Source organism: Zootoca vivipara, chromosome 2 (genome assembly GCF_963506605.1).
Source record: "Zootoca vivipara chromosome 2, rZooViv1.1, whole genome shotgun sequence".
In the NCBI taxonomy this organism is placed as follows: Eukaryota; Metazoa; Chordata; class Lepidosauria; order Squamata; family Lacertidae; genus Zootoca; species Zootoca vivipara.
The window spans coordinates 14400219-14681451 of record NC_083277.1 but is presented as its reverse complement, the minus strand read 5'-3'; the positions used below and the strand labels follow the sequence as shown (position 1 = coordinate 14681451).

At 47.1% G+C, this 281233-nt stretch overlaps 9 protein-coding genes, 1 non-coding gene and 1 pseudogene across 18 annotated transcripts; 8 read left to right on the top strand and 3 right to left on the bottom strand.

Annotated features, from left to right (window-relative positions):
- Positions 1-455: 455 nt before the first annotated feature.
- On the top strand, positions 456-8265 carry LOC132591154 (zinc finger protein 239-like). 2 transcript variants are annotated; one of them, XM_060271172.1, is made up of 3 exons: positions 456-518; positions 3107-3482; positions 4481-8265. In XM_060271172.1, exons 2-3 carry the CDS (start codon positions 3460-3462, stop codon positions 5379-5381), a joined length of 924 nt encoding a protein of 307 aa, XP_060127155.1. In that variant the 5' UTR covers positions 456-518; positions 3107-3459; the 3' UTR covers positions 5382-8265. The 2 variants fall into 2 exon arrangements, with proteins under 2 accessions (XP_060127155.1, XP_060127154.1); XM_060271171.1 differs by lacking the exon at positions 456-518 and having other exon boundaries at positions 2530-3482.
- A 9983-nt stretch (positions 8266-18248) lies between these two features.
- On the top strand, positions 18249-38383 carry CCHCR1 (coiled-coil alpha-helical rod protein 1). Its single transcript, XM_035107029.2, has 18 exons — positions 18249-18301; positions 19056-19142; positions 19844-20048; positions 21246-21756; positions 22098-22240; positions 22955-23075; positions 27922-28032; positions 28452-28601; positions 29100-29210; positions 29404-29510; positions 29757-29869; positions 33364-33442; positions 34661-34791; positions 35164-35373; positions 36418-36519; positions 37317-37468; positions 37551-37662; positions 38138-38383. The coding sequence occupies exons 2-18, from the start codon at positions 19073-19075 to the stop codon at positions 38239-38241; spliced, it is 2532 nt and encodes an 843-aa protein (XP_034962920.1). The 5' UTR covers positions 18249-18301; positions 19056-19072; the 3' UTR covers positions 38242-38383.
- Positions 38384-40279: 1896 nt separating this feature from the next.
- Positions 40280-46008, top strand: TCF19 (transcription factor 19). The gene is made up of 3 exons (XM_035098594.2): positions 40280-41224; positions 42564-43203; positions 45338-46008. The coding sequence occupies exons 1-3, from the start codon at positions 40951-40953 to the stop codon at positions 45570-45572; spliced, it is 1149 nt and encodes a 382-aa protein (XP_034954485.1). The 5' UTR covers positions 40280-40950; the 3' UTR covers positions 45573-46008.
- A 4207-nt stretch (positions 46009-50215) lies between these two features.
- On the bottom strand, positions 50216-74176 carry POU5F1 (POU class 5 homeobox 1). The gene is made up of 5 exons (XM_035098605.2): positions 73544-74176; positions 58259-58373; positions 56261-56391; positions 51126-51290; positions 50216-50506 (listed from the first exon to the last, which is right to left on the bottom strand). Exons 1-5 carry the CDS (start codon positions 74174-74176, stop codon positions 50216-50218), a joined length of 1335 nt encoding a protein of 444 aa, XP_034954496.1.
- On the top strand, positions 69140-69437 carry LOC118076081 (cytochrome c-like; annotated as a pseudogene).
- A 13031-nt stretch (positions 74177-87207) lies between the features above and the next one.
- Positions 87208-105925, bottom strand: LOC118076088 (neural proliferation differentiation and control protein 1-like). Its single transcript, XM_035098630.2, has 9 exons — positions 105831-105925; positions 104532-104684; positions 103958-104071; positions 101807-102022; positions 99869-99935; positions 96783-96867; positions 96314-96396; positions 94774-94867; positions 87208-89813 (listed from the first exon to the last, which is right to left on the bottom strand). Exons 1-9 carry the CDS (start codon positions 105901-105903, stop codon positions 89748-89750), a joined length of 951 nt encoding a protein of 316 aa, XP_034954521.1. The 5' UTR covers positions 105904-105925; the 3' UTR covers positions 87208-89747.
- A 45036-nt stretch (positions 105926-150961) lies between these two features.
- LSM2 (LSM2 homolog, U6 small nuclear RNA and mRNA degradation associated) lies at positions 150962-156421 on the top strand. The gene is made up of 5 exons (XM_060271165.1): positions 150962-151079; positions 152620-152687; positions 153000-153030; positions 154360-154419; positions 155400-156421. The coding sequence occupies exons 1-5, from the start codon at positions 150987-150989 to the stop codon at positions 155523-155525; spliced, it is 378 nt and encodes a 125-aa protein (XP_060127148.1). The 5' UTR covers positions 150962-150986; the 3' UTR covers positions 155526-156421.
- A 4950-nt stretch (positions 156422-161371) lies between these two features.
- Positions 161372-197005, top strand: VARS1 (valyl-tRNA synthetase 1). Of its 3 annotated transcripts, none has more exons than XM_060271163.1 (31): positions 161372-161433; positions 163462-163821; positions 165119-165262; positions 165506-165656; positions 167840-168003; positions 168653-168737; positions 169503-169603; positions 169932-170059; positions 172541-172705; positions 172832-172913; positions 173673-173792; positions 174446-174554; positions 174788-174876; positions 175781-175871; positions 176404-176528; positions 177782-177885; positions 179123-179281; positions 179537-179627; positions 180527-180632; positions 181579-181649; positions 183275-183400; positions 184825-184929; positions 185895-185963; positions 187852-187930; positions 189879-190006; positions 190453-190608; positions 191909-192115; positions 193099-193210; positions 193692-193867; positions 194655-194804; positions 196484-197005. In XM_060271163.1, exons 2-31 carry the CDS (start codon positions 163468-163470, stop codon positions 196550-196552), a joined length of 3816 nt encoding a protein of 1271 aa, XP_060127146.1. In that variant the 5' UTR covers positions 161372-161433; positions 163462-163467; the 3' UTR covers positions 196553-197005. The 3 variants fall into 3 exon arrangements, with proteins under 3 accessions (XP_060127146.1, XP_060127147.1, XP_060127145.1); XM_060271164.1 differs by lacking the exon at positions 161372-161433 and adding an exon at positions 161695-161804; XM_060271162.1 differs by lacking the exon at positions 161372-161433 and adding an exon at positions 162568-162712.
- On the top strand, positions 195359-195441 carry TRNAA-UGC (transfer RNA alanine (anticodon UGC)). The gene has a single exon. It is a non-coding gene; the product is annotated as a tRNA-Ala (tRNA).
- A 5969-nt stretch (positions 197006-202974) lies between the features above and the next one.
- On the top strand, positions 202975-248417 carry VWA7 (von Willebrand factor A domain containing 7). Of its 6 annotated transcripts, none has more exons than XM_060271157.1 (18): positions 202975-203206; positions 210069-210234; positions 212453-212710; positions 215419-215700; positions 217655-217751; positions 219599-219745; positions 221348-221543; positions 222501-222670; positions 230389-230501; positions 232049-232165; positions 232351-232530; positions 233909-234089; positions 237322-237474; positions 240490-240582; positions 242065-242348; positions 243005-243141; positions 243948-244116; positions 246355-248417. In XM_060271157.1, exons 3-18 carry the CDS (start codon positions 212468-212470, stop codon positions 246778-246780), a joined length of 2988 nt encoding a protein of 995 aa, XP_060127140.1. In that variant the 5' UTR covers positions 202975-203206; positions 210069-210234; positions 212453-212467; the 3' UTR covers positions 246781-248417. The 6 variants fall into 6 exon arrangements, with proteins under 6 accessions (XP_060127140.1, XP_060127143.1, XP_060127139.1 ...); XM_060271160.1 differs by having other exon boundaries at positions 210066-210234; positions 219623-219745; XM_060271156.1 differs by having other exon boundaries at positions 210066-210234.
- Positions 248418-253444: 5027 nt separating this feature from the next.
- SAPCD1 (suppressor APC domain containing 1) lies at positions 253445-276740 on the bottom strand. Its single transcript, XM_035105033.2, has 6 exons — positions 276074-276740; positions 265179-265315; positions 259634-259771; positions 258027-258128; positions 255790-255900; positions 253445-254835 (listed from the first exon to the last, which is right to left on the bottom strand). The coding sequence occupies exons 1-6, from the start codon at positions 276522-276524 to the stop codon at positions 254713-254715; spliced, it is 1062 nt and encodes a 353-aa protein (XP_034960924.2). The 5' UTR covers positions 276525-276740; the 3' UTR covers positions 253445-254712.
- Between the last annotated feature and the right edge of the window lie 4493 nt (positions 276741-281233).

The window sequence follows — 281233 nt, the reverse complement described above, 5'->3', positions numbered from 1 at the left end:
GTAATGACGACACTGGGCTACCTTTTAGGGTTGTCGTAAATTACTGTTCTAAGCCCCACAAATCCGGTCTACTTTGCAGGGCTGTTGTAACGGGGAACCCTCCCCCACGGCCCTGCCTCCCCCACCTTATGTAATGGGTGTGAAAATGAACGGACTCCCCTCCCTCCCGGCAAGGGATTAAAAGAGGAAAAGAGGGAATGTAAACTGTGCCACCTTCGTGCCCCGGAGGACTTTGTCGGAGGTTGGGGAGGGGCGTCTCTTTCCCTGCTGTCTCCGGGGAAGAAACCTGGAACCTTCTCAGCAAAGAAACAGGATAAAGGAGCTTCTTTGGAAGGAGGAAGATTTGTGTGTTCTGGGAGGGAGGAGTCGCTCATTCCTCCCCATGGGTCAGTGAGCTCCGCTTCCTAGAGAGGCAGGAAGGTTTGGAGCGGGGAGGGGAGAGCAAAGGTTGGAGAGGGAGGGGCCTCAATCCCCATTCCCGGAAGAGGAGCAGGTCCGCCGAGGAGGAGGGAAAAAAGGTGCAATATATATCTATATACAGTATTTGGGGGGGGGGGTGAGAGAAGGATGTGCTTTTCTCCCCCTTAATCTACAAACAGGGCAGCTGGGAAGGGAGGGCCGGATTTGGGGCCAGGTGGGGGGGATGAAAGGAAATTAGGGGAGTGCCCCCTCCCCCTTCCTTCTGTGGAAGGGCTGAGACTTGAACCGAGGACCCAGTTCCGCGCCTCTCTGGGAGTTCAGGGTTCTCCCTGCCAAGAATCCCTGGGGCGCTTTTGACTCCACGATCCTGGCTCCCCTTTGTGTGGGGAATCAGAAAGAGGGAGTACATGGAAGGGTTAAAGGAGCTCCCCCCCCGGTCTCCCTCCTCTCCCCCCTCGCTGCTCTTCTGTCGAGGCTTCTTCGGATGGAGAGGTGGGAGCACTTGGGAGAGATTTGGCAAGAAGGGTGAACCTGCCCAGGGGGCCTCTGAGCAAAGGGGAGGAGGGCAGAGGAACTTAGGGGGCTGAGGGAGGGAAGGAAGCATCCCTGGGGGAGGAATTGAAGACATCTTAGAGAAAGAGAGAGAGACTTGGGGTCTACCTGCCTTGACTTCCTCCTCCTGGCAAGGAATCTGCCATGACTTCAAGCCGACCAGGGAGAGATCCCGGAACAGGAGGCCTGATCCACCCACCCTCTCCTCCCTTGAAGCTCAGTCCTTGCCCTGCAATAAGTCCCAGATCAGCAGCTTCATGGGGCGCTGGGGGCTGTTATAGCGAGTCCAACCATTGGGGGGAATAGGAAAGGGAGGAAGCCCACTTTATTATTTCCACCCTTTGAGGCTTCTGTCTTGTCAACTAAAATCTTTCCCACATGCCTGTGTTTCTGTGAAGAAACACTGAAAGGGTCCCTACCCAGAGATAAGTGTGCCCAACTCCTTCTCTCTATTCCACCAGGTTTCCATTATTGCCACTATTTCAGATCTCTTAAATCTGTGGGATTTAAGGGATTGGGAAGATTGTTATGGAAATGGGTGGGGTTCCTCCCCCCCAGCCTGTGTAATTATTACTACAATTGTTATTTTTATTTGTTTTCTGAATCTGTTAGTTGCATTCTCTTGCCCAGGGCAGCCCAAAGTGACTTACAACTAATTGCTGCTGCTGCTGCTGTTGTTATGTTCCACGGTGACCTTGTCGTCTTTGTTATGTTTCCTGTATTTTGGGGCGGCAAAGAGAATCATAGAAACATAGAATCATAGAGTTGGAAGAGACCACAAGGGCCATCCAGTCCAACCCCCTGCCAAGCAGGAAACACCATCAAAGCATTCCTGACAGATGGCTGTCAAGCCTCTGCTTAAAGACCTCCAAAGAAGGAGACTCCACCACACTCCTTGGCAGCAAATTCCACTGCCGAACAGCTCTTACTGTCAGGAAGTTCTTCCTAATGTTTAGGTGGAATTTTCTTTCTTGTAGTTTGAATCCGTTGCTCCGTGTCCGCTTCTCTGGAGCAGCAGAAAACAACCTTTCTCCGTCCTTTATATGACATCCTTTTATATATTTGAACATGGTTATCATATCACCCCTTAACCTTCTCTTCTCCAGGCTAAACATACCCAGCTCCCTAAGCCATTCCTCATAAGGCATCGTTTCCAGGCCTTTGACCATTTTGGTTGCCCTCTTCTGGACACGTTCCAGCTTATCAGTATCCTTCTTGAACTGTGGTGCCCAGAACTGGACACAATACTCCAGGTGAGGTCTGACCAGAGCAGAATACAGTGGTACTATTACTTCCCTTGATCTAGATGCTATACTCCTATTGATGCTGCCCAGAATTGCATTGGCTTTTTTAGCTGCTGCATCACACTGCTGACTCATGTCAAGTTTGTGGTCTACCAAGACTCCTAGATCCTTTTCACATGTACTGCTCTCAAGCCAGGTGTCTCCCATCCTGTATCTGTGCCTTTCATTTTTTTTGCCCAAGTGTAGTACTTTACATTTCTCCTTGTTAAAATTCATCTTGTTTGCTTTGGCCCAGTTGTCTAATCTGTTAAGGTCATTCTGAAGTGTGATCCTGTCCTCTGGGGTGTTAGCCACCCCTCCCAATTTGGTGTCATCTGCAAACTTGCTCAGGATGCCCTCAAGCCCATCATCCACGTCATTGATAAAGATGTTGAACAAGACTGGGCCCAAGACAGAACCCTGTGGCACCCCACTAGTCACTACTCTCCAGGATGAGGAGGAGCCATTGATGAGCACCCTTTGGGTTCGGTCAGTAAGCCACTTACAAATCCACTGAATGGTAGCATTGTCTAGCCCACATTTTACCAGCTTCTTTACAAGAATATCATGGGGCACCTTGTCAAAGGCCTTGCTGAAATCAAGATAGGCTACATCCACAGCATTCCCTTCATCTACCAGGCTTGTAATTCTGTCAAAAAATGAGATCAGATTAGTCTGACATGACTTATTTTTCAGGAACCCATGCTGACTTTTAGTGATCACAGAGTTTCTTTCTAGGTGCTCACAGACTGTTTGCTTAATGATCTGCTCTAGAATCTTTCCTGGTATTGATGTCAGGCTGACTGGGCGGTAATTGTTTGGGTCCTCTCTTTTCCCCTTTTTGAAAATAGGGACAACATTTGCCCTCCTCCAGTCTGCTGGAACTTCGCCTGTTCTCCAGGAATTAAGAAGGTTGTTCTCAGGGCCTGCTCCACTGTGAGGGAGACTGAGGCACCCCCCTCAGGCAGCAGATGCAGAGAAGGGCAAGGAGGGGACTGAGCAGCAGCCTCGGGAATACAGCAGCCTCGGGAAGTCAGAAGTTCAGGATGATCTGGGAATGTGTGCAGTTGGTAGGACTGCATCAGGAAGATGTTGGAGGTCATGGAGGAAGGAGGAATCGAAACACAAATATTCAGCATTTTCAGATGAGGGGGAAGAAGGGGAAAGTGTGTCCAACTAGATAAGACTCCCATCATCCTTGGCCATGGGCCATCCTTGCTTTGGCAGGTACCGGTAGTACTTTGTGTCCAACCACATCTGGAGGGTCAGAGATGCCTCACCTAAGCATAGAAGGTTCCCTCAGGGCAGCATTTCTCAACCTTGGATCCCCAGATGTTCTTGAACTGCAACTTCCATAAACACTGACCAATGGCCCTGATGGCTAGGAATGATGGGAATTGTAGTCCCACAACATCTGGGGACCCAAGGTTGAGAAAGGCTGCTCTAGGGGTCAGCGTTATTTGGGAGTTGGTGGAACTGGACCTTAGGGGTTCTTGAGAAATTTCCCTGGGATTATGATTGGTATCTAGACCAATCTGCGGTCGTCAACAGGTTTACCACACCTATCAGCCAATCACCCATTCCCACCACCCTTCTGAGTAATACCCCTCCCCACCCTCCCATTATATACAAGGGTCTAGTGACTTCTGTTTCAGTGTATCTGAAGAAATGTGCATGCACACGGAAGCTCATACCAATGACAAACTTAGCTCGTCTCTAAGGAGATGAGTGCCGCAACCCCAGAGTCAGGCACGACTGGACCTAATGGTCAGAGGTCCCCTTTACCTTTTAAGGAGCTACTGGAAGGAATTTTTCTATTTTATTTTTATCTAGACCATCCCTAACACTATAAATCCAATGTGCCCACACTGGCAGGGGTGGAGGATTATTGTGCAGAGGATGAAGAATTTCATGATGAACTTAGGACCCTGATGAATAGTGGGCAGGTTCATGGACATAGAGCAGCTCCCTTTCCTGTGAGAAACCACTTTTTATAAAAGTAAACCCCACAGTTCAACCGTACAGTATTCTAAGAGAATGCTTCTTCATTAACGTTGATTAAGGGTTAGGAAAAGCTGATGATTCATGACCATTATTTAACATTATTTCATTTGCCTTTCCTAAAAATTTGGAACATATGGAGGACAGGAGATGATGTACGAGATGATGTTAAAATAAGAGCAGGTGCTAATTGATGTGGTAATATTCTTTTGTTCTCTTCCTAGAAAACAAATAGGATTTTCTCGCCCACCCCCACCCCCGTCAAAAAAAGACAGTGAAGAAGGCAATCAAAATTCTGGTGGGCCAGGTCCAATGAGAATAACGAAGAAACCATTTAAATACATGGAGTGTGAAAAGAGAGAGGATAAACAATTTGAAAGTATGGAGTGTGGAAATTGCTTCACAGACAGTGGAAAACGTAGAATTTATCAATGGACTCACACGGAGGAGAAACCATTTAAATGCCTGGAATGTGGAAAAAGCTTGAGTCAGAGTGGAAATCTTAAAATTCATCAACGGACTCACACGGGGGAGAAACCATTTCAATGCATGGAATGTGGAAAGAGCTTCAGTCAGAGTGGACACCTTAGAATTCATGAACGGAGTCACACGGGGGAGAAACCATTTAAATGCCTGGAATGTGGAAAGAGCTTCACTGATAGTGGAACACTTAGAATTCATCAACGGAGTCACACAGGAGAGAAACCATTTGAATGCATAGAATGTGGAAAGAGCTTCAGTGAGAGTGGATACCTTAGAAAACATCAACGGACTCACACGGGGGAGAAACCATTTAAATGCATGGAGTGTGGAAAGAGCTTCAGTCAGAGTGGACACTTTAGAATTCATCAACGGATTCACACGGGGGAGAAACCATTTAAATGCATGGAGTGTGGAAAGAGCTTCAGTGAGAGTGGACACCTTAGAAAACATCAACGGACTCACACAGGGGAGAAACCATTTAAATGTATGGAGTGTGGAAAGAGCTTCAGTCAGAGTGGACACCTTAGAATTCATCAACGGACTCACACGGGGGAGAAACCATATAAATGCATGGAGTGTGGAAAGAGCTTCAGTCAGAGTGGAGACCTTAGAAGACATCATGAAACTCATACATGGGAGTAACAGTATAAGTGCTAGGGAAGTGGACAGAAGTTCAAGAGTGGAAACTCTACAAGCCATCAATTAACTCAAAGGAGAGAAATGGTTTAAATAGAAGGATTGTAGATTCTGGTTTGGTTATTATGGAACACTTTTTAGAGTGCTGAACCTGTTTCTCTCCAAGTTGACACTTTCTCTCACATCAATAACAGGAAATCAATCTTTAATGCATGCAGCGTATTTGAGTTTCTGTTGTTTGTATGTAACATTGTCTAGACATGGGAGTGTGTGAGTCTGGAGTGTTGCTTCTGAATAAGGATGGACTGAGAGTGAGCTGGTTTTGGTGTTTGGTGGCGGGAGTTGGAAATATTTGTATCTGGGAATGGAGAGTTGCACAAAGTAGAGCTGAGATTGGTGGTGTTGCTTTTTTTAAAAAAATAAATCTTTATTTCAAAATTTTAAAAAATACACCGAGTCTTCAAAAACAGAAACAAAAATACTATATACAAATTAATGTTCTCGTAATTCATTTCTAATTTAGTTGTGTCTCTAAACAAAACTGAAATCATATACATCCAAATAATGTCTTAAAATATATTCTGCTAATAAACAATACTTCCAACCCTTTCCGTTATATCTGGTTTTTTGTTGTTGTTTCTCACAGGTTAGTTTTCGTTGATTTTAAATTTTTATATTTCCTCGCCTTTTACCTTTTCAATCCTTAATCTTTACAAATATCATTCTAATTCTGCCAAGTGTGTGTTACTAGTATTGTATGTTTTTAGATATTCCCTAAAGATGATCCATTCTTTCGACATTTTCTGATCGCCTGTACCTCGCACCCAGCCCATCAATTTCGCTAATTGTAAGTATTCAATCATTAGGGCTTGCCATTCTATAATAGTTGGAAGTGTTTCATCTTTCCATTTCCTTGCGACAAGTACCCTAGCAGTGGTCAAGCTATACATCATGAGTGATCTGGTTTCCTTTTTGAAATGATCTGGTATAATACCCAAGAGGAATGTTTCGGGGGTTTTTCTTGAATGTTATCCTGAATAGTTTTTTAATCTCATTGTATGTTTTATCCCAAAAAACCTTAATCAAGTCACACGTCCACCACATATGAAAATACGATCCTGGCTCTTTTTTGCATCTCCAACATTCCGGATTTCTTCCTTTATACATTTTTGCAAGTTTTTGTGGAGAGAGATGCCACCTGTATAACATTTTCATACTATGTTCTCTCAATGTGTAACATGCCGTGAACTTTAGATCTTTTGTCCAAAGCTGTTCCCATTGCTCCATTGTTACATTGTGCCCACAATCCTGTGCCCATTTGATCATTACGGTTTTGGTCAATTCCCCCTTGGTCTCCCACTCTAGCAAGAGGTCGTATATTCCTGCAATGTTTTTCTTTTTCTTTATTATTAATTCCTTTTCAAACTTTGATGTTTCTGTGGCCAAACCATTTTTGATATCTAGACTTAGTTTTTGACGTAGCTGAAAATATTGCAGCCAATCCGTTAACATTTCTTTTATATCCTCATATTTTTAAAATATTATGTCTCCGTTCTCAATTTTTGTAACTGCTCTATACCGTGTTTCCCCCTTTTTAAGACACCGTCTTATATTTATTTTTCCTTAAAAAAAACACACTATGGCTTATTTTCAGGGGATGTCTTATTTTTTTATTAAGTATGGTACAGCAATCTACATTTATTCGATTTATTTTTTTAAAAAACGCCCGGATCAGATGGCCCCAAAAAATAAAGACGTGCCGCTACTGCTGCGTCGTTTCCTTCTAAATGCACAACAGAGGAGTCCCAGCCACTTGCAGCGCGATCCTATGGCTCCTAACTCAGAAGAAAGCCCCGTGGAGTTCAGCGGGGCTCTGACAGCCAGGGACCAGCTTTGGCTGCGATCCTGCTGCTGCTGCCGCCGCCGCCGCACACATTTCCCCTGGGGGTAAAGCGCGCCACTGAATGCGCAGGATGGCACTGTGCGCGAGCGAGGGGACGAAAGTTAACTGACTCAAACGGCAGATCCCCAAACCAAAGCGCACAGTCGGATCAAATGCCTGCGCCTCCTTTTGTGCATTGCTTCCTCCCTCCAGCCCCGCAAGAGGGTTAAAGGCAATAGGGCAGCCCAATCCTGTGCAGAGTGAACCTCCATCCGCCCGCGCTTCAGTGTGCGGGACCCGGGAGCGGGAGACACTGCAGCGAGGAGAAGAGGCAGCGATGGCAAAGGGGGAGGAGGAGGAGGCGGGGGAGGAGGAGGAGGAGGCGGTGGAAGTGGCTTCGGCTTCACCTCCTTTCCTCCCTCGCAAGGCTTCTCAGGAGCCCCAGTGCTAGGCAGAACCTTGGGCCCGGGAGCCACCGGCCGGCACTCACCAAAGGGAAAGGACCCAGCGTGCCGGCGACGTGCGCTCTGCACCAGGGCCACGATCCTCGCCCCCATCTCCTCCAGCCTCCCTACTCGCCCTTCCATGTTGGATGCCTTGCAGAAACTTCGCTTCTGTAGGTGCAGAGTTGCAGCCGGACGCTGAGTGCCGCTTCCCGGCTCCCCCCCCTGCGGTTTCCCTGCGGTCTGCCTCGATCCGAGGCCAATCAGGCTCCCACATTGCTTCGTTCGATCGCCTTGAAAAAAATCAAAGCGGGGAAATGGCGTGGGCAGCCGCCGCTTTTGCTCTCTTTTCATCCAGTTCTTCCTCGTTTTCACTCAGGTTCTTCAGCTTTCCTTTAATTGCTGCTGCTGCCGCCGCCATTGCTATTGTGCTTTTTACAGCAGAGTGGATCCGGCGGCCTGCCGGGTCGGCGCCGATCAGCGCTGCGCTGAGCACCGGATCGAGGAAGTGGCCTGCAGGGTCGGCGCCCAGCAGCGCCACACGGAACACCACCTCCTCAATCCAGCATGGCGCTGCTGGACGCTGACCCTGCAGACCGGCTCCTCGATCCAGCACTCTGCGCGGCGCTGCTGGGCGCCGACCCTGCAGGTAGACCTATGGCTTATTTTCGGGGTATGTCTTAAATTTTACAAAGTTTAAAAATCCTGCCCTGGCTTATATTATGACTACGGCTTAAAAAGGGGGAAACACGGTATGAGGGCCAACTCCAATCCATATTTCTTCTTTTCACGACAATGGCCTCAGTCGGACAAGTCCATAATGGGATTTTTGGCTCCAAAATTCCTCTATATTTAATCCAGATGTTATACAAGGACTTCCTTATAATTATTATTTGAAATCCAAATTCCTAGGTATTTTACTTTCTTTTTTTATTTCCAATTTTGTTTTATCTTGAAGTTCTTCCTTTTCCTCTTTAATTTTTTTGTCAACATTTTCATCTTTTGATAATTTATTTTTAAACCCATCAATCCTCCGAATCGCTTAATTGAGTCTAGTCTCAAGCCTAGTAGTAACTGTCTCTAGTAGTAACGTTGTTTCCCGCTTGTGGTGTCCTGTCTTTCTTTGTTCCCGCCTCTTCTGCTGTCCTCTTTGTTCTGCTGTTCCCCCTTTTCAATTATCAGAAAGACCAGCCCATCATACCCGCACGCTACGCCATTTTCCTCCCTCTGTAAGTCATATCCTTATTTTTAAAAAGCCTCCAAGTTAAACAGTTTATCTTTTCCTCCTTCCTCTGGCTTAGTCCAGTCTCTTTGCTTTCACGTTGACACTGCGGTGCTCTCTAATTATAGTTTTTCTTTTCTTTATCTTTCCTTTTGAACCGCTGCAGTTCTCCTGCTTTTATCCCCTTTCGTTGCCGATATTTGTTAATTACTGCCCTGTGATGGATTCGATATAACGGGCGGGGGTTCCCAGATAGCTTTCTCCGATAAAATTGTCCCTTTATCTATACTCTGCGTCCTTATATTTGGGGGTTAAACATGCTGTTCCTTCGATCTCCGCTTTCGCGTTCGGTCCTATCAGCAAGGCAATCTGGTTAAAGTCTCCTTTGTCCTTATATAATCAAAAATTGACTGTTAGCTTAGGGATTTTTTGGGATTAAGATATGGAAATTACCCTTGCTCGGCTTCTCCGGGTCTCAAGGCTTGCTGCCTGGGCTGCTCTCGTCCTGGCGCCCGGCGTTCTCCGTCTTCCCACCTCTGTCACGACGTGGGCTCCGGAGGACTTTCTGGACTCCGCAGGAGATTTTTCGGTCTAAGGTCACCCCCTAGACCTTTTGGGGGGGTCGTGTAGCCTTCACGTTCCCTCTTTGCCCTTTTTCGGCAGCCGCTTTGCTTTGTTTGCCCGCTCTGTTCGCGGAGCCTCCACAAAGCGTATCCGCTTCGAAGCGCGAGGGAACCGGAAGTCAAGATTGGTGGTGTTGCTTTGGAAGCAGAGTTAGATTAATATTATAGGAACAGCAGCATAACTCCCACTGTTATAATTGCAATAATGGAACCATGAAGACACAGAAAGATTGAAAGCACCTATTTATATGCCCAAGGTAATCTTGAAACCCTGATCTATTCTTTTGATTTATAGATAATTTTGTGCATAGATATGTTTTGTGGCAGGATAAATAAAAGGGATATTTAGTGGCATAACCAGGAAAGATTCTGTTCCTAGCTCCACTTCTTGCATGAGGAGGGAAGGGGGCACAGGGAAGAAGGGGCCGTACCAGAGCATCTCAAAGCAATGTGCTGGGGGGGGGGGCGGCGGCAGCAAGGTGGCACAAGTGTATGTAGAATGCTATCCCCAAAATAACACGGGAGAAACAATATGGATGAATATAATGTGGAAGGAGGTTCAGGCAGGTCCCAAACCAAGAGTGCTAAGGGTCAACTTCCTCCAAATCCACCAGCTGCCCCAAGGAAGTATCTACCTCTGGGCCCTGAGCAACTGGAGATGCTCCTGGTTTGCTTCTGATCTGAATGGCGGTGTGATCTGTGTTGTCTTAACAAAGGCAACGTTTTCGTGGCTTTTGTCCAGCCTGCTGCTGGATGTGCCCCAATCCATAAAACAGTGTTGGGGAGGCTGCTTCTAAGACCACACCTTTCTTTTTTGGTGGGGAGGAGATAGTTGTCCCCAGGTGACTGCTCAGTGTCCAAGTAAGGCTTCTTTGCAGGGGGGGAGCACTCCTCTCTGGTTCCTCTCAGGCAGCAAATGTCTTTGGTTCCCCCCCCCCCCATGGCAGGCTCCACGCTGCACTTCAAAGAGGATCTTGCAATGCAATCATTGGGAGGAGTCTCCCCACCCCACCCCTTCTCTACCTTCCTATCGCTCTTCAGCCCCCCTCCCCTCAGCCCTGTTTGTCGATGCCAGGGGAGGAGAAGCACACTCTTCTCTCCCTCCACAAATCTCCCAATTACCATATGTGGCCCCTCTTCCTCCTCCTCTTCAGGCCTTTTCTCTTCCAAAAATGAGGATGGAGACCCTTCCCCTCTAAGCTTGTCTTTTCTTTTCTAGGAAGCGGAGCTCATTGACCAAGGGGGAGGAATGAGTGGCAAAAAGGGAGTCTTCCTCTACCCCCCCCCTTCCCAGAAAACATAATTTTCCTTCCCTCCAAACTAGCTCTATAATTCCATTTCTTTCCTGAAAAGGTCTCAGGTTCCATCCCCAGCAGGGGCATGGAAAAGACCCCCTATCTCTGAAAAGACTCCTCCTTGGGGCATGAAAGTAGCACAGCTTGACACCCCCCTGGATTAACTCCCCTACTGCCCTCATTTGAACTCTCCGCTATGGGGTGCAGACCAAGGCAGAACTTGCACCAGGATCCCGCAATGCAAGTCATTCGCAAATCTTATCCAGCGACTCCCCCAATAAATAGGGGGGGATGTTCCCAAAAGAAATTGGAGTGATATCAGCAAGGGAGGCAGAGGGTAAAGAGGCCAAGTGGGGGAAGGAGGAGAAGCGGTGGAGGGAAAGGGGAAGAGAGTCCTGTCCTGGGACCCCTCGACAGGGGCCCAGATCCATGCAACTCTACTGCAAAAGTGGGGGTGTCTCTGAAAATGAGAGAATGCAGTCACAGGCAGGGCAAGAATGGGTGAGTTTAGCCCCCTTTTCTTCAGAGTTTCAAGTCGCTGATAGAGCAGCAGAACCAGGAAGTTCGCAGTCTGAGAATGAGGGGGGAGACAACCTTGAGGGGGGTTGCTATGTGATCAGGAGGAAGGCAGTGTTTAGAGGACTCTTTGTTTGAGGAGGGGGTTAAAATGCAAGGACGGGCAAGGGAGGGAAGACCAGTCATTGCCACCCTTCGTGGATTCAGACTGAGCAACTGGTAGCCAAGAGGAGCTGGTGGAGTGCTGATTTCTCTGTGTTAATTGTAAATAAACATGTAAACCTACTGAAGGCTCAGTAATTCTTATCGTAACATCATGTGGCAACCCCAAGGCTGCTTTCTGCGGGATTTGTCATCTTTTCGTAGGGCCTGCAAGAAGGAGCTGTTCCATTTGGCCTTCGGACTGACGCAGTCTGACCCCACGGTTACCCTCCCCTAAGGTTTTATTTCATAATGGTTTTATCTTATTCATAGATTTTTAATTTTAAAATTGAATTTTAACATTGTATTAATCTGTGTTTTAACTGAATTGTTTCTTTTATATTTGTGTTGATATTATTTGTTGTTAGCCGCCCTGAGCCCGGTCTTGACTGGGAAGGGCGGGGTATAAATAAAAATTATTATTATTATTATTATTAATTCTTTAACCAACTGAACTATCCCTAGATCTGACGGCATGTACACAGGCCTCTCCTGTTGATCCATTAATGGGAAACACCAGACTTGACAATACAGTGGTACCTCGGGTTAAGAACTTAATTCATTCTGGAAGTCGGTTCTTAACCTGAAACTGTTCTTAACCTGAGGTACCACTTTAGCTAATGCGGCCCCCCGCCGCCGCGTGATTTCTGTTCTCATCCTGAAGTAAAGATCTTAACCCGAGGTACTATTTCTGGGTTAGCGGAGTCTGTAACCTGAAGCGTCTGTAACCTGAAGCGTCAGTTATCTGCTTGTGAATGGGGGAATATTTCAACAAGTGACTAGGTGAATAGAACAGGGCTGGAACTGTGGAAAACAGAACAGAGCAGAATATGATCACAAGCACCCCAACTAGAGGACATGGGGCACTGACTCCTATAGTTAAAGTAGGGGGTGGAGATTTACATCGACAAGGTCTTGCTGAGGGCCAGCCACACTGCTGGGACCCGGATGGAATCTGTCCCCACCCTTTGTAACATGCAGCTGGGCTCACTTGCCAGAGCCACCTGGAGGGCTTGGCTCCACAGGCAACTGGGTGTAACGCACCGGCTCCCTGCTTGTGCCTGAGGATGGCCTGCACTGCTTTCTCTGTCAGGGGTGGGGTTACTTCTGAAGTGTGAAGGGTGTGTGCCATGGCTTCTTCCTCCTTGACCACCTTGTGAGAAAGAGGAGAAAACCAGCATGTCGTCCTGTCCTGGGAGGTACCTCGTGGCTCTCCCACCCATTAGCTGCTGGGAGGAAGAGTGACTTTTGTGGATCCCTTTCAGATCCAGGAGAAGGACCTGGTGTGGCCAGTTTTCAGGGTTTCTTCCAGGAAAGGCTGAACCCATCATTCCCAATTGCTGCCTGGTTTAAGACATACTCACAATCTCCCACTCCCCAGGCCAAGTTAACTACCCTCCTTAGTCTCTCCCAGTATCCAAATATACCGAGGCCACATGGACATTGGTTTTGAGTCAGGAAGGTGAGAATTAACATCTATGCAGTTGGGCAGTAAGGTAGGTATCTGACCACAGCTTCTGGGATTATGGCTAGCCTAGGCCCCCCTTCTGGTGGCCTTTTCTCTCTAAGCCAAGCAATGTTGGAATTATGTAAATCCACCACAGTAGTGATTTTATATGAATTTCTAAACCTTTCTACTGAATAAAAGGAGACTAAAAGGCCCTGTGGGTTAAACCACCGTTGCTTGGTCCCAGCTCCTGCCAACCTAGAGGTTTGAAAGCACGTCAAAGTGCAAGTGATTAAATAGGTACCGCTCCAAGCGAGAAGGTAAAGGGCATTCCGTGCGCTGCTCTGGTTCGCCAGAAGCTGCTTTGTCATGCTGGCCACATGACCTGGAAGCTGTACACTGGCTCCCTTATCTAATAATGCGGGAGATGAGCGCCGCAACCCCAGAGTCTGTCACGACTGGACCTAATGGTCAGGGGTACCTTTACCTTTAAAACTCAACTTACAAAATAGCAACCTTAGATACAATGTAGCAAGCATTGAAGGCTGTGGCCATTGCTAGGGTGCGCTGTTTTGTAACTGCTTCTGATACTATGCTTCTGATTGGTTGGGAAACCTGGTAGCTGTCAGAAATAACGTTGCTGATTGGGGATTGCCAGCCCATGGACAGGATGAGGTCCTGCATGAAAAATTCCTTCCTGTTATAAATTAAAAAGATCATTGCATTTCAATCTTGCCTTTGAACCAGCTGTCCTCCAAGCAGCTCACATGAAATAAGCGGATATATCTAGATCTAGATCTATTACAAGGGATAACACCTCAACAGGGTGCGAATTAGCTGTGCAAAATTGGAAGTTGCAAGCTCAGAGATCAGGTCTTTACAGAGCCTACTCGTCCTATTTTTCACCATGAATGCCTGCAATGTGTGATCCTTGACAAACTGCTTTGGGCAGCATTAAGGGTGGGTCTCTGTGGGTCGCCCAGTCAGCCTTATAATCAAAATAATTGCCTAGGCATTTAAACTACTTAACTAGCTGAATGTGTTAGGGTTAGAACCAATTGAGTTGCATCAGCAGGAGCTGGCTGAGGGACTTACACATGGAGTCATACCAAGACTTAAACAAATGCTTGGTTTAATGGAGAAAGTAAAAATAACAAAAATTAAATTAGGCTTACACAAAACACCCACACAACCAAACCACCCACCAAGAGCACACTGGGAAATCGCCCAGCACAGAGGCAACACACAACACCCCTGATATACCCTGCATCATCAGCTTCACAGCAACACCTGTCGAGCTGCTCCACAGCTGCAAAACTCCAATCACTAGATCTTTCCTGACTCTTAAAGGTACAGTGAAAAAATAATGACACTTTTACACAATCATTCAACAGAATGGTGTCTCCGCTTATCACCATAGCTGCCAAGTTTTCCCTTTTCTCGCGAGGAAGCCTATTCAGCATAAGGGAAAATCCCTTAAAAAAAGGGATAACTTGGCAGCTATGCTTATCACTCACTTATTCGCTCTCCATATAAGATCATAATTTCTAACTTCTCCAAATTTAGTGCAAGTTTGTTACCTTCACAGTAAGGTGGTTGCTCTCAATCTAGTCCCTCAGAAACTCAAGATTGCCCTTGCCCACTCTTGCATTAAAATCACCTGACATTAACAAGCCAATGGTGTGGAATTCCAGTTCTAATTAATCAAGAAATAAAGTGAGTTGGTTCGAGTAGCCCAATAGGGCAAGGAGAAATAAATACATTAAGTATGATTAGGACTAAATATTAAAAACCCAATAGAAATGCCTGGGCAATGTCATCCCATGTCTGGAGGGGACTCACTTTAAATTTAGTCTCCCTTGCACAAATAAAGGTTAATCCCACTTTCTAACGGGCCCTTGATGTTCTATTTGTGGGCTAAAAGGGAATATGATTTTTATCCCTCCAAACAGATTTCATAATGAACTCGTCTTTCTTATAATAATATGATATCAAAAAACATAACACATTATTATTATTATTATTATGGGCAGCTCCCAACAGAATATTAAAAACATGATAAAACGGGGCTGCCTTCAGATGCCTCCTAAACATCAGATAGTTGTTTATTTCCTCACAGAGCAGGTGCCACTACCACGAAGGCCCTCTGCCTGGTTCCCTGTAACCTCAAAGCTGGACCTGAGTGTCCAGGCTGAATGATGGGGGTGGAAATGCTCCTTCAGGTGTACTAGGCCAAGGCTGCTTAGGGCTTTAAAGGTCAGCACCAACACTTTGAATTGTGCTCGGAAACGTACTGGGAGCCAATGTAGGTCTTTCAGGTCCAGTGTTATATGGTCTTGGCAGCCGCTTCCATTAAACGGGTCTTTTCTTTCCATCCTGCAATGTTCAGGAAAGGATCTTAATCACCTGGGACTTGGAGTCACTGGACAGTCAAGCAATTTCAGTGAGCTGATCTAGATAGTTATCTATGGTATAGTAGACGTTGCCCTTGCCCCTTTGGCTATTCCTATCAGTCCTATCAGTCCTATTCCTATCTAACGTTTTTGCTACGGCACTGGAGACTGCCTCCCAAGCCTGACCCTTCCAGGGAGGAGGAAGAGGAATACAGTATAGATTAACAACAGGGGTTTGAGGGCCGTCTTAAGTATATCCGGCGCCGTGGTGCAAGTATCCCTCCGGTGCCCCCCCCCCCGTTTCCCAGAGTTGTCGACTTGTCAACCTCTGCAGGGATTGCTCTCCTCCCATGGAGGCTTGGGAGGCAAGCTGCACGCCCACCAGCCATATGGTTGATGGGGCACAGCTGGTGGGCATGCAGGGAAAAGGGAGGCCGCCAGCAAAGCCGCACAGCTCCTCCACTCGCTCGGGCGCCCCTGAGAGGCCAGCGCCCTGGCGCAATGCACCAGTAAGCCCAATAGGAAAGACGGCTCTGTATATATTTCTGCTCACAGCTATTCTCAGGACAATTATTTTATTGCCCTTTGGTGTGGGTGATGACTGAGAGCCTTTTTGTCTGGCTTGGATGTAGGGAGCAAGGTTGGGGTGGCTATTTGCAGTGCTTTTGTCAGCCAGCACCAAAAACACGACCCAGCCTTTCCGTCCTGCCTATGAAGACCTATGAAATAGACCTGTTGTATTAAATCCAGGCTATGTTTGCTGCCCTTAGTATCTATTGGAATCATTGGGAGTTATTCATAGGTGACTGTCTTTTTTGCACTAGTTTTCAATGAGACCTGATTTAGTGTGGATCCAACCCCCTCTCAAAATAAGTTTCCTCCACAAAAGTGAAGCCATTCCTCCCCCTTCGCTATGGAGAGAATATTGGATGCAATACACTTTGAGAGGCCTTCTTTAGCTCTGTATACATGCGAAAGGCTGGACTAGATGAATCCCAAGCCGGAATTAAGATTGCCGGAAGAAATATCAACAACCTCAGATATGCAGATGACACAACCTTGATGGCAGAAAGTGAGGAGGAATTAAAGAACCTTTTAATGAGGGTGAAAGAGGAGAGCGCAAAATGTGGTCTGAAGCTCAACATCAAAAAAACCAAGATCATGGCCACTGGTCCCATCACCTCCTGGCAAATAGAAGGGGAAGAAATTGAGGCAGTGAGAGATTTTACTTTCTTGGGCTCCTTGATCACTGCAGATGGTGACAGCAGTCACGAAATTAAAAGACGCCTGCTTCTTGGGAGAAAAGCAATGACAAACCTAGACAACATCTTAAAAAGCAGAGACATCACCTTGCCTACAAAGGTCCGTATAGTTAATGCTATGGTTTTCCCAGTAGTGATGTATGGAAGTGAGAGCTGGACCATAAAGAAGGCTGATCGCCAAAGAATTGATGCTTTTGAATTATGGTGCTGGAGGAGACTCTTGAGAGTCCCATGGACTGCAAGAAGATCAAATCTATCCATTCTTGAGGAAATCAGCCCTGAGTGCTCACTGGAAGGACAGATCGTGAAGCTGAGGCTCCAATACTTTGGCCACCTCATGAGAAGGGAAGAATCCTTGGAAAAGACTCTGATGTTGGGAAAGATTGAGGGCACTAGGAGAAGGGGACGACAGAGGACGAGATGGTTGGACAGTGTTCTCGAAGCTACGAACATGAGTTTGACCAAACTGCGGGAGGCAATGCAAGACAGGAGTGCCTGGCGTGCTGTGGTCCATGGGGTCACGAGGAGTCGGACACAACTAAACGGCTAAACAACAACAACGGTGACAACCGTGCACTTTGTCCCACTGTATTTATTGGGGCTTACTCCCTAATATAAGCATGTTTATATTGTAGCCTCACATAACTACGATTCTGTAATCTTTAAAATAAGAAATCCGACTCACACATACAATTTCTAGGAGTCTGAGGAGTGGTTAGATTAGAAATGCCATTTTGTCCTTATTTTGATATGCCTCAAATGATTGTGCTTTTGCTGAAATACATTTTACTTTTTGTTAATGGTTCAAAGTTCTTGCCATCCATAAGGTGTGCTGGGGTCATACAAGAGCAGGAAATAGGCAGCTGGTCAGAGAACCTCTGCAATTGTAAGTTGATAGAAAATGTGTGCATAAAGACTCAAATCAACAAATCCCGGATTGTGTTTGGTGTGGATGCTCAAGAGAATCTTCGATCTGCTTGAGAATAAATTCAAGGTGCTGTGTACAAAACCTGTTTTATATGCATTATTAAACCAAATAATAATAAAAATCTTTACCAAAAAAAGGAGCAGGTTAGACATATTGGCAAGATGAGCAATTCCTGCTGCCAAAGGTCAATGAAAGGGCGGGGGGCGGCGAGAGAGAAAGAATCCCATATTTTTGTAGAAACAGCTTTTGGAACAGGCAGAAAGCCATTGACGTCCAGTCAAGGAGCTTCCTGATTGGGTAGTTCAGAAATGGGGCGTGAGCACACTCTTCGACCCCTCCTTCCTCGCTATTGGGCCGGCCGTTCTTTCCTATCCAAGGTATTAGCAGCGGTTGCCGAGACACCGATAGCAGCATCTCGAACGCTCAGCAAGGCGATTTGTCACTTACGCTACACCGTCCCCTGATTGGCTGATTTCACAAGGGGCGGGCCGCGGCGGCTCGCTTTCCCTTCAGACCCTCGCCCCGCCGATTTGGCACTGACTTCATTCACGCGCCCGACCGGCCGCCCATCACGCCTCGCTCCGTTCCGATTGGCTTTGCGCTGAAGGGTAGGGCGTGCCTTTGCGTTCGTTTCCTCGGAGCGGGCTCGCGGCGCGCGCATGAGCAGTCCGGGCTCCGGGTCGGTTGGTGGAGCGTTAGTCGGCGTCGGCGGAGGTTTGAGAGGAAACGGGCCGCCGCCCCTCAGTGGTGGCGAGTTAGGGCTCAGCGGCTCCCAGAAGCAGCGTAGCCCATGAGTGGGGATGTGGGAAGCAGCTGACAAGGGGAGAAATGGGGTTCCAGACCAGGGTCTCTCAAACTGGGGGGGGGGGCTCCGACTGTTTTAGGACTACAATTCCCATCATCCCTGGTCCTGCTAGCTAGGGGTGATGGGAATTGTAGTCCAAAAAAAGCAGCTGGAGACCCCCAGTTTGGGAAACTGTTCTCTAGATGAAGTGAAGCAGTGGTTTTTACGATCAACTCGAAATAGAAAGCTTTGTCAGCGATGGGAGACTCGACCAAATCTTGAAAAGGAAGTGTGTGGATCCCATTATTTTTTCCCAAGGGTTTACAAACTGCCTGCATAAAAGTCAAAAAGCTTCCTGGGTTTTATGTATGGCCCATAGGACCAAAATGAGTCTAGAGAGTGAGCAAGTCATCTTATCTGTCTTTTTATTTATATACTACTTGATGCCAAAATAGGCTTCTGTGATTTCTTGAAGAACAGTGCATCATTATATATTATTACATTGATAAAAACTGCATTCTTTTATATTACTTCCGTAAGATGTTAGTAGTATATAGTATGGCCTCATTGAGCGCTATTATGGTGGTGGTGGTGTTTCATATGAGTTAGGCCTGTTTTAGAGCTTGCGGTTCAAGCCTGAAAATATCTAATTAGATTAGGTAAACATTTCTATATCTTTTGAAGGACAGTGACTTGGGACCATGGACAGAAGAAATGATTCAGACAGACGGCTGAACCCACCTGCTGCATTCAGAGGTTTAAAGCCCACTGGTAAAGCAAGAGCAAATTTATTATCTCATTCCCGCACTAATTTTTAAAATGTTTACTGCCTGCTTATGATGCAAAGAGAGTTCAGCCACTGTTACCTATATCTTGCTGGACTCTAGATTAAATATCTGTAAAGTACATGGGGCTGCCTTTGGAAACTTCCCAGAAACCTCTGTTGTCTGGCAAGTGTGATTTAAAAAAACTAGCAAGTTGTAAAGGTAAAGGTACCCCTGACCATTAGGTCCAGTCACGGACAACTCTGGGGTTGTGGTGCTCATCTCGCTCTATAGGCTGAGGGAGCCGGTGTTTGTCCACAGACAGCTTCCGGGTCATGTGGCCAGCATGACTAAGCCGCTTCTGGCGAATCAGAGCAGTGTACGGAAACGCTGTTTACCTTCCCGCTGGAGCGGTACCTATTTATCTACTTGCACTTAAACATGCTCTTGAACTGCTAGGCTGGCAGGAGCAGGGACCGAGCAACAGGAGCTCACCTCGTCGTGGGGATTCGAACCGCTGAACTTCTGATCGGCAAGCCCTAGGCTCTGGGCCTTAAATGTAGATGGTGCACAGTATTCACATTTCAGCATAAGGAAGGATTTTTTCACTAGTTTTCCAGATCACCCTATTTCCTGCACTTAAACTCTTTCTAACAGGGCTAGGTGGCAATCTAATGTCATAGCAATCTGCTGTCATTTCTTTCTTAGGGCCACAGGAGTTGATCCCACCTTCACATTTCCAGAGCCGGTCAGCACCACCTCTACCTGTGTCCACTACAGTACCCTGGGATGCCCCTTGCCTTCCTAACTATGAGGTAGTTGAACTCAAGCAAGAAAACCAGAGATTGAAGGATGAACTCCACAGATGGGCCACAAAGGGAGATAAGACAGAAGAACCAGGAACCAGAACCAGGTGAAATGACCCCTACAATTTCCCCCTTTCCTCTTATCCATTTCACCTTATACCATCCAATTATGAACATCATTTTACTTATTTAACGGCATTTATAGGTAATTAAAAAACAATCTCTTAAGCAGTTTACACAAAATAGTGCAAAAACATTAATCAAAACACAGGTGAATTAAAACAAGAATGTAAAAACAAGTATGTGGGACCTTGGTTCTCAAACTTAATCTGTTCTGGAAGTCCGTTCCAAAACCAAAGCGTTCCAAAACCAAGGCGCACTTTCCCATAGAAAGTAATGCAAAATTTATTAATCCGTTCCAGACTTTAAAAAACAACCTAAAACAACCCTAAAACAGCAATTTAACATGAATTTTACTATCTAAGAAGACCATTGATCCATAAAATGAAAGCAATAATCAATGTACTGTACTATAAAATAAGTAAGACAGTATTGTAGATGATAGAAATTAAAATTACTATTTTTTTCTTACCTGCACTGATGATAGTCATTGTTTGGATTGGGGTTTTTTTTTAATCCATTTCCGCAGTCACACAATCAATCAGTAGCTGAACTGAGTTCCACACAGTCAAAAACAAATTAACCAAAAAAGCCTCAAAAACAAAAACGCAAAAGAAACAGCAAAAACAAAAGCGCCAAACTTAATCCATTCCGGAAGTCCGTTTGACTTCCGAAACATTCGAAAACTAAGACGCGGCTTCTGATTGGCATAGGTTCCCTGAAAACAATAGCCGACAGCCGCATCAGATGTTCAGCTTCCGAAAAACGTTCAAAAACCAGAACACTACTGGGTTTTCGGCGTTTGGGAACCAAGGCGTTTGAGAACCAAGGTACCACTGTATATGTTTTTGTAGGTTTGCAGCCATAAAAATAGATTTTATGAGACACTTCCCTTAACTTGTGGTTCTCCACTGAAGAACTGAGTACAATGAGAAATGAGAGCATCTCCTGCTAGGCACATTGTACCCCAGCTTTGCTCTATTTGCTGTATCTCTCTGGTGCTCTTCTCTCCTTTTCCTGGGAAGCATTGCATACATTAGAGTTCAGCTTGTGACCAGCTCACTCCTTGAACAGCAGCCCTTAGACTGGAAACACCCTGAACTTTTGAACTACCGTAACCAGCAGGACATAAAATGGTGCCCCCTGGAGGTGGGAGGACCTTTATCAAATTCTTTATCTTACAGGTCTTTGGATAGAGGAGCTGAGCCCTCAAGCATATGTCACACCTTGGCCATGTCCCAACAGGCTGAGATCATCTCCCACCAGCTCCACGAGATCCAGCGACTGGAGGCAGAGCTTGCTGCCTTCCGAGTTGCCTCAGCCCAGCAAGAAGCAGCAGCGGCCAGTCGAGAAAACACCCTCTCTGACCTTCAGAGCGAGCTTGCAATACTAAAAAGCCGGAGCAAGGCAGAGGCTGCTGGCTTGAAGGCAGAGTTGGAGGAAGTCAGGAGCAGCAGCAAACTGGAAATTGAGGCTCTCAAGGTAGAGCTGGAGGAGCTTAGGAGGCAGAGGCGCTTGGAGGCCGATTCCCTGAAAGAGGAGCTGGAGTTGACCAAGGAAAGATCCAGACATGAAGTTGGGCTGGCGCGAGGAGAGCTGCAGGGGGCCCTTGAAAAAGCAGAAGCTGAGCAGAGAATTCAAGAGGAAAGGGTGCGAGAGTGCCTAGAGACCGTGCTCAAGGAGCACCAGGCAGAGGTGAGCGCTCAAAAGAAAGCATTCTGGGAGAAAAAGTTGTTTTGAGTGGGTGCAGAATTAAAACTTGGATTGGCATCTCTGCTAGATAAGGCAGGCTCTGCAAGGGGTGGAAAGTGGTGGTCCTTCAAATGCTATTGTACTCCAGTTACCACCAGCTTTAGACAGCATAGCCAGTTGTCAGGGGTAATGGGGAATGACAGTGCATCAGCTTTTGGTGGGCCGCAGCTTCTCCATTCCTTCCACCAACAGAACACTCCATTCCTAGGTTTTCTGGAAGAGTAGTGTGAATAGCAGGTGGTCGCTGCTTACCAGGATGTTAGCCTCTTCCCCTCTTCCCACAGTTGTCCAAGCTTTCTGAAGTCCACGGGGCTGAAGTTGCGTCCCTGAATCAGCAGCTGTGGGCACTCCAACAGGATTTGGGGGCTCAGCAGAAGGAGGCTGTCCAGTTAAGGGAGAAGAGGGATGTTCTCCAGAACCAACTCAGGTGTGATCACTCCTTCAGGTTCTTTTCCTCTAAGTTGGTCCCTTACCTTTCAGGTTAAGGTTTAAGGTGCTGGTTTTGACCTTTAAAGCCCTATGCGGCCTAGGACCCTCGTACCTACGGGACCGTCTCTCCCGGTATGCCCTGCAGAGGACTTTAAGGTTCATAAATAACAACACTTTGGAGGTCCCAAGCCTCAAGGAGGTTAGATTGCCCTCAACTAGGGTCAGGGCCTTTTCAGCACTGGCCCCGACTTGGTGGAACGCTCTGTCACAAGAGACCAGGGCCCTGCAGCATTTGACATCTTTCCACAGGGCCAGAAAGATGGAGCTGTTCCGCCTGGCCTTCGGCTTAGACTCACTCCAACCCCTTATATGGGATTTGGTATACAGTATAAATCTTCCCTTGGTTTTTTTGCTGGCCCATGTAGGACCAGCATGGATAGCTGGCTCGGGTGAATGTCTGATGTGGTCTTATGGTCTTGATTTATGGGCTACTACTGAAATGAGGCTGCAATTTAAGCTGTATTTTAATTAACTGTTTGTGTCTTTTTTCTATTACACTTTATTGTAATTTATATTTGGTGCTAGCTGCCCTGAGCCCGGCCCTGGCTGGGGAGGGTGGGGTATAAATAAAAATTTATTATTATTATTATTAGGGCTCACTGGCTTGTCTCCAGGCTGTACCAAGGCAACCCTTTGTATTTTTCTCCTTCAGTGCAGCTGAGGCAGAGCTGGCTTCCCAGAATGCTTTGCTCCTGCAGCTGAAGACCTATGTTGGGGAACAGGAGTCAAAGCAGCCTAGTGCTGAACGGGACCAACTTATGAGCAGAGTGCAGGTGAGACCTGGGGGCTTTTCAGACATGGACAGTTAGCAGCATCTAAGTGGTGGTGGTGATGATGATGATGATGATATTTTATTATTTATACCCCGCCTATCTGACTGGGTTGTCCCAACCACTCTTAAGTGTTGCTGTTGTGCTTTAAGCTACAAGTGGAATACCAACTTTGCTTCCATCCTTCTAGAATCCAAATAACCATCCTGTTGCCCTTTCTCTAGCTTCAGATGGGGGTGGGTGGTGCTTGAGCCATAGTGGAACAATGGAGAGAGCACTTTAAGATTTCTGATTGTTCCTAGCCCTGCCTTTACCTGTCCCATACCTGGCATTACATATAACAGGCATGTCCAACAGGTAGATCGTGATCTACTGGTAGACGTCTGTGGTAGATCACTGGCTCCCCCCAAAGAAGCTCAGCAACTTTGGCTCCCCTAAAAAAGCTCTACATGTTTGCCCTGAATCCCCCCAAACAGGGCTTTCCTTCCTAAAAAAAGCTCAACCTCAACCTGAACCCCCCAAAAGGGGGTAGATCACTGTCAGTTTTTAACTCTGTGAGTAGATCGCAGTCTCTTGGAAGTTGGCAACCCCTGTCCTATAACATCAAAAGATTATATCCTATAGCATTAAAAGGAATAAAAATCCCAAATTTGTCTATTTATTCAAGGTACTACCAATAAACACTCCTCCAGGGAAATGAAAGAGATGTTTATTATTCCCTGTTGCAGGGAATCACATGTATAATGGTATGTTTTGGGACTTCAGGTGGGCTTAGATGTCCTTCAGGTGACCTTTGGGATTCATGGCTTTCCTCTATATCCACTGAGGAGGATTCCTCTTGAATTACAATATTTTCTACATCGCTTTCCTCCATCACTGAGCATGTTTCCTCTCGAATTACCAGATCCAGCAGAGAACCACACTTCGAACAAGTAGTTAGACTCTCGGTTTTTACCACACTTCCTGGGGTAATCACCATTACAGTTTCTATTTCACGTGTCTCTATTGCGGGGGACTTGACGCAAAATATCTCAATCACAACAAATGCTGCACTCAGCAGCTGGAAACCCGCAGCGATATAGCCTAGGTAATAGTCCTATATGCTGCTCGCTGGGAATTGGAGGCAATTCAAATTTGTCTGGGAAGTTGATTTCCCCATTTTGCAAGACAGCAGACATGTTCCATATCACAGAAATCAGGACAAGTATCCCTGCAAATAAGTTCAGGAAAGCTCCAATCCTAAAAAAGGTTAACACAAAATCCTTATGTTTTCTGGGCTCAAAAACATTGTACAAGGCAAATGATATTAACACTAGGGCCGCTGAATTCATAATGGAAGCTAATGCCATTAAATTCTGAGCAATAAAAATTTCCCTTGGGAGGCGTGGATATTTCTCATGGAGCACTTCACAATGCCAAAAAGAGTTGCCATCGTTAGAAGGGTCTCTCCAAAAACAGACAGCCCAGATTCCAATCCAGACGTTTCCAGAGGCGTTTCCATCGATGTTTTCTACACGCCACACTCTCCAGTTCACACTGGCTGTTGTTGCAATGCACATCATCCAGCCCAAAATCTCCGTCAAGAACGCACATAACTGGAGGCGAGAAACTAAGCTCAGCCACCTCACCAACAGAGAGCCTTCTCTCAACCGCAGGCGGGGTTTGGAGAGAAGACTCAGGGAGACATTGGCAGGCATCCTGGAAACAAAAGAGAAGACAACATGCAATGAGAGAGGGAATAACAAGCATGTCTAGTCATTGAAGGACATCCTCCCTCCTGCATTCTTCCTTCCATGGTCAGAAAGAAGCAGCAAAAGAAAGAGTTCCCCTGCTCCCTCCCACCCCCTGGTTAGGTATAGACATCTGATCCAGAGAAGCCGACACACATACTTCCTTCCAACACACTGCTACTGATTTAATATACTGTTGCATCGGTCCTGTGAAAATGGTCATAACCTCAGCAACCTGTTGTGGATGGGAATCTGCTCATGATTTCGCTGTTTTGCTATCTGCCACTGCAGCTATCCTTTTCCACAGAGCATAAACACACCTGATGGCATAGTGAGGAACGTTTAATCCATAAACTTACCTGAAATGCGTTATTCAGCTAGAGTCTAGTGTGCCAGGAATCGACCAGTATTTGCTAGGTGCTCCTGAGCCTCAAGTAGACTAAGCTGCTGGCCACTGAGCTGACTTTCACCTGAGCAGCCAGCCACAGCAGCAACTGCTCTGCAGAATTCTTAGGTCAGTTAGGCCAGTTAGAATCCTGACAACAATACAAATCATAACTCCAGGGTACTGGTCATTTGGAACATCAGGAAAGTGGAAAATGGGAGGGAACTCAGTTCCCTTCTTTCCTAATGCAGAGTGTCTTTTCCAGGACACTCTGCAGTTAAAACACGTTCTTCCTGAAGTCAGATTCAGAGCAGTTCCAATAGTCAAAATGGTGATAGGTGTATCTCAGTACAGATTTGTTTGATGGTCCTGAATGCATTTCATAAAGGATCACAAGAGAGGCTAATAGAATTAGGCCTTGAACAATAAGAATTTCCTTGGCAAAATTATTGAAGACTCCTTACAAACCTATCATTCTTCTTCCCCATCACATCTTGTTTGGACATTATAGTAAGGGAGAAGATCTTTGCTCTTTTCCTTTGCACTGGGACCACATGAAATTTTGTGCCATGGGACCCCATCACTCACACCAATACAGGCAACACCATTTTCAGAACCAAGGTGTCCATGATTTAAAATCGTTTTCTAAGACACTTCAATCAAAATATTTGTGTCACTTTCTTTCTGTTCCTTTCTGTGTTGATGCTCCGAATGTGAGCTGCTCAGCTGCATGCAGTTTCCACTGCAGTGTGTGTGTGTGTGTGATTAACTTCAGCAAAGCAATGGGCCTAAAAATCCAACTATTCTGCCTGAAATAACTTTGGGATCCAGCTTTGAAAAATGGAAAGTAGATATAAAATTCAGAGGAATTAAAAGCTGTTGTCTTTTTGACTATTTTAAACATCTTAGAACATACAGTGGTGCCTCGCTTTATGAATGCCTCGCACAACGAAAAACTCGCTAGATGAAAGAGTTTTGCGTTGCGCGAGGCATTCGTAAGACAACATAATTTTCTTCGTCTTGCGAAGCGCGGCCATAGAAAGAGGCAAAGGCTCTCTGCTCATGCAGATCCTTAAAAAAAAAAAGAATAAAATTAAGCATTCAACGTGATTTGCTTGCACAAAATTTACGTGGAAGTTAGATGATGCCAATATTTAGCATTCATCCTGATTTGCTTCTGGGTTCTGCCATCAGTAATTTACCGTACACTTTTTAGTGCATTGCCTTGTCAGTGCCCTAACCGCAAATAAGTCCTTTAAAAAAGTGGATTTGTTGCACCAGAGTGCTTTAATTCTGCTTAAATGGACAAACTGACATTAGCAATCAGAATAAGTGTTGCAAGATCTGAACTGTTACATAAAAACAAAATACCTTGAATGAGCTCACCGCCTTTTCTTGTGAATTAAATTGCATGCAGGGAGCAGCCTTCATGCCCCACAGCCTGGTCTTCACAATTTGGGTTGAAAGATAATTAGAGATGTAAGTAAGAGAAGCATTACGCTTCTGGAAGCGGAAATGCTGGTGTGCGAGGGGTGTGTTTGTATGGAGCGATCTGCGTGGACCTGGATCTGATACTTTACTATTCCCTGTTGCAGGGAGTCACATGGAGGGCTCTTTTATGTGTTCTCTCACATTTGTGTCCTTGTTCCCATTAGCTTGTTCCTCTTCTGGATTTCTTTCCTTTGTGTACTATCAGATCCAGGTCCACGCCCAAGAAGGTGGGCTTTGATGTCCTTCAAGTGAGCTTTGGGATGCATGGCTTTCCTCCATCTCCGCTGAGCAGGATTCTTCTTGAATGACGATATTTTCTGCAAGGCCCTTTACACCTGGCCTAGGGGGTGAGGCCCAGACTCCCAAGGATCTACCAGTCAATTGCTGACACGTTGCTGAGGCGGGAGAGCAAGAGGGCTCTTTATAACTATTTTTTTTGCTTCTTGGGGGGTGCAGCTGCCCCCCTGCACGTCGATCCTGAGCTCCTTTTCCTTTGCTTTTCCCTAGGAGCACCCGGCCCCGCCCCCTCTTTCCTAGAGGTGAGGTGTGAATGCATTTCCCCTGTTCACAAAAAAAGCGCTCTACAACCTTATGCCAAACTCCAATCAAAATTTGAGCTGAACCCCTATAAAGGGGGGCATTTTCCCTCCCTAAAAAAAGGTCAACAAGTTTGAGCTGAACTCATAAAAAAATGGGGTAGATCACTAGCAGATTTTAAACTTGAAAGTAGATCGCAGTCTCTCTGGAGTTGGCCACCCCATGACATATAACATCAGAAGAGGGGCAGATGGTCACAGTTTTGGGGAAACGGACTTCCCAGGCCAAGTTAGGAACCCTACCAGGCCTAATTTCATCTGCATGCCTGAAGTTTAACCCCCAACCTCAGAAATGACTAGAGCAGTACATACAATCTACAGAAGAGTTGCTTGATGAATCGCCAGTACCTGGAGAAATTGTGCAAACTGTTCTACTGTGCTTTTTAAAAAGTCAGATTTTCAGAGTTCAGGGGGGTGGAGGAAGGAATGTTGAACACAGGAAACAGAAATGGAATACTTTGTTCATGATAGCATGCAGATGCCCCATAAAACGTAAAAGAACAAAGTTCCACATGAAATGCCCAGTATGGAAGCAGCCCAGGATAGGAAAGGTAACACAAGGCACTTCAAATAGCAGAGCTCCTTTTCTTCTGCATGGATTTATGAGTATGCAGTATGATTGCAACATTACTTTGCTTCTATTTCAGCAACTGGAAGAAGAGAAGGATGCCCTGAAAATTACAGCTGAGCTGCTGCAGGTTCGCCTAACTTCCCTCAACGATATTCTGACGCTACAGGAGATGGAGATCAGCAAGAAGGTAGATACATTTGAGGGCAGTGGGTACGATAGCGAAGAATAGTAGCCTTGTGGGTCCCAAATGCAGTGGTACCTCTACTTACGAATTTAATCCGTTCCGAACGCACATTCGTAAGTCGATAAAAATTGTAAGTCGAATCTCATAGGAATGCATTGGGAGAAAAAATTCGTAAGTCGAAGCAACCCTATCTAAAAATTCGTAAGTAGAAAAAAATCCTATCTAAACTGCATCCAAGATGGCGGACGGAGCTCCGTTCGTAAGTAGAAACATTCGTAAGTAGAGTTATTCGTAAGTCGAGGTACCACTGTAGTAGATTACAGAACTGCAAACTATTCAAAATAGTTCTTTTTATTGACTGGGTATTGGGTACAAACACACCCTTCTTAAAAGCTGTTTTCTTTAATGTTTGATCTTTTCAGGTGCAGCTTGAGGATCCTCTTCGGCCTGAATCGTCTCAGAAATGGCAGTACCTGCTGACTCGGTGGCGGGAGAAAGTATTTTGTCTCCTGGTGCAGCTGAAATCTCAAGAGCTCAGTCACAGAGATACCACCAAAGTGCTAGAAAGGAAGGTATGTGCTTGATTTGAGGGAGGGGGCTGTGTTGGAGTGGAGCAGGGAGAACCTGAAAGCCCAAGCTCCTAGGTAGGTTTTTTGAAAATGGAGTGTGGAAGAGCATGAGAATTGTGAGCCAGGACTCCTGGGTTCTCCAGGTGGGGAATTTGAGGTTTCTGTGAGGATTACAGAGATATCTGAATTCATGCTCGTTGTGGAGCCTGGAAACTGTTACCAGGCTAGTAAAAAAATACAATAAAAATTGCCTACCAACCAGACTATCAGAAGAGGGAGAAGTCCTTCAAGATATCTGCTATCTTTCTTCTTTGGTTGGAGATGAAATGATTGTTATTTTTTTGAATTGATACACCACCCTATACCTCGGGGTCTCAGGGCGTCTCTTGAAAGCAATCTGCCGCTCTCCTTCAAGTTTGCTTGCTTGCATGTGTTAGCAGGCAAATTGTTAAATGCAAAGCTTACGTGGTAATAAGCCAGGTCTTAATTTTCTGCCTACAGGTCAAAGAGCTAGAAGGTGAAGTAGGGTCCAGGGACCAGAAGGTGGCACTGTTGCTCCACAGCCTAGAAGACAAATCTGCTGAAGCTGATATGGAAAGAGTGAGAAACAAAGTAAGTTCTCATACGCCCCTTGCCCAAGAAGACAAGATTAGAAAGGGGTACATCCTTTCCCCCATTAAAACAGGCTTAAGAGCTGAAGGGTGATGCTGAAGGGTGGAGGGAGAGGGCAGTCCTTGACAAATGAGTTTAGGGCCTCTCTCTTTCAGGGGGGCAGTATTGCTTGGAGCTTTCTCCTTCCTTCCAGACTCTGCAGGCAGAGGCATTGCGCTCGAATGAGTTGGCACAGGATCTTCAACGGAGGGCAGAGACCTCTGAAAATGCCCTTCGGGGCCTGGGAGACTTTGTCAGCAGGTAACTGGGAAGGACAAAGCAATACAGTAATGGTTGAATTTCCCCAGCTCTGTGTGGAACCGTTGGTCTTCCAGGTATTGAGGACTGCAGAGAGCTTGAGAAAGCCCAAAGGCCATTTATTTGACACCTCCAATTTACTGAAGTCTTCCTCCTCCTTCCTTGCTCTTGGCTAACTTTCATTTAATGGTTTTTTACTCCTCCTTTTAAAGTCCAGGCTAAGATGCTGTGTCTTCTTCTGCTCCACAGGCTAAGCCAGCAACTGACTGGACAGGAAGAATCATGGAGAGCAGCCTTGTCACGCCTCATGGGATTGGGAAACAGAGTTGCTTTCGCAGCCAAGAGAGTTGACACTGTCCAAGGTAATGGTGGAAAGCCATTTTGCAATCTAGACATTATACAACCTTCATCGCCAAACCCAAATCTTGATATTCTTGCTGGGCATATCTTGACCCACATGAGACTCAATTACTTCCATATAACTGGTGAAGCTACGTTAACCATAATATTATAATCTCTTTACTTTGTTTGCATTGTTTTTATTTATGAGCTAGGATCCTACCCTCATGGTGGTGGATACACACTTGAAAATATGCAGATGGGGGCACTTGCTCAGTTTCCATCTTACAATAAGGTCAAACCATGACTTAGCATAGATCTATGGACTGTCAGAATGAGATTGTGGTTGCTTTGGTCCTTTGGATGCTGTGAGGCAAGTCATGGTTTGGCTTCTTGTGGCATTAGAATCAGGGCTGAAACAATGGATTGTTCAGGAACCTGCCTATTTGCGCTAAACTGGTTTGATTTAGTGTTGTATGTGAACGAGGTCATTGTGTGCTGAAGGCCTCCTTATTCATTCATGAAAATTCTGTGCCACGTAAGTCTGGTGTAGTGGCCTCAAGGTTGGATTACTGCCATGCACTTGTGTAGGGTTTCCCTCGCACTTGATCTAGAAACCACAGTTGGTGCAGAGTACTTCAGCACAGGTGTCAGCATTATAACACCTCTGCTCAGAGATCTGTGCTGGTTGCTGATTTGCCTTTAACAGTTTGGAACCAGTTAACTTGTGGGATTGTCTTACCCTGTATTTGCCCAATTAACTCCTTCGATCTGCAGAACTAGCACTGTTACAGGGGCTACATAATACTTTAAGGACATGGTGCTGTGGTCTAAATCACTGAGCCTCTTGGGCTTGCTGATCAGAAGGTTGGCAGTTCAAATCCCCGTGACGGAGTGAGCTCCCATTGCTCTGTCCCCACTCCTGCCTACCTAGCAGTTCAGAAGCACACCAGTGCAAGGAGGTAAATAGATACCACTGTGGCGGGAAGTTAAACGGCGTTTCCGTGCACTCTGGCTTCCATCATAGTGTTGCGTTGTGCCAGAAGCGGTTTAGTCATGCTGGCCACATGACCCAGAAAGCTGTCTGTGGACAAACGCCAGCTCCCTTGGCCGTCCTTTACCTTATTTACATAATACACTTCCACACTTGTAAGAAACCATTTTTTTAGTGGGGTGGCACCTATATTTTGGAACTTCCTGCCAATTGACATCAGGCAGGTGCCTTCGTTGTAATTTTTCCAGTGCCTGCTTAAAATGTGTTTGTTTCTACACAAGCCCATCTAGGCATGGAAAAGTTTCAGTTTTTTTCTCAGCTACTGTTGATTTTAATCATGGTTTGAATATTTTGAATAATTTTATTGCTTTACTTTGCATTGTGAGCTGCTTAAAGATTTTTAGAACTACCAAGTGATATATAAATCTTGTTAAACAAATACTTTTAAAGGCAGCTACCTCAGGTAGTGGATTGCGAGGGAGGGGTAGTGGCTCAAGTTCCCCTGTCAGTCTTTGTATGACTTGCCTTAGGTGCTGCAGAGGGCATTGTCCTAGCACCAGAGGTGTTAAGTGGTGTTAAGATATGACTGCCAGTCTGATTGACTTCTGTACACAGAAAGGAGGTGTGCACTCTTGTTCTTTCCCTGAGGCACAAAAATATATTGGGTCAGCCCTGTCTGAGGGATTTCCTATACCTTTCTTCTGGCTAAATTATTTTAAGCTCATTGACATTTAGAACTACAGTCAAAACACTAATTTAGATGGTTGCAGACAACCCATTTATTCTTTATGATCCATATGTTAATGAATTTCACAACAGTTAAAGTGCTTTCCTTTTTGTCATCTCTAGATGTTGCTCTGTTCACATAATGTTCCCTCCCAACATACCAGACATACTTCAGATTATTTTCAGAGACTCCACAGACAACCTTTCCCCTCCCCTCCAATCTCTCAGGTGCCTTATCTTAATCCACAGACTTAACAAGCCAGTATTGTGCTGTGCATATTTTAACTTTTAAGTAGAAGAAAGGTCACACTGAGTTCAGTTGAGATAATTTCCATATACTGTAAGTGTGACTAGGATTCTGTTCTCTCCCTCTCCCTTCCTCCCTCCCTCCCTCTCTCTCTCTCTGTGCCCTTTTTTTTGAATGGGACTGACATGACTGCCTGAAGCTTTAGCCCCCCAAACTGTAACTCTGTTCACACTTCTTTGGTGCAAGCCTCAATGAATTTGTCCCTGAACAGGCACACACTTAGGCTGTCAAAGGAATTGTCATTCTGTTAGCAATTGTAGAGGTTTCTAATAGAGGTCACTGCATCTTCGCTAAGCTACGGTTCCCACAATTATTTTTTGGGAAATCATGATAGTTAAAGCAGCATAAAACTGTTAAGTCTCCGGTGTGCTGCAAATCCCTCTCAGTTTAAAATCCCTACAGCAGGACTGGGGAACCTTTGTCAGACCAAGGGTCACATTTCCACCTGGGGGCCCTATGCCTATGACAGGTGTGACCAAAGAGAAAATAAGCGGAGCCATGAGTGTAAATTTTGCCTTTGCACAGTAGTTCTTCACTCAGTCCTCTAGCCTGCATTTAGCAAACAAGGGGCATGATTAAAACTCAAGGATGCATTCTAGCCAGGCAAAAGCTCTCTAGGACTTTATGAAGCAGAGCCTGAGAGGGATGAGGTGTGAAGAGAGTCTCAAGGACCAGATAGAGGCTTAGAGGGTCACCTTTTGTGCCTGAAGTTCCCCACCCCTGCCCAGTAGCTTTTCACCTCTTTGACCTGTTCCTGTTATTTCTGCAACAACTCTTCATTGCCATAGTTTTCAAGGCTTCAGAGACACGGTGGTTCAGCATGAAGCATGCATGTTTTGAATGAATGTGCAGAAAACAACAACAACCCAGAACCCAAACTTAACAATGATTTCCATACCTTAATCTGCATACTTTGTTTTCAGCACTGTACTTGGGATTTCTGTTGCAGGCGCCAAACATATATTTGTTTTGGCAGGTAAAGCCTCAAGGGCCTATGATAGTCTGCACTATTAAAAAAGAATTCTCAATTTGTGGAGTCAACATGCACCTCTCTCCCCCGCCCCTGCATTCTAAGTGGAAATTGTGGTCAGCATACATATTTTCTTTTTGCAACATGTTTTCATAGGATCTTCAGTTCTACTTATTAGTGGGATGACCACCTGGACTGTTTTTGTGTTGCGTTTTTCTTCCTTTATATTATAACAACTAATACATTTGCTTCTCTCTAACACTAAAATCTAGAATAGGAGCGGCTAAACTGTGACCCTCTAGACATTAATGGATTACAATTCCCATGAGCCCCAGCCAGCATGACCAATGGTCAGGGATAATGAGAGCTTCAGTTTTGCAACATATGGAAGGCCACAGGTTCCCCACTCCTACTGGTAGTATATAAGCGGCCAAAGTCCCAAAATGAGCTGCTTGTCTAGGTTTCTTTGAATAGCTGATACACTTCTGTCAATGAATAACTGAATAATTATGGCTTCTAGGGTTGGTGTGCCAGAAGATAGCACTAGCCAGACTTCAGCAAGAGGAGAAATCTTGCACCACAAGATCAGACCATGAGAAGTAAGTTCAAAACTCTAATCTTAGCACAGGCTGAAAGGCAGACTATGAAGTGTTGGTGACTGCGTATACTTCTTCCTGAAAGGACAAAATGCTTTGCGAAACGGTCTTCACCCAGAGTTGCGATGCTTAAGATTTCTGCTTCGTATACAGAAACTAAGACATAAATAAGGGACATTGCCTATGCCATTGCAGTTCCAGTCCATTCAAGAATTTACCCTTTGAAAAGCTCAGTCTCCAATTAAGAGAATGTAATATATTCTGTAAAATAAAAAAATTCCTTCAGTAGCACCTTAAAGACCAACTAAGTTTTTATTTTGGTATGAGCTTTCGTGTGCATGCACACTTCTTCAGATACAGTGAAATAGAAGTCCCCAGAAGACAGAAAAACTAGTAGGAGAACACTTCAATCTCCCAGGACATTCTATACAAGATCTCAAAGTAGCTGTCTTACTACAAAAGAATTTCAGAAATAGACTGGAAAGAGAAGTTGCTGAATTACAACTTATCACCAAGCTCAAAACCATGGAGGGACCTGGTTTGAACAGAGATATCGGATTCTTATCTCATTATACATGATAAGCGATCTTCAGCCATCTCAACCCTTGCTTTTTCATGCAAAACCATTTGCAGTCGTTTTTCGGTCATCAACAGCTATCAGTCAGTCAATCACCCACTTCCACCACCCTTCTGAGTGATCCCCCCTCCCCTCCCCATCCCCACCCCTCCCCACCCCTTCTCTACATAAGTGCCTGGGGACTTCTATTTCACTGTATCTGAAGAAGTGTGCATGCACACGAAAGCTCATACCAAAATAAAAACTTAGTTGGTCTTTAAGGTGCTACTGAAGGAATTTTTTTATTTTACTTCGACCCAGACCAACACGGCTACCTACCTGTAACCTAATATATTCTGTGTTAGAGCAGAGATAGAAAAAGTTGGGGATTAAAGTCCCCAAGTTTCTAGGAATAGCATTTGGATTTTGTAGGGTAGAGCTGAAAGCCAAGGTCTAGTCCAACAGCAAATATCTAACTGAAGCAAAGGCAGAGTTGAATGATCTCAGGGACTTGGCCCAGCCTTGTGGAGGAGTGGGATTCTGGCAACAACAACTTTTTGGTTAACCAGTGCAGCCAGCCAAAATTTTACCACTGAGCGATTGAAACACTTGAGTGTCCAGGGTTACGACTGGACTTCTGATCTCTCTGGCTACTTCCTCCCCAGGATTCAGCCATCTTATGAAGACCTTCAAGCTGAACTACAGATGCTGCACAGAGAACGGGATCAACTCTCACTGGAGCTCAAACGTGGGGCTCAACTCATAGAGAAGAAAGTGGCTGAAGCAAAAGAGCAAGGTGACCAACTCTGGGCCCTCTTCCCACTAAGGTGACAAAGCTGTCTCTGTACCATTTAAGACCACAGGTGAGGGTTCACCTGAATGAGTTCTCCATACAGAACAAATTCCCTGCAGTCAGAAGACCTAATGTCAGGTAGTACAGGTTTAACCTATTATTCTCCGAGACCTGCTAGTTTGTGCAGGGAATTTGTGCGAGGAATTATTTTCAGCCAGTCACCACCTGTAGTAAGATGGTTCGGGCACAGAACTAGGCCCTACTGTCAGTGACGGCACCCGGAAGCTAGGTGTAGAAAAGCAGTGGGGAGGTGATTTGGGTATATTGGATTGCTGGGCACTGCCCTCAACTGACTGTCTCCCCTCTGTCCTACAGCGGAGTTTGAGCTCAGGAAAACGAGGGAGTCGTTGCAGAGCCTGCAGGAGACGCTGGAGGCAAAGGCATTGGTGGAACAGACACTGAGGCAGCAACAGGAAGCCACAGAGAAGCAGCTGGAGGCAACCTGTAGCAACCTACAGAGGAGTGAAGAGGCTGCAGAGAGTTTGAGGCAGGAGCTGGGACAGTTAAGAGCGGATTATGAAAGAGGTATCTTAGGGACATGCTACATTTTTTTCTGGGGAAGGAATGATTTTAACTTCAGAGGTGAGGCATGATGAGCTTTTAAATTGGCTTTTGCTTACGCCCCCCCCCCTCTTGTACATGGCTACCAGAAAACAAGCAAACACAAAGTGAAGTACACTGCCTGCGCACAGTTGCAGCACACAAACGTATACATAGGATGAACATCTGGGTTGGAATGAGACAAGAGCTCTACCACTGAAACACCTTACGCACACAGGGTCTCGGGTTGAATACCTGTCAAAGAGGCTTGTATGTTTTAGGTATATGTTTTTTGCTGCTCCTGTGAAAGGCCCCTGGTTTGGCAACTGGGCCAATCCCTTCTTTCCTTGCAGCACACCAAGGTGGCAGGCCTGCACCTTACAAAAACCTTTCTTAGATTGTTGAGGAAAAGTTGCACTGCAGGGCCAAAAGGACCTGAGATAAGTCAGCCATCACCTGATGCAAAATATCTCAAAGTATTCTATGTATCCATGTACTTGCCTCCTTCAAGTACTTTTGCTTCACTGGAGTGTATTATTGAACTATGATGATGCCTCTCACTTGCCTGGATGGAGAGAGGTGGGTGTGAACAGAAACCCCTGACTCTGGTATTTCTTACTTCCGTTGCATGTTTTTTCACCCACTTTTGCCTCTGGCCACACCCAATTTTTCCACCTGGCCCTGCCCACCACCATGTGGCACTTGAGTTGAAAAGGGTTCCCCACCTCATCTAGCTCCTGGTAAGCCACCATTTGTGGCTGTGGGGCTGTTTTTGGCTTGGAGAGGCTGGGCCTGCATTTAGAAAAGCAGAGAGAGCTGTCAGTGATCCAATGTGCAAAAGGTAAGGGCTGTCTGCCAAGGGCAGAAGCCATGGGCTACTGCAAACATGAGAATGCATGTAAATACAGTTAAGAGTCAGAGAAGGTACTGCCACCTGAAAGTCTTGATGTAGTACTGTAATGAGCAAGGCATTGTGGGATGGGGGACAAAAACCCTGCCTGTTGTCATTTTCATGCCCTTTCTACATAGCCCTGCAGGAGAAGGTAACTGAAATTGAAATGCAGATGCGCAAGGATCTGTCAGAAATGGAGAGAGGGCTCAATGAAGCACGGAGGGAACACACAAAGGCAGGTGAGCAGCACAACAGCTGTACAGGCAACGACCAATATACATGTGTCCAGTTGATGCACACAGCGCAGTGACTTGGAAGTGGCTGGGAAAGGGGGGCCGGGCGAAACAGGCATATGTGTGCTCTGCCTTCGCACCTGTGCAAATTGTGGATTGCCTGTAAATGGAAAGAGGCTACTAGGGGATGTTTTGGTGCCTGAAGCAGAAAATCCAAAAGGAGGAGTCTTGTGAAAACATGTATTAAATAGCAGGCACTTTTTTTGACAAAAATTTGGCATCTGATTCACACTGCCTAATGTAGAGTCAGTACAGCTCAGGGATAGATTATATACTTTTATGCAGAAGGTCTCAAGTTCAGCCACTTCTATTTCCATTTGGGGGAAAAGTCACTTGCAGCAGGAGGACTGGGAAAAATCCCTGCCTGAAGGCTGATACTGGTAGTTGTTGTCGTAGCCCGGTGGTAGAGCATCTGTTTTACATGCAATTGGTCTTAGGTTGAATCCCCGACATTTCTAGGTAGGGCTGAGAAAGATCCCTCCCTGAAGCCCTGGAAAGCCACTGTCAGCCTTTGTGGATAATACTGAGGCAGATGAACGAAGGGGACTACCTTAGTCTACAGCTGCTCTCTGTGTTCCTAGGGCAGTTGCAGTAGATGATACGAGTCTAGCTAGATCAGTGGTTTGACTCTGCATAAAGTAGCTTTGAGTCTGCTGCACTGCAGGCGGAGCCAAACATTCTTTACTCCCCTCTCTGCTTGTCATCCCTCTTTTGATCCTCCCTCCTGCTTTGTGTGTCTGCAGTGGTTGCCCTACGCCAGGCTGAGCGACAGGCAGCAAGAGACAAAGCTCGCAGCGAAGAACTTGCCAAGCTGCAGGAGTCTGCTACGCAGCAGGAAATGGCACAACTTGAAGGACGTCTGCGGGAGCTTGAGAGGGACAAGAATCTGCTGATGGTACGTTCAAGGAGTGAAGGCACATGGCTGCCCCATATTGGTGCCTGTTGATCGATCAACGTCTGTCTCTTTCCATGCACAGGCTACCTTGAGGGAGGAAGGGCTGTTGGTCCAGCATCGACAGAATCGGCTCGCAGAAGTCCAGGGCCCAGCAGAATCACCCAAGAAGACCAGATCTAAGCCTCCATCTAAAGGTATATTCAGTGAGTTGCATCAGCAGAACGCTGGGCAAGGACTTCGGCTTGCACAGCAGGGCTCCCCTCCCCCTTACTCCCACCAAAATCGACTCCAGAATAGCTGAAATGCTTGTGCTGACAGAACATTCAACATACTAATCCACCACACTTTACAGCAGCAGGCAGGCTTCAGAAGCGGCTATGAGGCAACTGCTTCACTCTGACTAATGATAGGGCTGGCCCTGATAATAGAGCAGCTTGGTATGTCTATTAAATCCTACAGTTGGCATGTGTGCCATTTCCCTTCCCACAATTCCTTGCAATTCTTACAACTGCTAGATATAGAAGCCTTCTACAGTAGTTTCTGCTCTTCCCTATTCTTCTCAACACTCATCCCAGGTGGTCACCAGGTTAAGAGCATCTACCTCACTGGCATTATCCACTGATCTCCATCACTCCATGATCTTATGGGCTTTTCTCCCTCTTCCTATAGAGTCTCTGTTTGCTGTGCTGGATGACCTACAGGTACTGGGTGCTGCTATACTGGGAGAAGAAGAAGAAGCAGACAAAGAGAGAGACACCAGCAAGGGCACTTAAGTATAATCCCACCAGGGGAAGAAAAATCTGCTTGAAGACACCAGGCTGTGGAAATGGATAGAAAGATGTTTGTAAATAAAAATTATTTTAATAGGCACATAGGCATTTATATTGCAAGTGTCATTTTTAAAAACCTAGTCTCTAAAACACGTCATTCCCTCCCCTCCCACATCTCATTTCCTCACTGCCAATCTTGGTTGAGGGCTTCTTATATATACTGTTGATGCAAACCACCCACTAACTGGATGTGCAAGATACATATATTCTTGTGTTCAGCCTAAAAATTGTTCAGGGTAGTTTACAATGCCTTACATGATTAATACAGTATGGGTGGTTGGGTAGCTAAGCTGGATGAACACAATTACTCAGCAAGAGTATATATAATGTACAAAGGATGTGAAATGGAGGGGCAGGGCTTGGCTAGTTTGAGACATGTACAGTACAAAAGTCACTTAAGTTTAGACAAAGCTTAAGACACATCTCTCTGTTGACTGACAGTTTCATTTGTCTGTTTTCAATATGAACCTTTGGATGTCCCTTTCAACTCTGCTGTTTTCTGATTTTGTGAATGCAAAATGAGACTTCATTCTTCTTGTGAAGTCTAGCTATAAAACAGCAACTGAGTTAGAAAACCACCTTATCTTTCAAGCTGTGTATGGATGTTGTTGAAAAACACTCCCTGAGCCAGATCTGCTCTATGGGCCCACAGTGATGCCATGCCCCAGAGAGATGACTCCTGTGGCATAGTCTTAGCAGATGTAATGCAAAGGCAGGCCTGGCCACAAGTGGGGAACATATAAACTGGGATTCATTTAATTATTATTTTATTTATTAAATTTGTTAGTTGCTTTATCTTGCCCAGGGCAACCCAAAGCAAGTTAAATCCAAATAAGTCGACAACAAACCCCCACAGATTCCTTTAAACAAAGAGGGGAAAAAAATTCATTAAAAACATCCCACCAGAGCATTCCGCAAACGTGGAGCTACCGGTACCACAGATAAGGCCTGTTGCCACCCTCTGGACCACTCCTGGAGGTGGGACATGAAGCACAATTGAGCCCAGCCAATGGTGCCATTTGGTGGTTATAGTAGCAGACATAGGCACTCCAATCCTCAGTACTGTGCAGCCCACAGGCTGCTCCTTCACCCTGGCTGATGCTTGTGCTCACCTGCGCTCTTAGAAGGAATAACTGGGGGGATTGGGGTGGGCCTGTTTTGTGCACGTGTGAATGGGGCAATTACTTCCGTGTCTACCAGGAGGAGCGCAGAAGCAGCTGGCATTCTCGGCGGGCGGCGGAAGGTGCCCCTCCGCCCTCTTTTCCCTTACGCGAGATGCTTCTTCCACGAGGACAGGCTGGCAGGGCGGGGCGGAGACCCCTGGGCGCCTGCGTTCCCGCGCGGGCGACAGCGCAATGACAAGCAAGTCAGCTGGGGCCGCACCTGCCGACGTTCGCCGTCCCGCACATGCGCGGTTCCAACGCCGGTCCAGCCGCCCGCAGGCCCAGCCAATCTCCTTCCCCCGCTGGAAACGCGCCACGAGCGCATCGCCCACCCCAGACGCTGGTTCTGTGAGGCACCGGCCAATCAGGACCTTCCTCCGCCCGAGCCCGGACTCCTTACCTCGCGCGCTCATGCACGCTCGCCGCCCCCCTCGCCGCTCTCGGCCAATGAGGACGGAGGCTTTCCCTCCAGCTGGCCAATAGGGCCCGGCGGCGCCGCCATCCCCCTTTCTCCTCCCTAATCTGGACCAATCGCGAGGCAGCGCGCGCCGCTCGGAGCTCCTCGGTAGCGGCCGCCGCAGAAACTCCCGGCTCCAGCTGTGGCTGCCGCTGCCGGGAAAGCCGCCGCTGGCTCCTGCGGGAAGAGAGGCGAGAGGGCCCCGAGGAAGTGCGTTGCCAAGGGGACCGAGGCCTCTGCTTGCGTTGTCAAGGAGACGGGGGTTCTAGAGCCCGCCCCCTGTCAGGACCCCGGCATTCCGGAGTCCCAGAGTCACACTTGCAGGCGCAGCAGCGGCTGCGAGAGGATCGCGGGGGGACCAGGTGGTCGTCTCCTTGCAGGGGCCTTCCGGAGCGCCCTTGCACTAGTGCCAGCGGAAAAAGGGGTTTCCAGGCACCCAAAGGCAACTTGCAACTTGTAGGGTGGGGGAATAGATCCGCGTCCGTTCAGGGTTCTGGGCCCCTTTGTCTTGAGCAAATTGCATTCGGAGAATGTCTGAAGTCGCGCTCCTGGCCAAGAAACGGGCTTTGGAGTGGTTTGGTCACGGGGCGGAGAGAAGGCTTTGCTTTCCTGTGCAATAAGGCCCATCAGGGTAGCAGGTGACGTGTGTTTTCCCGGCAAAACACCCCAAAATCCGTGCTCTGCAGTTTAACGTGTAGCTGCAGAGCTTGTGTCCTGTGGTACCCAGTCAATCCTTCGCGTTGGCTGCCCCGTTTTGCACTTCTGACTTTTTCTTTGCATTCGATGCTGCTATGTTTCCAGTCTGAACACTGAAGACCTTGCTGCCTTTTCAGAAGCTACCTGCTCATCATAGCTGAAGGTGTGATGATTGTGTGGAGTGGACGCAACCATTAAGCCCTGCTGCCACCTCTGCTGCCTGATTCGCGTTCCCACCTATCGGAAGCGCGGTGCCCCCATCTTTTCCTCCTGGGTGAAGCCAAGAGCCCTGTCCGCCACCCCTTCTGTGCTTGAGGGAGACACCGGGAGCAAGCCATGCTCTCCGAGGCCCTCCCCTGCTTCCAGTTACTCCGGATGGGCCCGGCTTCGCCTGCGGATTCACCCAACCGAGATCTCTACACCTTCCGGCCTGCCAGGCCTAGCTGCACTTATCGGCTGGGCCGCCGAGCTGAGGTCTGCGATGTCGTCCTGGTGTCGGAGGAGAACCCAGCCCTGGTCTCGCGGATCCATGCAGAGATCCATGCTGAGAGGGATGCGGACAGCACTGCTGGGGAGTGGCGAGTTGGCCTGGTAGACTACAGCACCCACGGTGAGTCCTCAGAACTGTTTGTGCAACCAAGGGTGGGGGGGTTACATTCAGATCTAACCATTGCAAAGATGTTGCTTTATGCTCGGCTCCTGATCCTCAGTGTGGTAAGACAGGTGGAACTAGCCATGTTGACCAAAGCTTCAATTTGCATAAATTTATCCACAAGAGGGATGTGTGTATGTGTGTGAGACAGAGAGACAGACATACAGATACAAACGGCCATGAAATGTAGTCTGTCATTCCTGTGGAAAACCATAAATGGCATTTTGTCCCCCACTGTTCACATTTTTCTGTTTCCACCCATCTGTGTGTGGTTGGCACCTGCCTGTCTTGAGAGACAGTGGCACGCATCTCCAGGGGTGAAGTCAAACTGCTGCATTAGCAGCACCAAAGTGACTTCCCCGGGATACAAGCCTGGGCAGCGTGTGTGGAGGTCTTGGGCTGCCCAAACTCCGAGACCCCTCTCTCACCTCACTGAAGTGATCCAAAGGGAAGCAGAGCAATACCTTTGGACCCAGCATGGCTGCAGGAGTTGCTGGAAGGAGGCGTACATACAAGGCGCCATCCAACTGCCTTAGGACCTCCATTCTGGTTTTGTGTAGGGTTTACTCCTTAAAGGCCTTTTCTTCTCCCAAGGACTCCCAAAGGCAGCACAGGTTTAGGATCAGAGCTTTCCTTCTAGATAACGCATCCCCAAACTCGGCCCTCCAGATGTTTTGGGACTACAACTCCCATCATCCTTAGCTAACAGGACCAGTGGTCAGGGATGATGGGAACTGTAGTCTCAAAACATCTGGAGGGCCGAGTTTGCCTATGCCAGTCCTAGATGGACTCCCTTTCTGGCTTGCCAAGCCCCATCTGCCCCTCACTTCCCTCTACATCCTTCTATTGGTCTCGTCCACTCAATGTGCTGGAACCTGTCTTTGTGTGCAGGGGAAGTCCCTAACTCACCAAGGGTTTGAGACCCATAGGCTACCTTCACCTGGAGCTTGTTCAGTTCAGCCAACAAACAGATTGGACCCTGCAGACTTAATGGGTGGGATCACATGGGTCAAGGTAGCAAAGTCAGCCTCTACGCCAAAGTTTCTCCCCGCTATACATGTGTTTTGTCCCACACAAGTGAGAGGGTGCCATCCATGCCTATGGGGAAAAGTTAATGACTGTACTCTATTTGGGGATGGTGCCCCACCGGCAGGAGCCCCACAAAAGGCTATGATGTGTCCTGCGCTCAGCATGGAGTCCTGGGCTGCCTTCAAAACCTCCACAAACACACCTATAGGCATTGCACTGGTTGATATATAGAAAGTGAGCTTCCTCTCTTGCCCCATTATCCCTTCAGGTACTTACGTCAACGCCGTCCGGGTGTCCCATGGCCAGCGAGTGGACCTGAACGATGGAGACCTTCTGACCTTTGGCCACCCCAGCCCAGTCCCTGAGGGCTGTGCCCTGCCACCCCCGCATGGCAATTCTGAGTTCTACTTCCTCTTCCAGAAAGTCCACGTCCGGCCGCAGGACTTTGCTGCTATCACGGAGCCCAAAGCCCCCTGGGCCTCCTCCTACTGCGGCTTCCGGCCGGTGCTGCCCTCCGGCAACCACCGCATCCGCCCTCTGTCCCGCCACTCGCCCACTGCCCTCTCCTGCCGTTCCAAAGCCACCCTCATCCTCAGCTCCATCGGCAGCCTCAGCAAGCTCAAGCCGCAGCCGTTCACCTTCTCCCTGGGCCGCGGTCGGTGCGCGGAACCCCCTGCTCAGCCGAAAACCTCTCGGAACCGGCGCAAGTCGGCTCACACGCTGCTGCCCGAGCTGGAGGACGAGATCACGCGACTCGAGGAGGAGCAGCCGGCCCAGGGCAAGGAGCAGCGGCTGGGCGGTTACGCTCATTGCCACAGCGCCTTGCGGCTCCAGCAGAGAGTGCCGGAGGTGAGCCAGAACTTGCAGGAAGACGAGGGTCCTCCGAAGCTCCACGTCACACCCAGTGGGTGAGTCCCTTTTTGAGTCCGCATTATGGTTGATACAGCTCACGCCAGGGGGCACTGTCATGATCTCCATGTTTCTGGTTTAACAGAAAGATTTCCATAGCGTTGATGGAAATGGTCCCCGTCTGTTGTGGGCCTACAACTCCCATCATCATCAGGGATGATGGGAGTTGTAGGCCAACAACAGCTTGGGGACCCAAGGTTGAGAAACAGCGAGCTAAGGACTTCCCTTCTTTCTTACTCTCTTTTTCCTTCCTTCCTACGCCAGTGTGGTGTAGTGGTTAAGAGCAGTAGACTCGTAATCTGGGGAACCGGGTTCGCTTCCCCGCTAGTGGGCTAGTCACACTTCTTTGAAGTCTCTCAGCCCCACTCACCTCACAGAGTGTTTGTTGTGGGGGAGGAAGGGAAAGGAGAATGTTAGCCGCTTTGAGACCCCTTCGGGTAGTGATAAAGCGGGGTATCAAATCCAAACTCCTCTTCTCCTTCCTTCCTTCCTTCCTTCCTTCCTTCCTGTGTAGCTGTCATGAGAGTGAAAGGTACCTTCTCTGTCTCGAGTCCAGGGGGTGAATTGGATCCTTCCTCCCTTCCCCAGTGGCATGCGCCAAGTTTCAAAGTTAGTTAGAGCCACCCGTCTGTCAGTCACCTGTTACAATGACGTCAGGCAACGCTTTCTCCTTTGCCCATGCAGTTTGAAATGGTGCCTGGTTACACCTGTGGGCAAGAGACCCCTCACTGCTGCTGTAGCCACTGTAGCCAGTTTCTAACTCAGCAGCCTCTTATAATATACTATACTGGATAGCTGAAATTCTCAGCGTTTGGAATCGTGAACTGGAGGCCATATTCTGTAGAAGTCCAATTGCACGCCTTGTAAATTCTGACACCCCCCCCCCCCCTGCTGCAGCCCAACTATTGACACACAGGGATGGGGGAATCTGTGACCCTCCAGTTGTTGCAAACCCAAACTCGCATTATCCGTGACTGGGGCTGATGGGAGTTTGAGTCCAACAAATTCTGGAGTTCCTTAGCCCTGCTTTAGCGGCTGTGGACAGGCATGTAAAGCGGGGCGAAGTAACAGGTTAAAACTTGCTAGTTGTATATCCGGCCAGGGCAGTGTAACAAGTCCTTTTGCAGACATATGTGGCAACTCACTTTTTCAGAGGCCCTGAGGCTTTCTGGAACAGCCAGATTATGAAGCTCTTGGGCTTTGGATGGGCAGGAAGAGGCTGGGCATGGCAGCTTTCTCTGGGTTTGCTGGAGAGGACAGCTTAGAAATGAACCACATGACTATAAACTTGCATATTAATGCCTTTCTATCTGTCCCTTCATCTGCCCCACGCTGGAAGTGGTTTACAAGGAAGGCACCACTTGGATAACTCAGGTGGTGGAACATGTGACTCTTAATCTCAGGGTTGTGGGTTCAAGCCCTACGTTGAGTGGAAGATTCCGGCATTGCAGGGGGTTGGACTAAATGACCCTCGTGCTCCCTTCAAACTCTACAATTCTAAGATTCTGCCCCCCCCCCCGCCGTCGCCCAATACTAATCCAGAATCTGTGCAGTGGGCATGGTGTCCTGCGAAACCTATGGCAATAAAAAGGTCATTTTTAATAAACCTTTCTATCTATGTGCAGCTTGTTCTGTTGGGGTTTGACTTTTTCTCTTCTCATCATTTTCTCTTAACTTTGTTTCTGATCCACTGACTAAACTCTCATTTTAATATCTGCTTGTAAGCCACCAATGAAAAGGCACTGGCCTTTGGCTTTTCTTAAACAACATAGGAAGCTCCCTTGGACCAAGTCAGACTGTTATTAGCCCAACCAGCTCGTTATTTTACACCAGGCACCCCAAACTCAGCCCTCCATATGTTTTGGGACTACAACTCCCATCATGCCTAGCTAAGAGGACCAGTGGTCAGGGATGGTGGGAACTGTAGTCCCAAAACATCTGGAGGGCCGAGTTTGGGGGGTGCCTGTTCTACACTGACTGGCACAGGCATCCCAGATTTTTGGCCTGGAGTCTTTTCGCAGCCATACCCAGAGAGGCCAGGGATTGATGCTGGTAACTTCTGTGCACAGTGGGATGGGGAATGGGGAATACAGGTGCCAGTTTTCGGATTTACCCCTCCCTGTTCCTTTGCAGGAAACGGCGTGGCCGGCCACGGAAGAACCCCTTGGGGAGCACTTGCCAAGTCTTCTCCCAGACTCTGTCCACGTCAGAGCCGTGTGCCGCCCCGAGGTGCCACCTTCCTCAGGACGAGATGGTGGAGTGGGTTCAGTGCGACGGCTGCGACGCCTGGTTCCATGTGGCTTGCGTGGGCTGCAGCTACAGCGCCGTGAAGGAGGCAGAGTTCTGCTGTGCCGCCTGCCGCTCGTAACGCGGGTGGCCGCTGCCAGAGAGGCACCCTCAACCCTGCCCCCAAATGGGTAATATCAGTGGGCTCCAGCAGGCCATGCCAGGACTTTCCCCCTTCTGTCAAGTGGGCTAGTAAAAAATTGCACAAGGAGCGTGCTTTCAGGAACAAGCAAACCTTACTGTGCGCAAAGAACTTGGCAGTCTCTCAGAGGAGGCTGTGAGAAAACAAAAGACTCTAACTTCCTTGCGTCAAGGAGTTAACACTGCCCCATGGTCAAGTCCATCTCCAAAAACCAAGAGGCCACATTGCACTGGTGAAGACATGGATATTATTACATGGGGAAGTTTCCGGCTAACTCCCGTGCTAGAAGCTGCAGGGGAGCGGGGGACCGACCCCTGGATGTTGCAGTACTTTGGCTTCCATCTTCCCTGGCCACGGACCATTCTGGCTGGGGGCTGACGGGAGCTGGAAACACCAGGAGGGTCAAAGGTTCTCCTCTCCTGATTTATGGCCTTCAACTGGAAGGGGCAAGCGATTGCTTGACAGGGACAATCGGGGCAGATGCACAATGCCACCGTTTACCTTCCGAGGTCTTCACCCTCAAAACTTGCAGGGAAGAAGCTGCCGCACTCGGAAGAAACAGCTTACGAACACCTAGCGTGCAGCTTTCCCCGTTGCACAGTGGCGTGTGCAGAACGACCACTCTTGCAGCAATAGCCCTGCAGCCTGGGAAGCCGCCCAGCCTCCTGCTTTTATATTTTCCTTGGGGAAATATGCAGAGACCCCACCCAGAAGAAGTGAGTTTCCAAGGGTGCAGTAGAGCGGCTGCCTCACCTCAGTGCTCCGGGAAGCTGCCAGTTTATTGGGTCCGCATTGAGTAGCGAGACATTGGAACAGCTGCCGAAGAGCAATGCCTGCTGTTAACTTAGCTGGGAAGAGAGTCCCGCCCTCTCGAAGCTTTTTACAAAGAGACAAGTAGGGCATTAAGTGTTTTGATGAACTAGGTGGGAATCTTAGAATGCTAAATTCCACAGGAGTAGCTATAGTTAGGCCTTAACTGGAGGTGATGGAGCAGTCATAGAGTGGCAGTCTACGAAGTAGGTGTGTCAAGTTTTGCACCCAAAGGGGTGTGCAGTTGAGAGGGACTTGTACTGTACCTCCCACCATTTTACCTCAAATCTGCTTTTGCTTTTTCGTTCCTTTGCACCAGCACTGCAAAGGTGCTCTTTTCATGTAAAGGGAACCACAAACAAACCCCAGCCTCTCCCCCTTTAGATATAAACATGACAGGTGCACAAACAATCACTGTAGCTACCCTTGAGGAACTTGGCACTCAAGTAGTTTCGCAGTGAAAGCAACAGTCTTATGGCACCTTAAAGACTAATAACAAGATTTATGGTGGCGGCAGCAGCTTTAGCAGGCCAGGTCCCATTTCATCAGCTGCACGAAGTGGTGCGTGCACATAACACTAAACCATGGTTTAGCAAGCAAGAGTTATTAAACCATGGTTTAGTATTACAGTATATGCGTGAACCAGCAGTTTATGGTTTGGTCCGAAGTCCTAGTTTGTTGCTGGCATACAAACCATGGCTTGCTTCAACTACGGTGTAGGACCTTTCATGAGCGCTGCAGATGCTTGCCAAATTACAAAGGCATGAGGTAGTAGCGGGGAAACAAAACAAACTGGAGAAACAAGCAATGGTTTGTTAAACAAACAACAGATTGGTGTTACGTGAGAACCCGGCCACTGTATGCATACACACAAACAAACATGGGTGCGCATGTATAATGTTTGACAAATAGTAGGGCCAAAAGCTTTGAGGCACAAAGAGTGAGCGGTGTCTCTGTGTCATTCCGATAAGCAGCCCACATATAGTCACAGCAAGAACAGTGTGACTCATACTGCAGTCCCTGAACTATTATTTTTCTAACAGAGCGTCTCTAGTCCGGAGCAGCTTATGCCTCAACAAATTTGTTAGGCGTTGTGGGTTTTCCTAAGGGACGAGACTAAGCAGATGTTTTATTTTTTACACAATTCAATAGTATTCGGTCATTCCCGTTTCTAGTGTAGGGACAGAATCCGGTGCCAGCAACAGGGGCACAAGCATTTGCACACTTTCATAGGCACACACAAATAATGCATGGAAGAAGTGTTATGTGCCTGCAGCAAAAAGCCAGAGCTGTAGCAAAGCCCTTGGTTTCCCCAAGCACCACTGAAAATGGTGAAAGCCCCCAAGGAAATCACAGCCCAGCTGTGCCCTTTGGGAAGGTGTGGGCTCCCATCTCTTGAGAGCCATTACTCCCAAGTTCTGAGCTATAAGCAGGCCCCCTTTACCAAGCCAAGGATGGAATGGGGCACACAGCACTGTGCCAGAAGCAGAGCGATGGGATTCAGGGAAGTTGCAAAGGCTCTGTAAAAACAGGGACGGTGCCTCATGTTGCTAGTCAGCCACAGAGACCGCACACTTGCTTCTGCCACCACTAGTGGGACCAAAGGCTAGCAATGTACTCGCCAAGGAATCTGCCTTTTGAAACGCTGAATCGAAAATAAGCTAACGCAGTGAACTTTCTGCAACATAACCAAAGACTCCTGTAGTTTAGGGAGGAGGGGGTTTATTCCTGCAAGCGTGTTCTGCCAGTTTGCTTTATTCTCTGTAGATGGAAGGATTTGTCCTTTTCATCCGCTAGGGCACCTCTCCTCCTTTTTGCACCAGGCGTGATCACAGTAATTGAAATAAACCCAAACTGCAAAAGTTGGTGTCTCTAATTTCATAACAGTTGATGTTTACACTGGGGGATTTCTAGCTAATAAATGTATTTCTATAAGGCCACCCTCTTCCTCTGCCTGTTCAGAGGAGAAAATTAGATGGCAGTTCGAGTAGGAAGACAAAGTCAGAATGCAATGGGGGGTACAAGGATGACTAAACTTGTTTGTGTACCAACTTGGTAGGAGTCCATGTGCTCCTGGTTTTGAAAATGACGCGCACACACACAGCATGATTGGCAATTTTTTTAATAGGGGTCTGTTATGAGAAATAGCATGCATACAGTTCAGAGTGCCAAAGAGTACATCACGAAACTTAAAAGAGGCCAAATTATTACAGATCATTTATTTTTAAGAACACCACTACAACAACAACTGTGCTTCTCCCATACTAGAGGCAATAGCAAATTTGCTGAGTAGCAAATAAATGGGAAAGGGAGTGAAGAGGAAATCTATGCCTCTTGCGTTTTTTTCTTTTAAAGGAATTTGTTTCAGACGTTTCCCGCAATTTGTGAACAAGGCAAGGTATTTCTAAGAAAGGGACAAATGCCCTTGGGGAAAGGCACTGATATTTTAATTATTATGCACCAACTATTCTAGAGCAGATGTAGACATTGGTTTCCCCAACCTTGGGCCTGCACAAGATGTTGAAGTGCAACCCCCGTCATGACCAATAGTCAGGGATGATGGGAGTGCCCCAGGGTTGGGGGGAAACTGCTAGAGCACCAAAAGGACCATCCTAAATTTCCAGGAAAAGATATGCATTCATGTATCCCAATCTTTGCCAATCAGTCTCCTGCACACACAAATTTCTAAACTAACTTTGGTTTCAAAACTAACTTTGCATTCTTTGCTCAAGAGAGGAAGTCAGCGTCTAGAACGAAATCTACTTTAAGGTTTGACAGTGTGACAGGAGGCCTAAAAGAGACTCCCATTTCAGGAGACATTCCAGATTAAAAGGATTCCCCCCCCCCCCCCGCTCATTCTGAAGCTTCCTGGGGACCTGCTAGCCTAGATATTCTGGAAAGGTTGCCACAACCTAACCACTGGCCCTAGTTAACACAGAAGAGGACACCACATTCTAAAAGCTCTCTGGACTGTACACTTCTGTATAGTTCTTCCGAAGAAGGAAGTATTATCCTTCTCCCCAGGAATTTTCGTTGCATGGAGGAAAACTGAACCACCCAGTTGTCAACTGCAGAATCAAAGTGTCAAGTTTTGCATCTCAACTGCTGTTTGTATGCCAGGCCATTGTTAAAGCGCTTCTAAGCCTCACCGATCTCAACAGGAGAATGCTACTTAAAAATGCTGAACTTAAAAGCACGATTCTTCTCAGGCTGCTAAAGTCTGTAGATCAGCCTTCCCCAACCTGGTGCTGTCCAGATGTTTTGGACTACGAGTCCCATCAGACCAAGACAGCAACTGTGCCGACTGGGACTGATGGTAGTCCAAACATCTGGACGGCAGCAGGTTGGCAAAGCCTGCTGTCGATTCTTTCAGTCTGGGGGGGGCGGGGCGGAGAGAGAATAGAGCTTATGTCCAGCTTACAATTGTAGAGATACAATGGAGATTAAAACTAGAACTTTTTTTAAAAAAAGAAGTCCCCATTGATGCTTCTAGGGGGCACTATTTTCTCGCCTTGGGAATGTGATGAGCGGCAATTTAAAACCATGGTTACAATAAAAAAATTGGTGCCCCGGCCGTTTCCCCTCAAAATTGCAATACCGCAAGCAAGCCCTGCATCGCTGATTTAAAATTATAAAAATAAAAATAAAAAGACACAAATTAGACAGCCCCTTTCTTAAAGGCTCCTTAGTTAGAAAGCAGGGAAGAAGCCGGAGGGACTACCTTCCCGACTAAGGCTTAGGAGGGCGAAGCTTATTTAAAAACGGGGTGCTCTTCAGCTCGAATGCATTGGGTGGCCCATGACGGCAGAGCCAGAGGGGGAAGGAACGAAGGCGTCCCCTTCGTGGAACGGGGGCAGGTACAGGGCAGCGAAGGCAGCGCCATTGTAGCCCTGGTGGGGTGGGCCCAGCTGGTGGTGGGCGGGGCCGAGCCCAGGGGGTGGAGCCTGGCGCGCGCCATGAGGGTAGGGAGGTGGTACGGCCGGCCCATCGTATTCATCCCGCGACCCAGCCCCTAAGTTGCGCCTGCCCTTCTGGCGACGATTGCAGAACCAGACGCGGACAACCTAGAAGGGTGTGGGCAAAGGGGAGGGGGGAAAAGAAGACATATATAGGTTAAGTACTGCCAAGGCAACTTCCTCCGTCATGACCCACACTGCCTTCCTGCCGCCATTTCTCGTCTCCCCAGAGGGTTCTGCAAGACCTCTCCATTGCAGAACAGGAACACAAGTCTCTTGGAATACCCTCCCACACTGGGCGGCCTTGGGAAGCCACACTCCTTGGCCTCAGTCCCCAATTCTAAAGTCGGGAGTGCTGGGACTTGTGTTACACGTTTTGCTTGTTGAATAATAAACGGCAGAAGCGATATTTTTTTTTTTAAAAAAGGCATTATTTTAACAAACAATAAACAATAATTACTTCTGCATGTTCAGATTCGCCCCAGGTGGTAGAGCCCCAAGATTTGCAGAAACCATTTGCAGTACAACCCCAAATGCTGCAGCGATTTGGGTGTGAATTATGCTCGTTTTTTTTGTCTCGTCCTTTTTTCTTTTGAGCTATGTCTTTGTAGACACTGTAAGCCTGAGGAGTGGCTGTTTTATTATTATTATTATTATTATTATTATTATTATTATTATTATTATTAGCAGGTGCTTGGGAAGGTGAAGAAAGATGGCTGTCACTCACATCCTTCTCCAGGCTGAGGTTATCAGCAATCTGCTCGATCTCGTCCACGTTGGGCTTGGGGCAGCGCAGGAAGTAAGACTCGAGGGTCCCCCGCACGCTGTTCTCAATGCTGGTGCGTTTACGTTTCCGGGCCTGGATCATGGCAGACTCCATGGAGCACAGCTGCTGCACAAGGGATAGCCATGTTTGGTGACGCTGCCAAACCCACAACCCAGACCCACAACAACCCACCTTTCCCACCAGCGACTGGGTGGACTCTTCCATTCTCCTCCTGTGTGCGCTCACTGACAGAGCCACAAGGAGGCGCTGGGAGCCTCGATAACTCCCTCCCGATGTAAGCCACAGTCAAATGACTCTGAAGTATATTCACCCTCTGGGCTGGCCAACCAACCAACATTGCTACGCCACCCTGATCGATAGCCATTTTGGCAAATCCTAGAGCCTCTTTTGGGACGTGGGGTGGCGCTGTGGGTTAAACCACAGAGCCTAGGGCTTGCTGATCAGAAGGTCAGCGGTTTGAATCCCTGTGACGGGGTGAGCTCCCGTTGTTCGGCCCCTGCTCCTGCCCACCTAGCAGTTCGAAAGTACGTCAAAGTGCAAGTAGAGAAATAGGTACCGCTCCAAGCGGGAAGGTAAACGGCGTTGGTCTGGTTCGCCGGAAGTGGCTTAGTCATGACCCGGAAGCTGTACGGCAGCTCCCTCGGCCAGTAAAGCGAGATGAGCGTCGCAACCCCAGAGTCGTCTGCGACTGGACTTAATGGTCAGGGGTCCCCTTTACCCCCCCCCAGAGCCTCTTTTACCTTTGATATTCTACTCTGGTCTATTCTCCCCCTCTCCAATATCAGAATTGGCCACCGTGCTTCAATCTGTTCTAAGCCCTTCATATACCACCATTTCCCCAGATGCCCCCACCAAGCTTTCCTCGCTCTTTAAATTCTGAAATGCTTCCCCTCTTTTCCTCTCATATACACCGCATGGCTCAACTTATGTTCTCAGCTCCCACTGGGCTGTTTTAGTTGTTGTTGCCGTCCTCCTCAGGCTTAGGGTGTTCTTTGCTTTCTTTAAAAGGATTGTACTTCTGCAAATATTGCCCATGGCACTTCTCTCTTGGGGAATGGATGGTGGCGTTTCTGCTAAGAAGGACCAGCACTGGGTATACGATACACAATCTGAAGTTAAGATTTCCTAGTTCGAACGATATTCTCCCAAGCCATCGCCTCTGAGCTTTCTCCTCTTGGCATCAAGACCAGCCTTGGATTCATTTCCTCTCCCCTTATACACCACGAACAAAACTCACATTTGCCAAATTGTAGCCTTTCTTCTCCCACAGTATTGTGAACTCCACACACACACACATCCTTCCTCTGTTCTAATAAGCTAAAGCTCTGGTTAATAGTCTGTTCATCCTCCTCCTCCCTGGCCTGCCACAGTCGCAGCTCGGTCTCTAACTCCTCGGCCAACATAATTTAGCTCTCCTATCACTCTGCCCACAACACTGGGTTCTTCTTGTTTTGACTTTTTAATATTTTGTAATAATAAAATTACACACACACACATACACACACACACACACACACACACACACACACACACTCAAATCAAGCGGCGTATAAATTTCATGAAATAAATAATAATAAGCAGATAGTCTTTTTCTAGTCTGTTACTGGCTTCCCTTCTTTAGCATGGACTCTCTGCCTTCCTTTCCAAAGCCTATCCTTGCTTCTTGTATCTCTGCCTGTGCCGGATTTACGTATAAGCTAAACAAGCTACAGCTTAGGCGCCCCCCCCCCAATCTCACTATTAATATACTTCTTCTTAACTGTATTTCACTTCAGCAATTATTTGTATAAAATACATATTTTGTTATGTGCAAATGGCTTTAGATACCTATGAGGTCCATAAATGACCATAGAGCATATATTCAACACAAAAAAACAGCAACAATTTGTTGTTGACAAAGGACAGCTGCACATATAAAGGGCCCCACTACCTTCAGTCCAGCGCCCAGGTGGCCCTGTGGTTAAACCACTGAGCCTAGGGCTTGCTGATCAGAAGGTTGGCGGTTTGAATCCCTGTGACGGGGTGAGCTGCCGTTGTTCGGTCCCAGCTCCTGCCCACCTAGCAGTTCGAAAGCACATCAAAATGCAAGTAGATAAATAGGAACCGCTACGGCGGGAAGGTAAATGGCATTTCCGTGCGCTGCTCTGGTTCGCCAGAAGCGGCTTTGTCATGCTGGCCACATGACCTGGAAGCTATACGCCGGCTCTCTCGGCCAATAATGCGAGATGAGCACGCAACCCCAGAGTCGGTCACGACTGGACCTAATGGTCAGGGGTCCCTTTACCTTTTACCTTCAGTAGCTTAGGGCCTCATCAAACCTAAATCTGGCCCTGATCTCTGCCCATGACCTTCACCCCCTCAAAGTATCCAGGTCCCGTAAACAACTACGCCCAGTCTCCTTAGCCTTGAACATTAAACTGCCCCCCTCAAGAAGTGCAAATGGTATCCCCTCCACCTCCTTCAAATCCACTTTTCCTTCGTCCATTTTAGAAATACTTTGTCGCTGTACCACTTGTTTGCAGTGAGATTAAACGAGCCCCCCCTCCCCCCAATCTCTCAGTCCTTGTTATACTCTGTGTGCTGTCATACGACCCTTGCCATTCAGCAGCCTCATGGCCCATGGGTAGAAACTGTTCTTTAACCTGTTGGTGTGGCTTATCATGGTTCTATATCTCTTGCCCGAGGGCAGGAGATTAAAAAGGTGCTGGCCAGGGTGCGAGTCATCCCTGAGAATGTTCCTCGCAAGGGTCTCCCGCGATAACATCTACCGGACTCAGGGGACAGCCCACGATATCGTGTGCTGTCTTCGCCACCCTCCGTAGGGACTCTCTGTCCATGGCTGTCAAACCAGCACCCCACACCTTAATGCAATACAGTGGTACCCCTGCTTACGAATAACTCTTACTTACGAATGTTTCTACTTACGAACGGAGCTCCGTCTGCCATCTTGGATGCGGTTTAGATAGACTTACAATTTTTTTCGACTTGTGAATGTGTGTTCAGAACGCATTAAATTTGTAAGTAGAGGTACCACTGTATGAGAGACACACTTTCTATCGTGGACCGATAGAAGGAAACCATCAGTTTCTGTCCAACCTTGTTCTTTTGCAAGACCCTAAGGAAATGAAGTCTCTGTTGGGCCTTCCTAACCACCTGGGCTGTGTTGACCTTCCAAGTTAGGTCTTCACTAAGATGGACTCCAAGGTATTTAAAGAGACTCTCTCCACACAGCCCCCCCCTATACAATGGGGCTAGCTCCCCTCTTCCTACTTCTCCTTTGTCTTGCTAATGTTTAGATGCACATTGTTCTCTGAGCAGCATGTGGATACCTTTTGAACCTCCCCCCTGTACGCAGATTCGTCTCCGCCTGTAATTAAACCCATTATGGTTGTGTCATCAGCAAACTTAATAATTGCAGTAGATGGGTCAGATGAAATGCAATCATATGTATACAACGAATACATTTTCTCTTCAGCTTCACTACCAAACGTGATGATGAAGCCTTAAGACTGCATTTGTCCACCCTGCCCCCTAGATAAACTCATCTTTCCCTCCCCTTAGAAGTTACTGGTCCCGTATTTTTGTTGCTGTAGCAGCATCTGCAATTGGTTCTGCGGCATTTGTTTTTTATGCTGCATACCGCCTTGATATTCCCATAATAATAATTTATTATTACCCCTGCCTATCTGGCTGAGTTTCCCCAGCTTCTCTGGACGGCTCCCAACAGAATTAAAAGAACAATAAAACATCAAATATTTAAAAACTTCCCTAAACAGGGCTGCCTCCAGATGTCTTCTAAAAGTCGGATAGTTGTTTATTTCCTTGACATCTGGTGGGAGGGCGTTCCACAGGGCGGGCATCACTACCGAGAAGGCCCTCTGCCCTGTTCCCTGTAACCTCACTTCTCGCACTTCTATTACTGAAGAGTGGCTTAAAAATTTAATGCATTCTTATCACTGTTTTGGATTGTAATCTCTTTGGGGCAAGATAATATTTTAGAATGAATGAGTTGCACTGGACCAAATCATTGCATGTGGAAAAGAACTTCTGTGAGTGCATAGCAAGTATCACTCCTTTTCCTTCCTCCTGCCACTGCTGCACCCCTTAGACATAGCTGTCAAGCTTTCCCTTTTCTCGCGAGGAAGCCTATTCAGCATAAGGGAATTTCTCTTTAAAAAAATCACGACTGCGCAGACGCAAATGCAGGAAATCACAGGGGCCTGCCCTTGCGCAAGCACGCAATCTGGCCCACGGAGGGACTACTGCAATGCACTCTATGTGGGGGTACCTTTGAAGGTGACTTGGAAACTACAACTAATCCAGAATGCAGCAGCTAGACTGGTGACTGGGAGCAGCCGCCAAGACCACATAACACCGGTCTTGAAAGATCTACATTGGCTCCCAGTACGTTTCCGAGCAGAATTCAAAGTGTTGGTGCTGACCTTTAAATCCCTAAATGGCCTCGGTCCAGTATACCTGAAGGAGCGTCTCCACCCCCATCATTCTGCCCGGACACTGAGGTCCAGCACCGAGGGCCTTCTGGCGGTTCCCTCATTGTGAGAAGCCAAGTTGCAGGGAACTAGGCAGAGGGCCTTCTTGGTGGGGGCGCCCGCCCTGTGGAACGCCCTCCCAACAGATGTCAAAGAGGAAAACAACTACCAGACTTTTAGAAGACATCTGAAGGCAGCCCTGTTCAGGGAGGCTTTTAATGTTTAATAGATTACTGTGTTTTATTTTTCTGTTGGAAGCCGCCCAGAGTGGCTGGGGAAACCCAGCCAGATGGGTGGGGTATAAATAATAAATTATATTATTATTATTGTTGTTGTTATTATTATTATTTATCTCCACTGGAGTGAACAGGCCCAGGCAAGGTAAACCTTGCCGACCCCCGATTTAGCTGGATACAAGCCTAAACTCTTTGGGGCAGAGGTCCATCCATGTTGCCAAAGCAACTCTGCGCAGCCCCAGGTAGTGTGGCAAGCAATGGTTTATTGATAATAATTTAGCATCCCGGACAAAAGACTTCTCCCTGGCCCCAGGGACATGCCACTCAACTCCCTTTCCAGGAAGCTCACCTCCTGCAAGTTCTCGTTGGAATCGGCCTCTTCCAGCCAGCGCTGGAGGAGGGGCTTCAGTTTGCACATGTTCTTGAAGCTCAGCTGCAAGGCTTCGAAGCGGCAGATCGTGGTCTGGCTGAACATCTTCCCTGCAGGAGGGAGAAAAGAAGACAGGCGGAAACCAGATTTGGGGACGGGAATGCAGTGAGTGCGCTAGAAGCAGAGGTAGGTGGGCAACGCAACAGTAACTATAACTCTGCATGAGAATGAAAAGCACAGCCTAGACTCAGATCGGAGGCAGCCCAAGTTTGGAGGCAGCCATTCAGTTGCCTCCAAAGGAGGGAACCATGATTGCTCTTATGAGTTTTCACCACTAGCCCCAGGCCTTATTTTTTTCACCCAGGGGTAGGGGGAAGCCTGGGAAGTGTGTCTAGTGGTCCTGGGCTGCCCAGATGACAAAACACCCCTCTTGGTCTCACTGATGTGGTCCAAAGGTGAGCAGAACAATATGTTTGGCACCAGCTTGGCTGCAGGAGTTGCTGGAAGGAGCCATCCAACCATCTCTTGCAGGCATAGGCAAGCTCAGCCCTCCAGATGTTTTGGGACTATAACTCCTATCAATCCCTCACCACTGGTCCTGTTAGCCAGGTATCATGGGAATTGTAGTCCCAAAACATCAGGAGGGCTGAGTTTGCCTATGCCTGAGCTGTTGCATGCTGACAGCGTCTGAGAGCCGCAGGTGAGAGGTGAGTGCAAGGGGTGGGGAAGAGACAAATGGCGGAAAAACTATCTCAGAAGGAGCACGGTGTTTCGCCCACCAGAGGCACAACCCCTCCTTTAACAGCCCACCCGCCACTAGTATATGTGCACCTTGGCTTCAAGCAGAGGAAATATGCAATTTGCTGCTCTGCCTCAGCCAGTAATATGTATTGACCCAGCCCAGGCATAGGCAAACTCAGCCCTCCAGAAGTTTTGGGACTACAACGCCCATCATCCCTAGCTAACAGGACCAGTGGTCAGGGATGATGGGAATTGTAGTCCCAAAACATCTGAAGAGCTGAGTTTGCCTGGTCCAGCCCAATAAGCATTTCCACCTGCCTACCCCCATTTCTGGAGGAGGGGAATAAGTTCATTGGGTTCAAGTTGTTTCTGGATTCCCACACTGAACACCTTAAAGGTCTCCTTTGTGGTACTATTATTACAACAACAAAACCGTTTATTGTGAGGACCATGCCTGTACACAAATATCAACACAACAATAATTAAAAACAATAATTAAAAATGTTAAAATTCATTACATACTATCCCAACAAAACCTTCATCCCACAAAACAGAAAGAGAAGGAAAACAAGCAACGAGTTAAACAGACGATGAAGGGGTCTTTGCTTTATCATCCATAAATCTTTCCCTGGCTTTCATGGCCTTCATCACAAAGACCGCTACCACATGGGTAATTCGTGGGTTAGCATCAACTAACAAAAATTTTACTCTATCTTCAGGATTCATTATAGAGTTGGGTATAGTTTGCAGCATTGCGTCTCTAAAGCCTGAGTAAATGGGGCAATGGAGGAGGTAATGTATAAGATCCTCTTTAATTTTCATGGAGCAAGGGCATAAACGGTGTTCTGCTGGGATTTTTGTAAATCTACCGGTCAGGTATGCAGTTGGCAATGTCTGAAACTGGGCCATGGTGAAAGCTCTCCGAAGGGTGGGATCAGTGATATCCACCAGGTAGTTGGCACAGATTTTGACTGCCTTTACTCGGGGGAACCAGTAGGAAAACCCAGAATTTTTTATCTTCGTGGTGTCTAAAAAGGCGTCTTTTTCAAAGATCCATTCCCGAACTTTATCAGGTTTGAGAGTATTAAACTCGGGTAGATTGTAATATTATTATTATTATTATTAATGTATTTTTGTTGGAAGCCGCCCAGAGTGGCTGGGGAAACCCAGCCAGATGGTCGGGGTACAAATAATAAATTTTATTATTATTATTATTAACAACTGAAAAATACTCACCATACAGCAGACCCAAGGCCAGTCCCACATCTGCCTGAGTAAAGCCCAGTGAGATTCTTTTGTGCTTGAGCAACTTGGCAAACTCTTCCAGTTCCTCTGAGGTAATAATAGGAACCTAGGGAGAAAAGAAGGGAGAAAAGATGGGCTTGGGTAAACAGAACAAGAACAAGGATGGCTTGTTTATGGGAAAACACATCAAATCACCACCACCACCTCACCTCCACAGCCAGAGGTTGTAGCTGTCTTTCCCACTCAGGTCCCCGGGCCTCAAAGCCTAAACCATTGGTCACCAGTTAACCACCAATATTCCCCCTGGAAACCAGTAAGACTTAGATTCTGACCTGTTAAGCCAGGGCTGGAGAACCTGTGGTCGTGCTATTGACCTACAATTCTCATGAGGCCCACCGAGCATCACCAGTAGCACTGGGCTACGCCATCAGGTCATGAGAAGTTTCTCACCAACTCTGTTCAACAGACAGACCATATATAGTTGCATATATAGTGGAGAAGCCAGCATCATAAGTCATAATTTGGGGGAAACCACTACAGTGGTACCTCGGGTTACAGACGCTTCAGGTTACAGACTCTGCCAACCCAGAAATAGTACCTCGTGTTAAGAATTTTGCTTCAGGATGAGAACAGAAATCGCGCAGCGGGAGCCCCCATTAGCTAAAGTGGTACCTCAGGTTAAGAACAGTTTCAGGTTAAGAACGGACCTCCAGAACGAATTAAGTTCTTAACCAGAGGTACCACTGTAGTAGTAGCTATTGTGTAGTGGTAGCTATTTTGATTGCTTTTGTTTGATTCGCCCCTTGCAAACAGCTGAAAGTCGGCAAATTGCAAACCTGATTTGCAATGGGGGTTGAATAATTTTGATTGCAACTGTGTGACAGAGAGAGAGAGAGAGAGAGAGAGAGAGAGAGAGAGAGAGAGAGAGAGAGAGAGACTTTCTGTGAATTAGAAGTGTACATTGCATATCAGAAGTTGGTTACCAAAACAGCCCAGGCTCTCAGCCCCAAAGCTAATTTAGCTCTTAATGGCGGAATATTGCTGCCTTGTTGTTTTTAGAGCATCTGGATACAAACATATCACACATGTGCAGAGGGAATGACACTGACCAGCTACCAGGCCCTGCTAGCCTGAAAAGCCTTGGGGCAAGGTTACCTGAATGAATAAACCTTATTTCTAAGACACTTCTCAATGATGATACCAGAATCCACATGGCGGCGTTTCTTGGCAGTCAGACCAGTTTTTCCACAGGGACAGCAGATTAAGTAACTGAACTAAATGTGTGTCTGAGGACTGGTCTGCAATAAGCTGGAGCTGTGACAATGTGGGGGAAAGTTCCCCCAGGGAAGAATTTTTTTTGTATACTGCTGCCACAGAGGATGACTAATTACTTAAAACTTGCAGTACTAGTTTTTAGCATATTTTCTCTTTGTTCAGACACCAATTAGATCTTTCTCCCAGTCTAGTCAAGCAAATAGCTTCTCCACAGTTTGATGCATTGACTCTGATAAGGACAAGCAAACAAGCTCATATCCTTCACAAATACCAGGGGAATCCAAACACATTGTTGTTTTGTTTTTGAACTAAAGGGGCTGATCACCTTAGCCTTGGGCCAGAATCAAATGGTTGTCTGAATGTGTCCCTGTCTGATGGCCCATCAGAGCTGATCGCAACTTTAGCAGAATCCCTTCCAAGCAAAAAAAAAAAAAAAAAAAGTCGGAGAGAATGAGGAACCCATTCTTTTTTTAAAAAAAAATGTTTTCTAAAGTGCCTTTTTTGAGTAATTCTGTTACTTTGATCAACTAAAAATGGAACAAAATAGGGACAAAATAGGGGCAAGCTTGGGGTGTGTGTGTGTGAGATGAAGTGCAAAAATTAGACTGTAGTAAGTTAAACTTCTAGGTTCCATTCCAAGATGGAGAATAAGAAAATGTAAAACTATCAGATAGCATGAGAGATTTTCCCAGTTGGGTGCTCAAATCACTTGGCCAGCTTTGGATATTAGGCTGCTTCTCCCTGGTTTTAACCCAGGTTTATGGGATCCAGGTTTAACCCAGGTGGCGCTGTGGGTTAAACCACAGAGTCTAGGGCTTGCTGATCAGAAGGTCGGCAGTTCGAATCCCTGCAATGGGGTGAGCTCCCGTTGCTCGGTCCCAGCTCCTGCCCACCTAGCAGTTCGAAAGCATGTCAAAGGGCAAGTAGATAAATAGGTACCACTCCGGCGGGAAGGTAAACGGCGTTTCCGTGCGCTGCTCTGGTTCGCCAGAAGTGGCTTTGTCATGCTGGCCACATGACCCGGAAGCTGTCTGCGGACAAACGCTGGCTCCCTCGGCCTATAGAGCAAGATAAGCGCTGCAACCCCAGAGTCGGACACGACTGGACCTGATGGTCAGGGGGCCCTTTACCTTTACCTTTACCCCACACATCAAGGTGAAAATTTGCTGTAAGACCTCAGGCAACCAATGCCTTGAAGCAGCCCTAGGAGCCACAGAACCACCTGAGATGCTTCAAGCTTAACTAAGAACTGGAAAATTCAGGGGAACCCAACATCTGGTAAGATAGGGTCTCCCAAACTTTCTTCCTCATAGACCACTTGAAAACTGCTGAGGGTCTTGGTGGAGATTTTCTGCTTGTTGTTATCAACTGCAGTGCACTGCCAATGTTTGTAACAGTTGCTGCCAGAATTCTAATAGCAAAAGGCTGGAAGGGAGAGGATATTCCATCTAAATTAGATATAAGAAATAAGAGAGTACGCTGAGCTGATGAGATTATCAGCAAGGTTAAGAGACACTACAGATGAAAAATTTATCAGAGAGTGGGATATATACAGAGTATATGTAAAAGAACACTGTCCATTGGCAAGACTTGATTGAGCTTCGGTGTGTATGTAGGATGATTTTATAAAATTAAATTTATAGTAAGTCGAATAGCACAGAGAAAGTAAAGCTTTAAGTGCGTATTTTAAGGAACTTAATTCGAGAACGCAAGGGGAAGATCGGAGGTCTTGTCCAATTTAATCACAAATGGACGTACCAAGCAAGTACAATGGTACCTCGTGTTGCGTAACCTCTAGGTTATGGAATCTTTGGGTTACGGCCGCGGCAAACCTGGAAGTGGGTTTGCCGCTTTGCGGATGCGCAGAAGCGTTCTGCAGCGCCACACACATGCGCAGAAGCGGTCCTCCAGTTACAATATTTTCAGGATACAGCCAGGCCTCCAGAACAGATTCCGTTCGTAACCGGAGGTACCACTGTATTAGTTAAAGAATGAATAATTGCTTGTTTTGTATTTCTTATTTTGCCTATAACATCTATTGCATATTTCTGCTATAAAGTTTTCAACCAATAAAGCATAAAAGGGGGGGGGGAGAAAAGCCCCTCTAGAAAATAGGAAAATAGGAAAAGAAAAAGCAATGCACTGCCATGTTGTTTTTCATTTATTTATTGCCTACCCTTTGCCCTATCATGCCTGGGCATGCCTGGCACCTCCTGAAGCCAAGCTGGTGCCAAATATATTGATTTCCTTTCCTTTGGACCACATCAGCAATAGGGGGGTCTTGTTGTCAGGGCAGCCCAGGACCTCCATACATGGTTTGAGTTTACCCCCCCCCCCCCGGAGGTTTAGGAAGTGCTACAGAAAAGCAAGGAGCACGTCTAGGATTTCTCCTAAACTTTCAGTACAGTATGCCACCAGCAGTTAACTCAGTTTTAAGTAGAAAATGCTTATTCTAGTTGCTGTAGTTTTCACTTTAAAAGAAATTTGACTGAAAACGATGAATCTGAAGAGACTCTGAATATGCCCCCTAGTTGCTTGACAGAATTGTTAATTATATTTATATTTATATTTATTATTATTATTTCTATACTGCCCTATACCCAGAGGTCTTATGACCTCATGGTTCAGGGACCACCATTACCCAACAACTGCTGAAAAAACACGCAGCTACAGTCATACCTCGGTTTAAGTACGCCTCGGTTTAAGTATTTTCAGTTTGAGTACTCCACGGACCTGTCTGGAACGGATTAATCCACTTTCCATGGGAAAGTTCGCGCTTCAGGTTAAGTACGCTTCAGATTAAGTACAGACCTCCGGAACCAATTGTGTTTGTAAACCGAGGTACCACTGTACTGAGCTGGGTTCACCGCAAGCAGAAGACACACTGGAATCTGTGCAGAAATAATTGAGAATAGTGCCTAAATATGTGCCAAGAGCCTTTTATTCATCATCAGCTACTTGGGTTTGTACCCACACACTTTAGCATTAAAGAGAAAGGATTCTAGGGCAGGCAGAACATCTAATTTTTTAATTGGAGAGCTCTCTCTCTCTCTGTCTCTCTCTCTCTCTGTGTGTGTGTGTCTCAAAGCAAGCACTGCCCGAATTCTCATTGCTGGTACCGGTACCTCTTTTTAGCCTGAACTTGAAGTACCCCAAAATAAGGACTGAGGTTCACAAAGCCCTGCACAAAGTAGAAAGAGCATCACTTCACTTTTTCTGCACAATTCACAATGTTCCTGCTCTGCTCTCTTTCACCCCTCAACAGCCCACAGAGAGATTACAAGAAGCAAAGGAGATTAGCAAGACCTCAAAGACATGTAGCAGGCTACGCACCATTCTTTGACTCACGTTTTAGCAAATTGGTTGCTCTGGGTGCTGTTTCAGCCTTCCGCTATTCAACAGTGAACTCCCCCCATCCTGCCACCCCTGGTATACTCCCATGTGTTGTGGACTCAGCTCCTATCAACCCAGCCAGATCATGACCAGGGATGATGGGAGCTGTAGTCCATCTGGAGGGTCCCATATTGGCTACCCCAGATTGGTTGAAGGAACCCTCTTCCTTGGTGCCAATCAACCACACAATTAAGGGCTGGGAGTTCTTCCATTGTCAAAAGACCTGGAGTGTCTAAGACAGGCATAGGCAAACTCGGCCCTCCAGATGTTTTGGGACTACAGCTCCCATCATCCCTAGCTAACAGGACCAGTGGTCAGGGGTGATGGGAATTGTAGCTTCAAAACAGCTGACGGGCCGAGTTTGCCTATGCCTGGTCTAAGACCACTACACTCAGAAGTGCTATGATACCACTTAAACAGCTATGGCTTCCCTCCAAGAATTATGGCAGCTGTAAGGATGTTGTTAAGGATGCTGAGAGTTGTTAGACGACATACACCCCCCCCCCAATTCCCCTCACAAAGCTACAATTCCCAGAGTGGTTTAACAATCAATCCCTCTTTCCAGGGAAAGCTGGGAAATGTAGTTCTGTGAGGGGGAATGGGGGTGGGGGTCTTCTGACACAACTCTCAGCACCCATAACAAACAACAGCTCCCAGGATCCTTTGGGGGAAGCCATTAGTCTTTATTAAAGCGCTGTCGTAGAGCTTTAAATGTGTGGGGCGAATGTGGCCAAAGCCAGTTTGTTTGTTTTTAACACAAAGATGGATCAAGAAAGACTGGGGAGATACAGCAAAAGTCCAGCGCAAGGACAGTAAATCAGATCGTTCCTGTTCCTTTTGAGGGTATTTGTCGAGCCAACAGGACAGTGATGAGGATTGGCGCGATCGCTCTGTGATATTATGGCAGTGGACAAAGATGTACAGTATTGTAACTATGGAATGAATGTGTATTAAGAACAAGTAAAAGGTAAAGGGACCCCTGACCATTAGGTCCAGTCGTGACCAACTCTGGGGTTGCGGCACTCATCTCGCATTATTGGCCGAGGGAGCCGGTGTATAGCTTCCAGGTCATGTGGCCAGCATGACAAAGCCGCTTCTGGCAAACCAGAGCAGCACACGGAAATGCCATTTACCTTCCTGCTGTACCTATTTATCTACTTGCACTTTAACATGCTTTCGAACTGCTAGGCTGGCAGGAGCTGGGACCGAGCAACGGGAGCTCACCCCGTCGCAGGGATTCAAACCGCCGACCTTCTGATCAGCAAGCCCTAGGCTCTGTGGTTTAACCCACAGCGCCACCTGCGTCCCTCTAGTAATAGCAATTGTGGTTGGAGGCACGGAACACCATTTCCTTCCCACCCAACTTTCTCGTTTTTTAAATACAAGACAGGTTTTTGGAACCTGAGAGGTAGCAGTAGAGCCATCTGCCGCTCTCCCCGCTCCAACCCCCCCCCAAAAAAAACCTAGGGTAGGGGGGAAAGAGTGAAAAACCAGCTTAAAAGCTCTAGCTTGATCAGCACAGCAGGGTAAACAGCCTGAAAGATGAGCTGGGGGTCCTCCCTCCCCCCATTACCGCTCCCCACTCTGGCAGCATTTTCAGTGAACGCTTTTGCCTTCTGACAGCTTTGCCTTCTGCTAGAAAAGGTGCTGTTGCCTTCCTCCCTTCAGAAAGAGCAACAGTAGATAAAAAGGGTCTTTTGTGTTCCCCGCCCATCCCACTCCAATTGATCTTTGGGCAAGCGAACAGATATTGACTGGACCCAAGTGCAGATACCTCTGGGTAGGGTTTGGCTCATCTTGCAGATAAGATCTTTTGCACCCAATAAAGAATGCCTGTTACGCAACACTTCTAGAAACCTGAATTGCCCCTTTCGCATTTTTCTCTATATTTATTCGGTGCAGGTATGAAATCATCTCTGGAGCAGGCTGGCCAAACAACAGCCCCAAAGCTGCAAAGGCCCTCAGATCTCCTGGAGATCACAGGAGAGGATTTTAGCATAACAAGTCAACTGTGCCTCCAATACAGTTATTTGAACTGCCCCCAACATAAGGTTGCCACCGCTATTTCTGGCCTGAAGACTATTCCTCTTTTTGAAAGCCGGTTGGCGTTCAAAGCGTCTCTGAATTTCAGGAGTGTGAAAAAGTTCGGCGAGAAATGGCTATTGATGCCATTGATACAGCTGCCAAACAACCTTGTTCTCTATGTGGATATATAATCCATTCATGGAAATGCAATAAAAACGGTCAGCAGGGAGATAAGCCCAGTTTCACAGCATGACTTAACATGTGAACAGTGGGTTACAATTCAAAGAAGGTGCCAGGCAGGCCTCTTTTGGGGGGGGGTTCCACAAGCGGGGTGCCACTACCAGGAAGGTCCACACTCAAGGCCAATTTCCCCTTTTTTCCATACTTGTTTCAGGATTTAAACCCAAATATCCTGCACGGCTGACCATGACCTCTCCCAAGTTAGGAGAATTTAGGTATAGGCCTACCCAGTAACGCCAGTAAAACACCTCTGAGCACATACAGAGTGCATTTTCTCACTATTAGGCAACCGCTGCCAGTTCCCACACACATCTGGGCTCCCAGGAAGCCTGTAGCCCAGGCATCCCAAACTTCGGCCCTCCAGATGTTTTGGCCTACAACTCCCATGATCCCTAGCTAACAGGACCAGTGGTTAGGGATGATGGGAATTGTAGTTCAAAACATCTGGAGGGCCGAAGTTTGGGGATGCCTGCTGTAGCCTCACACAGCAATAACATCCTTTCCTATAGTCGGGAGGCATGCACATGATTACAGATGTCATTTTTATTATTTTTACTTTAAAAACGGCATTTTCTACGGGATAGAACGATGTTTATTCCCCAAGCATTAGGGTAGGAGAAAGCTGGCTTTAAATTCAAAGCACCATTGAATGAAGAGAATTTCAAATGCAAAATGGAAAGTGCCTAGAGCCCTTAAAAATAATAATAATCAGGACTGAAAAACTTTTTCTGCTTGGTTTTTGCTCTTAATGTTTCTGGAACGTAGAAGCAGGTGCAAAGCACAGAATGGAGAGGAAGAGAAATTGTGTGCCCCCCCCCAACTGAAGTAATTAATGCCTAAAGGTAAAGGGACCACTGACAGTTAAGACCAGTCGCAAACGACTCTGGGGTTGCGGCGCTCATCTCGCTTTACAGGCCGAGGGAGCCAGCGTTTGTCCGCAGACAGTTTTTCCAAGTCATGTGGCCAGCATGACTAAGCTGATTCTGGAGAAGCCAGAGCAGCGCATGGAAATGCCGTTTACCTTCCCGCCGGAGGAATACTTATTTATCTACTTGCACTTTGACGTGCTTTAGAACTGCTAGGTTGGCAGTTAATGCATACGGCAGGCACCCCCAACTTTGGCCCTCCAGATGTTTTGGACTACAATTCCCATCTTCCCCAACCACTGGTCCTGTTAGCTAGGGATCATGGGAGTTGTAGGCCAAAACAACTGAAGGGCCGCAGTTTGGGGATGCCTGGCATACGGTCATCTAAATAAAGTCTCTCTCAAGATCATTGTCAAGGATTAAAAGTCACCTAGCTGCATCATTGCCTTTAGCCAAAGCAGCCCTTAAGAATATGATTTGATTCCATCTTCATCCTTTCCAGTTCCTTATCTACCTCCATACACGAACAGCAAGGAGGGAACTGCAAGGAGGGGCGGGGCGTGCTCTCCAAAATGCAGAAGTGGATAGATTCCGGACACTACTGCAGTGCCTCAGGGGAAAGATGGGGAGGGGGATTTCCCAAAGTGGCAAGGGCTGCAGTTGCATTAAAAAGAACTAGTCAAGACATCTTTTATCCTTGATAGGCAAAAGCCTGTTTGCCTACAATTTGATCCCCTCACCTGCTTCCTGGGCAAGGTAGCTATCTCATACAGCCCTTCGCATTTGAAAAGAGATTCTAACCAAGCCTCTTCTAGTTGGGCAGGTGGCCCCTTTCTTTTTGACATTATTTCCCCCTGGAATGTGCTTGGAATATCAGTAATAAAATCCCGTGATTGGTTTGTCTTTCGGCCGAAACTGGAAATCAAAAGACAGCGTCCAAGTACTGCATTCTGGCAACTCAGGTTGTTACACCATTACCATGATGGGGGAGAATAGAGGACAGGAATAGTAGATAACCCTTGAGGGCTTTTATGGAAACTTGAATCCTTGTGTCCCTATTGTCCAGAACAGAATTATGGGCCTCTGTGCAATTAGACTAGAACTTGGGAGAGCTTTGTGCTTTCCTATAATAGATGCTAGTGCCAGATTTATGTATAAGCTAAACAAGCTATAGATTAGGCCCCCCCACTCTCTTGGGGGCCCCAAATTTTTTAAAGAAAACAACAACTGGATGCACATTTGCAAAATATAAGGATAAAAAACAAATAAAAGCATACAGCAACAGTGGTTTGTGTTGTATAGGCTCCTATGATTTAAGTGATGGGCCCCACCTGCTAGCCGGCTCCCTAAAATATCACTGGTTTGCTCATTTCTATATGTAGGGTGCCTACATTCTGCATGGACTTTTCAACAATTGCTTTGATAAAATACATATTTTGTTATGTGTAAATGGCTTTAGATACCTATTAGGTCGATAATTGGCCATATAGCCTATATTCAACACAAAAAACAGTGACAATTTGTTGTTGACAAAAGACAGCTGGACATATAAAGGGCCCCACTACCTTCAGTAGCTTAGGGCCTCATCAAGCCTAAATCCGGCCCTGTACAGTGCCCTGTGCATATAATGACCGGGAGTGGGGAATGCTTGTGTTGGGGGGGGGGGTCAAACCCACCATGATAAAACAATGATATTGATTTGGGGGGCAATGGGAGCCAGTGCCACTGGTATTATCTTTTTTCACATTTATATCCCACCTTTCCTCCAAAGCGGGACACGGGTATCTGATGAAGTGTGCATGCACACGAAAGCTCATACCAAAATAAAAACTTAGTTGGTCTTTAAGGTGCTACTGAAGAAATTTTTTATTTTGTTTCGACTCAGACCAACACGGCTATCTACCTGTAATGGGTGGCGCTGTGGGTTAAACCACAGAGCCTAGGGCTTGCCGATCAAAAGGTTGGCAGTTCGAATCCCTGCGATGGGGTGAGCTCCCGTTGCATGGTCCCTGCTCCTGCCAACCCAGCAGTTCGAAAGCACGTCAAAGTGCAGGTAGATAAATAGGGACCGCTCCGGCGGGAAGGTAAACGGCATTTCTCTGCGCTGCTCTGGTTCGCCAGAAGCGGCTTTGTCATGCTGGCCACATGACCTGGAAGCTGGACACCGGCTCCCTCAGCCAGTAAAGCGAGATGAGCGCTGCAACCCCAGAGTCATCCGCAACCGGACCTAATGGTCAGGGGTCCTTTTACCTTTACCTTTCATCCAAAGAGATTGTTGTGGTATACATGGTTCTCCCCCACCCTCCTTGTTTCATCCTTACAACAACCCTGCGAGGTAGGATAGGCTAAGTGACAGCAACTGGCCAAAGATTACTCAGTGAGCTTAATATCCAAGTGGGAATTTGAACCCTAGCCTCTCGTGTCCCAGTTTAACCACTGCATCCTAATGTAGGAGAGAAATGTCTGGTTCTTTCACACTCCAACCTACCATGTCTGGCTATCAATACAAAATCAGACAGCCTTCTGAAATGTTGCATCGGGGGGGGGGAGAGAGAGCCAAGTCCACTTTAGAAAAACAATGAACTATTCCATTTATTTAATAATGAGATTTGCACACACACACAAAAACTCTGCAGTTAGTTGTCAGTGAAGTGTGTAGAGCAGTACAGTACAGATTTTTGCACGTCTCTAGTGACTGCAGCAGAAGCTGAAAGAGGTTTTGGCAAGGGAACATTCATCAATAACTGCAGGCTTTCTGCTATGGGGCAAGAATTGTTAAGCCATACGGGTTTTTTGTCAGTCAGTCATCAGGTGCAAACTTGCCAGAGGAATTGAGTTTGGAAAGCTAGCTCGTTAAAAAAGAAAAGAAAAAAAAGGCCGGTGTTGGGGGAGATTTAAAGTGAATTAGTCTCCTTATAATGCTAATAAAAAGGGGTTTGCAGCTATATTGCTCAGTTAGAATTTTAAGGAATCTAAACAGACAAATACGGCTCAGTCTGATGGGAAGAACGCCGACAGCACAGGGCACACAGAACGGCTTTGCATCCCTTCCTCTACTTTGCATGCCGTGACCATGGGACAAGTTGAGAAGGGCAATAAAATCGGTGTTCAGAAGGGTTCACAGTGCCACACAGTTGGAAAGGGAGGCATGCACAAAACTGGCCCTAATCTGCATGGTGTTTTTGGCCGAAAGGCCGGTCAAAGCCCAACAAAAGCAAAGGTATAACCTGGGGAGAAAACACACTGCTGGTTTACTTGGAAAACCCCAGGAAGTATATTCCAGGAACTAACATGACTTTTGCTGGCATTAAAGAAGAAGGGGGAAGAGGATGGATTTAATAGCCTACCTTAAGGAGGCCACTTCTAACTAATGGCTTCTAATGCCTTGTTTCACCTTACAAATGGAAATGACCCTCTGATGAGATTGGTTTTTAAACATTCTGTTTTTGCATGCATTATATTACAACAACTTCAAAAATCCTTCAGCCAGAGAACTTTGATCACAGATGGTTCTTTAACATATGTACTTGTTCTTGCATTATAATTTATAGACTTGTCCAATCAGGCTTGAATGAGTACAGTCAGGGTGACTCTATTGTTTCCTGATCATGTAATTAATTAAAAAACGACAACCCCACTCTCTCAAAAAACAGGACAAATGCCTTTATTGGGATCAACCAAAAGTTAATGATCAAACTAGAGATCCAATTTTGCAGGACTCTTCTTTGGACTGAATGTTATATTAAACAAAACTGATAAAAAGGGGGGAAGACTTAGGGGAATGACTGAAAAGGCTCATTGTAAGCCAGGCATCCCCAAATTGCGGCCCTCCAGATGTTTTGGCCTACAACTCCCATGATCCCTAGCTAACAGGACCAGTGGTCAGGGAAGATGGGAATTGTAGTCTAAAACATCTGGAGGGCCGAAGTTTGGGGATGCCTGTTGTAAGCCATGGTGCGATTTATGAAGAAAACGCAATTTCAGAGCTCACAGCAGAAATTTAACTCTGCGAATCATGAGATTTTATGTATGATATGGGATTGTGGTGTCATGTGAGAGGAAGAGAGACAGAGGAGAGAGAGAGAGAGAGAGAGAGAGAGAGAGAGAGAGAGAGAGAGAGAGAAACCATTTGTACTAGACCCTAAATGATTCTTTGACCTTGATTCGATTCAAAAGCAACTTCAGAAAGTGTCAGAAATGGCACTGCACACACACGCAGAGAGTAAGTTAGGGGGACATGTTGGGAGAGCCCAGATCCCATCTGATGGGACATTTAAAGTGGAAAACATTTGGACGACAAGTATCCAGCATTGCTCTCTATAGGTTTTAACCCCACTGCCAATCAGTTGTGCTGGGTGACTTGACTAGGGACTAAGCAGAATCCACTTCTGCTTACCGGTAGTCCCTAGCTTGGAGACTTAGGAAAGCCACCCCAACACCACAAATATGAGCTATGGGGCAGACAAGATGAGGAGAAAAACAACCTCTTGCACTAAAACAAACACAGTTCCTCCCACCTACAGTTTCTCATTTATACAGAGAATATATAGGAATGGCCATGCAGTCACCTGCCCCCCAAAAATAAAAGGTATGTGCCATCTGGCTGTGGGCTGTAAGGTTTTCAATAGGCAAGATCTTGAGCTTGGAGAGCTTGATCAATAATCAATGCCCCTGGGTCGCACCAACTTTCCATTTTCAACACAGGCGGAAATACCGCCAGCAACATTGATTGCTTTTGCACAAGCCAATATTAAGGAGAGAAGCTTGCAGAGATGATGCGATAGAATTAACTATCTCGATATGCAAAGTCTTCAGTGGACTCTGGCGCTAAGTTTTCAGACCGTGTCCTTGAAATAAATAAATATCCTAAGGAATTCCTCCAGGCAACTCCGAGGCCAGCAGTAAGTATCCCTATAAGCCATGGAATGAGGGCAGGTTCCGAAAACTGAAGGGGGCCTCATGACATAACTCATCTTGTTTAAACCACAGAGCCTAGGGCTTGCTGATCAGAAGGTCGGCGGTTCGAATCCCTGTGACGGGGTGAGCTCCCGTTGCTTGGTCCCAGCTCCTGCCAACCTAGCAGTTCGAAAGCACGTCAAAATGCAAGTAGATAAATAGGGACCGCTACAGCGGGAAGGTAAACGGCGTTTCCGTGTGCTGCTCTGGTTCGCCAGAAGCGGCTTTGTCATGCTGGCCACATGACCTGGAAGCTATACGCCGGCTCCCTCGGCCAATAATGCGAGATGAGCGCGCAACCCCAGAGTCGGTCACGACTGGACCTAATGGTCAGGGGTCCCTTTACCTTTACCTTTAAGGTACTGGAAATTGAGAAGCAGAATATAACATCACAATATAAGGGCTGTCTCTGCTTGGAGGCCACCAGTGCGGGAGAGCTCATTACTCCTCTAGGTAACTGCTGAACTAACAATCCATTAACACTCAAGGAAAATATCCCTTCTATAAAGCCTATAGATAGGTCCTTGTTGTCTCCCTCTGGGGCAGCCGAGAACAAGTTTTTGCTCTTCAGGCTATCTGAAGCATGCCCCACCCAGAGATACAGGTAGGTAGCCGTGTTGGTCTGAGTCGAAGCAAAATAAAAAAATTCCTTCAGTAGCACCTTAAAGACCAACTAAGTTTATATTTTGGTATGAGCTTTCGTGTGCATGAACACTTCTTCAGATACACACCCAGAGATAGTTTTGTTACTACTGTCAAACCAGGTACACACCCTGTCCTCAGCTCAATCCTGTTTGTCTCCCCCCCCCCAAAAAAAGTTTGGAACTCTGCATTTGCCGCTGAAGAATTTTCTTTCCAACCCGTTTTCCATTGTGTAAACTGTATGCCTGTGTCTTCTGAGGTTTTGGTTATCCTCCTCAGCTTTGTGCCATCTGCAAACTGTGATAAAGATTCCCTCTATCCCTTCTTCCAAGTACTGTAGCCACTGATAAGAACATAAAAGTACAGTATATCAGGTCCAGGACTCATTGCCCCAAATGAAACCTCCCCCCCCACACACATTTTGCTCTTCCAAGTTTATATGAGGACAGTTTCCCAATCATTTGTGAATCCACTAAACAGTTAATGTCCTCTAGTCTAGATCATGCTTAACAGTTTGCTAACAAAACCTTTTTGTCAACTGCTTCGCTGAAATCAAGATAAATTGCATCACGCAGCATTCCTCACAATCTGCTAAGCTAATACCGTAACTCAATCAAAAAAGTGATAAACCTAGCAGGAGCCAGCATGGGTTTGTCGAGAATAAATCATGCCACACTAATTGCTGCATTGTTATCAAGATGCTTCTAATCTCTCCTAGCGGTTTGGCTTGGTTGTTAGTGTGTTGGCCCGCGACCTGGGGAAAAGGAGAGTTCAAATCACTGCCTCTCAGCCTAACCTACCTCGCCGGGTTGTTGTGAAGATTAAATGAGAAGGGGGAGCGTCTTGGAGATGAAGGTGGGAATATAAACAGATGCAGCTATTAGCCATGAGAGCTAGGCAGAACCTCCCCATACAGAGCTTGCATTCTGAAGAGAAAGTACTGGGGTTCAAACCTGCCCAGAAACATCATCATCTAACCTTGCAACCCTGTGGGAGTTACATACAGAACATGTCACCGTCGTGTCTCATGTATGCAATTAAGTATAGCCCAACCACAACATAGCTTGAAGTAGAAAATGGTCAACCAGAGGCTGAAGGTTTTTTTTAGACTTGAATCATAACAGTTCAGATCCCTCCACAACCCTGGGTCACTGAAATCTCATTTCCAAGTTTATTCCTGGTAGTTGCCACCAATCACGTTGCGTTTTAAGACTGATACGAATGCAGACTCTCTGGTTTTAACCATGTCCCGGTTTTCCTCTCCCGCAGACAGACCACCCTTTGCTTTAAGACCTGCGGCATGCTGAAAACACACATAGATATTCACTTCCTATTTCATGCAATAATTATGGGGCACCCAATTAAGTTGACAAGACAGGACAATCCTAGCTAGCACTGTGGAAACTAATAGAAATGTCCATTGCACCATTTACTTGTTTCTCTAACACTCTCCATATACTAGTTACAGGTAGGTAGCCGTGTTGGTCTGAGTCGAAGCAAAATAGAAAAAAAAAAATCCTTCAGTAGCACCTTAAAGACCAACTAAGCTTTTATTTTGGTATGAGCTTTCGTGTATCTGAAGAAGTGTGCATGCACACGAAAGCTCATACCAAAATAAAAACTTAGTTGGTCTTTAAGGTGCTACTGAAGGATTTTTTTTTCTATTTTACTCTCCATATATTTTCCCTTTCACTAATTCTTACACTCTCTCACCATCCGTCTGTAGGGCTGGGAATCCAAAATCCTGTGGAAAGCGGCTGCCAGCCTGTGTAGGTAATACTGAACTAGATGGGCCAATGGGCTGGACTCTGCAGAAGGCAGTTTCTTATGTCCCTAACTCACCCCCCTGGGGTTCCCAGACTCACAACAGCATCCTTACCTCATCTCCGCTGCCTCCGCTGCCGTCCTCCTTGGCTTCTCCAGAGGCTGCCTGCCCACCTGGGCTGCTACCGTTACTCTGGGGACTGGTCTCCTCGCTGCCAGTCAGGCTGCCCAGGTCGTCATCCTGGCTAGCGGGGCTGCTGGAGCGCTGGGGTTCTTCACCGGGTGAAGGAGCTCCACTGCTATCTCCCGGCGCAATGCAGGCCGAGGGGGCCGGCACAAGGCAGCCACCTGTCCAGGTGTGCACATAGGAGGGCCCCGGCTGGTCAAAGTCAGGCTCCACTTTGATGTCAGGCTTTGGGCCTTGGAAAGCGGCTTCCCCGGGCTGAGTGACCCCATAAGCCCCCATCATCACCCCGGGATGGTGACTCCAGGCTTCTCCTCCAGCAGAGAAGGGGTACCAAGTCCGGGGAGCTTCTCCTCCGCCAGGGTGGGACTCGAGCATCCCTCCTGGAGGCCCATAGTCGGGCCTGAACCCAAATCCCTGCCCAGGGGCTGCCCCACTGAAGGCTTCAGGCAAGAAGCCTCCACTAGCTTCATGGTGAACAACAGCAGGGATGTTGCCAAGGTGAAGCCCTTGGACAGGGAAAGGATATGGGCGATCTAACTCTCTGCCCAAGTGCCCAGCCATGGTGAACTTGCTTTTTTTAAAAAAAATTGTTTCCAAAAGGCTGGTGCTTAAACCCAAAAATGTCCAGGAAGTAGAGTTATTGCTTTTAATCCGAAGACAAGTTACAAAGGTAGGAACCCAGGTGTAGATAAACTGACGCTAGCAGAAGTTCAGACAGTCAAAAGAAACCCAGCCCCTAAAACCTTCCTAGGTCTTCTTCCCCAAATCAGAATTCTCTCTTCCCTTCAGCTCTTGCAGCCACTCAAAGGATGTTGCCACCACAGAGAGACCCCTAAATGGAAGCCAACTTTAGTAACACTCACAGTCCGGTCAGTCAGGCCCAGGGGTGAAGAAGGGGGGGAAATAGAGAAAGCTGGAGGAGGAAAAAAAAGCTGAGATGATCTGATGAACCAGCTGGCCAGCAGCTAATTCTTTTTCGAAAGTTAGACGTGGTGCATCCAAGTCAGAGTCCAAGAATCCAGGTGCAAACTGAGATGTGAGGAAAGGATGCAGAATATATCCGCTCTGTCTATAAGTTGAAGTCAAGGTGTGCAGCTGGCTGAAAAAAGGGACCAGCCAGAGGTCAAAGATGCAGAGCCCAAAGAATCCCGAAGTGGTGAGAAGTGAATCCAGACGCCCCAGCCCAGGCAGAAGCTGCAGCGCTTCTCCTCTCCGACCTCCACCGGTGGGGCGGATTTCAAAGCCTTTGGGGCCATCCTGAAAGCTGCCCCGCCCCTCCGGCTTAAAGAGCCCCTGCGTGCCCACCCCTCTTGCTGCCAGGTATTGGTCAAAGGGGAGTAGATCGGGAGTGAAGACCCCCGCCCTCCTCCTCCTCCTCGCCCCCTCCTCCTCCTCCCCCCTCCATAGCTTCAAAGGGCCAGGAGCCCCCAACCACCGCCAATGCCATGGACCCAACAAAGCTCAGCAGGGCCCGGCCATTCTGCAGCCCCATATGGCCCATTCAGACCTAGACAATAGAGCTCGGATCTCTACCCCTGGAGGGTGTGTGTGTGTGTGCTTGTGTGTGTAAAGGGCTGGAGAGATGGCCCTGTGAGAGGGGCAAAGGATCTGGGGGCTTCAAAGCCAGAGGGAGGGGGAGATGAGAAGGCTCAAAAGAGGGCACCCTGTTGGATAGGGAGGAGGCGTGTGGGCCCTTTTGGGGTTCCTGGGAGGGTTGGAGGGGAACATGGGCCATGGAGGGCTGGTTCAGGAGGGAAGGGGTTAATATTAATGACTGGGTTATGAACAGTTTTTTTTTTATATAAAAATATTTAGGGGTACTATGGACTGCAAGAAGATCAAACCTATCCATTCTTAATGAAATAAGCCCTGAGTGCTCACTGGAAGGACAGATCCTGAAGCTGAGGCTCCAATACTTTGGCCACCTCATGAGGAGAGAAGACTCCCTGGAAAAGACCTTGATGTTGGGAAAGATGGAGAGCACAAGGAGAAGGGGACAACAGAAGACGAGGTGGTTGGACAGTGTTCTCGAAGCTACGAACATGAGTTTGACCAAACTGCGGGAGGCAGTGGAAGACAGGAGTGCCTGGCGTGCTATGGTCCATGGGGTCACGAAGAGTCGGACACGACTAAACAACAACAACAACAACACAATCATTTTCCTACTCATATTGAATTACTACCCCAAATCAGTGCCTGATTTACGTACAAATTATGGGAGACAGATAATTATTTCTGTCCAAATTCTCCACACTCAGGCCAAATCAGTGCCTGATTTACATATAAGCTAAACAAGCTATAGCTTAGGGGTCCACTCTCTTGGGGCCCCCAAAAGTATTTAAAGGAAAAAAACCTGGATGTACATTTCCAAAAAATACATATTTTGTTATGTGCAAATGGCTTTAGCTACCTATTAGGTCCATAAATCACCATATAGCATATATTCAACGCAAAAAACAGTGACAATTTGTTGCTGACAAAGGACAGCTGGACATATAAAGGGCCCATTACCTTCAGTAGCTTAGGGCCTCATCAAACTTAAATCCGGCCCTGGGACAAACCTAGATTCACAAAATGTTTAGGGGTATGCATCCCCTACGTCCCCCCAGAAAAAAAGCATTGGCTATGAACAATGGCCAGCAGAAATACCATCATTTATTGGTTTATAGGGGGAACAATGGTTGGCATTTTTTTTGTTTCTGGCAGAGCTCTGTCAGTGGCAGGCTGGCAGGCAGAGGTTTAACAGGTAAAGATTTCCATCTCAGGAGTAGGGGGACCTATGGCCCTCCAGAAGATTTTGGTCTACAATCCCCATTCATCTGTGACCATTGGGCCTGCTGGCCAGGGATAGCAGTAGTCGGGAGTCAGACACCACCCAGAGGGCCACAGGTTGCCTATCCCTGATTTGGCTGCCCCTCCAGTCTGAGGGAATGGATGTGTTGCCTAGTGGCTGAAGGTGGGAGTGTCTGAGCAAAGCAAGCTTGTTTAGTAAAGCATGCATTTATTGTAAAGCTGTCTGTGGACAAACGCTGGCTCCCTCGGCCTATAGAGCGAGATGAGCGCCGCAACCCCAGAATCGGACACGACTGGACCTGATGGTCAGGGGCTCCTTTACCTTTACCTTTATTGCATTCATATCTCACTTTTTCTCTTAAGGAGTTCAAGGCATTTTGCATGGGTCTCCCTGTGTTATTCTTGTAGCAACCTTGTGGGTTGGGGAAAGTGATTGGATCTGGGTCAGCCATCAAGTTTCATGTGTAAGTGGGGATTGGAACCCAGGACTCCTCAAGTCCTAGGCCAATGCTCTTAACCACTGCACAGATGGGAGCTGGCTGGAATTGTATATAAAATTTAAGAGCTTTTAATTTTAATTTTTAATTAGAAGAAAAGTCATTTCCCATCCTCTGCAACCATGCAATAAATAATAGGATAAAAATAATTGCCATTTTAATAAAAAATAATAATGTGCCAGGTTGTCCGAGAAAACAGATAAAATTCTGCAGCTAGGATGTAAACAAAATCCATATCTAAATTATTGCCAGGCTGTTTATTTTTTTGCTAATGCTTTAGGTCTATATTGATCCCAATTTGGATAAATGAAAACAATTGGTCTCTTCTGAACTGCAGCTTCCTTCCCATGAATCTCAATACTGTAGCTGGGTAAGCTTACTCAAGAGCAATTTATTTCATGGTTTGTGTAGGCGAATTTGCTGTTCTCCATGCCTTTGCTAAGGACTATAATGGCAGCAACTACAGCCTAACACAGCACAATCCTATACATGTGTTCTCAGAATTTCCAATTGAGCTAAAAGAGGTGGATAGATTTGGAGCCTCGCTCTTCAGGATATCTATCCGACATTGCAAAAACAAGTTAAGCAAGAAGTGAGGGGCATAGCTGCCAAGTTTCCCCTTTTCTCACGAGGAAGCCTATTCAGCATAAGGGAATTTCCCTTAAAAAAGGGGAGAACTTGGCAGCTATGGTGAGGGGAACATAACAAAAACGAAACTCAATACAATTTCAATTTGCTACCTAATTGGTGTGTGTGGGGGGGGATTCCATTCAACAATTTAAAAAGATGAGTATATAATTCATAAACATCAAACCAGTACATTTCCACAGTATAAACATTTCAGCTGCAGGTGTAAAGCCCAGTTCTGTGAGTGTTTACTCAGAAGTAAAACTTACTGAGGCTGCAGTTCTTAGTCCCTCTTACCTGGGAGTAAGTCCCATTGAATTCAGTGGGGCTTACCTTTGAGTAGTCATGGTTAGGTTTGCAGCCTGAGTTCCAGTCAGTGAACAGAAGGGGAATTTAATAAAAAGATGACCCAGGGGTAGGTGCAGCCATGATAGAGTTATATCAAATTATGTATGAGTGTGGAGAATTTGGACAGAAATAATTTTCTGTCTCCCATAATATTGGAGCTTAGGGTCTTGTTTCCAAACAATAGAAATAAATACTTACAATGCAATCCTAGGCATATCTGTTACTTCTATTTCTTGGGTTTACTCCTAAGTCAGTGATGGCGAACCTATGACACGCATGTCAGATGTGACACACAGAGCCCTCACTGCTGGCACATGCCCCATCGGCCCATTTGCGCTGATGTCCCCCCCCATTTGTTCTCCCGCTCCTCCTCACACTACAGCTTGTCTCCGCTGTTAAAACCCAGATCCTTTTTTGTTGATGTTGTTGCTGGTAGCCAGAGATTGGTTTTTTTAACCCTTTCTGTGCTGTTTTTTCTGGCGCTTTGGCAGACAATGATTGGGTGTAACAGCGTTCATTTTTTAACCCGTTCTGTGCTGGGGTTTTTTGGCGCTTTGGCAGACTATGTCGGTGCTGCGTGTTAGGTCCAGCGAAGGTATTATTCGTAATTTATTTCTGTTCTCTTCCCCCCCCAAAAGCGCAGCAGCTTTGGGGCACCCCCCCCAAAAAAGTAAAGCAACTTTTACACACACACCAAAAAACCTCCAAAACTTTGGTCAGTAGCTCCCCCCAAAAAGCTCAACAACTCTGGGCACTTTGTGATAAATAAGGGGGTTTTGATTTGGTTTGGTTAAATAATTAGCTTTTGGTTTATTAAATACAGTTATATATTACAATTATACATTTTTGTTATTTAAACTATAAATATCGCGAAATTATGGTTTTTTTCTTGAAGTGACACAGCACCCGAGTTTTTGTGTGAATTTTGACACACCAAGCTCAAAAGGTTGCCCATCACTGTCCTAAGTAATAGGTATAAATTTCACTGTCTTTTTTTAAATTATTATTAAAGATTTTCTTGGTTTACAAAAGAACATGCCTCTTTTTTCAGGTAGCAAAGTCTTTTCTGTGAATCAGTTACATTCAATATGCGACATTAGTGTTGAGTCTATTATTCCTAGTTCCCGTGACCACAACACAATGCATATCTAAGATGTGCCACGAAATCCAAACTGGGCAGTGTTTTGGAGCTGTTCCCTTCCCAAGTTCGTCTCTTTCCTCTCAGGTTTATCATAGACTACACTCATAAAGTTGGAAGGGACCCACAAGGATCATCAAGGCCAGGCATCCCCAAACTGCGGCCCTCCAGATGTTTTGGGACTACAACTCCCATCATCCCTAGCTAACAGGACCAGCGATCAGGGATGATGGGAATTGTAGTCCCAAAACACCTGGAGGGCCAGGTTTGGGAGTGTCTGATCTAGGCCAACCTCCTGCAATGCAGGAATCTTTTGCCCGAGTGGAACTTGAACCCATGACCCTTAGATTAAGATTATTGTGCTCTACCAACTGAGCTGTGGGCAGTTTCTCCCCATTTCACCCCCACCCAAAAAAAGAACTTCTTTAAAAGTTCAAGTAATCTGTAGCACAACCCTACTCCTCTTTAGTGTGCCCTACTGCATTTGGTGGGGTTTACTCCTAAGTAAGTATGCATGGGATCATGGCCTTAGAGATGATTCACAGAACTGAACCTAGCTGCAGCTGTACCTTGAGTTAAATTAAGTTACTGGTACCTTAAGGATTAAATTTTAAACTATCTATAATGAGTTGGCGGGGGGGGGAGTTTAAGATAACTTTTCTTAAACCATAAGCTTTCCTTTGGGGGGATAATGGGATTAGAGATAACTAAACAATATAAAAGTTTATGTATGCGACCACGGCAGCTCATAGGATATTTGCCCAAAGATGGAAATAAGACAAAGGTCCCGACCAAAGAAGAACGGCAACAAAAACTCTTGGAATATGCAGAAATGGCGAAACTTGCCGGAAGAATAAGAAACCATGACAACAAACTATTTAATGCATAGTGGAAATCATTTAGGGTATATTTTCAGAATCATTGTAAACAGATTATATCATTAACAGGACTGGTGTAAAGACATGCAGTGACTCAACAATTATTGAGTGAAATAAAATAAATAATAATTAGGTTTAACTTCGAAATGCAGTAAAAGTATTATAAATATAAGCATTCAAAAATAAATAAATAAATTGTCCAGTGGCACCTTATAGACCAACTAAGTTTGTTCTGGTATAAGCTTTCGTGTGCATTCGCACTTCTTCAGGTACAACTCGGTTGGTCTATACAGGGGTCAGTAAACCTTTTCAGCAGGGGGCCGGTCCACTGTCCCTCAGACCTTGTGGGGGGCCGGACTATTTTTTTGCGGGGGGGGGGGGGATGAACAAATTCATATGCCCCACAAATAACCCAGAGATGCATTTTAAATGAAAGGACACATACTACTCATGTAAAAACACACTCATTCCCGGACCGTCTGCAGGCCGGATTTAGAAGGTGATTGGGTCGGATCCCCGGGCCTTAGTTTGCCTACCCATGGTCTATAAGGTGCTACTGGGCAATTTTTTATTTTTTATTTTATTTTTATATTGACTGCGTCAGACCAACACGGCTACCTACCTGAATCTAAAAATATAAGCAACCGGAAAATGTTATGTTTGTTTGTTGTAAAATGGAAAATGATAAATAAAATGTTAAACAAAAGAAAGAATTAAATTGAAAACTGAGAGGAGGCCTGCACATAGAATCAGCCTTTGAAATTCAGGCTTTGCACAGTGTGTCTTAACGCTTCTAGTTGAGGAACAGCACCTTTCCCCACATGTCAGTGATTACGTGATATCAACGGGGGTGAGCTCCTGCTGCTCAGCCCCTGCTCCTGCCAACTTAGCAGTTTGAAAGCACGTCAAAGTGCAAGTAGATAAATAGGTACCACTTCAGCAGGAAGGTAAACTGGCGTTTCCGTGTGCTGCTCTGGTTTACCAAAAGCGGCTTAGTCATACTGGCCACATGAACTGGAAGCTGTACGCCGGCTCCCTCGGCCAGCAAAGCGAGATGAGCACCGCAACCCTAGAGTCGTCCGCGACTGCACCTAATGGTCAGGGGTCCCTTTGCCTTTAAGTTACAGGATGTGACCTCTAAGCTGCCTAAACCCAGGCAACTCCAATAAAATGGGCTCCCCGCCCACCATTTTTATACCTTGCGTGATAGGCTAGGCTGAGACAGAATGCCTGGGCCTGGAACTTTTACAGAAGGGCAGGCATAAAATAAATGAAACGTTAGAAATGAGTATTAGGCACATTACTGTATATCTTCCTGTGCTGCAGTGTGACTATTGATTTCTCACTTTTAAGTCCCACCCTGTCTCCCTGTGGAGCTCAGAGCGATATTTATGGAGGTAATCCTTGTTTCAGATTTGCAGGAATGTGTGTGTTTGTCAATACTGTAAGCACAACTACACTACCCTATCCCGGATTACACCCTTGTTTAGACAGACCTGTTGGTTATAATTGCATGACAAGGTAACTTTTTGCACCGGCAGCCACAAGCTGTATGGTTGGTCTAAATTGGTGGCATTTTGTCATGGTGCAATGAACTCGCTACCGACTTATCACTGGATTTGGGACATATTCACTCGCCCCTGATTCTGGCAAAAACCAAGAATCTCCCTCTCTTTTCCGGCTTCCTGGCACGAACTATTACACAATGCATTGTTGTCCATCTCCATTATCTTGTAGAACGCTACAAAGCCCTTCAGGTCTTTGTAGCGACCCTTCTTGAACCACATTCCTCACCAGCCCTGCTTTTGTACTCTTCTGAAATGCATGGCCTTGATGGGATTTTCTCTGTGATAATGCTTCTTCGAAATCTGAATGGAGGATAGAATGGTATGCGTAGAAATCAATGAACTGCACAAATCTGAAATTCACAATCATTACTTGCCTGCTTCTGCCTCTTGTCCTACATTCTGCTGGCACGTGGCCTCCAGAAGTTAATGTGGCCCTCTAGTTGGAAAAAGCCCCTCCCCAACTCCTTGAAAGATTCCATCAACAGCATCTCCGAAAATCTGGGAAGACAGGTGAACTAATGCCAGTGTACTGGAAGAAGCAAAGATCACCAGTGTCAAAGCAATGATTCTTCAACATCAACTTCATTGGACTGGTCATGTTGTGCGGATGTCTGATTATTGTCTTCCAAAGAACCAGGCACAGGGCCTTCTCGGTAGTGGTGCCTGCCCTGTGGAATGCCCTCCCATCAGATGTCAAGGATATAAAGATCTTTCCGACTTTTTGAAGACATCTGAAGACAGCCCTGTTTAGGGAAGTTGACAAAGGTGGCGCTGTGGGTTAAACCACAGAGCCTAGGGCTTGCTGATCGGAAGGTCGGCGGTTCGAATCCCTGCGACGGGGTGAGCTCCCGTTGCTCGGTCCCAGCTCCTGCCAACCTAGCAGTTCGAAAGCACGTCAAAGTGCAAGTAGATAAATAGGTACCACTCTAGTGGGAAGGTAAATGGCGTTTCCGTGTGCTGCTCTGGTTCGCCAGAAGCGGCTTTGTCATGCTGGCCACATAACCTGCATAGCTGCCAAGTTATCCCTTTTTTTAAGGGATTTCCCCTTATGCTGAATAGGCTTCCTCGCGAGAAAAGGGAAAACTTGTCAGCTATGATAACCTGGAAGCTGTATGCCGGCTCCCTTGACCAATAATGCGAGATGAGCGTGCAACCCCATAATCGGTCACGACTGGACCTAATGGTCAGGGGTCCCTTTACCTTTACCTTTTAATGTTTTTAATGTTATCTGTTTTTAATGTTCTGTTGAAAGCCGTCCAGATAGCTGGGGAAACCCAGCCAGATGGGCTGGGTAGAAATAAATAAATGAATACTACTAATTATTATTATTATTATTATTGTTGTTGTTGTTGTTGTTGTTGTTGTTGTTGTTGTTGTTGTTGTTGCTGCTGCTGCTGCTGCTGCTACTGCTACTACTACTACTACTCTGTTCCCAATTTAAGAATGGAAAGTGAAATGCCAGTGGACAACAAAAGAGGTTTAGAGATACTCTCAAGGCAAATCTTTAAAAATGCAGTACTGTAGAAGCAGGATAATTGGGAAACACTGGCCTGCGAGCGCTCCAATGGGAGAACAGCCTCTACCAAAGGTGTCACGGGCTTCGAAGACACTCAAACTCAGGACAAAAGGGAGAAACGCACTATGAGGAAGGCACATTCGGCAAACCCTCACCATGATCAACTCCCACTCCGAAACCTAGGTCCCCACTGTGGAAGGACGTGTGGATCCAGAATTGGCCTCCACAGTCATTGTTAAGACCGTGGGTTCATGGAAGACAATCTTACTCGGCTACAAGTGATCACCAAGGAAGGAGAAGAAAATGTATAATATTGGCAAAGACCCTGTTCAATGTTTCAGGATATTGTAAAAATTAATTTTTATTATAACAAGAAGAAGAAAGAATCACTGTTCGTGGGTGGAGCAAGATTCACAGCTCCGCTCATCTGCCTGTGTTATTATATATTTTATTTTATTTTATTTAAAATATTTCTACACCGCCCCTACAAAGCAGTTAACAACCGCAACAACCCTGCTTTGGCTATATTTAAGATGCTCAGAGCAATGCAACCTAAAGCATGTCTACTCAGAAAGCAATCCCATTTAATTCAATGGTTTCAAGTAAACAAGTTGATCCTCTTCAGGAGAAGTCTCCTTGGGTCTGTTAATGTTTCCCAAAACAATACACTTGAAATGATTGCAGCTGCGCTTACACAGGAGTAAGCCGTGTTGATCCCAGGGGGACTTACTTCTGAGTAGACATGCCTTGGGTTGTGTTGTACAAATCTTCTATAATATCAAGGTTCAGCTCTCCTGTGGCTGCTATGGGTGTTTTTCTTAAGGCAATGTATTTAGAATGACTTCTTTCAATGGTATAATGTGTTCATGTTTTTAAATGTGTTGCAAGCTGCTTGGAGACCTATGGGTAATAAGTTACTAATATTTAATAATAAGAATAATAATTCAATATTCAGTTTTAAATTTTATTTTTTTCTTCAGTTGGCTAAGAATCTGCTCGGAATACAGATATATCGGATTTCTTACTTCAGGGCTCTGAGGTTCGGGAAGCTGTAAGCCACCAAAAGCTGTTGGAGCTAATGGGACTTCATCATCGCTCACCATTGAACCTGCTGGCTGGAGATGATGGGAGCCGGGATTCCAAAAGTCCTTATTCCCTTTCTTCCACCGATACCCCTGGAAATGGCTAATTCCTTCCCCAGAGGGCTAGGGAATCCTTCCCTGGCTCCCTCCCCAGACTTCCAGTGCTACCCTAGATTGACATTTAGTACTCATCAAGGCCTATAAAAGGAACAAAACCCAACTGATGGGCAAGAGATAAAACCACGGGAGTCAAGTTCTCTCCCTCCCCTCTCAGCACCTCCCTCCCCTTGGCCCTATAGGTGTCAATGTTCTGGGACCAGGACAATGTATCAAAGGGCCTTGGGTCCCCATTATCTTGCAGAGTGAGCTGTCACCTTATCAATGGCTCTTGATAGCTCTCCTGTTGGGTTGGTTTCCTGGACTCCTTATCCTCTCTCTGGCCTATTGGGGGGGGGGGTTGCACTGCCCACCTCCAAAAAGGACCCATCAGCTTTCCTCCAACAATGGGGCATTCACACCTCCCTACTCTTTGACAGCTCCCCCTCCCCAAATTTACCCTGCTCCTGTTGTAAACAAGCTCAGCAGCCTGGTGGAAATCAAGGTCAGCTGAAACCCCCCCAAAAAAGAACCAGATCACCCACCCACCTGCTAACCACAGCCTAGTGTACCTTGTTGTCTATTCAGTGGTCTGTTCACTCTCTCTTCTTTATGTCAGGATCCGAATTCAAACCTCGCTTCTGCCACAAAGGCTCATCCTAACTTCAACATGGGGGATAATAATAATAATAATAATAATAATAATAATAATAATAATAATAATAAATCTTCCTACTAAAAAAATTCCTTCAGTAGCACCTTAAAGACCAACTAAGTTTTTATTTTGGTATGAGTTTTCGTGTGCATGCACACTTCTTCAGATACACGAAAGCTCATACCAAAATAAAAACTTAGCTGGTCTTTAAGGTGCTACTGAAGGAATTTTTTTATTTTGCTTCGACTCAGACCAACACGGCTACCTACCTGTAATCTTCCTACTATTTTATGATTGCATTTTTATCCCACCTTTTCCTGCAAACATGCAGGTTCTCAGAGAGACAGTTGTGGCGACTGCAGTCCTATCTCTGCTCTAGAAATCCGCCTCTTTGTGCTAAGCGTTGCTTTAGCATAACGTTATGGGCAAACCAAGTCCATTATTATTATTATTATTATTATTATTATTATTATTATTATCAGATGCAGTACGTGCAATGGCAGTCTGTTCATGGCACGGTGCCAAGATGTTTACCCTCATGTTACTGAGGGGGAACAACTCAAATCTGAACAATGTCGACCGTAACAACATTTCAGCCTCTACTAGCCAGGACGCGGGTGGCGCTGTGGGTTAAACCACTGAGCCTAGGGTCAGCGGTTTGAATCCCTGTGATGGGGTGAGCTCCCGTTGCTCGGTCCCAGCTCCTGCCAACCTAGCAGTTCGAAAGCACGTCAAAGTAAAAAAGAGAGAGAGAGAGAGAAAAAGAAGTGCAAGTAGAAAAAGAAGTGCAAGTGCAAGTAGATAATTAGGTACCACTCCGGCGGGAAGGTAAACGGCGTTTCTGTGTGCTGTTCTGGTTCGTCAGAAGCGGCTTAGTCATGCTGGCCACATGACCCAGAAGCTGTACGCCGGCTCCCTCGGCCAATAAAGCGAGATGAGTGCCACAACCCCAGAGTCGGTCATGACTGGACCTAATGGTCAGGGGTCCCTTTACCTTCACCTTTAGCCAGGGTGGTGAAGTGCTAGCATTTGTACCAGAAATAACTAAGAGTCCTGTGGCACATTGAAGACTAACAAATTTATTACGGTAAAAGCCTTTATGGACTAGGGAGTCCACTTCATGAGGTACTAGAAAATAAGAGCAGGTGAGGATATGAGAAGTTTGTACCCTGAGGCTGAGCTTTCTCCTTTATAGAGATGGGTATTGTTGTACTGTGAGACATATGGGTGTTGTTTTGCAAACTCCTCTGGGACCTTTTTTATTTTTTATCTGGCTGAAGAGGCAAACAGACAGACATTCTGTGGGTGTTTGAGAATTTGGAGAGGCTTCTGTACTACAGATTAGTCATTTTGACGTGGTGTCTTAGGGTTGCTTAAGGCCTGATTGACAGATCATGGGAAGCCAAATTATGGCTTACTGTGAAGGAGCAAACTTGCTGGTAAACTACATAGGAGGGGAAGACCACGGCTGCTTCATTCCTCCCCCCCCCCCCCCCGCTGCTGCCATACTATCGAGAGTTAACCATAGTTTGGCTTAGTGTTACAGTCAAACCTCGGTTCCCGAACGCCTCCGTTTTGGAACGTTTCAGCTCCTGAACGATGAAAACCTGGAAATAACTGCTCCAGTTTTTGAACGATTTTTGGAAGCCAAATGGCTTCCGAGCCACGTTTTTTGCAGCCAGCCCATCGATTCTCGGTTTTCAAACTTTTCAGAAGCCGAACGTCCTTCCGGAACGGATTAAGTTTGAAAACCGAGGTTCTGCTGTACCAGGCTTTTCGGTTTTCTCACCCTAAACAATCCACAAGATATAACCAAGGTTTATTTTTTGACCTACCATTGGGGGGGAAGGGGGAACCATACCCTCCCAACATTTCTCTGATGAAAATAGGGACACCCCATTCCATAATAATAATAATAATTTTATTATTTAAACTCCACCCATTTGACTGGGTTGCCCCAGCCACTCAGGCCAGCTTCCAACATATATAAATAATAATAATAATAATAATAATAAACAAAAACAAAAAAAATTAAGCACTTTAAAACTTATATCTTCTTGGCTTGTGGATCGCATAACTCCATACCCTCCAACATTTCTCTGATGAAACTAGCGACATCCTAAGGGAAAACGGGACATTCCGGGATCGAATCAGAAACCAGGACAGCTTCTGTAAATCCAGGCAGGGGCGTACCCAGGATCAAAACTAGGGGGGGGCCAAGGGAGCCACAGAGGTGGTGGAAACAGCACGATTTTGGGCTGCTTCTCTCCCCCCCCCATGTTCCTGTTGCTGGCTGCAGCTGCGGAGGGGGTGGAAACAGCCCAATTTCCATAACCCGCAGCGACTTTTCCCCTTCAGTTTTTGGAGGGGGAAAATGTGGGTTATGGTCTGTAAAATACGGGGTTTACCTCGCTGGGTACGCCCATGAATCCAGGACTGTCCCTGAAAAATAGGGACATGGTTGGATTCAAATGCAACACTAAACCATAGTTTATCTCCTGGTAGCTCAGGAGCAGCAGGAGCAAAGCAGCTGCGATTCCCCCCCTCCTGCCTGCCGTACACCAGCACGCTTGCTCATGAATAGTAGGCCATAGTTTGGGCTCAGCCAAGGCCTAACTCAATTCTCACTTTCCATTCTGTTTGTTAGCACAGTGGTACCTCCAGTTAAAAACGCCTCAGGTTACAAACGCTTCAGGTTGCAAACTCCGCTAACCTGGAAGAGTTACCTCGAGTTGAGAACTTTGCCCCAGGATGAGAACGGAAACCATGTGCCGGTGGTGCAGCGGCAGCAAGAGGCCCCATTAGCGAAAGCGCATCTCAGGTTAAGAACGGTTTCGGGTTAAGAACGGACCTCCGGAATGAATTAAGTTCGTAACTAGAGGTACCACTGTATTTTGGAGGACTCCATTATTGTCATGCAGCAGGATTTAATATCTGGCAGAATGCGCTGGTTGAATTCCAGGAGGTCCCCATCCATTTGGGGGCTTGTACTGTGGCTGCCAGCGGGTTAGAAGCCACTGTGCAAAGCCACATACCTGCATGGCTCTAGACTAGCCTTTTCCAACCTGGTGCCCTCCAGATGTTTTGGACTACAACTTCCGCCAGACCCAGCCAGCACAGATGGGAGTTGTAATCCAAAACAGCTGGAAATCACCAGGTAGGCTGGTTTAGGATAGGGTTGCTGATGAAAATCCAGACAGAAAGGTTGCTGAGCTTTTTTTTTGGCCAAAGTTGTTGAGGATATTTGAGCTATTTTAACGGGAAATTGGCAAAAACGACACTGCAGACACGGGTTGCCATAAGTCCAGATTTCCCCAGACATTTGCCGATTTCCACCTGGACACTCCTGCTAACTGCAGCATTCCAAATATGTCCACAAAATTCCAGATGTATGGCAACCATACAGAGCACAGGTGAGCTGGAAGGTGAGCTCAGATCTCAGTGCTGCCATGAAATCACTGAGTGTTTTCATCTCCCTCTCTCTCTACCTTTGAGAGCCCAGATCTGTAAAATGGGGATAGTAATGCTAGACTCCACAGGAGGGTTGTAGTTAAGGCTACCAACAGGATTTATAAAGCTGAAGTCTTTTCAGCACATTGGGGAAAGCGCTGTACAAAGATGCTATGTGCCGTGATTATTTGTCAACACAATACCCTGCTTGTCCCTTCCCCACCAACCCACACAACTCACAAGCAGAGAGCAGTTGCAAACGAGCATCGTTGCGGCTACGAGCGACTCGAGCAAGTGAGCCAGGTCACTTGCTGCGGAGGAAGTAATAGAACAACACATTTGACTGAGACACAGGTACAGTGCTATTACATACAGCGCACGGATCCCAACCCGTGTTTGGCTTCTGGAGCACAGGCAGCCACGAGACCAGAAGGCGGAAAGGCATTAGCAAGAGGCAATTCCAAGTCGGGCAGGGAAGGTCGTGCAAGCTTCTTACGTCTGCAATTCCACATCGTTGATAGACACGGAATTAGGTAGTCATATAAACATGGTGACACGCATGCACATCTGGGTAGAAGGACCTTGAACCCAGGATTCTATAGTCCACGCAGAGATGAGACCTAAGGATATGGAGCAGGGCCTTTTCAGCAGTGGCACCGTAACTACGGAACAGTCTCTCCACGAAGACCCACCGGGTGTCTTCTCTGTACACCTTCTCCCGCCAATGCTCTTTTCCTCTTACTTTTCCTGCAATGCTTGCCACCATTACGATAACGATTCTGATGCTGTTGCTTCAGGTTTTGCTGAGTGCAGCCTGTTAACACTGTACATCACTTGGGGTTGGGTAAAAGGGAAAAAAGCAATTGGTACGCTCTATAAAGAAATGAAGCGAAGTCCATGGCCTCAATTCAAATGAGTGTATGCATTACACAGAGCTACAGGAGGGCTAGCCAGGTTTTTTGCCCAGGGTGAAGCCTCCAGAGGGGAGCTTTTCAGGCTCTCAGGCTCTGTGTGTGCAAATGTGTGGGTGTGCCAAACTGGGTCTTTGACCCGGGTGAAACAAAGCCTCATTCCGCCCCTGGCTTGCACAGCTTTATAAGCTAAATGCTTCCAGGTAGATAGAATCAGGAGAGCTTGATAAAAAGGTTTTCTAGCAAAGACAGAAATACCAGAGACTCTAGATGTGGATTTTTGAAGATGATCTCTATTTTCTAAAAAATATAGATCCTAATGGCCGGTTTCCCCCCATTTGATCCATTCCCAGAAGATGAAGGTGGGATGTGTGTGTGTGACTGATGGTTGAGTCATACCAAAGCGGCCTTTATTTAAAGAGGAAAGGTGGACAGTCGGCATCTAATGGAAGTAGGTTGTTTTTGTGTTTTTTATGAATCTGAAGCTGCATCATCCCTCTATTAATCCAGGAGTTGGAGATGTGGATGAGAAAAGAAAGGGGAGAGAGAAAGAGAGAGGGGGGGGGTATGCACTTAGGGAGGGCATTGGTTTAGTGTGGAGGTATCGAAGAGTGGGTTGTGGATCTCCATCTCTCCACTCTGCAGAAAGAGAAGAGGAGTTGTTGTTAATCAAAGCATTCTTGGAAAAGGAAAGGAACCAAATTCCCAGTGGCCAACCCACTCGTGCAGCAGAATCTCATAGAATCATAGAGTTGGAAGAGACCACAAGGGCCATCCAGTCCAACCCCCTGCCAAGCAGGAAACGCCAGCAAAGCATTCTTGACATATGCCTGTCAAGCCCCTGCTTAAAGACCTCCAAAGAACGAGACTCCATCACTCTCCTTGGTAGCAAATTCCACTGCCGAACAGCTCTTACTGTCAGGAAGTTCTTCCTAATGTTTAGGTGGAATCTTCTTTCTTGTAGTTTGAATCCATTGCTCCGTGTCCGCTTCTCTGGAGCAGCAGAAAACAACCTTTCTCCCTCCTCAATATGACATCCTTTTATATATTTGAACATAGCTATCATATCACCCCTTAACCTTCTCTTCTCCAGGCTAAACAGACCCAGCTCCCTAAGCCGTTCCTCATAAGGCATCGTTTCCAGGCCTTTGACCATTTTGGTTGCCCTCCTCGGGACACGTTCCAGCTTGTCAGTATCCTTCTTGAACTGTGGTGCCCAGAACTGGATGCAGTACTCCAGGTGAGGTCTGACCAGAGCAGAATCCAGTGGTACTATTACTTCCCTTGATCTAGATGCTATACTCCTATTGATGCAGCCCAGAATTGCATTGGCAATATCCCCTCTGACCTCCGTGCCTGTCCTGGTATAATTCCTGTGTGTGCAGATATACAATATGTAGTCTGAGTTTACAATGTAAACAAAGTATCAAAGTGGTGATAATAATATAGCAATAAACCAAAACAAACCACCACAAACTGGCTAATAAATATAAAAGGGAATTTACTAGGATAACAACTGGACTGAAGCAAAATAAAAAAAATTCCTTCAGTAGCACCTTAAAGACCAACTAAGTTTTTATTTTGGTATGAGCTTTCGTGTGCATGCACACTTCTTCAGATGATGCACACAAAAGCTCATAGCAAAATAAAAACTTAGTTGGTCTTTAAGGTGCTACTGAAGGAATTTTTTTATTTTGCTTCAACTCAGACCAACACGGCTACCTACCTGTAACTGGACTGAAGATAGACTAATGACCATTCAAACAAACAAAAACATGTTACAATGCCACGTGCAGATCAATACTAGTTCTGCCAAAAACATGGAATGAATTATATGCTCAGTGAACGTTTTAAAGTCTGAATAAATGAACCATTCAACAAGTGGGTAATGTCCATGTATTGAACAGCAACCTGATGCCAATAGAAAAATAAAGAATGTTCAATATAGTTTGTAAAAACTGAACTGGATAGAAAATACTTCAGTTGGGTCTTAGGTTGCCACCACCCTGGTGAAGTTAACGCAGGTGGATGAAAGAGAGAGCTGGGTGAATGTTCTTCAGTAGGTCTTCTTATATAGCCACCACCATAATGAGGTAAACGCAGGTGGGCAAATGAAGGAAGACCTGTGCCTGTCAATACTTCCTTATTTTGTGTAAACTGTTATGTCTGACTGGCCTTTTGAACTGATGGAGCTTGTGGCAAAATTTTAAAAATCCTTCCAGTAGCACCTTAGAGACCAAGTAAGTTTGTCATTGGTATGAGCTTTCATGAAAGCTGCTACTGGAAGGATTTTTTAAATTTTGTTTTGACTGCATCAGACCAACACGGCTACCTACCTGTAACTAGACCTACTGAAGAACATTCATCCAGCTCTTTACGGCATCGGTTTCAGTCGGTGCGGACATGGTGCGTTTGGCCGACCCTTGCCCCTTGCCCACCTTGACTAATTGCAGCTAGCCAAAAGTGATTGCCTGAGTAGGTTCCCCGAGATAATCAATGCCACATCTCAAGAGGGTGAGGTCCTGGCCTACTTGAAAGAGGCAGTGTGTGGCCACTTCTTAAGAAACCCACCCTGAATTCAGAAGTTGTATCAATCCTTTTCCAAATAGCCGGTTTTTGTTTTGTTTTTTGCAGGTGAGGTGTTCAAGAAGATTGTAGGCCTCTGGCTCCAGGCACAGTTGGAAGATAGATTATCTCTAGACATTTCAATCCAGGTTCAGACCAAGGTGTAGCACCAGAACAGCTCTCACTGCCCCGTGCGTGACCTCTTGCACAAGAGAGACAGGCAGTGCAAGCGTGATTGCTTTATCTTTGATCTCCTCTCAGAGGCTTTTGAGAGGACCAACCATGATCTCCTACTGGATCTGCTGTAAGGGTTGGAGCAGGGTCACAGTGATATAGAGGCCCCACTCCCATCTACAGGATTGGTTTCATAAAGTAACATAGGGACTTTGCTGCTCAACTTTACTTGTTGTTGTTTAGTCATTTAGTCATGTCCGACTCTTTGTGACCCCATGGACCATAGCACGCCAGGCACTCCTGTCTTCCACTGCCTCCCACAGTTTGGTCAGACTCATGTTCGTAGCTTCGAGAACACTGTTCAACCATCTCATCCTCTGTCGTCCCCTTCTCCTAGTGCCCTCCATCTTTCCCAACATCAGGGTCTTTTCCAGGGAGTCTTCTCTTCTCATGAGGTGGCCAAAGTATTGGAGCCTCAGCTTCAGGATCTGTCCTTCCAGTGAGTACTCAGGGCTGATTTCCTTAAGAATGGAGAGGTTTGATCTTCTTGCAGTCCATGGGACTCTCAAGAGTCTCCTCCAGCACCATAATCCAAAAGTATCAATTCTTCGGCGATCAGCCTTCTTTATGGTCCAGCTCTCACTTCCATACATCACTACAGTACTGGGAAAACCATAGCTTTAACTATACGGACCTTTGTCGGCAAGGTGATGTCTCTGCTTTTTAAGATGCTGTCTAGGTTTGTCATTGCTTTTCTCCCAAGAAGCAGGCATCTTTTAATTTCGTGGCTGCTGTCACCATCTGCAACCTTCCTTAGCCAATGCTATAAAGGTAAAGGGACCCCTGACCATTAGGTCCAGTCACGGACGACTTTGGGGTTGTGGCGCTCATCTCGCTTTATTGGCCGAAGGAGCTGGCGTACAGCTTCCGGGTCATGTAGCCAGCATGACTAAGCCACTTCTGGCGAACCAGAGCAGTGCACAGAAACGCTGTTTACCTTCCCACCGGAGCGGTACCTATTTATCTACTTGCACTTTGTTGTCCTTTCGAACTGCTAGGTTGGCAGGAGCTCACCCCATCGTGGGGATTCGAACCACCGACCTTCCAATCGGCAAGCCCTAGGCTCTGTGGTTTAACCCACAGCGCCACCCACATCCCAGCCTATGCTATAGAGCTCTGCAAAGTGTCATCTTGCCCTCCACACTCTTTAACTGCATGGGGAAACTGTGGCTCTGTAGATGTTCTTGGACTCCTGCCCCCCTCAGCCCCACTTAGCACAGCCAGTGGTCAGGGATGAGGATATCTGGAGAGCCACCATCTCCCCACTGCTGCGGGGTGCCATCAATATGCCACTGGCTCTGTTTCTCTTTGTCACCTGAGCCAGGTGTTAAATTTAGGCCTGGATTCGGCAATGGGAGGGCCAATCAACGAAATCTGAATTCTGACAAAATGGAGACACTGGGGATAAGTAGTTCTCATGTCTGGGAAATTGACATTTGACTAGTTGTAGATAAGACTATGCACGCCCTGAAAGAGCAGGTATTGAACCAGCATTGCTGAAGTGCCTTTCACCAGCTTCAGCAAAAGGAATCATGCCTTGTTAACGTGATCAATGTTTACAGCTAGATTACTGTAATGCGTTATACATGGGGCGACATGGAAGCTTCAGTCGGTGCAGAACTCCACTGCCAGAATTTCGACCGCTGCAGCCAAGGTGAACCATTTCACACCCACCCTATTCTAGATTATTTCTTTTTCTTCTTTGCTGGATTGTGGGTATTCTGAAGACAGGTTCGTGCGCCAATGCAAAGCACCCACCCATGGCCAGCCCATCTGTGACGCAGTCTAAAGCCAGCTCCTTCAGCGTGTCACCCTGAGAGGAAGAGGAGAAGCCATTGCCCAAAGAGGAGAGACAAGGAAGAGCTTGGTTTGTGGGTGGGGGACAGGAGCTGGACCTTCTGCCGCCTTGCCAACAGCAGCAGCAACACCACACCCTGTACCCCTCAACCAGAGCTGGTACCCCCACTGCCACTTCCTCTCCTCACTGCTGCGATGACTGGTGCCCAGTGCCCAGCATTCACCTCTGCCAGGTACTTGCTGCCTCCTGGCCCTCAACCCCGGCAGCTGCAACAGCATTCTCCTCATCTTGCCCCTGGGCAGCCATCTTTCTCCTGCTTGCCTTCTTCTGGGCAACCCAGGGGTACGTGTGTGTGGTGCTGTGGTCTAAGACACTGAGCTTCTTGGGCTTGCCGATCAGAAGGTCGGCAGTTCGAATCTGCGCGATGGAGTGAGCCCCCATTGTTCTGTCCCAGCTCCTGCCAACCTAGCTATTCGAAAGCACACCAGTGGAAGTAGATAAATAGGTACTGCTGCTGCAGGAAGGTACACAGCATTTCTGTGCGCTCTTGTGCCAGAAGCGGTTTAGTCATGACATGCAAAGCTGTCTGTGGACAAACGCCAGCTCCCTCGGCCTAAAAGCGAGATGAGCGCCCCAACCCCATAGTCACCTTTGACTGGACTTAACTGTCCAGGGGTCCTTTACCTTTACTTTTTTACGTTTTAACAGACTGCCCCATTGCCACCAGAGTCCAGGAGCAGGCGGCAGCAAGCACCTGGCAGAGGTGAGTGCCCTGCAGATGTGAGTGGCAGGTGCCAGGTGGCAGCAAGAAGCAGGAGGGCAAGAGTGGCGCCAGGGCGGCAAAATTCCCTGGGCCGGCCCTTCACACACCACACACAGAAGCATTCCGAATGACATAGGAAGCTGCCTTATATGGAGTCAGATCATTGGTTCGTCTCTAGGCCAACACTGGCTTTACCTGGAGATGCCAAGAAACCGAACCTAGGACCTTGCCATACATACCGGCGCCAGTCCTGGACACTCGTACACGGTGTAATCTCCGTTCTCAGTCTCTGACTCTGTGGAGAGCTGCTCTACTGGTTTGGGGGATTCTCTGCTGAAGGAAGGAGGCAACAGTGTGAGATGAGGGACCTTAGGAAATGGAAACCCCTAGAGCAGGCATGTCAAACCTGCGGCCCTCCAGATGTTTTGGCCTACAACTCCCATGATCCCTAGCTAGCAGGACTAGTGGTTGGGGAAGATGGGAACTGTAGTCTAAAACATCTGGAGGGCCGCAGGTTTGACATGTCTGCCCTAGAGCATGGGTAGGCAAACTAAGGCCTGGGGGCCGGATGTGGCCCAATCACCTTCTAAATCCGGCCCATGGATGCATCTCTGGGTTATTTGTGGGGCATAGGAATTTGTTCTCCCCCCCTTCAAAATCTAGTCTGGCCCCCCACAAGGTCTGAGGGAAAACGTTTGCTGACCCCTGCCCTAGAGGTTCCAGCCGCTTTCCAAAAACATTTCCTTCCCACCCCCAGCTCCTGGATTTACTCCTGTGGTGTGGCAGGAAAGGTTGACAAGTGGGGTGGGAAGATTCAAGGACAATCAAAGAAACATTTAAACATTTTGGCCTAGCATAGTCTAGTACAGGATCAGGATCAGAAAAAAGAAATACTTCTTTGTGTTGATGAGATCATAGAATGGTAGGTCAACTGGTTCAACCCACTGCAATGCAGAAATATTTCGCCTAACATGGGGCTCAAACCCACAACCTTGAGATTAGGAGTCTTGTGCTCTACCGACTACAAAGAAGTTCTCCGAGCAGCTCTCAACATAAAATATACAAATATCCGGTGTGATAAAAAGTAAAAATGACATCAGTTAAGATTGGGAACAAATTAGGGAAATTTTTTATAACTTATCTTAAAGACCATTGTAAAACAGTTTAAATTGTTAGTAGGATTGGAATATCACTTGTAGTTTAAGGGTGAATTCTGGATACAATGGAGATTTAAAAGATTTGGACTGTCATAAAAGATGCAGAAGGAAATAATAAATAACAGGAACCACAAAGGGGAGGATGGAAGTCCAGGAGATTCCTTGGAATCTTGTTTGATATATTTCTGTACAATTATAATTTGAAAAACCAAATAAATCAATTTAATAAAAAATAATTTAAAAAAAGATTGGGAACAAATCGAAGGAAACAGAGATTAAAGTGGGGAAAACCCAACTAAGTTAAAACAGGGTTTTAAAAAGGTGATTAAAAAGACTTTGGAGAATAATCAGGACTATGCCTGAAAAGACATTCAGTGTGAAATTTATCCAGCCAGATGCTTTGAATGGCAACTTTCACCCGCCCCGCCCAGCAAAACATCTGGAATGGCCCCAGGCTGGGGATGCTGGTCCACCCTGAGAGGCAACTGACCTCAAGGGCCTGAAGGTTTCGCCAGAGAGCCTTTGACCAACTCCACTGAGTTAGGCCCCTTTCTGTTCTTAGTGATTGCTTCGCACCCAACTTCCCACTCCCATGGAGAGATGTGGAAAAGAGCACACTTACTCCTCACTGGTTGTGGTGAGAAGCTTCTTCTGATGTTGATAGTGGTGAACTTGGCACGACTGAGCTAGTCGGGAGTCCATGTACTAGAGGGGATAAGAGAGAACGTAAGAATAGCCTGGCCTGGACCAAAACAAAGGCTTACTTAGCACAGCTCCCCATTTCCCACAGTAGCCGAGCTGATGCTGGAAAGCCGGCCGGCATATACTGCTCCCGATACGAGGGGTAATATATAGCTCTCAGGGTGGTGAGTTAGTTGGTGGCCGCTGCATCTTGTGGCAGCGAGTTCCAAAGTTTAACTGCGTTTAAAGAATTGCAGACTTTCGCCTGCCCCTGAATCCTGCTCCCCATTCAGGTTCACTGGATGTCCCCCTTGGGCTCTAAAGTGATGATCTGAGGGCTGTCAGGGGCACAGGGGGCTCCCAGCACCCCCACCCCAAGTGAGCATTCAACCAATGGCAAAGTCACATACTGCACTGGGCTGATGGTATCGGTATTGGTTCCCCCGGCTGCCTGCATATGTCATCTTCTGAGCCAAGTGTACTTCCTTCTGTAGCCTGGAAATGAATTGTATGATGTTTTTTTTTACAGATGGCAAACAAGCAACCCCACAGTCTGCAATTTGAATTTTGGCACACGTTTACAGCATCACCACAAAAGCTCTTGTGAGAACACCCTCCCTGCGTAGTTTTCATAGTCCTGCTTTTTAAACTTGGGGAGGCCACATTTCCTTCTGTGTGGAGGGAGGTCAGTTATCTTTCCACAAGGGTCAACATTGATGCCAAAGTCCAGCATCGCCTGAGCTCTGCGAGTGCGGCTTTCTCCCGATCGAAGTGCAGTGTTTCAAGACCAGGACATTTGCAAGGAAACCAAAATGCTTGTTTACAAAGCTATTGTACTACCAACCTTACTGTATGCTTGTGAAACATGGACCACTTACGGGTGAAACTCGGAAAATTAGAATATCGTCAAAAAGTGCATGTATTTCAATAATACAACTTATTATTTTTTCTTTTTCTTTTAATTTTTACAAATGTGTTCTTTTGGAAATTTCACAGTAACAAAACAAATAGTTACAATAATAAAAAATAAACAAAAATAAACATCGCTATTACATTTCATTAATTCCATTCCATTTATAATTGACCTGCCTAATGACAGATAATTACAATTACAACAAATAAAGGCTTGACATATCTTGCTTTGCATGTCATGCATCTATCTCATACATTGGTTTTTAAGTTGCATTACTGAAAAAATGCACTTTTCAATGATATTCTAATTTTCCGAGTTTCACCTGTACAAACGTCATCTCTAACTCCTTGAAAGATTCCATCAATGGCATCTCCGAAAATTTTTACACATCAGTTGGGAAGATAGGCAAACTAATATCAGTGTACTGGAAGAAGCAAAGATCACCAGTCTCGATGCAATGATTCTTCAACATCAACTTTGTTGGACTGGTCATGTTGTGCCGATGCCTGATTATCATATTCCAAAGCAACTACTACTCTATCCCAAACTTAAAAATGGAAAGCCCAATGCTGGTGGTCAACAAAAGAGGTTTAAAGACTGTCTCAAGGCAAATCTTAAAAAATGTAGTATAAACTCCGACAACTGGGAAACACGCTCCAGTTGGAGAACAGCCTTTACCAAAGGTGTCATGGACACCTGAACTCAGAACGCAAGGGAGAAATGTGCTAAGAGGAAGGCACGTTTGGCAAATCCACACCGTGATCAACTCCCCCCCCCCCCGGGAACCAATGTCCTTACTGTGGAAGGACGTGTGGATCCAGAATTGGCCTCCACGGTCACTTACGGACTCATTGTTAAAACCGTGTTCATGGAAGACAATCTTACTCGGCTACGAGTGATTGCCAAAGAAGAAGGGAGGGAGATACTGGTACTTTGCTTGCAGCATATGGGCCTTTTGAGACCAGATTGACAAAAAAAGAGTGCCCTGGGGCATGTGCAGAGTGAAAGAAATGGCCGATAACTTTCGCAAAAAGAAAAAAAAGACTTCTAGATATGGTGTGAGCCCTGCCCCAAGGTGGAGTGATGCTAGAATGTTGCTCTTTGGCTAGAAAGTTCAAACCCCCATTCAGTCGTAGAATCCTAGAATTGTAGAGTTGGAAGGGACCCCAGAGGTCCTTTAGCCCAACCCCCTGCAATGCAGGAATCCGGCCCATGGCCCTCGCCATGAAGTTTCTCATCTACCTCAAAGGTTCTTTACTAGGGTAATCTGGGGGTAGGGTGGGGGAGACAATGTACGCAACCCTGACAGGAAGGACAATTAAAAGATATAATAAATAAAAACATTAGAAGAAGCAAGCTCTGGGAATGTTGGATCAAAGGGCAAGACCACATTCCTTCTTCTCTCTTTTGGCCTTCTGTTGCAGTACCCATTTTATCCGTCGCTTCATCTCTTTCACAAAACCTTTTTGTCTCAGAACTGTTTCATCATCCCGTATGGAAGCCAACCCTAAGTAACTGTGTTTCCGCCTATCTAATCTCATTCCCTTTATTTCAAACGCTCAATGTTGGAAGTGCCTATGGCTATCTAGCAAAAACAAAAAAACACACCCTAAAGCAACTGTATATCAAGATGCTGCAAAAAAACCCTAACAAACTCGAGAATTTGGTTTTCAAAACTGTCTAGCTTGTTTGGGTCAATTATCATTTAAAGGAGCTATAAAAACAAAAGCAATCCCTCACATGAATGCTCAACATTTAAAAACAAATGCAATTAACTATGTACAAACTGCATATAAACTTGTGTATACTAACTCAAATTGGAAAAAAAAACACAGCCTGCAGAGATCTCACATTAATAGGTAAATGAAATTATGGTCTGAAGGCAACAAATTATAGATTTTCTACAGAATCATACTTGGGCATTGTGGATGTGTGATAAGAAATCAAGGACTTGTGTTATGCACAATAGCAATGTATCAGCAGAATTGGGGGAGTCCCAAGGTTTGGAAGAGTTCAAAATACATTTAAAGGGGGGGGGATGTAATTGTGATGATGGGAACCTGGCAACTCTAATGTATACTGAACATGCTCCGTATTCACAAAATACTGGATGTTGGGTTGCATAAAAACAATAAATTTAAAGTGCATTGCTTCTCCCCAGAGAGAATCCTGGGAAATTCAGTTCACCGCTGGCAGCGCTAAAAATTTTCCGCACCGTTGATAAACTGTGGTTCCCAAAATTCTTCGGGGGGGGGGATCATGTGCTTCAAATGTGTGGGGCAGGATTCGAGTAAGTCGCTGTGTGCATGGAACCAGTTTGGCTTGTGTAACAGGACTCCCACACCCACCATGCCCCCCAGTTCTGCTCTGGAGGGTTGGGAGAGATCCCAGAACGGGTTTAGGAGGTACAGGGGGAAGAGAGGAGGGAATGTCCCATTGTGCAAGCCAACCTTATTCCTTTTGGCTCGCAGAACTTTGTAAAGTAGGCCTACCAACGACATTGTTGTGCTAAAATAATAATAATAATAATAATAATAATAATAATAATAATAATAGCAAATATGGGGGAAGGACATTTCCTACCTGTACCAGCACATAGCAGCAACTACCAGTCCGGAAACCCCTGTCACTGTGCACATCACCACGAGAGCTGTAAGGACCACAATTAACCCTTTGAGTGTCAGATATAAAGGAGAATGTCTAGAAACAAACGCATAAGGACAGAAGAGCCGCCTGCAGGATCAGACCAGTGGCCCATCTGATCCAGAGTCCTGTTCTCACAGTGGCCAGCTGCAAACAGGAGACCTAAGCACAACAGAACTCTCCCTTCCTGCGATTTCCAGCTACAGTGGTACCTTGGTTCTCGAACGGCTTAGTTGTCGTACCGAACGGCGCAAACCCGGAAGTAAGTGTTCCGGTTTGCGAACGCTTTTTGGAAGCCAAACATTTTTTGGAAGCCGAACGTTCGACGCAGCTTCCACTCAAATGCAGGAAGCTCTTGCAGCCAACTGGAAGCCGCGCCTTGGTTTTTGAACGGTTTCGGGAGTCGAACGGACATCCGGAATGGATTAAGATTGAGAACCAAGGTACCACTGTACTGGTATTCAGAAGCATCCAACCTCCCAACAGTGGAGGTGGTCTATAATGGACGTAGCCAGGATTTTTGTTCGGGGGGGTGGAGGGCAGAACCGACATGATTGGTCAGTTAGTTAAGTATTTCTATTGCTTTGCTTGATCTAGGGGGGCAGCTGCTATGCCCATGGAGTGTGCCTTATGGGGTGAAGTCAAACCACTGCATTAGCAACACAAAAGCAACCTCCCCAAGAGTATGGAGGTCCTGGGCTGCCCAGATGACAAGACCACCCTCTCGGCCTCACTGATGTGGTCCAAAGGAAAGCAGAGCAAGATGATTCCATCAGCTTGGTTGCAGGAGTTGCCAGGAGGCAGCGAACAAGGTGCCGTCCAACTCTCTTAGGGACCCCACTCTGGATTTGCGTAGGGTTTACGCCTTAGACTTTTCTTCTCCCGCAAAGCAACAGAGGTTTAGGATCACAGCTTTCCGTCTCCTAGATGGGCTCCTTTCCCAGGTGGGTGAGCCCCACCTGCCCCCTCTACAGCATGTGCAAAAACCGTCTTCTTGACTGGTTGACCCACAATTGGTCTCATCCGCTCAGTCCACTGAAGCCTGGGGAGGACCCTAACTCACCGAGGGTTTGAGACCCGTCGGCTCCCCTCACCTGATTTAGCCAGATTCAGGTAGGTAGCCATGTTGGTCTGATGCAGTCGAAATAAATTTAAAAATTGTCCAGTAGCACCTTAAAGGTAAAGGGACCCCCCTGACCGTTAGGTCCAGTTGCGGACAACTCTGGGGTTGCGGCGCTCATCTCGCTTTACTGGCTGAGGGAGCCGGCGTCCAGCTTCTGGGTCATGTGGCCAGAATGAGTAAGCCGCTTCTGGCGAACCAGAGCAGCGCACGGAAACGCCATTTACCTTCCCACCGGAGCGGTACCTATTTATCTATTTGCACTTTGACGTGCTTTTGAACTGCTAGGTTGGCAGGAGCAGGGACCGCGGGGATTCGAACCGCCGACCTTCTGATCGGCAAGCCCTAGGCTCTGTGGTTTAACCCACAGCGCCACCCGCATCCCTTAGAGACCAACTAAGTATGTTGTGTATAAGCTTTTGTGTGCATGCACACTTCTTCAGATATGTTTAGCCAGCCACTCAAGGCTGTTCCCAGGTGTGGCTGCTGTCACATCCTGGCAGCTTATAGGAGCCACAGGTGAGAGCTGAGTGCAGGGTGGGGGGACCAAAGGTGGACAAACCACCCTAGAAGAAGCATGATGTACCCTCCTTCCCACCAGAGGTACAACCCCTCCTCTAACACCCCTTGCACTCCAACATACCATCTAACCCTCTTTTAAAGCCATCCATTTGCTACATCCCACATTCTGCTCTCCAAGCAGCCCAGTTCCATTATCTGCCTCCCCCCCCCATCTTGACAGAATCACTTCTACTCACTAAGTGACACCGCTTTGTTCAGACTTGTAGCCGGAGGTCGAGACCTTTGCTTGAAATCCACTTTCACTCTTGTCGGGGGCATAGTGGCTGAGACTGGGGTGTCTTCATATGACTTGGAAGAATCTGGAGTGCCGCTCACGGAGTAGGAGGCATTTGGGGGGAAAGAGGTGGGGAAGGAAGTGGGGGAGCTGGGTGGTTCAAACCCCTCCATGCTGCCTGAAAAGCAAGGTGTCAATATAAATAAAGTCTTCTTATTTATGGAGCTCTCGTCCTGATTTGCTTGTACAAAGCTTACAGGTGAAACTCGGAAAATTAGAATATCGTCGAAAAGTGCATTTATTTCAGTAATGTAACTTATTATTTTTCTTTTAATTTTTACAAATGCTTTCTTTTGGAAATTCCACAGTAATAAAACAAATAGTTACAATAACACAAAAATAAACATTGCTATTACTTTTCATTAATTCCATTCCATTTATAATTGCCCCTCCTAACGACAAATAATTACAATTGCAACAAATAAAGGCTTGACATATCTTGCTTTGCATGTCATGCATCTATCTCATATATTGGTTTCAATATATTTGCTCATCCCAGATTTTTCAGTGCACTGTCCCTTTCCAAACCACTCGAAGTCTGATGTTGTGGTTTTAAGTGGATAGGTTACACTAGGACGACAGAAGCTCTTCAACTGCATAAACTTAGACTTCTAGTACTGTACATACTTGCACCTTGCAAATAGTGACAGTCTGGAGACTCTGGAGGCACCTTAAATAAGTTGGAAATTCTTTTCCCTTACTACCTGCCTTATATCACCCCCTAGTGGAACAGCTGAAAAGGCTCCCTGAGACACTTAGACCAGGCATAGGCAACCTTGGCTCTCTAGATGTTTTGGAACTACAACTCCCATGATCCCTAGCTAACAGGGCCAGTAGTCATGGATCATGGGAGTTGTAGTGCAACTGTGAACTACACATGAGTTGTAGAGTCAACAGTGTGATGCAGCAGCTAAAAAAGCCAATGCAATTCTGGGCTGCATCAATAGGAGTATAGCATCTAGATCAAGGGAAGTAATAGTACCACTGTATTCTGCTCTGGTCAGACCTCACCTGGAGTACTGTGTCCCGTTCTGGGCACCACAGTTCAAGAAGGATACTGACAAGCTGGAACTTGTCCAGAAGAGGGCAAACAAAATGGTCTAAGGCCTGGAAATGATGCCTTATGAGGAATGGCTTAGGGAGCTGGGTATGTTTACCCTGGAGAAGAGAAGGTTAAGGGGTGATATGATAGCCATGTTCAAATATATAAAAGGATGTCATATAGAGGAGGGAGAAAGGTTGTTTTCTGCTGCTCCAGAGAAGCGGACACGGAGCAATGGATTCAAACTACAAAAAAGAAGATTCCACCTGATCATTAGGAAGAACTTCCTGACAGCAAGAGCTGTTCGGCAGTGGAATTTGCTACCAAGGAGTGTGGTGGAGTCTCCTTCTTTGGAGGTCTTTAAGCAGATGCTTGACAGGCATATGTCAAGAATGCTTTGATGGTGTTTCCTGCTTGGCAGGGGCTTGGACTGGATGGCCCTTGTGGTCTCTTCCAACTCTATGATTCTATGATTCTAGTTCCAAAACATCTGGCGAGACAAGGTTGCCTATGCCTGACTTAGACTGAAGAGCATGGTCAATATGCTTTGAATAAATCAACAAGGAACCAGTTACTAGAACCAATATGTTTCAAATGAGGCTCTTCTTCAGGGAAACCATTCAGAACAACCAATCTGAATCTCCAGGAGAACCCCTTCATCGAAGGTAAAGAGATGTGGTCCAGGGAGCTATCAAAAAGGGACTGATGGGAAAACGTGTCGTACTTAACAGTGGGATGACCACCTGGGCTGTTTTTCCTTCGTATTCTCCCCAGCCCCTTAAGTTTAAATAGTTCATATGGCGGTCATAGTTTCTAGCCCTCAGGACAACACTAGGGGTAAGCTAAACGGTGGCCTTCCCAGATGTTCATGGACTCCAGCTCCCATCAGCACAGCCGGTGGGTCTGGAATGCTGGGAGTGAGCTTGATGGACCAATCCTCTAACTTGGTATAAGGCAGCTCCCTATGTTTGGCATGCTGGGAAAAGGGGTGTGTTTGTTGGCTTCGCCTACCAGGCCAAGTGGTCTCCATGTCTGATGGCTTCAGCCCTTTCTCATGCTTGGCCAGGAGGGAAAGGATGAGAGCGAGCAGGTCTTTAGGCTTCTTCTGGCCTTTTGTTTTGCTTTCTAAAAAAAGAGAGAAGGTATTGAGAGAGAAAACCAGGCCTTTAGTCACAAGCTGCACGGCGGGGTGAGCTCCCGTTGCTCCGTCCCAGCTCCTGCCAACCTAGCAGTTCGAAAGCACGCCAGTGCAAGTAGATAAATAGGTACCGACCGCTGTGGCGGGAAGGTAAACTGTGTTTCTGTGTGCTCTGGTTTCTGTCACGGTGTTGTTGTGCCAGAAGCTTGTTAGTCATGCTGGCCACATGACTTGGAAAAGCTGTCTGTGGACAAATGTCGGCTCCCTCGGCCTTAAAGCAAGATGAGCGCTGCACCCCATAGTCACCTTTGACTGGACTTAACTGTCCAGCGTCCTTTTTTTTACAGAGCCCCTCTCTGCTCCCAGTCTTCTCAGCCATTCAGCTGTCCCTCTAAAGCCCTTGGCGGACTCTTCCCCAGGTCCCTCCCACCTCCCCACAGACCTCACCATGCTTAGGGACCTTCTTCTGCACGCAGTCTCCACTAGAGTTCTCCTCATAATTGGGGAAGCAAGGGCCACAGGTAGGTGCCCCTTCCGGCCCGCAGCCCAGACGTTGACGGAGCAGACAGTTGACTTTGTACTTGGGTGGGCAGAGGGGGTCTGGGAGAAAAAAAAAGCATGGTTTTCTTTTAAAAAAAGTTGCAACAGGGGCAACCCAGATGCACCAACCGGTATTGTTAATGCGTAGAAGTTTTATCACATCTCTGTCTTCAGCATTTCCTATTGAACAAAGATCCTCTCTTGTTATTTTTTCGTTTCAATGTGCAAAAGTGTAAGCATAGTCAGAACACAGGACTGCCACCTTCTTTTTCCTCACCCAGGGCACCTACGGGCTTCACAAAAGCAGGAATCAAACAGGTAGAGAGCATTTACCACCTCAGTATCTCTGTATGGGGAGGAACTGCACCTGTTGAACGGTTGCCTGTCACAGAGCTGTTAATCTCTGAAGGAAACAAAGCGAGGGAAGAGTCAGCGTCGTCTTCTTCTTTTTCTCCAAAGGGGTGGGTACACGAAGCAGGGAGGGCTAGGAGTTTGGGGAAATTGTATACAGCCGGCAACCAGGACGTCTTTGTCCTTTAACAACAGGGTCGCGCCAATGAAGGTGAAAAGCAAGATGTCCAAAGTTACCCAAAAAGGGGAACGGGTCTAGTGCTTTAGACCAGAGGACAGAATTCTGGGCGAAAAGCAGTCAGGAATTAATCTGAGCCTGGGCTTTGATGCCAGGATTCATTTTTGGAACGCACCACAGTATAATAATCAGGGCAAGAGCATGTACAGAGTGCCCCCACTCTCATCTCACCCAGCCCCGAGACCAATTTGGCATTTAGCTGAAAGGGGCTTCGGGTCCGATGGGATGGATTATAAACAGGCACCACTAATAAGTTCGTAGAGCAAAAGGTTCAGAAAGGGCTGGTGCCAAGACTCCCGGGTTCCCTAGCACCAGAGCCGGGTCTGCGCTCTAGGGGACCTCGCGTATTATGCTTTGACATTCAACCTCCGGTCCCCTTTATCTCCTTTATTGTTCTCCTGCTCGCCCCCCCTCGCCCCCATATTTTCCTCCGCTCTAATGGGTTGGATATTTATCCCCCTTCCCCCCCTTCCTCCTTCCCCACATCTTCCCCTTTCTTCTCCTGTTTTCACCTGTCACTCACATCCATTTCTGCTCCCATGCCCTCCTCCCGCGCTATCCCCACCATTCTGCATCCTTCGCCCCCCCCACACCACCCAGCCAGGTGCCCCCCTCACCTGCTTCCCAGCTGGCCCCCGTAGCTATCAGGGCGGCGAGGAACCCCAGCCATCGTATCGCTTTGCCCTGCATCTCCTTTCAAGATGAATCAGGGTGGGTGGGGTGAGCAAAGCCTTCCCCCCACCCCAAACCAGTTATCGCAGGGGGTTGTCCCCCCTTTGCAGCTGCTGGCATGTAGTCGGGTCCGTGAGAAGACCTGGCGCTGGCCGGGAGAGGGACTGCGGATCTTTATGAATGAACTAAGGATGGGAGGGTGTAAGGAGTGGGGTGCGTGGGGCGGCGGGAGAGAGAAAGGCAGGAATAGAGAATTAGATAGGTGGAAGGAAAATGCTGAGTGCTTGTCAAGGTGGGGGCGGAATGGGGGACAGACTTATTGATGAATAGCTGGATGGATTGACAGGTCGATTGGAGACAGGGATGGAGGCTTGTATAGCAGATATAATGGATATGAGTCAATGAAAGTACAGATGGGGGTTTAGAGATCAGGTAAGTGCCAGGCCCACAGCTGGGAGATGTTTTGCTCCCCTTGTACATTTTGGCGCACATACCATGAAAAAAAAATGTATACTGTAAATGCTTTCAAGAATCCCGAGGCCGCCCTCCCAGCTTTTTAGTCTAATATTTTGGAAGAGTGGTAATGTTTACTTGTTTAATTTCTTGCAATTGCACCCCACCTTTACTCCAAGGAGCTCAAGGTGGGATACACGGCTCTTCCTCCTCCTCATTTAACCCCCCACAACAACCCTGTGAGGTAGGTCAGGCTGAGAGGCTGTGGCTGGCCCAAGGTCACCCAGTGAGCTTCATGGCAGAACAGGGATTTGAACCCACGTCTCCCAGGACCTAATCCCTACACCACACTGGCTCCAACAAAATGGATTTCTTAATCTAAAATTTTAGGGATAGGACTGTACACTTTTTTGTGTTTGTTCTTTAAGAAACATAAGGATTAATTTCCTTTCCCCCCTAAAAGCTTCAGGTAATATTTGCAAAGCCTTTGGATAAGAATATTGCTTTAAACACAAAACATGAACTTAAAAGCGATGGCAGATGCACACACAAGCAGGCATCCCTGTGTGATTCATCTAGGGATTTCTTAATGCAGTTTGATACAAAACATATTTGCATTTCTGGAACAAATGCCCAAACAATGACGTGTTTATGTTCCATGAGCTTGCTCCTCCCAAGAAAAGTGTGTACTGTATATGGTTCCAGCTTAGTAGTGGAATTTTATACATGCCTATTCAGAAATATTTCCCCAGTAGTGATGAATGGAAGTGAGAGCTGGACCATAAAGAAGGCTGATCGCCAAAGAATTGATGCTTTTGAATTATGGTCCTGGAGGAGACTCTTGAGAGTCCCATGGACTGCAAGAAGATCAAACCTATCCATTCTGAAGGAAATCAGCCCCGAGTGCTCACTGGAAGGACAGATCGTGAAGCTGAGGCTCCAATACTTTGGCCACCTCATGAGAAGAGAAGATTCCCTGGAAAAGACCCTGATGTTGGGAAAGATGGAGGGCACAAGGAGAAGGGGACGACAGAGAACGAGATGGTTGGACAGTATTCTCGAAGCTACGAACATGAGTTTGACCAAACTGCGGGAGGCAGTGGAAGACAGGAGTGCCTGGCGTGCTATGGTCCATGGGGTCACGAAGAGTCGGACACGACTAAACGACTAAACAACAACAACAACAACATGATGTGTGTCTAGGACTGTAGCTAAAGCATTGCATTGCCATTATTGCTTCTCATTCTGCGATGAATCACCCAACATCCATTCATGCCTGCAGCAATAATCCCAGATTTATGAAGGAGCAATTTCATGGTGTTCAGATTTCCAAAACCACCCTCCATCTCTTCATTATCAGTAAATCTCTAAAAAGAAACAAAAACACTTTACATACACAAAGTTATTTATAAAGTATAAGAAGGCAGAACCTGGAGCTAACACTCCACGACACCCCAAAAACGAAAGTTGTTGAGCTTTTCTAAGGAAGACCCCCAAATTGTTGAGCTTTTTATTTTCAACACACACACCCCACCACCACCATCATTACAAGAAGGCATGGCCTTTTGGAACCCCCCCCCCCATAATGTCCAGGAAAATCTATGAGGCAGGTAGGGCTGAGAGGCAGTGATTGGCACATTGACACCCAGTGAGCTTCATGCCCAAGTGGGGATTCAAACCCTAGTCTTGACACCCTAACCACTACACCACATTGCCTCAAGTGAGCTAACCACTTCCCACCTATCAACAAGGATTTTAATATGTTGATGTTGTTTATTATGGCTTTTTTAATGTAAGTCACTTAGAAATAATACAATAATAATAATAATACAATACAATAATAATACAATAAATAATACAAATAATAATAATAATAAATCAACTGTGGGGAGTAGTAACAGGTTATGGCGCCTAAGATGTAAGAGCATTGGCTGTTTCACTGTCCGCTCAAGGGTAAAATCCAAGCCAGGTCAACAAGGATAATTGGAGTCTCCATGGAGACACATCTACCCACAGCGAGCAGATGCAGGTAAATACATTTTCTAGAGATGACCTCATTTACCACAAAGTACCCAGGAATCCTGGCTCTTTTCTTGGATACGTATAGAAAATGCCTCTGGAAGAACTCAAGAGTCCCCATTTAGTCTGGCCACCTCTTTTCCGGCAGATCGCCTATGTTTTCCACAACAGTGTGACAGGTGGAAATCAAACAGGTGCATCTTATCCCAGCACAGAGATGGGAGGAAAGCTTCACCTGTTGAATTTCTGAATTGTAACCCTGCAGGAAGGAAGGAGGTAAACAGCTAGCAACTCCCCAAGCCCTTTCCTTGGTTAGCGAGGCCTAGCGCAGCCATCTCCTCTCTACTTCCACGCCAATGGTTGCCATAGTAACTGCCTCTCCTGGTTGCCATACTGTAAATTCCTCCAGCTTGGACTCTTGCAGTTGTCATGGCAATTGGGGGGGGGGGAGAGAACCGGGCTTCCTCCTAAAGGATGATGCAACCTATTGATGGATTAATGGGGATGAAATACCATGAATAACAAAAGTTCCAGTAGGGAATATTAGCAGGAAAGGGAGGAGAGCAAATTGCGGCATTTTTTTTTTTGCTCGTTTGTTTGTTTCATTTATTAATCTCTTCCCAGGAAACGTTCCAAAGCAACTTAACAATAAGTAAATGAAAACTCAATAAAAGCATACATTGAAAATATTTTCAAATCCGATACAGATACAGACCAGAATAAAAATCGCCACTTATCAGGCTTCTTGGAAAAGGAATATTGCTGAAACTTAAAAAACAACAGCACACCAGTCAAAACAGTGCTTGCCAGATATCTAACTGGAGGTGATGTTCATAGGTAGATGCAGCTTCATTTAAAGGCTCATTCCTACCCGGTACAGGAGATTGAACGGATCACCTGAGCGCAGTGATCCTTTGAGTGCATAAAGGATAAGACAATCTTTCAGGTATCCTGGCTCCAAACTGTATGAGGCTTTGTAAACCAGTAGCCAGTGCTGTATTTAGGGTTCCCACACTTTATTCCATTTTCCCAATAATTCCTTCCTTACCTGTTTGTTTTCAAGCTTTATTTCACACAACGTAAAAGCCACTTCAGAGAAACCAGAAGAATCTAGTGGAAGTTTAGTGCTTTCCCCCCCTGCTCATTGTTTCCGGAACAAAATCCATTTTCAACCCTGTTAACCTGGAAAATGGCGGGAGTTCTGCAGTGCAATTTTCCTGGCATTTTTGAGTGTAATCATGCAAAATATTGAACTTGAATAAAACAATTTTATACACCCAAGTTGCTGAAATCTCTTCTATTCTACATTTAAGCAAATGTAAATGCTGAGATTCCGAATAGAACGCTTTAAGCTGGATGCATAAAATTAAAAAGTTTTAAAAAAACAATGAGTTCCAACCTCTGTGTACAGATATATTTTTGAACTACAATAGCTGATATGGCTTTGAAAGAATTCCTTTACACGTGGCCTCTGAGAAATTCTTTACAAAGCCTTTCACTTACAGGTGAAACTCGGAAAATTAGAATATCGTTGAAAAGTGCATTTATTTCAGTAATGCAACTTATTTTTTTCTTTTCTTTTAATTTTTACAAATGCTTTCTTTTGGAAATTCCACAGTAATAAAACAAATAGTTATTACAATAATAAAAAATAAACAAAAATAAACATTGCTATTACGTTTCATTAATTACATTCCATTTATAATTGACCCGCCTAACGACAAATAATTACAATTACAACAAATAAAGGCTTGGCATATCTTGCTTTGCATGTCACGCATCTATCTCATATATTGGTTTCACCTTTTAAGTTGCATTACTGAAATAATTGCACTTTTCGTCGATATTCTAATTTTCCGAGTTTCACCTGTAGAGCTATATGGGTGAAGGTCCTCCATCTGGGACAAAGTTTTAATGGCATCTATATATATAAAAATGTAAAAATCGTGAAACTGCGTTCTACACTTTTTTCCGTAACCGCTTGACCGATCGTCCTGAAATTTTGACACAACGATCCAGGCCACTCCCCGAGCGTTGTTGGGGGCAAAAATCCATCAAATCACACACCTGGGCAGGTGTAGACCTGGTTTTCCACCAAGACAAACAGCGCCCTAAAGTGGCGTAGTACCCTCCTCCACCCCTCCTTTCCTGTGAAATCTAAGCCACACCCACAAACCAAGTGACATCATCAACCAAGCAACTGAAACCACCAAGGTGGCCATTATCAGACAGACTAGGCCGCTTTCCAGACTAGGCCAAGTGGAGGTAGGGGGGGGGCAAATAGACGGCAGGGATAAGTAATGGGTCAGAACGGGGGGGGGGGGACACAGGGATGAAACCTGCCCTCTCCACAATATCTCACCTTGGCTTTGCAGACTAGGCCGCTTTCCAGACTAGGCCAAGTGGAGGTAGGGGGGGCAATAGAGGGCAGGGATACGTAATGGGTCAAAACGGGGGGGGGGACACAGGGATGAAACCTGCCTCTCCACAGTATCTTGCCTCGACTTGGGGACTCTGAGGCTCAGGGGGATCTGAAGGGGGGCTATTACCCTCCATTTCACAGACTAACGCACAGCAACGCGTGCAGGGCCAGCTAGTAAGTAAATAAAGCTGTTCTTCTGAGTAAAAGATAATCTAACCCCGTTGATGTTTTGTGCATTGTTACAGGGGGCAGTTCTAATATATCCCAGACCTATATACCGGTACGTACTCCATTAAGTTCTGCAATGGGCATGGTGAGTCACATGTACTTTGTCCTAGAAGGAGATCTGTGACTCAAGTTCCTTTTCTCCCTCCTTAAGGAGGAATGCAACTGAGTGGGGCTGTATTTGAATTCGGATTGTGGTGCTGGAGAGGTAAGGTTTAACTCTTTCTGCTGATCTTTACCCCCAGCCTGAAAACTGTTCCTTTGGACCTGTTTGCCCCATAGCAGAGCACCTTTTGGTCTTAACCCACAGGGCAAATAGCTCTGTGGGGAGTGATGGGGCTGGAATCCAGTCTAGAAAATTAGGGCATGGAAAGGGCGGACTCCCTCTTTTCTATTGTCACAGTTACAACACAAGGTGCACTTCCCCTTTGGATTATGCCAGTTGCGTCAAAGGCCGCCATGTCTAGTTTGGCTGTGTTGTTTAAAGAAGAGAATCAAAAATCAGTACATCAAAAGCCCACTAGCTTTTGCTGGGGAGCAGAGTGGCGCAGAGAGACCTTCCTAGCAATATGTGAATGGAAATAAATAAAAATGCATTTTTTCCAATGCCTCTTAGACATCATTCGCTTGAAAATAAAATCCTTAAACTCAGATGTTCGGCTCCAAACAAGCTTTATTGCATTAACAGAATAACATGGCGTGCCTTGACAGTCAGAGGGATGTTACTGCCAGTGTTGCAGAAGATCTGTCATTCCCTCTTCAGTCTTCCTTTTCAGTTGCTGGCTTGGGTGGTTTCCCACTTGCTGGCTTGGGTGGTTTGTCAGTCTCTGGCTTTGGTGGTTTGTCAGTCGCTGGCTTGGGTGGTTTCCCACTTGCTGGCTTGGGTGGTTTGTCAGTCGCTGGCTTGGGTGGTTTGTCAGTCGCTGGCTTCTGTGGCCTCATCCGTTCTGAAAAAGAAACACACGTGAAGGCTACAGTATGGGAAAAGCATAAAAGTCTAGAAGACAGGAAGTGAACCTGGCCTTCTGGGGCAAATCCTTAACCAAGTTCTTGGGCAGGAAGTCCCACTGAATTCAGAGGGACTTACTTCTGAGTAAACATGTTCAGGCTTGCACTGCTCATTTCCAGAAGATCTCATTGGAGAAACCTTGATCCGTGCATCTAAAATGGGACCTTGGTTCTCAAACGCCTTGGTTCCCAAACGCTGAAAACCTGGAAGTAAGTGTTCCGGTTCTCAAACGTTTTTCAGAAGCCGAACGTCCGATGCAACTGTCTGCTATTGTTTCCAGGGCGCCTGCACCAATCAGAAGCTGTGCCTTGCGTTTTCAAACATTTCAGAAGTCAAACGGACTTCCGGAACAGATTAAGTTTGGCGCTTTTTATTTGCTTTTTATTTTGCGTTTTTGTATTTGAGGCTTTTTCGGTTAATTTGTTTTTGTAACTGTGTTACAAACTGCCTTGTCGTGGCGAAGGGGCTTAAATAACTTAGAGAAGTTATGTTTTGACCAAACGTGATCCACCTGGAGAAGGAATTGGCAAGCCACTCCAGTATCCCTGCCAAGAAAACTCTATGGACAAAGACAACAGGCATATAAAAGTTATGACGCTGGAAGATGAGCCCCTCAGGTCGGAAGGCGTCCAACATGCTACTGAGGAAGAGCGGAGGACAAGTACAAGTAGATTCAGAGCTGATGAAGCGGCTGGGCCAAAGCCGAAAGGTCGCTCAGTTGCGGATATGCCTGGAAGCGAAAGGAAAGTCCGATGCTGTAAAGAAAAATATTGCATAGGAACCTGGAATGTAAGAACCATGGATAATGGTAAGCTGGATGTGGTGAAAAATGAGATGGCAAGAATAAATATTGACATCCTGGGCATCAGTGAACTAAAATGGAAGGGAATGGGTGAATTCAGTTCAGGTGACTATCATATCTACTACTGTGGGCAAGAATCCCGTAGAAGAAATGGAGTGGCCCTCATAGTCAACAAAAGAGTGGCAAAAGCTGTAATGGGATGCAATCTCAAAAATGACAGAATGATCTCGATACGAATCCAAGGCAGACCTTTTAACATCACAGTAATCCAAGTTTATGCACCAACTACCGGTGCTGAAGAAAGTGAAATTGACCAGTTCTATGAAGACTTACAACACCTTCTAGAAATGACACCAAAGAAGGATGTTCTTCTCATTACAGGGGATTGGAATGCTAAAGTAGGGAATCAAGAGATAAAAGGAACAACTGGCAAGTTTGGCCTTGGAGTTCAAAATGAAGCAGGGCAAAGGCTAATAGAGTTCTGTCAAGAGAACAAGCTGGTCATCACAAACACTCTTTTCCAACAACACAAGAGACGACTCTACACATGGATATCACCAAATGGGCAGCATCGAAATCAGATTGATTATATTCTCTGCAGCCAAAGATGGAGAAGCTCTATACAGTCAGCAAAAACAAGACCTGGAGCTGACTGTAACTCAGATCATCAGCTTCTTATAGCAAAATTCCAGCTTAAACTGAAGAAAGTAGGAAAAACCACTGGGCCAGTAAGATACAATCTAAATCAAATCCCTTATGAATACACAGTGGAAGTGAGGAACAGGTTTAAGGATTTAGATTTGGTGGACAGAATGCCTGAAGAACTATGGATGGAGGCTCGTAACATTATACAGGAGGCAGCAACGAAAACCATCCCAAGGAAAAGGAAATGCAAGAAAGCAAAATGGCTGTCCAACGAGGCCTTACAAATAGTGGAGGAGAGGAGGCAAGCAAAATGCAAGGGAGATAGGGAAAGATACAGGAAACTGAATGCAGATTTCCAAAAAACAGCAAGGAGAGACAAGAGGGTCTTCTTAAATGAGCAATGCAAAGAAATAGAGGAAAACAATAGAATGGGGAAAACCAGAGATCTGTTCAAGAAAATTGGAGATATGAAAGGAACATTTCGTACAAAGATTACCATAATCAAGGACAAAAGTGGTAAGGACCTAACAGAAGCAGAAGACATCAAGAAGAGGTGGCAAGAATACACAGAGGAATTATACCAGAAAGATATGGAGGTCTCGTACACCCCAGGTAGTGTGGTTGCTGACCTTGAGCCAGACATCTTGGAGAGTGAAGTCAAATGGGCCTTAGAAAGCATTGCTGATAACAAGGCCAGTGGAAGTGATGATATTCCAGCTGAACTATTTAAAATTTTAAAAGATGATGCTGTTAAGGTGCTACACCCAATATGCCAGCAAGTTTGGAAAACTCAGCAATGGCCAGAGGATTGGAGAAGATCAGTCTACATCCCAATTCCAAAGAAGGGCAGTGCCAAAGAATGCTCCAACTACCGCACAATTGCGCTCATTTCACACGCTAGCAAGGTTATGCTTAAAATTCTACAAGGCAGGCTTAGGCAGTATGTGGACCGAGAACTCCCAGAAGTGCAAGCTGGATTTCGAAAGGGCAGAGGAACCAGAGACCAAATAGCAAACATGCGCTGGATTATGGAGAAAGCTAGAGAGTTCCAGAAAAACGTCTACTTCTGCTTCATTGACTATGCAAAAGCCTTTGACTGTGTCGACCACAGCAAACTATGGCAAGTTCTTAAAGAAATGGGAGTGCCTGATCACCTCATCTGTCTCCTGAGAAATCTCTATGTGGGACAAGAAGCTACAATTAGAACTGGATATGGAACAACTGATTGGTTCAAAATTGGGAAAGGAGTACGACAAGGTTGTATATTGTCTCCCTGCTTATTTAACTTATATGCAGAATTCATCATGCGAAAGGCTGGACTAGATGAATCCCTAGCCGGAATTAAGATTGCCGGAAGAAATATCAACAACCTCAGATATGCAGATGACACAACCTTGATGGCAGAAAGTGAGGAGGAATTAAAGAACCTTTTAATGAGGGTGAAAGAGGAGAGCGCAAAATATGGTCTGAAGCTCAACATCAAAAAAACCAAGATCATGGCCACTGGTCCCATCACCTCCTGGCAAATAGAAGGGGAAGAAATGGAGGCAGTGAGAGATTTTACTTTCTTGGGCTCCTTGATCACTGCAGATGGTGACAGCAGTCACGAAATTAAAAGACGCCTGCTTCTTGGGAGAAAAGCAATGACAAACCTAGACAGCATCTTAAAAAGCAGAGACATCACCTTGCCTACAAAGGTCCGTATAGTTAAAGCTATGGTTTTCCCGGTAGTGATGTATGGAAGTGAGAGCTGGACCATAAAGAAGGCTGATCGCCGAAGAATTGATGCTTTTGAATTATGGTGCTGGAGGAGACTCTTGAGAGTCCCATGGACTGCAAGAAGATCAAACCTATCCATTCTTAATGAAATCAGCCCTGAGTGCTCCCTGGAAGGACAGATCGTGAAGCTGAGGCTCCAATACTTTGGCCACCTCATGAGAAGAGAAGAATCTTTGGAAAAGACCTTGATGTTGGGAAAGATGGAGGGCACTAGGAGAAGGGGACGACAGAGGACGAGATGGTTGGACAGTGTTCTCGAAGCTACGAACATGAGTTTGACCAAACTGCGGGAGGCAGTGGAAGACAGGAGTGCCTGGCGTGCTATGGTCCATGGGGTCACGAAGAGTCGGACACGACTAAACGACTAAACTACTACTACTAACTGTGTGGAACCCAGTTCAGCTACTGATTGATTGATTGATTGTGTGACTGTGGAAATGGAGAGAAGCTCCCCCCCCCATCCAAACAATGACTATCATCAGTGCAGGTAAGAAAAAAGATTAATTTTAATTTTTATCAATCAACAATACTGTCTTATTTATTTCATAGTACGGTACATTGATTATTGCTTGCATTTTATGGATCAATGGTCTCGTTAGATAGTAAAATTAATGTTAAATTGCTGTTTTTTGGGGGGATTGTTTTTAAATGTCTAGAACGGATTAATCCATTTTGCACTACTTTCTATGGGAAAGCGCGCCTTGGTTTTGGAATGCTTTGGTTTTGGAACGGATTTCCGGAACCGATTAAGTTTGAGAACCAAGATACCACTGTAGCCTGTTTGCCCTCAAGGGCAGTGAAAGATGGGAGCACGAGGCATCTTGTCCTCTTGTCCTCGGGCAGCAAAATGTGGAGAGACCATAGCTCAGGGCAAGAATATCTGCTTTGCATGTAGAAGGTCACAGTCCCCAGCATTTGCAGGTAGAGCTGGGAATGGTCCCTGCCTGATACCCTGGGCAGCTACTGCCAGTCCATGTTGGCAATACTGAGCTCCCTTCTCCTGTGCCAGGGCCACCCAGTCACCAAGATCTTTATCTGAGTCTCTGCTTTGGGTGCCCCTATCTTAGCTCAGAGTATCATGCTTGTCTCCATTATATTCAATTGGCAGATATCTGCCCCACCCCTTCAATAAAAAGTGGTTGGAAATAACTTATCAGAGCCCAGTGTGCTTATAGGTAAAATGCCCAGTGATACAAGCCCTCCCTTTATTTATTTCTAAGTTACCCCCCCCATTCTCCCTGACTTATGTATATTTTTATTTATTTATCCAAAATGTTTCGATCCTGTCTCCTAGGACCCGGTCCTCGCGAGGCAGTTTCCAGAAATAGGTAAAAATAATACTTTTTTTGTAATTTAAAACTAAGCACCAAGTAAAATATGAGGTTTTTGAGAGAAGGTTAAACGACAGAATCAGGGCAGTCTTAAGCATGGCAAATAAGCATTCAGAGAGGGTATTGTATATGTTTTTAACAGGAGTGTATCAGAATCAGACTCTGAATGTGCTGGAACCTTACCCAACCTGGTGCCCTTCAGCTGTTAACATACTACAACTTCCACCAGGCCCAGCTCTCACGGCCATGCTGGCTGCAGCTGATGGGTTTTGTAGTGCAGAAAAGGATACCACCTTGGGGAAGGTGGGTGAATGATAAAGACCCCCCCCCCCTGCACCAGCCCACTCCTCTTACCTTTGGCCTTGTTCCAAATGCACTTTACCATCTTTAACAGACATTTCAGTATGTTCCAAAAAAAAGTCAGTATGCCCCAAACAAATTTCATGTTGCACATCTTGGCAAGCTTGCTGGGTTCACCTTTACCTGCAGGTAGACATTGGGAAGAAATAAGTCAGAGACCGGCTCTAAGACATAGCCAGGGTAAGCACCCTCATTTCTGCGTAGGATTTCCCACAGTTTTTTTACTGTCCTTGCTCTTTTTCATTTATAACAGTAGGCCAACATGCAGAAATTAAACCGACGAACGGTTCCCCCATCGCTTCGCCTCCATGCCAGAAAAAGGCTTCACTTGTTATCTTCCATAGTCTGCATCTGAAACAGAATTGCTTTTTCCTTTGGGGTTTTAAAAATTTTGTTTCTAAGATGTATCTACTCTTTTATCACTCGTTGTTTGCCATGCCCATTGGCCTCCATTGGGAGAAAGGGCTGGATATAAATACCTTTAGGGTGGATCTACACACAGGGGGAAAACCTGCTATAAATAAGTAAAAAAATAAATCATTATGACAAAAGGGGGGAAAGCGCTATGCAAAATCACAAAAAAAATTTTTGCTCTCCAGCACCACCTGGTGTTGCATGTTTATAACGCATTCAAAGCGCTGTTTTTTCACCAATGTTGCTGAGTTCAGTGGACTGTCATTCTTGTTCACCTTACAGTCACCACCCCCTTTGCATGTTGTATTGACTTGCCTTCCGGCACAGATGTCTACCTGATCAATGTAACTTTGCTTCTGAGGTTTTTCTCCCCTAACTTCAGTGATAGTAAAATATCCCCTAAAAATACAACACAAGAACATTTTGCACACAGGGACCATACAGGAACACTTGACAAAGGACAGGCAATCACATGGGGCTCCTGGTGTGCTCACAACCGTGGCAGGATTGTGCAGAGCTAAGGAAGGGGCTTGTTGAAAGCAAATTCACACACCTATTTGGGAAATACTCTGGAATTGCATGCATGTCACTCAGAGCAAGCTGCCCTGCCTTGCCCTGCTCCACCCAACCGCTGATGCATCTTTTAATGGGTGAATGCAGAGACACCTGAGTACAGAGTTTGTTGCTTTACAAGCCATCCACCGTATCTCCTCCCAATTTAATTCACAAAAATAAATGCAAAATTATTCAGAAAAATCTATAGATATTTATTACAGAAGGACACACACACACACTGTGTCCATGCTTGCGCTCTCTCTCTCTCTCATGCGCATGCACACACGCACACACAAGACCACAAACAAATACCGTATTGGCCCAAATATAAGCCGCACCCAAATGTAAGCCACACCTTTAAAATTGAAGGGAAAAAAAGACAATACCAGAATATAAGCCGCTCCCTTAAAATTCCGCAGGCACTCACACCCGTTCCGTTTTACTGTATGTCTGTCCCAGCAGCAATATCGTAAAATCCAGTTTTTGTAAGGTCGCAAATTTAAGCCACGGTTGGAATTGAGGCGGGGGGGGGGGGAAGGTGAGGCTTATATTCAGGTCAATACGATATTCCTCAAAGTAGGAAACTCAAAGTAGGAAACACCCCCCCCCCCTGCTTCTCTGGTTACCAGTACAAACAAAAAATTATGAAGAGCTGTGGCTTTCAAGGAAACAGCTCTGAACATCCTCATGGTGTTGGGCTCTCAAGGATTTCCTCCAATATCTGATATAGTGGCTACTAAATAGTCCTCAAAAAAATAGTGAGATAAAAAAGTGTGGTAAAAAGCCAGCAGTCCTTTTAATACTCAATAATCCTAATATTCAAATGTCAGAAGACTGGCAGAAATGCCTCCACAACCCTCTGCAAATTGTATAAAATGTGTGCTGGATGCGAAAGTGTGGCTTTGAGATTTCTTTCTTTCACAGAATCACAGAATCATCCACCACACTCCTTGGCAGCAAATTCCACTGCCGAACAGCTCTTGCTGTCAGGAAGTTCTTCCTAATGTTTAGGTGAAATCTTTTTTCTTGTAGCTTGAATCCATTGCTCCGTGTCCGCTTCTCTGGAGCAGCAGAAAACAACCTTTCTCCCTCCTCTATATGACATCATTTTATAAATTTCAACATATCACCCCTTAACCTTCTCTTCTCCAGGCTAAACATACCCAGCTCCCTAAGCCGTTCCTCATAAGGCGTCATTTCCAGGCCTTTGACCATTTTGATTGCCCTCCTCTGGGGAAGATTTGGGATAGGAGAGGGTCAAAATCTCATTGCACTAGTGATAATTCTAGTGCAATAATAATAATAATTAAAAGTCTGCCTGTGATAACTGAACAAATGTAATACCATACATTTAAAGATGACTTTCATATTTATTTCGTTGTAAAAACAAATCAGAATTGCTCACATGGGATTAATAAAACTACTGTTCACCAGTTATAGTGGTTTTATTAATTGCATTACAGCAAAGGTAGTTTGCATTTCAGCCACCAGAAGGGAAGTGCTAGAGGCCAGAAATGGATAACTCTGGCAAGCGAGCCATTCCAACCCCCCTGAGGGGAAGGCAAAATCACCCGTGTTCCTAGACCAGCTGATTTGGGAAGAACATCTTCCTCCACACTGTTTCTCGTTTATCTCCCTATCATCTTTAATTAATTAAAACCCAGTTTTATGTTGCTTGCTTGCTTGCTTGCTTAGTTATTTATTTACTGCTTAATTCCTAAATAGGCTTCTAAGCGGCTTGGAAAGTATAAAAGACAGTTACACAAAGATTAAACTATGAGCATCCATAATTAGACATAAAAAACCCCCATCTGTCTAGCAGTCCATTTTCCTATTGCTCGAGGAACAGGGTAGGCTTCCATCACCTTGCACCACCAATCTGTGCAGTCCTGTAATAATTTTTCCCCATTTCCCTTTCTTTCTCCAGGCAATCACCATCCTATTGCTGGACCTGCAGGATTCCTAATGCTTCCAGACAGGGCCGTCTTGAGCATATCGGGCGCCCTAGTGCCGTGGTGTGACGATCCCTCCGGCGCCCCCCCCCCGTTTCCCAGCATGGCTGGCTGGTGGGTGCTTCGCGTAGCATGGCTTTTGCGGGCGCCGCAGCGCGGCACCACCGTGGTGGCCCGGCGCCCAGGCACCCTGCGCCACCCAGCCTTGCCCTAGGGCCGGCCCTGCTTCTGGAGGAAATCACATTCACCTCTGAAGTCTTCTTCCCCTCTTTCCAACTGGCAAACAAAGAAGTTCTAACTTACAAGTTGTTTGTTCTGTCTTGGATGCCTTCTCCTGGTGATGTTCCAGTGGCCTAAGAATCTCAGGTGCCTTTATGTAGGCAGCCTCTCCTTTCCTTCCCAGAACTGGTAGGTGGCTGCTAATTCAGTTTGGGGTGGAGTGATTGATTGATCTTTTGCAATGATCCACAGGGAGGTTTGTGCTGGTTCAACTGGTCTCCATCTACTGTCACCTGCTACTGACTTGTGTGGGCTGTCTAATTTCAACTCAACCACCAGCACTTAACACACCTCAGAATGTATTCCCCGGCCCTTGGTGCTCCATGAATCTAATTGTTCAGAGATTAAAGCAGGAAATGCTGAAGATCAGTACACAGCCGTTCTCAAAAAGGCTTCTCTCTCCTGGGTGAGTCACTAATTGGCCAGATTTGAAGAGATTAGCTGCACATTAATATGAAATTCACACTCGGGTTGGTCCAATAAATCAAATACATTCCTGGGCAGCAAACAGATCATGTCACAATTGCGATGCTTCAAGAGAACACAAAGCAGTTTCTGCCCAAGTCTCTGGAGATAGTTACCTAAAGAAAACCCAAAAGGTACCAAAAGCTAAGCCTTGGACAGACCACACCTGGAATACTGTGTCCAGTTATTGGCACCACAATTTGAACAGGATGTTGACAAGCTGGAAGGTGTGCAGAGGAGAGCAGGTAGGATGATTAAGGGTCTGGAACAGGCTTCCTCAAACTCAGCACTCTAGATGTTTTTGGCCTACAACTCCCATGATCCCTAGCTAGCAGGACCAGTGGTCAGGGATGATGGGAATTGTAGTCTCAAAACATCTGGAGGGCCAAGTTTCAGGAAGCCTGGTCTAGAAGCTAAGCCTTATGAGGAATGGTTGAAGGAGCTGGGTATGTTTAGCCTGGAAAGGAGGAGACTGAGAGGAGATAGGATAGCCATCTTCAGATATTTGAAGGGCTGTGAACATGGAGGATGGAGCAAGCTCGTTTTCGCCTGCTCTGGAGGGTAGGACTCGAACCAATGGCTTCAAGTTGCAGGAAAGGAGATTCCGACTGGAGATACGGAAAAGCTTTCTGACAGTAAAGGCCGTTTGATAGTGGAACGGACTCCCTCGGGAGGTTGTGGACTCTTCTTCCCTGGAGGATTTTAAGCAGAGGTTGGATGGCCATCTGTCATGGATGCATTAGCTGAGATCCCTGCATTGCAGGGGGTTGGACTAGAGGACCCTTAGGGTCCCTTCCCACTCTGTGATTCAATGCTTCTATACCCCTTCATGGATCACTGTCTTGTCGTGGCGAAGGGGCCTGAATAACTCCAAGAAGCTATGAGCTATGCCATGCAGGGCCACCCAAGACAGACAGGTCATAGCCGAGAGTTTAGACTAAATGTGATCCACCTGGAGAAGGAACTGGCAAAGGAACTTGCCAAGAAAACTCCATGGACATAAAAAAGGAGAAGCTTTGAGAAGAAAGTGAGAGTTCCCAAGGCATGCTCTGGTTCATGGGGTCATGGAGAGTCAAACATGACTAAACAACAACAACAGCAATGCTAGAAGCAGGGCACCAGGGCTAATGTGACAGAGGAGTTTCTAACATTGCGGCCATGATGCACTTCTGCCCACAGAGACAAAGTCCTCTTTTTGTGCTCCCAGGGTCTCCTCCCCTTCCTCTTGCATTGTAGTCAATAAAACGATTTGTGGTGTGTGCTGCTTGGTTGTGGTAGAATAGAATCATAGACCACAAGGGCCATCCAGTCCAACCCCCTGCCAAGCAAGAAACACCATCAAAGCATTCTTGACATATGCCTGTCAAGCCTCTGCTTAAAGACCTCCAAAGAAGGAGACTCCACCACACTCCTTGGCAGCAAATTCCACTGCCGAACAGCTCTTACTGTCAGGAAGTTCTTCCTAATGTTTAGGTGGAATCTTCTTTCTTGTAGTTTGAATCCATTGCTCCGTGTCCGCTTCTCTGGAGCAGCAGAAAACAACCTTTCTCCCTCCTCTATATGACATCCTTTTATATATTTGAACATGGCTATCATATCACCCCTCAACCCTCAACCTGGTAGGTGATCATGGTGCCTCAGAGATACAAACACACGCTTCCTTCAAAGCGCATTCAAAGCACGTTTCTCTAGCTGTTTTTGGACTACAACTCCCACCATCCCTAGCTAGCAAGACCAGTCAGGGAAGATGGGAACTGTAGTTCGAAAACAGCTGGAGACCCAAGTCTGTGAAACTTTGCTTTAAAACATACATTTCCGAGCACAATTCAAAGTGTTGGTGCTGACCTTTAAAGCCCTAAACGGCCTCGGTCCAGTATACCTGAAGGAGCGTCTCCACCTCCATCGTTCTCCCCGGACACTGAGGTCCAGCGCTGAGGGCCTTTTGGCGGTTCCCTCACTGCGAGAAGCAAAGCTACAGGGAACCAGGCAGAGGGCCTTCTCGGTAGTGGCACCCGCCCTGTGGAACGCCCTCCCACCAGATGTTAAAGAGATAAACAACTACCTGACATTTAGAAAATACCTAAAGGCAGCCTTGTTTAGGGAAGTTTTTAATCTGTGATATTTGATGTATTTTAATGTTTGTTGGAAGCTGCCCAGAGTGGCGGGGGGGGGGGGCAGCCAGATGGGCGGGGTATAAATAATAAATTATTATTGTTATTGTTATTGTTATTGTTATTGTTATTATTGTTATAGGCACCGGACTATGGGATTGCGGATTTTCTGCGTCTCATAGTTCCGCTTTTGAGGATTTTAATAGGAAGCATGTGACTTGTTTTCAAGCAAATAAATATGCAAAGGCAGACAAATAAAAATGCAAATGGAATATGCACTCCCGATGCCTTTTAAACTATGTGTTCATTAAACTATGATCAGGCTACGGTGAGTTTATACAAAGATCTGTATAGAATGTGAAATGGGAGGATGTGATTCACGTGGGAAAGAAAAGCCACCCAACGCAAAGGTTCGGCTCCAAAAGATCTTTATTTCCTTTGGAGTTTTGTGTTAATGTAAGCCGTGTAAGTGCTGGAGCAGAAGGGAAAGTGGAGACCATCACGGGGTGGGGGTGGGGAGAGCACCTAGTGGTCCTTCCTGCTGCTTCAGTCTTCCGTCTCATTTGCCGGTTTGGGTGCCTCGGAAGGCTGCTCAGCCAGTTCTGAAACAAAACACGCACACACACACACACACACAGGAGGAGTAGGCAAAAGCCTTAAAGACCACAGACCTGGAAAGGAAATAAACGCATTGCGGGCGGGAGGGGGTGGCAAGGTGCTAGGGACCACAGGTCTCAAAACCCGGAGTCCAGAGAAGAGTACAGAGTTTGTTCTCAAGAGGCAGTGAACCATGCCCAAAGGCTGTATGGGTAAAGACCATTTTTTCCTTGGAGAAGGAAGCTGGACCACGTCCAAATGGGCGTGTGTACCAACAAAGCCAACTGTGCAATTTTCCTGATAGTCAATGTGCTATGACGCCATGACTTATCAGAAGTGCAAGATGGTATGGCCAATGCCAAATCCAGTTGCAGGTAGTTCCAAAGGTGAACTGCAGCACAGGGTATAAATTGGGGGAGTTTGTTAGGATTCATTCCCCGTCTGCAGTCATAGGGTTATTGTGTATCATATGACCGTATGTGCTTTCATTCCCACAGAGTGGAAGTGACGTAGACAGGATGTTTACGTGGGACTGTTGTTCCTTTGTTCTTTCTCTTTACTGGCTGTGATGCCAGAGAGAGGGAGCCATGATGTAAAGCTCCCAGTTTGTTTATATGTAAATAAAGCAGTTTAGCCTTATTTACTGACTTGTGTGTTGTTCATCACGTTTGTGAGAGCAATCGCATATCTGGCCTGTGGGACCAGTCTGACAACTGGCCCCTGGGACGGCCAAATTATTGACAAGCCTTTGCCAACCTGGTGCCCCCAAGATGCCTCGACCGACAACTTCCCACGCCTTGCGTCGTCTTGGACTGATGGGAGTCATCGTCCAAGACAACTGGAGGGCACCAGGTTGGGAAAGGCACTGCTAGGGGAGAGACCTGCTTGTGTCTTAAAGCCTTCCCTGCAGCTGCTCGACCTGTTGCAGTTCCGAGGCAGCCCATCTTTCTACTGCTTTTAAATCCCACCTTTTCCCTCAAGCAGCTCACACACAGTGGTGTTCTCCCTCTCATTATTTAATCCCCACAACAGCCCTGTGGAGTAGGCCGGGCTGAGAGGCAGTGCCCAAGGTCTTAAGGCAGCTTCCTAGGCTCCCGTGTGCCAGTGTAAGGCTCTGTCATATCGCCCGTGTTAGATTGAGATTCAACGTCCGGGCGGCTGTTGCCAATGGAATGGGAAGGGCCGCCATTTTGCCCATTACCTCAGGCAGCAGAATATCTCCTCCCACACTGACTCATTGAGATCTCAAGGCTCAATCTGAGCCTCTCCTTCGGGTGCCCTTAATCCTTTCACTGCTTGCTTTAAGCAGCTTAGCTTTTCAATATCATACAGTATCTAGCTCCGTTCTCCGACAAGCTGGAACGTGCTCAGAGGTGGGCGGCCAAGATGCGAAAGTGCCTTGGAGTCAAGCCTTATGAGGAGCGGTTGAAGGAATTGGGTGTGGTTAGCCTGCTAAAGAGGAGGCTGTGAGGAGATAGGGTACAGGTAAAGGTAAAGGGACCCCTGACCATTAGGTCCAGTTATGACCAACTCTGGGGTTGCGGCGCTCATCTCGTGTTATTGGCCAAGGGAGTAGCCACCGTCAGATATCTGGCTGTGTCACATGGAAGAGGGAGCAAGCTTGTTTTCTCCTGCTCTGGAGGGTAGGATTCGAACCCATGGCTTCAAGCTACAAGAAAGGAGATTCTGACTAAACATCAGGAATAACCTTCTGACAGTAAGAGGTGTTGTACAGTGAAGCTGTCTCCCTCAGGAGATTGTGGGCTCTCCTTCCTTGGAGGGTATTTAAGCAGAGGTTAGATGGTCTTCTGTCATGGACGCTTCAGCTAAGATTCCTGCATTGCAGGGGGTTTGACTAGATGACCCTCGGGTTCCCTTCCAATTCTACGATTCTGTGATTATAAACCCTTCTTCCAAAAAGTTCAAATGCGGATTGACGGGCTGTGGCACTCTTATCATGAGCAGGTTGATGCAGCCAGTGCCCGCCCGCCACCCACACCAAGAGGTACATGGGGCGGCTGCCAGGATTTGCATGGATTAGACTCTCCAGGCTGGGTGACACAAAAGGAAGCTGCAATTTGTGTTGGCTGTTCCAGTTGGGCAAATCGCGGCAATTGTGTGTACATAGCTCCAAAGGGGAAGACAGCAGTTCCTACAGCCAGTCTATCAAACAACCCTGGCAGGGTCACAAGCCCACTGGCTGCCCCACAGAGTCCTAGAGAACATTGGGGGGCAGTTATATAGCCAGGTCTTGTCTGGGATACCTAAACAGTCCTTTGTAGAATCATGCCCCCCCTCTCCCCTCTCCCCTCTCCTCTCTTCCCCCTCTCCCCACCTCTCTCTTCTTCTCCCCTCCCTCCCCCCTCTCCCCCTCTCTTTCTTTGTTGTTGTTTAGTTGTTTAGTTGTGTCTAACTCTTCGTGACCCCATGGACCAGAGCACGCCAGGCACTCCTGTCTTCCACTGCCTCCCGCAGTTTGGTCAAACTCATGTTCGTAGCTTCGAGAACACTGTCCAACCATCTCGTCCTCTGTCGTCCCCTTCTCCTTGTGTCCTCAATCTTTCCCAACATCAGGGTCTTTTCCAAGGATTCTTCTCTTCTCGTGAGGTGGCCAAAGTATTGGAGCCTCAGCTTCAGGATCTGTCCTTCCAGTGAGCACTCGGGGCTGATTTCCTTCAGAATGGATAGGTTTGATCTTCTAGCAGTCCATGGGACTCTCAAGAGTCTCCTCCAGGACCATAATTCAAAAGCATCAATTCTTCGGCGATCAGCCTTCTTTATGGTCCAACTCTCACTTCCATACATCACAAGGTGATGTCTCTGCTTTTTAAGATGCTGTCTAGGTTTGTCATTGCTTTTCTCCCAAAAAGCAGGCATCTTTTAATTTCTACCCTCCTTGAAAACCATGCCACATATATGCATTTCAAAACTGCCAGTTCTCAGCCATGACTCAGATTCAGCTTTCGAGCATCTTCCAGGTATTCCGTGGGCATTCCGCCCGCTTGTTTACAGTCTTATTATCTGCATTGTGATGCTCCGGTGACACTCATTAGCGCCAGAGCCTGCTATTCATTCTCTGATTATGTTCTTCCCCTACTAATGTCCCACACGTAGTATTTAGGAGGCTCAGCGCTCTCAGTCTAGCAATGTAACAATCATCCTGTTTGGAGCTCAGGCAGCAACACAACATTGGATCTTGGCCGGGCTGTGTACACACATTCTTGTTTCCTCTGCATCCAGTACACTTCCACCGCTGACTTGGAAAGCACAGATCTATTCTGTATCTCTCCTCTAACTATCCTGTATCTATACTGCCATTTATTATGAAATGGCTGTGTGTGTTTCCCCTCAAACCAGCTTTGAACAAACTGAGAAAAAGGACAACCTAATTTTTTTCATTTTCATTTGGGAATTATAGGGACAGAACTACCTAAACTGTATAGAAACTTATTTATGTATGCAACTAAAGGTGCAAGAATGTTACTTGCCCCAAAATGGAAAGAAGCAGAAGTCCCAGCAAAGGAAGAATGGATACGAAAACTTATGGAATATACAGAAATGACGAGACTTACCGGCAGAATAAGAAATCAAGATAACAAACTTTGAATAAAAGAATGGAAATGGTTTATTGAATATTTACAGATAAATTGTAAACAGATCAGAACATTGGCAGGATTGTTGTAATAATCTGCAGTTTTATCTATATATATAAAAATGTAAAAGGTCCATGTTTGTGTTTCATGACCTTTCTCCAAAACCGCTTGACCAATTGAGTTGAAATTTGGACACAACATTCCAGTCCAATATGCAAGTGTTTCCATAAACTTAGATTACACAGATGTGACACCTTGCCCACCTCCGCCATACGCCGAAGCAGCACCGCGCCTGGAGCCTCCGTCTGCCGTGGCAACCACTGCATGAAGCGGTCATCTGAGCCGGGAGGCGTCACGTCCAGCCTCCTCCTCCTCTTCCTCGCTGGAGGAGCCGCCCTCTAGCCACTGCCCGCCTCCTACAGCCCCGCCGGCAGCGCCATCCTCCCTAAAAAAAGGTGGACAACTCTGGGAAATGGGGGAGGTGTGCTTGAGGGAGCTTTGCACCACAGCGCCGGATATGCTTAAGAAGGCCCTGCCTACAAGTGGTCTTTGAGCACAAGAGCAATCTCTCTTTCTGTGGGTTCCAATAACTGGTATTCAGAAGCATTGCTGCCCCAAAACGGTGGAGGAAAGCCATGAAGTCAGAACTTTTGATATGGAGCGAAAACTACTTCTAATCCACTTTCCATTACTTTCAATGGGAAAGTTTGCTTCAGGTTAAGTACGGACTTCCAGAACCAATTACACTCATACCTCGGGATAAGTACGCTTCAGGTTGAGTACTCCGCGGACCCGCCTGGAACGGATTAATCCACTTTCCATTACTTTCAATGCGAAAGTTCGCTTCAGGTTAAGTACGCTTCAGGTTAAGTACAGACTTCCGGAACCAATTGTGTACTTAAACCGAGGTACCACTGTATGTGTTTGCCTTATACGGTGATATGCCTAGGGCCTGGAAGCAAATGTGTTTATAGGAACATCATGTGCCTGAAATATGAAATGTTTTCATGTTCTCTTGTTTTTATTATGTATTTTGTGTTCTCATTTTTTATTTTTATGTTGTGAACTGTCCTCTGATCTTTGGATGAAGGGTGGTATGCAAATTTTAATAATAATAATTGGGAGGATGTGTAATTATTTAGATTTTTTTAAAATATAAAATAGTCCTAGAGGTTGTATCCAACTAAGTTAAACTCAGAGGAGGCCCATTAACATTAATGAACATAAGTGAGTCATGTCTAAAGTTCAGTGAGCCTATTCTGAGGAGGGCTAACCCCAGGGAGGCTCGCCTGGCGCCTTGGAGATACTGGTATATCTTTAGGCACCAGGCAAAAGCATTCCTCTTCTCCCAGGCCTTTGGCTAATTAAACAATCTTACGGCCTTTAAAACTGTGGAGGGGGTATCATTTTGTTTGCTATTATGTTATGTAGCTTTGTGTTTTTCTATTGCAAACCATAGTGTGATCCTCCGATGAAGGGCAGTGTAGAAATTGAATAAATAACAAATAATAAAAATAACCACGTTTGATACAGCTTGTGCTTCCTGACTTGGGGCCGTCTGCTTTTAAAGAAAGGGCAGGGGCAGTGAGCACAACCCTGTACCCAAATCATGTTGTTGTGTCTCTTAAAACCCACCCGCGGCTTCCCAAGAAAATTCGCTCGAGTGGGCCCTTCTTTCGGAAAGCACCCTTGTGATTCTCTCGGAAAAGAAACCGCCAGACACAAAGGTTCAGATCCAAACAAGCTTTATTCTGCTTTGGAATTCAGGGCTAACATAATATCACGGAGCCCCTTGACAGTCGGGGGGGGAGACCCATCCATGCTCTGCCAGCGTTGGAGGAGAAGAGGCGGCCGAGTCCATCATGGAAGGGAATGAGCAGTTGCTCTGCCCCGCCTCACTTTGTCTTCTCAGCAACCTTGGGAACCTTGGGAGCCTCAAGAGGACGCTCAGGCATTTCTGGGGGAAAAAACCACACACATGTGAACCGGAGAGAAGCACAAAAGGCCAGAGGCCAAGAAAGGAAACAGGTTCCTTGGGCGGCAAGGTGTCAGAGCAGCATTTACCAACCTGGTGCACTGCCAATGTTTTGGACTACAGCAGGCACCCCCAAACTGCGGCCCTCTAGATGTTTTGGCCTACAACTCCCATGATCCCTAGCTAACAGGACCAGTGGTCAGGGATGATGGGAATTGTAGTTTAAAACATCTGGAGGGCCAATGTTTGGGGATGCCTGGACCAGAGCTTCCATCGGCCTCTGCCAGCTTCTTGGAGAAGTCATGGGAGTATATAGTCTATCTTGCCTGTCCTCCCTGCCTGCTTCTAGCTAGCCTGCTCCCCTCAGGTGCAGTGAAGGATGCTGTCCTATTGTCAATGCTGGTTCAGCTGCCAGCTTCCCCAGGATCCCAGGGGAGACTCTCACCCAGGAGAACCAGGGCATTCTGCCTCAATGTCCTTGTCCTAGGAGATTCATAGAATCATAGAATCATAGAGTTGGAAGAGACAACAAGGGCCATCCAGTCCAACCCCCTGCCAAGCAGGAAACACCATCAAAGCATTCTTGGCATATCCCTGCCAAGCCTCTGCTTAAAGACCTCCAAAGAAGGAGACTCCACCACACTCCTTGGTAGCAAATTCCACTGCCGAACAGCTCTTACTGTCAGGAAGTTCTTCCTAATGTAGTCTCAAGTCCGGGATTCCTGTGCCTTCCCACCATAGCACCAGGGGGCTATGTAAACTTAGCTTGCGGGTGCTCCCTCCATGGCATTATCCAGCAGAGCTTGAGGGGAACCACCTCTGCCAGGGAAGCATGGACTCAAAACCTCCTCCATCTCTGCAGAGGAGCTTATTTAGATGACTTGCTTGCCCTGCCCATCACATCCCCCAGGTCTTGACTGGGCATCTCCCTCCCTCCCTCCCTCCCTGTGAGGCTCCCTGTATACTCCCTGCCTCTCCACCCTGAGGGATAACAACTCAGCTCCCTCCTTCCTTCCTCTCAGGCAGGTGAATGCCTTGCCTTGCCCCTTCTCCCACTGGTGGAGCCTCCAAGGGGTGTTCAGCTGCAGCCTCCCCAGGAGTTAAAGCTTGGTTGGTTTCTGGTGGCACAGATCAGGACCTACTCAAAGGGACAGGTGCCAGCAATGGACCAGAAGATTCCTGGCACCTGGTGGTGTGTGTTGTAGGCAGTGAGGTGTTTTTCAGCTCTTTCCAAGTCTCAATTGAGAAAACTTTCCTTTGTTTATCGTACAGCATACTGTTCGCCCCGTCTTCTAGAGATCATTCTTTCATTTACAACTTCTCTATCTAGAGAAGTTCTATCTACCCCCGTCCCAAACTTGGGTCTCCACCTGTTTTTGGACTACAACTCCCATCATCCCTAGCTAGCAGAACTAGTGGTCAGGGATGATGGAAATTGTAGTCCAAAAACAGCTGGAGACCCAAGTTTGGGAAACACTGTTCTAGAGATCATTCTTTCATCTACAACTTCTCATGTTTTGCAGCACTACATCCTCACAAGGCAGATTCCAGGAATAGTGGAGAATAATACAATAAAAGCGGGAACGAAATGCTAAACACTCAACCCTACGAGGCCAGCATAGGACATCAATGAAGAGAGAAGGCTAAGCAAGACAAAGAAGCCTTTGGAGCTCATTTAAAAGCAACCAGAGATGTTCTGTATGTATTTGTTAGAAGTACATTCCGTGTCTGTACAGCAGCTTTCTCTGATCTGCTGCCCCCCCCCCACAATAAGTTTTGGACTACAACATCCATCATCCCCAGTGGATGATGGGATTTGTAGTCCAAGACAACATCTGGAAGAAACCAGGCTGGGGAAAGCTGGTGTACGGTGATGCTGTTTTCATCAAACCACCGGTCTTACCTTTGAACCCGTAAAGAAACTGCTTGAGGGGCCTTAGGAAACCCTTCACTGTATTCACAAAACAGTCCCAGAGGGAACAGTTGCCCGAACACGAATTACAGCAGGAACCACAGCAGGAATTACACATCTTGGCGGCTTCTTGGGTTCACCTGCTTTGGAGAAATGGGGGTGAAGTGTATCAGGACATCCAAGGTGCAAAAAGGCATGTGGCATTCTCCCTCCGCCCTAAAATCCCCTGCTATGGTAACTAGCCTTGTATCTTTGTGTTTAACAGAAGGCCGGCATGCAGAAATGAAGCCAACAGTTCACCTGTGTGCTGGGAAAAGCTTCACTTGGTTTCTTTCTGCCTATGGGCTGCTGTTTGATGTACAGGGGCTGAGCTGTTAAAAAGTTGACTGTGCTATTTTTCACCTTAGCTCTTCCATAAACACCCATGCGCTGGTTTATTGATTTGATAGAGAGCAAGGGAGAAAAGCTGGCCCTGCTAAACTTTGCTCCGCTTCAGAGGTTTTTGCCCTCTAACTTTTGTGATAGGGAAATGCCTTTTAAAAGTGATCTTCAATCCAAGTACATCGTTTACACGGGGACCATTTACAGCAGGCATAGGCAACCTTGGCTCTCCAGATGTTTTGGAACTACAGCTCCCATGATCCCTAGCTAACAAGGCCAGTGATCAGGGATCATGGGAGTTGTAGTTCCAAAACATCTGGAGAGCCAAGGTTGCCTATGCCTGATTTAAGGCGAACAGCTCATCCTTTGTGTCTTAGCTCAGAATTAAGCCCGGCAGGGTTCAGTAGGGCTTACTCCCGAGTGAGCCAATTGCACCCTATATCAGGGGTCAGCAACCTTTTTCAGCTGTGGGCCAGTCCATCATCCCTCAGACCATGTGGTGGGCCAGACTCTATTTGGGGGGGAAATGAACGAATTCCTATGCCCCACAAATAACCCAGAGATGCATTTTAAATAAAAGCACACATTCTACTCATGTAAAAACACGCTGATTCCCGGACCGTCTGCGGAAGGCGATTGGGCCGTATCCAGCCCCTGGCCTAAATCAACCTAAGCACAATGTTAAATGTTGATTTGAGTGGTTCAATGGAAAATGGCGACCTGTTCTTTGCTAAATAAATAATAAACCAATCCCACAGTCCTGAATTCGCAGAGAAAAAAACCAGTGGATATAAAGGTACACATTTTTCTTCTCTGCACACAGACAGCATGAGAAATCAATCAATCTTCATCACTTCCCCTGCTTCTCTGTTGTTACAGCATGAGCACACAAGTTCATAGCTGCCAAGTTTTCCCTTTTCTCGCGAGGAAGCCTATTCAGCATAAGGGAAAATCCCTGTAAAAAAGGGATAACTTGGCAGCTATGCTTCAAGTTGCTGTGGCCGAGGGATGCAAACTTAAAGCTCCCACAGCAATGCATCATCCGTGAATTCAGATATGCAGGAAACCCTTGTATCTACAAAAAGCTATCAAATTCAAGACTTTGATGAATTTCAGCATATAATAATAATAATAATAATAATAATAATAATAATAATAATAATAATTTATTATTTATACCCCGCCCATCTGGCTGGGTTTCCCCAGCCAATCTGGGCAGCTTCCAGCAGATATTAAAATACAATAATCTATTAATCATTAAAAGCTTCCCTAAACAGGGCTGCCTTCAGATGTCTCAGACAGAGCAGGGAGCAGGGGTGGGGTGGGGGAAGAGAGAGAGAGAGAACCTGTCTGTGTGTGGCTGTCACGATGCCATGTTTTTTAAAAAAGGGAAAACCCAAGAATAAAAACATGGGGACTGTACCGCAGAGAGTGTATTATAATAACATTAGTACGGTAATGTTATTATAATACACAATCTGTGGTATAGTTTAAAATAAAGTGATAAAATGAAACAGCCGGAAAGAGATATATATTATGGCTATCGCAGGGGCTTTGTGATTTAGCCCACAGGAGGGAAGCACCGGAGACCAGAAGACCTTAAGGTTCAGTCCAGAAACCAAATGTATTATTTCCGATTATTCTGGGTTGTTGTTTTCTTTTCTTTTCTTTTAAAAAAAATTCATTCAGCTATTTATAAACCGCCCACTCGCATAAAATGTCAAGACAGAATACAACAACGTAGACAGGTGCAATAAAACATAAGATACCGTTTTTTTAAAAAAAAATAATCGTAAGAAATGATTGGTTCTTTAGGGGGAAATTTAAACAACTGAATAGGCCTGTCAAGAGATGTATGGAAGTTAGCAGCAAGGACTCCTGGCCTGCCAAATCTCACCCAGAAGAGGATTTCCACAGCACGTGAGTGGGGAGAAACTAAATGCCTGGCTTCTGAAACATGGGGGACAACCAACTAGTAATAGAATTATAGGGTGTTCTTTAACAACAATAACTCCAAGATATGTCAAAATAAAAATAAAAAATCCTTCCCGTAGCACCTTAGAGACCAGCTAAGTTTGTCATAGGTATGAGCTATGCACACGAAAGCTCAAACCTATGACAAACTTAGTTGGTCTCTAAGGCGCTACTGGAAGGATTTTTCATTTTTATTTTGACTGCGTCAGACCAACACGGCTACCTACCTGTTCCAAGATATGTGTGCAATTTGCACAATGCATGCTCAGCTATCACAACTGGCACAGAGCTGCAGAGTTGGAAGGGACCACGAGGGTCATCTAGTCTAACCCCCTGCAGTGCAGGAATCTTTTTGCCCAACGTGGGACTCGAACCCACAACCCTGAGATTATTAAGTGTCGTTCTACTAGTGAGTAAAGAGGTTCCAACTTACAAGGCAGTGATGCTTCTCCTGTCCTGGATGTCTTCTCCTGGAGATGTTCTGTTCCTCTGGGAAATTCAGGTGGCTTTATATACCCAAGGTCTCAGGTCCTCAAGTCCTGAATCGGCCGGTCACGTGCCCACCAGCGAGGTTAGTCACGAGTTCTTCACATAGCCTCGGAAGTTTTCCCTGCCCTGTATGGTGCTCTATAAACCTTTAAGTGTTTAATTGAGAGTAGCTGAGAGACAAATGCAGGAAACAGTCTAGTTCAGTAAAAGGGCTTCCCTGTCCTGAACATGTCACCCATTAGCCAGATTTGGGGAGATAAGACACACGATGGATATTAAGCACAAGCTCACGTTGGCCCCATAAATAAAATGCACGGCTGTGCGGCAAATAGCCTGTGTCACAACTGCAATGCCCTTAAGATATTGCAAAGTAATTGCTGCCTTTGGTCCCTGGAGGCAGTTGCCTTCAAAATAAGGAAAGGGGGAAAAGAGATCATGACTAGGCAAGCAGAGAGGCTGATCTGCCTTGGACCCGGTTTAAAGTGGGCAAATGTGACCCTCCAGGGACATGCCCACTCTTTAGGATTATACAGCGATACCTTGGTTCTCAAACTTAATCTGTTCCGGAAGTCCATTTGTCTTCTGAAATGTTCGAAAACCAAGGCACAGCTTCTGATTGGTGCAGGCGCCCCGGAAACCGTAGCTGACAGCCGCATCAGACGTTCGGCTTTTGAGAAATGTTTGAAAACCAGAACTCTTACTTCCGGGTTTTGGGTGGGCGTTTGAGAACCAAGGTACCACTGTACAGTATAGCTGTTAATCCCCCCCCTGAATTGGACCAGAGTAGTCCACCCCTGCATCATAGCTGCCAAGTTTTCCCTTTTCTCGCGAGGAAGCCTATTCAGCATAAGGGAAAATCCCTTAAAAAAAGGGATAACTTGGCAGCTATGCCCTGCATGTATTTGAATTTTGTAGAATCACAGAATCAAAGAATCACTGTAGAGTTGGAAGGGGCCATAAGAGCAATGCAGGAAGCTTTTGCCCAAACAGGGGCTCAAACCCACAACCCTGAGATTAAGAGGCCTATGATCTACTGACTGAACTACAAAGGAGCAACTTTGGTGTTTCCAGGAGATAAGCTGTGTTTGCCCTCTCCTTCTAAATTGTTGATACTATAATGCCAATTAATTACAGTACCAACAGATACACAGATAGCTGTGCAAGCTTCTTCTTCTTCTTCTTCTTCTTCTTCTTCTTCTTCTTCTTCTTCTTCTTCTTCCTCTTCCTCTTCCTCTTCCTCTTCCTCTTCCTCTTCCTCTTCCTTCTCCCCTCTCCCCACCCCCACCCCACAGGAAATGCACAAAACCACACAGCTGGGCAATTGCAAATTTGCTTGTGCAGTTTTCTGGTTTTGTGCAAATCTGAGGGATCAATATAAGGGGGTAAGGTCCTTTTAGGAGTGCTCCAGAAACAGGAAGTCTGGAAATGAAATGAAAGCAACTGCAAATTCTCGGCACACAATTTTCAGATTGCTGCTCAATTTATCTGGTGCAGATTTTTTTTAAAAAATGTGGTTTGCTTATACCTTTTCTGGTTTTGTGCAAATCTGAGAGATCAAAAGGAGCACACACGGACACACACAAACCTATACACACACATATATTGCTACATGAAACATTAAAAACTTCCCTATACAGGGAATCTTCTATACAGACATCTTCTAAAAGTTGTACAGTTTCTGTTGTATCTGTTTGACTTCTGATGGGAGGGCGTTCCACAGGGTGGGTGCCACCACCGAGAAGGCCCTCTGCCTGGTTCCCTGTAACCTTGCAGGGAGGGAACTGTCAGAAGGCCCTCGGAGCTGGACCTCAGTGTCTGGGCTGGGTGGAGACGCTCCTTCAGGTATACTGGCCCGAGGTCATTTGGGTCTTTAAAGGTCAGCGCCAACACTTTGATTTGTGTTCGGAAATGTACTGGGAGCCAATGTAGGTCTTTCAGGACTGGTTTTATATGGTCTCAGCGGCCACTCCCAGTCACCAGTCTAGCTGCCACATTCTGGATTAGCTATAGTTTCCGGGTCACCTTCCAAGGTAGCCCCATGTAGAACATGGAGAAAAGAAATGAAAACACTGAGGAAGGGGGGCTGTGTAGCAGAAAGTGACAATTGATCCATTTACCCCAAAACACTGAAACAAATTGTGTGATGCCCAAATGGAGAGGTTTGGAGCCTGGTTTCCCGCAGCTTGCTGGATTTATAGGGGGAAAGCGTTGAAATGAGTGTTGACAGACACTGCAAAATGTGGACAATGCAAATTAAATGGGAACACAAACAGCTGGAAACACACAGTAAACTCCAGTGCGGATGAGCCCCAGGACTCTCTGTTTGGTCTTGGGGAGTCTCCCCAGGCTGCATCTCCTCTCAAGTCACACCCCTCCCTTGTCCTGCTTTGCACCTTCTTTGGGTGTTTGTACCTGCCTGGAATGTGTCCTTGAACTCTGAAAGTGCCTTTTGCTTGTCTGGATAGGAAATGCAGAGGTGTGTGAGTGTGGGTAACTAGCTTTCTGTGCAAAGGTAAAATTCGGATTAGTTGCCCTGCCCACCTTTGCCTCTGGCCCTAGCCACCACTGCCGCATGGCTCTTGCAAGGTGGCCAAGGCAGAAATGTGGCATTTGGCCTGCAGAAATGTACCCCCACAAAGGAAACTTTGAGAGCTAGAGGGTTGCATCTCAGCCACAGAAGCCCTTACGTAACCTCAGCTTCCTTACATTTTTGGCTCCTTAAACTACTAAACCTCGCCAGCCAAAACCACCTACTGCATCAACCTTTAATTTGCAAACAGACATTCTTAATGGGAACTGAAATACTACATGCCTCCATCCGTATTCGTAATTGTTGCTGCAAGAGAACTAATGACTTTTTATCATCCGTAAAACCACACTTGTTCCGATTCTAATCATTACAGGCCCACTGAGGGAGCTTAACAGAACCATTTAAGTGCAGGGGTTAGTTATTTTACACCACAGCGACGGCTATAAATGTGTAGCTTTACTTTGCAATCTGTCACACCACTGTATTTTTTTTACCTCAGCAGCTGTGACATCATATCTCAGCGACAATGCTCCTTACTTCACTCTCTGTTACAGGTTGGGCTTGTCGCCTTTTCAACAATCATCTCACCTAGGATTACCAAAAGACCCTGTAGAAACCCCACTTGTTTTGTCTGTGGTTCATCTCACCTGCTCTATTAGTCAGGGGGCAATGGCATCATACAAATTATGTTTAGCATCCACCCCTTTAATGTACATAATATGTTGTTGTTGTTCGTTGTTTAGTCGTTTAGTCGTGTCCGACTCTTCATGACCCCATGGACCAGAGCACGCCAGGCACTCCTGTCTTCCACTGCCTCCTGCAGTTTGGTCAAACTCATGTTCATAGCTTTGAGAACACTGTCCAACCATCTCGTCCTCTGTTGTCCCCTTCTCCTAGTGCCCTCAATCTTTCCCAACATCAGGGTCTTTTCCAGGGAGTCTTCTCTTCTCATGAGGTGGCCAAAGTATTGGAGCCTCAGCTTCACGACCTGTCCTTCCAGTGAGCACTCAGGGCTGATTTCCTTCAGAATGGATAGGTTTGATCTTCTTGCAGTCCATGGGACTCTCAAGAGTCTCCTCCAGCACCATAATTCAAAAGCATCCATTCTTCGGCGATCACCCTTCTTTATAGTCCAGCTCTCACTTCCATACATCACTACTGGGAAAACCATAGCTTTAACTATACGGACCTTTGTCGGCAAGGTGATGTCTCTGCTTTTTAAGATGCTGTCTAGGTTTGTCATTGCTTTTCTCCCAAGAAGCAGGCGTCTTTTAATTTTGTAACTGCTGTCACCATCTGCAGTGATCAAGGAGCCCAAGAAAGTAAAATCTCTCACTAAAGGACCCCTGGACAGTTAAGTCCAATCAAAGGTAACTATGGGGTTGTGGCGTTCATCTTGCTTTCAGGCCGAGAGATCCGGCGTTTGTCCACAGGCAGTTTTCCGGGTCATGCGGCCAGCATGACTAAACCACTTCTGGCGTAACGAGACACTGTGACGGAAACCAGAGTGCATGGAAATGTCGTTTACCTTCCCGCCACAGCAGTACCTATTTATTTACTTGCACTGGTGTGCTTTCGAACTGCTAGGCTGGCAGGAGCTGGGACAGAGCAACGGGAGCTCACCCCGTCGTGGGGATTCGAACTGCTGATCTTCCGACCAGCAAGCCCAAGAGGCTCAGTGGTTTAGACCACAGCGCCACCCGCATCCCTTTACCTGAAAAAAATATGTAACTATAACAAAACAAAAGTAGTCATGATAAATGAACTATTAAAAAAATACACAACCAGACTGAACACTTTCCACAGAAATCATAAGATCGGAAATAAACATAGCGTACAAAAACCAACAACAGGAATAACAGGAAGACCATCCCCAGCCAACCCCCCCCCAAACAACACCCCAGCCCCTAGATTTAACACAAATCTGTTGCTATGCCTTCCCCCTAACTTTCTGGGGGGTATCATTGTGTTGCCACCCTTTGGGCCTCTTGTGGAGAAGCCACACAAAGAAGGGCGTCAGATGATGGCTGCAGAGACCAATTGGTTCATATGTAGAGAGGTGGCCCTTTAGAGGTCAAAAACAGCTCTTTGAATTGCGCCTGGAAACTAATTGGCAGCCAGTGGAGTCGGACCAGGATCGGTGTAATATCCTCAGACCTTCTGGCTCCGGTGAGCAACCTGGCCGCCGAATTCGGCACCTGGTGAAGTTTCCATACTGCCTTTAGAGGCAGCTCTATGGACAATGTGTTGTAGTAATCTAACCTAGACGTTACTAGAGCGTAGACTACGTAACATAGGCTATCCCTGTTGAGATAGGGGCATAGCTGAGCCACCAGCCGAAGCTGATGGGAGGCCACTGAGGCCACTTGAGCCTCAAGTGACAGCAACAGATCCAGGAGTAATACCCCTCCCACTTCTGTGTGAACCCCATAAGGCCTTCGGGAAGTGGTGCAGAAGCATTTTCTAGCCTGAGGTTTTCCAGTTCTTTCATGGGCAAGCTTCTAGATCAGGCACCCCCAAACTACAGCCCTCCAGATGTTTTGGCCTACAACTCCCATGATCCCTAGCTAACAGGGCCAGTGGTCAGGGATGATGGGAATTGTAGTCCAGAACATCTGGAGGGCCGAAGTTTGGGGGTGCCTGATCAAGGGAAGCATCTAGATCAAGGGAAGTAATACTACCACTGTAGTCCGCTCTGGTCAGACCTCACCTGGAATACTGTGTCCAGTTCTGGGCACCACAGTTCAAGAAGGATACTGACAAGCTGGAACGTGTCCAGAAGAGGGCAACCAAAATGGTCAAAGGCCTGGAAACGATGCCTTATGAGGAACGGCTTAGGGAGCTGGGTATGTTTAGCCTGGAGAAGAGAAGGTTAAGGGGTGATATGATAGCCATGTTCAAATACAGTATATAAAAGGATGTCATATAGAAGAGGGTGAAAGGTTGTTTTCTGCTGCTCCAGAGAAGCAGACACGGAGCAATGGATTCAAGCTACAAGAAAGAATATTCCACCTAAACATTAGGTAGAACTTCCTGACAGTAAGAGCTGTTCGACAGTGGAATTTGCTGCCAAGGAGTGTGGTGGAGTCTCCTTCTTTGGAGGTCTTTAAGTGGGGACTTGACAGCCATCTGTCAGGAATGCTTTGCTGGTTTATTATTATCGTTTATTTCTGGTGTTTCCTGCTTGGCAGGGGGTTGGACTGGATGGCCCTTGTGGTCTCTTCCAACTCTATGATTCTATGATTCTGGGGGCCACGTGGTTGTTGTGGTGGGTGGAGCCTGGGGCAATTGCTGCACCTCATGAGCAGGAGAGGGCTTCATATCCTGCTTTTGGTTGGACACTGTTTGGACTAGGCAGTCTTTGGTCTGACCCAGCCAGGGCTCTCCATATATGTGCTTAAAACCTTTGCACAAGTTTAATCTACTTCTGCATGGCAGCAGCTTTTAAAGATGGGAATCAGTGTGATTGTTGCTTACCAGTTTGCATGGGCAAATTATGCTGCCCAAAAATATCGCTGAGTCACTGAGTATAACTCATGCGCTCAGCCCATCTGATTCTTCTCAAAGAGTAAGCCAGACTGTTGCAGACGAGGAATCTATTACAGAGAAAGCTGCAGAGATTGTCTAAGAAAAGTTTGCAGTCACACTTTGGGATGTCAAATCAGCGGGGCAGTCACACTTTGGGATGTCATGCAGTTCCAGCTACGTCAATGTAATATGGATAGAATGGGATGCACATCTTAAACTTTCGCTCCTGCCTTTTTTCTCAAGTGCTTAGGCCATATTACCTCCTCTTCTATTGCTGAGAACTTTCAAACCAAGCATTTAGTTTAGGCATTTAACAGTTGGGTGCCTAAATTAAATCCACTATAGATTATTTCTTTCAGCATTTAATGACCTGTGGATTAAATCTATCGATATATATGACCCCTTCGCCATTTACAGATCCATTACAGTGGTACCTCGGTTTAAGTACACAATTGGTTCCGGAAGTCTGTACTTAACCTGAAACGTACTTAACCTGAAGCGAACTTTCCCATTGAAAGGAATGGAAAGTGGATCAATCCGTTCCAGACAGGTCCGTGGAGTACTCAACGTGAAGCGTACTTAACCCGAGGTACGAGTATAATTGGTTCTGGAAGTCTGTACTTAACCTGAAGCGAACTTTCCCATTGAAAGTAATGGAAAGTGGATTAATCCGTTCCAGACGGGTCCGCGGAGTACTTAAACTGAAAGAACTCAAACCGAAGCGTACTTAAACCGAGGTATGACTGTACTCACAAGGAAAGGAACTCCTCATGATGGCTACTAATTAGCCAAGCTGTTGTGAGGTGCTACTTTGTCACAAAAATAGCAACAGCCACTGGGATCTGGGGTGTAACAGTGCATCCAATATATTCGATCCACTGTGTGGCAATGCAAACTTCAAATATCCCTATTTATACAGTCCTTGGGCCCCTCCAGGCTGGTGTCTATTCGCAGGCACTGTATATTCTGCAACCTGTCACTAATGCAACCGTAGTGCATTGCAGGCAGATTTATACTGGACTGTCCACACGGCATTCTTTTTTTATTAGCTGTTCTGCCATGCTTCCCCAATGCTACTATGTTATTGCCATCTGGAGGGGACACTTTAGAGCAGTGAAAGTGGGACAAAAATTAAAATAAACTGGAATATTTGCAGTATTAAAAGTTACAGGATTTCAGCAGGATGTCTGATCGGAAACGAAGCAGAATGCCTGCCCCAGACCTTTTGCAGGTGCAAACACTATTGAAAGTGAGATCATGGATAACCGCCATGATACTACACCTCGAGTTACAAACACTTCGGGTTACAGACTCGGAAGTAGTACCTGGGTTAAGAACTTTGCCTCAGGATGAGAAGAGAAATCACGCGGCGGCAGCACAAGGCCCCATTAGCTAAAGTGGTACCTCAGGTTAAGAACGGTTTCAGATTAAGAACAGACCTCTGGAACGAATTAAGGTCTTAACCTGAGGTAACACTGTATTATGAGCGCAAATAATCATGAAAGTGCATGGAATTCAGCGACCAGGTTGCTCACCGGAGCAAGACGGTTTGAGCATATTACACCGATCCCTGGTCCAACTGCACTGGCTACCAATTAGTTTCCGGGCCCAATTCAAAGTGCTGGTTTTGACCTATAAAGCCTTGAACGGTTCAGGACCGCAATACCTCAAGGACCGCCTCTTTCCATATGAACCTACCCGGACCCTGAGATCATCTTCTGAGGCCCTCCTTCGTGTGCCTCTTCCTCAAGAGGTCCGGAGGGTGGCAACACAAGAACGAGGCCTTTTCTGCAGTGGCTCCTGGTCTGTGGATGTTCTCCCCAGGGAAGTTTGGCTGGTGCCTTCATTATACACCTTTATGCGCCAGGCAAAAATGTTCCTTTCTAACCAGGCAGGCCTTTGGGCGATTTGATTGCCATCCTATGCCCTTTTAAAATGTTTTAGTTGTGTGTGGGGGGGGGGTCATTTATATTTATATTATGTATTTTGTGGTTTTATATCTTTATTTTATTCTGTGAACTGCCCTGAGACCCCCGGGTATAGGGCGGTATATAAATTCTAATAATAATAATAATAATAGGTCAGGAGACCCTCTACTCCCCCTTCTTCCTGTCTTTTGCCCCACTCTCTGTCTTTTGCCCCTTTTTTGGCATTTGGGGATGTTTTATTAAAATGCTGTTCAGTGTGGCAGTTGAGAGATGCCATCGTTTAGGGTTCCACTCCTCCTCTGGTCTGTATCATTTGAGACAAGGCAGGAGTGAAGGGTTGTTGTTTTTTTTAAATGCATCTTCTCTCTCACACATCCCAGATCTCCTTGACTCAGCCTTTTCACTGGCCCTTGCCCCCTTGCCTTCCAGAGCAGATCTTAGCAGCTGATAACCTTGAAAAGCTTTGCTTGCCAGTTTTTGCAGATCAAACTGCTCTGAAAGGCACAAGGTCAGGTCAGACTCTCTCCCCACCCCCCCACCCCGCCCGTGTTGAACCAAAGGTGAACTGTTCTGGAAGCTTTGTGATAATCCCACAATTAATTGGTAGTTGTTGCAGCAATGAGGAGATAACTCATTGCTTAAATTCACTTGCTTTGATATACGTTAATTGGCTTGCTTTGATGTCATCCTTATCTGTGGGATTGGGGTGCTGGGCTCTGAGCCCAGAAAAGAGAGCTAGCAGTAAGATTTAGGTACCGTAATTGCCACCTAGGCCCTCACCTGGGCAGGTGAAGTGATGGGAAGTCTGGCCAAAGTGACACATGCTGCTTTGTGTATGCTTGGGGGCAGACAAGATATTTCCTCTCTGTGGTGTCTGTCCTGTGTCTGCAAAGGCTAGGAGAACTGGCAGGCTGCTTTGCTGTAAGTCTACTACACCTTTCTTTAATAAAGAAGGTCCTTCTTTGGTATCCCTGTACCCAGCCACTCGCACGAGCCCTCCTTTGGACTGGTGGATCAGAGCATCCCTACATCCAAGTCTAGTGCCCCAACCATTACAGTGGTACCTCAGTTTAAGAACAGCCCTGGTTACAAACTATTTGGTTTACGAACTTTGCCTTAGTCTAAGAACGGAAGCCGAACAGTGGAAGGGCACCGGCGGCGGGAGGCCTCATTAGGGAAAGCGTGCCTCGGTTTAAGAACGGTTTCGGTTTAAGAACGGACTTCCGGAACGGATTAAGTTCATAACCGAAGTACCACTGTATAACACACTGGGTGCGTTTTACTTCAGTAAAATTTATTTCCTCTTCCTCAGAATATTGCAATTTGTGTTGTGTGCTGTACAGTGTAAACATATAAGTAATGGCTTTCAAGTACAGCAATCATTTTGTATTTGTTATTTTGTTTTGGTTTGTGGATCTTGGAACTTTTAGTTAAGAAAAAACACGCAGATCCTGTTAATTTATAATCTGCCCATCGTTGCTGTAGGCTTTGTGCAAAGACACACACGAGCAAATATTCCAGGCAGGCAGCAAAGAATTCCTGAGAATAAAGTTTCCTTGTTTGTTGGCAGTTATCGGAAAGAGGATGTGAGGAATGCAAAATATGGTTCCCAAGCTGCAGAGGTCTGAGCAGGCACCACATTCAAATCATGCATCTCTTGGTGCTGAAATAGCTCATCTCTCTGGAAAGGCGGTTCATTACAAGCGGGAAAGCGCCGTTGCCATGTGCGCTTCACATGGCTAGCATGGTTTCCATGTTCACTATGACACAGCATTGTCTAAAAGTTTCATTTCTGAAAGCAGAGACTTAGCTGTTACGTGTGTGTATTTTTAAAAGAATATCACAGGCACTTAACTGCATCATTTATAGGGACCCTGTTTTGCAAAAAGCCAATGGCCTTTACTTGTGCGCCAAGCTTCTTTGGCTGCATCTGGTACTGGCATTTAATGAATGTGGCAAAATGATATCCATCTTCGTCTACAAATATAAATAAATGTGGCTTTTTACAGAGGCTATTGTGTGGGTTGGTAGCCCAGCAGGTTTTGAAAGGCAGAGAGGCACAGATAGTGGGTATGTTGCAACAACGAATGCTGCTGTTGATAAGGTTGAATAATGGACAGGTGCTTATCCTTGCTTATTTTGTATTCCTGGCACATGGTATCCCTGGCATGCCCCCATTTCAAAATGATACCAGTCAGGACCTTACTGGGACAAAGCTGATAATGCCCAAATGTCTGGCTGCCCGTCTCAGGGAGCTGTGAAGGACCGGTTGTTAATTCAGTCCTTCACTCTGGGAATTGTAACTTTGGGAGTGGAATAGGGGGTCTCCCAACAACTCTCAGTGCGCTTAACAAGCTACAACTCCCAGGATTTTTTGGGGGAAGCCAGGACAGTTTAAAGTGGTAGCGTACTCTTTTAAATGTATAGTGCACATTCCTGCTGGTGGTACTAAATAGCAACAACTTACAAGAGAAACTGGTGTTTGTTCCCATCTCTTTTCATATTCATATTTGATGACACCCACCCACACACCCTGCACTCATATGAACCTGATCAGACTTTAATGTTGGCTCTTGGGGTTACCTGCACAATTACATACCCTCCAACATTTCTCTGATGAAAATTGGGATCTCCTATTCCATATTAATAATGATACTAATCAGGGACGCCTCAAGCACAGCATGGTTCCCGCGCGGCTTTGCCGCGCAGTACTCTCCCTGCTGGCCCGGCGCCCTGCACCACCGGGACTACACCTAGAGCCAGGCCTGATACTACCATAATAATACAGTGGTACCTCGGTTTATGAACACAATTGGTTCCGGAAGTCTGTTCATAAACTGAAGCGTTCATAAACTGAAGCGAACGTTCCCATTGAAAGTAATGGAAAGTGAATTAATCTGTTCCAGACGGTCCGCGGAGTAAGCGTTCATAAACTGAAGCAAACTTTCCCATTGAAAGTAATGGAAAGTGGATTAATCCGTTCCAGATGGGTCCACGGAGTACTTAAACTGAAGCGTTCATAAACTGAAGCATGGGTATAATTGGTTCCGGAAGTCTGTTCATAAACTGAAGCGTTCATAAACTGAAGCAAACTTTCCCATTGAAAGTAATGGAAAACGAATTAATCCGTTCCAGATGGATCCGCGGCGTTCATAAACCGAAAATTCATAAACCGAGGTGTTCATAAACCGAGGTTCCACTGTAATATTACTATTTATACCCTGTCCATCTGACTGGGTTTCCCTAGCCACTCTGGGCAGCGTCCAACACATTTAAAAATACTTATTTTATTAAAAAAATTAATCATTAAAAAAAGCTTCCCTCTACAGGGCTGTCTTCAGATGGCTCTGGGATCGGATAATTCCATACCCTCCAACATTTCTCCAATGAAAACAGGGACATCTTATGGAAAAAAACAGGACATTCCGGGGTCAAATCAGAAACTGGAACGGCTTCTGTAAATCTGGGACTGTCCCGTGAAAATAGGGACACTTGGAGGGTCTGTGATTAGTGGGCACTAAAGACAGGACCTTATAAAGACAGTGACCCCCTCATCTGTGGAAGTCCTTCCTCATGGATATATACCGGTAGTTGACCCGATTGCTTCTGGTTTTTCAAAGGGGCTTGAAAACCACGATTGCTTCATGTTGCTTTTAAATGAGATGTATTGAATCAAACTGTTAAGTTGGTTTTCTGATTATTGTTTTTTAAATAGCTACATCACTGCTGGGTCTAATGGTTTTCTCTAAGAGTTCTTTGTTTTTACCTCACCGGTTGAGGTTTTCTGGGATCCACCACTTTGGTTGAATACCATAAAACAAAATATCTTATCTGTTAATTTAGGGGCTGAGACAGAAGGCCATCTCCTGGGCCACCATACCCTGAACTTCTGAGAGTGGTGGAACTACCGCGAGGGTCCCACCATCAGCCAGTGTGGTTGTATGGTGCTTTGTTGTTGTTTAGTTGTGTCCAACTCTTCGTGACCCCATGGACCAGAGCACACCAGGCACTCCTGTCTTCCTCTGCCTCCCGCAGTTTGGTCAAACTCATGTTGGTAGTTTCAAGAACACTGTCCAACCATCTTGTCCTCTGTCGTCCCCTTCTCCTTGTGCCCTCAATCTTTCCCAACATCACGGTCTTTCCCAGGGAGTCTTCTCATGAGGTGGCCAAAGTATTGGAGCCTCAGCTTCAGGATCTGTCCTTCCAGGGAGCACTCAGGGCTGATTTCCTTCAGAATGGATAGGTTTGATCTTCTTGCAGTCCATGGCACTCTCAAGAGTCTCCTCCAGTACCAGAATTCAAAAGCATCAATTCTTCGGCGATCAGCCTTCTTTATGGTCCAGCTCTCACTTCCATACATCACTACTCGGAAAACCAGAGCTTTAACTGCTAGGTCTGATGAAAATTGCTGTCTAAAACATCTGGTGGGAACCAGGTTGAACTAAATCAGGCACCCCCAAACTTCAGCCCTCCAGATGTTTTGGACTACAATTCCCATCTTCCCCGACCACTGGTCCTGTTAGCTAGGGATCATGGGAGTTGTAGGCCAAAACATCTGGAGGGTCGCAGTTTGGGGATGCCTGCACTAAATCATTGACCCAGTCTAATTGGTTTCAGCATTTGAGACTTAGGTACTCTTCAAGTTGTCGGAAGGCCAATGTGTAGGCTTCTTGTCGGAAGGGACAATGTTGGCAGCTTCTTCTTCTACCAAACCCTATTAAAAGAAGGTCCTAGAGAGATTTTATGTGTCCAGAACTCCATAAATAATTTGCTGTGGAACGAACCTTTGTAGGCCATGGGCAATTTCATCAGATGGGTGAAGCAGGTTGACTTACGATGATGGTACAGTAATTACAACGAGGAAGGTGGTGGTAAGAGCAACAAAAACAATAATTTGCCACTAGCCCAAAGTTTTGCAACATGGTACTCCCGGTTCATACCAGACACTGCAAGATGAGACATTGGTCATGTAGGAGACACAAGGAGGGGAATCTAGCTGGAAGAAAGATACAGTTGCTTGTGTTTTCCCCACAGCTCCACAGGCATGGCTGAAATTAAAGTACAGTATAGGAAACCTGAGCTTCGACTTCACTGTATTTTTAGGCGTGCACAGAAAGGGTTTTAAGTGCACATCTAAAATACAGAGCATGATTAAGACAAACCTGCAGTTGCAAAGATGCATATCACACAGGAACATTTGTTAGGGATTTTAGATTGAATGAAGTTCTCTCTCTCTTTTTTAAAATATATATTTATTGATTTTATAGAAACACAACAGAAGAAAACAGAAAGAGAAGCACAAAAAATACACAACAAAACGAAATATTACAATAAAAAAGAAGAAATATCAAATCAATCTTATACAGTATCACAAATCTTTGTCGACTTCCTCCATTCCCTCCCAACTACGTTTCCTTATCTTACTTCCTTAGTACTTTCCAAATCTTAATTCCATTCTTTTTAACAATTATCTAGACCAGGCACCCCCAAACTGCGGCCCTCCAGATGTTTTGGCCTACAACTCCCATGATCCCTAGCTAACAGGACCAGTGGTCGGGGAAGATGGGAATTGTAGTCCAAAACATCTGGAGGGCCGAAATTTGGGGATGCCTGATCTAAACCTATTTATACACTTAATGACTTATCAATACTATAAATCTCTTATACCTATCTCAAAATACAATTCTATTCTAATTATATCTTAACATTCAATACAATAGTAACACTTAACTAAATCTTAATATCTAATAAACTTAACTTAAACTCTTCTACAACCTCCTTCTACTTCCAAATCCTTTGCTAAAAACTACTAATCTTACAATTCTTTTCTAAATAAACTTTAAATTTCTTCAGTCTTCTTCCACTGATTCTTCCCCCTGGTCCCGGAGTCTCCCAGTCAGCTCGGACAGTTCCATGAATTCTATCAGCTTCATCTGCCAGTCGTCCACCGTGGGTATATCTTCATTTTTCCAATTCCTTGCTATGAATGAAGTTACCCGGTAAATATACAGCTGGTGGAAAACCTGGATTTGCAAAAACATAAAGACAGAAGGTTTGGAAACGCTGGTCCTAGGCAAAAAGCTAGACATAGAGAAGGGGCTCAGAATGCAGCAGCAGAGGAAATGTACTCTTGACATTCTCATAGGCACAATCTTCAGCAGGGGCTTCTGCCTGACTTCCGACTGGACCTACTGTACATAAGTAAATGTAAGCGATTGCTAGGCAAATCTGCGGCCTCTTTTTTGCTGACGCACAGGTGAATACCCTAGCCCTCTTTTGTGGATCTTTGAGGAAAAGATCCTGATTATCTCCCGATATGGGATGTCCTATCTAGACGTATAAAGATGCAGAAAACAAACCCAAAGAGTTTTTGTAAAGAACAGAGAACGCAGGGACCTTACACACACAAATGAAACAACAAGAGGTGAGAAAAGAAGAGGCGGGCCTCAGATTGATTAAAGAAAGCAGTAATTTGTTTTCGCCATAAAAATAACAGTCATCAAAGGATGAGTGTGCATGTGTTGGTGCCCCAAATCAAAATCTCTTTTATAGGTTTGCAGCTCCAGGTAGCTATATAAATTATGGCCACCAATGCAGATATAATGACGCATCTGTCTCATTTGTGAACCATGCAATCATCCGCCTCCTCTCTGTCCACGTCAACATTTCATTACATCTTATGATTGCTCATGCTCACGTCGACGCCGGGATGTAATATTCCCTTCTCTCATTGCTCTGCACCAGAGCAGAGCAGAGATTTTTTTCCGCAGAAAAGCTTTGGAGGAAATTTCTGAGATTTTTCCTTTATCTGTCTCTCCTTGGACCCCTCCAGACAGCTGCTTTCACATAGGTGTGTTCCACAACCTGTGCTTTACACAATAATAAGTGCATTAACAGAAGATTTATTTCGTTTTTAATTTGTGCCGCCTCGGTGCAACCATGTAATTGCTATCTGGGACAGGGAACAGGGTGGGCTACGGCACAGCAAAAGCAGGAAGAAAATATATTAGAACGTTTACGGTGTTAAAAGCTATTTCAGTAGGCGGTCACGGGATATGCACAGGTTGGAAATGAAGCAGTACAAATGTCCCAAAATCTTTTGCAGGTGCAAACAGTATTATAAACGTGGGCTCATGTGTGACTGCCCTGGAAACATCATGTGCGCAAGTCATCATGAATGCACAATAAAAAGGACTACTGGAGGGGACTTTCGGCAGAGTGGCCATCTTTTTTTCCCCCTTCCAAAATTCTCCACTGTTTTTCCATAGTTAATCGTTTTCATGCTTTTGTCACTGTCGGTGCTTTGAACTTCCTAACAGTTGAGCAGGTCGTATTCAGGTGGTTTATGCTAGTGGTCCCCAGTTAGCTAGTGGACCCCAGTTAGTTAGTGGACCCCTTGTTTTTTCAAAGGCCAATTTTCCTACTTTTGAAAATTTTGATATATTTGTGGTAATTTTAGTTATGGGAATGATGTAACCATAGCCTCCAACTTGCGCCAGAGCGATACCAGGATGCGTCTTCCAGGGCATTCTCCTGTGCAAGTCATGTGACTTGTGCAAGAGTGTGGCACCCTAAAACATGTTTTGGGGGGCCACAATCTCACTCAAAACGTGTATTTGGCTGTAATCTTGCACGTTTTTGGGTGCCGTCCTCTCAAATGGGATGTCCCAGACAGTTGACAAGTATGTGCCATGGACCCTGCAGACCATACCCTCCAACTCCCAGATTGAAAAATCCGGGATCAGCGGCGGCGTGGCACCAGAAGTCGTTTCTACGCATGTCCAGACATGCGTAGAAGCGACTTCCAGGAACCGGGAGCTTTACGGGATATTTACGGGATATAATCAATTCGGGATAACAGCAGGAAACGGTAACAAAATACGGGGGTTTCCCGCGAAAAACAGGAGACCTGGCAGCTATGCTCCGGACAAGATAGGCCTTTGGTCTGACCAGCAGGGCTGTTATGTTCTTATGACCTCTCTGTGGTAGCGATGAGCCACTTCACGCCTTGGCTGTAGTTTAGAAGTACTCCCCACGTGGATCGGGGCCATCACGACAGTCGGTCTCTCTCTGCCCCCTCCCCAGCGGTTGCCAGGAATGTGGGCCTCACAAATATGAGTGCTTTGTTGGGTGCTATGTTTTGTTTTCTGCTGGGAGAAGGAGGATCTCGCCACGGGGAAGCCATTTTAGGCAGCGTCTCCATAGCAACCAGAACATATGTCATGTGTGCTCTAGCTTGCAGCTTGTCACATGTAGCCTCTCATCTGATTGAACTGACAAAGGAATTGCAAGAGGATAAAGATGCAATTGTCAACTTGTGGAACTGACTTTGTCAGGATTCCCCCAATATATTTTACTGTACTTGGGGAAAGCAATGCAAGGGCCTGAATCTCTGCTGCCCCTGGGTGGAAGCAATGAGTTTGTACACATTTGCTTTAATTGCGGAACGAAAAAGGAGCAATTTAAGGCCCTTTTTCTGGACCTGATCCAGGGAGCTCTGCCACAGCATTGATGACCAGTGCTGCTTCTAAAATCAGGCCAAGCGAGGCTGTTGCGGAAAGGCATGAAGTTGCAGCAAGGGGTAGAAGGGGTGTGTGCTATAATATTGCCAGCCCTGTGCTCCCTCAGTTAGCCTGCTGCCCTCAGGTGATGTGGTCGATGCTATCCTGTCACCTGTGTTGCTGTAAGATTCAAATGCCAACCTGACGGGCTTCTGTATGGGGGATAGAGGGCATTGTCTTGTCTGCCGCAGGCAGCAAAATACCTTGGGCCCAGGACCGGCCCTACCATTAACAACAATATTCTGGAGATCCCGAGCCATAAGGTGGCTAGATTGGCCTCTACTAGGGCCAGGGCCTTTTCAGTATTGGCCCCAACTTGGTGGAACGCTCTTTCACAGGAGACCAGGGCCCTAACCCAAACCCACAACAACCTTGTGAGGTAGGTTAAAGGCAATGACCGGCCGAACAGCACCCAGTGTAAGCTTCATATCCCAGTGGGAACTCGAACCCAGGTCCTAGTCTAGCCACTGCACTGGAGAATCAAAAGATTGCCCATAGTCTGCGGACACCCGCGTCCGCCGGTGCACACGTGACACGTTGCAAAGAGTTTCTGCTTTAATGGCTAGAACTGCATTCCCTTCTGTGGCCAGGATGGCCAGGTGTTTAAGGCCACTTTTAGTGGGAAAATATGAGAGTTTAAAACGAGTTTTCTATCCGTTCATAGAACCCGCAAGCATCCTTCTCCTTTAAGGCGCGGAGCGAGGCATAATTAGGCAGCGGCCCCTTAAAAAAAACAAAAAAAACTTCCTTCCTCCGCGCTTTCCGAGCGCGTCTGGTTGTCCCGCCCCCTTCCCCGTTTCTTGAGCGTCCGCATGACGCATGCGCAGCCCGGGAAGTTCTTTCTGGGTTCTGAGGTTTGGTCCACGCGGGTTCTTTGCTGCTGCGTCTGGCGAGCGGCGGCGATGGTGAGTTTGTGACGTCATGGGCTGGCTCTGTGACGCAGCTGCGATTGCTTTTTCTTTCCCCTCCTTAAAGCAGGGTGCAGGAAGCAATGGTGTGTGGGGTTATTGTTTTTATTCTGCAGTCAGAGAAGCCGCTTGCAAGTCGGGGTCGGTGGGGAGAGGGCGAACTTTTCCTGCTTTTAATTTCTGGACTCAGAGCAGAGCAGCCTGTGTTTTGGCGATGAATGCAGGCAGCAGGGTAGCTAAAAAATGCACCTTAAGTACTAACAGCGTCGCCATCGTCATTAGGATCAATGCTTTTTGCGTTCTCTTTTTCATAGAAGAGTTGGAAGCGACCACGAGGGTCCAACCCCCTGCAAAGCAGAAATCTTTAGCCCAACGTGGGTCTTGAACCCACAACCCTTAGGAGTTAAGAGCCTACTGCACAACTTCAGCCGAATAAGCACCTCTTTACACTGACCTTAGACATCTGAGATATGTGTTGCCAGGGTCCAACCTATGACTGTAATCCGTTTTAATTGTTGCTAATTGTTTTAATTGTTGCTAATTTAATTGTTGGTAACCCACCCTGGGCCATGCTGGTGTAGGGCGGTAATAAATTTAATAATGGTACCATTATTGTTGTTCTGTGTGACACCGTATTAGTGTATGATGACTTGGCAAAGAGCACTGTTTCCTACCCCGAAGGGCTTTTTTAGAGGCAAGGAAACTGGAGCAAAGAGGAAACGGAGTCTTGAATGGGCAGAGGAAAAAGGATGATGGGTATTTCATTTACCTGTAGATGAGCAATTGTTGCCACAGGGGCTAGAAACCTCTTTTCAGACTGTGGGTCCTATTCCTTTCTGGGCCTCTAGGCTGACAGGGGCAAGATGGGAGTTGTAGTCCAAAACATTGGGCGCTCCCACAGTTTGTTGGAAGCTGATGTGTACCTACGGGACCGCCTCTCCTGGTATGCCCCGCGGAGGACCTTAAGGTCCACAAACAACAATATTCTGGAGATCCCGAGCCATAAGGTGGCTAGATTGGCCTCAGCTAGGGCCAGGGCCTTTTCAGTATTGGCCCCAACTTGGTGGAACGCTCTTTCATAGGAGACCAGGGCCCTGCGGGATTTGTCATTTTTCCGCAGGGCCTGCAAGACAGAGCTGTTCCGCCTGGCCTTTGGGTTGGATTCAGTCTGACCCCTGTGTTTTCCTCCCTCATGGTTTTGATTTATGGACTACTTAAAATGAGGCTGCATTTTAAATTTTAATATTGTATTTTAATCTGTATTTTAATTGTTTACTTTTCTTTTATGTCTTATTGTAATTTTATTGGTGTTAACCGCCCTGAGCCCGGTTTTGACTGGGGAGGACGGGGGTATAAATAAAATTTATTATTATTATTATTATTATTATTATTATTATTATTATTATATGTGATGTGTTTGGCGCACACTGCTTCCTGCTGAGCAGTGGAATAAAAGTTGCATGAGGCCATATTGTGTTTCTTAAGTGCAAGGGAGTCTCTGGATGATCTCTTAACATTTATTCTTCCTTCAACGCAGCTTTTCTACTCATTCTTCAAGTCCCTGGTAGGGAAGGACGTGGTGGTTGAACTGAAGAATGATTTGAGGTACAACTTGGTACAAACACATCTTGCTCTCCTTGGGGAAAATCCAGGAACCTTGGTCCCAGATCCTAACCCTTTTCTAAACAAATAAATAAAATATAAACTTGATTAATTCTACCCCGCCGCTCTGGGCGGCTTTCAACAGAATATTAAAAACAAAATAACTTCAAACATTAAAAAAATTTCCCTAAATAGGGCTGCCTTCAGATGTAAAAATAAAATTTATTTCTCAGCCTTTGCACTCCTTTCTCCCTCCCTAAAAGATCTCATGTGTCCTGGCTGGCTTTTAACTGTGCCTTTCCTGTTTTTTTACAGTATATGTGGGACCTTGCACTCCGTGGATCAGGTATGAATCACACCACAATCCTATTCTTCCTTACAGATTATATCCTACCCTAATTCTTAGTGGATCACTTAGGCGCAGCTTATAGTTAAACTATGAAACTTGCTCCCACAGGACGCAGTAATGTCTAACAACTTGGATGGTTTTTAAAGGGGGTTTGGCAGATTCCCACAAACCAGTGGGCCACTGTTCTGATCCAGCAGGTTTTGCTTATGTTACATTCTAGGTTTTATGAAAAATATGTGCGTTTTGGTTCTCAAAAGGGCTTCCCGTTTGACCGTACGAGGAAAGGGGATCTGTGCAAGCAGACTTACAGAAAGCAAAACGTCTCTTTAGTAGTGCGGTCATAAGGTTTTGTTTATTTTAATTGTGGGGCGTGACAAGAGATGTGTAAAATGATGCCCGCCACGAACAACTTGGACAGGGAGAAGTTTTCCTCCCTCCTCCCTCGTAATACTAGAAAATGGGGCCACCTAGAGAAGCAGAACAAGGGACCCAGGTGGCGCTGTAGTTAAACCACTGAGCCTAGAGCTTGCTGATCAGAAGGTCGGCGGTTCGAATCCCTGTGACGGGGTGAGCTCCCGTTGCTTGGTCCCAGCTCCTGCCAACCTAGCAGTTCGAAAGCACGTCAAAATGCAAGTAGATGAATAGGAACCGCTACAGCGGGAAGGTAAACGGCGTTTCCATGTGCTGCTCTGGTTTACCAGAAGCGGCTTTGTCACGCTGGCCACATGACCAGGAAGCTGTACGCCGGCTCCCTCGGCCAATAATGTGAGATGAGCGCGCAACCCCAGAGTCGGTCACGACTGGACCTAATGGTCAGGGGTCCCTTTACCTTTTTAGAGAGGCAGAACATGTTGGAAGACTCAGGACGGGCGAAGGAAAAAACGTCACAGAGCATATGCTTGAATTCGCTCCACGAAGAGCAGCGATGGCCACCAACTCAAATGGCTTTAGAAGAGGATTAGGAAAATGCATGGGGAAATATAATTGTTAATGGCTGCCACTTCTCCTGGCCATGTTCTGCGTCCACAGTGGGAGATAGCGCCCCTTTGAATAGCAGTTGTGTGGAAAAGCATGTGGGGAGAGAGCTGTTTGGCTCAGATCCTGCTTGAGGCGTTGGCTGGCGTCTGGTCGGTCACCGTGACGACAGGATGCTGAAATAGATGCTCCCAACAGGGCCCTGTGTTCATTGGAAGCTGACCAGAGGTGTTGATTAAGGTGGATAAACAGCAAAGAGGGTATGAACAGGCCGCTAGGCAGAATGTTGTATTACTTTTGAACCTTACTTGCTTAGTTTCCCCCCATCCTCTCTCTTCTTTGGCTTTGCAGTATCTGAATATCAAGCTCACAGACATCAGTGTGACCGACCCAGAGAAATACCCTCACATGGTGAGTGATGGACGTAGGGCAAAAGGGGGATTTAGGACTGCCGGCGTGAGAAGTGCAGATAAATGCCAAGGTAGAAATTGGTATCTCTCTTGCTGGCTTTTAACCTGCAAAGCCCCAGAGCCAGTGCAGGGATTTTTCTTGGTGGTGGCTGGGGGAGATCTGAGGGACCTTTATTAAAAACTCGCAAGTCCTACTCCGACTTTCCCCAGGCTTACCCTGATTATTTGCTTGTTTTAGAGCAGGGATAGGCAACCTAAGGCCCGGGGGCCGGATGTGGCCCAATCGTCTTCTAAATCCGGCCTGCGGATGGTCCGGGAATCAGTGTGTTTTTACATGAGTAGAGTATGTCCTTTTATTTAAAATGCACCTCTGGGTTATTTGTGGGGCATAGGAATTCGTTCATTCCCCTCCCCCCCCCCAAAAAATATTATAAAAAAATATCCCACAAGGTCTGAGGGACAGTGAACCGGCCCCCTGCTGAAAAAGTTTGCTGACTCCTATTTTAGAGCCATTCAAAACCACTTGGCATTTTAAAAAAAATCTCAAGGTGGTATCCAGAAATTTAAAGCAAATGAAAAAAATATTAAAACAGCATTATTAAAACAGATAAAATCAGGGATTCAGAAATAGCGAGGCCCAGTCTTAGGCTCGCAAAAATATATCCCTTCGTAAGACACCTGAAGCTGTTAATAGAAGATGCTCCACACAAGTATCATTTTAGCTTCCTAGAAACAGTAGTTAATGGGGTTTTTGAAAATGAATGGGGGGGGGAATTAGTTTCCCACCCCCCATCTTGTGCCCTGTCATTTCCCCCCACCTCAAAAACAACCTTGCGTGGTAGATCTGTGGGTGCTGTTTGGCCACAATGTCACCCAGTGTGCTTTACAGCTGAGCAGAGGATTTGAACTGTTGCATCTCCATAAGTCCTGTCTGGATGCTTCTGATCTCTGCACCCTGTAATGCTATTCTTCCCCCTCCAGTTGTCCGTCAAGAACTGCTTCATCCGCGGCTCGGTCGTCCGCTACGTCCAGCTTCCAGCCGACGAGGTCGACACGCAGCTGTTGCAGGATGCCGCCCGCAAGGAAGCTCTGCAGCAGAAGCAGTGAGGGCGCCTCCTGCTTTCATTCCCTCCCCTCCCCCTTTCTGCACTGCGTGGTTTTCCTCGGATAGAGTTGAATGAAGATGTGGGAAAGCTAGACGCAGCTTTCATACCTGCCCCCCCCCCCCGGTGCAATGGAAGCTGCCACCAATATTCTGTGTGCACGCACCACACACACCAGTCCTGCACCCTTTGGGAGGCAGAATGCGTGCCCAGGCTAGAGTTGGTGCCTGCCTCCTATGGGTTGGATCCAGACTTGTGAGTCAGCCTTGCAGGAGGCCCACAGGAATCAATAGGAATTTAGTTGTGGCTACCTGAAATCCCGTCAACTTTGGTGGGTCTGATCCATGCGCATTTAAACCTGGGTCCAACCCTGCAAGAAGCAACAAATCTGGTTTCTCTTTTGCTTTAAGTTCAAGGAGGTTGTCTGTACACTCCTGTTTTGTTCCTGCTGGGGACGCGGAACCCCCTCCCGTGGTAATGGCAGCGACTTTTTTTAAAAAAGTAATTATTTTGAGCCAGTAGTTCAATTTCCCAGCAGCTCCCCTTGCCCCTGCAAACACTTCTAGTATTTCCTCTGCTCTGCCTGTGGCCAGCAGAGGGTGTCACAGGGCCAGCCAACTTTCCCTTTAAAGCAAACTTGGGTCTCCAGCAGTTTTTGGACTACAACTCCCATCATCCCTAGCTAGCAGAACCAGGGGTGATGTGAACTGTAGTCCAAAAACTGCTGGGAAACCCTGCTCTAAAGCAGCTTTGTGCTTGGCCCGCAAACACGGGACCTGCCCATGATTGTATTTTGTTTTCCTCATGCCCTTTGTGTGTTTTTTTTTATTTTAAGAGGGCAAATTGAAAGATAAATTGTATGTAAAGTTGCGGAAGAATAAAAGGTTGCGTTTGAAAGATTGTGATTGTTATGGGCTCTGTCTAGGACTTGGAAAAAAACCATACACACACCCATGGTTCTGTATGAATGACACACAATAAGGCCATGCACTTAATTTTCCATGCCCTGCAGCCCTTCTTTGGATTGTTGGCTTTTAGGACTGCTCTGCCCTTTACTTTTTTCAAATCAATTTTCATGCAAAGATGGCTAGAGCCTTGCTTTCTCATAATCGCACCAATAAATTCATCATGTGTTTTGCAAGTATACAAGTTCTTTCTACCAATGAAATCCAGGCAAATAACGCACATTTATATCCTAATGTGTTTCCTTGGTTTATGTAACCTGACTGCCACTGCACAACCCTCCTGTCCCTTGACTTAAAGCAGGCATCCCCAAACTGCGGCCCTCCAGATGTTTTGGCCTACAACTCCCATGATCCCTAGCTAACAGGACCAGTGGTTGGGGAAGATGGGAATTGTAGTCCAAAATATCTGGAAGGCCCAAGTTTGGGGATGCCTGACTTAAAGCAACTGTGTGAGAAGGAAGACCAAATGCCTGTTTGTCAGCATGCTATCCTGCGTGTTGCTTTGTTTGGTTTATAGAATACATAGAATCGTAGAGTTGGAAGAGACCACAAGGGCCATCCAGTCCAACCCCCTGCCGAGCAGGAAACACCATCAAAGCATTCTTGACATATGCCTGTCAAGCCTCTGCTTAAAGACCTCCAAAGAAGGAGACTCCACCACACTCCTTGGTAGCAAATTCCCCTGCTCTTACTGTCAGGAAGTTCTTCCTAATGTTTAGGTGGAATCTTCTTTCTTGTAGTTTGAATCCATTGCTCCATGTCCGCTTCTCTGGAGCAGCAGAAAACAACCTTTCTCCCTCGTCTATATGACATCCTTTTACAGTATATATTTGAACATGGCTATCATATCACCCCTTAACCTTCTCTTCTCCAGGCTAAACATACCCAGCTCCCTAAGCCAGGCATCCCCAAACTGCGGCCCTCCAGATGTTTTGGCCTGCAACTCCCATGATCCCTAGCTAACAGGACCAGTGGTCAGGGATGATGGGAATTGTAGTCCAAAACATCTGGAGGGCCGAAGTTTGGTGATGCCTGCCCTAAGCCGTTCCTCATAAGGCATTGTTTCCAGGCCTTTGACTATTTTGGTTGCCCTCCTCTGGACACGTTCCAGCTTGTCAGTATCCTTCTTGAACTGTGGTGCCCAGAACTGGACACAGTATTCCAGGTGAGGTCTGACCAGAGCAGAATACAGTGGTACTATTACTTCCCTTTATCTAGACACTATACTCCTATTGATGCAGCCCAGAATTGCATTGGCTTTTTTAGCTGCTGCATCACACTGTTGACTCATGTCAAGTTTGTGGTCTACCAAGACTCCTAGATCCTTTTCGTATGTACTGCTCTCAAGCCAGGTGTTTCCCATCCTGTATTTTTGCCTTTCATTTCAGGGAAGACACAGGTTTCATCGCTTATGTCACACCAAGCATTGGAGTTGCAGGGATGATCCCCAGTCCCAGGGCCAAGGCTTTGGACATAGTTTCCAAAACTTGGGTCCCCAGCTGTTGTTGGGCTACAACATTCCCTAGCTAGCAGGACCAGTGGTTGGGGTCAGAGATAATGGGAGTTGTAGTCCAAAAACTTGGGAGGCCCAAGTTTGAGAAACTCGGGAGTGGAGATGGTCACACCAGAAGTGATAAGGTGATTCATTGCGTAGAGCAAGACTGCATGTCTTACCCAACGGGGGAGGAGGGACCTTTCACAGGCCGCCCCTGCCTCCTGTCCCAAAGCCTTGCTCTAATCTGGAACCAGGAGTTTCACCAAGGACATATGAGCTCCCAACAACACCTGAAAGGCCAAAGGCTTCTCCGCTTTCTGCTCATCTTGCGCTACCCCAGACCCGATTTTCTGCCCGTCTCGATTTAACCCGCCAGACCCCCCCCCCCAAAAAAAACCCCAAGCTGTGAAGATCCATCATCCAGTGCGCGTGGGAAATTCAAAGCCCATTTTCCCACAGCGACGGAAATTTTTCCCACGGCCGACGGGCGGGCCAGCAAGTGACTTTTCAGAAGCCTCCTGCTGCTGCTGCTGCGCAACTGGGGCTGCTTGGGGACGAGGGCTTTTGTCCTCCCGACCCTTCAGGAAGGACCACCTGGCAAGGCGGGGAGGATGGCGGGTTCGTGGTCTCCCTCCAGGTGTTTGCTAGACGCCAAGCGACGTACTTCTCAGCCGACGGCTGCCTTGCAGCCCGCGTTCCCGGGACATCCGAGCGGCACTAGCGGCCCTCCCGCCAGGAGAGAGCGCTCCACCGCTCGACTTGGAAAAACTGCCGCCTAACCTAAGGCGACGCTGGGCTAGATGCAGCCTAACTGCCTGCCCGCGTGTACTGCTCTGCATTTCTAGTTCTACGTTCACGGCGCCCATTCTCAGCCGAAGCGTCTCCAGCTATCCTTAATGGGTACTTCCGGTCCTGTTTCCCGCTATCCTCGTTAACAGGGGAGAGTGGCTGTACCGGAAGTGCGCGCTGTGTGTCACTCTACCTTGCGCCTTCCACCGGGCTGTTGTGAACGTGTTGCTCTATAAGAATCGGGAGGCGGAAGTCTGATTTTAGGGTCCTTTTCCACCGAGGGCTGGCGACGGAACTGCCTGTGTAAAAGCAGGTATGATGCAAGCCGGTTGCAATACATGTCTATTTTATTTATTTATTTGCTTCATAACATTTATGCACCAATTAACCAACCAAGCAAACAAACAAATAAACAAAGCAGCAACCCTCAGCGCGGTTTACAAAAAAGAGCAATAAACTTGCAACCTTGCATTAAAAACATACAAAAATCTAAATGCTAAAAACAGGTCAGAATGACCTATAGGGGGAAATAGTCCCATATATCCTGTGTCCTCCACCCCATCACCAGCACACAGCTGCATCTAGGGAGCAATGCTTTGAAGCAGAAGAAGCCTTGTAACCGCTTTGATCAGGAATATATATGTATTAGGAAATTATTATATTTAGATGTATTGTGCTAAAAATGTTTTTTTGTTGAATAAAGCAAAAAAAAAAAGGGAATGTTGTTGTTGTTTAGTTGTGTCTGACTCTTCATGACCCCATGGACCCAGAGCACGCCAGGCACTCCTGTCTTGCACTGCCTCCCGCAGTGGTCAGACTCATGTTGGTAGCTTTGAGAACACTGTCCAACCATCTCATCCTCTGTCGTCCCTTCTCCTTGTGCCCTCCATCATAGCTGCCAAGTTATCCCTTTTTTACAGGGATTTTCCCTTATGCTGAATAGGCTTCCTCGCGAGAAAAGGGAAAACTTGGCAGCTATGCCCTCCATCTTTCCCAACATCAGGGTGTTTTCCAGGGAGTCTTTTCTTCTCATCAGGTGGCCAAAGTAAAAAAGGAATTATCTCCCCTTAACTCCCTGCAACTTAGCTTCTGTGTGGACCATGCCCAGGATCATCACTCTGTCCAGCCTAACCAAGCCCTCCTCTGCTGCCCCCTCAAAAACACCACACAACTTAAGACTCAACACTCAACACTCAACATTTTCCCTTCCACGACTCCCTGCACCCCCTGTTCCCCTCCACCCCCACCACCATATCATTTAGCTTGACGAAGAGTTCTGGAGAACTTAAAAAAACTTGCACACTATTCTGTGACTTTTATGCTGGCCTAATAAAGGTTGTGGGACGCGGGTGGCACTGTGGGTTAAAACACAGAGCCTAGGGCTTGCCAATCAGAAGGTCGGCGGTTTGAATTCCCACGATGGGGTGAGCTCCCGTTGTTTGGTCCTTGTTCCTGCCAACTGTTATGTATTAAGTTAACTGCAGTACCAACCTAGTAGTTCGATAGCACGTCAACGTGCAAGTAGATAAATAGGTATCACTCCAGCAGGAAGGTGAACGGCATTTCCGTGCGCTGCTCTGGTTCACCAGAAGCAGCTTTGTCATGCTGGCCACATGACCCAGAAGCTGTACACCAGCTCCCTCAGCCAATAAAGCGAGATGAGCGCCGCAACCCCAGAGTCGGTCACGACTGGACCTAATGGTCAGGGGTCCCCTTACCTTTAATAAAGGTAGTGGCACTACTACAGCTACTGCGTAATGCTCATTCCACATTCATTCATTCATTCATTCCTTTACTTATTTACTTAGTATACCACCCTCCATCCGAATATGTCGGTGGGGTGGGGTGGGGGTTTAACAGCATAAAAATACAGAATACGACCACAAAGGACATAATATAAACAAGAACAAACCCAGCCCATAATCCTCCCCCACCCTCACACCCCACAGACATTTAAAAGGACATTGAATGTTAATCATTCATAGGAGTAGCTTCCTGCGGCAGCACCTGTGGAACTCCCTGCACCTTGAGACTTCGCCACACTCCTTTCTGTACCTGCTGAGAATATTCCTGTTTAGGACACTACACAGATGCTTAATGGTTCAGGTAACTTTAAGGTGTTTTAGTATTTCCTTTTGCATGCGTTATAAAGTGCAGGGATTTTTTATGAAACAATCAATAGCGTTCTTATAGAGATTTCAGAATATTTTTTGCAGGGCAATACGCAGGGGTCGAGGTGCTGAACATAGCTGCCAAGTTTTCCCTTTTCTCGCGAGGAAGCCTATTCAGCATAAGGGAATTTCCCTTTAAAAAAGGGATAACTTGGCAGCTATGGTGCTGAACTAGTTAAGGGAGACCCGAGTACAGGCCCTCAGATCCTGACAACTGGAAGGGGGCAGAGGTGTGTAACACTCCTCGTTTCCTTAAAAAAAAAGGAAAGGAAAGAAGCCACCAGTTGGGATTTGAAAGAACGGGTATATTCCTGCATTGCAGGGGGCTGGACTAGATGACCCTTGGGTCCCTTCCAACTCTACAAATGTCATGCGCTGCAAATTCGTGGCGGTGACGCAGGCGTTGCAGCAGACGGCTACAGGCGGGGTCCTTCCGCAATGGGAAAGTAGCACGTGGGGGGGGGGAGAAGCTGCAACCGGCTGGACTTGCAGGTAAGAGGAGGACCCCGCCCCCTCCCTTCTTCCCCTGAACCCAGGATTCCTGCCATAGGGGGTTCCCCCACCCCCACCCCTCACCCCAAGAAAAAGACCCTCCAAACATTTCATTCATTGACGGAGAGAGACTTATTGCAGATTCTCAGTCCAACCCTCTTTTTCCCTCTCTAGCACCTCATTTGTCTCCCGCAAAACCCGGGAGTTTCGACCCCTGTTCCCAAGTTTACTGCGGTTCTGGTTTCCTCCCAAAGAACCCAGAAAATTACTCTTGGATTTCCTCCCGCGATCCTTCCGGAGAAACCAAATCTGCCGGCCTCTGCCAGGACCCCGCCGCCAGTTGATTCCCTGCCCTCTTCCAGAGAGTCAGTGTAAGGCAGCCTAGAGCTATATGGACCCTGGCTCAGTACAGTATAAAGCAGCTTCCTAGGTTCCTATCCCATCCCAGGTTCCAGTACAGTTACTACCTGCCCCTCACTTTAGTTTTAATTTCGTCAATCAGCCTGTCTCTTTTTCTCTCCAACTCTCTGTGCTTATTAAACAAAAACCTGAGCCCAAGTCCAGATTTAAACAATTAGTTCTTTTTCTCATCTGCCCCCCACCCCAGTTCACATGCAGATAACTTCTTGTATTTCCGTTTAGAGGATCTGTTGTTTGATCGTTCCTATTGAGCTGGCAGGATGCAGATTTAACATCCTTTGCCTCACGCCAGCAGACAAAGGTCCTTTTGTACTTACTGCGAGTTAATTCATTTGGATTTTTGACATGTCATGGTTCCAACTTCTCGGAGCCTGTGACGTTGAAATAGTTTAAAATAAAACTGGATACATGCCTATTCTACAAATTGCACATGGCTATTTCACCCAACTGTCTTTGAACCTGTTCCCTCACCCTGAGGGAGAGCTCTGAGAGGCAGATCTGGGTGCCAGGACTCCTGAGTTCTCAAGGTGGGGACCGGGGAATAGCAATAGTAATAATGACAGTTTGCAACAGGTATGACGCTGCTGAAAGGCAGGATTCCCATAACCTAGAAAGGGTTTGAAGGCGAATTGGGTACCAGGGTTCCTGCCGATTTAAACTCCTCCATATGGTGGTGGAATTTTTTTAAAAAGACCCATAAAGTCTTTATACTTAACTCTGGGGACAAACATATTGGAGGTTGGAAATCCCGAGGAAAGAGCTGCCTTTTGTTCTGTGGCATTTGTAATATTTGCCCTAAGTAAGAAGACCGATGAACCCTTATCTGCATATTGCATCGCCTCAGGTTGGCAAAAATCAGGTTTGTAGTACAGTACTGGCCTTGTTTTCTGCTAGAACCTTGAAATCTTCCAACTGGAGCCTCAAGCGAAATAATTTTGATTTCAGAGATTTGGTTTGATGTGACAGCACTGAGCTGAACTCAGAGTTATTCCCCCTCTCCCAGTTATCCCCTCCCTCAGCTCTCCCCCAATCTCAACAGTATCTTGTCCTTGTTGTTGTTTAGTCGTTTAGTCGTGTCCGACTCTTCGTGACCCCATGGACCATAGCACGCCAGGCACTCCTGTCTTGCACTGCCTCCCGCAGTTTGGTCAAACTCATGTACGTAGCTTCGAGAACACTGTCCAACCATCTCGTCCTCTGTCGTCCCCTTCTCCTTGTGCATTCAATCTTTCCCAACATCAGGGTCTTTTCCAAGGATTCTTCTCTTCTCATGAGGTGGCCAAAGTATTGGAGCCTCAGCTTTACGATCTGTCCTTCCAGTGATCTGTCCTTCCAGTGATCTTGTCCTTAAATTGTTGTTAAACAGTTAGGAGTTGGAAACCTTCACCAGTCTACTTCAGATCACCCAGAGATCTAGCAGGAGACCCCAAACTACCCTCTGCCCATCTCTGACCTACCTTCCTGTAGCGTAAGTTCCTTAGATCTAGCCTTGCCCTCTGCAGGAGCAGAGAATTTATTCTAACCTCTTCTTCACGACAGCCCTGTTGTATTTTCAAGAGGGCTCTTAACGTCCTCCCTCTTAACTCTTTCGTTGCCCTTTCTTTCCAGGTCGCCATGACAACTCTGTACCTTTCCCCTCATCCGGATAACTTCCAGAATCTGCGGGTGCTCGTTGCGGCCCGCTATGGCCGACATGAGCCCAGGGTGGTTGCTCTGCCTCCTGACAAGGAGCTGGGGAATCCTTCCTTCCTTGTGCCCAAACTCCCAGCTCTGGAGACCCAGGCGGGCATCCGTGTCTCTGGCGCAGCGGCTGTTTCTTACCTGCTGTGCCCGGATGCCATGAGAGGGCAGAGCCCAGAAGCCAGCTCCCTGGTACAGCAGTGGGTCAGTTTCGCAGACTTGGAGATCACTCCTGCGGCCTCGGCGGCTGCGTTCTCTGTGCTGGGGGTCTCCAAGCAAAGCAAACAGGTGAGAGGCAGGCTTAACTCTGCTGTGATGGGGTGGGGGTACTGTGTCTAACTCATAGTGTAGTGGAAACAAACAAACAAAAAATTCCTTCCAGTAGCACCTTGGAGACCAACTACGATAAGTTTGTCATTGGTATGAGCTTTCGTGTGCATGCACAGCTACCTTACCTGTTCATAGTGTAGTGGTTAATGGTGTGAGCTGTGAGCCAGGAAGAAAGGGCACTGGAGTGGGCAGGGCGGGGGAGAAAGTGCAAAAAAAAGGCTCTGAAAAATAACTTGTTTATTTGAGACAATGAACAAAACGAAAAGCATAAACCTACATTACACTTTTCGGTGCCTGCCCAAAACGTTGTTTAGGCAAGCCTAGCGAGACAGGCATAATGCTGCCTTTTGTTTTAATCTGGTTTCTCGCTTTTCGAAAGCTTAGAGTTGAAAGTTTAAAATAGTTGCATTTAACCGCTTTGACCAGGGGTCCCCAAACTAAGGCTCAGGGGGTCGGATGTGGCCCAACCGCCTTCTAAATCTGGCCCACGGACGGTCCGGGAATCAGCATGTTTTTACATGAGTAGAATGTGTCCTTTTATTTAAAATGCACCTCTGGGTTATTTGTGGGGCCTGCCTGATGTTTTTCATGAGTAGAATGTGTCCTTTTATTTAAAATGCATCTCTGGGTTATTTGTGGGGCATAGAAATTCATTCTTTTTCCCCCTCCAAAATATAGTCCGGCCCCCCACAAGGTCTGAGGGACAGTGGACCTGCTGAAAAAGTTTGCTGACCCCTGGCTTTGACTGACCATTTTATTGCTCTATTCTTTTTGCAAACCGCTCTAAAGTATTTTTTTAATAAAAATAAATAAATTGTGATACACACACACACACACACACACACACACACACACACATTTTGTCAAATAAATAAGCAAGCACACTATGCAGCTGAGCCCCAGGTACTAATAGGCGTTTGCCCTGTGCTGTTTTCTTTCCCTACTTTTGCAGGATCCAAAGGTCATGGCCACCAGCGTGTTTAACAAGACCCCAAACACTTTTTAATTCATAGTTTTTGTTTGATTTAAACTCCCCCCCCAAAGAATCATGAGCAAGGACATTTAGTGAAATAGACCACATACAAGGTGGAAGAGGCACAGTGCCAGGTAATACTGTGGGAGGGTCACTTCTGATTCAGGGGCCGCTTATGCAGAAAGGCCCTGCAAGGAGTCCAGGCGGCAGGTATCTTCTGAGCATTGTACCACCAGAGGCGGTGGTTTGTGGGTGTGAATCACACACTCTTCTCCTGCCCAGGTGACCGACCGCGCTGTGGCAGAGCTCCAGAGTCTCCTTGCTGTGTTGGACGGCCACTTGAAGCTGCGGACATACCTGGTGGGCGAAGCTGTGACATTGGCCGACGTGACAGTTGCGTCTTCTCTGTTGCTGCCGTATAAATATGTGAGTCCTTCTACCCTCTGCTCCAATGGGGCATCAGTAGGATTATTTTGCAGCAGTTTCTACTCTGCTTTTTGGGGGGCAGGGAATCAGTATCTCTGCAGATGTTCTGCCTTAACACTGTTGTTGAGTCCGTAACCTTCTTCTCACCTGTATTCATAATGGTATATTTCGCTCTCGTGTTCCTCTCCTCCTCATCTCCAAATGATTCTTTCCCCCCTCTTCCCATCCTGACGTTTCCTCTAGGTCCTCGACCAAGCTCTCCGCACTTCATACGCCAACGTCACCCGGTGGTTCCTGACCTGCATCAATCAGCCAGAATTCCAGTTTATCTTGGGTCCAATGAAGCTGTGTGACCAAACACCTATAGTGGGGACCCTGAAATCAGATCTCAGAGGTAAGGTGCTGCTACCGTTGTCCTTGTTCCCAGATCCTTGTGAATTTGCTGAGGGCAAAGAAACCTCAAGGAAGAACAGAGCTACAGTCTGTATTGCTTGGGAGAACAGAATGTTATTATTGTGGTGACAATTTAATGTCGAATTGGGTAGGCTTCTGGTCTGACCTAGCAAGGCTTTTCTGTTCGTGTCGCCCTCAATCTGAATAGGTGGGCCGCTCAGTCAAGGATCCTCTGCTGATTTAGTAATCATCAGTGCTTAAAAAAGAAAAAAGAAAAATAAGGTGTTGGTACTTACTATGAAGTTGTTACAGTAAGTGCCACACTTTTAACATTGGAGGGGGAAAGGTGCCGGTACTTTGTGTTAGGATTCTTGCTCCGTGTTTGCAGTCATGGGATTGTTTTGTCACATGACGGTGTATGTTTTGGTTCCACATAGTGGGGAGTGATGGAGACAGGATGTTTGGTATCACTGTGTTCCGTGATGTAGGACTATTGTCCTTAGTTTCTCTCTCTCTTTGCTGTCTGATGAGAAAGAGGAAGGAGCTAAGTCAGAATGCTCCGAGTGTATGATATGTAAATAAAAGCAGATTAGCCAAAATGCTGTGCTACTGTGTTCTGTTAAGCAAACTGCTAACACTCTGCAGGTTCCTAAGTGTGCTGATGCTCCTTGGTATCAGTCACTGTGGTGTTCGGGCTGGAGAAAGCTTTTGAAGCTCCCGAACGGCCGACCAGGAGAGAGAGAACATGCCAGTCGGGCATGTGTCTCTGCCAGGGTCCTACACACGAGTAGACGATCCTAACACTTTGTACCCTTTAGTATCCCCAGAAAAAAGCACTGATGGTGATGGTGATGATGAAATAATAATATTATATTTCTTATACCCTGCCCATTTGACTGGATTTCTCCAGCCACTCTATGCGGCTTCCAACATTAAAAGCTTCCTCAAACAGGGCTGCCTTCAGATGCATAACAAATTACAGGTGAAACTCGGAAAATTAGAATACCGTCGAAAAGTGCATTTATTTCAGTAGTGCAACTTACTATTTTTTCTTTTTCTTTTAATTTTTACAAATGCTTTCTTTTGGAAATTCCGCAGTAATAAAACAAATAGTTACCACAATACAAAAATAAACAAAAATAAGCATCGCTATAACTTTTCATTAATTACATTCCATTTATAATTGACCCGCCTAATGACAGATAATTACAATTACAACAAATAAAGGCTTGGCATATCTTGCTTTGCATGTCATGCATCTATCTCATATATTGGTTTCACCTTTTAAGTTGCATTACTGAAATAGATGCACTTTTTGACTATATTCTAATTTTCCGAGTTTCACCTGTATATAGTTGTTTTAACATCTGATCGGAGGGCGTTCCACAGGGAGAGTGCCACTACCGGGAAGGCCCTCTGCCTGGTTCCCTCTAACTTCACTTTTCACAGTGAGGGAACCACCAGAAGGCCCTCGGAGGAGGACCTCAGTGTCTGGGCTGGACGATGGGGGTGGAGAGGCTCCTTCAGGTATACAGTATAGGAGTTTAATGGTTAGCACCAACACTTTGAATTGTGCTCGGAAACATGTGTTGTTCATAGAGGCACAGACTTTTTGGCAGCGGTGGGGAGATGTGGGTCTAGTGCAGGAGTGGCGAACCAGCAGCCCTCCCAACTATTGATCTGGGCCACAATTCCCACCATCCTTGACCGTTGGCTGTGGAGCGCTGCAAGTTCCCCATCCCATTCTGGAGGGCAGGTGGCAATTAAGCAAGATATATTAACAATGTGGCGCTGTGGATTAAACCACAGAGCCTAGGGCTTGCCGATCAGAAGGTCGGTGGTTCGAATCCCCGTGACGGGGTGAGCTCCCGTTCCTCTGTCCCAGCTCCTGCCAACCTAGCAGTTCGAAAGCACGTCAAAGTGCAAGTAGATAAATAGGTACCGCTCCGAGTGGGAAGGTAAACGGTGTTTCCGTGCGCTGCTCTGGTTCCCCAGAAGCGGCTTAGTCATGCTGGCCACATGACCCGGAAGCTGTTTGTGGACAAATGCCGGCTCCCTCGGGCTATAGAGCGAGATGAGCGCCATAACCCCAGAGTTGTCCGCGACTGGACCTAACGGTCAGGGGTACCTTTACCTTTATTAACAAGTCTGCTGCATGTTGGTTTGTGTCCTTCCCCCCTTAAGAATTTAAGGCAGAGCTTTCGGAGCCCAAGGAGCTCACAGAGCCGCCCAAAAGCGCATCCCAGCTAAAGAAAGAAGCCAAAAAGAAAGAAAAACTGGAGAAGTTTCAGCAGAAGAAGGAAAAAAGCCAGCAGCAGCAGCAACAACAACAACAACAACAGGGGGAGGTAAGAGTGAGGAAAGATTTAAATATCCCAGAAAAGAAGGAAATAGGATCTGCGTGTGAGACAGAGATATTTTCCAGTGCTATCTATTCCAAAACAAAAAAAGCTCCCTGCATGTGGAATGCTAGCGTGTTGGGGACTGAGGGATTCTGGTCTTGCCAAGATTTGAGCAGATTTGGGAGGTGCTTGGGGGAAGGAGGGGGAAGGGAAGTTCCCCGACACTTGCACATGCAATGTTTTGGTTACATGCCACCCAATGTTTGCTTAATTATTTGATTATTGACTGGGTTTTCTTACCTGCCCTGTCACTGTTAGGTCCCAGGGCAGGTGGAATCAATATAAAATGTCATTTCAAACAATTTTCAGTCAGAAGAGTAGAGTGGGTTCTTAAAAAATACACCTCAGGTCTATGTGTATGTGTATATATACATGTGTGTCTCGCTAATAATAAATGAATAAAATTTATTTTAAACCTTGCCTTTTCCCAATAATAATTTTTAAAATTTTATCATCGGGAAAAGGTAAGGTTTGAAAAAATTGCACGCTGAACTTGCCTGAATTCAGGAAAATAGTGAAGAGCTCGGGGCAGGGGGGCGATAATAGTGTTTGGGCCCTGTTTCCACCTTCCTGCCCCCATCCCGATTCTTTGCAGAAGAAGCCAAAAGTGGAGAAGAAAGAGAAGAAGGATCTAGGGGTCATAACCTACAACATCCCAACTCCCCCAGGAGAGAAAAAAGGTAATGTAAGTGGGGTGGGGGTGGGAGGGAGCTGGGCAGGGCTGGAGGTCTCTGCCCCACACTGTGTTCAGGCATCCGACATGCCAACTGTGAAGTCCGTTACCCAAGTGGGGGTCGAAATGTAATAATAATAATATTTTTATTGATTTTTTTTATTGATTTAAGATTTTCTTGATTTACAGAAATATATGCAATGTCTCTCATAACGTTTTTACAAATTGGTTCCATTTGTTGAGACATTGGGAAGAAAGAGGGGGATAGCAGTAGATGGGGTGAGATGGGGGGGTGTCAGGTGACGATGTTTCTATTTTACTTAATATATGTGGGGTTTTGCGTCACCGTCACTTGTGCAGGTTCTCTGTTGTTCCCTTGTGTTCCTTTGGTGGCGAGAGAGGTTGGGGTCGGCCTAGGGTGTGGTTGTTCATTTGTGGTTGGTTGTGGTGTTCTTTTTTTTCCGTGTGTGAGTGGGGTGGCTGAGTGGGTGTTTTGGATCAGGTTAGCCATATTGATTTGTATGCTGTCGGTGGATTTTTGTCATTGTCTTGTTGGGCCGTGTGTGTGATAAAGGGGAGCCATACCGGGGTGACGTCGTCGTCTTCTATTTGTCCCCGTGTCAGTTTCAGCTTATTGGTTAATATTTATTTATTTCCCGCCCGCTCTGGGCGGCTTCCAACGGAACATTAAAATACAATAATGTAGCCCAAGAAGCAGCGCCCAAACACAGCAGGAAGCTATTAGGAAGCCTCAATGTCTCTCTTCTCCCAGATGTGAAGAGTCCGATGCCTGACTCCTACAGCCCCCAGTACGTAGAAGCCGCCTGGTACCAGTGGTGGGAGAGCCAGGGCTTTTTCAAGCCAGAGTATGGGGTGAGTTTGAGCCTGGGGTGACTGTGGGGCGGGATTCTCTCAACACCTCCCCCCCCATCGGGAAGGTTACATGGCCAGCCCAAGACTTTTTGGTGCCTGAAGCCAAGAACCAAATGGTCGACGCGCACACCCCTCAGCCAGGGAAGAAGGGGCGAGTGAAGATTACACCACGGGTGAGCAGGGGTGGATAAAGATCTACGTTGGGATCTGCTGCCCCTGGGGGCCTTGCTGCCTGAGGCGGTCGTTTCGCCTCGCCTCATGGTTGGGCCGGCTCTGTGGCTGATTCCCAGAGGGCTTCCTGCCTCACGACAATTGCTCTCCTTTCCAGCGTCGCAGCATCTCCGAGCCAAACCCCAAAGGCCTCTTCATGATGTGTATCCCTCCGCCCAATGTCACCGGATCCCTCCATCTTGGCCACGCCCTTACCAATGCCATCCAGGACTCTCTGACCCGATGGTGAGGTTTCCTTCAGTTGCCTTGACTACAGTCTTATGTCCTACGCTAGACGTCTCTGTCAACTTGCACCCTCTGTTCCCCACCCCCTCCACCCCTTAACTGGCATTCTTTGGCCTTGCCCCAATTTTGCCCTGCCTGAGAGCTGATTCAGGTAACCCCGACTCCCAAGTGGCATGGGGCTTCGTATAGGTTGTTAACTCATACGTCTGAGAATGGGATATACAGCGCACAGAATTCAGATTCCCAAGGATCGCTGCGCTTTCGTTTGGAACAAAGCAAGCTCAAGTTCCTAACCCTCATGGTCTCAAATATAAAATGTCATTTCAAACACTTTTCAGTCAGAAGAATAGAGTGGGTATGTGTGTATGTGTGTGTGTGTGTGTGTGTGTGTGTGTGTGTGTGTGTCACTAATAATAGAAACTTGCTTGAAAGGGTGTTCAGAGCTCTGTCGTACCTTTCTCTCCCCATGGGTAACCCAAACAGAGGTTATGCAAAGGTATGCAAAGTAGTGAAGATGCTAAATACACTCGCATAATTTGTACAGGTTGAAGAATTAGGCTGTTCCTGGTATAGAGGCTTGCATTTTAGCCTCAGGAAGCTACTCTTTCGACTAGAGGAGTCCTAGGAGGGGGAATTGTCCTGGAATTCTACTCAATTGATCCAGAGTAGAGCCTCAATGTATAGTTAACAGAGTAAAAGCTGAAGCACATTGCAGGATTCCCCCAAAACAGACCAGAGGCAATTATATTTCATCCAGCAAAGCTTTACTGCTACTGAAGGCAAATGAGCATAATGGTCACAAATCTAATATATTCAGGATTGGCACTGTCCATAAGAAATCCAGTTGCAGGAGACTTAACTTAAACTTACAATACAGTGGAACCTCGGTTTACGAACACCTTGGTTTACGAATTTTTGGTTTACGAACTATCCTAACCCGGAGGTTAGTAAACTGAGGTGCCCGAGACCTACTGAGCGTCCGATGCCTTTGGGGAGGCTGGGCCTTCGCTCCAATGCCTGCTGGAGGCCCGGAGTGAAGCCCCGGCCTCCCCAAAGGCATCGGAGCGAAGGCCAAACCTCCCCGAAGACACTGGAGCGTCCGATACCTTCGGGGAGGCTGGGCCTTTGTTCCGATGCTTCCCAGAGGCTGGGGGACGCTTCCGCGACTGGGCTGCAGCATCGGAGCAAAGCGGATTAATCCGTTCTAGATGAGGAAAAACACCCCCTAAAGCAGCAGGGCCTTCGCTCCGATGCCTTCGCGGAGGCCAGGGAGCGCTCCCCGGCCTCCGCGAAGGCATCAGAGCGAAGGCCCTGCTGCTTTAGGGGGTGTTTTTCCTCGTCTAGAACGGATTAATCCGCTTTGCTCCGATGCTGCAGCCCAGTCGCTCCCCGGCCTCCGCGAAGGCATCAGAGCGAAGGTCCTGCTGCTTTAGGGGGTGTTTTTCCTCGTCTAGAACGGATTAATCAACTTTCCATTACTTTCAATGGGAAAGTTCGCTTCGGTTTATGAACACTTCGGTTTATGAACAGACTTCTGGAACCAATTGTGTTCGTAAACCACTGCAACGTATAATAGGTCTAAACCAGGCATCCCCAAACTTCGGCCCTCCAGATGTTTTGGACTACAATTCCCATCACCCCTGACCACTGGTCCTGTTAGCTAGGGATCATGGGAGTTGTAGGCCAAAACATTTGGAGGGCCGCAGTTTGGGGATGCCTGGTCTAAACATTAACACTAAGCATGCTATGTACAGAACACCACACCAGAAGGAAGAGAGATAGAAAGTGAAACCCAGGCTCCTTCTGGGCCTATATTTATAGTCAGCATGACCTTGATTGAAAGAGATAAGAGAACCAGTTTAGGCCAGCTGTAGTCAGCTTCTCTGAAGGAATAGCCCAAACATGAACCTTCTGCTTGTTTCTTTCACACAGGGAAGCTTCCAGAACCCCTTGAATTAATTAGAATAGGAAAGAGCTCTACACATCAGATCAATACTTTCTGTGCTAAGATATGCAAACTGAAAGGAATTCCCTCGTCCCGCCCGTCCACTCGCCTCTGTGGTATTCTGGAGAAAGAACCACACTTTCTGAGCATGAGTACGCCACCCTTTGAACGCTGGGGGGGGGGAACCCCAAACAGGAGCACGGCCTTCAAGGTCGACATCGTATGTCATAGGACAGGCATGGCCAAACTCAGCCCTCCAGCTGGTTTGGGACTACAGTTCACATCATCCCTGACCACTGGTCCTGTTAGCTAGGGATGATGGGAGTTGTAGTTCCAAAACATCTGTAGGACCATGCCTGTCATAGGAGGATAGCCAACAAAATGTGTCCAGGTGTTGCTGGACTCCAACTCCCATCAGCCCTAGTTGTCAGGGGTGATGGGATTTGTAGCCTGGCAGCAGCTAGAGAACACCCCATTGGCTGTTCCTGAACTACGTCGCCTGACGAACAGCTGCTCACGACCCCCTTGTCTTCCAGGCACCGGATGAAGGGGGAGACCACCCTGTGGAACCCCGGCTGCGACCACGCCGGCATCGCCACGCAAGTGGTGGTGGAGAAGAAGCTGTGGAAGGAGCAACGGAAGACGCGGCATGACCTTGGGCGCGAGTTGTTCGTCGAGGCCGTCTGGAAATGGAAGACCGAGTGAGTTGTCGCAGGCTGGCCACGTTTTTCTGAGCGCCTTGAACCCAGTCCCTGTGCCGCGTCACGTCTTCTAGAGACACGACGACGTGCTCAGGCTGCTTTTTCCCTCTGGCTCTTTTCTTGCAGAAAAGGCGATCGGATCTATCACCAGCTGAAGAAACTGGGCGCCTCAATGGACTGGGACAGGGCCTGCTTTACGATGGACCCGGTAATAATAATTTATTATTCATACCCCACCCATCTGGCTGGGTTTCCCCAGCCACTCTGGGCGGCTCCCAACAGAATATCAAAAGCACAATGAAACATCAAACATTAAAAACGTCCCTAAACAGGGCTGCCTTCGGATGTCTTCTACAAGTCAGATAGTTGTTTATTTCCTTGACATCTGATGGGAGGGCGCCACTACCGAGAAGGCCCTCTGCCTGGTTCTCTGTAACCTCACTTCTCACAGTGAGGGAACTGCCAGAAGGCCCTTGGAGCTGGACCTCAGTGTCTGGGCTGAATGATGGGGGTGGAGACGCTTCTTCAGGTATACTGGGCTTAAAGGATAAGAGCAACCTGATGGGATTGCCTCTATTAGATTAGTTCAGGAAATGACTGGTCATGCCAATAGTCTTCTAGGACAGCAGTGAAAGACTTTAGACCAGGCACCCCCAAACTTCAGCCCTCCAGATGTTTTGGGCTACAATTCCCATCATCCCTGACCACTGGTCCACTTAGCTAGGGATCATGGGAGTTGTAAGCCAAAACATCTGGAGGGCCACAGTTTGTGGATGCCTGCTTTAGACTTAGGGGAGCCACTTAGGGTTGTGTTCCCCCCCCCACAATGTTGTTTTTTAACTAAACCCCAAGATCCACCAACTGGATTTTGCGGTTATATTTCGGAGTCGAACGGACTGCGATTTTGTTGGCGTCCCACAAGAGGTGGAAGGGGCTGAACCGAACTTCTCCCTTGCTTTGCCCACAGAAACTCTCCAACAGCGTCCAGGAGGCTTTTATCCGGCTGCACGAGGAAGGCGTCATCTACCGGAGCACGCGCCTCGTGAACTGGTCGTGCGCCCTCAACTCGGCCATCTCCGACATAGAGGTGACGGGGTCGGGAGAGGCTGGGCAAATGGGATGCTGCCGCCCCAACTTCACTTTGCCTTAGTTTAGCTCCTTGGTCAGCTCCTACTTTCAAGCTGCCCAGGTGTGGCCCTGAATGTCAGCTCCCTCTTCCTCAGCCTTAGCGTTGCCTTTGTGGCCAGAGTGACACCATACATTTGAAGACTATGATACCACTTTAGATAGCCCTGGCTTTCCCGCAAAGGATTCTGGGTGGGAGCTGCAGTTCGTTACAATTGCTGAGTGTTGTTAGAAGACCCTCGTTTCCCCTCACAAGGGCTTCAGTTCCTAGAGTGGCCTAACAATCGATCCTTCCTCACAGGGAATTCTGGGAAGAATTGCAGCTGTGTGAGGGGAAACCGCTCCCAGAATTCTTTGGGGGAAGCCGTGGCTGTTTTATAGCGGTATCACAGCGCTTTGAACGTACAGTGTGAATGCGGCCTTTGTTGAGCTCACCAGGGAGGGAAGAGGAAGACAAGATGGCTCTGACTCTACCTACTGTTTGCCCCCTTTCTACCGTACCACCCCCAATGGGCACCAGCCCCCTCTGGGGGGGAGAGATAGGGCCAGCTATTGCCCCTGTGCTAGGCCCAGTGAGAAGAGGGTGACACACCTTGGGAACCTTCCTCTTCCCAGGTGGACAAGAAGGAACTTACGGGCCGGACGCTCTTACCTGTCCCCGGCTACGAGAACAAGGTTGAGTTCGGGGTGCTGGTCTTCTTTGCGTACAAGATCGAAGGTTCCGGTGAGTCAGGAGACCTGGTGGGCAGTTGGGTTGGGTTCAGGACCTGACGCCCTTTCTTTTTTTCCTCTGACTCTTGGTTGCTCTGTTGTGGGACCAGCGTTTCTCAGAGAGGAGCACTGATCTGCCATTTTCCTTCCTTCCTTCCTTCCTTCCTTCCTTCCTTCCTTCCTTCCTTCCTTCCTTCCTTCCTTCCTTCCTTCCTTCCTTCCTTCCTTCCTTCCTCTCTTCCCTAGATGAAGAAGTGGTGGTGGCCACGACCCGTATTGAGACCATGCTGGGGGACACAGCCGTGGCTGTCCACCCCAAGGACCCCCGGTACAAAGTAAGTAACCATGAGGGCCGTTGGCAGAGAGCGACTGAAATTAAAACAGAGTCTGGAGAGCAAAAGGAACAAATAAGACTTTACAAAGGGGACGAGGAGAAATAAACAGGGAGGCTTATCTTTCTTGTTGGGGAAGAAACGCCATCAGGACAACTTTTCCCTCCCAACTCCACCCATTGTCAAATCTCAATAAGTGTTCCTTGCTGTCATTTAACTCCTTAGGCACCTGCTGCCATCCAGCCCAATAATAGGATGGATGATTGCTGGCTGAATGATCCCTGCTGCGGCAGTTCCTAGTGAAGGACAAATGAACACCTGTAGTGTTCTAGGTTAGATTTATTTGAAAGGGTTACTGGAAGCATAGGGTTAGTACCAGAGTTAAGGTGCTTTTTCTCAACTGTGCCTGGTGCCTTCTCTGTATTTGCCCAAGCTGCTTAAAAGCTCCCTCCGCTTTTTCTTTTTGGAATAAATGAAGAGCAAGTAATCCCGCTTCGCTCAATGGAATATGGCACCTTGGTTAGCGGCGAATGTTGTAACAGGATGAGAGGGCAGTTCGAACACAGCCGGTGTGGGCAACCTTTGACCCTCCAGGTGTTGCTGAATTCCAGCTCCCATCAGCCCTGTCAAACGTGACACTAATGGCCAGGGATGATGGGAGTTGTAGTTCAGGAAGATCTGGAGGGCCACAGGCTCCCCCACACTTGAAAATATAGGATATTTTGCCATAGGAAGAGTGTTACAGGAATGGAGAGCTGAGTTGGTTGGGCTGCAAATGCGTGGAGTGGATCTTCTCTGAAGGACTGGATGCGGGCAGTAGATTCTACTTCAGATTACCTTTTTATTTGGGTGATCTGGGAATACTTCAGCTAAACTTTTCTCTCCTCTCTCTCCAATTGTCTCCCAGCACCTGCACGGCCGGAGAGTCCTTCATCCCTTCACTGCTAAGTGCTTGCCTATAGTTTGCGATGACTTTGTAGACATGGAGTTTGGAACTGGTATGTCATATATATATATATATATATATATATATATATATATATATATATATTCATTTAAACAACCTTGAAATATCAGCGACATCCCTTCTTCTCTTTCCATGGTTCATTTTCCATAAGTTAAATCACTGCATTCTTATATATATATAAATGTAAACTGGGTATGTTCCTTCCTCTCCAATGTTCAACAAAATAGCTTGACCGATTGAGGTGAAATTTTGACACAACATCACTTGCGAATGTCCGAAGGATATAGGCAAGTTTGCTAAGATGGATGGCACACCTGGGCAACGTAAAATCCCCCAAGCCCCGTGCGCCCATCTGGCTGGGATTTTCTGGTTACACCGCTGGGTGTAACTAGAAAAGCCTCCTGGTTGGAAGCTGGGGAAAGCAGCTGCCCGACTGCATGCCTTCAGCTGCACTTAAGAGAAAGTTGGGAAGCAACCTGAACAGCCATCAGTCCTATCCAAAGGCAGGAGGGTTGCTGTCCTCTTCTAATATCTCCTCTTCCTCCTCCTCCTGCGTCTCTCAGGTGCTGTGAAAATCACCCCGGCCCACGACCCGAATGACTACGAGGTGGGCTTGCGCCACGGGCTCGACTTCATCACCATCATGGACGACACCGGCTGCCTGGTCAACGTGCCCCCCACCTTCAAGGTATGGATGGGAGGAGCCTCTGTTGGAGGCCTCTTGAGTGTCAGTTTCTGGGAACCACGAGTGGGTCCGGGCAGCGGCGTAGCTTAGCTGCTTGGGTGCCCAGTGCAGCACGCGTGTCCTGCAGCCGGGGACAGAGCAAGCTGCCCATGGCGGGGCGAGTCAAGGCAGGGTGCACTGCGTGGAGCCTCTCTGCAGGTGCAGCCTCACCCTCAGCTGTAGGGCGGCTGAGGCCATGGGCGGAAGCTGTACGCCGGCTCCCTCGGCCAGTAAAGCAAGATGAGCCCCACAACCCCAGAGTCGTCCGCGACTGGACCTAATGGTCAGGGGTCCCTTTACCTTACTAAAATGAGGCTACATTTTAAGCTGTACAGGTGAAACTCGGAAAATTAGAATATCCTCGAAAAAGTGCATTTATTTCAGTAATGCAACTTGTTATTTTTTAGTTTTCTTTTAATTTTTACAAATGCTTTCTTTTGGAAATTCCACAGTGTTATAACAAATAGTTACAATAATACAAAAATAAACATCGCTATTACATTTCATTAATTACAATCCATTTATAATCGACCCGCCTAACGACAAATAATTACAATTGCAACAAATAAAGGCTTGACATATCTTGCTTTGCATGTCATGCATCTATCTCATATATTGGTTTCACCTTTTAAGTTGCATTACTGAAATAAATGCACTTTTCAACAATATTCTAATTTTCCGAGTTTCACCTGTATTTTAAGTCGTATTTTAATTAACTGTTTGTTGTTTGTTGTTGTTGTTTTCTATTACGTTTTATTGTAATTTATATTTGGTGTTAGCTGCCCTGAGCCTGGCCCTGGCCCTGGCCGGGGGGGGGGGTATAAATAAATAATAATTATGATGATGATGATGATGATGATGTTCAGTGCTTGTTGCTTAACCCCCAACACTATAACTAAAGGTAAGCAGCATGCTTCGGGGAACCTCAAGGTTTTCAGAAGTACCAAAATATGTTTAGGCAAAACAGCAGCAGCCCTAAGGTAGGGGACCCCCCTGCCTCCCACAAAACCCAACAACAGCCAAGAGAGGACTGAGCTTGCTCAGTAGCTCTAGCGTGGTGACTGACTGTTGTGAGGAGAGGAAAGGGAGGAAAACTGGAGGGGCATGTGTGGAAAGACGAGCCATGTTTCTGGAATTCCCGAGAAACAGTGTTCCACGCTGCAACATTTTGTTGTAGATCCTGCCACCCAATTACCTTCTCCTTAACCCGTTTCCAGGGTATGAAGCGGTTTGATGCTCGCCGTACTGTGTTCCAACTTTTGAAGGACGCAGGGCTCGTGAGGGATGTGAAGGACAATCCCATGGTGGTACCGATCTGCAGGTGAGAAGAGGATGATGGGGGAGAGAAATAATTTTGATCTGGGTGGTGGGACCTTCTGGTTTTTGGCAGGCAGCCCCGTTCTCTGAAGCAACCTCTTCGTGGATGCCTAGGTTGCACCTAACACAATGGGTACCGTCGGTCAGGAAAGGGTGTTGATGTTATGGGAGACGTGTGTTCTGAGGTGCACAAAATACAAAAGAAGAGAGTTGGAAGGGACTTTGGAGACCCTCCGGCCCTGACCCCTTGCTCAGTGCGGGATTTACAGTGCCGGATGTGACTGCAACACCCCTGGCGGCTGTATGTTCAGCCTCTGGTGAACTGCCCCCAGGAAAGGAAAGCCCCCCAAATGTAGAGTTGAACCATAGTCTATCTCAGGGGTCAGCAAACTTTTTCAGCAGGGGGCCGGTCCACTGTCCCTCAGACCTTGTGGGGGGCCGGACTATATTTTGAAAGAAAAAAAATGAACGAATTCCTATGCCCCACAAATAACCCAGAGATGCATTTTAAATAAAAGGACACATTCTACTCATGTAAAAACATGCTGATTCCTGGACTGTCCGTGGGCCGATGTAGAAGGCGATTGGGCCACATCCAGCCCCTGGGCCTTAGTTTTGGGACCCCTGGTCTATCTGGTTTCAGATGCACCGGCAAACTATGGTTTGCTCGAACCAGGTTGTGAGCGAGGCGATGGGCCCATGACCCAAGGAGGTCAGGGGAGTGTGCAGGCCCAAAGCAGTGATCCTGGTGGGCAAACCATGGTTACGTATGAAATGGGAGAGATGGTTACTGGCCCATGGCTAAGTTTGCGGTGAGATCCTAACCATGTCTGCTCACAATTAGTTGGGGGAAGCTTCAGAGGGTGCGATACCATGGAGGGAAAGGATTCTGAGGGGCAGGGGGGTTTGAAACTGGGTAGATGGAAGGGCATTCTGTATGCAGAAGAGGTGGAAAATGCCTGGGGTGGGGAATCATCAAATCGTAGAGTTGGGAAGGACCGCAAGGCTTCATCTTGTCTAACCCCCTGCAATGCAGGAATCTTTTGCCCGATGTGGGGATCGAACCCACGGCCCTGAGATTAAAAGTCTCGTGCTTTACCGACGGAGCTATCCCCAAAGTAGGAAGAGCAATGAAGAGTTCTAGGAGGAGCCTTTATTATCGTGGGGAGAGGATCCTTCTGCCATTCATTGGTGCCGGACCTAATCCTGTTTCCCACTCCCCCCCCTCTGGATGCCTGCAGCCGTTCCAAAGACGTGGTGGAGCCGCTCCTGAAACCGCAGTGGTACGTGCGCTGCGACACCATGGCCCGCGGAGCGGCCGAGGCAGTGCGCCGGGGCGACCTGCGCATCGTGCCGGACTTCCACCTCAAGACCTGGTTCAACTGGATGGACAATATCAGGTGAGGGTTCTTGTGGGATTGGCCAGTTCCTCTGCTGCTACAGGGGGAGGGGGCCGAATGAAGTGGGTGGGTGGGTGGGCATAAAAGGCAGGCAAAGGGGACAGAAAGAGCCACTTCCTTTTGTTCTGGCGAGATTTCTGTGTGCTTGCTGGTCCTTTGGTTTTTGTGTGCTGTGTGCATGCATCCAGATTCGCCAGAAGTTTTAGTGTTCTGTGCTGGGGCCTTTATGACTCTTCCCTCTCTCTCCACCTCTAGGGACTGGTGCATTTCTCGGCAGCTGTGGTGGGGCCACCGTATCCCGGCATATTTTGTGACCGTCAATGACCCCTCCGTGCCACCAGGAGAGGTAAGGCTGGAACACTGAGAGCAGATGGTGGGCCAGGCCGCCGAGGAAACGAAACACGAAAAATGTTTGGGATGTATAAATGGCCATCTCCATGGTCCTCTCTGAGCAGGTAGCCCAGGGTGGGATTAGAGGGCTTGGAAGAATGGCTGGAAAAGAGCTATTTCCCTGTTATTAAATTCAGATTTCCAAAAACAAGCTGAAAGCTAAGGGGCTAACACTCTTTGAAGCAACCCCCTCCCCAAAGCAAACACTCTTTAGCCGAATAAAGGCTTCCAGAATGATTTGCAGTAGATCAGTAATAACAGAGCCCTTGCCCTTCTGGTTTATAGTGCGAAAGAAACAACACAAAAGGGAGTGGGAGAGAGGAAGAAAAGGAGCAATATTGGGTGCTAGTTCTTAGTTACACAATGCACATAACAACCTTGTTTCCTTCAAAACAAGGAATAAGCTTATGGGCCAAGTCAGGAAGCATGCACCGAAATGCCTGGGGAAATCTTGCAAAATTAATATGGTAGCTTACCCTGGAATGAGTCTGACCAAACTGCGGGAGGCAGTGGAAGACAGGAGTGCCTGGCGTCCTCTGGTCCAAGGGGTCACGAAGAGTCGTACACAACTAGACGACTAAACAACAACAACCCTGGAATAAAATGATCCCATTTTATTGCACACGCATGATCCCTCCCTCCCTTCTGGGAATGAGCATGGGTGGAAGATAGAGAGGAGTGTGCGAGGGGCGTATGTGACCCTCAGAAGGTTGCTGGGAAAGGAAAGTGGCCCCTGAGCTGGAAGATTTCCCCCCCCCCCGAACCCTGCTTTATAGCTTGGATTTATTGTTCCTTGTTTTTAACCAGGTTGGGGGAGCTGTAGTGTTTTAAATAATCTTGCCATCTTCTGCCCAGGATACAGATGGTAGATACTGGATAAGCGGCAGAACCGAGCAGGAGGTCAAAGAGAAAGCAGCCAAAGTCTTCAAGGTGCCTCCGGAAAAAATCTCCCTCCGGCAAGGTACAGCGGGGGGGGGGGGGATAAGGTGGGTGGGTGGGAGATTTGCAAGGAGGTTGTGAACCAGTGGGAGCCGTCATCTTATCCTGGCTGCCGTCTTCATCCCAAAGAGGGGCTTGCACCTCGCACATTACACCCCCCCCCATGAAAGATTGGTAGTAGTGTTGCCATACGTCCCGATTTTCCTGGACATGCCCTGCATTTCAAGGGTGAAATCACCGCCTGGGCGGATTTTATAAACTTTGAAAAAATGTCTGGGTTTTTCTTCGCCCTGAGGGAGCAGGCGAGCTGTTTGGCCGGCTGAGCAGGCTCCAATTCCCCCCCTCGCTGAGTTAAAATCTACGTCGGGCCTCCTTCCTCTTCCTCTTCCCCTCAGTGGTCTCCAGGCCCTGGCCTGGCTGCAGGCCCTGCCGCCACTGCGGAGCCATCGCCAGAGGAGGCCCCCAGGGAAGCAGGCAAGACGGAGGCCTGAGGCAGAAGGGCGCAAGTTGAGGCAGGAAATGGCAGCCCCCAGGCGAGAAGCGTAACTCGACCTCGCTCCTCAATATCGTTGCCACCTGCTGCCAAAGGAAAGTCCTCTTGTGGCTGCCAGGGGGACTGGACTCCCTCAAGGGATCTGTCCGCACTATGCAACGCGAGTCGCCTCTGACTCAGCTTGAGCAGCCATTGGGGGCTGCCGCCGCCACTAGGAAAGGGCCAGCCAGGACCAGAGAGGATTCTTTGGGGTGAGCGACAGCTGTTAAAGCGGTAACAGCGTGCTTTAAATGTATCGTGTGTGGGTGCCATACTCGAAGCACAATTTTTGATGTTTATTTGAACAGGGTAAAAAGTTACTTGTTCTTGGATTGAATGAAAGCTAAACCTGCTTGAATATGAAGAACAAAGGTCCTGATCTTGATCTCTCTCTCTTAATAGATGACACTATATATTTCTCTTGTCTCATTTGCAGATGAAGATGTCCTGGACACCTGGTTCTCGTCCGGTCTGTTTCCATTCTCCATCTTCGGCTGGCCAAACCCCGTAAGTCCCACTGTGAAGTAGAAGAAGAAGAGAAGAGTTTGGATTTGATATCCCACTTTATCGCTACCCTAAAGAGTCTCAAAGTGGCTAACATTCCCTTCCTCCCCCACAACAAACACACTGTGAGGTGTCTGGGACTGAGAGACTTCAGAGAAGTGTGACTAGCCCAAGGTCACCCAGCAGCTGCATGTGGAGGAGCGGAGACGCGAACCCGGTTCCCCAGATTACGAGTCTGCCGCTCTTAACCACTACACCACACTGGCTCTCTAGTAGGACTGTGGGGATGCCTAGTGACGTATTGGCCTTTTGTATTACTCCAGAATCTCTCTTAGGAGATTCAGGGGAATACTTTGCACAGTTCAGATATGGAATGCTCCGCAAGATGCATGTAGGAAATCTGCAAAGCAGGATTTGAATGCGAGAGCCAACTCTCCCCTCCTGCAGTTTCCAGCTGCTGGTATTTAGAAGGATAAATAACAAACAGACAATCACGGGAACATAAGCAAAGCCAAAACCAAAAACCGTGACAATAAACAATGAAAATATATTGATATGCTAAACAACTGTGAAAATAAATACTACAAAATACAAAATGTAACTACAATGGCCTGACATATATGCTCAATAGTGCATAAATGCTACTAACAAATACTAGTCCATAGTGCAGTTAAGCACATAAAATTCATCAAGTATAAGGAAATTGTTATATTTAGTAACTGCTTGTATTTTATTCTATTGCTGAAGATAGAGCTTTTTCCTTTGAGGAAACTGGACATTTACCAGTGAAACGGGAGGATTTTCAGCTGGCAACCCGTCAGGAAGAACGAGGAATTTTACTTGAAGCAAAATATTATAGTGCACCAATTTTACATCCACCTGGAACACTTGATGAATTTTATGTGCTTAATTGCACTATGGGCTAGTATTTGTTAGTAGCATTTATGCACCATTGAACATATATGTCAGGCCATTGCATTTACATTTTGTATTTTGTAGTATTTATTTTCACAGTTGTTTAGCATATAAATATACAGTATTTTCGTTGTTTATTGTCACGGTTTTTTGTTTTGGTATTTAGAAGGAAGCTGCCCTGACTAAGCAGAGCCATCATAGCTGGTAGCCATTGATAACTTTACCACCTGTTAATTTTTCTAACCTTCTTTTTAAAGCTGTCCTAGTTGCTGGACCTGCGGGAGTGAGGTCCGCAGTTCAACTGTGCGCGCTGTGCAAAGAAGTACTTTCTTTTTTCTGCCCCCGAATCTTCCAACATTCGTAACAGTATTCCAACAATTCGTAACAAGTTCCGGTGTTGCGACAGAAGGAGAGAAGCCTTTCCCGATCCACAATGTTGCAAACCTCTGTCATGTCTCTTCTTAACTGCCTTTTTTCTGAACTGAAAAGTCCCAAATTCTGAAGCCTTTCTTAATGTTTCTAACATCCCCTTGATCACAAGGGTTCTCCTTTTCTGAATGATGAGCCTCGAGTCCTAGCCTGTCCTTGGCTACTAGCCATAATGGCTGTGTTGTACATCCCCTGTCGGAGGCAGTGTGCTTAGGAATGCTAGTTGCTTGGAAGAATGGCTGTTCTTAATTCATTCACCCTCTCCCTTTTTATTTCTCTTCTAGAGTGAAGATCTCCAAATTTTTTACCCTGGGACACTTCTGGAGACCGGGCACGATATTCTGTTCTTCTGGGTAGCCCGCATGGTCATGCTGGGCCTGAAGCTTACAGGGAAGTTGCCGTTCAGAGAGGTGTGGTTTTTGGCCGCCCCTCCTTCAACCCCATTCTTCATGACTGTGCATGTTCAGAGTGGCTTATGTTTCATGCATGTATCCGTAGGTTCCCTGCACAAGCATGCAATCTGCCATTTGCTAGCCAGGGTTTTTGAAGAGCTTACTTTTTTTAAAAAAAAGAAAGAGTAGCCAAGTTACTAGTCCTCATGGAGGCAACACAAAAACCTGATAACACTGACGCTCCACCCCCCCATTGTTCAGCCCTGAGGTTCCCAGTACACTGGCTCCCACTACATTTACGAGCACCATTCAAAGTGTTGGTGCTGATCTTTAACGCCTTAAACAGCCTCGTCCCAGTATACCTGAAGGACTGTCTCCACCCCCATCGTCCAGCCCGGACACTGAGGTCCAGCTCCGAGGGCCTTCTGGCGGTTCCCTCACTGCGAGAAGTGAGGTTACAGGGAACCAGGCAGAGGGCCTTCTCGGTAGTGGCGCCCGCCTTGTGGAGCGCCCTCCCATCAGATGTCAAGGAGATAAACAACTATCTGACTTTTAGAAGACATCTGAAGCCAGCCCTGTTAAGGAAGGTTTTAATGTTTGATGTTTTATTGTGCTTTTAATATTCTGTTGGGAGCTGCCCAGAGTGGCTGGGGAAACCCAGGTGGGCAGGGTCTAAGCAATAAATTATTATTATTATTATTATTATTAGTAGTAGTAGTAGTAGTAGTAGTAGTAGTAGTAGTAGTAGTAGTAGTATTTCAGGTATGCTTATCCATGCAGCTGCTTATTGATCACTTCAGTGTTAATGATCTTTGCCCCCAAACACACTTAATTCGAACCCAGTCCTCTTGTTCTTGGGGTCAGACTTGGAGTGCTGGGAAACCCAAATATTGTCCCCCAACCACAGATTCGCTTGAAACCGCCACAGAACTTTTACTGAGGCCTAGCCACTTGATCCTTAAGTTGCAGTTCTTCTGTAGTTTCATTTTTCTGTTTTAGAGGCCATAACTCTTGCATGTAGCATGATTAGTTTTTCCTCCAATGGAAGCCCTTGAGGACCAGCATCTGCTGAATCCTGGAGAACTGAGTGCCACTTGAAACGTTAATCCCTTTCCCATGAGCAAAACACTCCCCTGCAGAGCAAAACGTTAGAAAATGGCCTGCAAATAATCACACGTAGCCATTTTACTTGATGTACCCACATGGAGAAGCGAGGTATTCCTGCAGTGTTAGATGTCTTAAGAGATGTGTGCAGTCGGCTCCTCATAAACGTTTTCATGCTTTGCCCTGCAGGTCAGCTAATGCATAGTGTTTCAAAACATTCCCTGAGGATGAGAGAGGTTGGGCCAAGTTCACAATTGCAAGCCTCTCCCCTCTTGCCACCCAAGCGTATATTTTACCCCTGTTCCTCCAACTAACCCTCTTTCTGCGACTCCTGCCAGGTTTACCTCCATGCCGTCGTTCGGGATGCTCACGGCAGGAAGATGAGCAAATCGCTGGGGAACGTAATTGATCCGCTGGATGTTATTACCGGCATTACACTGGAGGTAAGCTGTGGTTTTAGGCCAGGGAGGGGGAGGCCACACACACCAAATGTGGGTCTGGGAAAAAGAGGACTCTTATCAGGGATTTTTCCCCTCCACAAAGAGTCTCCCTATTGCTTTTTCATCCAATGAAAAGAAAACCCCTTTTTCTTTCCCCCCACTTTATATAATTTTTTATTAAATTTTCTGTTTTACAATTTGAAATGCTCATTTAAACATCCTTAAAATGACAGTTAGAGCTGTTCGGCAGTGGAATTTGCTGCCAAGGAGTGTGGTGGAGTCTCCTTTGGAGGTCTTTAAGCGGAGGCTTGACAGCCATCTGTCAGGAATGCTTTGATGGTGTTTCCTGCTTGGCAGGGGGTTGGACTGGATGGCCCTTGTGGTCTCTTCCAATTCTATGATTCTTAAATATCAGTGACATCCCTTCTTCTCTTTCCATGGTTCATTTTGCATATTATAAATCCCTGCATATTTTACAAAAACTAAACCATTCAGTATTCCATTATTGCATCCATCAAAACTTATTTACACTGTTGAATTTATCTTAATGCTGCCAACGTTTTCAGGTGTACACATTTTTCTTACCATACATTCAATAAACGTTTTCCAGTCTTCTCTAAACGAATGTTCTTCTTGTTCTCTTATTCCCTATGTTAAGTCTGCAAGCTGCGCATATTCCGTCAGCTCAAGTTGCCATTCTTCTTTAGTTGGGACCTCGCTTGTTTTCCATTTGGGGGCTAATAAAACACGAGCCGCAGTGGTAGCATACATATAACACCTGGGAATTTCGGTCTGAATTATCCCCGGCAAAAAGGACTCTTATTTTTGTTTGGAAAACATCCCCCCCCATTTCATTCATTTCCCAAACTCTTTTACCCTTTTGCAAGTCCACCACATGTGGAAGAACATTCCCTCAACCTCTTTGCATCTCCAAATGCAACCCTTTTTTCTCTTTTCTGCCTCTGCAGGGCCTCCATGCACAGCTGCTAGAGAGCAATTTGGACCCATCTGAGACAGAGCGAGCAAAACAAGGACAGGTAATGTGTTCCCCCCCCCCCTGTTGCTGCCAGACCCCCCCCCCCTTAATGCTGATGTTGTAATGGATGCTGCAAAGAACACCAACATGACATGGCCGTGTGTGTGTGTGTGTGTGTCTGTATATATGTCAATTAGTTAGGATGCTAGGTCCTAGGTCCTGGTGGTATTGGTGTACAAAACCCTACACAGCTTGAGACGAGAACACACAAAAAATCACAGCATCCCCTACTTCCCCAACCAAGCACTGCGTTATGTAGGAGAGGGAATCCTGCAAGCGCCATCCTGCCCAGGTCCCTTCCACACAAGGTCAGAATTAGGGCTTTACTGCGGTGGCAGTTCCTGTCCTGTGGAACTCCCTGTCACTGCACGCTAGACAGGCACCTTCTCTGTTGCCTTTTTGGCCCCCTGCTGAAGGCATTTTATCTTTCAACAAGGCTTCTAACATCTTCATCCCAGTTGGTCTGTCCTGGATCTGAACTGACAATATGTACGTGTTCTCGTTGCTTTAAACTGTTTTTATATTTATTGTCATTTAAAGTTGTTTGTAGCTGCTTTTGTATATGTTATTAAATCGTAAAATTACAGTGGTACCCACCCGGGGTTAAGTACTAAATTGGTTCCGGAAGTCCATACTTGGACTGAAGCGAACTTTTCCATTGAAAGTAATAGAAAGTGGATTAATTCGTTCCAGACGGGTCCATGGAGTACTTAACTTGAAGCGTACTTAACCTGAAGCGAACTTTCCCATTGAAAGTAATGGAAAGTGGTTCCAGACAGGTCCACGGAGTACTCAACCTGAAGCGTACTTAACCCATGGTATGACTGTATAGGTTCCGGAAGTCCGTACTTAACTTAAAGCGTACTTAACCTAAAGCGAACTTTCCCATTAGCAAGCTTAAAACCATGGAGCCACCTGGAATGAACAGAGACATAGGATTCTTATCTCATTATACATGATCAAGCTTTCCTTAGCACCTCAGCCCTTGCTCCCCCCCCCCCCGCAAGACCAATTGCATCATTAACAGTCGTTAACAGTCATCAACAGGTTTACCACTCCTATCAGCCCATCACCCATTCCCATCACCCCCACCCTCTGAATATACATAAGGGTCTGGTGACTTCTGTTTCAGTGTATCTGATGAAGTGTGCATGCACACGAAAGCTCATACCAAAATAAAAACTTAGTTGGTCTTTAAGGTGCTACTGAAGGATTTTTTTTATTTTGTTTCCCATTGAAAGTAATGGAAAGTGGATTAATCCGTACCAGATGGATCCGCGGAGTACTTAAACTGAAAGTACTCAAACCAAAGTGTACTTAAACCGAGGTATGACTGTACTTCCAGAGGCTTTGTGGGAAGTGATTCATAAACGAAATACAGTTGTACCTTGGAAGCCAAACACCTTGGCACTCGGACGTTTTGGCTCCTGAATGCCCCAAACGCGGAAGTGCGTGTTCCGGTTTGCGAATGTTCTTTGGAACCCAAATCCTGCAGCCAATCGGAAGCCACGCCTTGGCTTCCGAACGTTTTGGAAGTCGAATGGGCTTCTGGAACAGATTCCGTTCGGCTTCCAAGGTACGACTGTACCCACATACGCAGTCTCTCTCCCTCCCAGAATTATATGATAGCTTTAAGTCAGGCTTCCTCAAACTCGGCCCTCCAGACGTTTTGAGACTACAATTCCCATCATCCCTGACCACTGGTCCTGCTAGCTAGGGATCATGGGAGTTGTAGGCCAAAAACATCTGGAGCGCCGAGTTTGAGGAAGCCTGGCTTAAGTCTACATATTATACACACATTCTCAACTGGAAGCTGGTCTAAATAAGCACTTTCAGTTCTGAAAACTTAATGGTGAGGATTAAATGCTTCACTTGTGATTCCTTCACAGAAGTCGGATTATCCCAACGGGATCCCAGAGTGTGGGACCGATGCTCTCCGTTTTGCTCTCTGCGCCTACACATCCCAAGGTAATTTATCCCTCTGCCTGACTTCATTCTTTCGCTCTCTATGAGTGAAAGAGGCCCTACTGTTGTTGTCCTATCCCTGCTCCAAAAAAAAGGGTTAATGCCGAGCAGGAAGAAGTTCACAAAAGGGTAACCGGCAAGATCCAAGGAGCTGGAGCCACTCCCCATGTGGAAAAGTTGCAACGTTTGAGACTTTTTAGTTTTTTAAAAGGAGGCAAGAGGAGACACAAATCTGTCTTGTCTCGAGAGGCAATGGAGTGCGCCTCCGAGGGGTGAAGTCAAACAGCTGCGTTAGCAGCACTGAAGTGACCTTCCTGGGGTGCAAGCCTGGGCAGTGTGCATGGAGGTCCTGGGCCGCCCAGGTGGCAACACCCCCACCTCTAGGCCTTGTTGTTGTGGTACAACAGGAAGTGGTGCTGGCTTTGAAAGAGGACTGGACCAATTCACAGGGAAAGCAAGGCTATCGGTGTCTATGGAGCCATAATAGCTATGCTCTGCCTTCAGCTCTACCTCTTTCAAATCAGAACCAGTGAAGGCGGTGAAGGTCCTGTGTGAGTGCTTGGAGGCGGTTGGAGGATGGATGGTGGCTAACAGATTGAGATTGAATCCCGACAAGAGAGAAGTACTGTTTGTGGGAGACAGGAGGCAGGCAGGTGTGGAGGACTCTCTGGTTCTGAATGGGGTAACTGTGCCCCTGAAGGACCAGGTGCGCAGCCTGGGAGTCATTTTGGACTCACAGCTGTCCATGGAGGTGCAGGTCAATTCTGTGTCCAGGGCAGCTGTTTATCAGCTCCATCTGGTACGCAAGCTGAGACCCTACCTGCCTGCGGACTGTCTCGCCAGAGTGGTTATCTCTCGCTTGGACTACTGCAATGCGCTCTATGTGGGGCTACCTTTGAAGGTGAACCGGAAACTACAGTTAACCCAGAATGCGGCAGCTAGATTGGTGACTGGGAGTGGCCGGCGAGACCACATAACACCGGTCCTGAAAGACCTACATTGGCTCCCAGTACGTTTCCGAGCACAATTCAAAGTGTTGGTGCTGACCTTTAAAGCCCTAAACAGCCTCGGTCCAGTATACCTGAAGGAGCGTCTCCTCCCCCATTGTTCTGCCCGGACACTGACGTCCAGTGCCGAGGGCCTTCTGGCGGTTCCCTCGCTACGAGAAGCCAAGTTACAGGGAAGCAGGCAGAGGGCCTTCTCGGTAGTGGCACCCACCCTGTGGAATGCCCTCCCACCAGAGGTCAAACAACAATTACCAGACCTTTAGAAGGCATCTTAAGGCAGCCCTGTTTAGGGAAGCTTTTAATGTTTGATGGATTTCTGTATTTTGGTGTTTTGTTGGAAGCCGCCCAGAGTGGTTGGGGGAACCCGGCCAGATGGGTGGGGTATAAATAAATTATTATTATTATTATTATTATTATTATTATTATTATTATTATTAATCTCTGGTGCTTCTGAATACCAGTTGCTGGAAACCACCGGAGAGGTCTTGTGTTCGGGTCTTTTAGAATCATAGAGTTGGAAGAGACCACAAGGGCCATCCAGTCCAACCCCCTGCCAAGCAGGAAACACCATCAAAGCATTCCTGACATATGCCTGTCAAGCCTCTGCTTAAAGACCTCCAAAGAAGGAGACTCCACCACACTCCTTGGTAGCAAATTCCACTGCCAAACAGCTCTTACTGTCAGGAAGTTCTTCCTAATGTTTAGGTGGAATCTTCTTTCTTGTAGTTTGAATCCATTGCTCCGTGTCCGCTTCTCTGGAGCAGCAGAAAACAACCTTTCTCCCTCCTCTATATGACATCCTTTTATATATTTGAACATGGCTATCATATCACCCCTTAACCTTCTCTTCTCCAGGCTAAACATGCCCAGCTCCCTAAGCTGTGCCTCTTGTGCCTCTCCTGCATGTGTTTCGTAATGCTCTCTTCCTCCCCTGCTCCTTCCAGGCCGGGATATAAACTTGGACGTGAACCGCATCCTAGGCTACCGGCATTTCTGCAACAAGCTGTGGAACGCGACCAAGTTCGCCATCCGCGGTCTCGGGGACGGGTTCAAGCCGCAGCCCAGCCCAGAGGTGAGCCTCTTTTCGAATGATTCCCTACTCCATTCTCTCCACCCCACCCCTGCCCCCAGCTTTTTTTGCACTGCAGTGGGGTGGTGGTGGTTAGTGCCTCCGTGAGCTCAGCACAGGCTGCGGGGTTTGGAGATCCAGCATGGCACAGGGGGTGAGAGCGCTGTCAGGGAAGACTCAGCTCCAAATCCCCTCTCAGCTGTGAAGCTCGTAGGGCAAGGGTCGGCAAACTAAGGCCCGGGGGCTGGATGCGGCCCAATTGCCTTCTGAATCCGCCCACGGATAGTGGGAATCGCCGCATGGATCGGTGTGGGGATTCTGATCGTTCCGGCTGTGCCATTCCCCACACACACCGCGGTGGCACCTCCTCCCTCCCTCCTCCTGGCTTCTCCCTGCCCTGCCTAGAGGAGGAAAGTGGATTCCTTATTAACAGGAAATGCCTGTTTCAGCCCAGCGGATCAGAGAGCCTCATCGACCGCTGGATCCTGAGTCGCTTGAGCCACGCTGTGGAGCTGTGCGGTGCAGGATTCCAGGCCTACGACTTCCCTGGCATCACCACAGCAGTCTACAACTTCTGGCTCTATGAGCTCTGCGATGTCTACCTGGTGAGTGGGGTTTCTGAAGGGTTTTGGTTTTGTTTGTTTGTTGCCCCTTTTCCCTTCTGGGGAGGTGTGACACCCGCTGCTGGTGGATAGCTCATTTTTGTTTCGTCATTTTGCTACCAAGAATAAGCTAAAATGTAAGTCGGGGATGTGTAAGATTAGGCCTTTTGCACTCCAAGATGAAATGTTGGGACTACAACTCCCATCATGCCCTGCCGCCGGGGCTGATGGGAGTCAGAGTCCAGCACTTAGCTGCCAAGTACCCCATTTTTCGCGGGAAACCCCCAGATTTTAATCCGTTTCCCGCTCTTCTCCCGAATGGAGAAAAATCCCGGAAATCCCCCGGATTTCCTACCTGCCAGGGAGCCTCCATTTTGGGTGCTGCTTTGCCCATGTGTGGGCGTCGGAAATAGAGCAGAGCGGCACTGGAAGTCGCTTCTACGCATGCCCGGCGGCCATCTTGGTGGTAGCCGCATGGCGACGGCCATCACCAAGATGGCTGCTGCCATGCGGCCACCACCAAGATGGCCGCCGGGCATGCGTAGAAGCGACTTTCGGCGCCGCTCTGCCCTATTTCTGGTGCCCACACATAGAGCGGCCCCGGAAGTTGCTTCCACGCAACTTCCGGGGCCGCGCCGCCGCTGATCCCACATTTTTCAGCGGGAGACTTGGCAGGTATGGTCCAACAACATCTGAATGGCCAAAGCTTCCCCATTCATTGCCTGGAGTCTTACTTTTGGACGCGGCAATCTCAGTTCAGGAAAGCAGCGCTCAGCCACAAAGCTCACCATGCAGACTTAAAGTAGTCTGAACAGACCACAACCCTATCCATAATACCATAGTACTGTACCCTGATCTACTTGACAGAGCTGTTTTGAGGACCTGAGCTCCTCGGAGGAAGAGACAGGTGCAGATGTAATACCGACGCATAATGCACATTTTTAACTGTCCCAGGTATACTGTGAAGACTGTTCTTGTATTTCAGAAGTTGCATGGTTGCCACAGGCCACAAGGAATTGCATGTAGGCGAATACATGGAGTTCTGTGCAGGCTAGTGGGCCGGCTGGCAGAGGAGGGGCGGCTCATTTGCCCTTTGTCTGCTAGCCCTCTTGGTAGAAGCCCAACATTATTTTTTAACTGCCCTGTCAGCTTGTGTTTCCATGGCAAGGCAGGTTCTCTTCTCGCCCACTTTGGCCTCTAGCCCCGCCCACCACCGGCATGTGGCCCTCGGAAGCTGGCCTGCGAGGGAACGTGGCCCTTGAGGTGTTCCTGACTTTCGCCCTTTTGAATTCCAACCCCCCAGGAGTGCCTGAAGCCGGTGTTTGCCAGCCCAGATGAGGCCGCGATCCAAACGGCCCGGAACGTCCTCTACACCTGCTTGGATGCCGGACTCCGTCTTCTCAGCCCTTTCATGCCCTTCGTCACCGAGGAGCTGTTCCAGCGGCTGCCCCGGCGGTCCCCCTCTGACCCCCCCAGCATCTGCGTCACTCCTTACCCCTGCACAGAGCAGGTAAATCCTCAAGCTCACAGAGTCAGGGACGTAGCGGCCCAGGGACCTTTCCGTTCATAATGGAACGTGAAACGGAACCTTGAACCTACAAACAATGTGCTCGTCTTCATCGTGTAGCTTTATTTCGAAATGAAAGTTTAGAAGCGCATGAATTACTAGAAAATAATGACAGAAGGAGAGAAAACGTACAAATGGTTGTTATTTACGAGTTTTGTTTTTATTAAAGTTCTTCAATCATATATAACACCACTTCGCCAAGATGACACTTCTTTTAATTTCTATCCTGTCATTGAATGAATTTATAGGCCTGCTTCACAGCATAAGTCCGTAAGAGCGGTGTAAAATACAGAATAAAATACAGAAGTGCAACTAACAGTACAGTCATACCTCGGAAACCGAACGCCTTGGCACTCGTATATGTTTTGGCTCCCAAACGCCGCAAACCCCAAAGTGAGTGTTCTGGTTTCCTAATGTTCTTTGGAACCCGAACGTCCGGTGTGGCTTCCATGGCTTCTGATTGGCCGCAGGAGCTTCCTGCAGCCAATCGGAAGCTGTGCCTTGGTTTTGGAAGTCGAAAAGACTTCCAGAATGGATTCCGTTCGACTTCCGAGGTACGCCTGTAAAACCAACTTGGCAAACTCTGAAACAATAAAACCGTCCCATCAGATATAAACCAATCCTCTGTAGATGACAGGGGAAAGCCTTCCTAAAGCTTCAGTAGCCCTGGTGTTCTGGACTACAGTTCCCATAAGTCACAGCTAGCACAGGGGGCTGATGGGAGAAGTAGCCCAGAGCCCCAGGTTGGCGAAGGCTGAATATACGAAAGCTCAACCTTCTGTCCCTCTCCCTACAAAACCAGGAAAGGAAGTGTCTTTTTTTTTATCAAGTTCATTGCTTTATCCCCTTCTGATTTGTTGACTTGCGAGACCCAAAACATCTCTCTAAACCGAGGCATTGTTAACCCTTTTCCTTCCTTACCCCAGTACCGCTGGAGGGACGAGGGCTTGGACCACACTGTGGACTTCGCACTGAGCATCATTAGGGCTGTTCGATCGCTCCGGGCGGACTACAACCTCACCAAGACCAAAGCTGACTGTGAGTGGAGAGGATGGAAAGGGTCTTCATTTGGAACAAAGGAAGCTGCCATTGGTCCACCTAGCTGCCTCTAGCTCTACCTGGAGGTGCCGGGGATTAAACCTGGCTCCTTCTTCCTGCAAAGCAGATGCTCTGCCAATGAGCTAGAGCAGAAAGAGAGCAAGGCTATGAAGTAAAGCAACTGCTAATGAGCTAACTCATAGCTGAGCAGGGATTTGAACTCAAAAGACTACCTGTGGCTCAGTGGCAGAGCAGTGGCTTTGCATGCAGAAGGTCCCAGGTTCAATCCCCGGCGTCTCCAGGTAGGACGGGCTTCCTTATTTGACAGGGATGGAAAAGGGGATTTAAGAGGTCCTGAGGGAGGAGGAATCGAAGGGTAGAGCCAGCCCTGCAAGGAACGTCAGCCGCAAAAGTGAAGGGAGGTCCAGACAGGCCAGCATCTCCTTTCCTCCGCTCTGACCTCCTCTCCCTCCGCTTCCAGGTTACCTGCAGTGCCTGGATCCCGGAACAGCACGATCCGTATCTTGCTGCTCCAGCTACATCCGGACTCTCAGCTCCTCCAACCAAGTGGTGGTTCTGGAGCCTGGGCAAGCGCCCCCTCCTGGTTGTGCCGTGGCCATCGCTTCCGACAAATGCACCGTCCATCTTCTGCTCAAGGTACGCAATGTCACCTGCACGACCGGTCAGCGAGTTTGGGGCTCTGGCGTCAGCTACAGCCCAGCTCTCCGGTCTCTCCCACCAGCAACCACCACTATTCCCTGTCACCTCACTCTGTTGCATGGCTCTGTCTACTTGGCCCTCCAGCTGTCTGGGGACTACAGTTCCCATCATCCCCTGTTAGCTAGGGGTGATGGGAGTTGTATTCCCAAAACAGCTGGAGGGCCAAGTTTGGCCATGCCCAATGTTTCCCAAACAGCTGTTTTTGGACTACAGTTCCCATCGTCCCAGGCCACTGGTCCTGCTAGCTAGGGACGATGGGAGTTGTAGTCCAAAAACAGCTGGAGACCCAAGTTTGGAAAACACTGCTCTAGCCATAGATGTTAGGAAAAATAAGCTGTTCAGCGCTGTTTTGATGGCTGTTAATTACAAATAATACATTTCTGAAACAGATGGCAGCCGTGCTTTCTGAGCTTTTCTTAAAAAAAAATAATCCATGAGGATTAGGATTCTTTTCTGGAAACTAATAGATTTCAGTGCATGCTCTATTGATTAACCTGTGCATGGACACTCTTCAGTACAGTATCCACTTGTGGGGACCTGTATCTTATTTTTGGAGGCAGGGGCATTTGTGCCATGCCGGTCGCTGGAGGAAGAGAGAGAGAGAGAGAGAGAGAGAGAGAGAGAGAGAGAGAGAGAGAGACTCTCCTTGCTGTCCATTAATTAAGATGCACTCTTCGGGTTCCCCCCCCCCCCTCCCCTGTACTTTTCCACCCTCCTGTGCCAGGGCTTGATTGATGCTGAGAAGGAGATTTCCAAACTGGCGAGCAAAAAAGCAGAGCTGCAGAAGCAAATCCTCCGGCTGCGGGAGCGCATGGACAGCCCGGACTACGCTGCCAAAGTGCCTGCCAAGGTCCAGGAGGCGGATGCAGCCAAGGTAAGGAAACACACACACACACACACTTGGGGTCCTGTCCCGAAAACTCTGCAAGTTGCATACGCAACGCCTCCGGGGCTCTAGTGACGAGCAACATTCCTGCTGCCGTCGCCTGAGCCAAAGCCATTGAGGGCTTTTTAAAGGCCTTGAATTGTGACCTCAAGAAAGTTGGCTGCCAGTGCAGGCGTTGCAGGTTAGGCCCATGAACATCCTTGCCTCTTCATTCTGGACCAGCAACCTTTGGCCTTCCATTGTCCAGGGTGCCTGGCCATGCTCGCTAGGGCCGATGGGAGTTGTGATTCAGTGGCACCCGGGCAGCCAAAGGTTCCCCATGCATGTTCTGCACCAAGTGAAGCTTACCAGGCCCTCCAGAGGGGATCCCCTTGTAGAATGCATTGCAGCAATCCAACCTGGATGTAAGTAAGGTAGAGAGAGAGATGGGGAATCAGCCTGAGAGCCACGTTCCCCTGTGGTCAGTCTTGTGGGGCCCGAATGCCCCCTTGCACACTTTTTCATCTGGGGATTGCACCAGTTCAACAGCACATCCCAGCCGAGCCCAAAGCATTTGGGATAGCTCTGTTGGTAGAGCATGAGACTTGCAATCTCAGGGTTGTGGGTTCGAGCCCCACATCGGGCAGGTAAAGGTAAAGGGACCCCTGACCATTGGGTCCAGTCATGACCGACTCTGGGGTTGCAGCACTCATCTCGCGTTATTGGCCGAGGGAGCTGGCATACAACTTCCGGGTCATGTGGCCAGCATGACAAAGCCGATTCTGGCGAACCAGAGCAGCACACGGAAACACCGTTTACCTTCCTGCTGTAGCGGTTCCTATTTATGTACTGCTAGGTTGGCAGGAGCAGGGACCGAGCAACGGGAGCTCTCCCCGTCATGGGGATTCAAACTGCCGACCTTCTGATCGGCAAGCCCTAGGCTCTGTGCAATAAAGGGCTTTGGACCGGACAACCCTTGTTCTATGAATCTATGAGGGCACAGAGCAGAGTCGGCTAGGGGTGGGGCCTAGGGAGAATCCCAAGGGCTGGGGTCAGGGGCTGCATTTGACTAGCAGACCTGAGGTTTCCAACCTTAGGACGAAGGTGTGCAGCCGCATCTGACTTCCTCAAAAAGAGGTGCAGGCAGCTCACCCGTCTCAGCTGGGCAAATGCCCCCCAGCCACTGCTGCCACCCTAACCCGATGCTAAACTGCGTCTAGGTCAGGCATCTCCAAACTTCGGCCCTCCAGATGTTTTGGACTACAATACCCATCCTCCCCGACCACTGGTCCTGTTAGCTAGGGATCATGGGAGTTGTAGGCCAAAACATCTGGAGGGCCGCAGTTTGGGGATGCCTGATCTAGGAGAACTCCCAAATTGCAAACCTGTTTACTATGGCTCCTCAAGCTTTCCCGCACTGAACACTAGCTTTCAACAGGCTTCCTACCCCCTAGGATTTCTCTTTTGGGTTTTAGGATCTGGTACCTAACAGGCAATGGCCTTGCCAGGCCATTCGTCTCAGCTGTTTTAATTAAATAAAAGTGTATTGCTTACGCTTCCCACACACATCTCCTTTGCTCATGTTGACGCTGTGTCATCAGGGACCCCACGTGGCTTGTTTAGCCCATTCTAGGAATGGGGAGGAATGATAGGGGAAAAATTGTTTGGTTTTCCCCCCCTTTCCCCAGCTGAAACAAAGCGAGACTGAATTGCGGAAGTCAGAAGAAGCCATTGAGAACTTCAAGAAGATGCTCTGAATACGTTCATCCTAAGGAGTGAGTGGGAGGGAGAGGAGAACGTTGAGCCCCTTTACCTTGAGAAAAGAAGACTCTTCTTCGGTTCGGCTCTCCTTGGTTTATTCTATTTTCTGCAGAGACATTAAAATATTTTGCTGAGCTAGAAGGTTGCGGTGTCATTGGTGTGTAAAGAAGCAAGGGAATGCAAGGCATGGCCAAAGAGCCCTTTGGGTCTGCAGACAGGTTCACATGTTGACACTGGTCAGTTGTTTGCTGCGGCCGTCAAGTGATGACTCCGTATGTGCGAATGGGCCATCGATGTCTCAGGGCACTCAAACGCAAAGGTTTAATGGAGTTGGTTCCTGCATCCACCTGCAATCAAAGAGTAATAAAATGAGGAGAGCTCAATTAAAGGCAGACAAGGCTGTAGCCAGGACTCGTCCGACTCAGAGTAAACCCATTGAAGCTAATGGACATGGCTAACTTAGGCTCATTCATTTCAGCAGGTCTGCTCTGCATAGGATTGCAGTCAATGCTGTGGATCTGTTTGGAGTTAAGTCAAGACCATGTTTCCCGGTGCTTAATTTATTTCTGCACTTAATTACCGAGAACAGTGCAATTCATAGAATCAGAGTTGGAAGAGACCACAAGGGCCACCCAGTCCAACCCCCTGCCAAGCAGGAAACACCATCAAAGCATTCTTGACATATGCCTGTCAAGCCTCTGCTTAAAGACCTCCAAAGAAGGAGATTCCACCACACTCCTTGGTAGCAAATTCCACTGCCGAACAGCTCTTACTGTCAGGAAGTTCTTCCTAATGTTGAGGTGGAATCTTCTTTCTTGTAGTTTGAATCCATTGCTCCGTGTCCGCTTCTCTGGAGCAGCAGAAAACAACCTTTCTCCCTCCTCTATATGACATCCTTTTATATATTTGAACATGGCTATCATATCACCCCTTAACCTTCTCTTCTCCAGGCTAAACATACCCAGCTCCCTAAGCCATTCCTCATAAGGCATCGTTTCCAGGCCTTTGACCATTTTGGTTGCCCTCTTCTGGACACGTTCCAGCTTGTCAGTATCCTTCTTGAACTGTGGTGCCCAGAACTGGACACAGTACTCCAGGTGAGGTCTGACCAGAGCAGAATACAGTGGTACTATTACTTCCCTTGACCTAGACGCTATACTCCTATTGATGCAGCCCAGAATTGCATTGGCTTTTTTAGCTGCTGCATCACACTGTTGACTCATGTCAAGTTTGTCAAATTCACCACAAACCATACAAATTTGCATAGGTTCCCCACATTAGTGCATGTGTAATTTTTACTGATCATATAGCAGGATGAAACCCTGATCATCTTAACTTATCCACCTCTTTCAGAAGGCGGAGTCCGTTCCCTATATACTTCAGGCATATATTTTGCAGTCTTGAAAGACAAGACGCTTAGTTTTTTGTTGTTGAACAGCACGAGATATTGGGGACAATTTTCTTTTTCTTTTATGTCTACTCCCTGTGATGCACACACAGTCCTAATGGCAAATTCACGCATGGCGTTCTTAGTGTGTCCCGTCCCCCATCCCCCTCCTGCGACCTTGGTTGAACTTGTATGCAATTCTATGTAATCTTATTGCTGCTGCTATTATGATTAGGCTTGTTATTTGCTTGTTACCCAGAGTTCTTCAAAAAACTTATAACACGTTTAAAAACCTCTTCTGGTGCTGCATAACAGTACAGAAACATTATTCTGGTGGTGAAGCAGACCCTCCTGCACCAAAACATCAAAAAAATATGGTCCCTTTAAGAATGTGCTGCAAAAGGCATAGTGAAATGGTGGGTCTCCCACTTCAGCATGATGTGCTTTCCATAGACATATGGAATCATAGAGTTGGGAGGGATCCCCGAGGGTCATCTAGTCCAACCCCCTGCGATGCAGGCATCTCAACTAAAGCATCCCTGACAGATGGGCATCCAACCTCTGCTTAAAAACTTCCAAGGAAGGAGAGTCCACCACCTACCAAGGGAGTCTGTTCCACTGTCGAACAGCTCTTACTGTCAAAGAGCTCTTAACTCTCAGAAAGTTCTTCCTGATGTTTCGCCGGAATCTCCTTCCCTGTACTGTAACTTGAAGCCGTTATTTCGGTTCCGACTCCCCAGAGGAGAGGAAAACCAGCTTGATCCGTCTTCCATGTGACAGCCCTTATTTGAAGAAGTTATGCTTTCCCCTCACCCCCAATTTTAGCTAAAACGCTCTCTGCCCGTCCCATCCTCTCTGCCCGTGAACCTGTGACGTAAGTTTATCCACTCAGGAATGTCCCGGTCCTCAAAACTTTCAAATGTTTAATCACGTCTCTCTTTCTCTCTCCCAAGTACATTCACATGCCAGCTAAAGAGCTTTTGAATTGCCCAAAGCATTTCTAATAGCAAGATACACACATATATGTATTTCAGCAAGGTGAAACGGGGTTTCTTGAACTGCTCCATAATTATCCTGCTTCTGTAGCTGTGCCCTTAAACTTCGTTTGTAGGAATTAGATAGTTGGCGAAGCTTTGCACAGCAGGGCTATAAACATACGCAACTGCAGGTCTAGGTGCTGTGAAAAAGCACAGCTCAGGGACTGCTTGGTAACCAAAGTTCTCTCACGCACATCTGTACCTAACTTGACAGCCAAACCTAAACCTTATCGCCCGAGTACCCCAGGAAAGTTGGGCTCTCATGCCTTCTTGTCTGCTAGTCCTGTCTCCTTTGCTACTCTCACAACTCGCCCCCACCACACCCCATTAAAGCATTCAGCAATTTATTGCCACGATGACTCAGTTCCATCTTCTGAGCCAAGAATCCACTTAGGTTTATGCATAGGAACCTTGTCTCTGATGGGCGAAAATGGCTCTCTTGTGGGTTAGCCGTAGCGCAGAGGAGAGTCTGTGATGGAGAATCCTTGGGTGTACTTAAAAAAAAAAAAATGCCCTCGTCAGCACACAAAGGGGCCTGTTCGCCCCCTAGGGAGCCCAGGAGGCTGACATTTGACCAGCTGCTTCCATAGACTACTGGTCCACCTACCTCAGTATTGCATACACGGGTTGGCAGCAGCTAGCCAGAGTTTCAGATGGGCATTTCCAGTTCTACTTGAAGGTGCCAGGGGTTGACTCTGGGGCCTGGTCTGTCACTGTGGAAGATGGCTCTTTTCTAACAAACACACCTGGGAAGCACTATATTCTGGGGGAAATAGAATCACATAATCATTGAGTTGGAAGAAACCACAAGGGCCATCCAGTCCAACCCCCTGCCAAATAAGATCCACCTGCTCTAATTTCCATGTCAGGATGCTGTTCCTTGAGAAGATATGTTGACCTGTTACCCCCCCCCCCCAGAAATGGTAGGGGAATCAGGGCTGGCTCGACATTTTAACACCTGAGGCAGACCACAAAATGGCCAGGGAATATGGGGGGGGGACGAGCTGGAAATAAAGACACACATCAGGAACAAGGGTGGTGGAACTCACAAGGCTTACTGGGAAATGATATACAATGAAATGAAAAAGAAGTTCAAAATAGCGTTTGTAAAAATAAATAAAAAACCCTCTTGGGAATTATAGGGACAGAACTACCTAAATTGTATAGAAACTTATTCATGTATGTGACTACAACGGCAAAAATGTTACTTGCCCAAAAATGGAAAGAAGAAGAAGTCCCTGCAAAGGAAGAATAGATACAAAAACTTATGGAATATGCAGAAATGGTGAAACTTGCCAGAAGAATAAGAAATCAAGATGACAAACTTTTTATAAAAGAGTGGAAATGGTTTATTGAATATTTACGGTACAAATAAATTGTAAACGGACAAAATAATAATAATCTGCAGTTACATAAGAGTATATATTTAAATAAGATAAATAAATAAGAGAAGTGAATTTGGATATGCAGAAGATATTAAAAATAAATTTAAGGGGCCGCAGAAAGAGTGGGAAGGAATTGGAGTTTGAAAATGTCAAAATGGTTGTAAAATCAGTGAAATGTATATATCTGAAAAGTATAAATTAAAAATTAAAAAAGGATGGAGGAACTCAAACCACCCATATCCTGACCTATACAGTGGTTGAAGTGGGAATCAAAGGCTATTGTGGGGTGGGGTGGGGGTGGGGGTTAGTGAATTGCTCTGAATCCCACTAGGTGGGCGCAGAGCCCAGAACACCCCGGAGGGCAGCCCTGACATTTCCTCCCTGGAGGTGGGAAGAAAAAAGCTCCTGAGGCGGAGGTGGCACTGGGCCCCTGGGGGCACAGATCCAGTCTCCAAGGAGTGCACCAAAGGCGTCGCTAAAACCTCAGTAATGGCAGCAGCAGCAGCAGGTGGCAATTCCTTGGAGGCCAGATCTGCACCCCTGCACATCTTGTCAGCTGAGGGGCCTCGTAACAGCGCTCAGCATAATTAACAAACTACATCTCCCAAAATAAAAAAATTCCTTCAGTAGCACCTTAAAGACCAACTAGTCCTGAGATGGTATGTTGGATGTACTGGCCCCAACAACATCCAACATACCATCTCAGGACTATTTAATTGCTCATCGTCTAACATTGTGTATGCCATCAAATGCCAACAGTGCCCTTCAGCTCTCTATATTGGACAAACAGGCCAAACCCTTCGCCAAAGGATAAATGGACATAAATCTGACATCAGGAATCACAAGACAGCGAAACCAGTAGGAGAACACTTCAGTCTCCCAGGACATTCTATTCAAGATCTCAAAGCAGCGGTTTTATTACAGAAAAATTTCAGAAACAGACAAGAAAGAGAAATTGCTGAATTGGGACTCATTACCAAGCTTAAAACCACGGAGCCACCTGGGATGAACAGAGATATCGGATTCCTATCTCATTATGCATGATCTAGCTTTCTTTTGTGCCTTGCTTCCCCCCCCCCCCTTGCAGGACCAATTGCAGTCATCAGCAGTCGTTAACAGCCATCAACAGGTTCACCACTCCTATCAGCCCATCACCCATTCCCACAAACCACCCACCCTCTGAATATAAATAAGGGTCTGGTTGATTCTGTTTCAGTGTATCTGATGAAGTGTGCATGCACACGAAAGCTCATACCAAAATAAAAACTTAGTTGGTCTTTAAGGTGATACTGAAGGAATTTTTTTTATTTTGCTTCGACTCAGACCAACACGGCTACATACCTGTAACTACAGCTCCCAAAGTTTTTTTGTGTGTGTGGGGGGGAGCAGAAGGGGTACGCTGCTACCATTATGCCAATGTAGTGTAATGGTTAGAGTGTTGGACTAGGACCTGGGAGACCAGGGTTCAAATCCCTGCTCGGACTTGGGGCTGGTCGCCATCTCTTAGCCCAGGGGTCAGCAACAATTTTCAGCCATGGGCGGGGGAAAATGAATGAATTCCTATGCGCCGCAAATAACCCAGAGATTCATTTTAAATAAAAGGACACAGTCAACGTCCGCGGGCCGGATTGAGAAGGCGATTGGGCCGCATCTGGCCCCTGGGCCTTAGTTGCCTACCCCTGTCTTAGCCTAACCTACCTCACAGGCTTGTTGTGAGGAGAACCGTGTACACAACCTTGAGATCCTCAGAAGGCAAAGGTTGGTATATTAAATCATGGGTGTAGCCAGGATTTTTATGGCGGGGGGGGGGGGCAGGACTTTTGTTAGGGAGTGGGGTCAGAACCTCAGATTGCTATGTCTTTTTATTGAATTTTATTAAGTGGGAGGGAAGGTGCCCTTCCCTGCCCCCCACCCGCTATGCCCATGTATTAAAGGAATGAAGGTAAATGGGACCTAAATTTCAACTGCAAGGCCAGTCCACTGTTGCATATGGAGGACTGTGTCACCCCCTTGCCCTTCCCTCGAATTACTGGATTATGTTATTTATTTGGAGGGGAGGGAGAACGAGACGTTCAGTTCTTGGGATTACTGGGAATAAGCGCCCCCGTACAAAAACAAAACAAAACACAAAAACCTCTTTGTAAGACAGTGTACGCTGGACGGGGCCGAGCATTTAATAGGTCAGCTGGGGTGCTGGAGAGTTTCACAGCCAGGGTCACCAGGGGGCCAGATTTTCCTTTTATTACGCGGGCCTTGCTCCTGCGCTTTAAACAGAAACCCCGGCCGGCTAGTCCTTGGGAGAAGAAATGATGCGGTGATGTGGGGACGCGCACTGCACCTGCAGGGTCTCTCCGCGCTGCCTTTAAGGGCGCATCCAGAAAAATAAAAACAGGTGGAGAGCCGCGCCCGGGGAGGCGGGTGGGTTCTGAGAGGTGGTGGGGGAGGCAAGCCCGGACGCCTGGGTCCCCCAGGCAGGACCCGGGGGCTTTATCTGTACGCCCCGCCCTTTCCCTCCCACTCTCCCTTCCTCCTCCGTTCACGTGCACTATAATTATAGCCCGTGACTGCAGCGGCGGCGGCGGTGGCACCGGCTGGCATCGTACCTACTTCTTGCCCTCTATTAATAGGGGCGGGAGATCCGGCGTCCCGGCAGAGGGGCGGCGCCCGAGGAGAAAACACCACCAACACCCCCCCCCGGCATTACGTGGGAGGATAGATTCTAAAGGAGGTGCTGCGTGGGGGCTTCCCCCCCCCGCGCGCGCTCCCCGCTCATTCCCGGGGCTTCTCCTCCGCGACAGGTGAGCTGCTTCTGAGTCAATTCCTGCGGCTGAAACCTGCCCGGTAGGTCTGGCGTCTTTTTAGGGCATCTTGGAGCGAGGCGAGGGGTTTGGGGCTGTGGGAAGATCTGATAAAAGGGCGGAGTGCCTTCCCAGGGGATCGTGCTTGTGTTTGTTTTGATCCCTTAGTGTGAATAAGCCTACAGCTTTTTCAGATTTGAGCTCTGTTTTGGTCCTCAGTTGCCATAGGAAACCCATCAACCAATTTATACTTTTCAGACCCTCCAAGTGTCCCTCTTTTCCAGGGAAAAGCCCCGGATTCACAGGAGCCGTTTTTGATTTGATCCTCCTGGAATGTGCCGCATTTCATTAGAGGACGACCCTATTTTCATCGGAGACATGTGGGAGGGTATTATGGAGGTATGCGACCCCCCCAAGCCAAGGAGATAAGCAAATATACAATCTTTAGAAGACCTCTGAAGGCAGCCCTGTATAGGAAAGTTTTTTGTAAAGTTTAATGTTTTATTATGTTTTTTTATATATGTTGGAAGCTGCCCAGAGTGACAACCCAGTCAGATGGGCAGGGACTAATAATAATAATAATAATAATTAATAATTGATGGAACAGGACATCCCAATTTCCATCAGATAAATGTTGGAGGGTGTGGAATTTTTTTTTTTTTTGCTATATGTAATTGTCTCTTTTTGTATCATTGCTAAAAATGTAAAGGAAAACAGGTAGTTTTCCTTGAGCAGGAGGCTCAAGTTGCAGGGCAACCCGGTGCCTGAACAGCTCCTATTGCAGGGGCAAAACTAGGCTTTACTTCACCTGGTTTGGCACCCCACCCCATGTGCATTTGCGTATATACACACACACACACACACACACACACACACACACACACACACACACACGGCTGGGGGCCTCAATGGTGTCCCTCTGGAGGCTTCACATGGGGCAAAACCTCTGGCTAGCCTCCCCCTAGCTACAGCGCTGCCTATTGACTAGTGTGTTTGTTCCCATTTTGCTTGTCCACGCGTAACCATATAACAGTGAAGTGTGTGTTGCTATTCCTGTGTTGTGTGTTGAAAGCTGCAAAGGGGGGGGGTGCGGCTTGTGTAGCACACGGCGGTGTTCTGCAGACTGTTCTTCTACTTCTTAATAGCCTACAAATCTCAGGTTGGCAACTTATTCTCATAGCAAACATTGTCAAACGCAGTTATTCGGCATTGCCTGTTCTTCGCAAATGACTCAGTGGTGAATACAGGGGTCAATGAAACAAAAGCACTTAAAGAGAATGTGCCGTTATTAAGAACGTTATCCTTATGGCAGTGGCGTAAGTTGGTTTCTACAAGATAAGATTGACGTGGTTTTGCCGTGGCAAATGTAAACGGATATTTCCAGAGGTATAGGCAGACAAACAAAACGAGGAGGCTTGTGGCTCCTTTAAGCAAATTGTATCATAGCATAAGCTGTGTTGGACTATTGCCTTTTAATAAAAAATTGAGTCGGTCTGAAAAACAAACTAACTGGCCCCCATGTTCCAGATTCACAGTCAGTATAGGGCAGTCTTTGCTAACCTGGTCCCCTTCAGATGTTTTGGACTGCAATTTCTATCCCCCTGCCCACCCCCCAGCCCAGCTTAGAGCCCTTTTTTCCTAAGATCAGGGATGGGGTCCTCCAGATAATTGCTAGATTAACTGAGCCTCTGGATAATTGTTAGACTCCGATCAGCCTCAATGGGCAGGAGCTGGCGGGAGCTGGAGTCCGGTAATGCAGGCCGGCTTGCATGTCCCTTACGCCTGCCCTGCTTAAGAGGAAAGACTGATGTTTTAACAATTGCTAATGGTGTGGAGAATGTAGATAGGACAAGTTTTTTGGGGTCCTTACTCATAGCTCTGGAACTTGGGGATGCCTAACAAAATTGGCCAGCAGTAGAATCAGGATAGACCAAAGAAGAGAGACAGACAGACAGAGTAACTTCATAACAACATGTAACTTACGGGACTCTCTGCTACAGTATGTGGTGGTGCCCCAGTCCCCTCTGGCTTAGAGGGCTTTAAAAGGTCGAGAGGCGCAAGCTGATATACAGTGGAGGGGGGGGAAAGTATTTGATCCCCTGCTAAATGTGCCCGTTTAGAATAATGCTTCTAATCTCAGCTCGTTACATACAGTGAAGATACCAGGTAGCCTGACATCTGGCTGGTTGATAGGGGATCAAATACTTATTTCACTCATTATAATGCACATCAATCTCTGACTTTTGTCTCCTGGGTTTCTGGGTGGGGTTTTTCCCCCCTGTTGTTTTCCTGTCTCTCACAGCTACAATAAACCTACCATTAAAATTATGGACTGGTCTTTTCCTCGTCAAGGGGCAAATGGGCAAATTTAGCAGGGGATCAAATACTCCCCCCCCCCACTGTATCTACAACAATCTTTTGACCAAATGGAATCGTTGGGAAGGGCTGTAGCTCACTGGGAGAGGCCCAGCTTTGAACACGAAAGGTCCAGGGTTCAATCCATTGTGTCTTGTATCTTTTTTTAATAATAATTTTTATTGGTTTTACAAATCCAAATTACCTGTCCATATTTAGAGATTTCTCCAAATCTCTGGGCTTCCCACCTTCCCTTCCATGGGTTCTATTGTGCACCCTCTCAACTGCATATTAGTGTTTCTCCAAAAATAAGACACCGTCTTATATTTATTTTTCCTCAAAAAAACATGGTGGCTTATTTTCAGGGGATGTCTTCTTCTTTTTAAATTAAGTATGGTAAAGTTTAACCTACAAGGCTAAACTGCCTATCACTATGACTTATTTTCGGGGTATGGCTTGTTAATCATAACCCATATTTTGTATCTCTCCATATTGCCCACAAATTTCACTACGTTACAAGGGTTATTAAAATCCTGCCATTGTTTTCATCTGCTTACAGTGATCTCCTAGATAAATTATAATTTTTTCCCATTCTTTGTTGAAGTTTTGGTCTGCTTGGTTCCTGAGCTTTCCAGTCAGTTTTGCCATTTTAGCATAGTCCAACAGTTTAATTTGCCATTCCTCTCTGGTAGGGAGTCTGACTTCTTTCTATTTCTGGGCTAGTAATATCCGTGCGGCTGTTGTCATATGCTTGATAAATATATTCTGTTCCTTTGGAATGTCGGTACCTAGAATTCCTAAGAAAAAAAGCTTCTGTTTTTTTGTTTGTGCTTTTTTTTTTTTTTACAAAAGTTGTTTTAAACATTTTTTTCCCAATTCGTTATATATCATTTCCCAGAATGCCTTACACGTCCACCACATATGAGAGATTGAAGGTGCCTTCTTTCATGGGGTCTTGTATCCAGGTGGGGCGGGTAATGTCCCCTGCTTGAAATCCTGGTTGACATTGGTTTAGCTCCATGGCCAGGTGGTCTGCCTGGCATAAGGTAGCTTCCTCTGTTCAGTGGATGAAGATCTCTCTCTACATTCAGGACAAATAAGCTCTCCCTGGCTGCTGGCTGCTGTTGAAAACAGAACCAGGTTGCTGTTCTGCTCTTCTGGTCTCCTGAGTTCAGGACTGTACATTTAAGTTAGCAGGGCTGGCTCTGCTCATTCACAAGCAGACAAGATATCGCTCAAAAGGTGCCAGCTAGGTACAGGAATGCCCAGGCTGCTTTGGCTGGCTTCCACTTCGCCGAGTGCTTGGGTATGTGCTGTTAGTTCTTCAGTGTCACCAGATCTTTCTGTGGCCCGCCCCCAGTCGGTGCCCGGGGGTGGGGGGTGGGAGGGAGCAGCCATGCTTGGGAACATTGTGAACTTGGATTCATGCGCTCTCAGCAGCATGCACCATCCTGGCTGTTTAACTGTGCTGTTCCCCGTCCCCCGTCCCCCGGGTTTGGGGTGTGTGTGTGTTATCCAGGAGTGTAGCCAGAGCTGTTATCTTCTCAACCCAAGCTGCTTTCCTTGCCAGCCAAGTTCTAAGAAATGGCACAGATCTCAACGGTCAACAACATGCAGAGTTTGCATGGAGGGGGGGGGGAGGACACAAGAAACCACCAAAAAGAGACAGATACCACGGATTCCACTGCCTGTGTGTGTGTTTTATGCAACCTTGGGCTGAAGCTCTTGATAGGTGAGGAGTTCTGTTCAGGTTTATCTAGCATGAAAATATCAATGGTCTGTAGGACCAGTGAATTGCCCAGAGAACGTTTTGTTAATGGCTGGTATAGTATCTTGTAATCACGTGGATACTGTGATGAATCTATGTATGGAAGTGTTTAGTCTCTGCATGTACAGTTTCTATTTGACATGTGTGAACCCACTTGCTTGGATCGTTTAGAGTCAGGATCGCCAACGTGGTGCCCTTTGGATGCTGCTGTATTTCGTTGGAAGCTCCCCAGAGTGGCTGTGTACAGGAAATGAAATAAAAAAATTCCTTCAGTAGCACCTTAAAGACCAACTAAGTTTTTATTTTGGTATGAGCTTTCGTGTGCATGCACACTTCGTCAGATATCTGATATCTGACGAAGTGTGCATGCACACGAAAGCTCATACCAAAATAAAAACTTAGTTGGTCTTTAAGGTGCTACTGAAGGAATTTTTTTATTTTGCTTCGACTCAGACCAACACGGCTACCTACCTGATACAGGAAATGAGTTGTTGTTGTTGTTGTTGTTGTTGTTGTTGTTGTTGTTGTTGTTGTTGTTGTTGTTGTTGTTACATTATGCCAGCTCCCATCAGTCCTGCAGGGTTGTTGTTGTTGTTGTTTAGTCGTTTAGTCGTGTCTGACTCTTTGTGACCCCATGGACCATAGCACACCAGACACTCCTGTCTTCCACTGCCTCCCGCAGTTTGGTCAAACTCATGTTCGTAGCTTCAAGAACACTGTCCAACCATCTTGTCCTCTGTCGTCCCCTTCTCCTAGTGCCCTCAATCTTTCCCAACAACAGGGTCTTTTCCAGAGAGTCTTCTCTTCTCATGAGGTGGCCAAAGTATTGGAGCCTCAGCTTCACGATCTGTCCTTCCAGTGAGCACTCAGGGCTGATTTCCTTCAGAATGGATAGGTTTGATCTTCTTGCAGTCCGTGGACTCTCAAGAGTCTCTTCCAGCACCATAATTCAAAAGCATCAATTCTTCGGCGATCAGCCTTCTTTATGGTCCAGCTCTCACTTCCATACATCACTACTGGGAAAACCAGAGCTTTAACTATACGGACCTTTGTCGGCAAGGTGATGTCTCTGCTTTTTAAGATGCTGTCTAGGTTTGTCATTGCTTTTCTCCCAAGAATCGGGCGTCTTTTAATTTCGTAACTGCTGTCACCATCTGCAGTGATCAAGGAGCCCAAGAAAGTAAAATCTCTCACTGCCTCCATTTCTTCCCCTTCTATTTGCCAGGAGGTGATGGGACCAGTGGCCATGATCTTGGTTTTTTTGATATTGAGCTTCAGACCATATTTTGCGCTCTCCTCTTTCACCCTCATTAAAAGGTTCTTTAATTCCTCCTCACTTTCTGCCATCAAGGTTGTGTCATCTGCATATCTGAGGTTGTTGATATTTCTTCCGGCAATCTTAATTCCGGTTTGGGATTCATCTAGTCCAGCCTTTCGCATGATGAATTCTGCATATAAGTTAAATAAGCAGGGAGACAATATACAACCTTGTCGTACTCCTTTCCCAATTTTGAACCAATCAGTTGTTCCATATCCAGTTCTAACTGTAGCTTCTTGTCCCACATAGAGATTTCTCAGGAGACAGATGAGGTGATCAGGCACTCCCATTTCTTTAAGAACTTGCCATAGTTTGCTGTGGTCGACACAGTCAAAGGCTTTTGCATAGTCAATGAAGCAGAAGTAGACATTTTTCTGGAACTCTCTAGCTTTCTCCATAATCCAGTGCATGTTTTCTATTTGGTCTCTGGTTCCTCTGCCCCTTCGAAATCTAGCTTGCACTTCTGGGAGTTCTCAGTCCACATACTGCCTAAGCCTGCCTTACAGTGCAAGGTCAAAATCTGATCCTCTTGTCGCACAGCGGTAAATTAATCAACGCAGAGTCTTCTTTATAAACAAAATAAAAGTGTATTGAAGAAAATAAACTTGTTCATAAACAGCATAGTCAAAGAGCATACACAGAGTGCTCATAATAGCTAGCTGACTCTTCATAGAGGCACAGATCTTTGTTACTGATTAACTGGAGTCCTGGAGCCGCTCTGTCTGCAACAATACTGTATAACACTCTGGCTGAGACACACACATTCTACACCAGGCACCCCCAAACTTCGGCCCTCCAGATGTTTTGGACTACAATTCCCATCACCCCTGACCACTGGCCCTCCTAGCTAGGGATCATGGGAGTTGTATGCAAAAACATCTGGAGGGGCGCAGTTTGGGGATGCCTGTTCTACACACTGACAGACTGAGGCGCAGAGAGATGGCTGGTTACATTTTTAGGGAACCCAAGATGAGTCACGAGTCACATTGACACAGCATTTTACTGCTTTAGGCTTGAAAGATTTGTGTAGGCCTTGTAGGCTGCACTGCCCTAGGCCTTGCCTGCTTCTGCTCTCAAGAACCTTTGTTTCATGACACCTCTTGCACACCTTGTGCCGCCTTCTCAAAGCTGGCGGAAGCTGGGCAAGTGCTTACTAGGCTCCTGTAAGACTCCTCCTACCTGGAGATGCCAGAATTTGAACCCAGGATATTCTGCCTGCAAAGTAGATGCTCCACCACTGAGTGATGGCTCTTCTCATTGTGCAGAGGCCTAGTCTTACCCTCTCATGAGCACACCTATATAATGCATGCGTTTGCAGTTACACTGTTATTATTTGCAAGGCCGCATTCACACCTGAAAAGATAAGTGAAGTGGGCTGTTGTGCCTTCCGGGTAAGATCCTGTGATTGTTTAGCTGCATACAGGTGACAATTCCTGTAAGAAGTCTCATGCTCTATCCTAGCAGAAGCCACTCGTGCAAAGCAGCGGTTAGGAGGAGGAGAAACCACCAGCCACTTTTCCGAACAGAGAATGCTGCGGAGTCAAAAACAGTTGACTTTGGGTCTGGAGCCAGCAAAGCACTCCTTACTGTTCTTTAGCAAGAGTTGCCTACTCAGGATCACCAAATACAGGTTAGTTACAGCTTGGGACGAGAAGATCCCGAGTGGGCATGGTTGCAGCATAAATTTAAAGTGCATCATGGGATTCTGGTGGAAAAATAAAGTAGTACACCCAAACGAGACTAAAGTCAGTCCACTCCTGCTGTAAAAGCAGCCCTGAGCAGCTTATTTACTCAGGGAAGCAATTCCTTTTGTGATGTAGTGGGTTTGAAATGTGCTTTCTGAATTGTTTGGAAATTTGTTTCTGAATTGCTTTCTGAATTGTTTTTGGGTTTACTGTTTCCTTGGATTCTTGTTTTATTTATTTATTTATTAAATAAATGAAAATTGTATACCGCTTTATTGTTGAAACCATTAAGTGGTTCTTTGAGCTAGCTGTTCCCCCCCCCCCCCCCGAAGAGTCCCTATGTTTTGATACCTGTTCCTAGTAAAATCATCCTTATTTGGGTATCTTGGGACGCTTCTGTGGATGGTTTTTTTTTAACAAGGTTGCTGCTGGGAGTTACCAGATTTAATGCTTTAGCAGGGCAGCACCTGTCCTTTGAAAAACTCCCTGCCGCTTCTGCTGTCTTCTCTGCACCTGTGGGAAGACTTTCCTCTTTCAACAAACTTTTCCTCCTCAGTTTACAATTCCCCGCACCTCACGACAGCTTGTCAACATTTTAGTATGCATTTCTCCCAATACAGTATACACATTTTAATGGAATTTTTGCCTAGTACGCACACATACACTTTTGCAAGCCAGTTCCCCCTAATATAATACTTCCCCCTAATATAAATTTTTTTGGCTGATCGTGGGTTGTATCCGACAAAGCTTATCTGACTGACTGAAATTAATGAACGTCTCTAAATTACACAACTTAGGACCCCAATACCTCAAGGACCACCTCTCCCAATACAAACCAACCCAGACCTTGGGCTTGTCCTCTGAAGCCCTTTTTTATGTCTCCCAAGAGGCCTGGAGGAACATGAGAAAGGGACTTTTCCGTGGTGGCTCCCTCGTCCGTGAAAAGCTCTCCCCGGAGAGGCTCACCTGGTGCCATCGTAACATGTCTTTAGGCACCTGGTGAAAACATTCCTCTTTACGCAGGCCTTTGACCATTAAATAATCTATGCTTTGTTAAATGTGTGTGTGTGGGGGGGCTGTTGTCAAGATTATTTTAATAGGCTGTCTATTATTATTGTCTGCATTGTTTTTATTATTATGCTTTATTATTAAGTTATGTTCTCAATGTTGCACACTGCCCTGGGATGTTTGGATAAAGGGCGGTATACTGTATAGAAACCTCTTCCTCTTCCTCTTCCTCCTCCTCTTCTTCTTCAAGTGGAACCTCTACTTACGGACGTAATCAGTTCCAGAGGTCCGTCCATAAGTCGATCCGGGTCGCTGGCAGAAGCGCCGTTGTGCGCAGGCGCATTTGGCAGAAGCGCACTTTTGCGCATGTGCAATTATTATTATTATTATTATTATTATTATTATTATTATTTATTTATTATATTTTATTTATACCCCGCCCATCTGGCTGGGTTTCCCCAGCCACTCTGGATGGCTCCCAACAGAATATTAAAAACACGATAAAACATCAAACATTAAAAACTTCCCTGAACAGGGCTGCCTTCAGATGTCTTCTAAAAGTCAAGTAGTTGTTTATTTCCTTGACATCTCGTGGGAGGGTGTTCCACAAGGCGGGCGCCACCACCAAGAAGGTCCTCTGCTTGGTTCCCTGTGACCTCACTTCTCGCAGTGAGGGAACCATCAGAAGGTCCATTAATTCCAGTGGTGGGACTGATAGTTTGATAAGAACATGGGAAGAGTCTGCTGGATTGTTCCAGTGACCTTTCTAAGGCGCCATCCTATCATAGCTGCCAAGTACCCAGTTTTCCACGGGAAACCCCCGTTTTTACTTACCTTTTCCCGGTGGTCCCCCGTATCACTTCGTCTCCCGTTTTTCTCCGTTATTTTCTCCTGCCGGCGGCCTATTTTTTTCCTGATTTGCCCTTCTATGGGCACAAAAAATGGCCGCCGCCGGCTTCAAAAGTCACATCTACGCATGACCGGAAGTGCGTAGACGCGACTTCCGGTGTCGGCGGCCATTTTTGTGCCCATAGATGGGCGGGGCGACACCGGAAGTTGCGTCAACGCACTTCCGGTCATGCGTAGATGTGACTTTTGAAGCCGGCGGCCAGCAGCTGGTATTTGGAGCTACCCGTTTTTCTCCTCTCTATTCAGATAAATGCATCCAATATGGACCATCCCCTGGCCTGGTTCTGGCACCTCCTGTGGCTGCTGCTGCTTCCGCTGCATTTGCCTCCGCGAGGAGCCCACGCCTTCTTCCCCAACTTCTGGTCTCGCACCATGGCTTTCACCTGGGACTCCGTCACCCACCAGGACATGACCGAGGAGGCCATCCTCAATGTCACCTTGCGCATCTTTGTGGAGATGCAACATCCCACCAAGGGGAAGCGTATCCGGGAGGAGGACTTCAAGGTGAGAGGAACGGCGGGTCTGGACACCAGCAGGGCTGCCCTAGTGGCAAACAGAGGTCTTTCCACATGAACCTTCCTGGACCCTGGGATCATCTTCTGAGGCCCGCCCTTTGTGTGCTGCCTCCTCCTCGAGAGGTCCAGAGGGTGGCAACAGGAGAACAGGGCCTTCTCTGCAGTGGCTCCCTGTCTCTGGAATGCTCTCCCCAGGGAAGTTCGCCAGGCTCCTTCATTATACACCCTTAGGTGCCAGGGGAAAACGTTCCTTTTTAACCAGGCCTTTGGGTGATCTGATTTACATCCTATGCCCTTTAAAAATGTGTTTTTTTTGGGGGGGGGGAATTGTTGGCTTGTTGTTGTTGATGGTGATGTATTTTGTGCTTTTATATCTTGATTTTATTCTGTGAACCGCCCTGAGACCCCCGGGTATAGGGCGGTATATCAATTTAATAAATAAATAAAATAAAATAATGCTAGTCTAGGGGTGGTCTAGGGTTGGGCGGGTTAGTGACACTGGAGAACATGGGAAGCAACCAACTTTAAACTAAGTAGTCACTGGCCCATCTAGGTCAGATGGGGGACTTGTGGCCCTCCAGAAGTCGCTCTCCTTCCTTGGAGGTTTTTAAGCAGAGGTTGGATGGCCACCTATAATGTAGGAGCTAGTTGAGATACCTGCATTGCTGGGGGTAGGACTAGAAGACTCTTGGACCCTTCCAACCGTTCACTTCTATGATTTTGTCTTCAACTACTGGCTTGTTGTTGTTGTTGTTTAGTCGTGTCTGACTCTTCGTGACCCCATGAACCAGAGCAAAAGGGGCAAATGAAAGGGTGCTCCTTAAAAGCATCAATTCTTCGGCGATCAGCCTTCTTTATGGTCCAGCTCTCACTTCCATACATCACTACTGTACTGGGAAAACCAGAGCTTTAACTGTACGGACCTTTGTCGGCAAGTGTAACTACTGGCTACACTGGGGCTAATGGAGGTTGCAGTCTGACCAGTTGGAGGGCCACAGGCTCCCATTGCTGACTGGCAGCTGCCCTGCAGGATCCCCTCCCCCAGCTGTTCTTGGAGATGCTAGGGATTGAACCCGAGACATTTTGCACGCATGACGTGTGCTCTGCTGCTAAGTCGCAGCCACCCCCGTACCCGCACGCGGCTCCCCTCCTTTCTTGGAGGATTTTATGCAGAGGTTCTAGGGCCATCTCTCATGGATGCTTCAGCTGACATTCCTGCAGTGCAGAGGGTTGGACTAGGGGATCCTTGGGGGTCCCTTCCACGTCTGATTCTGTCCCACACAAACCACCCCTTCCGAGCCTCTGTGTAGCAGGAGCAGCAGCAGCTGGTGTTCCAATCTCCAAGGTGCAGCTGGAACATGGAATTCCTCTGCCACTAAAACAGGCGCCTGCGATTTATGGGTGCAGGGAGCTGTTTTGTGCTGAATGAGGCCATTGGCCCATCTGCCTCAGCACTGATTGGAACTGACTCTTCAGAGTTTCCCATAAGGCCGTTTATGGTTTTACCTGGAGATGCCAGGGATGGAACCTTTCATGAGAGGGTCTTTTCCTTTTCAAGGGGCAAATGAAAGGGTGCTCCTTAAAAAAAAATTATTTATACTTTTCAGATATATACATTTCACTGATTTTAAAATCATTTTGACATTTTAAATCTTGACTTCCTTTCCCCCATTTCTGCGGTTCCCTAAATTTATTTTTAATAACTTCTGCATATCCAACTTAACTTACTAATTAATTTTTCTTAACTTACTATTTTTTATTTATTTTATGTATACTCTTACAATAATTCTGCCACTGTTTTTATCTGTTTACAATTTATCTGTAAATAAACCATTTCCATTTTTTAATAAAAGGTTTTTTATCTTGTTTTCTTATTCTTCTGGTAAGTTTTGCCATTTTTGCATATTCCATTAGTTGTTTTCTTTTATCCATTCTTCCTTTGTTGGGACTTCTTATTTCCATTTTTGGGCAAGTAACATTCTTGCCGCTGTAGTTGCATACATGAATAAATTTCTATACAATTTAGGTAGTTCTATCCCTATAATTCCCAAGAGAAAGGCTTCTGTGGTTTTTTTTTTTACAAACGTTATTTTAAACAAAATTAAAAAATTCCTTCCATTAGCACCTTAAAGACCAACTAAGTTTGACATTGGTATGAGCTTTTGTGTGCAAAATTGTATACAATTTCCCAGTAAGCCTTAACCTTACTACAAGACCACCACATATGATAAAAAGAGCTTTCTTTCTCTTTACATTACCAACACTTACTTGATTTAGTTTTATTATACATTTTTGCCAGTTTACTCGGAGTTAGATACCATCAATATACAGTGGTACCTCTACTTACGAATTTAATACGTTCCGAACACACATTTGTAAGTCGAAAAAATTTGTAAGTTGAATCCCATAGAAATGCATTGGGAGAAAAAATTCGTAAGTAGAAGCAACCGTATCTAAAAATTCGTAAGTAGAAAAAATCCTATCTAAACCTTATCCAAGATGGCGGACGGAGCTCCATTCGTAAGTAGAGTTATTCGTAAGTAGAGGTACCACTATATCACTTTCATATAATTTTCTCTTAAACCATAGCATGCTGCTTAAACAGTCGTTCCCATGCTTCCATGTCTATATTATGACCAATATCTTTTGCCCCAAAGGGTGCTCCCCATCTGATTTCCCTCCCTGTCTCTCACCTAGGGCAGGACCCTCCTGGCTGACGACATCTTTGCTGCTTTCTATGGTCCTGAGGTGTCGGCTAAGCGCTTCCGTGGGGCTATTGCCCAGGTAGCCAACGCCAATGCCGCCATGGACTTCACAAACACCACGCGGGACGACCCTCTGCTCCACTTTGATTCTGAGCTCATCCGCTCCACCAACAGTTGGCTGTTGCAAACCCGCAACGAGATCCTCCAAGCTGTGCGTTCAGAGCAGTATGTCATCGCCCGGGGCAAGCTGGGGCAGTTGCTCCATACCTTACAGGTGCTTACCGAAATGTAGGAGGAGGGGAAGGTGGCATTTGGCTTTGAGGTAGAGGACTTAACATGTTTGGCCCTAGCACTGATTTGATCTAGCCTTTTTTGTCAAAAGCAGGGTTGAAATCCATTCTAGGCGGGGTCTCTGTTCCTTGCAGAATTTGCACCGTAGTAGATCTAGGGCACGGGACCCAGGTGGCGCTGTAGGTTAAACCACTGAGCCTAGGGCTTGCTGATCAGAAGGTCAGCGGTTCGAATCCCTGCAACGGGGTGAGCTCCCGTTGCTCGGTCCCAGGTCCTGCCAACCTAGCAGTTCGAAAGCACATCAAAGTGCAAGTAGATAAATAGGGACCGCTCCGGCGGGAAGGTAAACGGTGTTTCTGTGCGCTGCTCTGGTTCGCCAGAAGCAGCTTTGTCATGCTGGCCACATGACCCGGAAGCTGTCTGCGGACAAACGGCGGCTCCCTCAGCCTATAGAGCGAGATGAGCGCCGCAACCCCAGAGTCGGACACGACTGGACCTGATGGTCAGGGGCCCCTTTTACCTTTATCTTTACTAGATCTATGGCACAGAGTTCTCATAATTCGTCACCTGTGCCAAAGTTACAAATGGGTTTTAGCCATAATCTTTGGTTTGTAAATGAGAGACCAGAACTAACAGGGTACAGCTGCCACATTCCTTGACAGCAGCCTTGGCAGCTATATGGAATATGTGAAAATACAGTCATACCTCGGGTTAAGTACGCTTCGGTTTGAGTACTTTCAGTTTAAGTACTCCGCGGACCCGTCTGGAACGGATTAATCCATTTTCCATTACTTTAAATGGGAAAGTTCGCTTCAGAAGTACAGACTTCCGGAACCAATTGTGCACTTAAACCGAGGTACCACTGTAGTATGATTTCTGTAGAGTTATATTACGGTTTTCTGCATACCCGTTTCCCTTCCTTTTAACTCATTTCCTGCGCTTGCATTCCTTCTGCAAAGTACAAGAAACACTGTTATTTATATCATTTATATCTACTTTCTTATCAAAATGTGATTCACCATTTCTCCCCTATTTTGTTTTATTTTTATGGGCAATATTATGAGAATATTAAAAATAAATTAAAAAACTCGGGGCAAAAATATTCCATTATATTGTCCCAGCCAGTGTTAACCTTTTGGGTTAAAAAATGTCCCATGTGGTTTTTCAGGCCAAACAACAGCAGCAACTGAGAGAAGCAGATAAGTGTTGTTCTTACACACAGCACACATGGCTTTGTTTTGCATTATGTTTTATATTTTATTGTATTATGTTATGTGACTAAAGGTGCTGTGAGTGGTGGTTTTTTTCATTCTTTGTCCCCCATACTGTGGTCCTGATCAGACTAGGCTCCCTGCACCTGCTGTTTACACGAAGGAAACACTCCCATTAGTATCTTCTGGGTCTCAAGATCAGCTAAGTATTGTGCTAGCTGTGGCCCCTTAGCAGTGAGGGGAAAGAACTCTCTACAAGCTCAGAGGAGCTAGCGCTTTTAGTCACGTAATCAAGGTGGAGGGGTAGAATCCTCTGCTTAAGTCCTCTTCTTTCCACCATTTCTACTCTATTTGCTCACATCACTCTTACTTTTATTATTGCTCCAACAAACCAGCTTGCTTTCCCAGCTTGTTTCCCCCACTGTCTAAACTTTTGTTTTCTTCTCTACCCATCCAAATCTGTTGTGCCTTAGCAGATCCTGCCAATGTATTAACCTGTTTACAATACTTTTGCAAGCACACAATAAACATTTCCCATTATTTTTTAAATTTCTTGTCTTGATTTCTGAGTTTTCCAGTTAATTTCACCATTTCAGCATAGTCCATTAACTTGGTTTGCCAGTCTTCTTTGGCTGGGACCGCTTCCTCTTTCCGTCTTTGGGCTAACAGTACAGGCGACCATCGTAGCATAAACAGTCTCCACTAATAAGCTTCCGTTCTGTTTAGGATTTCTACAGTCACAGCAACTGGATTGAACTTGGCCATCGGAAGATACACCCCCACCTCCTACAACCAGGCCATGAAATCAAGTCCATCGCAGAAGGTGTGGTTTTAGAACATCATCATCATCATCATCATCATCATCATCATCATCATATTTTATTTTATTATGTTCCTCCTCAACCTGGAGAGTATTCATTCTGTTGGTTACTGGGCTGGGTGAGGTTAGAGACTTGGTGCAAGAGCTCCTAATTTAAATGAGGGAAGAGAAACAGAGCCCTGTGCTATGTTGTGTGCCTTGTTTAATTTGCAGGGTGAATCCAGGACTCCTGTGTCCCTGGCTTGCTTGCTGTCTTAGGCAGTGGAGAGGCTGTGACCGAACTAAAATGACACGTGTGTGTGTGTGTGTGTGTGTGTGTGTCTGTCTGTCTGTCTGTCTGTCTGTCTGTCTGTGTACACTAACACTCACAGACACACAGTCTTTAGACAGCCATGTGTATTATCAGCTTACACAGCGGTTACATTCCAGGGATAGTGCACAAAGCCAAAATGACATATAATAAAAACACATTTTCCCTGTACCTCCAAACACTCTTCCAGTGTGAGTGCAACAGCGGGCGGGATTGCTGACGTCCCCCTGTCCCAGATGCCTACCTCCTATTTTACTTTTTAACATTTTTTCCAGCGAAACACGTAAAGCTGAATTCACAAGTTGTAATACGTAACTTGCAAGTTGACTGTACGTGCTTGTAAAGCACACCGTCCCTCTTCTTCCTGCTGCCTGTCAGTGCTTTGCAATTGCTTCTACATTCTTGACACGTTGAAGAAAAGGGGGGGGGTAGTTTGACAATCCTGGAAAAAAAGACATACTCTGAGCATATGCAGCTTTGTCTTTTTTAAACTCAAATCGCAAAGGTAAAAGGGTAAAGGCAAAGGACCCCTGGACGGTTAATTCCAGTAAAAGGCGACTGGGGTTGTGGTGCTCATCTCACTTTCAGGCCAAGGGAGCCGGCGTTCGTCCACAGACAGCTTTCCGGGTCATGTGGCCAGCATGACTAAACTGCTTCTGGCGCAAGAGAACACCGTGATGGAAGCCAGAGAGCACGGAAACGCCGTTTACCTTTACCTATTAACAGTATTGCATTTATAACCCACCTTTCCTACAAGGAGTTAAAAGTGGTGTGCCAGAGTTCTCACCATGATGGAAACCAGAGCACACAGAAACATTTACCTTCCCGCCGGAGCGGTACCTATTTATCTTACTTGCACTTTGATGTGCTTTCAAACTGCTAGGTTGGCAGGAGCTGGGACGGAGCAACGGGAGCTCACCCCGTCGCGGGGATTCGAACCGCCGACCTTCTGATCGGCAAAGCCCAAGAGGGAGAGTGGTTTAGACCACAGCGCCACCCATGTTCCACACTTAAATCATACCACCATCGGGACTGCAGGATTAAATGAAATTTACTTCTGATGCTAGACACATTTAGGAATAAGCACCATTTTGTTGTTCTGCAAGCCTGTGTATACATAATGCTTCTTGCTCTGCTCATTGCGGTCTGTCTGCGATGGATGGATTTCTTTGCCGCTGCCCATTCGAATGAATCCCAAACAATAGACAACAACTTGTAGAAAGGCATTCCCAAACTGCGGCCCTCCAGATGTTTTGCCCTACAACTCCCATCATCCCTAGCTAACAGGTCCAGTGGTCAGGGATGATGGGAATTGTAGTCTCAAAACATCTGGAGGGCCGAGTTTGCCTATGCCTGCTCCAGCCCTTGGCAGCAGACCCCCTGTTAGGCTTTGTTGAGGCAGGCTTATCCAGACGCGTTGTTTTGTTCTTAATCATTTAATGCCTACTGTTTCTACTTGACGACCTTTTCCATAAACTGTTCGGAGCTTTGCTTTGGATTGAGCTGTGTGCAAACCCGGCTGAACGAATAAAATAAGTAGTCTTTCTCTCCTACTCCCCTCCAGCCGGCGTACCGACCTGCACGGACTGCTCTGACTGGACGTGTCAGGGAAACCTCTTGGACAGTCTCCTTGAGAAGGGGCTTCTGACCACCGGTTTCTATGGCGCCCAACCTGAAAAGCCAATTGGTATGCTTTTGTTGCCAGAATACAGCGGGGGGCTCTGTTTGAGGCATGGGGTTTTTGTGTGTGTGTGTGTGTGTTTAGTATTAAAGACTCAAAGGGCTTTGTCCCTCCTTCATTTGTATTCCTTGTGCATCTTCCAGCAGTTCACACTGAAAGCCTTTAGAATTTAATGAAAATTTGTTTTAGAGAAGCGCTTTTTCTCCCAGGGTTATTCTCATGGGACTGGTTTTTCTTTCCTGCCCCGCTCTTGATTTGTTTTTTTAATGCATTAGGCTGCCAACTTTTGCATTTAAACGTTCTGACAAGTTAAGCTCGGTGTCCGGAGCGTGTACAAAGGTATATTGCCTTCGTGGTGGGAACTAGGAGCTTTTTGTTTTCCTTTTCCTCTTTGTTGCTTCTGGGCATGTGGAGAATGTCTGTTCCCACCCCACCCCCTGCCCTCAAGACAGGGACCAGCTTTTCAAAGGAACCTTTGCAAAGAGGGACAGGATTCTTCTGTGCCCCTGAAGGGTATCACTGTCTGAATAATGCGAATAAGAATACAGTGGTACCTCGGGTTACAGATGCTTCAGGTTACAGACTCTGCCAACCCAGAAATAGTACCTCAGGTTAAGAACTTTGCTTCAGGATGAGAACAGAAATTGTGCAGCGGCGGCAGCAGCGGGAGGCCCCATTAGCTACCTGCCCGCAGACTGTCTTGCAAGAGTGGTGCATGCTCTAGTTATCTCTCGCTTGGACTACTGCAATGTGCTTCCCTGTTTAGGGAAGTTTGTTTATGTTTGATAGTTTTTTAATATTATGTTGGGAGCTGCCCAGAGTGGCTGGGGAAACTCAGCCAGATAGGTGGGGTATAAATAATAAATTATTATTATTATTACATTGGTACCTCGGTTTAAGTACACAATTGGTCCCAGAAGCCTGTACTTAACCTGAAGTGTACTTAACCTGAAGTGAACTTTCCCATTGAAAGTAATGGAAAGTGGATTAATCTGTTCCAGACGGGTCCGCGGAGTACTTAAACTGAAAGTACCCAAACCGAAGCGTACTTAAACCGAGGTATGACTGTATTGGCTTATTATATCCCTTGTGTATATGTCAGTTCAGGAGTTGAACTATGGTTTTGATAAATACTTTCCAAATATCATTAAATCTGCCCATACGTGACCTTCATTGAAAAGCAATCCGTTCATAGGTTGCAAGAGTTGTCTCTATGGATCAAGGAAGCTATATATTTTTTTGTTCTTCCAATGTATCAATGTTAAGGTATCAAAGGTATAAAGTCCCTGAGTTTAGGTTGGTCATTGTGAGAGCAGGATGCTGGACTTAGGCCGGCCACTAGGAGGGTTCATACATTTCTCCTTTTTACTGCCACAGTTGGTTAAAAAGATGGAATTCTGTCTGGGCCTGTGAAAGTTCTTGTTGGTATGCTGGCTGGCAATTCTGTTTTTTATTATAATAAGTGACCCGGTGGGAAATGGAGCCCTTTGGTGTGCCGTGAAGTAGACCATGGTCCTTTTAAGCAATTCTCTCTTGCTCCACAAATTTCAGTTGGGTTGGTGGTCTTATATTCTCTCTCTTCTGTTTGCTTATTTCCTCGTCTCCTAGGAAAGTGCAGCCACGGCGGGAGATTTGACGACAGCCGCCACAGGGAGCCTCGGGGTGGTATCAATAAGGACAGCTCTTCGTTCTTGTTCTCGCCTCACAATTATCTGCACAGGGAAGCCGCTGCCATGGCCCAGGAGGCCTCAGTACACTTCCTGGAGAAGCTTTGGCGGGAAATAAAGAGCAAGCCATTCATGAGGTAACGCTGCCCGTTCCGCAACCCTGTGTATACATAATGCTTCTTGTCTGCGCATTGCTGTCTATCTGCGGATGGATTGATTTCTTTGCCGCTTCCCATTCGAATGAATCCCAAACAATAGACGACAACAACTTGTAGAACAGGCACCCCCAAACTGTGGCCCTCCAGATGTTTTGGCCTACAACTCCCATGATCCCTAGCTAACAGGACCAGTGGTTGGGGGAGATGGGAATTGTAGTCCAAAACATCTGGAGGGCCGAAGTTTGGGGGTGCCTGTTGTAGAACATCATGCTTAAAGCACGAGTTATAAACACAACGAACAAATCATCAATAAAACTGGGCTACTTTGGGAGAAAAAGGCGAGGGATAAATATACAGTACAGTAAGTCAAACATTCCTGCATTCCCGCCCCCTCTCTTTCTCCTCAGTCCATTAAAATGCTCTCAAACCTTTGTCAACTCCAAGCGAATAATTAACATTGACAGCTGTACCTCATACATTTGCATTTGAGGTAGTAGGGTTCCCTGTCTTTGTTGCCAAGGAGTAAAAATGCAGAACTGTGCAGCCAAAGATGTCTGAGCAAACTGATGTTGATGGCACCTTTTTCTTTTTGGGACTGTTTTTCTTTTTGGCACTATTGAGCCCCCCCCCCCCCAGTCTACAGGCTCACAACTTCTTTTGCCTGAGGCGGGGCTTGAACCCACAACCCTGAGATTAAGAGTCTCGCGCTCTACCGACTGAGTTATTCCAAACAAAACAAATTTTGCTGGCAGCAGTGGGATTTGAACCCGTGCCCCCTGAAGAGACTGAAGCCTTCTTCCAGCACCTTAGTGGCTCTGGCTCCAGGGGGAGGGGGGGGGAAACAGAGTTATCACTGATGCAGCTGAGCCCCCGGGTGCCACGTTGACAATTCTAGGGCCAACGACTAAGCCACAGTTCCTGCTGTTTTGTTTCCAGGCTACTGGATATCAGTCCAGCTACGGGCTTGAGCTTTGTTGTGGACACCACTGGAAGCATGGGCGAGGAGATCAGCGCAGCCAAGCGCCAAGCTTGGGAGATCATCACGGCGCGCCGAGGCACCCTCCAGGAACCAGATTTCTATCTCTTAGTCCCTTTCAATGACCCTGGTGAGATGTTTTATGAGGGCCCATTTTCAGCGGGGAGGAAAGAGACCTGGTCTGAATAGAGACATTGGATTCTTATCTCATTCTACACCAGGGATCCCCAGACTTACCGGGCTTCGGGCCGGAGGGCAGGGGAGTGTGCGTGCAGCGGGCCGGAGGGCGGGGGAGTGCGCGCCCGTGCGCATGCGCACACGCACACGGTCGGGGAAAAAATCGCCGAAAATCGCTTGTGCGCATGCGTATGGGCCTCCCCCGACCCGGAAGTGCATCGGAAATGACCTCTTCTGGGTCGGGAGAGGCCCATACGCATGCGCACAAAGGATTTTCGGCGATTTTTTGCCGATTTTGAAGATCGCCGCCGCGCCGTGCGCCGTAAGAACGGGCGGCGGCAGTGGGCGGCGGGGGTCGTCGCGGGCCGGATTGGGAGGCCAATTGGGTCGCATCCGGCCCGGGGGCCGTAGTTTGGGGACCCCTGTTTTACACGATAAAGCTATTTCTAGCCATCTCACCCCTTGCTTTTTTCCTGTAAGACCAATTCAGTCGTTAACAGTCGTCAACAGGTTTACCACACCTATCGGCCACTCCCACCACCTTTCTGAGTAATACCCCTCCCCACCCTCTCATTATATATAAGGGTCTGGTGACTTCTGTTTCAGTGTATCTGAAGAAGTGTGCATGCACACGAAAGCTCATACCAATAACAAACTTTGCTGGTTTCTAACGAGATGAGCGCCGCAACCCCAGAGTTGGGCACGACTGGACCTAATGGTCAGGGGTCCCATTTACCTTTTAAAGTGCTACTGGACGATTTTTTGTTTGTTTCTGTTGAATGATTGTGTAAAAGTGTCATTATTGTTTCACTGTACCTTTAAGAGTCAGGAAAGATTTAATGACTGGGGCTCTGCAGCTGTGGAGCAGCTCTACAGGTGTTGCTGTGAAGCTGATGATGCAGGGTATATCAGGGGTGTTGTGTGTTGCCTCTGTGCTGGGCGTTTTCCCAGTGTGCTCTTGGTGGGTGGTTTGGTTGTGTGGGTATTTTGTATAAGCCTGATTTAATTTTTGTTAAATTTACTTTCTCCATTAAACCAAGCATTTGTTTAAGTCTTGGTCTCTATGTGTAAGTTCCTCAACCAGTTTCTGCTGATTTTGCTTTTAACCCCAACATCTTGGTTATGGGCCCAGTGGTTGAGCGTGGAACTGCACATGTTTGTTTTTGGAGAAAGGTTTAGAAAGGTTTTTTCCTTCTTTTTGCTGCAACGGTTTTGTGGGCTGGTGGTTGAAAAGTTCCAGCATGGCAGACCGTGTTGCTGAGGCTGAGAAGGCTTTAACATCCCCGCAACTAACGGCCGAGAACTACAGCTTATGGTCCTTTCGCATGGAAGCACTTCTGAATTCCCGTGATATGTGGAAGTACGTGACCGAGGACCCTCCTGCTCCTGTGACCGATGCCTGGTCGAAAGGTGATGCTAAAGCAAGGGCATTAATTAACTTGTCTGTTAGTGATCAGCAAGTTGTGTATATAAGAAATAAGAAGACTGCCAAAGAAATGTGGGACAGTCTTGCGGCAGTGCACGTTAGAAAGGAGTCAGCGTCTGCCATAGCTAGCCAGATATCTGCTGTACCTCCAGCACAATTAACTGTGGAAGGGGTAACAGCAAGATTGATGGGCGAGCTGGACAGAAGGGAGGCTTGTGGGATTAGCACTCCTATTTCTAAAAAAAAATGAGGAACGCCGTATGCAAGTCTGTGGTGATTCATCTGCTTTCAAAACTTCCAAGCATTGCTGGTTTTGTAAAAAGCAGGGGCACCTTGCGAGGGACTGCAGATTTAAAAAGCAAAATGCTTCAGGGTCCGTTCCAGTTCGTAAATCACAGACAGCAACCCAGCAGTCGGCAGCACATTGTAAAGATGGACGTGAGCCGCGAGCATTCCATGTTCGTGAATTAGGTCGTAAAGTAATTAAAGATGACACGTGGAAATCGTTTGTAGTAGATTCCGGGGCGTCAATTCATCTTTGTAACGACCGAAGTCTGTTTGTTTCTTTCGAAGAGGAAATTGGCACCATTCATCTGGCCAACTCCGACGTTCTACAGTCGCTTGGCAGAGGTACTGTGAAACTTGATTCCTTGAACATCACAATAGCAAATTGCACTTACTGCCCATCAGTGGACAATTTATTATCAGTAAGTTGCTTTGCACGCCAAGGAGTAACTGTATGCTTCACAAAATCACTATGTGAGTTCTACAAAGGGGGAAAACGTGTATTGTATGCCAGAGAGTCTGAAGGTTTATATAGACTATATTTTAAAAAGCATTCACAGCCACCTGTGAACTGTAGAGTAACCCAGCCAAGTCAGGGGCTGAGAAATGTAAAGCCTCACTCCGGATGTATTCATGAGGCGCATAGACTTTTGGGACATTTAAATTTCACAGATGTGATAAAGACAAAGAAGATTGTTGATGGACTAAACTTAAAGCCATGTAAATACTATATGCAATGTGTATCTTGTTGTAAGAATAAGATAAAGGTTGCAAGAAAGGGTAAATGCTCAGGCAGGAAAGTAACAGAGCCATTTGAACGTGTGCACTGTGATTTAGTAGGGCCACTCCCTCCTTCTTTAGGAAATTCAAAATATTGGCTTACTCTTATTGATCAGTACAGCAGATATTGTTTTGTTTACACCATTGCTGAAAAGTCACAAGCACTTGAGAAGTACAAGATTTTTTGCAACTGGGTAAAAACCCACTTTAACAAACCTATAAAGCATTTGTTTTCTGACAGGGGGTAGAATTTGTTTCTGAGGAATTTTCACATTTCCTGGAAGCGCAGGGGACTGTTCACGAGTTGTCCTGCCCTAGAAATCCTTGGCAGAATGGGATTGTAGAAGTAGTGCAACGTGATTTGCAGGCAGGTGTTAAAACTTACTTGCATGATGCTAATTTGGGGAAAGAATATTGGGCGGAATCTCTTCATGCCTATCTTTTTGTTAAAAACAGATCCTATCATTCTAGTTTAAATGTTACACCCTATGAAATGTTGTTTAAAAAACGCCCTAATTTGAAATACCTACGAATTTGGGGGTCAGACGTTATTATTCACTACCCTGCTAGACACAAGTTGGATGAACGTAGTGTTCAAGGAAAGTTTATGGGCTACCAGCAGGGGGCGTACAGAGTTTATGTACCAGCAACTGGCAAATTTCATATTACCAGAAGCATGATTGAAACTGTAAATTGGAATAGAGTTGCTATTTTTCAAGATAGTGATGATTTAGATAATGCTGATGAGGAGGAAGTAGAAGAGGGAGAAGCTGGAGCAGGGGATACTAGTGAATCTGAAGACGAAAAGCCTGTTGTGTCTGGTGATTTGTTTGAAAATTTAAAGACACAGACACCTAAAGAAAGGTTAAGTTCTTCTGAGTTTTCTGAAAGTAAGAAAAGCCCACAAGAGTCTCATCAGTCTGATGATAGCAATTTACAGTCTGAAGCTAGAAGTCCAAATAGTTCTACTGATTCTGAAGGGCCTAGCTCTTCTTCAGGACTAAGACGTTCAGACAGAAAGAGACAGGAACCAAGACGGTTTTCAAAAGAGCAGTTATACACTGTGTATGCCAATAAAGTAGTTTTTGAGCCAAAATGCTACAACGATGTTCAAAAATTACCTTTGCATGAAGCTGCAAATTGGTACAAAGCTATGGATGCTGAAATAGCTTCTTTAAAAGAGCATAACACTTGGTCTCTTGTACCACAAACCCCAGACATGAGAGTTATTGATTCAAAATGGGTTTATAAAGTGAAAATGAATGATAAAAATGAAGTTGTAAGGTACAAGGCTAGGTTAGTAGCCAGAGGTTTCCAGCAAATCCCAGGTGAAGACTATGATTTGTGTTACTCACCGAGCGTAAAATATGAATCTGTTAAGCTTTTGTTAAAAGATGCATCCCAGCGTGGACATTCTGTCTATCATGTAGATATAAAAACTGCCTATTTGTTTGCAGATTTAGAAGAACAAATTTTTATGCGTGTCCCTGATGGCGTAATCGCCACTAAAGGAGTAGTGTGCAAACTAAATAAATCTCTTTATGGTTTGCATCAGAGTGGTAAAAACTGGCATCAGACTTTAGTGAAGGAATTGCTGAATTTTGGTTTTACACAAGGCAAGGCAGATAACTGTGTATTTACAAAAGAAAATGGAAATTCTGTGACCAAATTATGTGTGTTTGTAGATGATATATTAATTTCTACAAGAACTAAACATGAATATACACAGATAGTGTCACTGTTACAAGAAAAATTTGATGTGGTAGAATTAGGCAAAGCTAAAAACTATATATCCATGCAAATTGAAGAAGGCAAAAATGGTTCTTATCTGATTCATCAAAATGCAAAAATAGATGATCTTGTTGAAATGTTATGTTTAAAGAATGCAAATGGGAAAGAAACGCCTATGGTATGTGGTTTTACTTTTACAGATGGCAATAACACGTTCTCTGACAAAACTTTGTATCGCTCTGCCATAGGCAAGCTCAATTTTATTCAAAGAGTTTCAAGGCCAGATGTAACTTATGCTTTTCATTTTCTGGCAAAATTTGTAGAAAAACCCACTACCCAATGCTTCAAAGCTCTTAAGAGAGTGGTGATGTACCTCAAACACACAAAACATTACAGATTGGAATTTACACCATCTATTGACAAAGGTTTTGAAATATATTGTGATGCATCTCATGCTGTAGAGCAAAATAATTACAAAGGTACATCTGGTATGGTTTATTTTTATAATGGGTGTCCTTTTGAATGGAAAGCACAGAATCAAATGATTAATTGTCTTTCTTCAACTGAAAGTGAGTTATATGCCTGTACTCAGGCCATTCGTGATATAGAGTGGTATTTACAAATATTTGAAGACTTAAAGATGCCAGCATCACTCCCAGTAAAAGTTTATCTCGATTCCCAGAGTGGACTTGCTATCCTGTGCTCAGAAACCAACACACAGCGCACTAGAGTGTTGAGATTACGTTTTCAATTTGTAAAGAATTTGATTGCTGACAAAACAATTGTTTTTGAATATGTTCCAGGTGACAAACAAGTTTCAGACATCTTTACTAAAGCACTTCCAAAAGTTGCGCATGAAAGACATGTACAAAGTTTGTCTCTGTTTCACAATAATGAACTGCAGGGGATATGTTGAATGATTGTGTAAAAGTGTCATTATTGTTTCACTGTACCTTTAAGAGTCAGGAAAGATTTAATGACTGGGGCTCTGCAGCTGTGGAGCAGCTCTACAGGTGTTGCTGTGAAGCTGATGATGCAGGGTATATCAGGGGTGTTGTGTGTTGCCTCTGTGCTGGGCGTTTTCCCAGTGTGCTCTTGGTGGGTGGTTTGGTTGTGTGGGTATTTTGTATAAGCCTGATTTAATTTTTGTTAAATTTACTTTCTCCATTAAACCAAGCATTTGTTTAAGTCTTGGTCTCTATGTGTAAGTTCCTCAACCAGTTTCTGCTGATTTTGCTTTTAACCCCAACAGTTTCGACTACGGCAGACCAACACGGCTACCTACCTGTAACCAGATTAATAGGTTGGCCATGTCCTGTCCTGGGATGCGGGTGGCGCGCTGGGTTAAACCACTGAGCCTAGGGTTTGCCAATTAGAAGGTCGGCGGTTCGAATCCACGCAATAGGGTGATCTCCCATTGCTCGGTCCCAGCTCCTGCCAACCTAGTAGATAAATAGGTAGCGCTCCGGCGGGAAGGTAAACGGTGTTTCCGTGCGCTGTTCTGGTTCGTCAGAAGCGGCTTAGTCATGCTGGCCACATGACCTGGAAGCTGTACACCGGCTCCCTCGGCCAATAATGCGAGAGTCGGTCATGACTGGACCTAATGGTCAGGGGTCCCTTTACCTTTTATGTCCTGCCCTAGTGAGCCGTTGAGCTTCTGTGTTTTGCATCAGCCAGCCGCAGCTTCCGGACCAACCTCAAGGGCAGCCCCATGTAGACTGCAGGGCAGTAATCAAGCCTGGAAGCGTACCTGCTTGTAGACAACAGTGATCCAGCTATCCCGGTCCAGAAATGGCTACACCTGCCTTACCAGCTGAAGCTGGCAGAAGGCATTCCTAGCCACTGAGGTGTCGCCTGGGTCTCTACAGTGGTACCTCTACTTACGAATGTTTCTACTTACGAATGGAGCTCCGTCCGCCATCTTGGATGTGGTTTAGATAGGATTTTTTCTACTTACGAAATTTTAGATAGGGTTGCTTCGACTTACGAATTTTTTCTCCCAATGCATTCCTATGGGATTCGACTTACAATTTTTTTCGACTTACGAATATGCGTTCGGAACACATTACATTCGTAAGTAGAGGTTGTTGTTGTTGTTTAGTCGTTTAGTCGTGTTCGACTCTTTGTGACCCCATGGACCATAGCACGCCAGGCACTCCTGTCTTGCACTGCCTCCCGCAGTTTGGTCAAACTCATGTTGGTGGCTTCGAGAACACTGTCCAACCATCTCGTCCTCTGTCGCCCCCTTCTCCTAGTGCCCTCCATCTTTCCCAATATCAGGGTCTTTTCCAGGGAATCTTCTCTTCTCATGAGGTGGCCAAAGTATTGGAGCCTCAGCTTCACGATCTGTCCTTCCAGTGAGCACTCAGGGCTGATTTCCTTCAGAATGGATAGGTTTGATCTTCTTGCAGTCCATGGGACTCTCAAGAGTCTCCTCCAGCACCACAATTCAAAAGCATCCATTCTTCGGCGATCAGCCTTCTTCATGCTCCAGCTCTCACTTCCATACATCACTACTGGGAAAACCATCGAGGTACCACTGTAGTGACAAAGATGGATCTGGGAGCAGCCAGCTGACTGCGTACCTGCCTTTTCAGTGAATGGCGCTTAAAGGCAATTAAAAGCAGTATAATGCAAAGTAAAGTACAAAGTCTTCAAAACATAAAACTAAGGCACTTCTTGAAACTTCAATAACTGACTTCAATAAAACAGTCAGTTTATTGGCGAAAGGTCTGCCTGCATAAAAATATTTTTGTTGCTGGAGGGAGGGAGGTTCTTGGAGACTGGCTTCTCTCGACAAAGGACCTCTAGAGCCTGGGATGAGGTGACCAGAAAGCCCCCTCTTTGTCTCCTGCCAAACCCGCTTCAGATGTTGGCAGCTAGAAAGAAGGGCTTCACTCGAAGATCTTTAAGGCCTGGGCAGGCAGTTTTGGGGAACATGGTCTTTCTACGTAGCTTCCTGACTTGTATGAGTTTTAGTTGGCAGAAACCTCTGGCTCTTCCAGATGTTGCTGAACTACAGCTCCCATCAGCCCCAGCAAGCACAGCCATTGGCAAGGGATTATGGGAGCTGTAGTTCAGCAACATCTGGAAGGGCCAGAGGTTCTTCGCACCAGGCTAAGAGGCAGCTGTTAAGCGGGTTCAGATTGAAGAATGTTCTGTTCCATGGTGCTTAAATGTGAGTTGGCAGGTGGGAATGCTGCATAGAAAATGCCATCCAAGATCTGTTTATAGGCCCAGGTAAATGTCAGACCAGGAAGGACTAAGTCCTCAGGAAGACAAGGCTTAAACTGTCAAAGGAAGTTGTCATGAGAAAAGGCACAGCTACTGTAGAAAATGTGTCTGCATGAATCGGCATTCATGCTGTCTCTTCTCTCCCTCTCTCTCTCTCTCTCTCTCTCTCTCTCTCTCTCTCTCTCTCTCTCTCTCTCTCTCTCTCATCCCTCCAGAGTTTGGCCCTGTCCATAAGACCAGTGACCCAGATGAGTTCTGGAAAATCCTCAACACCATTAGCCCTCTGAAAGGCGGGGACGAGCCAGAAATGTGCCTTTCTGCACTACAGGTTAGTATCCATGCGATATCCTTAAGGCAGGGGTCAGCAAACTTTTTCAGCAGGGGGCCGGTCCACTGTCCCTCAGACCTTGTGGGGGGGCCGGACTATCTTTTGGAAAAAAATATGAACAAATTCCTATGCCCCACAAATAACCCAGAGATGCATTATAAATAAAAGGACACATTCCACTCATGTAAAAACATGCTGATTCCCGGACTGTCCACGGGCCGGATTTAGAAGGTGATTGGGCCGCATCCGGCCCCCGGGCCTTAGTTTGGGGACCCCTGCCTTACATTTTCTAGATCTTGGCACTGTAAGATAAATGCTAAAGAGATAAATGTTCATTCCGCAATCCTCTTTGTGAACTTGCAACCTCAAATACCCGGGAAAGTTATTGTGCCACCTCGATAATGCTAAGGAGAATTGTACATCTGGACGGGCCACCTGCCTGTTTCTGGAAAGCGCCCTCTTGTGCCCGAATCCTGCAGGCAGTTTTCCTGTGGGCATCTGGTTAGCCGTTGTGAGAACAGGATGCTGGACTCGATGGGCCATTGGCCTGATCCAGCAGGCTCTTCTGATGTTCTTATATCTTTCTGTCAAAGCCTTACTGCATGTGCAGAGCTAATGTGACTGGCAGTGGCGAATAGTCAGAGACGTGATTCTTAGGAGCAGAGCCGAGCCACACCATGAGAGAAGATGAGGAGGATTTAGGGTGTCATATAAAGAGAAGGACACGGCATTTTATATATCTATAGTTTTAATCTGGCGAAGTCAACCTTCTGTGGCTGATCTGCTTCACGTGAATGTCATAACTGCGAGGAGATAGAAGTTTAGGGCATTTTCCAAAGAAGAGGATTAAAAGTGGCACTTGCACATAATTAATTTGTAATGTGCAAGTGCTTGTCTTTGTCAGGGACTGGTCTGTATCGGAAGATGCAATGGCAGGGAGATCAGCTCCTAACAGAAGAGGAGGGGGAATATCCCCCCCCCCGTCCAGTGTTTCCAGAAGCAGAGACAGGCAGACACAGAAGCTGCACAGTTGAGAGAGGAGCTCCCCAGCTATGAGATAGTAGCTAAGCAACCAGGAGGGAGGGAGCAGCTGGGCGATACATCATTCGAGAGTGTGTGTGTGGGGGGGAACCCCTCCCTCCCCCTGAACTCAGAGGTCTGAGTTCAGAAAACAAAGGAGACGCGGGGGGGGGTTAAGAACTTTCCATTGGCACGCTTCTTGCTGCGGAAGTGGGGAGGAGTCTGAGTAGGCAACTGATATCCTTGCGGAGGGTTGCCTGTTTGTGCTTGCAACATAATGCTGTAATAAAAGGACTACCAATCTACCATATGCTCGTTAATTCTTATCGGTGAGCTACCAGAAGGGAGAGGGGAACTCCCGTACTTGACAGCCTGGAACCTACAAAACGGAGAGCCTGTTGGAGCCAAAGCAACCAGCCGTAAGCTCTTCCAGGGTTTTTCTTTGGCTGTTATTTATCACCAAGGAGGTGAATGCTGTCCTTGGTTCAACAGATAGGAACCTCACCTGTCCTTGTCTGCTTCTCCAGCTTGCCCTCCAGAACTCGCCGTCGTACTCCGAGATCTTCGTATTTACTGATGCATCCGCTAAAGATGCACACCTGAAGAACAGCGTGGAAGCCCTCATCCAGGAACAGAAATGCAAGGTTGGCTGGCCTGTTTGCTTTTCATGATGCTCGATTTTGGAAAACACTAATAAGAGATCTGAATTTTTGTTACGGTCCTGTAAAAATCCAGGGCAAAATGGGCTGTATAATAACGCAATGAAACCATCTGTCCACCCTGCCCCCAATATAAAGCTGCTTCCTCTCCCCCCCCCACTTGACATCAGGTGACCTTCCTAATAACAGAAGATCCCTCCAGAACCCGGGTGAAAAGGGAAACGCTTTCCCCAGACCGATTCAACCTCTACATAAGCCTAGCTCACAGCTCCGGTGGCCAAATCATATTTACAGACAACGAGAACATCCAGCGGGTGTCGGAAATCATCGGTGAATCCAGCACATCTTCGGTAATGGGGACGGAGAGGGGGGAATAGGAGGGAATGCTTATTTTTAAGTACAGTGGAACCTCGGTTTGCGACTGCCTCCGTTTACGTCAAACTCAGAGAGCGACCACCACAGACCCGGAAGTATTTACATCCGGGTTCCGCACGTGCAGATGCGCAGAAGCGTGCCTTCGGCGAGCGACAAACTCGGGGAGCGACCGGCTCGGCGTCATAAACCGAGGTACCACTGTACTCGTTTAAACATTGTAAAATAAAACCCACTGGCCTATTCATTAGGATGCATTTTTTAGTTTATAAAAATGTTTTTAATTGGTTTGCTTAAAGCAGGGGTAGGCAACCTAAGGCCCAGGGGCCGAATGCGGCCCAATTGCCTCTCAATCCAGCCCGCAGACGTTCTGGGAATCAGAGATGCATTTTAAATAAAAGGACACATTCTACTCATGTAAAAACACTAGGCAGGCCCCACAAATAACCCAGAGATGCATTTTAAATAAAAGAACACATTAAACAGTGGTGCCTCGCTAGACGAATTTAATTCATTCCACGGGTCTTTTCTTATAACGAAAAATTCGTCTAGCGAATCCCATAGGAATGCATTTAAATTTTTTTTGAAATTTTTTTGCCCATAGGAACGCATTAATTGAATTTCAATGCATTCCTATGGGAAACCGTGATTCGCTAGATGAATTTTTCGTAAAACGAATTCGTCTAGCGAGGCAACCTCCGCTCGAAAAATCCTTTCGTTAAGTGGAAATTTCGTTAAGCAGGGCATTCGTTAAGCAAGGCACCACTGTACTCATGTAAAAACATGCTGATTCACAGACCGTCCGCGGGCCGGATTTAGAAGGCGATAGGGGGTGGGCTTCTATGGGGGGTGGGAAGAGCAGGGGAAGCCCCACTGTGCTAGCGGAAGTGCTTGTGCAGGCTTCTGCTGGTGGGGCTTGTTAGCTGAATCCTGCCCCTGATTTTGTTTGTCGTTTGAGAGAGATGACCAACGACAGGCACAGGCAAACTCGGCCCTCCAGATGTTTTGGGACTACAACTTCCATCATCCCTGACCGCTGGTCCTGTTAGCTAGGGATGATGGGAGTTGTAGTCTTAAAACATCTGGAGGGCCGCGTTTGCCTATGCCTGTCCTAACATGTGATGGCTTAAACGACATTTTCAAAGTTACAGGTAGGTAGCCGTGTTGGTCTGAGTCGAAGCAAAATAAAAAAATTCCTTCAGTAGCACCTTAAAGACTTAGTTGACATTTTCATAATTACTTTTTTTTAAGCATGGAAAGACTCTGCCTTCAAGTTTCTGTGCATTAAGAAAAACACATTCTGCTTCAAACCACACGTTTCTTCATACGTTCCCCCCATCGCTTAACTCTTTCCAGGTGACCCTCTTCCGCCACCAGAAAGGGAATATCTTCAGCCCCAAGGGGTCGCAGCGGAGAAGGAGGAGAAAGGAAGCGGTGCAGCTGGAGGATCACACCTTCTGGATTGACAGCTTGGTGGACAAAGTGGTCTTGACCATCCAAGGTGGCGTTCGGGCCTTTGAGATGCGGAACCCTGCAGGTAGCGTGACCTGTGGCTTTTCAATGGCACCTGTCTGCTCTCTCAAGTGGGTTGCCTCCAGGGTGGATTTGATTTAAATCAAATCGATTTAAATCACAATTTAAATCACTAATCAGTAAGACTTGATTTAAATCATTATTATTATTATTATTATTATTATTATTATTATTATTATTTACAGAAAGTCTCATTCTTGCTGTGGTATAATCTTAGTATTTACAACCAGATGAAGGTTTCAGTTTTTGGAATAATAAATTTCCAGAGTAGTTTTTACAGTTATATCAAAAATTACTGGTTTGGTTATACTATTAGAAATACATAGACAGATAATTATGAAATTGTGGTGAGGTTTAATAAGTTAACTGTTTACTGTTAACTGCAGGGCAACTTTCCTGCTGCACTTTATTGGAAGGAGAAAAATAATCATTTTCTTAATAACAATTTAAACAATTTATTTAACTAAAACAATGACATTGTAGCATATGTATCCATGTTTGTTAACTGATGTGGTTAAACAATTTTTTTAAAACAATAACTACTTAGACTGAGTTTTAGCACACATGAAAAAATAAAACAAATCATTGTTTTCTTATGAATTACCTTAACCTTATAGGCAGATGGACTATAATGTAACTTAAATAGAAAACTATCTTTAGAAAGATTTTTCCTCCAAAAGCATTTTATTTTAAAAATCCAATTTAAATAAAAAAAACCCGATTTAAATTAAAAAGAAATCTGATTTTTAAATTATTATTTTAAAAATCTTTGATTTTTATCCACCCTGGTTGCCTTTGTGCTTTGGGTTCTACTTGCTTTATGTTTTAGGTGCTGTGCAGAGGGTAAGAATTCAGGGTACATTTGTGCCAAGCCACACTGCCGTTCATCCTGTGATTTCAAGTCATGGCTCCAAGACTTTCCTTAGAATCATAGAGTTGGAAGAGACCACAAGGGCCATCCAGTCCAACCCCATGCCAAGCAGGAAACACCATCAAAGCATTCCTGACAGATGGCTGTCAAGCCTCTGCTTAAAGACCTCCAAAGAAGGAGACTCCACCACACTCCTTGGCAGCAAATTCCACTGTCAAACAGCTCTTACTGTCAGGAAGTTCTTCCTAATGTTTAGGTAGAATCTTCATTCTTGTAGTTGGAATCCATTGCTCCGTGTCTGTTTCTCTGGCACAGCAGAAAACAACCTTTCTTCCTCCTCTATATGACATCCTTTTATATATTTGAACATGGCTATCATATCACCCCTTAACCTTCTCTTCTCCAGGCTAAACATACCCAGCTCCCTAAGTCGTTACTCATAAGGCATTGTTTCCAGGCCTTTGACTATTTTGGTTGCCCTCCTCTGGACACGTTCCAGCTTGTCAGTATCCTTCTTGAACTGTGGTGCCCAGAACTGGACACAGTATTCCAGGTGAGGTCTGACCAGAGCAGAATACAGTGGTACTATTACTTCCCTTGATCTAGATGCTATACTCCTATTGATGCAGCCCAGAAATGCATTGGCTTATTTAGCTGCTGCGTCACACTGTTGACTCATGTCAAGTTTGTGGTCTACCAAGACTCCTAGATCCTTTTCACATGTACTGCTCTCAAGCCAGGTGTCACACAGCTGGGCACAGTACTCCAGGTGAGGTCTGACCAGAGCGGAATACAGTGGTACTAATATTTCCCTTGATCTAGATCAGGGATCCCCAAACTAAGGCCTGGGGGCCGGATGTGGCCCAATCGCCGTCTAAATCCAACCCGCAGACGGCCCAGGAATCAGCATGTTTTTACATGAGTAGAATGTGTCCTTTTATTTAAAATGCATCTCTGGGTTATTTGTGGGGCCTGCCTGGTCTTTTTACATGAGTAGAATGTGTCCTTTTATTTAAAATGCATCTCTGGGTTATTTGTGGGGCCCAGGAATTCGTTCATAGTTTTTTTCAAAATATAGTCCTGCCCCCCACAAGGTCTGAGGGACAGTGGACTGGACCCCTGCTGAAAAAGTTTGCTGACCCCTGATCTAGATGCTATACTTCTTTCTTTTGTCCTGCCACTTTCCCCAGGAAAACCCCCAAGTTTACTGCTGAATCGGAACAAACGTCAATCATGATTTTTGTGGATTGATGTTTGCCCTGATTCAGCTGTAAACGGGGGAAAGCAGCAGTGAGACAAAAACAAACAAACAAACAACCCTCTTGGACCCATGGCTTGAACTGGCAGGGACATGTGGATGGGCTTTTAGTCACAGGGGAATTCCAGGCAGGTATTTCTGGTGGGATCAGGCCTTCTCTTGGAGTGCAAGTTTATCACAGTGCCTGCACAACTTCAGTGGCGTTCAGAACGCCAGCCTGAATCATCTCCCTTCCATTTAATCTTGACTTCATAGAATCATAGAGTTGGAAGAGACCACAAGGGCCATCCAGTCCAACCCCGTGCCAAGCAGGAAACACCATCAAAGCATTCCTGACAGATGGCTGTCAAGCCTCTGCTTAAAGACCTCCAAAGAAGGAGACTCCACCACACTCCTTGGTAGCAAATTCCACTGTCAAACAGCTCTTACAGTCAGGAAGTTCTTCCTAATGTTTAGGTGGAATCTTCTTTCTTGTAGCTTGAATCCATTACTCCATGTCCGCTTCTCTGGAGCAGCAGAAAACAACCTTTCTCCCTCCTCTATATGGCATCCTTTAATACGGTATATTTGAACATGGCTATCATATCACCCCTTAACCTTCTCTTATCCAGTCTAAACATGCCCAGCTCGTAATTCTTCTGGCAGAAAATCTGATAAGTTAGAAATAACCTGTTGTGAATGGGCCGTTTGCAGTTAGTGAATCGTTCAGCCCGGACACCGAGGTCCAGCGCCGAGGGCCTTCTGGCGGTTCCCTCACTGCGAGAAGCGACGTTACAGGGAACCAGGCAGAGGGCTTCTCGGTGGTAGCGCCCTGGCCCCTTCAGATGCCAAGGAAATAAACAACTATCTGACTCTTAGAAGACATTTGAAGGCAGCCATGTTTAGGGAAGTTTTTATCGTGTTTTTATTGCGTTGGGAGCCACCCAGAGTGACTGGGGAAACCCAGCCAGATGGGTGGGGTATAAATGATGATGATGATGATGATGATGATGAATGGACGCGTTTGCAGTTCTAAGCTCCCACCTGGAAGCGTTTATCCAGTCCAACCAATTTTAAAGGGAATAATGTTTAACCCAGTTTATGTTCCCCTTGTAACCTTCCCTGCAGGTGTAACACAGGCTTCTTCATCAGCCCACGGCCCGTTGGCCAAGATCCGGCCCATTGGCAGCATCTACAGAGCAGTCCTTTCTCCCCCTGTCCATGCTGGTAAATGGATGCTGACACTTCAGTCGCAAGGCCACTACTCTGTGCACGTCCAAGGTGAGGAAAGCCAAACTGAGGTGCTGGAATATGTGAGGCCAGAATGCTGAGCTCCATTTTTCCTCTGGGTGATTTTGCACACATCTGGGATGCGCTAGGGAGTGCCAGTTGCATCGGATCTATTCTTGGCCTCAAACAGTGGCCGTCTTTTTCAGATCTTTGAGCAAACGATTGCTCCGACACGGTGAAACTCTATTCTCTAGAGTAAATGATTTCTAGTGAGGTCCGGAGGGTGGCAACATGAGAAAGGGGCCTTCTCTGCAGTGGCTTCCTGTCTGTGGAATGCTCTCCCCAGGGAAGTTCCCCTGGCGACTTCATTATACACCTTTAGGCACCAGGCAAAAAACGTTCCTTTTTAACCAGGCCTTTGGTTGACCTGATTAACCTTTTCAAATGTGGCTCTCTTTTTTTGGGGGGGGAGTGTTATTGGGTTATTGTTTTAATTTTATATATTGTGCTCTTTTCTGTGAACCGCCTCCAGATATAGGGCGGTATATAAATTGAATAAATAAATAAATAAAATAAAATAATAATAATAATAGTGAGTTGCTTCCATGTCAGGGATCTAGTGCTGCATTGCTTTTTCCATTGTAGCATGAAAATGGAATTCAAACACAAATTCCACTGTCCCAATGACCAGGATTCTACTATAATGTTTATTTCAGGCATAGGTGAACTCCGGCCCTCCAGATGTTTGGGACTACAATTCCCATCATCCCTAGCTAACAGGACCAGTGGTCAGGGATGATGGGAATTGTAGTCCCAAACATCTGGAGGTCCAGAGTTTGCCTATGCCTGGTTTATTTATAAGTCCAGTTCCATCTAGGTCTCTTGCAACCATTTCTTTAATTCAGCGTTTCATCCTCATAACTTCTGTGTCCTTTTCTGTGAGCAGATAGTTCCTTAACAGTCCCTAACTTTGTTCCTGTTTCCTTTGGGAGCAATGACTTTAAGCAACTGCTTGTTTTTATTTTTAAAATTGCTATTGCGAACTGCATTCATACAAAAATTAATGAGCCGTTTGTGGAATAAATGAATAAAAATGAATTTTATCCTTGCAACTTGTGAGCCCTCTCCCCAACAGGAACTGACCGATTTATGGGGCAACTCAGTAATGCGGAGTCGCCACTGAACAGGAAGCAATTGTAGGGGTGGCAGCAGCAGCAAGGAGAGAGATTCTCATTTTGGGGGGACAGTAAAACCGAAATAGCACTTTGCCAGTCCGCACTGTACAGGCTACACAGCTGCAACTGCATTTAACATTTCTAAAATGGCTACAAGTCTGAAAGAAGGGCAGGACGACAGCTTGGAGAGCACTGAATTCGGAGGTGCTGGTGATGAATATTGTTTGGAAAAATAGGGTGGCATTTCTGGGTGTAAAAAGCTGCTTGTGTGAATGAAAGGGATGAAGTGTCTTACTCAGGCATCCCCAAACTTCGGCCCTCCAGATGTTTTGGACTACAATTCCCATCATCCCTGACCATTGGTCCTGTTAGCTAGGGATCATGGGAGTTGTAGGCCAAAACATCTGGAGGGCCGCAGTTTGGGGATGCCTGGTCTTACTGGACCCCAGGCTGCTTTGCTGGCAATGGGAGAATGGATCATTGACAAAGGGGCCCCTCCAAGTTATTTATTGTGCATTCATCTTGATTTCTTGCACAAGGTTTATGTGGTTACGCATAGGTTAGGTTCTATTTAGTCTTTAGTGCTTTAAATCACTTTAATTGGTTTTAATAATCAATAGCTTCTAGCTTTGATGGCTATGTGCCGCCTCCACGGCTGAAGGCAGCAATGCTTTGAATACCAGGTGCTGGAAGTCCTGCTTGTGGGTTTCTGTCAGGCATGTGGTTGGCTACTGTGAGAACGGGATGCTGGACTAGATGAGCCACTGGCCTGATTCACCAGGCTTTTCTTGCACTCTTAAACCTACATTTCCTGGTGTGTGTTCGAATCTCCTCCACAAAAGACTGACAGTCCGGAGGCACCCAAAATGTTGAAATGCTTGTACTTGTTTGTTTGTTTGTTTTTTTAAAAATGTGTACAGTCATACCTCGGTTTAAGTGCGCCTCGGTTTGAGTGCTTTCAGTTTAAGTACTCCGCGGACCCATCTGGAACGGATTAATCCACTTTCCATTACTTTCAATGGGAAAATTCACTTCGGGTTAAGTACGCTTCAGTTTAAGTACTCCGCGGACCCATCTGGAATGGATTAATCCACTTTCCATTACTTTCAATGGGAAAATTCGCTTCGGGTTAAGTACGCTTCAGTTTAAGTACTCTGCGGACCGTCTGGAACGGATTAATCCACTTTCCATTACTTTCAATGGGAAAATTCACTTCAGGTTAAGTACGCTTCAGGTTAAGTACTCCGCAGACCGTCTGGAATGGATTAATCCACTTTCCATTACTTTCAATAGGAAAGTTCGCTTCAGGTTAAGTACAGACTTCCAGAACCAATTGTGTACTTAAACCGAGGTACCACTGTACTTTATTTTATTCTTGTTCTTACTGAAATTCATTTTTAAATATAAATATATATTTTTATTAAATTTTCTTTTTTACAATTTAGAGCATTCATTTAAACAACCTTAAAATATCAATGGCTTCCTTTCTTCTCTTTCCATGGTTCATTTTGCATATCATAAATCCCTGCATATTTTACTAAACTAAAGCATTCAGTATTCTATTACACCCATCAAAACTTTTTTACGCTGTTGAATTTATCTTAATGCTGCCCACGTTTTCAAGTGTACACAATTCCCCCCCCCCAATATATTCAATAAACGTTTCCAAATCTTCTTTAAACCTATGTTCTTCTTGTTCTCTTATTCTATAGGATCGGTCCACAAGCCGCACATATTCCATCAGTTTAAGTTGCCATTCTTCTTTAGTTGGGACCTTGCTCGTTTTCCATTTGGGGGCTAACAAAACACGGGCCACAGTAGTGGCATACATAAATAACCTTTTTCTTTCTTTTTTTACACCTGAGAATTTCCCTGAAACATTTGTTGACAGGTCAGAGCACCTTTGACTTCCTGTATTACTTTGCGGTTCCAAAGGATGGACGCCACCCTGGGCTTTTTATGTTGGATGGTTCCCCTGTAAAAGGTATGTTTGGGATCTTTCCCATGCAGTGACTCTTCGGTGTTTGTTTTTCCACAGCTGTGCGGTGGCGGCAGGGGCCCTGGAGAGGGACAGTGATTTTTTTAAAAAAATAAATAAAAAGTCCTTGTCATTATCCAGTCTTAAAAGACCATAGGAAGTGGATTGGGAATTAGACACTGAGGAGCAACAAGGGGTCTTCTTCATGGGGCAAAATTTCGCTATGGGTCTACTTCCACCCAGCTTAGAGAAAATTCAAAATTCAATAAAATCTGCACCAGAAGTATGCTTTGTGCCACTAAGAGTGTCAAACATTCAGAAAGAAAAACAAGTTCACCAATGTGTTTGGAAAGAATGAACCATTAAGAGATCATTTTAAACGTATGTGGGAAAAGTGACCCAATTTAAGCAATCAGATTTTTCATGATACTCCTATAATTAGAAAGGAAGTTAAAAACAAAACGAAATTCATGCTGGAATTAGCATTACTAAATTTATTCATGGGAGAACACCAAGATATAATATGGAAACCAATTGTGGGATGTACATTGTTAGAAGACGGAGTTTTTATAGCTCAAACCTAGATATTTAAAGGATTTCACCTGTCTTTAAAAAAATATATTGGCAAAAACCAAAACATTTGTCTTTTCATAATTTTTTTTTTTTTAGTTTTTCATCTGTGCTGTCCGTAGAATTTCATTTTAATATGTTCTGCTTTTTCCTAATGTTGGTTTTTGGAAAATTCTTCCCCCCACCCCAAGCCTTTGTCCCCGTTAACTGTCCGATATTATTTGGCAGTCAGATATGAAACAATCCCTCCGTTGGTTCCATCCCACAGCTTGGCATCACCTGTTTCCTCAGACATTATTGCTAGCTGCCAATTTCCAGCCTAATCGTAGGCTTGGGTACTTCCAGAGGCCCCGCCTATAAGCAGGCACACTTAGCATCTTTGGGATTGGATGAACACAAACAAAAAAACAAGAATAGCTCTGCTGGATTTGACCAGCGGCCCATCAAGGCAGGCATCCTGTTCTCACATTGTCCAGTCAAGATGCTCCCAAGGGGAAGTCCAGTCAAAGGAGACTATGGGGCTGGACCGCTCATCTTGCTTTCAGGGCAAGGGAGCCGTCGTTTGTCCACAGACAGATTTCTGGGTCATATGGCTAGCATGACTAAACTGCTTCTGGCATAATAGGACACCATGACGGAAACCAGAGCGCACGGAAACACCGTTTACCTTCCCGCTGCAGTGGTACCTATTTATCTACTTGTACTGGCGTGCTTTCGAACTGCTAGGTTGGCAAGAGCTGGGACAGAGCAACGGGAGCTCACTCTGTTGCGGGGATTTGAACCGCCAACCTTCTGATTGGCATGTCCAAGAGGCTCAGTGGTTTTAGACCACAGCGCCACCCGCGTCCCTACTCTTCCGTCCTGTACTCTCCCAGCAACTGGCGTGGTCCAATGAGCTGTTGCCTTTCATTCCAACAGGCCTGCCCACTTACCTGGTCGTTATGGCGACTGGTTTGAAGCGATCCCCTGAGGCTGGCTCTGTTCAGCTGAAAGCTGTGAACTTGGAGGGGAGGGGAGGCAGCCTCGAGGAGCTGAAACTGGAAGGAGGAGCCAACCGGACAGACCTGCTTGTGGCCAAGCTGCCTCCCACCCTGATGACCGACAGCAGCTTCTCTGTAGTGCTGCGTGCTATGGATGGAGACGGCCGGAAGGTGGAGAGAGCTGCCCCTCAAGCGACCACTGTTGAGGCATCTCTGCTGGAGGTAAGGCAGGGAAATGAAGAAGAGAGCCATGTGTCTCCGCTTGGGGAAGCTGCAGTGGTGGAGGAAGGGGGTGCGGTGAGTACGGGCCTTCCTGGGTGTCATAACTGAGAGGGGTGACAAAAATATGAGGGTTCTTTTTAATGGGCTCATGAAACTTTTTGGTTCAGTCAAGAAACATAACAAAACACATCCGACACTTACCATGGGGACTGCAGGTGCCCGAGCCACGCATCTCTCCAGGGAGTGACATACATAGCTGCCAAGTCTCCCGTATTCCCCGGGAAACCCCCGTTTTTCCGGCTGTCCCCAGCCGAAAAAACAGATTTTTTTTGTTCCCGGTTTATTCTGGCGCAGCGGCCATTTTGGAACTGGGCGGAGCATGCTCAGAAGCGACTTTTGATGCTGCTTTGCCCAGTTCCAAAATGGCTGCAGCGTGACTTCTGGTGCGGTGGCCATTTTGGAACAGGGCAGAGCAGCATCAAAAGTAGCTTCTGAGCATGCTCCGCCCAGTTCCAAAATGGCGACAGTGCTACTTCCGGTCTGCTACTTCCGGTCCAGTCCCTTATTTCTCAGGCCGGAACTTGGCAGCTATGGTGACATGGAGTGGCATGGTAGCTTGGGTGCTGTGCTCTAACCTGCATCCTGCTTTGTTCCAGCTCAGCACAGACGCTCCGGTATTGCCAGGGAGACCTGCTACCATTGCCTGGAAGGTGACGAATCCTGGCTCACCCAAACTGTATGATCTGAGGGTAAGCAGCGTTCCTGGGTTCCCGGTCAACATCTCCAGCTCCAGGTAATTCAGATGAATGAGCAACCACGGAAGACACCAGTTCCTAGCATTTTAACTCGGCCTGTTCTAGTCTTTTATGCCCTGCCTTGCCCCGCATTCCAAAGGCAGGGCTTGTGCGGATTCCACTACTGCTGCACTGCGCAGAATGCAACTTCCTGAAAACTCAATTTCCGTTCCAAAATATAAAAAAAGTTTGGAGATCCTAAGGCTGTGAACGTTCTTGGAGATCTCAGGAGCCTGTGCACACGAGAATGTTTTTAAAAGCTGGGTGGTGAGGGTTTAGGCCTCTGTGCAGGTGCCCTGCCTCCTCATGTTTAGAGGGGGGGGGGAATTAGGGGTGTTGCCTCTCTGATCAGTGGTGGGGGGCAGTTTTGTTGCTGGTCATACCATATTGTATTGATCTTACGCAGGGGTCAGCAAACTTTTTCAGCAGGGGGCCAGTCCGCTGTCCCTCAGACCTTGTGGGGGGCTGGGCTATATTTGTTTTTTTTTGGGGGGGAGAACGAATTTCCATGCCCCACAAATAACCCAGAGATGCATTTTAAATAAAAGGACACCTTCTACTCATGTAAAAACACGCTGATTCCCGGACCGTCCGTGGGCTGGATTTAGAAGGCGATTGGGCCGGATCCGGTCCCCAGGCCTTAGTTTGCCTACCCCTGATCTAACCTTACAAACTTCCTCGTTTTATATGAAATACAGTCTAGACATGTTTTAAACAGCTAGATAAAATACTGTAGCTTCTTGATAATGCTCAGGCCCCACCCACCCATCTCTTAAATATTAGCTTCCGCTCCCCTTTTCTGCAGGCTACAATTGGACTTTAACCAAACAGCAACTGGACTCATGACCTTGAATGTACCTGATGTCGCTGATCCTGGCTCTGTGATCACCCTGACGCTGCAGGCTAGCCTCCTTCACCCATCTGGGGATCCTAGCTTTGCCCACCTACAGCTGCTTGTGATGCCTCTACCTCTGGTGAGTTTTGTTGGGGGAGAGAACTGGGGAGCAGGGTGCCCATGGGAGAATGCCTGGAGTTACTCTTTGTTTATATATTGGGATGGAGAACCCATGGTATGTGTGTCTTGTGTGCCCCCCATAGGTGCCAAGTTCCGGACTAAAAAAATCTGGGATCAGCAGCGCCGCAGCACCGGAAGTCGCTTCTATGCACTTCCGGACATGCGTAGAAGCGACTTCTGATGCCGCTGTGCCCATTTCCAAAATGTCCGCAGCGCAAGAAGTCGCTTTTACGCACTTCCGGACATGTGTAGAAGCGACTTCTGATGCCGCTGTGCCCATTTCCAAAATGTCTGCAGCGCAAGAAGTCGCTTCTACGCGCTTCCGGACATGCGTAGAAGCGACTTCTGGCGCTGCGGACATTTTGGAAATGGGCACAGTGGCATTGGAAGTCGCTTCTACGCATGTCCGGAAGTGTGTAGAAGTGACTTCCGGTGCCGGCAGGAGCATGGCAGGAGCTCCGTAATCCGGGGGAATACGGGGTATTTTGCCATTCGGGACACCTGCGGGAAACGGTAAGAAAATACGGGGGTTTCCCCAGGGAAAATGGGGTACTTGGCAGCTATGGTGCCCCCCCGATGGTGGACTCCAAATCCCATGGCCAGTGGATGATGGGAATTGTAGTCCAACAGATATCTGCACAGGTTCCATGCACGCGGTTTGCTTCAAAACCGTCAGAAGGAATCATGTTTGTCAAAAGAAGCAAGGAAGTCGTCACGGGTCATAGCGTTACAAGTTTGGGGAGGACAGTCACTTCCAAACCTGTGATCCTGTGTATGTGATAGAATCTTTAAGAGGAAACCAATCAGACCGCTTTCTTTGTCAAATAATGGAAAGAGCTGGCCAGTTATATACTGCCATTTGTACATGTTGCCATAGAGACAAGTGGGCAGGCCTTTCCCCACTTCCCCTGGCTGGGTGCCACACCATCCTAGGATGAAGGAAAATAGGCTCATGCTGGAAACTGGAGACACAGAAGCTGCTCTTGCTGTGTGCTTGGACCCAAAGCTATGGCTTTGAGATCTCCCCGAGAACCGAATGAGTTAGCCAATGCGTGTAAATAAAAACACATATCCTTAAGACACCAGAGTCTCCATTGGCCTTCGCTCCAAGGAAACAAAACCCTGGTTAAAGTGCAGGAATCCCTGAAATCTCTCACCACTCAGAGATTGAGGTATGCACGATAGTTCAGATCTTTTGTGCTTATGATTCTGTGTCCCCTAAAAGCATCTTAGAGTCATAGAGTTGGAAGGGACCCTGAGGGTCATCTAGTCCAACCCCCTGCAATGCAGGGATCTCAATTGAAGCACCCATGGCAAGATGGCCATCCAACCTCTGCTTAAAAACCTCCAAGGAAGGAGAGTCCACCACCTCCCGAGGGAGTCAAAGCCAAAGGGTGCTCATCAATGGCTCCCTTCTCATCCTGGAGAGAAGTGACTAGTGGGGTGCCACAGGGTTCTATCTTGGGCCCAATCTTATTCAACATCTTTATCAATGTCCGTTCCATTGTCCAACAGCTCTTATAATCAGAAAGCTCTTCCTGATGTTTCGTTGGAATCTCCATTCTTGTAACTTGAATCCAATGGTTTGGGTCCTACCCTCTGGAGTGGGAGAAAACAAGCTGGTGCTATGAAAGACTTGCTCAGAAATTTATTGACAGCTGCACAAATAGCTTTAGGAAGTGAAAGGGGAAAGCAGAATATAAAATGGAAGCATGGCATAAAGAGCTGTGGGATATAGTTATTGATGATAAATTAGCATGTGCCATTAAGGTAAGACAGGGAATATGCAGGAGAAATGATTTTTAAGGAGATCTGGAGGGTGTTTGTAGAATCTGTACTGTTAAAACGGAAAGGGGTCAAACCATCGAAAGAGGTGTTGAAATTTTGGGAGGTTGGATAGTTACAATGGAATGGTCTCAGTGCTGGGGAGCACATGTTTATTCTTATTTATTTATGATTATTACTTTGTCAAAAATATATTCTTTTAAAATAATAATAATTTTTAAAAAGGGGGGGGGGAGAAGCTGGCTCCATCTTGCATGTGGCAGCCTTTAAGATATTTGAAGATGACTATCCTATCTCCTCTAACCATACCCAGCTCCCTCAACTGTTCCTCATCAGGCTTGGTTACCAGACCCTGTATCCAAATACCTCATTTCTGGATATGCTGTAACAAGAAGCTCCTCTTCGCCCGCAGGTGCAGAACCCAGTCTCCTCCCCAGTCTGCAACGTCACTTCTGTTGGCGGGTCCTGTGGCCCACCACGGACCCCTTGCCACGACCAGCGTTGGACGGCCACCTTGCGGATCTGGGACGAAGCTGGCGTCCGCTCGGTGCAGGTGGAAGGGGGCGCCATGGTCGCCCACCACTCCGATGGCCTGGCGGAGTCCGTCACTTACACCTCAGACTGTTGCTCGCAGCAAGCCAGGCTGGTGGTCACCAACCTGCTTGGGGAGAAGTATCTGTGCCAAGTGGCATCGGCGCCCCCTGCTCTTACTGTGAAGCCAAGAGCGCCCCCTCCTGGGGTCCTTAGGAAGCCTGTGGCGGCTGCAGGGGCTGCTGCGTCCTGGGGGTGGGTATTAATGGTGTTCATGGCAACCGGAGGGATGATGTGTGTCATGTAGGGGAAATTCCCGGCTGTAGGAAGGACCTCTCTTGACTGTAGAGACTGCCCTCTGTAGGAATATTGTGGCGTTTTAGCTTCCCGTGGAAGAGAATGAATGAGCCTGGAAGATGCTGAGCAGATGGGCAGATCCTGAATTCCGGACCCCGCAAAGCAAAAGGCAGATCCTGCACCTGACTACTGACAAGTGTATTGCACTGTGATTGATAGGTGGTAAAATGCTCTGAGCCTCAGATCCCACCCTCATTACCTGGTCTGAGCTGCTCTTGAGCTTAACTGCATCGTCGTCTCTCTGCTTTTCATATGAAGAGAACGATAGAAGAAGCTGTCGTATAACTGAGCCAAATCTTTGGGGTCATGTAGCCCAATTTGAGCTGTCTGGTAGGGGTACCTGCTGCCTTTTCAGCCTTAACCACTTGAGATCCTTTTAATGGGCAGTAGTGGCAGGGTTGAAACCGGGACTTGCGCATGCAGAACCCCGTGCTCGACCAGAGGGGCATGGCTGCTCCCCGGAGGGAGATGTGTGGGGCCCAAACCCACATCCCCACTGCTATGAGTTCCATGCGCAGAAGGGCGTTACTAGCCAGACTGAATAAGCAATCTTTCCCCCATCTCACATACTTTTTTTTTTTTACTATCTGTGCCCTCATACCCTTTCAATCATTTGTCTGTCTGCAGCCTCAACTGGCGTGTTGCAGTTCTTAACCCTTTCCGCTTCTGTGTACGTCTCCCCATATATTTTGACCTGGCCGCCAGAAGTGTGCAAGGCTTAACTGCTTCATTTTTGACTGCTGGAAACATATTCAGTGGTCCTCGAGTCTCCCGTTACCCCTGAAATGGCCCCCAATCAATTTATCCTCTGTGCTTCCTACAGTTGCCGTCCTCTTCATTCCTTTGCCCCAAAAGCCATCTCCATTCTTTTCACACACCCTTTCTAAATTACTTTCTTACTACGGCGGTATAAAACTTTTCACAGGCAATGCTGGTTGCCTGGACACTCTCTGTACGCTGTGTTACCTTCTGATCAGTGATCGATTTCCATTCTCTTTTTGGGTACTCAAGAGAATTCTCAGGGTTGGCCCTACCGTTAGGCAGGAGGAGGCAGATGCCGAGAAGGTGCACGCCCCACACAGACTGCCCTGCACCCCCTAAAAGAACCCTGCTCCCCTCAGGTGTGCTGTCCCATTGCCAGAGTTGAAACGAGGTTCGACAGCCAGTCTGGCCAGATTCTGTGCATGAAATCAGGGGTTGGCAGCGGAGTGGAAACATTCTTTGCTTCAGGCAGCAAATGCCCTGGGCTGGCCTGGGGAATCTTCCTTCGCTCCTCCTTCCTCCTGTTCTTACGTGTGCCTTTCCTCCTCCTCCTATTTTCCTGCCCCTCTGCCACTTCATCACTGGGTTAGTCTGTAGCAGAAAAAAACACAGTGGAGTGTCTTCTGACCATAGCTGCCAAGACCCCGTTTTCCCCGGGAAACCCCCGTTTTTACTTACCTTTTCCCGGTGGTCCCCTGTATCACTTCGTCTCCCGTTTTTCTCCGTTATTTTCTCCTGCTGGCGGCCATTTTTTTCTTTCCGATTTGCCCTTCTATGGGCACCAAAAATGGCCGCCGCCGGCTTCAAAAGTCGCATCTATGCATGTCCGGAAGTGCATAGACGCGACTTCCGGTGTCAGCGGCGACCATTTTTGGTGCCCATAGATGGGCGGACCGACACCGGAAGTTGCGTTGACACACTTCCTGACATGCGTACAAGCGACTTTTGAAGCCGGCGGCGGCCATTTTTGGTGCCCATAGAAGGGCAAAGCGACACCGGAAGTTACGTCGACGCAACTTCTGGTGTCACACGGCTGCCGGTCCCGGATTCTGCAGTCCAGGACTTGGAAGGTAAGCTTCTGACACCTTTTAAGAAGTCCAGCCGTGATCTAGTAGCTGTTGAACTGAGACCTCCACACAGTCTCCTTTTGTGTGAGTGGCCCAACCGGCTTTCTGGAGAACCCTTTTATGGTTCCCCTTGTGAAACAGTTGGCAAGCCTTGCTAATCCATTTCCAGGTGCCTATTCCTAGATTAACCTGTGCAGGGGATTCTGGCTGGAATAGAATTGGTCCCTTCCCCTGCTCAGGTGGGCCTGCCTTGCCTCCTCCTCCCATCTTAGGCCCTGCTGTGCCCTCCCTCCCTCTCTCTCCCCGTAACCCCTGTTCCCTCAGGCTGCTGCTGGTTAGTTGCAGTGAGAACTGGATGGGCCATTCAGTCTTAATATGACTGAGTTGGGAGAGGAGGTGGTCAAACGTTTCCCTGTGTTGTTTTCCTGGTCAAACTCAATATACCCACCTCGCTTTCCATACAGGAAGAGGCATTTGTGGGGGCGCGGGGAGAGGGAATATATTTCAGCTGAGAAAATAAATAAATAGTGGCATTCCTGCTGAAAGCACCAGCTCTTCTGCAGCCACTGTGAAGTAAAGAAAAAGTTGCTAGGAGAATCCACCACAGGTCTTCCACCAATTTGGCTTTAAACGTGCCTTAAGACCTGCGATTCTTCTCTGCATGAAGCGTCCATCTTCTCTAGACTTCATTTCAGTTAAACTTGAACTGTATATTTTTGCCTACTGGGTCTAAATCGTCCTCTCTATATTTTTATGCAAATTATTTTTTAAAGTTCTGGATATTTTAGTTTTTGCCGTGTGAGATTCATGTTGCTGCTGTTTTGTATATAGATAGATATTTGTTTAATGGATAAAAAGAAGGATTTGGAAATTATAGACTTTTGTGTCAACTGAAATGTAAAATGGTGGTGTCTTGCTTTTTTCTTTCTTTCTCCTGAACGATTTCAATAATGAAATGTGCAACAGGCATTGAGAACCCCCCCCCCCTTCCTGGGTGTGTGTGGGAGAGAGTTTAGGATGCCGAATTAAAATAATTCAGTGCATTCAAATGTTTTAATCACGCATACATACATTTCAGTCCTTTTCTATACAAACATATGAATAAATAAAGTTTGGTTGGTTGTTGTTTTTTCTTTAAAAAAGGGGTGAGAATTGGGGAATGTGAAAGGGGAATAGGGAATATAAATTATTAACATTTTAGTACAGTAGTACTAGGGACCCAGGTGGCGCTGTGGTTAAACCACTGAGCCTAGGGCTTGCTGATCAGAAGGTCGGCGGTTCAAATCCCTGTGACGGGGTGAGCTCCCGTTGCTCGGTCCCTGCTCCTGCCAACCTAGCAGTTCGAAAGCATGTCAAAATGCAAGTAAATAAATAGGAACCGATGCAGCGGGAAGGTAAACGGCGTTTCCATGTGCTGCTCTGGTTTGCCAGCAGCAGCTTTGTCATGCTGGCCACATGACCTGGAAGCTGTACGCTGGCTCCCTCGGCCAATAATGCGAGATGAGCGCGCAACCCCAGAGTCGGTCACGACTGGACCTAATGGTCAGGGGTCCCTTTACCATTACAGTAGTACTAGTACTAGGTAGTTTTAGTAACAGTAGTGTTATATTGTTCAAGCCAGCAGGGGGAGCCAGTGATTTATGAAGTTTGGGTCGCTGCTAGCATCCGTATGAGAAAGTGATTAATAATCAATGCTGGCTTTTAAAAAATACCTGCTTATAGTGGGCAGGGCCTGGCAGCTTATGTAGAGTCAGGCACTGGAGGCCAGTGGTTCAGATCAATAGGAAAATCCTAAATACCCAGCTCTAAATGCCAGGTTTGAAAATGGGGTTGAAATCCACCCCAGGCTTATGCCCTGGTTAGAAATTACATAGAAGCTGACCCACTAAATTGTTGTCACCTGTGCCAGAAATAAGCCCTGTCCCCAAATTTTAGTTATCATTTACCATTTCTGTTCTGTAAATCAGGAACAGAACATCAGGAAGAACTTCCTGACAGTAAGAGCTGTTCGGCAGTGGAATTTGCTACCAAGGAGTGTGGTGGAGTCTCCTTCTTTGGACGTCTTTCAGCAGAGGCTTGACAGGCATATGTCAGGAATGCTTTGATGGTGTTTCCTGCTTGGCAGGGGGTTGGACTGGATGGCCCTTGTGGTCTCTTCCAACTCTATGATTCTATGAAATGAAAAACACTTAGGACACCTATTGATTTTTGCTGTTGGGCTTTAACAAACAGTGTCCGTCGTATTTTTTTCAAGGAAATCCCAAACCAGGCAAGCAAACAGGTTCCTTTCTCCTGACACACGACACACATGGCTTTGTTCCGAGACATTTTATCACCTTGAGACACATTTGAATAGGCTTGGGTGGAAAAAAATTCCCCCGTATGTTTCAGTTTTGTGGAAGTTGAGGGTAGAAAACTACCATGTGAAACTGGCTGCGCCCAATTTTTTGCTTTCCCTGGATTAACAAAAGGACCCAGTACTGAACATGAGGCCAGAGATTAAATGGGCACACACAGAGCTTAGTAGGGATAGCTCGGTTGGTAGAGCACGAGATCCTTAATCTCAGGGCTGTGGGTTCGAAAGATTCCTGCATTACAGGGGGTCAGACTAGATTATCCTCATAGTCCCAATTTTTTGATTCTAGAGAACTAACTGGTTCTTTGCACCCTACAAATAAGTAGATTATGCATACAGTATACCTATGGGAAGGCTCCCTGGCAAATATCTATAGGCAAATCCTATGTAGCTGGTTGCTTCATATTTTCCTCCCCGCAATACAGGAATGTAGAAGACTGCCTACAGCAAGTCAGACTTATCATCACAGGGGTGGCCAACTTCCAAGAGACTGCGATCTACTCAGAGTTAAAAACTGGCAGTGATCTACCCCCTTTTGGGGGGTTCGGAGGGGGAGGAGGGGGTCGGAGCAGCCCAATTTTGGGCTGATCCTGGCGCCCCCTCGCCCCTGCCGATCGCAGAGAGGGAGGAGGGGTCGGAGCAGCCCGATTTCGGGCTGATCCTGGCGCCCCCTCGCCCCTGAACGACCATGGCTTTCCTTGCCCCACTGTGGCCCCTCCCCCGCCCCTTGCCCCCCCTAATTTTGATCTTGGCTACGCCCCTGTCCTGCTTTATCACTACCCGAAGGAGTCTCACAGCCGCTAACATTCTCCTTTCCCTTCCTCTCCCACAACAAACACTCTGTGAGGTGAGTGAGGCTAAGAGACTTCAGAGAAGTGTGACTAGCCCAAGGTCACCCAGCAGCCGCATGTGGAGGAGCGGAGATGCGAACCCGGTTCCCCAGATTACGAGTCTACCGCTCTTAACCACTACACCACACTGGCTCCCTAGCTGCTCCCATTACCTGCTAGCCTAACATCTTTTTAATGGGAGCCATTAGTATGTTATGGCCTTGCTATGCTCTTCCACTTTCCCATCTTTCAAACTGGAAGCAGAAGTAAAGGCTGTGTGTCACTCTGTGGCCCCCCCCCCCCGGCTTCATGGCTATGGATGTTCTGTCAACAAAGGCCACCAGAAAATAAGCTTCGTAAGAAAGCGACTTCTTCAAAAACAAAACGGGAAGAGTTAATGGAATGGTGTCGATTTAGAGGAGGAGGAATAATGATGTTTGTGTGTGATGTTGACTTAATCTTTGGACCATGGAAAGAGGACCTTAAACGGCCACAGACGCCCTCTTCGTTTTGGTTCTCTCCACAATGGCCTACCTCACCGAAGAAGGGAAATATAACCAGACTAAGAGTGCTATACAGTGGTACCTTGGTACTCAAACAACTGGGAACCCAAACACTGCAAAGCCAGAAATAAGTGTTCCGATTTGAGAACTTTTTTTGGAAGCCGAGCATACTCCGTTTTGAGTGCTACACTTCCGATTTGAGTGTTACGATGAGGTCTGTCTTTGCTATTTATTTTGCGTTTTTGTTTGTGCGGCTCTTTTTGTATTGTTTTTGTGGCTGTGTGGAACCCAGTCCAGCTACTGATTGATCGATTGTGTCATTGCAGCGCATTGTTTATTGCCATAGCTGCCAAGTCTCCCGTATTCCCCGGGAAACCCCTGTTTTTCCAGCCGTTTCCCACTGGCAGCCCGGATTTTAAAAAACACCGTAAATCCCCCAGATTCTTACCGGCCCGGAGAGGCTCCTCCTGCGCATGTCTGGAGTCTCTCGACATGCACAGAAGCAATTTCTGGCACTGCAGCCATTTTGGAAATGGGCAGAGCATGCGTAGAAGCAACATCCGGTGCTGCTCTGCCCAGTTCCAAAATGGCCGCAGCGCGACTTCCGGTGCCACGCCGCTGCCGATCCCAGATTTTTCAATCTGGGAGTTGGCACCTATGTTCATTGCTTTCATTTTATGGATCAGTGGCCTTGTTAGATAGTAAAATTCATGTTAAATAGCTGTTTTAGGTTTTTTTCTTCTAAAAGTCTGGAATGGATTAATCAATTTTGCATTACTTTCTATGGGAAAGCGTGCCTTGGTTTTGGAATGGACTTCCGGAATGGATTAAGTTTGAGAACCAAGGTACCACTGTACACAATTACCAAAAGGCAAGGTCTATGTAATTTGGCAGCCAAGGAGAGCGTTGCCGTCCCATCTTTCGAAGGAAGATTTGGGTGGGAACATAAGAGGGACAATGTTCAGCAACTCTAGGACAGTGTTTCCCAACCTTGTGCCTCCAGATGTTTTGGGACTACAACTCCCATCATGCCTAGCTAGCAAGACCAGTGGTCAGGAATGATGGGAGTTGTAGTCCCAAAACATCTGGAGGCACAAGGTTGGGAAACACTGCTCTAGGATATGGCACATAGCAAAAGTGCCCCCAAGGAAAGGGGCGTCTCATTCATTTGGGTGAGGAGGGTCTCCCGGGCAGAGCCAGCCTTACCTCTGATAGAGGGAGGCAGTTGCTGAGGGAGCACGATGAGAGCAGGGCATGCTCTGTGCCTCCCGATTCTAGCCTGCCACCTTCAGGTGCAACAGAGGGTCCTCTGGTCACCAGCGCTGAAAGAAGATTCAGCTGCCAGTGTAGCCAACACAGAACAGGAGAGGCACCATCTTATCCTTCACCTCAGTCAGGAAAAAATGTATTGGAACCAGCAGACCCGAGCACAGCCATGTTTTCTGCATCACTGCCGTTGTGCCGCAGATTGTGAAATGTTGCATCTTAACACAAAGTTGTAAACTCACGCTAAGAAAACGAGGTTCTAGGCTTCGAGCTGGAGCGAAATGTGCTGATGGAGCAAAAAACGGGGCTGGGTTAGTTCTAGGCTGTGGGGGACCTTTGAGGGGGTGGGGTGGGGGCCTCCATCACCTAGTCCACCTCCTCAGTGTAGCAAGTCAAGAGGCCTCATGGCACCGGGAAGAGGGGGGCCCTGCCCATTTCTGAATGGCAGCCCTTGGCCAGGAAATGGCACAGAGTTCTTTCCAGCCTCGCCCTCAATGTTCCACATCTATGGCTCCTTCCCTCTGACAGGCCAATTGCCTCCCCACCTCCCCCTTTCCATGAATGTCAATAGCCCTTTGTTTCCAGCTTTTCATAGTAACAGCAATCCTCTGTCTCGGAATATCCCCCCAAGCCAATGATGCAAACCAAGGGGATATGCATATATTAAGGCTACCATCCTATATCCACTAGCTCTCCACTGAACAGCAACATAAAGAGGTTGACATATGCAGAGTCGGGCAATTGGCCCATCTAACTCAGTATTGTCTACGCTGCCTGCTAGTGGCTCTCCAGGGTTTCCGACAGGCAGGGAGGGGGCAACATTCACAGCCCTACTTGGCGATGCCGGGGATTGAACTTGGGACCTTCTGCATGCCAAGCAGATGCTCTGTGAGCTGCAGGCCCCTCAGGATTGGGCTGGGTGACTAGAGGTCTAGCGTTCCTCTAGTGCCTCTTGCAGGAGAAAACGTTTGCGCCGCCCCCTTCACAAGAAAGGTCCGTCTGAAAGATGGCCAGGCAAAGGAAGTGATGTCATGGGCACAGAGGAGACAAAGGGACATGGCTGTGCTGCTGAACGTCGACAGAGTGTGGCCTTGGCTGTCAGATAAAGGTGGACTCCTTGTGGCTGGGTAGTCTGTAGCCGCGGGTCTCTTTCAGCTGCTTGCAAAGAGCCGCTTTCTCTTGCTCCAGCTGGGCAATGCGGTCGCTCTTCTCAGACACTTCCTGTTTGTTAGGCAGACAAGCAGCGTTATCAAGAACAGAACCGCTATTACCGCCAGGGCCTCTTTTCTCCGAGGAGGCCATGTTGTTGCTGGGTTGGTGACGTGATCGCACTGGACTGTTTATTTTAAATGTTTGTAAATGATGCCAATAAAGGTTTTGATCGATTGATTGATTGACTGGACTTCAAGAATGAGAGGGGAATAAAGGGACTCAGTTCTAGGGGGGGTCAAGGTGGACACTTTTTAATGTGTCCAAAATCTGTGTCTCAGGAGGTCGCCTCAGACTGCCTCCTCAAAGGGTGAGTCCTGAGGCAGCCACTGGCTTTCACTATTGCTTGACTTGTCGGCATCCGTCTGTCTCGAGAGACAATGGAGTGCGCCTCCGGGGGGTGAAGTCAAACGGCTGCATTAGCAGCCCCAAAGTAACCTCTCCAGGGTGCAAGCCTGGGCCATGTGCATGGAGGTCCTGGGCTGCCCAGATGACAAGACCCCCATCTCAGCCTCGCTGATGTGGTCCAAACGAAAGCAGAGCAATACATTTGGCACCAGCTTGGCTGCAGGAGTTGCCGGAAGGAGGCGTCCAAGGCTCTGCTTAACCGCCTTAGGGATTCCACTCCGGATTTGTGTTGGGTTTACTCCTTAGCCCTTTCTTGTCCCAAAGATGTCCCACAAAGTAGCGGGTACAGGTTGTTCCTCGGAGTTTACTCCCGAAGCCTTTCTCACAAATGAGTATAGCTGCAAGGCAGAGTTTTCCTTCTCCCAGATAGGCTCTGAAGGCTCACTTCCCAAGTTGATGATCCCCACCTGCCCCTCACTTCCCTCTACAACATATGCAGAAACTGCCTTCTTGACCATTGGACCCCCTGTGGGTGTCGTCCTACTCTGTTCCACCACTCTGCCCTTGTGCATCTTGGCTTTTTGTTTAAAGGGACCAGCCTGTGGGGTTTTTCCTTACCTTGATCAGCAGGTGGTTCTGTTCCTTGAGGACTGTGACGGCTTGTTGCTGAAACTCCTTCTTTCCTGGTGGATAAAGGGGGGCTCCAAAACCAGGAGGTGGTACTTCAGGCTAGAGGAGAAGGAAAACCCGCATAACTATCTGAGCGCAACTTCCTTCCATACCATGTTGTTGTTGTTTAGTTGGGTCCGACTCTTTGTGACCCCATGGACCAGAGCACGCCAGGCACTCCTGTCTTCTACTGCCTCCCATAGTTTAGTCAGACTCATGTTGGTGGCTTCGAGAACACTGTCCATAACATACCACCCAATTTTTTAATCCAGCACTCCTGTGTTGCAAAGGGGCCTCCCGGTACCCAAGAAACAGGCAAGATAGACTTGGCAAGAGGCGGGGAGTTGGGGCCTACTCACAGGGCCAGCTCTAGGGGTAGGCTGGGTGGCGCGGGGCGCCAGGGGGGCGCTGCACGGCTAAGCCGCGTGGAAACCACACTGCGTGCTGCGCCCGCCCACCAGCCGCGGGAAGAAATGGGGCGGGGCGGGGGCGCCGGAGCGATCAGCGCACCAGGGCGCCAGGGCACCCGACCCGCTTAAGGCAGCCCTGCCTGCTCATGTATGGAGAAGATGAAGTAAGGGCAAAGGGACAGAGGAACAGCAGCCTGAAAAGTGTTATAGAAACGCCTTAAATTAATAAATGGTGCATGCATACAAGATCCTTACTTGCACAGAGCTGAAACTGTGCAATTGTTTCATCTCGAAACTAGATGCGAGTGCCAACAACCAGCTGATTGTCGAGGCTTGTGCAGTGCTGTGCACAGAAGCCCTGAGGATCAGTTGACTGTCAGAACTAAAACAGGTCACCAGGTGTCATCAGCATGATGGCAAATGACCCCGCCCACCTGCGGGGTGGAATAGGTAAGGATTCAGCCCGACGGCCAGATGCAGTTCTCTACCCATTTGGGGACACCATTTGAGTTCAGTTCTCCCAAGCAAGGAAGCCTGACGCTCTCTCCTTGGAGGAAACCCTGGTGTCAGCTCTGGCAGAGCCTGCTCCTATAAGAGACTGACTCAAACAGAAAGGACCTGAGGGACCAGGTGCGCAGCCTGGGAGTCATTCTGGACTCACAGCTGTCCATGGAGGCACAGGTCACTTCTGTGTCCAGGGCAGCTGTCTATCAGCTCAATCTGGTACGCAGGCTGAGATCCTACCTGCCTGCAGACTGTCTCGCCAGAGTGGTGCATGCTCTGGTTATCTCCTGCTTGGACTACTGCAATGCGCTCTACATGGGGCTACCTTTGAAGGTGACCCGGAAACTGCAATTAATCCAGAATGCGGTAGCTAGACTAGTGACTGGGAGTGTCCGCCACGTCCACATAACGCCGGTCCTGAAAGACCTATATTGGCTCCCAGCACATTTTCGGGCACAATTCAAAGTGTTGGTGCTGACCTTTAAAGCCCTAAACAGCCTCGGTCCAGTATGGAACATCTCCACCCCCATCATTCTGCCCGGACACTGAGGTCCAGCACTGAGGGCCTTCTGGCAGTTCCCTCACCGCGAGAAGCAAAGTTACAGGCAGAGGGCCTTTTCAGTAGTGGCACCCGCCCTGTGGAATGCCCTCCCATCAGATGTCAAGGAAATAAACAACTATCTGACTTTTAGAAGACATCTAACACACATTTCTTGTGTTTTTAATATTCTGCTGGGAGCCGCCCAGAGTGGCTGGGGAAACCCAGCCAGATGGGCGGGGTATAAATGATTAATAATAATAATAATAGGGGGTGCTTGTTCTCTGATCACAGGCAGACACTGTGCAGATGTGTTTAGGGGCATGTGCCTTGAGCAAGCAAGGCAAAAAAGGAGCCAGAGGTGTCTCCAGATGTGCCAGCCATCCAAAACAGTCTTATTCCAACATGGACCACGTTCTTATTTTAGCTCACATTTTGTTGTCCGAGGGAGGCAACCCCTCCTCCCAGTGCTTAACATTTGGATACAGCCTGCTGGGAAGCTGCCTTATGCAAAGCCCATGGAAATGAGGAGGACCTGTATTCATCCTGTTCCTGCTCACTTCTGTAGAGCTTCTTCTTGTGAACTTGCACCTGACTGGTGAGATCTGTCTGTTACGCCTTCCATCCGCTTGTACTTGAAAGGTTGGACGTTCCTCCCTCCCAAGGCAGTCACTTCTTCAGCATCCCCCCCAGGGCAGAGTTGCCCCAACCCCAGGCCCTCCGTCCCAACTGACCTTTCCAGGAGAGGCCAGCAGGTTTTTCAAGCACAGGTTCACTTCCTGGATCTTGGCCAGCAGCAGGCAGCTCTGGTTGGCGTAAGGGTCTGGGAAATAGCTCTGCGGTTGTGCAAGAACAGCAGTGAGCAGGGAAAAGCAAAACAAAACTCAGTACTGTATAGAAATTGTATCTCGAAGAGTTTTTTTTTAAAAAAAATTATATTTATTGACATTTTCAACTTAAAGTTTCCATTCACATCACCGTCTTACATCATATCATAAACGAACATCAAAAAAGAAAAAAGAATTTTTTTTGCAAAAAGGCAAAAAACAAAACAGAAAAAACAAAGAAGAAAGACATAAAAAGAACCAATCTAATGTTCATAAATCTATCATAACTTTGACTTCCTCGCTCCTCCCTTCCCGAGTCTAATTATAACCTCTGTTTAGCAATTTTTCATAATTAACCAAACATCTCCATTTAATTCTTAAAATAATACCTTATATAAAAATTACTTATACCACATAACAAATTTCTTATTACTCTAATTATTCCCTTTAGCCTCTTAATTGTTCACTAAAATTATTCTAACTTATACAATTAACATTCTAGCATCTCACTTATCCACTATTCTAAAATCCCCCCTCCTCCGCCCGGTGACCAGCCCCTGGAAATCCCAAACCAACTCCTGTATGCAGTCCAATTCCAAACCGTTTTATCCATCCCTTATTTGCACTATATCTCAACCCACTCCATCTCTCACCCACTCCAGCCCAACTTCTTCCATCCAGCACCCCCTCTGCCAACCCCCCTCTAATTTTTTCTTTTTCTTATCCCCCCATTTAACAAGTCCTTTGCCTGGATCTCGCCTCCCTTCTCTCACTAAGGAGGTTCAAATCCAGGCCACCTCTTTATTCTTTGACACAGATTGGTTGTTGTTACCAGGAACCCGCTCTCCCTCAGAAATTGTATCTCGAAGAGTTGTCGCCCCCCCCCAAAGGTAAATAGAAAAAAGGTATGAGGATGTTTGCAATTAATATACGACATTTTAGCTCGTGTGAAAATGCCTATGTGTATCTGAAATAATCACCTTGGCTTGGCTTAGTGTGGCAGCGTCAACGAGGGTCTTGCTAAGCCAAGATTTGGCTCAGTGTGTTGTGTGAACCAGTTCAAAGATTTCACACTGGAAGTGACCTTCTGGATCTTCTTAGTCTCCTAATCCCTGCTACCTTTTATTCCAAGCTGGGGAGTTCACTAAATGTGTGTGACAGTTGTCAAATTAAACCTATGTGCTTTGAAAAGGGGACATGTAAAATCCACAGAACCTCATGTGTATCTCAGCCTACTGAATGTCGCGCCACAAATTCTCCATCATCACACAAGGCCGGCCCTTACCTTGAGCAGAGTGAGGCAGATGCCTCAGGCACCTGATTTTGGGTCTCATGAAAGGGCTGCCAATTGTTAGCTATTTTATTTTTATTGCAGCTTTTTACTGCCCTGGGAAGCGAGATGCGCTTGTGAGATTTTCTGCCCCAGGTGCCAATATAGCCAGACCACCCTTGGCACCTTTAGATACCACGTAGGGGTGGTATCTGCTCTCCCTCGGGCCCTGCCTGGTACTTACTGCCTCCGTTCCCATGTGCTTCTGACGCCTCTGGCCCTCCAGGAGGTGGCGCTGAAACCAGTCGTGCACCCGCTCAACCATCTCCAGCCCTTGCAGCAAGGCGTCCCGTTCCCGTTCCAGCTCTTGCATTCGCTTCAGCTGCAAGACAGAGGGCAAAGTCAGGATTCCAGCTTGTGAGTTGGGTGGGGTGGGGTGGGGTGGGGTTTTCTTTGATTCAGCAGCACAGAATGACTTTGCAGTGCTCAGGAGACCTCCATCTAAGGGAGAAGCCAGCTTGCAAAGAGGGAGGTCAACATTTCAGCACAAAGTAGCAAAGAGCCGTGGGTATAGAACCCATGCTTTGAGCGCAGAAGGCCTCATCTTCAGTCTTAGGCACCAAAGATGATGATGATGATTAGATTTATATATCGCCCTTCATCAAACAATCTCAGGGCAGTAAATAAAAAAAAACACAAGATAAAAGCACAAATAATCCTGCACTCCCACAAACACATTTAAAAGGCTGTAAAATGCTAATCAGCCCAAGACCTGATTGAAAAGGTACGCTTTTGCAGGGCGCTTGAAAATATTTATAATGAAGGAGGCAGATGAATCTCCCTGAGGAGAGCGTTCCACAAATGAGGAGCCACCACAGAAAAGGCCCCGTTCGTGTGTTGCCACCCTCTGGACCTCACGTGGAGGAGGCACACGAAGAAGGGCCTCAGATGATGCAATGCGGCAGAGGAGGCAGGAAGGGGCAAAGCGACACCCTTCTGCCTTCCCGAGAAAGGGCACTTGACAAAGCAGCAGGAGGAGGGCAGGAGCCCATTGCCAACCGGTGCCCCCAGGGCACACATCCTGCTTCTGTGCATCCAGAAAAGCAGCATATAACACCTGTGCTAGGAAATCTGCACTGGTTGCTGGTTTGCTACCAGGCCAATTCCATGGTGTTCCTATTAGTTTGCCCTTAAGAACTTGGGAGAAGTTTATCGACCAGATTGCCTTACCCCATAAATGCCCGCTCAATCACTCTGATATGCAGAAGTGGCATTTTGACATAACAATTCTATGTAACATGAAACCACACTTCAAAGCCAGTTCTCGATGCGGCTCAGAAAGTGAGACCGCTCAGTTGGTTAGAGCGTGGGGCCGATAATGCCAAGGTTGCAGGTTCAATCCCCGTAAGGAACAGCTGCATATTCCTGCATTGCAAGGGGTTGGACCGGATGATCCTCAGGACCCCTTCCAACTCTATGATTCTATGAGATGAAACGGCCCAAAGCTCCAAACCACAATGAAAACTGCACGCCGTATCGAAACATCGGTTTGCAACAAGAATACAGGGCAGAGCAGCCCCTTCGACAAAACAGGCTGCTAAACTGCACGTCCAGTGCAACACCAAAGAATGAACATGAGAAATAAAAAGGCTTAACCCGTTCCCAGGAGATGCATGTCGACGGAGTTTCTAGTGGAAGGAATCCCAAAGGCAAGGTGCCACCATGGAGAAGACCCTGCTATGGGAAGCAACTGCCCACAGAACAAGTTCAAGGCTCTCTCTCGAGGGGTGAGGAACAAGCCATTTCTAGGGTTCCAGAAATTCCTTTTTAGAACTTGAAAACACTGGATGTCTGGGGAGGAGGTACAGTAAGGTCTAAGGGAGGCCAGAACAAAGGTGTGTGGAGATTTGTGTGTGTTGTCGTGGTCCCAGCTACCTGAGCCGCAGAGAGACTCACCCAAAAGAAGAAGCGCAGGGCCTCCAGGCTGCTGAGGGCCGTGCCCAGCGGGACGATGAGGATGGTGTAGCCTCTCTGGACAGCCATCATGGCACAGTGGGGGCCGGGAGGCAGCAACGCCCAGAGCAGGAGGGAAGGGGGCCACCCTGGCATCCCAGCAGGGCAGGTCCCCTCAGTGACGCCCTTGCTTGAGGAGGGGAAAAGTCACACACTGACGGATGCTTCCCCAGGTGGCCCCTTCTTCTCTCCCCACAAGTCACGTTCCACCTGCTTCCAGGCTAGTGTCGTCTCGGAGAGCTCCGCCGCCCGCAGCCAAATACTAAAACAGCACACCAGCCCCCCCCAATTGCTTCAAAAATGTTTCTCTGAGCTTTTCCTCATTCCTCCTCACACGTTGGACTCTCCTTTCCGACGGCCCTCTTTCCTCCAAGGCACTTTTCGCCAAAACCCCCAAAATCCTGCCACTACCTTCCTCCACAGCGGCTTCCCTCTCCCACCCTCAGCTCTTGCCCCTTTCAGATGCCCTCTTTCCTCCCACACACCCCTCCAGCAACCCTCTCCTCATTCACTCATTCACACCCCTCCTTCCTTCCTTCCTTCCTTCCTTCCTTCCTTCCTTCCTTCCTTCCTTCCTTCCTTCCTTCCTTCCTTCCAAAGCGTTTCCACCCTTCCTCGCCCTTTTCTGCCACCCGCCCGCCTGGTCTTCCACATTCGCGTCCTTTTCTTCAAGTGGATTTGCGTTGCCTGCTCTCCTCTGCTGCTAACCTCTCGCCGTCTCTCGCCTCGGCCTTCTCCTCTGCTTTCCCCTCTTCCCCACAGACCCCTCCTCTGCCCCAGGGGCAAAGGAACAGTGTCCGGAATCTACCCCCCCTCCCCATTTGGCTGAAATCAGCACTTTCCCCCAAGTGCATTGTGGGATATGCTTTAAAGCCTCAGTTGCCCTGGACAATGGTGGCCATAATCCCAGCCTTTCCAGCTGGCTGAATGCGCTTGGGGAGCAAAGAGAGGTGAGCAGAACGCACAGCTTTGCCAATTAACTATTGCAACGTGCGGAAAAGGGCCTTGTTCAAAACCATATCCTCAACTTTTTTTGGGGTGCCAGCTGGCCCTGGCCGAAGGTGTATTAGATTGACTTTTTAAAAATTTTGGGTGCTTCAAAGGCCATAGTGATTTCCGAAGGTGGATTTCAATCACAAGCCAGCAAATTCGGTTTGCAAGATTACAGTATCATAGAACCGTAGAATTAGAAGGGACCCCAAGGGTCGTCTAGTCCAGGACTCTCAACTACAGCAACAAGCCCACCCCACCCCCCGGCGACCCCAAAAAGTCAGGGCCGCCTTAAGCCTATCCAGCGCCATGGTTCAAAGATCCCTCTGGCGCCCCCCCCCGGTTTCCCAGAGTTGCTGACCTTTGTGCTGCGTGAAGAAGGGCCTTTTCCACTTATCTCTGTCTTGAATCTCCCAATATTCAGCTTCGTGGGATGTCCGCGAGTTCGAGTGTTAGGTGAGAGAGGGAGGAAAAGACTTTCCTCTACCCACTTTCTCCATCATTGCCATGATCGTGTCACTTTCCCCGCGCCTTTCCCCCAAACCAAAAGAGCCCCCAACCTTTCCTCGCAGCGGAGGGGCTCCTCTGGCCCCTTTCCTCCCACCCACTACTATTATTGCAGCAATTTCTCACTGCCCACACGGTGGGCGCCTGCACTCTGCACCCCCTCAAGAGGTGCGTGCCCCTCGGCTGAAGAGGTTCAGGGTCCGAAGGCAGCAGGCATGGGCTCCTTCCCCCACCATCACTCCTCCTCCTCCGATGCCGCGCGTGGTACCTGCGGGGGCGGAGCGGCAGCCGGGGACTCCTTTGCACCCGCAGCAGCCCCCGGGCTTGCCTCCCGCTCCCCGTCCTCCGGAGGCGGAACCAGCAGCATCGGCGGCTGCCACCTCCTCCTCCTCCTCCTCCTCCATCCCAACCCTGGCAGCAGCACCCCCTGGTGGCCAGGCGCCCTGGCCCATTGCGCCACCCAGCCCAGGCCTAGAGACGGCCCTGATAATGCAAACTGGAAAGCGTGGGGTGACGCTTGAGGCAACGTGGCCTAAGCTGCCCACAAACGAACTACAACGAACACCCCGTAAACAGCTGGTGTCGTCTGTCCTCCCTCCAAACTCTGTGCGAGCAAATCAGGACAAATGCTTGATAAAAACTGGGTGCCCGGAAGCCGCTTCAGAGCCAAAGCGGGCATGCATTGAAATATGTAGCAGGCAACTGCAGACGGTGCTTTTCAAAGCTCATTACAGAGGGAGGGCAGCCCTTCCCCGCAGAAGGCAGACAGAGCAGATCAGAGAAGGCAAATACATCAGACTGAACGCTTTTTAAACAGGTCATCCGGAAGCAAACACAAAGTAATCATACCTTTCAGGTCCAACCGGCACCCTGGAAACAACTAACAACATAAGCCGTGTGGAAGCTGGACAATATGTGCATTAATACAAACACACACACACTTAAAATCAAATATGAACTGCACTCTTTTCCAATCTGGCCTTGTCCGTCTTACCTCCTTTCAGCATGAGCCTGGACCTCCGTGGGGTGAGGGGAGCAGCAATGGAAGGGGCGGGGACAAAATGGCTGGCAGGGGGGGGATTTGGCCTACTTTTGGGGTTGACACAATTACTTTGTTGACACAAAACAAATCACAGAAACCGTTGATGGATTTCTCTTTTCTACTGCAAAGACTCCTTAAGAGTTTTAGTTAGTTTCGTGGCAGCTTGGATTGTTCTTGTCCTTGGTTCATATAAGTACCATGGGTTTTAAGCCAGTGCATGCCAGAAATTGTAGGATTTTGCAATTTCAGTTTGCTTTCGTCAGGTCTGAGACCATACAATGACATTTGTATTGATTAAGCCACCACTGCTCTTTTCACGCCCTTAAATCTCAGCTCGGTTTCATCCTCCATGATCTCCTGTGGAGAACACAGGCAATAATAGTTTGGGAGTGCTTCAAGGCTATCTGGCTGCCCCGCAGAACTACAATTTTTGAGGTCATGCACATCAGGACCACATGGAAGAGGTTTGCGATGAAAACACAACCTTGGACCGAGCGACCGCAAAGGACAATTACAGCCTGAAGGCAGGTTTTTAAAATTAATTAACGATGCTGATTTGTATTTCTTGGGGCTTGAATAATCCTCCTGTCGGTGGGAAAAAAGAAGAGGGGGAAAAGACACTGTTTTCCGTTTGCACATAAAGGTGTGGCGTGTGGCATGCCTTACTAAAAATGACAGGAATAAAAAAGGATGCGGGTGGCGCTGTGGGTTAAACCACAGAGCCTAGGGCTTGCAGATCAGAAGGTCAGTGGTTCGAATCCCCGTGACGGGGTGAGCTCTCGTTGCTTGGTCCCTGCACCTGCCAACCTAGCAGTTCGAAAGCACAGCAAAGTGCAAGTAGATAAATAGGTACCACTCTGGCGGGAAGGGAAATGCCGTTTCCGTGTGCTGCTCTGGTTTGCCAGAAGTGGCTTTGTCATGACCTGGAAGCTGTACGCCGGCTCCCTTCGGCCAATAACGCGAGATGAGCGCCGCAACCCCAGAGTCGGTCACGACTGGACCTAATGGTCAGGGGTCCCTTTACTTTTACCTTTAAGTTGCACAACTAATAGTGGATTGGAATGCCCCAAGATCGGACTTTTCCCAATAAAGAAAGGGATGGGAAGATGCACTTGGAACGTGTGGCTTAACACTCGTTCTGATGTCGTCTCAACTCCCCGCGAACAAATCAGAAAGGAGGCTCGGTGACCAGGTGGTCTGGAAGAGCCCTTGAGAGACACACACTGGGCTTCCTCACCATATCATATTCCAAGGCATTGGAAATGGTGTGTCTCCGCGGTTCCTTCGGAAGTCGGATACTCCGGCGTCTCCCAGCTTGACAGAGGGAACTGTTGATGCTACGAGACCGTGTGACTCCTTTCCCATCGGATTCTCCTGGAGAAAGAGATTAATTATGCCATAAACATATTTTCAAAAGAAAGGGTTGGGGAAGGAACTTACAGGTTTATTTGTTGTCGTTTGGTGTGACAAATGTTTGAGCATCCTGCTGTTTATAGCGGACCTCATACTGCTCCCTCGTGTAGGTTTTTCCCGCCACAATATAATCTTCGTCGGAATACCACGCCATATCGGTGACAGTCACACCATACATTTAAAGCTTTAAACCACCGCGGCTTCCCACAAAAAACTCTGGGAGCTGTAGTTCATTAAGGGTGCTTGCCATTGTTAGGAGACCGCACTATTCCTCTCCCAGAGCTACAGTTTCCAGAGTGCTTTAACAATCAATCCCTCCACCCAGGGAATTCTGGGAATTGCAGCACTGACAGGTCCTCCCCACCTTCGCTCTCAACACAAGAACTCGTGAACATCCAATTAAACTGAACATTGGAAGGTTCAGGGCATATAAAAGGAAGAAGAAGAAGAGTTTGGATTTGATATCCCGCTTTATCACTACCCGAAGGAGTCTCAAGGCGGCTAACATTCTCCTTTCCCTTCCTCTCCCACAACAAACACTCTGAGGTGAGTGAGGCTGAGAGACTTCAGAGAAGTGTGACTAGGCCCAAGGTCACCCAGCAGCTGCATGTGGAGGACGCGAACCCGGTTCACCAGATTACGAGTCCACCGCTCTTAACCACTACACCACACTGGCGATGGAGAGCATCATTCAGCTATGGAACTCACTCCCACTGGAGGAAGTGATGACCAAAAATCTGGAAAGCTCTGAAAGAAGATTAGGACAAATTCAAGAGGCTCAGTGGTTTAGCGCCCCATGCATCCCATTTCATGTTTTTCCCCCCTGTGAGAACAGGATGTAGGACTTAGGTGGGCCACAGCCCCGATGCAGCCGGGAAGGGTTCATAGAATCATAGAATCATAGAATCATAGAATCATAGAGTTGGAAGAGACCACAAGGGCCATCCAGTCCAACCCCCTGCCAAGCAGGAAACACCATCAAAGCATTCCTGACAGATGGCTGTCAAGCCTCTGCTTAAAGACCTCCAAAGAAGGAGACTCCACCACACTCCTTGGCAGCAAATTCCACTGCCGAACAGCTCTTACTGTCAGGAAGTTCTTCCTAATGTTTAGGTGGAATTTTCTTTCTTGTAGTTTGAATCCGTTGCTCCGTGTCCGCTTCTCTGGAGCAGCAGAAAACAACCTTTCTCCCTCCTCTATATGACATCCTTTTATATATTTGAACATGGTTATCATATCACCCCTTAACCTTCTCTTCTCCAGGCTAAACATACCCAGCTCCCTAAGCCGTTCCTCATAAGGCATCGTTTCCAGGCCTTTGACCATTTTGGTTGCCCTCTTCTGGACACGTTCCAGCTTATCAGTATCCTTCTTGAACTGTGGTGCCCAGAACTGGACACAGTACTCCAGGTGAGGTCTGACCAGAGCAGAATACAGTGGTACTATTACTTCCCTTGATCTAGATGCTATACTCCTATTGATGCAGCCCAGAATTGCATTGGCTTTTTTAGCTGCTGCATCACACTGCTGACTCATGTCAAGTTTGTGGTCTACCAAGACTCCTAGATCTTACGTTCATCTTACGTTCTTTTACAGTAAAGCAATTTATAAATTGTGTTGTTAAATAAATGCTCAGTAGGCAGGTTGTCTGGAAGCACCCTTACGTGGAAAAACTAACACCTTAAGTTGTTGCCCAGAAAACAATAAAGAGAACAGGGGAGGAATGGGGATGGGGAAAATGTCTCCACATGGATTCAGGGCAGTTCTGTGGTCCTTAAGGCCTTGACAATACAGTTGCCATCGTGTTCCCTGTCCCTTACTCCCTGTTCTTCCAGTGGCTTCCTTCACACACATTTTAGCACATGAGCCTTTTCCCGGAAAGGAGCCACAGGTGGACCTCCACCTGCCTGACAGCCTTAATGTCAGGATGCTCTTAAAGGCACAGGGTTGCGACCATTTAAAAGGGGGGGGGAGAGGCCCCTTTTTGCCTTTCGTTGTGGTTCACCCCCCTTCTGAAATGGACTTTTCTCTCTCTCTCTCTGCCACATCCCAGTTGCTTTAATTAGAGCCACTAATTACAGGGGCTCATTGATTAACTGAGCCCAGGCTGGCGGAGGTCCAGCGGGATTGATTGCCCTGGCTGACTTCTCAGGGACAGAATTAATGAGGAACAAAGCGCTCGTTAAAAAAAAAAAGCAAACGAAGGCCCCAAGGGGCCCCTCCCCCTGCTTTCTGCCTGTGTCCCTATATCCTGTATTCCAGCGCTTGCTGTTCCTGCTGCGTCGAGGGTGACCAGGTGCATAGCAGGCCTGGCTTCTTCCGTCGATGTGGCAGAGGGAAGTTGTGGCAGGAACATGTTGCCATGCCAGGGTGGAAAAAGCAGCCATTAGGGACACAGGAAGCAGTCTTCTAACTGAGTCAGACCAGGGCCGGCTCTAGGTAGAGTCCCGGTGGTGTGGGGCGCCAGGGCGCCAGGCCAGTAGGCAGGGCGCTGTGCGGCAAAGCCACGCGGAAGCCATGCTGCGCCCTGCGAGGGCGCCGGAGCGATCTCCGCCCCTCAGCACTAGGGCGCGCAACCTGCTCGAGACTGCCCTGAGTCAGACCATTGGTTCATGGAGCTCAGTACTGTCAACACTGAGTGGCACCAGCTCTCCAGGGTACCAGGTCCTCCGTCGAGGGGCGGCAGGGAAGAGGAACAGGGCTACCTTTTGCCCACACTCCTTCAAGTCACAGCGAGCACAGACAGCGCTGCCCCACAATGCTCCGTGGCACATGAGGTGCCGTGGAGCATTGTGGGGCAGCGCTGTCTGCGCTCGCTGTGACTTGAAGGAGTGTGGGCAGGCTCTGCCCCACAATGCTCTGTAGGCAAACCTGTCGGGGTGGCAGTTAGGGCTCCCTGGACTGCAGTGCCGCTCTGCCGCTTCAGCCGAGCAGGCTGAGGCGGAGCACAGCTGGCAGCGTCCCTGCCTGCCGTGCCACGCCCTCCGGCTGCCCGCCCTGGCTGGCCCTGCCCGGCGGAGCGCGAAGGGCGCCGGAGGGATCATCGCGCCACGGCGCCCAATACACTTAAGACGGCCCTGTGCACAAGATCCACAGTTCACGGGATGTATGGTGCCAGTCGGCAGCTACAGATTGAGTGGCAGCCGCCAAGACAATAAGGCAGTTCCTGGCCAACTCAGCAGATGGAGGGATGCCTGTGGCCCAGTGCCAGGCACTGAGAGCTGCCAAACTCTCCCCTACGCCACTGTGGACAGCAGCTGGGATATCAACTGTCAATCGGCAATGGGTCCAGGAGCCTTTCGTTCCCAACCTATAGAATCCTGTTACTTATCCTAATGTCCCACTCCCACCTACTTGGCTCTGAAGACCCCCATTGTCTCTTCTTCTTTCCCTGCTCTGATTTCATTCAACCTGGCATGCATTTGGGAATCTCCCGCCAGGATCAAGTTAATGCAAGGGAAAGGCCTGCCCTCCCCGCCGCCCCCTCCAAACTCTTGCCAAGATAAACTGACATTTGCCAAAGCAAAAGTGAGTTGCCCTTTAATACAGGGGGATAAAACACAAACGTGTCTGTGTGCCGGCCCGGCCCTATCGTACAACAGCCCAGAACAGGCATAGGCAAACTCCGGCCCTCCAGATGTTTCGGAACTACAATTCCCACCACCCCTAGCTAACAGGACCAATGGCCAGGGATGATGGGAACTGTAGTCTCAAAACATCTGGAGGGCCAGAGTTTGCCTACGCCTGGCCCAGAACATTCATTTAATAAACTACCACATTTTTCGCTCCATAAGGCGCACTTTTTCCCTCCTAAAAATTAAGAGGAAATGTCTGTGCGTCTTATGGAGCGGTTGCATGGTCCCTGGAGCTGGATTGCCCAGGGGTGAAAAGCAGATCCTGCTGCTTTTTTTTAAAATAGAAAGAGCTAAAGGCTAACAAGAGGGAAAGAGAACCCGCTCAGCAGCTGATTGCAAGAGATTGGGGGGGAGATAAGAGAAGCTAGCTCCCTTCCCGGCCCCACCCCCTTGCCCAGGCTTCCATTGTTGTGTTTGCCCAGCGACATGTGACTGGCTGCTTATATTATCTGTCTGGAAACTGTAGAAATGGCTCCCTTTCCTTTCCTTTCCTAAAGAAGCTGCAGAACTGTGAGTTGAACTCCATAAAAACAGGATTCCCCCCCCTTTGCAAGGTAAGCTGCACAACTTTGAGCTGATGCTTTAAAAAATGGGGCTTTCCCCCTTTGCAAAAAAGCTGCACAACTTTGAGCTGACCCCCCCCCCAATGGAGCTTTCCCCCTTTGCAAAAAAATGGCACAACTGTGAGGTGGGAACAGCTGGGAAAACGGGGGTTTCCCGGGGAATACGGGAGACTTGGCAGCTATGCACAGTTGTGCAGCTTTTTTGCAAAGGGGGAAAGATCCATTCTTTGGGCATCAGCTCATTTCTAATAATGTAGTATAACCAAACCAGTGATTTTTGATATAACTGTAAAAAAGCTACTCTGAAAATTTATTATTCAAAAAAAGGAAACCTTCATCTGGTTGTAAATATTAAGATTATACTAGCAAGAATAAGTTTTTCTGTTAAAAAAAAGATTTAAATCAAGTCTTACTGTCTAGTGATTTAAATCGTGATTTAAATCGATTTGATTTAAATCAAATCCACCCTGATGAACGTGTGGTCAGAATCCAGCGGACACGGGAGGAGAAAAGTTCGCTGCATCAGCTGTTGGGGAGGGGTGGGGAGAGTTTCAGGCGTATGAGAAGCGAGGGACCACAACCAGTGCCGGATTTACATATAAGCTAAACAAGGTATAGCTTAGGGCCCCACTCTCTTGGCCCCCCCCCAAAAAAAAACTAAAGAAAAAAAACCCTGGATGTACATTTCCAAAATATAAGATAAAAAACAAATAAAATAAAGTCTACATACAACAACAGTATTTTGTGTTGTGTAGGCTCCTATGATGTAAATCACGGGCCCCACTTGCTAGCCTGCTCCCTAAAATATCACTGGTTTGCTCATTTCTATATATAGGGTGCCTACATTCTGCAGGCTAAACCACAGAGCCTAGGGCTTGCCGATCAGAAGGTTGGCAGTTCGAATCCCCGTGATGGGGTGAGCTGCCGTTGCTCAGTCCCTGCTCCTGCAAACCTAGCAGTTCAAAAGCACATCAAAGTGCAAGTAGATAAATAGGTACTGCTCCGGCGGGAAGGTAAACGGCGTTTCCGTGTGCTGCTCTGGTTCACCAGAAGCGGCTTCGTCATGCTGGCCACATGACCCGGAAGCTGTATGCCGGCTCCCTCGGCCAATAATGCGAGATGAGCGCCGCAACCCCAGAGTCGGTCATGACTGGACCTAATGGTCCCTTTACCTTTACCTTTACCTTACGGCTTAGGGAGCTGGGTATGTTTAGCCTGGAGAAGAGAAGGTTAAGGGGTGATATGATAGCCATGTTCAAATATATAAAAGGATGTCATATAGAGGAGGGAGAAAGATTGTTTTCTGCTGCTCCAGAGAAGCGGACACGGAGCAACGGATTCAAACTACAAGAAAGAAAATTCCACCTAAACATTAGGAAGAACTTCCTGACAGTAAGAGCTGTTCGGCAGTGGAATTTGCTGCCAAGGAGTGTGGTGGAGTCTCCTTCTTTGGAGGTCTTTAAGCAGAGGCTTGACAGCCATCTGTCAGGAATGCTTTGATGGTGTTTCCTGCTTGGCAGGGGGTTGGACTGGATGGCCCTTGTGGTCTCTTCCAACTCTATGATTCTATGATTCTATGATTCTATGATTCTGCATAGACTGGTTGCATGGCAATATGTGCAAATGGCTTTAGATACCTATTGGGTCCATAAATAGCATATGTTACAGGTAGGTAGCCGTGTTGGTCTGACATAGTCAAAACAAAACAAACAAACAAACAAAATCCTTCCAGTAGCACCTTAGAGACCAACTAACTTTGTCATAGGTATGAGCTTTCGTGTGCATGCACACTTTGGATGTAGCATATATTCAGCACACACACAAAAGCGACAATTTGTTGTTGACAAAGGACAGCTGGACATTTAAAGGGCCCCATTACCTTCAGTAGCTTAGAGCAGGCATCCCCAAACTGCGGCCCTCCAGAGGTTTTGGCCTACAACTCCCATGATCCCTAGCTAAGAGGACCAGTGGTCAGGGGTGATGGGAATTGTAGTCCAGAACATCTGGAGGGCCGAAGTTTGGGGATGCCTGGCTTAGAGCCTCATCAAACCTAAATCCGGCCCTGATCACAACTCTGGGGCTGTGAGTGCAGAGGGAGAACTAACCACAGGCAAATCGACCCAAACGCACCCAGCTTGCTTTGCAAAGAGAGCTGCAGGTGAGACATAAACGCGGGAGCTGAGGAAATGAACCTGCCCAAATGTGCACGGCAGAGAGCACACTCTTCCCCTGTCTTTGGAGACAGACAGAGGCCAGAAATAATACCTGAAGCGGAATCAGACAACTATTCCATCTAACTCAGTATTTCCCACACTGACTGGCAGCAGCTCTGCCAGGTTTCAAGTGTGTGTGTTTGAAATCCTGGCCTTCCTAATAGAGAAACCGATGGATGTTGGGCAACTGCACATGTTGCTGGAGAGGGACAGGCTGGAGGAGAGATGTGGGGGTGGGCAGGCAGGTTATTTATGCCGTCTAATCCCACTCCCACTCCTCAACTCCAGCCTCTGGGGCTGTCCGATGCGTGGCCCATTAACAAAAGCGCCTTACTGGGGAGCTGGGGGTGGGGGTGGAAGTGGGAGGGGGTGGATCAGAGCAGCCGGGTAAGAGGATTGGTCGTCTCTATGGCTGGGGAGACAGGATCAGGAGCGCTAAACCCTTGGCCGTATGGTGATGTGGCTGAGTTGCCGCAGGCTTGCCAGGGGCGCAGAGGCAGGAGAGAGAGAAAGAGCGTGTTTGCAGAGGTGGAAAAGCAGAGGTGCCCACCCTCCCACCCATTTCCCTTCTCCCCCTTGCTGTGTTTATTTCTCTCTCCCCCCTTTTCCTTCTGATCACACAGCTCCAAACACACACACACAAACACACCCTTCTGTTGCCATGCCGCAAAAACAGCAGCTGCCCCAAATCTCCACAACCTGCAGTATGCCCAGCACCCCTCTAGAAATCAAATCCGCCCTGCCGGCCATCGTCCAAAGCAGCGTGCCATGCAAGCAAAGAAGAGAGGCCTGGGCCTGCCCTGCCCCACCGATGTCTCCTAAAAAGAAGGGTTGCAAGTCTGGAGTGAATCTGGGGGGGGGGGGGCAGATGTTGCTAAACGATGGCTCTTCATCACCGCCTAACCACCATGGCTGGGGTTGATGGGAGATGTAGTGCGGCAAGGGACGGAGGGCCACATGGTCTGTACCCCCAAATTGAGAGGTACAATAGAACTTGCATCTTACGTGGTGATAGGCGGGAGGAGGTTAGCTTGTTACCTGGACTTCATAACAAAGAAGAGAAGAAGAAGAGTTTGGATTTGATATCCCGCTTTATCACTACCCGAAGGAGTCTCAAAGTGGCTAACATTCTCCTTTTCCTTCCTCCCCCACAACAAACACTCTGTGAGGTCAGTGGGGCTGAGAGACTTCAGAGAAGTGTGACTTGCCCAAGGTCACCCAGCAGCTGCATGTGGAGGAGCAGGGAATCGAACCCGGTTCACCAGATTACCACTACACCTCACTGGCTCTACAAACACTTTATGCTTGTAAAAAAAGCTAACGGCAGGTCCAGGGGAATAGTTTTGGGGTAGCGTTTTCATGCTTGCTCTCTCTGTTGGGGAGAGCTTTGGATGTGGGGCATTTGAAGAGGACTATATCCCCAGCCACCCACACGGTCCAAAATGGTACTTTTTCAAGAAAGCTATACTATTTGCTCCTTTCTGACTCTCGTGTGCCTCAAATAAGCAAAATAAAGACACACCTCTTTTCCCTTGGCTTTTGACACATGAGGTGTATGGGGTGTTTGGTGTGTTTTTTGGGACCCTTCTTATTAATTAATTAATTACTTAATTAAATTTGGATGCAGCCCTATGCCCCGCAGGTCTTTTTATGATAGTGAGTTGTTTTAAACTGTAAAACCAGTACCAAGGTCCTTCTGTTGGTTCCCTCATTGCGAGAAGCCAAGTTGCAAGGGACCAGGCAGAGGGCCTTCTCGGTGGTGGCGCCCGCCCTGTGGAACACCCTCCCATCAGATGTCAGAGAGAAAAACAACTACCAGATTTTTAGAAGACATCTGAAGGCAATCCTGTTTAGGGAGGCTTTGAAATGTTTAATAGATTATTTTATTTTATATTTCTGTTGGAAGCCGCCCAGAGTGGCTGGGGAAACCCAGCCAGATGGGCAGGGTATAAATAAATAAATAAATAAATAAATAATTTTAATATTGTGTTTTGATGCTGTACGCTGCCTTGGGACCTTAGGGTGAAAGGCACCTATAGAAGAGGAAGAGGAAGAGGAAGAGGAAGAGGAAGAGGAAGAGGAAGAGGAAGAAGAAGAAGAAGAAGAAGAAGAAGAAGAAGAAGAAGAAGAAGAAGAAGAAGAACAACAACAACAACAACAACAACAACAACAACAACAGGAGCAGAGGAGAGGGTAAAGTCTGAGTCTGACTTGAATCCCCACTCCCAACGCAATTGATCAGAATGTGTGCGAAAAGAACGGCTTTCTTCCAAGAATCTCATGGCAGCACACATAATTCTCCCACTCTTATCCTTACAACAACCCTGCGAGGTAGATCAGGCGGGGAGGTAGGAGGCTTCTCCAGCGGCACAGAGGGAGTGTCATGGGATTTCATTGTGCTAACCACCACACTGCTCTGCCTCTCTCAACCCGAGTCACACTAGCTAGGGCTTTTAAAGCTCCTGTGCTGTTTAATGGACACTCCCGTACGTCTGACGAAGTGGATGATAGTCTGCAGAAACTCATGCCGCAATAAACTTGTTAGAATTTAAAAGGGTAAACGCAAGGCTCTTTGTTGTTTTTGCTGCGAAAGGCTAACAGAGATACTCCTTAGGGAAACATTAGAGAGCGGTATGACTGATCTCCATGCCACAGAAAAGCACCACCTCTTGACTTCTGCACATCAAGCTGATCTGGTCAACTGACAACGCGAGAACAAACTCAGCAAACAGGGGAGGTCTCCTGCCTTGCTGGTGTGTGTGATCACTGTGTACTCACTGCGTTTCCAATGCTGGGCTTTCAATCCCCCAACACAGGACGTTATCCAAAATGTGTCCTGTGCTGATTCCTCCCTAGCCCACTTCTGCATACGGAAAACACATTATGCTGATGTGAGCAGGCGAGAAGAGCTGTGAAATGCAGCCCCAAAAAACCTCCAGCAACTTCACTGTGCTCTAAGGGGGTAATGTGAACAGACCCCTGGATCAAACTCTGGATTCTCTTAACAATTTTCCTTATTGCTTGACCTCCCTCCCATCCTGTCCTGTCCCAGGAACCAGCTTTTCAGCTTGTTGCTTAAGCCCTGTAGACCCAGCAACTTGGAAGGAGCCAAATGGAAACTCAACTCTCTTCTGCAACCCACCCGGGTCCCCTACATCCCACGTTGATTATAGGGGCATAGTCAGACCACCGAGCTCATCGTTGTGCACACTCTCCACACAGAACAAATGCCAGAAGCATTTGGGGAACTTTCCCCAGCAACCCTACCTGGAGAGGCTGGGTATTAAACCTGCAAAACCATGTGCTCTGGCCGTTCCCCCAAGAACAGAAGCAGGAGCATAGTCCAATTTAGTCCAAGACCAAGTCCAATTTAATTAATTGCCCCCTGGTAATCAATTCATTACCCCTTCATGGATCACTGCCTTGTCGTGGCAAAGGGGCTTAAATAACTTAGAGAAGTTATGTTTTGACCAAACGTGATCCACCTGGAGAAGGAACCGGCAAGCCACTCCAGTATCCCTGCCAAGAAAACTCCATGGACAAAGACACGTTGAATTATGGTGCTGGAGGAGACTCTTGAGAGTCCCATGGATTGCAAGAAGATCAAACTTAGCCATTCTGAAGGAAATCAGCCCCAAGTGCTCACTGGAAGGACAGATCCTGAAGCTGAGGCTCCAATACTTTGGCCACCTCATGAGAAGAGAAGACTCCCTGGAAAAGACCCTGATGTTGGGAAAGATGGAAGGCGCAAGGAGAAGGGGACGACAGAGGACGAGATGGCTGGACAGTGTTCTTGAAGCTACAAACAAGAGTTTGACCAAATTGCGGGAGGCAGTGGAAGACAGGAGTGCCTGGCGTGCTCTGGTCCATGGGGTCACGAAGAGTTGGACACGACTAAACGTCCAAACAACAACAATCAATTCATTAACCTGAGCCCCAGTGAGACTGATATCAGAAGGCCTGTGGTTCCCCTCCTCCACCTCCTCAAAGCTACCGACACACACATTCCCAGAGGACCCAGGAGCCCTAAGGCAGACAATGTGGTGCTCGCTGGATGTTTTGGACTACAACTCCCATCACCGCCGTGCTCCCTGGGACCGATGGGAGTTGTAGTCCAAAACACCTGACAGGCACCATGTTGGCTTACTACTCTTGTCCTGATATTTCTCTCTCCTGCCGCAAGCTCTTTCCCAAGAATAAAAGCACCCCAGTTGTCACTATCCAGGAATCCTGGTTTTGTGCTCCAGCCCCACAGCAACACCCTTGACCCCAAACCCAGGCCTCCTGGCCTCCTCCTCTCTTACTTACGTATCCGACTCAAGTTCTTCATCGACTGCGAAGTTGAGTTCTGCCCATCCCCAGCCTGCCCGCCGACTCCAGCGCCCGACTCTCCAGCTTTCATGGCCTCCTTCTGCTCTTCTTCTTCGGCCCGGAGGAGGGCAATTCTCAGCCCGGCCACCAGGCGGGGGAAACTTAAATACCCTCCGCAAGGCTCTGCCACTTGCTGCAAGGCCTGGAGCACACCGCGAGGGAGCTGGCACCTCTCGTTGTCCCCCAGGGGGCTCACCCCACAGCCCCCACGGCCCCAGCGGCTCTCGATTTCCGAGACGTGGACGGTCCCGCTCCGCTGGTCATCCAGGATCTCGAAGAGCGTCCGGAGGCTGCGGAGGAAGGGGCGCGGGAGGCGGGTGCCGCGGGCCGGAGGAGGGGGGTCCTCTGGGGTGGGAGGGAGGGATGGGGCCCCCAGCCCAGAGCTCATTGGGAGTAGAGCTTAGGGGTCCTCAGGAGCCCAGGCAATTCTCAGCAGGGGGAGCCAGGAAGAGCTTCTCTGGAAAGAGGGAGCAACTGGGGAGAGAGTGCAGGAGAAAGCCTTAATTCCAGTGAAATGAAACGGTGGGGCTGGCTGCCAGGAGGGGAGAGTAATTCTGGAGGGGGAGGGAGGGCAGGCGGGGGAGTCCTCAGGACATCTGGGCTTTCTGGGAGGGGACTAGGCTAGTGGGCTAGAGAGCAGCAGAAGGTCTGGCTGAGGAAACCAGGGCTCCTGCGGCTACGGCTGCTGCCGCCGTCTGTATGGCCAGGGTTGCTCTGGGGCTTTGCTGAGCTCTCTAGTTTGTCAGAGTCGGAATATCTGATTGAGTCAGATTGGCCAAGCTGGTCCACGAAGGGGGTGGGGTGGGGGGGTCAGCTGGGATTGGAATCATGTGACCCATCCCAGATAATCGCCCTGGACGCCAGATGATTAGCGGCTCTGTCTAACGAGGTGGCATCTCCTCTGGGGCAGAGAGAGAGAGAGAGAGAGAGAGAGAGAGAGAGAGAGAGAGAGAGAGAGAGAGAGGGTTTGGCCTCCTGGTGGGTAGCTGAACTCTGAAGCTGGGGTCAGTGGGGTCATCTCTCCTTCCTTCCTTCCTTCCTTCCTTCCTTCCTTCCTTCCTTCCTTCCTTCCTTCCTTCCTTCCTTCCTTCCTTCCTTCCCCTCTTTTTATGGGTACCGTTAATGTAAGATGGTAGGTCCTTCCAAGCACACATACTGCTCTGATTTAAATAATTGAGTTCTGAACAGACAACCAATTTCAAATACGTTTAGCCCTGCATTCTAACATAACCTTTTGTTTAAGATCATTTGGGTTTCTCTCTGAGGAGAGTTTATTTATTTAACATGCAAGGCACTGGCAAATATGAGATACTCTAGGCATGGCATCTCCCCTGCCATGAAATAAACTCGGGCATTTCATTCCCAGCCTGTCTGTGTTCTAGTTCACCTCTGCTTGAGGAGCTCAGAGTTTCCCAGTTCAGAAACTGGTTTGAGAAACCAGGAAATCTTTGCTGAAGCAGAATATGAAGCAAGGAAAACATGGGCCCATGACTTTATTCCCAATCAGGCAAGCCATGGTTTATAAGATGGGGTTTGTTGCGTATGAATGAGGCTGTGGCCGGCTTCCTTGCTCCTTATGGCCTTGAGCTAAGGGCATATCCACACCATTTATTTGAAGCACATCCAATGCACATTTAAAGCACACAGCTTCCCCTATAGAATCCTGGGAACTGTAGTTTCCCCTAGACAGAGATTCCCATCACCTTTGACAAACGGTTCCCGTGATTCTACGGGGAAGTAACGTGCTTTTAAACAAGTGTTTTAAATCTGCGCTATGGATCTGCCCGCAGTAAACACTCCCCCGTCACCTGAAAACTTGCCTCTGCTCTCTCTAGGGGAATGAGACAAGAAGAAAACATCTGCCACTCTAAGCAGAAGCTAAGCATCCTTCGGTAGAAAGGGATTTGCCAGGCGAATAACAGCATCCAAGGGTGGGGGAGGGGTAAGGAAAAGAAATGGGGGATGAGAACCAGAACATAGAGGAAGTGATGGGGAGAGAAGGAGAGAGAAAGAGAGGAGACCAGTCTGAATCATTATCATTTTGATTTTGATATTAATTGTAATACAAATGTAGGGCTGCCATACACCCTGATTTCCCCAGACATTACCGGGATTTCAAAGGCGGAATTGACGTCCGGAGGGAATTTCCAAAAGGCAGCACTTTGGATCTAAGGCAAGTAAATAGAAAAATGGCCTTAAAAAAAACAACAACAACCCAAAACTCAACAACTTTTGGCAACCTTAACAATCCTTGCTTTGTCAGAGATATTGGCTGCTAATGCATTTCCAGGTAAATCAGTTTGCTGGTTTGGGCTTATGAAACCCAGCATGCCCTGGGATCCCCATACCTGCAAGACTTTAGCCCTATATTCATGTGGAAGGTGTGAAGGCAAAAGTGAGGTCGTGCCAATTAACAACAACAACAACAACAATTTATTATTTATATTCCGCCCATCTAGCTGGGTTTCCCCAGCCACTCTGTGCAGCTTCCAACAGAATATTAAAATACAATAATCTATTAAACATTAAAAGCTTCCTTAAACACAGTCCCCCTGCGTTCCTACACCTGCAGTGGACATACCCCTCAGCTGCCTGTTTGGTAATATATGCAGGAGGAAGGAACTCCTCCCTGCGAACACGACCCCTGATTGGCCAGAGTTCTTGCCCGTCTGGAGCTACCGTAGTCCTGTGTGTGCACCTCTGTATCTGAGAAGGCTGTGGGTGCTGAACGCCTGGCTGCAGAGGGTTTGGCTGGCATGCACATCAGTGTGGAGGAGTCACGGAGAGTGGGTGCGAACCCCCGAATCCCTCACACGCTTGGCAGCCACATATGATACCAAATGAATAGCTAGGGTTCCCTGTCTCTTCCTCTATCAACCCTCTGGCAGGCCTTGACTCCAGACTTGCTTCAATCACATCTCTGAGAGCCAGTGTGGTGTAGTGGTTAAGAGCGGTAGACTCGTAATCTGGGGAACTGGGTTCGTGTCTCCGCTCCTCCACATGCAGCTGCTGGGTGACCTTGGGCTAGTCACACTTCTCTGAAGTCTCTCAGCCTCACTCACCTCACAGAGTGTTTGGTGTGGGAGAGGAAGGGAAAGGAGAATGTTAGCCATTTTGAGACTCCTTCGGGTAGTGATAAAGTGGGATATCAAATCCAAACTCTTCTCCCTCCTCCTCCTCCTCCTCCTCCTCCTCCTCCTCCTCCTCCTCCTCCTCCTCCTCCTCCTCCTCCTCCTCCTCCTCCTCCTCCTCCTCCTCCTCCTCCTCCACTTCTTCTTCTTCTTCTTCTTCTTCTTCTTCTTCTTCTTCTTCTTCTTCTTCTTCTTCTTCTTCTTCTTCTTCTTCTTCTTCTTCTTCTTCTCCAAGTTAATATAAAGTCCGCCACAAGAAGCAGGACTCACCCTGAATCTGAGGACTGAGCTCTCTTGGGAACCATTCACCTGTCTTTTCAACCCCACCTTTTCTCCAAAAAGCTCGAGGGGGTGCACAGAGTTCCCCCTCCTCATCTGCTAATCGCCACAACAGCCCTGCGAGGCAGGTCAGGCTGAGTGGCGCAAGGTCACTCAGCGAACTTTATGGCCAAGTGGGAATTTGAACCCTGGTCTCCCAGCTCCTGGTCTGACATGCTAACCCCTGCCCCCGACTGCACTGATTCTTTCTAGCCTTTCCAAAGTGCTGCACAACCTTCTTTGATGGTGTTTCCTGCTTGGCAGGGGGTTGGACTGGATGGCCCTTGTGGTCTCTTCCAACTCTATGATTCTATGATTCTTCCTTCTGGTCAGGCTGATGGGATTTCATGAACAGGGATGTCCCTTGTCACCTCCCGTCTGTCAGCATTTTGCAAGGGCGCATACCGGAAGTTTAGGTTTGCACAATTAAAGTGGATTAAAGCACGCTGTAGCCCTAGTGCAACAAATCTGCTCAGGGCTTTTGTGGTTAGGTCAGAGTGTGACTGGGACATTGATGAGGAATGCAAGACTTATCATTTCCCACCAGGCTTCTGATAGACTAAGATGGTGTGATGATATTGTTTGTTATTCATGCGCTGCCAGGGCTTCCTGTGGATGTTATGAGGGCTGGTTTCTCTTTGTTTTATTTTTGACTATCATCTATTTACAGTGGTACCTTGGTTTTCGAACAGCTTAGTTCCCGAGCAACTTGGAACTCGAACGCTGCAAACCTGGAAGTCAGTGTTCCGGTTTGCGAACTTTGCTTTGGAAGCCAAACATGCTCATGAGCTTCTGATTTTACTGTTGCACTTCTAATTTGCATCCCCCCCCCAATTGTAATCGAAGCCTTCCTCCTTCTGTTTTACTGTTGCGCTGCTAAGGATACTGACAAGCTGGAACGTGTCCAGAGGAGGGCAACCAAAATGGTCAAAGGCCTGGAAACAATGCCTTATGAGGAATGGCTTAGGGCAGGGGTCAGCAAACTTTTTCAGCAGGGGGCCGGTCCACTGTCCCTCAGACCTTGTGGGGGGCCGGTCTATATTTTGAAAAAAAAATGAACAAATTCCTATGCCCCACTAATAACTTAGAGATGCATTTTAAATAAAAGGACACATTCTACTCATGTAAGAACATGCTGATTCCTGGACTGTCCGTGGGCCAGATTTAGAAGGTGATTGGGCCGCATCCGGCCCCCGGGCCTAGCGTCTATTCCTGCCTGGGGAGGTGTTGCCAGTGGATGGCCAGGTAAGGGGAGAGACTTTCCAGCTCACACAATAGAATTTGAATCTTACCTCCAAGCACCAGTTGGCTCCAGAGCTTCTCCCACCCTCCACACCCTCATTCAAGTTTCTTTTGCAGGTTAACCTTTTTTCCACAGGTACACAGGCGCTGCTACGTCAAGGTCACTGTGGAAGGGCCAGAAAGGAATTTTCCTGCATTGGCAGGTTTTGCCTTTCCCGTAGCAATACGTCACAACTTTGGCGGTTTCAGGCCTTGGGCGGAATTATTTGGCGATTTTCCTAGAGGGAGGGGCGTGAGGCGGAGACCTCACCCCCTTGCGGCGACAAGATCGGGGTATTGGGGGAAGCGGTGGCCATACCAATCGGTGTCATCGCTTCTCCCTTCCAGCAGCGGCGAACGGAGGGCA

Coding starts and splice junctions, on each gene's coding strand:
- LOC132591154 (XM_060271172.1), top strand. CDS start 3,460: ATGGGCCATCCTTGCTTTGGCAG. Junction 3,483..4,480: donor GGCCATCCTTGCTTTGGCAG/GTACCGGTAGTA, acceptor TTCTCTTCCTAG/AAAACAAATAGGATTTTCTC.
- TCF19 (XM_035098594.2), top strand. CDS start 40,951: ATGCTCTCCGAGGCCCTCCCCTGCTTCCAGTTACTCCGGATGGGCCCG. Junction 41,225..42,563: donor GGTAGACTACAGCACCCACG/GTGAGTCCTCAG, acceptor TTATCCCTTCAG/GTACTTACGTCAACGCCGTC. Junction 43,204..45,337: donor CTCCACGTCACACCCAGTGG/GTGAGTCCCTTT, acceptor GTTCCTTTGCAG/GAAACGGCGTGGCCGGCCAC.
- LOC118076088 (XM_035098630.2), bottom strand. CDS start 105,903: ATGCAGGGCAAAGCGATACGATGGCTGGGGTTCCTCGCCGCCCTGATA. Junction 96,397..96,782: donor GATACCATCAGCCCAGTGCA/GTATGTGACTTT, acceptor TATCCCCTCTAG/TACATGGACTCCCGACTAGC. Junction 89,814..94,773: donor AGTGTCCAGGACTGGCGCCG/GTATGTATGGCA, acceptor CTCTTTCTGCAG/AGTGGAGAGATGGAGATCCA.
- VWA7 (XM_060271159.1), top strand. CDS start 212,468: ATGGACCATCCCCTGGCCTGGTTCTGGCACCTCCTGTGGCTGCTGCTG. Junction 234,090..237,321: donor TGAGATGCGGAACCCTGCAG/GTAGCGTGACCT, acceptor CCTTCCCTGCAG/GTGTAACACAGGCTTCTTCA. Junction 242,349..243,004: donor TTGAGGCATCTCTGCTGGAG/GTAAGGCAGGGA, acceptor GCTTTGTTCCAG/CTCAGCACAGACGCTCCGGT.
- LSM2 (XM_060271165.1), top strand. CDS start 150,987: ATGACGCATGCGCAGCCCGGGAAGTTCTTTCTGGGTTCTGAGGTTTGG. Junction 151,080..152,619: donor TCTGGCGAGCGGCGGCGATG/GTGAGTTTGTGA, acceptor CCTTCAACGCAG/CTTTTCTACTCATTCTTCAA. Junction 152,688..152,999: donor GAACTGAAGAATGATTTGAG/GTACAACTTGGT, acceptor GTTTTTTTACAG/TATATGTGGGACCTTGCACT.
- POU5F1 (XM_035098605.2), bottom strand. CDS start 74,176: ATGGCTGGGCACTTGGGCAGAGAGTTAGATCGCCCATATCCTTTCCCT. Junction 56,392..58,258: donor GGCCTTGGGTCTGCTGTATG/GTGAGTATTTTT, acceptor TCCCTCCTGCAG/GGAAGATGTTCAGCCAGACC. Junction 50,507..51,125: donor ACCTCAGCCTGGAGAAGGAT/GTGAGTGACAGC, acceptor ACACCCTTCTAG/GTTGTCCGCGTCTGGTTCTG.
- SAPCD1 (XM_035105033.2), bottom strand. CDS start 276,524: ATGAGCTCTGGGCTGGGGGCCCCATCCCTCCCTCCCACCCCAGAGGAC. Junction 265,316..276,073: donor GAAGAACTTGAGTCGGATAC/GTAAGTAAGAGA, acceptor CTCTTTCTCCAG/GAGAATCCGATGGGAAAGGA. Junction 254,836..255,789: donor AGAACCACCTGCTGATCAAG/GTAAGGAAAAAC, acceptor CCTAACAAACAG/GAAGTGTCTGAGAAGAGCGA.
- VARS1 (XM_060271162.1), top strand. CDS start 162,665: ATGAACCCTTATCTGCATATTGCATCGCCTCAGGTTGGCAAAAATCAG. Junction 168,004..168,652: donor AACAACAACAACAGGGGGAG/GTAAGAGTGAGG, acceptor GATTCTTTGCAG/AAGAAGCCAAAAGTGGAGAA. Junction 190,609..191,908: donor AGCTCTGCGATGTCTACCTG/GTGAGTGGGGTT, acceptor CCAACCCCCCAG/GAGTGCCTGAAGCCGGTGTT.
- CCHCR1 (XM_035107029.2), top strand. CDS start 19,073: ATGGACAGAAGAAATGATTCAGACAGACGGCTGAACCCACCTGCTGCA. Junction 20,049..21,245: donor GAACCAGGAACCAGAACCAG/GTGAAATGACCC, acceptor TTTATCTTACAG/GTCTTTGGATAGAGGAGCTG. Junction 37,469..37,550: donor GGGACAAGAATCTGCTGATG/GTACGTTCAAGG, acceptor TTCCATGCACAG/GCTACCTTGAGGGAGGAAGG.